The sequence below is a fragment of the Coregonus clupeaformis genome, chromosome 5, assembly GCF_020615455.1.
Source record: "Coregonus clupeaformis isolate EN_2021a chromosome 5, ASM2061545v1, whole genome shotgun sequence".
NCBI classification, from domain to species: domain Eukaryota; kingdom Metazoa; phylum Chordata; class Actinopteri; order Salmoniformes; family Salmonidae; genus Coregonus; species Coregonus clupeaformis.
This window is the reverse complement of record NC_059196.1, coordinates 21303585-21519426: the sequence shown is the minus strand read 5'-3', so window position 1 is coordinate 21519426 and position 215842 is coordinate 21303585. Positions and strand designations below refer to the sequence as shown.

The 215842-nt window shown below is 44.8% G+C and overlaps 5 protein-coding genes and 3 pseudogenes across 12 annotated transcripts; 4 read left to right on the top strand and 4 right to left on the bottom strand.

Annotated features, from left to right (window-relative positions):
• Nucleotides 1-7646: 7646 nt before the first annotated feature.
• On the bottom strand, nt 7647-105341 carry LOC121564815 (multiple epidermal growth factor-like domains protein 6). The gene is made up of 38 exons (XM_041875892.1): nt 105056-105341; nt 98178-98312; nt 97711-97820; nt 97443-97547; nt 59024-59146; nt 53497-53619; nt 51812-51937; nt 51377-51499; nt 50229-50351; nt 49731-49868; nt 49343-49465; nt 48869-48991; nt 48358-48555; nt 48082-48213; nt 45987-46115; nt 45405-45533; nt 44943-45077; nt 43753-43887; nt 42997-43122; nt 42506-42637; nt 42240-42368; nt 41906-42037; nt 41332-41460; nt 27380-27508; nt 26027-26155; nt 22667-22795; nt 22298-22426; nt 21745-21873; nt 21295-21423; nt 20556-20687; nt 14651-14779; nt 14248-14376; nt 13322-13450; nt 12542-12670; nt 12126-12254; nt 11432-11560; nt 11029-11157; nt 7647-8947 (listed from the first exon to the last, which is right to left on the bottom strand). Exons 1-38 carry the CDS (start codon nt 105136-105138, stop codon nt 8814-8816), a joined length of 4884 nt encoding a protein of 1627 aa, XP_041731826.1. The 5' UTR covers nt 105139-105341; the 3' UTR covers nt 7647-8813.
• Nucleotides 105342-107303: 1962 nt separating this feature from the next.
• Nucleotides 107304-112346, top strand: LOC121564792 (mitochondrial fission factor homolog B). Of its 4 annotated transcripts, none has more exons than XM_045215805.1 (8): nt 107304-107488; nt 108175-108389; nt 108604-108776; nt 109095-109186; nt 109959-110117; nt 110870-110926; nt 111297-111387; nt 111483-112346. In XM_045215805.1, exons 2-8 carry the CDS (start codon nt 108179-108181, stop codon nt 111612-111614), a joined length of 915 nt encoding a protein of 304 aa, XP_045071740.1. In that variant the 5' UTR covers nt 107304-107488; nt 108175-108178; the 3' UTR covers nt 111615-112346. The 4 variants fall into 4 exon arrangements, with proteins under 4 accessions (XP_045071740.1, XP_041731808.1, XP_041731821.1 ...); XM_045215809.1 differs by lacking the exon at nt 107304-107488 and adding an exon at nt 107525-107975; XM_041875874.2 differs by lacking the exon at nt 109959-110117.
• A 639-nt stretch (nt 112347-112985) lies between these two features.
• On the top strand, nt 112986-115006 carry LOC121567120 (39S ribosomal protein L44, mitochondrial-like). The gene is made up of 4 exons (XM_041877063.1): nt 112986-113192; nt 113531-113999; nt 114126-114304; nt 114526-115006. Exons 1-4 carry the CDS (start codon nt 113017-113019, stop codon nt 114737-114739), a joined length of 1038 nt encoding a protein of 345 aa, XP_041732997.1. The 5' UTR covers nt 112986-113016; the 3' UTR covers nt 114740-115006.
• A 1688-nt stretch (nt 115007-116694) lies between these two features.
• Nucleotides 116695-158118, top strand: LOC121564724 (arf-GAP domain and FG repeat-containing protein 1). 5 transcript variants are annotated; one of them, XM_041875866.2, is made up of 14 exons: nt 116695-117051; nt 127859-127952; nt 129309-129424; nt 130206-130368; nt 136423-136603; nt 140156-140266; nt 141212-141244; nt 146376-146565; nt 146908-146987; nt 153071-153172; nt 154622-154669; nt 157136-157288; nt 157395-157489; nt 157753-158118. In XM_041875866.2, exons 1-14 carry the CDS (start codon nt 116702-116704, stop codon nt 157810-157812), a joined length of 1776 nt encoding a protein of 591 aa, XP_041731800.2. In that variant the 5' UTR covers nt 116695-116701; the 3' UTR covers nt 157813-158118. The 5 variants fall into 5 exon arrangements, with proteins under 5 accessions (XP_041731800.2, XP_041731793.2, XP_041731803.2 ...); XM_041875859.2 differs by having other exon boundaries at nt 141212-141298; XM_041875869.2 differs by lacking the exon at nt 141212-141244.
• Nucleotides 158119-158136: 18 nt separating this feature from the next.
• LOC121564777 (thiamine transporter 2) lies at nt 158137-171732 on the bottom strand. Its single transcript, XM_041875871.1, has 5 exons — nt 171428-171732; nt 162654-163446; nt 161461-161653; nt 159322-159463; nt 158137-159219 (listed from the first exon to the last, which is right to left on the bottom strand). The coding sequence occupies exons 1-5, from the start codon at nt 171572-171574 to the stop codon at nt 159055-159057; spliced, it is 1440 nt and encodes a 479-aa protein (XP_041731805.1). The 5' UTR covers nt 171575-171732; the 3' UTR covers nt 158137-159054.
• Nucleotides 171733-173813: 2081 nt separating this feature from the next.
• On the bottom strand, nt 173814-182789 carry LOC121557250 (annotated as a pseudogene).
• Nucleotides 182790-183732: 943 nt separating this feature from the next.
• On the bottom strand, nt 183733-187889 carry LOC121557238 (annotated as a pseudogene).
• A 14426-nt stretch (nt 187890-202315) lies between these two features.
• On the top strand, nt 202316-212537 carry LOC121557228 (annotated as a pseudogene).
• The last annotated feature ends 3305 nt before the right edge of the window (nt 212538-215842 follow it).

The window sequence follows — 215842 nt, the reverse complement described above, 5'->3', positions numbered from 1 at the left end:
GATAACAGCATTCTACATGCACTGTGATTTATAAATGGATAAGAGCTATTGATAATAGCTAGGTAAAGGAGTAATCCGTTTGGAGTAAATACACATAGTAATTGTTTTAGATCATTTTTCCTTATGATACCTGGAGACGAATGTGAAACCAGCTGTTTCGGCCGAGGCTGCTCCTCCTCCTGGTTCGGGCAGGCTTCGGCGGTCGTCGTCCCCGGAGTACTAGCTGCCACCGATCGATGTTTGTTTGACGCCTGTGTGCGCCGTGATTTCGCCTTCGGGCTTATTGTGCTTATTTTCTACGTGATTATTGCACTAAAGTCTTTTGGACTGAGCTTCTGCGTCCTGCGCTTGATTCATGCACCACACCCACCTTCAGCACCCCTTGACAGAATCACACACCAGAATGGAATCAGCAGGATCTGCAGTTACGCCTGTGTCGCTCGAGGAGCATGTCCGCAGCCAAGATGACCAGATACGACAACTGGGGACCGCTCTACAGGACGTCATCAACACCTTGCACCGATGGGAGGCCAGCGGGGTACCCACGCCTCCACCTACCCTGCCAACCCCATCGGCCGGTCCACCAGTCCCAGGTCCGGAACCCAGGGGGATTCGGCTCTCGCTCCCGAGGGCGTATGACGGAACAGCTGCCGGGTGTCAGGGGTTCCTCCTGCAGGTGGAGCTCTACCTGGCCACTGTACACCCGGTGCCCTCGGGACACGAGAGCGTTTCCGCCCTCATCTCCTGTCTCACGGGCAAGGCGTTGGAGTGGGCTAACGCCGAGTGGAGGAAGATGGACGCCAACACCATCTCCTACGCCGAGTTCTCCCGTCGCTTCAAGGCCGTGTTCGACCATCCACCTGAGGGCAAAGCGGCGGGGAGCATCTAGTCCACTTGAGACAGGGGAGGAGGAGCGCACAGGCGTTTGCTCTAGAGTTCCGGACTCTAGCGGCGGACGCAGGGTGGAATGAACGGGCCCTCATCGACCATTTTCGATGTAGCCTACGGGAGGACGTTCAACGTGAGTTGGCCTGCAGGGATACCCATCTTACCTTCGACCAGTTGGTCGATATGTCCATCCGTCTGGACACCCTGCTGGCCACCCATGGACGTCCCGAGGGGGGTCCGTCCATTCCGAGGGGGGTCATGAAGAGACTATACAGCTGTATCTGATCGACTCTCCTGCGTACCCAGTGGTGCTGGGAATTCCCTGGTTAAGCACCCATACCCCTGCTATTTCGTGGCAACAGAGGGCTCTCGATGGGTGGTCCGCTCAGTGCGAGGGGCGATGTCTGGGTGTTTCCGTGGGGGCGACTTCGGTGGAAAGTCCAAACCAAGTGCCCGCACTGCACATTCCGCCTGAATATGGGGATTTAGCTCTCGTGTTTAGCAAGACTAGGGCGACGCAGTTGCCTCCTCATAGACAGGGGGATTGTGCGATTGATCTCCAGGCAGGAGCAGCGCTCCCACGGAGCCATGTGTATCCTTTGTCTCAAGAGGAGAGAAAAGCTATGGAGACTTACATAGCCGAATCTTTGAGACAGGGATACATTCGGCCCTCCACTTCTCCCGCCTCCTCGAGCTTCTTTTTGTGAAAAAGAAAGATGGAGGGTTGCGCCCGATGCATTGATTACCGTGGTCTCAATCAGATTACTGTGAAATACAGTTATCCACTCCCTCTGATTGCGACCATGACGGAGTCATTGCATGGAGCGCGGTTTTTCACAAAACTGGATCTCAGGAGCGCGTATAACTTGGTGCGCATTAGGGAGGGCGACGAATGGAAGACAGCGTTTAGTACCACGTCAGGTCATTTCGAGTATCTTGTCATGCCATATGGGTTGATGAATGCTCCATCAGTCTTCCCATCCTTCGTAGATGACATTTTCCGGGATATGCAGGGACAAGGGGTGGTCGTGTACATTGATGATATTCTGGTGTACTCGTCTACCCGAGCCGAGCATGTAACTCTGGTACGTCGTGTATTGAGGAGGCTGTTGGAGCACGACCTATATGTCAAGGCAGAGAAATGTCTGTTTTTCCAGGAGTCGGTCTCCTTTTTGGGTTATCGGTTGTCCACGTCAGGGGTGAGAATGGAGGTGGATCGTGTGTCCGCTGTGCGTAATTGGCAAACCCCAACCACTGTAAAAGAGGTGCAGCAGTTCTTGGGCTTTGCGAATTACTACCGGAGGTTTATCCGGGGTTTTGGACAGGTGGCAGCTCCCATCACGTCCCTTCTGAAAGGGGGTCCGGTGCGCCTGCAGTGGTCAGCTGATGCGGACAGGGCCTTTGGGAGACTGAAGGACCTGTTTACGTCGGCTCCGGTGCTGGCGCATCCGGATCCCGCATTACCCTTTCAGGTTGAGGTGGACGCGTCTGAGGCAGGTATAGGGGCCGTTCTCTCTCAACGGTCCGGCTCGCCACCTAAACTCCGCCCCTGTGCTTTTTACTCAAAAAAGCTCAGCCCGGCAGAGCGTAACTATGACGTTGGGGACAGGGAGCTGTTAGCTGTAGTTCAAGCCCTTAAGGTGTGGAGGCATTGGCTTGAGGGGGCTCAACACCCTTTCCTCATTTTGACTGACCATCGGAACCTGGAGTACATCCGGGCAGCGAGGAGACTGAACCCTCGCCAGGCTCAATGGAGTATGTTTCTCACCAGGTTCGTATTTAAAATCACGTACATCCCTGGGTCCCAGAATGGTAAGGCAGATGCACTGTCCCGGCGGTATGACACGGAGGAGAGGTCCGTTGAGCCTACTCCCATACTACCGGAGTCTTGCCTTGTGGCACCGGTGGTGTGGGAGGTCGATGCCGAAATCGAGCGAGCGTTGCGTACCGACCCCAGCCCTCCACAGTGTCCTGAGGGTTGGAAGTACGTTCCGCTCGAGATTCGGGATCGACTCATTTACTGGGCTCACACGTCACCCTCCTCTGGACATCCGGGTATTGGCCGGACAGTGCATTGCCTTAGCACTAAATACTGGTGGCCTACTTTGGCTAGGGATGTGAGGGTTTATGTCTCCTCCTGCTCGGTGTGCGCCCAGTGTAAGGCGCCCCGACATCTGCCCAGGGTAAGTTACAACCCCTGCCCGTTCCACAACGACCATGGTCCCACCTCTCGGTGGATTTTGTGACAGACCTTCCCCTCTCTCAGGGGAATACCACCATCCTGGTCGTTGTGGACCGGTTCTCAAAGGCCTGTCGTCTTCTCCCTATGTCGGATCTTCCTACTGCCCTACAGACCGCTGAGGCCCTATTTACCCACGTCTTCCGGCATTACGGGGTACCCGAGGATATAGTGTCTGATCGAGGCCCCCAGTTTACCTCCCGTGTTTGGAGAGCGTTCATGGAGCGTTTGGGGGTCTCGGTTAGCCTTACCTCAGGGTACCACCCGGAGAGTAACGGGCAGGTAGAACGTGTCAACCAGGATGTGGGTAGGTTTCTGAGGTCGTGTTGCCAGGACCGGCCTGAGGAGTGGGCACGGTACATTCCCTGGGCCGAGATGGCCCAGAACTCTCTCCGCCACTCCTCTACCAACCTAACCCCCCTTCCAATGTGTGTTAGGTTACCAGCCGGTTCTGGCACCGTGGCAGCAGAGCCAGATCGAGGCCCCCTGCGGTGGATGATTGGATGAGGCGCTCGGAAGAGACGTGGGAACGCTGCCCACGTCCACCTGCAGCGGGCCGTCCTTCGTCACAAGGCGAGCGCCGATCTTCACCGCAGTGAGGGGCCGGTGTACGCACCCGGAGATCGAGTCTGGCTCTCTACCAGAAACCTACCCCTCCGCCTGCCCTGCCGGAAGCTGGGTCGGCGGTTTGTGGGGCCCTTTAAAGTCCTGAGAAGATTGAACGAGGTGTGTTATAGGTTACATCTACCTGTTGAGTATAAGAATATTAACCCCTGCGTTCCATGTGTCTCTTCTCAGGCCGGGTGGTAGCTGGTCCACTCCAGGACAATGAGATAGGAGAGACTCCTCCGCCCCCACTGGACATCGAGGGGGCTCCGGCGTACACCGTTCGGTCCATCTTGGACTCCAGACGCCGGATGGGGGGTCTCCAGTATCTCGTGGAGTGGGAGGGGTACGGCCCGGAGGAGCGGTGCTGGGTGCCGAGGAGGGACATCCTAGACCCATCTCTCCTGTCGGAGTTCCACCGGGACCATCCCGCGCGCCCTGCTCCGCGTCCTCCTGGTCGTCCCCGAGGCCGGGGTCGGCGCACGGCTGGAGCCGCGCGTCAAGGGGGGGGGTACTGTCACAGTTTCGGCCGAGGCTGCTCCTCCTCCTGGTTCGGGCAGGCTTCGGCGGTCGTCGTCCCCGGAGTACTAGCTGCCACCGATCGATGTTTCATGTTCGTTTGGTTTTGTCTTTATGTTGTACACCTGTGTCTTGTTAGTCCTCGTTAGTGTCCTATTTAGTTCTCGTTGGTTGTGTTTGTCTTTGTGTGTGATTGCTCTTCTGTTTTCGTGTTGGAGCTACGTACTTCCCTCCAGTGTTTTGGAGAGGGTTTTCGCACATGTTAGTGCGCCGTTTGTTTGACGCCTGTGTGCGCCGTGATTTCGCCTTCGGGCTTATTGTGCTTATTTTCTACGTGATTATTGCACTAAAGTCTTTTGGACTGAGCTTCTGCGTCCTGCGCTTGATTCATGCACCACACCCACCTTCAGCACCCCTTGACACCAGCCACATGGAAGCAAAATGAAAATCATATCAACATGACATGGATTGCGGCCCCTTTTCCACAGTGAAGTAGGCTATAAATAGATGTGCCGTTGTTCAGAATTTTTGTGCCCTTAATAATTTGCGTGGATGAAAATGTGGAATCCCAAACTATAGGCTTCTGTAGAGCTGAACCTGCCGATTTGATGTATGCGCTTTAGAACACTTTAATTATAGCCTATGCCCCGTTTTATTTTACAATTTGTATCATCATTCCATTCCAATCCGTTTAGCTGTCTTTCCTCTGTCAGTTCTGTGTAGTTGTTCCTGAGGGTCGCTAGCATTAGTGGATCATATTAGGCTAATGTTGGGACATGTAACCTATTTGAATCATTATGGAACTCAGACCACAAGTAACCGGTTAAACCTGGAGCCTGGCGCATGGTTCACGACACTGGACCGTTGTCGCACAGTTCCATGATTAGTGAGAATTAGGGTAGACTATTGTTCAACCCCTATTGTACACTTTTTTTCCACCTTCCAATATTTCATGGATTGAACTTGAATATGACAACTTTCAGGATTAATCAAACTACTGTATTTTTTATTCATCAATATATTTTGTGAGTAAAGGCTCTCCAAACCTGTTTTTTTTTTTATGATTCATACATACTTTCCTAAATAATCTACAAGATCAGAGTATTTTTTAATCTACCAGTTGGTGCTGAAACGGAGACGAAGATACATACATGACATTCTTTAATTGAACCCTATTTTCTGAACCAATTCTCTCTATGTATTCTAGTCCGTATTTGAGTGATAGCTTCAGATAACTGTACTGAAAACCCTATTGTATGAAAACTCCACGAGAAAATCTGTTGGCCAGCAAGTGGGAGGGTTTTCAGCAGTTGAATTACGTTTATTCAGCGTGCAAGTGAACCACGCCTGCGTTATGCCCCCGCATAAGGTAAATCTGAATACCAACTACTGAGAAGTGCGTAGGAAAGGTGTAATTTTCTACGTTGGAATTGTGCCCTAGAATTTCACATTTTCGCGGATTTATTATCATCACAGGGCCTTCTTGATTCAACAGTGAGAACATTCAGTTGTTGGAGTAGATATTGTGGGTTGATAGTGATAATAATTCAAGTAAACTACACACATTGTCAACCTAGAACAGATGAATAAACAAAGGATGCCTTTACAGCCCTTGCTTTGTGTTAACAGTCAGAGTGTGGGAGAGTTCCTAGATACTCATCTTTTAGCAGGCTTGGCATTTCACATTTATTTTCCTACGCAACAACCAAACAAATGGTGCAGCACGACGCATTTAAATTATTTCCCCCTGGTGTTTTATCGGAGCCGCTTGCTTTGTCAGTTCCAGTTCAAACAACTTGCACGTGGGATCTTATTGAACACAGAGGGAGAGAGAGAAGTAGGCTAGTAATCTTCACTACGTAAAACAGCGAAGTGATAGAAATCGCTCTTTGCCGAGAGAGTGGAGTGTACGCTTAATTACAGCGAAAAAGTACCTAGATGCGATCTGCCTTGCAACGGGCTATTTCATCGCCAGTTTCCTGCCTACCCCTCCTCCTAACCCCCTCCTGCTCTGATCACTCTCACTCGGCCCTCAAACCCCTGCCTGCTCCCACCATGACCACAGTGCTGTGTTGTGTTCAGGCCTGGCACAGCTCAGCACAGCACAGCCCAGGTTCTGTTTAGGCCAGAGAGATCACAGTAGGTCTGTAGTGAAGGGGTAGTACAGTGGGTTGGGGGAGGAGAGGTGGGGAGGGGATGGAGGGATGGAGGCCTGTAGAGCTGGGTTGGGGGATGAGAGGTGGTGGAGGAGAGGTGGGGGTGAGAGGTAGATCAATGATGTGAAAGGAGTCCTTTAGTGATGGGAAGGAAGAGGTGGATAAGATATGGGATTAGGGTTGAGGAGGATGGATAACATTTGGGATTAGGGCTGGCGATGCAGGGTTGTACAGGGGGGACTGGGGGTTGAGAGGTGGATTAGAGATGGGGAGGGAGCTATGTGATGGAAAGGGTTGGGTATTATAGATGGGGAGGTGGATAAGGGCTGGGAATAGAGCCCTCTGTGGCCACCCAGGTCTGGGAGGATGGATGGCCTCTGTGGGGCTGTTTGACTGGAAACAGGTGTGTATCCTCTGAAGATGAAGGCCAGGCTGATAAACATTATTGGAGAACATCTGTTGCTTGTCACAACATGGGTCCAGGCCGAGCAGCCCCCAATCCATCAGCTAGGGGCTCGGTCTTGCGCTCGCGGCCCAGCTTGCACATCACTCACCCGGGGACGGTGGCGGCCGATGTGGGCTGCCTGGTCCACGCCTGGTCCAGACACCTGCCCGGCGGCGGATGCTGGAGATGCTCCACTACACTTGAGAAATGCCTCAGGGACGGACGTCCCAACCGCCCGCCTTACTCCTCTCCCCTCCACCCCCACCTCTGCTATGCTCAGGTGCCCCCCCCTCTGCTATGCTCAGGTGCCCCCCCCACACTTTCTGACAGGTGTCGTACCAGGTAACGGTCTGGCTTGTTGCACGCCGCTTGACCTCCCTGGCTGATCTGCGGAGGGCCTGTGCTCCCTGGCCTCCAAACCTTCATCACTGCTCTGTGACAGGCCATCTCGGACCCCCTCTCCTCTCCTCCATCACCTACCCCCCCCTCTCCTCTCCTCCATCTCCTACCCCCTCTCCTCTCCTCCATCTCCTACCCTCTCTCCTCTCCTCCATCTCCTACCCCCTCTCCTCTCCTCCATCTCTCCTCTCCTCCATCTCCTACCCCCTCTCCTCCATCTCCTACCCACTCCACGCCCCACTGCCGAGCTCCCAGGCAGAGGACCCAATACCATGCTACACTGCTCCCAAATAAAATAGCCTCTCTCCTAAATGTGGTGATGCGATATTAGGGACAGAAATAACTGACAGATGTACCACATTTAGTCAAAAGAGAATTATCAAAATTCAAGATGTATCAAAAAAGCACAATTTACATAAAACCTGCCATCAGGCACATAGTACAGTACATGTTATGAGTGGTATGAATGACAATATCCTGAGGTACAGTTAAAATGCTTTGTAATATTCTAAAAATCCTTCTACATGAAAATATACTGATTACTTGGCTAAAACAATAGGTCATATTGTCATTGAACTGATACACTTACAGTAACAGCAGTAATGTATGCACTCACTAACTGTAAGTCGCTCTGGATAAGAGCATCTGCTAAATGACTAAAATGTAAATGTAATGAATTGATATGTGACTTTCCTGATCTGATAGTACAGTAAGTGATCTTATCAAACATACAACCAAAAGCAATTTCAAAATATATTAACACTTTATGACAAGCAATCAGGCACACACTGTCAAAGGAAACCAGTAAAATACAACACAAAATATTCTCACTGTATATGATATGAGAGTATGACAGAGTACCGTTCAATGGACTGACAATACCAGTGGACACTTTGGGAGTGATGGCTGTTGCTCCCATGTCAGTCTGACCATTGACTCTGAGGATAGGCCATGGGTAAGCAATATGAGGCTCCAGGCTTTTGTTCCAGCCCAGCTCTAACACACCTGATTCCACTAATCACCTAATCCTGGTCTTTGTGAAAAATGTGTGATAGTGATGGTCTGCACACACTGTACCCCTCCAGCACCGTAGTTGCCCACCCATGTACTAGACTGTACAAAGCTGCATGGTGGTGAGGACAGAGACGTTGTGAATGTACAGGAAGTGTTTGACCTGTGGTTAATGACAGGTTAGAACAGTTGACTTGGGGCAGGGGTCCAGTCCTGAGACAATCAGGCAGGGAGCGTCATAGAGCTCAGGTGACATTTCCAATGTCCACCACCCAGCAGCACATCAATGTTCCAGCTCCTTGTGTAGCCTGCTCTCTCTCTCTCTAACTAAACCGGCATTCTGCACCTTTCTGCAGGCTCCCAAAAAGCCACTTCACATTTCTCAACCAAATGTGCAGAATACAGGTGTAGTCTTAAGAATATTTTACCTTGTGTGTCTGGTCCAGACCTGAATCACCTTCTGGCTGTATACCTCTGTCCAACTGTACACAGCCTTCCCATGACGTCCCAGGACCCCTGATTTATTTATTTAGGGCACCTTGTTCAGTGTTCAGTGTTTGAGACGTCTGGCGGGGGTATTTGGGATGTGGGGCCTCCAGCGGTGCTCCGAGTGGGAGAGACCAGACGGCCGCTTCAAGGAGGGAAAGAAGCCCAACGCTGGGACCTCTGCAGTCTCTAGTAGTCCTGAAAAGAAAGAAGAGACAGACAAAAAGACATTGGCACCTTCTAGAAATCAAAAGCAAATGTTCTTCGGCGTTCGGGGAGTTGCTGGGGTGTTTGCTTCTCGATCTGTACGGTCTCCCGTGAGCTGGGCTTGTTGGGGAAACCGAGACAGCTTCAAGCCAGACACCCTGCTGGGTGTGGATTAAAATAACTGTCAGAGGCTGGAGTGGCTATTGAGGGAGACAGGGAGACACACAGAGCTGAAGGCATGAGCCTGACACACTTACCGACACACTACTTCATGAAAACCTGGTTCAGCTTTACAGCTCTGGTCCTTGGTGTCTGCTGTGATGGGCGGACCGTAACACTCACTCATCAGGGCGATGTGTGTGTGAGGTGTGTGTGTGTTTGCGTTTGTGTTTGCGTGCATGTGTGTGTGTGTGCACGCATGCGTGTGTGTTTGTGTTTGCATGCATGCATGTGCGTTCGTGCATGTACAGTGGGGAAAAAAAGTATTTAGTCAGCCACCAATTGTGCAAGTTCTCCCACTTAAAAAGATGAGAGAGGCCTGTAATTTTCATCATAGGTACACGTCAACTATGACAGAGAAAATGAGGAAAAAAAATCCAGAAAATCACATTGTAGGATTTTTAATGAATTTATTTGCAAATTATGGTGGAAAATAAGTATTTGGTCACCTACAAACAAGCAAGATTTCTGGCTCTCACAGACCTGTAACTTCTTCTTTAAGAGGCTCCTCTGTCCTCCACTCGTTACCTGTATTAATGGCACCTGTTTGAACTTGTTATCAGTATAAAAGACACCTGTTCACAACCTCAAACAGTCACACTCCAAACTCCACTATGGCCAAGACCAAAGAGCTGTCAAAGGACACCAGAAACAAAATTGTAGACCTGCACCAGGCTGGGAAGACTGAATCTGCAATAGGTAAGCAGCTTGGTTTGAAGAAATCAACTGTGGGAGCAATTATTAGGAAATGGAAGACATACAAGACCACTGATAATCTCCCTCGATCTGGGGCTCCACGCAAGATCTCACCCTGTGGGGTCAAAATGATCACAAGAACGGTGAGCAAAAATCCCAGAACCACACGGGGGACCTAGTGAATGACCTGCAGAGAGCTGGGACCAAAGTAACAAAGCCTACCATCAGTAACACACTACGCTGCCAGGGACTCAAATCCTGCAGTACAATGACGTGTCCCCCTGCTTAAGCCAGTACATGTCCAGGCCCGTCTGAAGTTTGCTAGAGTGCATTTGGATGATCCAGAAGAGGATTGGGAGAATGTCAGATGAAACCAAAATATACTTTTTTGGTAAAAACTCAACTCGTCGTGTTTGGAGGACAAAGAATGCTGAGTTGCATCCAAAGAACACCATACCTACTGTGAAGCATGGGGGTGGAAACATCATGCTTTGGGGCTGTTTTTCTGCCAAGGGACCAGGACGACTGATCCGTGTAAAGGAAAGAATGAATGGGGCCATGTATCATGAGATTTTGAGTGAAAACCTCCTTCCATCAGCAAGGGCATTGAAGATGAAACGTGGCTGGGTCTTTCAGCATGACAATGATCCCAAACACACCGCCCGGGCAACGAAGGAGTGGCTTCGTAAGAAGCATTTCAAGGTCCTGGAGTGGCCTAGCCAGTCTCCAGATCTCAACCCCATAGAAAATCTTTGGCGGGAGTTGAAAGTCCGTATTGCCCAGCGACAGCCCCAAAACATCACTGCTCTAGAGGAGATCTGCATGGAGGAATGGGCCAAAATACCAGCAACAGTGTGTGAAAACCTTGTGAAGACTTACAGAAAACGTTTGACCTGTGTCATTGCCAACAAAGGGTATATAACAAAGTATTGAGAAACTTTTGTTATTGACCAAATACTTATTTTCCACCATAATTTGCAAATAAATTCATTAAAAATCCTACAATGTGATTTTCTGGATTTTTTTTCCTCATTTTCTCTGTCATAGTTGACGTGTACCTATGATGAAAATTACAGGCCTCTCTCATATTTTTAAGTGGGAGAACTTGCACAATTGGTGGCTGACTAAATACTTTTTTTCCCCACTGTATACAGTACCTTCTGTGCAGGTGGGGCCCAGCCAGGTAACAGGACACAGGCAGCGGCCATTACGAGCGTCACACTGGGCCTGATGGGAACACTGGCACTGCAGGGAGCAGCCCGGACCAAAACGATCTCCTCCACAGTCTGATGGACAGAAAGAGAGGAACGTGGCAGAAGATAGACATGAAGTAGACCGACACAACGAGGAAAAAATGGAGACAGCACACAAAAAATAAAATGGCCGATTAAATACAGTAAATGACAAGTTATTTTTCTATTAGGTAAAAGCATATAATACATACACAAACCATTACATATCAATATGTAGCAGCCGGTGAAGGCTCGTAGTTTTAAAGGCATATCTAAGAGACAGTACTGTAAGAGATAGAGTGCTGTTGCAGTGTAGAGGTGGTCGTACCTTTTTCACATCTCTGTCCAGTCTTCCCTGGGGGGCAGAGACACTGTCCCGTGGCTGGATGACAGGGGGCCCCCCCAACACAGTCACATGACTGCTGACAGCCCTCCCCAAACCGGCCAGCCTCGCACCCTGGGACAGACACACACAGTGAGACACATACACACGCACACGCACACACACACACACACACACACGTGTGTACTATGTGTCTCATTTTATTTCCCCATGACAAACAGTACACACTCATCACTCTTCTCCTCCATAGCCCCCCCCAACCCCCCCCACCACACACACACACAGGTCTGTCTCTATTACTTTATTATAGTGGGTAAACTATCTGGCTGCTGCTCTGCAGTGCTCAGTGCTCTCCTGCTGGGGCTGAAGTGGGCATGTAGGCCCTCACACTGAGCTGAGGAGCCCAGAGCAGGCAGGAGGCAGGAGGGAGGAGGCCACAGAGATGCAAAAGGAATGCATTAAACAGCCTGTCTCTGCTGTGGCAGCCAGGAAACACCTGCCTCTCATCAAATAACCACGTCTGCCTGCCTGCCTGTCTGTCTGCTCACGGAGATGTGCCAACATATGTTCGTATTCATACTGTATGTACTCTCCCTCTATCGTTTTCATAGACATGCACACACAGAGTGTGAATCAGATTGTGTGATCTCCACCTTCTCCTCTATCATCCAGTACTCACGTCTCTGACACTGGGAGCCATGGTAGCCAGGCGGACACACACACCGGCCCGTCACATGATCACATGTCTGTCCCGCCCGGCAGTCACACGGACGGGCACAGTTCTGTCCGAAGAAGCCAGAGGGACACCCTGGAGACAGGATGACAACACAGGAAAAAGCTTTGTTGTTAGTGTCTCATACAAGAGCACAACCAATCATCACAATCAGGGGCATGTTCATTTGGCACCAAATGTTAGAAAACTGATTAAAACAAGGAGGGACTACCAATAAGAAACGCTCAATTTCCTTTTTTTTGCCCACATGAACACAACCCACCTATTTCATTAGAAATATAGGGTCAGAAGTTTTTCCTGGACAGGTCACATGGTGAGGAAAAACTCCTTGCCCTAACCATAATTACAAAAATCCAACGTACGGTGTTCACAAGAGTGTCCGTAGTGTCCGACGGTGCAGCTGCAACAGCCAGTGAAGCGGTCACATGTCCCGTTGTTCTGGCAGGGACAGTCCAGTGCACAGTCCGGTCCGTACTTCCCCTGGACACACGCTGGACAAACAGACATATGGTAGAGACATACAGTAACAACAACACAACACTCACAACCAACATACCTTCTGTCTGTACTTGTACCACAGGCGGCTGGTGGCACCTTAATTGGGGAGGACGGGCTCATAGTAATGGCTGGAATGAAATAAATCGAATGGTATCAAACACATAAAACATGTGGTTTCCATGTGTTTGATACCATTCCATTTACTCCATTCCAGACATTATTATGAGCCGTCCTCCCCTTAGCAGCCTCCTGTGACCTGTAACGGATACTGCACACGTTAATAGTGGAATTACCTCATATAAACATAGACACACACTGTAAGCCAGGGATATGGGAGGTTACTGTGCTCACAGTGACTGCTGGTAGCTACTATTCATAATAACACAAGTCTTCATTATTTTGTCATGGCTGTTGGGTCATCTAACATTGTTTCCATGTTGTAACAAAGAGAGTAACAAAACTAACTTCAACAAAGCAACTTCAAGAACAGGCAGACATGTTGAAAAATCCTCCTACAGGATAAACTAATGTAGTACTGAACCACAATTAAACTCAGCTGACCCTTTGCCCTGCCAGAAGCTACTTTTAACCTGACATTATACTGACGTTATCCTGATGTTGTGTTGATGTTATGCTGAGGTTACCTGTCTCACAGTGTGGTCCCGTCCAGCCCAGCCCACACCTGCAGCTCCCGTCCCTGGGCTCACACAGCGCTCCGTTCTGACACACACACGTGTTCCTGCACTGCAGGCCATAGCGCCCCCTAGGGCAGGCTGGAAGAACAGCAAGGCTTTAGATAGTAGTCATCATCATCACAGCACTACCAAGGCCAGCATTATGTGTAGTTCTGTTCTTTAGCTACCCAGCCAGCAGTGAGCCCACCACACAGTTAAACACACACACAAACACACACGTTTATTTAAGCAACAGGTAATTAGCGAGATGGCAAAGTGGTCTCATTTGGCAGCGATATAAAATAATAATCATGTTTCTCTGGGTAATTTAGATTTGGAAAACAATAAGCGAATCACTTTGATTCCCCTGTTTATTTATTTGTTTCCTCGCCAACGCCATCGACGCGGAACATGGAAAACGAGCTACTTATAGGTCTCTGTAAACGTTCAACACAGGAACATAAGCAGTGGCACGTCCATAGATGTATGGTGTGCACTAGGAGAGCAGCGCGCTTACGAACACCATCGTCTGGAATGGATGGAAACTCCCGTTTGCACTCCAGTGGAACTGCTGATAAACTGCGAGATTAGGGTTAACTCAAGAACCCTGCTTCTGTTCTCCAGGAAAATAAGAGCCTCTGATCATTGGTACGTTTTCACTGAGGAAATTGAGAATTTGTTAACTAAATACACATTGAAAGCTAATTTGGTTGGTTGGTTGGTTGGGTGGATTCCCAGTTGCCAATCAGACTCTGTGTTCTTGATGAGTTCATAGCATGCTACAAAAATGTACTGGTGCATGACAAACAGTGACGGACTGGGACCAAAAACTGGTCTTTACATCCTCAATGGCCCATAGACATAAGGTTCACCTATGAGGTAAAAGTCATTATTACCTTGCTGGCAGGCCTGCCCGATTTTGCCTGGGGCGCAGATACACCTCCCAGTCACAGGGTGGCACTGCCCTCCCTCCCCACAGGAACACAGACGGGCACAGTCCTTCCCATAGCGCCCCGCAGGACAACCTGGCAGTACGAAGAAAGAGATGAAAGCACCATTCAAATTATTTAAAAGTGCAGCATCTTTTCTTCCTCCCTTCCTTAAAGTAATCACTGATTAGTAATGACCCAACAAGTGAAAGCGGTGTGATGGAGCCCTTCTGTAAAATCATATCTAATCCCAACATCCTTCTGGCTGAGCCCTGTATATCTTTATTCTATATAGAAGACTGATTCATAGTCAGAAGATGACATCAAATACTGTTCATTTTCACCCATCACAGGTGTGTTGCAGACTTACAAGTGCTGCAGTCAGCTCCTAGAAAGCCAGGTGTGCACTCACAGGTCCCTGTTTTAGTGTCACAGCGACCACCATTGCTGCACTTACATCTGGCCTTGCAGTTTGGCCCATATGATCCCTCTCGACACACTGGGGTAGGGAGAGAGAGACAGAGACAGAGGCCGTTTTCACATTGAGGATAGCAAAGGGACATTTTCGAGAGGTTCTCAAGAGCTATCAATTCTCGAGTCAATACTGTTGTGTAAACTTGCGAAATTATCACGTCTTGAGTGCTTGCCCGACAGTTGCACCCCTCTGAGCAGGGCACTGTAAACAGAATTTTCTCGTTGAGCTCAACACAACACAACATACTACAGTATAAATGATAATAGCAGAGCAATGTTTTTGAAACAGCTGAAATGTATAGACATTATCCTTATATTTGAGACTTGCAGTAAATTGCAGTAACAGCCTGTTACATTCTGAAATTGTAGCAGTAGCTGCTGCCTGCCGGCTGCACTGAGCCACGTAAAACTATGGAAGCCCATTCCCCCCACCATTTGTTTATTATGTGCCATCTAGAATAAACATTTGACAACAATTCCCTATGTACAGTGCCTTCAGAAAGTATTCACACCCCTTGACTTTTTCCACATTTTGTTGTGTCACAGCCTGAATTTAAAATGGATTAAGTTGAAGAAAAAAATGTCACTGGCCAACACACAATACCCCATAATGTCAAAGTGGATGGAATGAGTCAATAAGTATTCAACCCCTTTGTTATGGCAAGCCTAAATAAGTTCAGGAGTAAAAATTGCCTTAACCCTTTGAGCATGGTAAAGTTATTAATTAAACTTTCGATGGTGTATAAATATACCCAGCCACTACAAAGATATAGGTGTTCTTCCTAACTCAGTTGCTGGAGAGGAAGGAACCGGTCAGGGATTTCACCATGAGGCCAATGGTGACTTTAAAACAGTTACAGAGTTTCATGGCTGTGATAGGAGAAAACCGAGGATGGATCAACAACATTGTAGTTACTCCACAATACTAACCTAAATGACAGAGTGAAAAGAAGGAAGCCTGTACAGAATAACAATTATCCAAAATATGCATCATGTTTGCAATTAGGCACTAAATTAAAACTGCAAAAAATTTTCAGCCTGCATTCCAACAGACATTGGGAGACAAATTCACCTTTCAGCAGGACAATAACCTAAAACACAAGGCCAAATATACACTGGAGATGCTTACCAAGACGACATTGAATGTTCCTGAGTGGCCTAGTTACAGTTTTGACTTATATCGGCTTGAAAATCTATGGCAAGACTTGAAAATGGCTGGCTATTGAATTGAATTGAATTTATTTAGGGTAACAGACATATACAACAAAATGTACAATGTGGACCCAGAGGATATCACTTAAAAGTATTAATTAAAACGCTTGTTTCCAAAGTGGTCCTCTGGTAAAAAGAATAACACATATAATGATTTAAAGGCAAAACAAAATTACAAACAACCATACATACATTCATTTATATTGACATCCTAAAAAGTGGCATTATTCACTGCACTTTTCCCTAACCTTAAAAATCAACCATATTAATTTCACATTTCGACCTTAAAAAACAATCTATTCATTGCACGTCATACCTATCATTCAAATAAATACACCTGACCAGCAGTAAGGGGCAAAAGGGGCAGTAGAGTGGTTTCTCTTACTTAGACAACCTTGTCCAAATGAAAACCTTTGCCTGCTTTTTAAAGCTATTTCTACTTTTTCTTTGCTTGATCTCCAAGGGGAGGCTATTCCATAGACAAATACCTGTATAGAAAAACGTGCTCCTCGCAATACTGTTTACTCTTGGGATATTACGAGACATAACACCTGCTCTGGTATTGTAACTGTGTTGGATATAAACCATATCAATGTGGTTTTTCATATAACCTGGGGCATGATCATTTAAGATGTCAAACATATGATGAAGTTTAAGTTGGTCCACTCTGGACTCCAAAGGCAACAAGCCTCCCGGAACTCCTGTACCACTATGTGGGTCCTAGGAGGGACATTCAGCATATACCTGATAACATTATTTTGCATGACCTGCATTCTCTTTTTCAGCTTTTTTGATAGCCCGCTATACCAAGCAGAGCAGGCATAATCAAAATGACACTGAATCAAGGTTGAGACAAGCAGTTTCTTAACTTTGATGTTAAAATATCAAGTGTTACGATGTAAAAATGTCAATTTGTTCGCCATTTTAGAAAGAGTTTTAGCAGCAATCAAGTCTCCAGAAAGGGATTGATCTAGGGACACACCAAGATAAGTTACACTTGTTTTAAAGTCAATCTCCTTGCCTGCACAGTTTACCTTTATCTTGTCAGCCCTAAGCAATCTACGTTTTGTTCCAAACAAAATCGATTCAGTTTTTCCCAAATGTAGCGACAATTTGTTGTCAGTCAACCAATCTATGACAAAATGCAATTCCTTAATCAGGGTCTCCTCTATGTAAACTGTGTCCTTCCCTGATACCAGTATGGCTGAGTCATCAGGATAAAGCAGGAGTTTGCGCTTTACTGTATCTGGCATATCATTAACGTATATAAGAAATAAGAGAGGCCCTAAAATGTATCCCTGCGGTACTCCACAGGATATTTATTTGGCCTCTGACAGAGCATCACCAACATTACATATTTGTGTTCTGTTGGTCAGATAAGACCTAAACCAATTCACTGCTACATCATTTAGACCCATGCATTTCAGTTTCATCAGGAGAATATCATGGTCCACAATGTCAAAAGCTTTCTGCAAGTCTAACATGACCATACCTGTATAGTTCCCCTTCTCACTTTCCTGCTTGATGTGGTCAAAAAGGTGGATAAGGCAAGTATCAGTGGAATGAGCTGTTCTAAAGCCAGATTGGAGTTCATAAAGAAGTTTGTGCTCGAGAAGGTATCCTTCAAGTTGATTCAAAACTAATCTTTCAACAACTTTGGATAAGGTGCTGAGGATCAACACAGGCCTGTAGTTTCCTACATTTGTTTTACCGCTCTTCTTGTGGAGCGGAACCACCCTGGCTGTTTTGAGATCATTGGGAAATGTACCACTACTAATAGAAAGGTTTACAATATGCGTTAGCATTTTAGCAGTGACACAAGCACTATCCTTTATGAATCTTGCAGGAAAGGTTATCCAGCCCAGTTGCTTTGTTTGTGCTCATTAAGCATAGTAGAAAACTTTGTCCTCTGTTACCATGCACAGCTCAAACAAATCATTTGTGATACCTTTGCTATGGTAAAAGTTGTTAATGAAAGACTGGCCATAGTGTCCAAAGCAGGTCGGTAACTTCTTAACCAGAGATGAGGCTATAGTGGTAAAAAAATTGGTAAAATAATTTGCAACCTTTGCCTGGTCATAGCATAAAACATCATCAATATCCAGGCCAATACTACAGGATTTTACCTTATGGGATTCTTTGAGCCATTGTCCTTTAAAATGTTCCACAGTTTACAAGGCTGATGTAAGTTGTCATTAACAGATTCTATGTAATGTTGGAATTTGGCCTTATCCATTTTGTATCTTGCCTGGTTTCTACAGTTAATATAACCATCATAATCTTGTTGTAGATTTGTCCTTTTGAATTTGTCCAGGAAGCGATCCCTTTTCCTTATAAGGTCTAAGATCTCAGAAGTAATCCATTTTCCTGACCGCTGTTTGATTCGAATTTGTTTAATCGGAGCCAGAGAGTCAAGTGCAGACAGAAACCAAGCTTGATCAGCATCATCACAGTTTAGTACATGAGACCAAATTTCCAAGCACTTCTGCAAAACGTTCCTTTGAGTATTGTTTCATAGGCTGTATATTCATGTAGGTATTACATGGCTCAAGTAGCATTTTGGATTTCTTACGGGTTCAGTAGGTTACCATATGATCACTAAAACCAATATTTAAGACTCCTGACTGACAGACGTTCTCGTGGTCTGATACAATAATCAAATCCAAAGTTGATTTACTGTCAATACACACCCGGGTTGGCTCAACAATCAGTTGTTTCAGTCGGCGGAATACATTCCTTATCAGCAAATACATTGTGATCACAGCAATTCGATTCAAGTAAATCATATAAATTATTCTGCTTAGGAGGCCAATAGCACACACCAACAAGTATAGGATGACATTTAGGAAGAAGTATATCTACCCATGCAACCTCAAGTCCATCCATTTTCAGATCTGAACAAGGGTTAAAATGCATATAATTCCTAGTAAAAACACACAAGCAGCCACCGTTTCGGTTTCGGTCAATTCTATGAATGCTATAATCCGGTAGCTCAACCTCATTGTCCTCAATTGACCCATCGAGCCATGTCTCAGTCACAGCAACTACTGCAGGCCGAGTGTTAGAAAGCGAGGAGTTTTAATTCCTCTAATTTCGGCAGCAGGCTCCGTGAGTTCACATGGATAAAGTGAAGTCCTCTCCGATTGAAACAGTCAAACATGTTATTTTCTGTGCCCACTGCTGACACATCGACTATCTCATCTAGATTGCACTCATCATCCCGGCTTGTGTCCAGCATCCCAATGTTTGGCACTGCGTTTAAACAGCATACATTGCAAACAAGCGAAATGAGCAATGATCAACAACCAAATTGACAGAGCTTGAAGAATTTTTAAAAGAATAATGTGCAAATATTGTACAATCCAGGTGTGCAAAGCGTTTAGACTTACCCAGAAAAACTCACAGCTGTAATCACTGGCAAATGTGATTCTAACATGTATTGACTCAGGGGTTGAATACCTATGTAATCAAGATGTATTAGTGTTTTATTTTCATAATCTTTTTTTAAATGTTAGAATTTTTCTTCCACTTTGACATTACAGAGTATTTTGTGGAGATCGTTTGAATACTTTCTGAAGGCACTGTATGTTTTTATTGATTGCTACACTAAGGGATGGTAGATTTCATGCTAACATCATGCTTTCATTTGTGTTTGGAGCTCATTATCAGTTTACAAATTATAATGTTAGCAAGCTAAATGTCCCTTACCTTGAGCTAAGAGCTTGTGGGGCATCTAAGCCCTCATTGGGCATTTAAGCTCTGAACAATGCCTGACAGGCAGCTCTGTCTCCCAGGCTGTGTGCCACCCCAAGACCACAGCCAATCGCATGCAAGCAACAATGCAGATAACTTGGCTAGTCTTGCGAGTGAGCTAGCTAGCTAGTTAGCTTGGTAGTCTTGTTAGCTTTAATCGCACCTTGTAACACAACAAAATTTGGAGAAAGTCAAGGGGTGTAAATACTTTCTGAAGGCACTGTATACGTCTGGAGATTATGTCTAAGGATAACCACACAAAATGTGGTGAATGAAGATGCTTCTGAAGCTAAGAAAAATGTGTTGGCTAGTGGGAAGAGTCTGATTTTCGGGAAATGGCAGTTAAAGACAAGGACATTCACTTTTAAATACCAATTTAGACCCAATCACCATCTCTTCAAGGTAAGTTACTGCATATTGTCCAGTTTGTAACATTCTTTATGAAACGGGCTTTTAAATTATGTGTATTTCAATGTAGTTGGTATGATAAACTAACAAAAATATACATTTGTATCAACTTTTGGACATTTTAATTTGTACTTTGTGAAAATACTAATATTAATGGATCAAAATACAAAATAATCACAAATCAGAGTTTACGGTTACCACAACCATAAATGAACCCGGCCCATTTTTAGCCTGTCCTGCATGGAGAAACGGAGAGGGAGAGAGGAGAGAGAGAGAAATCGAGAAAGAGACAGACACAGACAGACAGTACACTTATTCAAAGTCAGTCTTTGCGTAGTGCACTGCGATTCCATTGTTGAAACCATAGAATCATTTAAAACAAAAATCTGTTCACAGCAGCAGACTACCCAACAGTAGTCACTACTTACTGAGTTCACAACGGTGGCCGTAGTAACCAGGTAGACAGGCACACCTTCCAGTGACAGGGTGACACTGCTCATGGTCCCCAGAACACTGGCACATCTGGCTACAGTAAAGTCCGAACACACCTGATGGACACGCTGCAGGAGACACAAGCATGTACAATAAGGACTGGAGAAGATGGGCATAGATGCACGCACGCACACACTAAAACACTCAACATTATCTGGATTACATTGCAACATGGTGTGTGTATGCTTGTACATGGATTTCCAAACCCAATCTCTATGCAGACATAATATAATGTAAGCACTCACTCACATTCAAATACCCATTCACACTCAGACAATGCAGTAGTTCACAGACACTCAGATACTCACACAAGGGAAGATAAATCTATGAAACAAACATGTTTTTTCTCTCCCTCTCTCTCTCTCTCTCTCGGCTGAAACCACAGCACTTACTGATGCAGCGTGTAGGACAGATAAGAAACGACTCCAGACTAAAGAGGCAATTACAGCGCTGTCATTATGCATGTATGCCTTCCAAAAGCCCTTATCCACCCAGGAAACAAAAACAATGTCTCCTGTTTTACTTGGCAACCCGATTGTAACGTTTATCAGATGTCTGCTGAGTGTGTGAGGGAAAGAAGGGAGTGGGGGAGAGGAGCGGGGGGGATGGTGTGTGTGTGTGTGAGCATGTGTGTGTTTAAAGAGATGGTGGTAAGTGGTAGAGATGTGCTCTTACTCTCCTCACAGCCATTCCCAGTGAGACCAGCAGGGCAGCCACATGTCCCAGTAATGTGGTGGCAGGACACCCCAGACTGACACTGGCACTGCTGGGCGCAGGAAGCACCGTAGACCCCAGGCAGGCAGGCTGGGGCACATCAGACACACATTAATCACTAACTAAGGAATATTCACTTTAAACAGTGACAATTGTTGTTGTGTGTACAACTTTCTTGTTTAAATAAAGATGAACCCTCCTTATAATGACAATTCATGATTTAACCGCAAAGTGAATGTATCTATCTTAGTCCCAGGTATGTATTCAAATAAAACATGGATGGATTTTCAAAATGAATGTCAATTTTTTTATACAGTAATTGACCTCTCATAGTATAAATTAAGTATGCATGATTTGATCATGTCTTTTTTCCAAAGTGGCCCTTTCCGGCCCCTGTCAAGTCACACTCACGTTTGTCGCATCGGGCCCCTCTCCATCCTGGGTGACATTCACACCTGCCCGTCACGTGGTGGCAGCTTGTCCCGTGGTCACACTGACACCTCTGCTCACACCCTTCTCCATGGAGACCGTCTGGGCAGGCTGCAGCACAGACACATGGGTGGTGTTCAGTAGGGCACAACGTAGCAATACGTTTTAGAAACGGTCTGAAAACGAAAATCTGTGTTCTTATTGGACAAGTACAGGTAGGACTTTCCCATTTAATTATATTTCAAAACGTTTTCTCCCTTCAGAACATGACCCAACTGCTCTCTCCTTAAAGACAGAAACGTGAAAGGAGGAGGAAAGACTCATTTGGGTATATCTCAATAGTCATTAGTGGCTTTCTTTCCTCAACTCCTTTCCTTCATCAACACTGATCTGCAAGAACAGGGTAGCAGAAAGCATATCTCTACATTGGCTTCTGACAGATTGCTTTCACCTATCCAAACAGATGAGGTAGGAACCCAGTCTAAACTATTGGGATGCACCCCTTGCATTTGGAAGCAGTGATGTCACAGGTCACCTGTCTGACAGTGCTCTCCAGTCCAGCCAGGGGGACAGCTACACCCCCCAGTCACTCTGTCACACGCCCCTCCGTTCTGACAGCTGCAGGTTTGTGTGCACCCCTCTCCATAGTGCCCCTCCCCACAGTCTAGGAGAGGCAGAGAACAGAGGCCTCAGATCACACAATAAATCCACCACACAATGAGCTGAATCCTAACCAGGAATCCATGTTCCTGACTCTGGCTTTCTAGTAAATCATGCAATGATGTCAAAGGGAGTTTTGCACAATAATTCAATCCCAGGTTAGATTTGGACCAAGGTGAGTACAGCTATGAACGCCCTCACTCCTGTGGTTGATTTGACCTACAGGGACAGAGGGGGGACTCACCCAGCTCGCAGGCTGCTCCGGTCCACCCTCTGGGGCAGGAACACTGGCCAGTCACCCTGTCACAAAAGCCTCCATGCTGGCACAGACACAGCTGGGAACAGTCCTCTCCATACCTCCCAGCAGAACAGGCTGAACACAGTAACACACACACACACACACAAGTTTAATAAGAGGATGTCATTGTTCAATACAATTCAGACAGATAGAAATTACGATTTGGATTCAGTTAGGCTGCACTGACTTTATGTTCTAAAACTTACACAGACCAAACACACATACAATAAACCATGTATTTCAGTGGCGGTCAGTGCCGTTTCAGATGAGGGAGGACAATTTTTTTTTTCATGAGCATGGCCTTACTTCTATTACAGCATTATGGATTCATATTCCATTCACTCAGTTCAATGTAATAGCGATAGGTTTAGAATACTACATGATACTAGAATTTTCCCTATACCCATCATGAGGTTGCTACAACCTAGCCTATGAATGAAAGTTTACAATGTAGGTGCACACAGGTCGAGAGACAAATTTGATGTGACAGACAGTGACACATGGACAGACAGTGACATTCAATACCGCCTTGCACACTCTTGCCTGCATCTAGCTGATATTGGGTGTAATCATTAGTCCAACAATTGCAAACAAGAGTTTCTATTGGACAAATGCAGGTATGTTTATCCCCGTTTTGTTCCGTTTGCCTCTGTTTAAGAAATGTTTTTCAACAGAATCGGCGGAATGAATACACCCCTGATCACACGTAAACACAGTTCACAGTTTCATAGCAGCCACGTTGTATTCCTTCTCACATCTACATTATGTGCTCTCCTCCTTTCACCTCTTCCCTTCGCTTGCGGACTTCAATGCAAAACACATCAGCTGTTTGTGACCAGGCGAAAAAACCTTTTCCAAGCCAAACCGCTACATACAGCCTACATCATGTGTAGCTAAAGTAACGTCATAGTCAGCATAGCTAATAGAACTAACGCGTTAGTAAACCAGCTACAATCATGCAGTAACGTTACAGTGTACAGTCAGTAAGCAGTTACACCAGCGGGCCCCTATGGCAATAAATTAGTCAAACCAAAAGCTTACCTTGACTTGGAAGAGTTCCAGTGTTGTGTTGGATAGTCATAGCCAGCTGGCTAACATAGCATCCCTCTGTTTGAGTAGGGTGTTTGAGTAGGCTAAACTAGCTAGCTGCATTTGATAGCTAATTAAGTGAAACTGAAAGTGAAAGAAAACTAAATCGTTCTCTCTCTATTTCTCTCTTGCTTCTCCTTCATTTAGGAAGAAATTCATTTGTTCAAAACTGTTCAACTATTTTCATTTTCTCTCTTTGAGTCAACTACTCACCACATTTTATGCACTGCAGTTCTAGCTAGCTGTAGCTTATGCTTTAGTATGGTTTTATCTAAAAAGGATAACTTTTTTAATGTTGTAAAACATTTATTTTTATGAAATTCACTGAGGAGGATGGTCCTCCCCTTCCTCCTCTGAGGACCCTCCACTGGTGTATTCATACACTCACAGACTGTTGTGATATTTCATCATAATTTGAATAAATCAAAATAATCACCCATCATTTGCTGTTTTAGGGATTTTTTTACGTACAGTGGGGAAAAAAAGTATTTAGTCAGCCACCAATTGTGCAAGTTCTCCCACTTAAAAAGATGAGAGAGGCCTGTAATTTTCATCATAGGTACACGTCAACTATGACAGACAAAATGAGATTTTTTTTCTCCAGAAAATCACATTGTAGGATTTTTCATGAATTTATTTGCAAATTATGGTGGAAAATAAGTATTTGGTCAATAACAAAAGTTTCTCAATACTTTGTTATATACCCTTTGTTGGCAATGACACAGGTCAAACGTTTTCTGTAAGTCTTCACCAGGTTTTCACACACTGTTGCTGGTATTTTGGCCCATTCCTCCATGCATATCTCCTCTAGAGCAGTGATGTTTTGGGGCTGTCGCTGGGCAACACGGACTTTCAACTCCCTCCAAAGATTTTCTATGGGGTTGAGATCTGGAGACTGGCTAGGCCACACCAGGACCTTGAAATGCTTCTTACGAAGCCACTCCTTCGTTGCCCGGGCGGTGTGTTTGGGATCATTGTCATGCTGAAAGACCCAGCCACGTTTCATCTTCAATGCCCTTGCTGATGGAAGGAGGTTTTCACTCAAACTCTCACGATACATGGCCCCATTCATTCTTTCCTTTACACGGATCAGTCGTCCTGGTCCCTTTGCAGAAAAACAGCCCCAAAGCATGATGTTTCCACCCCCATGCTTCACAGTAGGTATGGTGTTCTTTGGATGCAACTCAGCATTCTTTGTCCTCCAAACACGACGAGTTTAGTTTTTACCAAAAAGTTCTATTTTGGTTTCATCTGACCATATGACATTCTTCCAATCCTCTTCTGGATCATCCAAATGCACTCTAGCAAACTTCAGACAGGCCTGGACATGTACTGGCTTAAGCAGGGGGACACGTCTGGCACTGCAGGATTTGAGTCCCTGGCGGCGTAGTGTGTTACTGATGGTAGGCTTTGTTACTTTGGTCCCAGCTCTCTGCAGGTCATTCACTAGGTCCCCCCGTGTGGTTTTTGCTCACCGTTCTTGTGATCATTTTGACCCCACGGGGTGAGATCTTGCGTGGAGCCCCAGATCGAGGGAGATTATCAGTGGTCTTGTATGTCTTCCATTTCCTAATAATTGCTCCCACAGTTGATTTCTTCAAACCAAGCTGCTTACCTATTGCAGATTCAGTCTTCCCAGCCTGGTGCAGGTCTACAATTTTGTTTCTGGTGTCCTTTGACAGCTCTTTGGTCTTGGCCATAGTGGAGTTTGGAGTGTGACTGTTTGAGGTTGTGGACAGGTGTCTTTTATACTGATAACAAGTTCAAACAGGTGCCATTAATACAGGTAACGAGTGGAGGACAGAGGAGCCTCTTAAAGAAGAAGTTACAGGTCTGTGAGAGCCAGAAATCTTGCTTGTTTGTAGGTGACCAAATACTTATTTTCCACCATAATTTGCAAATTAATTCATTAAAAATCCTACAATGTGATTTTCTGGATTTCTTTTTCTCATTTTGTCTGTCATAGTTGACGTGTACCTATGATGAAAATTACAGGCCTCTCTCATCTTTTTAAGTGGGAGAACTTGCACAATTGGTGGCTGACTAAATACTTTTTTCCCCCACTGTAAAGATATTCTGGTAGAAGAGAGATTTCAGTTCCATGCAGAGCTCCTGATGTGTTAGGTTAATGTTAGGTTAAGGTTAGGTTAATGTTAGTTTAAGGTTTGTTTAATGTCAGACTGGGCCATATACTAGGTTGACCGATGAGCCACTCACCCTCTTGGCAGCTGGCTCCGGTCCATCCGGCTCCACAGCTGCAGCGGCCGCTGACGTGGTCACAGGTGGCTCCGTTCTGACACTCACAGCTCCGGCTGCAGTTCTCCCCAAAACCACCCTCAGGGCAGGCTGCCTCCCACACAGGACAGGATACACAGTCATATATTTAAATACAAGTCCGCATTTTATAGCACTCAACATGAAGTGGTCTGCTCTAATGGTAGTCTGGACACAGATATACAGATGTAGGATCTTAATTTGAGCCAGTTTGCTACAGCAGGAAAATAATCCTGCAGCAACATGAAATGTGAATTATGTGATTATAATTAATGGACATTTCTGTAAGGAATGTCAAGTCTGAAATTTCAAAGCGAAAATGTTTAAATCCTCAAACACACTGCAAGTTTTAAATGTCCTGCGCTGCAAGAATGTAATCCTTCAACAGGGTGATCAAATTTAAAACTTAGTGAATTTGAGTTAAAGTTTGGAATTTCCACTTGATTTTCCCTTACGAAAGATGTAAGGGAAAGTAAGATCCTACATCTGTATGTGGTTTATTCAATTCCTTTAGTCATTCATTGTCAAACATATGCATAAGAATGACAAGGGACACGATGGAGCGGTTGACTAAAGCACAAACATATCTGCTCTATGGAAAGATATGGCTTAAATGTACTTGTCTTGTATTTCTTGCTTGAGATATGGCCAAATCCATATGTTTGCGCGTTTGTATAGAGCACATTTATTTGACCTATCTGAACTAGTCGCTAATGATCAATGTCTGAAATGAAATGACATTTGAGTAACGAGAGAGAGATGGGAAACCACCTAACGACAGTAACATGTCATTAAGTCACACAAGTGGGTTTGGGCTGACTCTTGGCTGCGGGTCATCAGGACCACAAAACATGCTTTGGGGAGACCAGGCCCTCTCGAATAAGACTTGAGAATGACATAGTCTGAACTTTAAGAGGGCATTTCACTAGATTCATTAAAACTGCATGAAGACTTTGCGGAGCAGCGGATAGAGACTTTGCATGAGAGTACCGAGGGTAAAACTGATGGTCCTAAAAGAGCTTTGCCAAGTAACTCCTTTAAATGCATCCCTATAAACACGTGAATGTATTTATCCAGAATCTGACCCAATTAACAATGTATGCTGGAGGGGATCCTACCAGCCCCCCTGCACCCCTCCCACCCCTTATGCATCCCTAAAAAAGGAATTGGCAGGGTATCATTAAACAGATAATTGTTCTCGAACACATGGGAGATGGTATTTAGTAAGAGAGGATGCCGTGATGGACTGGTAGAGAGGCTCCCTCACACCCCGTTTTAATGATGTGTCTTCCATACCCAGAATGCAGTGTGGTCCCGACCAACCAGGGGTGCAGAGGCAGGCTCCTGTGATGTGGTTGCACCGGGCACCGTTCCTGCACTCGCACATCTGGCCACAGTCAAGACCGTAAAACCCGTCCGGGCACACTGCAAGCCAAGATAAAACATCCTCTGGTTAGGGACTGGCAGCTTCACACACATACAGAGGGAAGGAAAATGGCTAGGATGCCAACTTTATTCCCTCTCTCTCTCTTCCTGTGTCTTTCTCTGTGTGTGTGTCTCTCTCTCTCTCTCTCTCTCTCTCTCTCTCTCTCTCTCTCTCTCTCTCTCTCTCTCTCTCTCTCTCTCTGTCTGATCTCTCTCTCATCTCTGTCTTACCACCTACCAAAAAATACCATTTCAAATTGCAGTACCCTGGTCTAGCTGTTCATTTGTGGAGCGTCTGCATTCGTTAAGTGAGCTCACATCCCACATGTGAGGAGTGTCCGTGCCACATCAAAGCCGGAGACACAGGGGCCAGGCCGCCCCCCTGAGGGGGTGGGAGAGAGGGGCACACACACCAAGGACTGGTAATTAGAACACCTGCTGAGTCCACAGGCCTGTTGTTAGGGTCTAGGAACCCAGCCCAAAACAAAGCCAGGTTACTGTGAGCGCACGAACACACAAACACACACACAGACATATACTGTAGATAGTGTATAGACATATACAGTATATAGTGCATGTAGACACTTGCGCACACACACACACACTCCTGCTACCACTGCTGGTGTTCAGCAATGCCAGTGGCACGGGTCTGTTTTCCATTCACTGAGAGAGAGAGAGCAGAGGGAGGGAGCTGATAGTTGAAAAGCTGATAGTTTAAACTGTCTGTGGAGTCAGTAGACAACACATTGTCAATGGCCCAGAACAGGTCCACCAGTGCTGTTATGGAAAAACCCTATATAAATGTGGGGGGATGTAAAGGGGGCTTTCCCAATGTGCTGTAAACATTGCCTATAAGCTCAACTAAACCGTGAAACAGGCAGGAATGCCCGTGTTTACTTAGTGATTCTCGTTGATTGCTCAATTTGTCACCGAAAAGTGCAAGATCACAGAGCAACAGCCCTAATGACAACACTTACTATCAGTTTGTATGTTAAGAGCAGTTACTACAACACAGGCATAGCATCATTTATGTCTTTGTTTAGATAAAAGCTGCGCTCGCTTGACTGCGTTTCTGATTGATTAACAGATGCAGTAGGACACACCTCCTTTCAGCCCTAGTGGTGTGTGGGAAAGGCTGGCACTGGTTTCGGCACTGGCCGCTGCCCAGTCTGAACATATCTCTTGTTCCAATTGACCCTATGCCAAATAACCCCTCTCATTTACATAGAGCAGTACTACTGTACCTGGCCTTCTATTGGGAAATACATGAGGACAGAGTCCGACTTTTGGCCTCGCCGTGCATTTTTTCTTAGCCTGGTCCCTGATCTGTTTGTGCTGTCTTGCCAACTCCTATGGCCATTGCCACGCCAAACATGATCAAAGCATAGGAGTAGCCAAGACAGTACAAATAGTTCTGGGGATCAGGCTACTTTTTCCCACGCTGCCACTGTAATCTGCCTTTGTGGTGGTTCTACTATAAAGTTATACTGTCTCATTACAGCCTGAGCAGGGAAGACGCTGCCATGGATCCATCTGTGTGTCTGTGGTGATGTGTATCTGTGGTGGTGTGTGTCTGTGGTGGTGTGTGTCTGTGATGATGTGTGTCTGTGGTGCTGTGTGTCTGTGGTGATGTGTGTCTGTGGTGATTTGTGTCTGTGGTGTGGTGTGTCTGTGGTGCTGTGTGTCTGTGGTGCTGTGTGTCTGTGGTGGTGTGTGTCTGTGATGCTGTGTGTCTGTGGTGCTATGTGTCTGTGGTGCTGTGTGTCTGTGGTGGTGTGTGTCTGTGATGCTGTGTGTCTGTGGTGATGTGTGTCTGTGGTGATGTGTGTCTGTGGTGATGTATGTCTGTGGTGCTGTGTGTCTGTGATGATGTGTGTCTGTGGTGCTGTGCAGTGGTGATGTATGTCTGTGGTGCTGTGTGTCTGTGATGATGTGTGTCTGTGGTGCTGTGTGTCTGTGGTGCTGTGTGTCTGTGGTGCTGTGTGTCTGTGGTGCTGTGCAGTGGTGTAGTGCTATTTATTTTAGGTGCTGGAGCGCAAACATGTTTTTCAAAGATGTCATAATTTCTCAATCAAAGTTTGTACCGACAGATACATTATATTTGTACCAACAATTGCAATATCATTATATAATATGCATAAAATGCACCCTCCTCTAAAAGAATAAAAGCATACCAAAAATACCACATCACTGCACCTATCTGGTGTACATGACAATAAAAACGTCTTATCTTACCTATTTCAAAACAGGCCATCATCACTGTCAATCGTGAATGATAATTATTAAAGTTTTACCGGTGAAATGTCCAAACTCCAACCTTCAAACCTTTACTTAACTAGGCAAGTCTATTAAGAACAAATTCTTATTTTCAATGACGGCCTTCCAAGAGGACAAAACACACATCACGACAAGAGAGACACCACAACACTGCATAAAGAGAGACCTAAGACAACAACACAACATGGCAGCAACACATGACAACACAGCATGGTAGCAACACAACATGACAACAACACGGTAGAAACACAACATGGCAGCAGCACAAATTGGTACAGTAGCAGCACAAACATGGTACAAACATTGTTAGGTACAGCACAAAGGGCAAAAAAGTAGAGACAACAATACATCACTCGAAGCAACCACAAGTGTCAGTAAGAGTGTCTATGATTGAGTCTTTGAATGTAGAGATGGAGAAAAAACTGTCCAGTTTGAGCGTTTCTTTGCACCTCGTTGCCAATAATCTGCATGCCAATCATTTGATCTCAATCAGTTTCATGGGAATATGCATTTAGATGTTCTTGAATTACTGTTTCGTGAGCGAATTAGAGCGGATGGCGTTACAAACTATTAGCCTTTCTTGTAATTTGTTTCAATCAAAGCATATATCCTACCTAGTGTTGCACGATGTTGGGTTTTGGCTGCATTAGAACAAAAACTGTGACTATTCAGCTACAACGGCTGTAATGGAGCAGGTTGACAGCTTCAAGTTCCTTGGTGTCCACATCACCAACAAACTATCATGGTCCAAACACACCAAGACAGTCGTGAAGAGGGCATAACAAAGCCTATTCCCACTCAGGAGACTGAAAAGATTTGGCATGGGTCCTCAGATCCTCAAAAAGTTCTACAGCTGCACCATTAAGAGCATCTTGACTGGTTGCATCACCGCCTGGTATGGCAACTGCTCGGCCTCCGACCGCAAGGCACTACAGAGAGTAGTGCGTACGGCCCAGTACATCACTGGGGCCAAGCTTCCTGCCATCCAGGACCTCTAGGCCCTAAGAATTGCCAAAGACTCCAGCCACCCTAGTCATAGACTGTTTTCTCTGCTACTGCACGGCAAGCGGTACCGGAGCACCAAGTCTAGGTCCAAAAGGCTTCTTAACAGCTTCTACCCCCAAGCCATAAGACTCCTGAACAGCTAATCACATGGCTACCCCGACTATTTTGCTGCTGCTACTCTCTGTTTATTATCTATGTATAGTCACTTTACCTCTAACCACATGTACATATTACCTCAATTACCTCAACTAACCTGTGCCCCCGCACATTGACTCTGTACCGGTTAATCCCTGTATATAGCCTCGCTTTTTTTATTTTTACTTATCCATTTTTTACTTAACACTTATTTTTCTTAAAACTACATTGTTGGTTAAGGGCTTGTAAGTAAGCATTTCACTGTAAGGTCTACACCTGTTGTATTCGGCGCATGTGACAAATAACATTTGGCTTGGCACCTAAAACCCTCACAAACATTTACAGATGCACAATTGAGAGCATCCTGTCGGGCTGTATCACTGACTGGTACGCCAACTGCACTGCCCGCAACCACAGGGCTCTCCAGAGGGTGGTGCGGTCTGCCCAACGACCTGCCCTCCAGGACACCAACAGCACCCGATGTCACAGGAAGGCCAAAAAGATCATCAAGGACAACAACCACCCGAGCCACTGCCTGTTCACCCCGCTATCATCCAGAAGGTGAGGTCCGTACAGGTGCATCAAAGCTGGGACCGAGAGACTGAAAAACAGCTTCTATCTCAAGGCCATCAGACTGTTAAATAGCCATCACTAGGTGACTTCCACCCGGTTACGTAACCCTGCACCTTAGAGGCTGATGCCCCATATACATAGACTTGAAATCACTGGCCACTTTAATAATGTTTACATATTTTTGCTTTACTCATCTCATATGTATATACTGTATTCTATTCTACTGTATTTTAGTCTATGCCACTCCGACATTGCTCTTCCTAATATTTCTATATTCCTTAATTCCATTCTTTTACTTTTAGGTTGTGTGTATAGTGTGTATTGTTGTGAATTGTTAGATATACTGCACTGTTGGAGCTGGAAACACAAGCATTTCGCTATACCCGCAATAACATCTGCTAAACATGTGTATGTGACAATGTTTTTTTGATTTGATCTTGCAAGACAGGCTACACTCGGACAGGGCGAGTTCATTAAATGTGTCGTACATGAGCCCCAAGTCCATAACAAACTGTTTTGAGAACAGACGTTTTAGCAACACCTCATAGAGTTTTTGGCTGTTCTTGTTAGGGAGTGAACGTTATGTATAATAAGGGTTACATGGATAAAATAGGACCTCTCTGAAATGAAAATGGATGGCCCTCCCTTCAGCAAAATACAGTGGGGAAAAAAAGTATTTAGTCAGCCATCAATTGTGCAAGTTCTCCCACTTAAAAAGATGAGAGAGGCCTGTAATTTTCATCATAGGTACACATCAATTATGACAGACAAATTGAGGAAAAAAATCCAGAAAATCACATTGTAGGATTTTTAATGAATTTATTTGCAAATTATGGTGGAAAATAAGTATTTGGTCACCTACAAACAAGCAAGATTTTTGGCTCTCACAGACCTGTAACTTCTTCTTTAAGAGGGTCCTCTGTCCTCCACTCGTTACCTGTATTAATGGCACCTGTTTGAACTTGTTATCAGTATAAAAGACACCTGTCCACAACCTCAAACAGTCACACTCCAAACTCCACTATGGCCAAGACCAAAGAGCTCTCAAAGGACACCAGAAACAAAATTGTAGACCTGCACCAGGCTGGGAAGACTGAATCTGCAATAGGTAAGCAGCTTGGTTTGAAGAAATCAACTGTGGGAGCAATTATTAGGAAATGGAAGACATATAAGACCACTGATAATCTCCCTCGATCTGGGGCTCCACGCAAGATCTCACCCCATGGGGTCAAAATGATAACAAGAACGGTGAGCAAAAATCCCAGAACCACACGGGGGAACCTAGTGAATGACCTGCAGAGAGCTGGGACCAAAGTAACAAAGCCTACCATCAGTAACACACTACGCCGCCAGGGACTCAAATCCTGCAGTGCCAGACGTGTCCCCCTGCTTAAGCCAGTACATGTCCAGGCCCGTCTGAAGTTTGCTAGAGTGCATTTGGATGATCCAGAAGAGGATTGGGAGAATGTCATATGGTCAGATGAAACCAAAATAGAACTTTTTGGTAAAAACTCAACTCGTCGTGTTTGGAGGACAAAGAATGCTGAGTTGCATCCAAAGAACACCATACCTACTGTGAAGCATGGGGGTGGAAACATCATGCTTTGGGGCTGTTTTTCTGCAAAGGGACCAGGACGACTGATCCGTGTAAAGGAAAGAATGAATGGTGCCATGTATCGTGAGATTTTAAGTGAAAACCTCCTTCCATCTGCAAGGGCATTGAAGATGAAACATGGCTGGGTCTTTCAGCATGACAATGATCCCAAACACACCGCCCGGACAACGAAGGAGTGGCTTCGTAAGAAGCATTTCAAGGTCCTGGAGTGGCCTAGCCAGTCTCCAGATCTCAACCCCATAGAAAATCTTTGGAGGGAGTTGAAATCCGTGTTGCCCAGCGACAGCCCCAAAATATCACTGCTCTAGAGGAGATCTGCATGGAGGAATGGGCCAAAATACCAGCAACAGTGTGTGAATACCTTGTGAAGACTTACAGAAAACGTTTGACCTGTGTCATTGCCAACAAAGAGTATATAACAAAGTATTGAGAAACTTTTGTTATTGACCAAATACTTATTTTCCACCATAATTTGCAAATAAATTCATTAAAAATCCTACAATGTGATTTTCTGGATTTTCTTTTCTCATTTTGTCTGTCATAGTTGACGTGTACCTATGATGAAAATTACAGGCCTCTCTCATCTTTTTTAGTGGGAGAACTTGCACAATTGGTGGCTGACTAAATACTTTTTTTCCCCACTGTATATATTACCTAAACCCTCCCTGAACACTCAAAGAAAAAACAAGTGACCCTCCCCTATACCCAAAATAATAATTAAAACAAAGTGGATAGCAGAGAATATGCCTACCATTTACCCTCACTTCTTGGACAGACCAGAGCCTTAGATATGCAGTTTTAGAAACTGTTCTTCATCCTGTAAGCATTACATGGCAACACAGGAATTTTGATAGCTCAGAGGGCTGCGGGCCAGAAGGTTTTGGGTTCACAGACCACTGTGGACAAGAGTAGGGGTGGAAAGATCTCCTTTATAGTAAAAACATTGCATGAATCTATCGTCATATTTGCAGGTCCGAGAAAAATAGCGTTTTATAAACATTTCATGCAATTCTACATCATTTTACATATTAGCAGAATATTTTTAAATACCACACAAATTACCGAAATTACAGGCTAAGAATGGACATAGAGATATACTGTGACGAGGTGTGAATGAAGGAGTCAGGCGCAGGAGGTAAAATACCGAAGTCCAGAGTTTATTCCGTTTACATAAATCAAACGCCCCAAGCGTCAAACAAAACTATTACAAGGGAAAACATCCACCTTGGCATAAACACAGTGAATAGTAGCTCAACCGAGCTACACGCTCTCACAACAAACAATTACTCACAAAGACAAGGGGAACACAGGGAACACTTATACACATACTAATTAGGGGAATGAGCACCTGGTGTGTGTGATTGACAAGACATGACAAGTGGAGTGATGAGAATGGGATCGGCAGTAGCTAGTACTCCGGTGACGACGAACGCCGAAGCCTGCCCGAACCAGGAGGGGGGGCAGCCTCGGCGGAAGTTGTGACATATACTGTACCTATGTGTTCATCTTATCATATTTCTCGAATGCCAAATCACTGTGTTCTGTTTGCAAATAAACTGTCCCAGTTTGCAAATAATTAAATCTGAGACATCTTTAGGAATCTGAGCATGGTACTTTCATTAGTTAAGCCTACCTTTCCACCCCAGACAGAGTAGGCCTACCGACGCAGAAAAATGTAAGCTTTAACTGCTGGCTACTCTTCTTCCGTGGCTTAACCCAATGAGAGAAGGTCACAAGTGTTTCCCTAAAATCTGTCTGGGTTTAAACATATTCTATTGTACAGAAAGTGAATAGCTTAATCAATTGATAGTGACAGAATTAGATTACTTCCCAAGCAAAGTCCATTATTTGTCTCCTTGGCTACAGAAGGTTGTAGCTCAGCCTCTGAATGTCAAAGAAACTAAACAATGATATCCCCATATGCATCTGAGTCACGTCTTTCCCATGTATTTTACAGCTTGTTTCTAGCATAAAGCATTGTGGACCAAAGCCCTGTTATAGATCACTTTATATAATCAGATCTGTTTTATTTTCTTCAAAATCTTAAGCTAACAAGGTGTAGGCCTGTGATTTTTGCAATTTTCTTGAATAAAAGTAAGTCCCATGGCATACCCTCTCATACCCCCTCAATTCGAGTCTTGGTTTTAACTTAACAGTCCTTCACTGACATAGAGGTAGGCTATTTAAAGAGTGCATGGTGGGCGGAGGAATTGGCCAACAAATCTATGGATATAGCAGCCTATAGCCTAATTTCGTCTGTCAAACAGGTAGGCCTACCTCTTATTTCTTAAATAGGAAGAAATAGGCTCCAACACAAAGCCCTCTTGTTGTTAGTAAAATCTAATTAAAATGACAGTTGAAATGAATTATGCCTACTCGAATGTGCCTACTTTCAGCACCATAAGCTGTCAATTTTCGATTGGTTGTGCCGTGGCTGCTGCTTCAAGTTTCAGCACCACAATGTAAGTTACTCGAATCTGGCTTATTGTGAGGTCAATAACTCTGATAAATACATCATGGGCAAGAAACATATTGTTTTTATTAAAATCAATTATAGTAGTAGCAAGCTATCAAAGTTGACCTCCGGTCCTCCGGTTCATCTTCGCGCTCTCCTTCTAAATCTGAACAGAACATAGGCTATTGGATAATATAGTATTTTCTGGAATAATCAAAAAAACTTTGACTCTCCTCCTGAATTGCCACTGTAGGCTTACACAGCACACCATTGGTTAGGCAGCACAAAACAAATGTTGGATCAGCCAGAGCAGGCCGGGGCTCAAGTTTGGAATATCCATTGCAGTGTGTAATGCAGCCAAGTTTTATTTACACCATCCCAGCAGCGCAAAAGACTCAGGAAGGAAGTACATTTTCTTTTAAATATAACTTTGCTCGGTGCTTCTCCGAGCATGCACTTCGTAGCCTATAGACTATGGATAATTTGATTGAGACCACACTAAATAGCCTATAGGCTTGATATTGTGCACCCAGCAGAGAATCAGAGATGAGGGGCAATCTATAGCCTAATAAAAAACTAATTCTAAAACACTGAGAAATATACAAAAATCATCAATTACAAATTACATTACCCTCCTATGGACTAGATTAAAAAGATATTAAACCCTCCCCTTGACTGAAATTTATCAAGCATGACCCTCCCCCATTTTCCTCCAGGTACCCATTCTGTAAATGTCGATCCATCCCTTACGTCGGATTCGGCCCTCTCAAAGTGAGCGAGTGAGCACAGAGCATGATGGACCAGGAAAGAGCTTCCCAATACTCACCCTACTTTTGCCACTTGTTTCTGCAGTTCAGCGGCGCATTCAGCGAGTTGGATACCTCTACGCTGCTATACATATTTATTTGGTTTGCCATTCTATCGTTTTCAATGGAATTGGTGTGGTAATTAAATATAATTTATTTCAAATGTATCATAATTAATTTTCCAGAAATATTTTTACCAGCTCTGTGTAATCTCAAATTGAAAAAAGTGATGTAGCGCTGCTCCCCCGTGCTCCGGCAGCACTACAACCCTGGTGCTGTCTCAGTGGTGCTGTGTGTCTGTGGTGCTGTGTGTCTGTGGTGCTGTGTGTCTGTGGTGGTAGTGGCCATAGAGATACAGTGTACTGTTTCATTTTGTGATGGTAGCACAGTACTGGTGGTATTTGGTCAACAACTGATCAGATGGCTCTAGTCCTTGAGCTGCTGGCAGAGATACAGAGATGCCAGACTGATGTCATGTTTGATGCCAGGGTGTGAGTTGATTAGGTACATTTCACCATGACATCCACCACAGCCCATTTTGTCTGACCAGCAGACCTCTAGTAATTTGGTGACCTCTGTAATCTTCCGCCAACACAGTTATAGGATTATAGGGTTTTATAAACTGGGTTGTTCGAGCCCTGAATGCTGATTGCCTGACAGCCGTGGTATATCAGACCGTATAGCACAGGTATGACAAAACATTTATTTTTACGGCTCCAATTACGTTGGTAATTAATTTATACTCGGGGGTTTGTGGTATATGGCCAATATACCATGGCTAAGGGCTGTATCCGGGCACGACGCTTTGCGTCATGCCTAAGAACAGCCCTTAGCCATGGTACAGTGGGGAAAAAAGTATTTAGTCAGCCACCAATTGTGCAAGTTCTCCCACTTAAAAAGATGAGAGAGGCCTGTAATTTTCATCATAGGTACACGTCAACTATGACAGACAAATTGAGATTTTTTTTCTCCAGAAAATCACATTGTAGGATTTTTAATGAATTTATTTACTAATTATGGTGGAAAATAAGTATTTGGTCACCTACAAACAAGCAATATTTCTGGCTCTCACAGACCTGTAACTTCTTCTTTAAGAGGCTCCTCTGTCCTCCACTCGTTACCTGTATTAATGGCACCTGTTTGAACTTGTTATCAGTATAAAAACACCTGTCCATAACCTCAAACAGTCACACTCCAAACTCCACTATGGCCAAGACCAAAGAGCTGTCAAAGGACACCAGAAACAAAATTGTAGACCTGCACCAGGCTGGGAAGACTGAATCTGCAATAGGTAAGCAGCTTGGTTTGAAGAAATCAACTGTGGGAGCAATTATTAGGAAATGGAAGTCATACAAGACCACTGATAATCTCCCTCGATCTGGGGCTCCACGCAAGATCTCACCCCGTGGGGTCAAAATGATCACAAGAACGGTGAGCAAAAATCCCAGAACCACACGGGGGGACCTAGTGAATGACCTGCAGAGAGCTGGGACCAAAGTAACAAAGCCTACCATCAGTAGCACACTACGCCGCCAGGGACTCAAATCCTGCAGTGCCAGACATGTCCCCCTGCTTAAGCCAGTACATGTCCAGGCCCGTCTGAAGTTTGCTAGAGTGCATTTGGATGATCCAGAAGAGGATTGGGAGAATGTCATATGGTCAGATGAAACCAAAATATAACTTTTTGGTAAAAAGTCAACTCGTCGTGTTTGGAGGACAAAGAATGCTGAGTTGCATCCAAAGAACACCATACCTACTGTGAAGCATGGGTGTGGAAACATCATGCTTTGGGGCTGTTTTTCTGCAAAGGGACCAGAACGACTGATCCGTGTAAAGGAAAGAATGAATGGGGCCATGTATCGTGAGATTTTGAGTGAAAACCTCCTTCCATCAGCAAGGGCATTGAAGATGAAACGTGGCTGGGTCTTTCATGACAATGATCCCAAACACACCGCCCGGGCAACGAAGGAGTGGCTTCGTAAGAAGCATTTCAAGGTCCTGGAGTGGCCTAGCCAGTCTCCAGATCTCAACCCCATAGAAAATCTTTGGAGGGAGTTGAAAGTCTGTGTTGCCCAGCAACAGCCCCAAAACATCACTGCTCTAGAGGAGATCTGCATGGAGGAATGGGCCAAAATACCAGAAACAGTGTGTGAAAACCTTGTGAAGACTTACAGAAAACATTTGACCTGTGTCATTGCCAACAAAGAGTATATAACAAAGTATTGAGAAACTTTTGTTATTGACCAAATACTTATTTTCCACCATAATTTGCAAATAAATTCATTAAAAATCCTACAATGTGATTTTCTGGATTTTCTTTTCTCATTTTGTCTGTCATAGTTGACGTGTACCTATGATGAAAATTACAGGCCTCTCTCATCTTTTTAAGTGGGAGAACATGCACAATTTGTGGCTGACTAAATACTTTTTTTCCCCACTGTATATTGGCCATATATCACACCCCCTTGTGCCTTATTGCGTAAATCAGTTATCTTTATCAATTTACAAAATGCACTTAGTTTACATCAACCAAATATTCACATGATCTAAATGGGTTATTTTACTGTTTGTAATTTGAAGGGGGATTTTTTTATATTCTGAATTCTCCTTTACATACATATTTAAAATACATAGATAGATATTGGGATCCTGGTTTGAAGTCACCAAACGCCAATGCCCAGAGTGAAGTGTCATTTTATATTACCCTGGGCTGTGCTGCTATTTCCACTGTCGATGGAAGGTTTAAGTTGTGTGCTGTGCCTGTTGTGCCTCTGTTTATAGTGAGTACTGGGAGTCCTCAAACTCCACCAGCCACCAGTGTGCTGCTAGCTACATCACATATTAAATTAGCTCTTTAAAGGGGCAATCTGGGATATGAAAAACAACAAACTGGCCCCTCCACTTATTTTGGTAAACAGCTGACAGATGGGGCTGAAGAAATGTAACCACTCGCAAATTCATGGATGTAAGGACTGGCCATGCATAGATCAAAATTATAGTTTTAACCATGTTTTGATATGTGGTTTTACAATCAATGGAGTAAAACAAACTTATATTGACAGTTGAACTAAGCTCAAAAGTTATATTCTTCAAGAATTAATGGCTATATGTCATTCATGCAAAAGTCCAAAAATGGATGTACCAAAACCAGTCCCTGATTGCCCCTTTAAGGAAGTAATGAGGATTACTTCCAGATCCCTGCCTGTGTGTTGAAGCGCTGTGTCCTGTCAACCTAGTCAGCCTATAAACCAAGGCCTGAGACCACACAGCCAGACAGACATAGAGACATGGAAGGGGAAACTCTGGCCCTCACTGCCTAGTAGAAATCACTTCTTTACTGCTCCTAAAGGAAAAGGCCCCTGTACAATATGGGGAAACTGGGGGGGAGACTTTAGAAACAGAACAGTGGGAGACATAGAGAGAGAGAGAGAGAGAGAGAGAGAGAGAGAGAGAGAGAGAGAGAGAGAATATTTATATTTGAGTTTCCATGGTCATTTCCATTGAGGCTGATGCCTATGATGTCTATGTTGGAAACCATTGGCTTGTTATGGTTAGGAATTTTAAATCCTGCAGGTCAGAATGGTGTGTGTTAATGTATCTTATGATATAATGTGACATGACTGTGATTCACGCATGAAGCAGGCTATATTTTACAGCACTGGTAACATAAATCTTACACCACAAATTTGCATTAGACCGTTTCAGTCAAAGCCTAATCAAAATCAAATCAATTAGCTAGTCAAGCTTGAGACCAGCTACTCTGGAATATGCACATATAGTTGGTCTTGTTTTACTGTAATTGGACTGTGTGTGAGAATCTGCACAAGGACCATCAGAGATACACCAGCGCCCTCCAGAGTCTAACATAGGACTTTTCACTGGAAAAGTTGCCTTGGTAGTTTAAAACTAAACCACAGTGAGTGGCTAAACAGATTCTAGAGAAGATAGTATGATGATCTCAAAAAACCCAGTCAAACCTTAATCATTAAAGAGTACCTATAACAGCTAGAATAGCCAAAGCTAGACCGATCTATGAGGGACCAATACAATAGTCCCACAACAAAAGTTTATTACTTACTCATATTTAATTGAAGCGCTTCGGACAGCTTGACACCAGATTCATTGTCAATCTCTCCTCCGTGTAGAGATCTGTTTATATAGCTAGATGTATATTGTTACACTAGTCACATAACTGGGTGGTGGTTTGTGAAATCTGAGTGGTTTCTCTACTAGAACTTTCATTACTAGACCAATAGAAGAGACCATAAGAGAGGGGTTACGCTTTATTTTACAGCCTGGTATAAGGTCATTTAACAGACGATCTTATCCAGAGTGACTTACAGGCACAATTAGGGTTAAGTGTCTTGCTCAAGGGCACATTGACAGATTTTTCCACCTAGTCGGCTCTGGGATTTTAAGTAGCAACCTTTCGGTTACTGGCCCAATGCTCTTAACTGCTAGGCTACCTGTCACCCTATAAATGAACGGGTTTGATTCCAGAATTTTTTGTGAATTTAATTAAAAACGCATCTTGTGAAAGAGATAGCTGTTATTTTTTCATCTTACCATGACATTGGCTAGTGAAAAGACAGACATGATTTTGTTTGAAATATATTGTAAGGTAATTTTATTTTAGAGAGATAACATTTGGTTAGTGACCAACCTTTTGATTACTGGCCCAACACTCTTAACCGCTAGGCTACCTAACTATTTGGTAAAAATGGATAGTTCCTGGTACTTACCTCAAATAATTCAAGTGTACAAACCTACGCTTGTCTCAATGAATCTCAAATAAACTAAAATGTAATGAATATGCTATTGTTAGGTAATTGCCATTTTAACAATTTCAAAGTAACTACCTGCTAAATACCAGGATGTAAAATAAAAGGTTGCCCAATGGGGCCCTGTTTTAGGAATAGATGTGTAAATGTAGTACACTTTTTTTCACAAGTCTTACTTTTCTCACAGAAGCTTCCGGCCCATCCAGAGGAGCAGGTGCAGGCTCCACTCACATGGTCACACAAAGCCCCATGCTGACACTGACAGTCCAGGGCACAGCCCAAACCATAGCTGCCCTCCACACACTCTGGGGGAACAGGGGAGAGACACACGGACAACATCAGACAGAGATATTACTAGCCAAAATATATACACATTTGCTGCTGTAAGGACATGCTTTTTGTCACAGCAAAAATATTGTCACAGCAAAATAATCCTGCAGCAACAGGATTTTAATGTTTAGTCCATAATTTTGCTTGATCGATGGTTAGGCTATTAGCTGGCCAAAAGTAGGCTACAAGAAAAGTAAAATACTATTAATATAACCATGTGTTAGTGTGGGTTTTCAGTGAATTTATGTAAATCACAAAGCTCATCTGCATTTCCTGTGGTAAAGGAACATTCTCAGCAACAAAATAGTGATCAAATTAAGATCCTACATCTGTAGAACACTTGCTTGAACCAGATCTGGTCCAAAGATGTGTTACAGTGTATTACCTAAAGATGGCAGTATTTCCAAAGAAATGTCTTACTCTGTTCACAGTGGTTTCCAGTGAAGCCAGCCTCACACACACAGCGTCCAGTCACAGCATCACAACTCAGGGCTCGGTCTGCACACTGGCACCTGCTGGAGCATCCAGAGCCCCAGGACCCCACCTCACAGGCTGTGGAGACACACACACACACACACACACACACACACACACACACACACACACACACACAGTCGTTTTCTTTACCAACCTGTGTGTGTGTGTGTGTGTGTGTGTGTGTGTGTGTGTGTGTGTGTGTGTGTGTGTGTGTGTGTGTGTGTGTGTGTGTGTGTGTGTGCATCTGCCTGTGTGTATGTGTGATAGTGGTGCTTACGCTTAGTGCAGTTGTGTCCTGTTCGGCCCGGGGGACAGGTGCAGTGTCCGGTGACAGGGTCACAGCTGGCATCAGGGTGACAGACACAGGTACTCACACAGCCTGGCCCATAGGACCCTGTTGGACACACTGTTGAGCAGAGGAATAGTCAGCGTGAAATATAACACAGTATATCATAAGGTATTTCTCCCTCGCAGTCTCTCTCTTTCCTTTCGCCCTTACTTTAGCAAGACTGAAGGCTATTGTCGTTTATTTGTTTCACTCACCAGTCTGGCAGAGTTGTCCTGTGTACCCAGGGCTGCAGTTACAGACTCCTGTCTGCTTGTTGCAGGAAGCTCCGTTATCACACGCTCTACATAGGAACTGGCACTTCAACCCCCATAATCCCTCTGGGCAGTCTACGGGGGGAGGAAAAACTCAGGCCTATAGCTATTGACCAGTTATAGACCAGTTTTGGTGGTCAGGTCATTTGGTCAGGATAAACCCTAATTGAGATGTATGACCATCAAGACCACATGGTTTAACTGACTTCAGGTCAAAGGTTTAAGAGCAGATGAAGAGCAGGTCTGATTGGTGGACCGATGTCTTCAAATACTACTGTACTGTTTGAATTTAGATCCTCACCCCAGATTTGAAAAACAGTGAGGGACAATATAGAAGAAACGGCATGAGATTTAGGGGAAATATAAATACAGTATAATAATGAGTAATAATATATTTAACAGTAAATAATTGAGTTATGAAGCATTATAACTACCTTGATGACAGGCCTTTCCTGTCTTCCCAACAGGGCAGATACACTCTCCTGTCATGGGGTCACAGGGTGCTCCTCCACACACACACGTCTGGAGGCAGTTCTCCCCGAACTGACCAGCACTGCAGGCTACATGCCGATACACAGAGGATGGAATGATGGAGGGAGAGAGAGACAGAGAGAAAGGGTTACACAAACCTTTTTTAATTTCCTGTATATCTCCCTCACTGGGATCGTGTGCAGTAGCAAGGCGATCTCAAAGTGGACTGATGTTCCATGGCCCCCTCTCACAACCTCACGTCAATTCAAAGCTAAACAAAACCCTAAAGAGATGGATGATTTGTTTGCTTTAATAAAGGGACCCTCATGGAGGTCTGGACAATGCATTAGGTCTAAAATAACCCCTCCATGTTATATTGGCCGGTCTGTAGGGAGACAGAGTTATGATTTAAACAGAACTCCTGAACGTTCTTTAATATCTCTGGACCAAAGGAGAGACTAAAGCCACTGAAACTTTCCACTGGTCTTTAGAGCAAGCTGCCAGAAGAGGAACACTTTTGAAGCCTATTGAGCAAACTAATACGCAAACATGTACGCACACGCATGCAGGCATACACACTCATACACACACACCCATTAATATTTCCACATTCATGAGGGTAAGGTCAGGAGTTGTTCCTGAATGGACCAGGAAACACTCCTGTCCCTAGCTACATGCACTGTGGTTGGGAAGTCTCCTCCACAGGGGGGTTGGCTCACCCAGCTGACACAGGTTCCCATGGAGCCCTGCAGGACACCTCCGGGTGCACTCTCCACTCCTAGGGTCACAGGTCGCCCCAACTGGACAGTTGCACTGCTGCCCACAGCCACTACCATAGAACCCTGGATCACACTCTGGAGAGAAACACACACACAGACAGACACACATGTACACACACACTACCAGTCAAAAGTTTGGACACACCTACTCATTCAAGGGTTTTTCTTTATTTTTAAAATGTTTTACATTGTAGAATAATAGTGAAGACATCAAAACTATGAAATAACACATATGCAATCATGTAGTAACCAAAGAAGTGTTAAACAAATCAAAATATATTTTATATTTGAGATTCTTCAAATAGCCACATTTTGTCTTGATGACAGCTTTGCACACTCTTGCATTCTCTCAACCAGCTTCATGAGGTAGTCACCTGGAATGCATTTCAATTAACAGGTGTGCCTTCTTAAAAGCTAATTTGTTGAATTGATTTCCTTCTTAATGCGTTTCAGCCAATTAGTTGTGTGTGTGTGTGGGGGGGGGGGGGCTAAAATGACTAAAATGTAAAATGTAAGAACAGCTCAAATAAGCAAAGAGAAACAGTGGAAATTTGTCCTTTGGTCTGGAGTCCAAATTGGAGATCTTTGGTTCCAACCGCCGTGTTTTTGTGAGACGCGGTGTGGGTGAACGGATGACCGCATGTGTAGTTCCCACTGTAAAGCATGGAGGAGGAGGTGTTATGGTGTGGGGGTGCTTTGCTGGTGACACTGTCTGTGATTTATTTAGAATTCAAGGCACACTTAACCAGCATGGCTACCACAGCATTCTGCAGGTGAAGCTGGTTGAGGGAATGCCAAGAGTGTGCAAAGCTGTCATCAAGGCAAAGGGTGGCTATTTGAAAAATCTCAAATATAAAATATATTTAGATTTGTTTAACACTTTTTTGGTTAATACATGATTCCATATGTGTTATTTCATAGTTTTGATGTCTTCACTATTATACCACAATGTAAAAAACAGTAAAAATAAAGAAAAACCCTTGAATGAGTAGGTGTGTCCAAACCTTTGACTGGTACTGTACATACACACAGGAGAGGAGCTTCACTATCATCCAGACAAACCATGTCATTTTTCTTTTTCAATAACGTCAATATCCGTGTACTGTATTGTCTGAGCCAGAACAGCTTACCTTGGTGACACTGAGAGCCGTGGTAGCCAGATTTACACAGACAGGTCCCGTTCTTGGGATGGCAGCTTAAGGAATGTTCCAGAACACAGTCACACTCCTCAGAGCAGCTGACACCGTGGGTCCACCTGGGACAAGCTGGAGAAGGGAAGGTACTGTCACTATAACTCTAGGATCAGGGACCAAGCTACAGAAAGGGAATTGACATCATTTTCTTAATCTGTCACTACCGCAGTGTTCCTAAAATCTGGTCCAAGAGACACACACAGGCAGTGCATGCTTTTGTTCCAGACCAGTACTAAGACACCTGATTTAACTGAACCGGTGGTTGATGTTTAGTTAATTAGTTGAATCAACTTATAACAAAAGCTTCAAGATGAGGGCTGAAGAACACTGCTGTACTACATTAAGATGTCAGTCATGGTGGCTGCTGGGTACTGTAGTGTAGATCATATGGGTACTCACGCAGGTGGCAGAAGCGCCCGTACAGCCCCGGGGCACACAGGCAGGCTCCATAGAGACGGTGGCAGCGCCCGTTGTTGGGACAGTTACACTTCCGCCTACAGTGTTTCCCAAAGTATCCTTGTGGGCAACCTGTCAACATGTCAACAAGACACAGAAGAGTTGCACATGTGGTTAGACCAGATTTTGCTCTTCCAGTATGTATACAGTAGCCTGGTCCCCGATCTGTTTGTGCTGTCTTGCAAACTCCTATGGTCATTATCATATTGCCGAGACAGCACACACAGATCTGGCACCAGGCTATGTCTACAGGGCAGAGCCAGTTCCTAACCTTATGGGTGGTGAAATGAACAGGGTCAGCTAAATAGGATTAGCCACTTAAGGCAAGGAGACTGGTCTGCTTCTGGACTTGGATGTGGGGGAGCTGTGACATGGAGTGACATAAAACCATGCAGTGGGGAGGAGATGAGAGGAGTGGTGGGCTACTGAAGTGCCAGTAATAAGGAAAAAATGTGCTGTGTTTGGACCCCTGTGGGGGAGCAGTCGGCTGAGTGCTGGGGTGTGTGTGTGTGTATCAGTCCCTACCGTCCTCACAGAGCTGGCCCTGCACCCCCGGTGGGCAAACACACCTCCCAGTCACTGGTTCACAGGAGCCCCCGTTCTGGCAACGACACAGACTGTTACAGGACTGTCCATAGGTCCCCACAGGACAAGCTGGGAGGGAGGGAGGGAGAGAGAGAGAGAGAGAGAGAGAGAGAGAGAGAGAGAGAGAGAGAGAGAGAGAGAGAGAGAGAGAGAGAGAGAGAGAGAGAGAGAGAGAGAGAGAGAGAGAGAGAGAGAGAGAGAGAGAGAGAGAGAGAGAGAGAGAGAGAGAGAGAGAGAGAGAGATTGAGACATTCTAACTCTTTGCTTTTACATGATCTTCTCCACATGAGGGTCTTTCTCCACAGTATTAGCTTTTTGCGTTTCCCACATTAATCCGACACGGCTTGTATCGCAATTACCACACACAACCCAGCTGGACCTTTTAAATGGGTTCAGTCAAAGCCAGTCAACATTCCATGTCACACTTCTTGTACACAACTATTTTATGAATCTCTGAGGGAAAATATGTCAGTTAGCAATTAGTAATGTTTTTAGCCATGTGGCAATGTGGCAAGCTAGGCTAGTGCAAAATCAGTACATAACACATTCTGAGAATAATCCTCTCTGGTTACACTGTATCCAGGCATACACAGCACTGCCTTCCCATATCTAACAAATGTTGTCATTCAAAATGCAATAGCATGTCTATATACACAGAGTGTACGTTATGAACACCTGCTCTTTCCATGACATAGGGAAGGGGATACCTAGTCAGTTGCACAACTGAATGCATTCAACCAAAATGTGTCTTCCGCAATTAACCCAACCCCTCTGAAACAGAAAGATGCGGGCGGCTGCCTTAATTGATGTCATCGGCGCCCAGTTGTTGTTGGGGATTAACTGCCTTGCTCAAGGACAGAAATGCCGATTTTTTCCACCTTGCCGGGTCAGGAATTCGAACCAGCAACCTTTCAGCTCCTGGCCCATCGCTCTTAACCGCTAGGCTACCTGCCTTCCGCAGACTGACCAGGTGAATCCAGGTGAAAGCTATGATCCCTTTTTGATGTAACTTGTTACATTAAATCCACTTCAATCAGTGTAGATGAAGGGGAGGAGACAGGTTAAAGAAGATTTTTAAGCCTTGAGACAATTGAGACATGGATTGTGTATGTGTGCTATTCAGAGGGTGAATGGGCAATACACAATATTTAAGTGCCTTTGAATGGGGTATGGTAGTAGGTGCCAGGCGTACTGGTTTGTGTCAAGAACTGCAATGCTGCTGGGTTTTTCACACGCAACAGTTACCCATGTGTATCAAGAATGATCCACCACCCAAAGGACATCCTTGTCCAACTTGACACAACTGTGGGAACCACTGGAGTCAACATGAGCCAGCATCCCTGTGGAATGCTTTTGACACCTTGTAGAGTCCATTCCCCGACGAATTGAGGCTGTTCTGAGGGGAAAAGGGGTGGAGGGGTGCAACTCAATAGTAGGAAGGTGTTCTTAATATTTTGAACACTCAGTGTATAATAACATTAATGATGGAAACATTGTAGTTGTCTTCTTCCCAAGCTAACGATTAAAACCTAATGAGATGACAAAAATGGCCATTCTCTGCTATGTTTTCAATCTTCCCCACTGGTCAGATAAAATGGACTCATCATAACCTAACTCTTCTTGGTGTGAATTTGAACACTAGCCCAAAGGAGCATGTTTAAATGTATAAAAATGACTAATCGTAATGGATTTATCCCACAATTCCACTCATAATTATATCCCTGGTTCAGGTCCAGCCCAAAGACAGTCATTAATCATGCTTGGTTGTGAAACAATGGCTTCTGGCCTCTTTCTAACCCAGTGTTTGACAGTGGACATCCCTGGCCTTGGGGCTGTATTCTTTCTGTGGGGGACTTGGCCACTCTCCAGGCCAGATCTGGGTTCAAATACCTAACCCTGAGAACTAACCAATCAAATAACTGCCTGCTCAATAATAGACTCTGAATAACACTGAAACTCTGTCAGGTGATAGATGATTTCCAATGGTTACAGTGATAATAAGAGACGATAGGGAGAGAAGAGGAGAGTGACTTACTCTCATTGCAGATGACGCCAGTCCATCCAGGTGTACATTCACAGAAGTCTCTGTCCACACCACACAGTGCTCCGTTCTCACAGTCAGCACAGCTCACACTGCAGTCATCCCCAAAGGAGTCATCTAGACACACTGATACACACACACATAGTCCTGTAAAACCATGGCATGATTTACAATTTTTGCCACATATGGTAGGTCCAATGTCTGAGACTGAGTATATGTGTGATAACATTGAGCATCAACCAGACATGTATGTAAGCACTGATTGGCTACCTATGTGGCTGACCAGGGTGAGTTCCCCTCTCTGTGCCTCTTCCTCCTCATCATCACCATAAGGTGAGTGCAGGGCTGCAGTGTACTGCAGGAGCTGAGGGGGCCGTCGGAACAGCAGATCTGGCAACCTGTGCACTTCCAGATCCTCCTCTGCGTCATCCTCCTCTTCATCGTCATCCAGGTCACTGTCGTAAAGCGCTGCATTGGGACAGGCAGGCAGGTGGAGAGGAGACACTCAGAACATTTACATTACATCTAAATATACTATACTGTATTATATTATACTATACTATAATTTACATTACATTCATCTGAATACTTAAAGTGATTGTATGATTACTACAGTCTGCTGTTAGAAAACCTCACAAATGTCTCTCAGAGTTACTTTTACACGTTTAAAAACAATGTATACAAATTCACTGTGAAATGACAGTATACTATAGTATAGTATATAGTAGTATAGTATAGCATAGCATAGTACAGTATAATATTATGATCAAATAGTACTCACGGATGCAGGCTCTCTGGTCGTGGTCCAGACGGAAGCCCAGTCTGCAGAAACACTCGTAGGTCCCCAGGGTGTTCACACAGTATTGTTCACAGACAGAACTCTCTGCCAGGCACTCATCAATGTCTGACAAGACCACAGAACAATAGGAAGTACTTTGAAGATTGAAAAGGTACTATACAAGTGTATTCTATTTACATTATCAAAACTAGTACAATGAGTTATAATACACTGTCAATGCATAATCATCTTCTCTGAGATCAATCATCAATCTTGACCGCCACTGTCAAATGGGTGGCTAAACGTGCCCCTTCATGTATATCATCATTCAAGAGTCTCTACATCAATGTGCTGTATTTCATACTAATCATACTTAACATTCAGTCACCTCTGTCTTATAAAATAATGTAAACTCAATCCAGAGTCAATTTGGATCTAGATAATGAGTGGATGCTGGTCAACGTATTGTCCTCTTACCATTGCAGTCACAGCCATCTGCGTGGAGCCTGTAGCCGGCCTTGCAGCTACACTCATAGCCCCCTGGGTAGTTCTTACAGAACTGACTGCAGCACGCCTCCCCACTCTCACACTCATCACTGTCTGGGGAGATACAACAAAATATGATTGTTCATTTGGGCACGCAAGGGGAAACACATTGAAAAATAACATTTCAAGTCAAAGTAGTCCCTACCTGTTTCCGAAAAACAACAACATTGGTGCTTAATGAACAAGACCAATGTTTGATCTGTTGCTTCTATACTCATCGTAGAGACAGAGAATGACTATAACCAGGAGTTTTTCCTTACCTTATGACCTGACCAGGAAAAACTCTGGTCTCTGAGATGACCTAACAGAGAGTACCTACCCACACAGGTCTTCCTGTCCTCAGTCAGTTGGTATCCTTGGTTACAGGAGCAGAGGGGTCCATTGGTGGTGTGTTCACAGTGGTGGGAGCATCCTCCATTGTTCTTCTCACAGCTGTTCACTATCTCCATCTCAATACCTGCAAATAGGAGGATACAACCAGTGAAGTGAAGGCTGGCACCCAACAACAGTATTTGTTTGCAATAAACCAAAACATTAGCCATCTTTCACACATTAGCTTCACAAGAACATACTACAATTAGGGTCAGGGAGTTTTTCCTGATCATGTCACCTGACCAGGACAAACTCCTGACCTTAGTTATAAGCCTACGATGAGGGACCCAAACTTCTTCTTGGTCAGAAAAAACTATTGGCCCTAACTTTGATGCTACGCAACTGTGATTTTGCCTGCTTTAGTTGAATTTACTGATTGTAAGTCACTTTGGGTAAGAAGAGCATCTGCTAAAAGACTAAAATGTAAATGATCATGTGTACTCACGGTAGCACTGTTTGCCGTCAGCGCCCAACTCAAAGCCAAGGTTACACACACAGCTGAAGGAGCCCAGGGTGTTGACACAGCGATGGGCACACATGGCCTGGCCCGAGCTGCACTCATCTATGTCTACAAAGGATAGCATGATATACTGTAAGTCAATAGGGCACAGTCACATAGCACAGGTTGAGATTATATTACAGGGATCCATGGAGTAATACTTTTTTTGATATGAGGCTATGAATGAGGTTATAAATATAAGCTAGGAACAACATGACTACTTCCTTTGTTTCCGAGGGCTTCTGGTTAAGAAATTGTATTTTGTCTTGTGGGTCAGTGATCTGCTCTTGACCTTTCGTCATCGTAATGCTAAAGCACAGACCTGGTGGTGGGCTGCTCTTGATTATGAAGCATACCGCAAACACACACACACACACACACACACACACACACACACACACACACACACACACACACACACACACACACACACACACACACACACACACACACATACAAAGAGAGACTGTTGTGTTTAATGAAGTTGCCTGAACCCTATAGCCTTCTAGCCACCCCCATGTTATAGTAGTATCTTCTAGCCATTGAGTTAATCAGCTTAGCCCCCCACACACAGACAGCACAGCTCCAGTCATGGACCGGGTCATAAAGCCTCAGCTCTAATGGCCCGGGACAAAGGCAACTCTCTGATGAATGCCACCTTTGTTTTGTCCAGGCGCACTGCTTTTGGAGAATAACAAACGTTTACATTAACGGAGTGTCAGTTAAACCACCGTTAAAACTCAATGTTCACATGTTGCTTTCCACGAATGTGAAAAAATTTGAGAAAGTTCATGAGATGGAGAGAGGTGATGGCTATGGTTTTTCAGTGGCCAGTTCTTAATGACGGCTTTAATGAACTAGGCTTGCTTTCTTAAGAGGGTTCAGGATGGTGGAGATTTATAGACAAGTTTGTAAAAGTCTCCTTCACTCTAGGACATTTCTGGGAAGATTGTCTGCATGTAACAGCGTATTGAAATATGAGAACGACAGTTTGTGTATGTGTGTGTGTGTGTGTGTGTGTGTGTGTGTGTGTGCATGCATGTGTGCATGTCAGTGCATTTCCATACATTCAGTACATGTGTGTGTGCTCTTACCATCACAGCCCTGGTGGTCTCTGGCCAGTGTGTACCCAGGTCTGCAGCTGCACTCTGCTTGACCGTCCACAGAACGACACAGCTGGGCACAGCCTTCATTCCTGTCCACACAGGGGTCCCTCACTGACAGACAGACAGACAGACAGACAGACAGACAGACAGACAGACAGACAGACAGACAGACAGACAGACAGACAGACAGGCGGCAGACAGACCAGGCCACAGTCAGCACAGCATGTGACTTTATGACCTTCATGTAACTCAGTGTCAATTCACTGAGACAATTTTACTTAGTCATATCCTGGTCATGCGAAAACTGAAACCTGCCTCCTGTTCTTTATATGTAACTCTTTGCTATCCATTCTAACATAAAGTGACTATTGTTGTATGCTGTAGGGAAGTCAGAGCACCATATCCAATGTAGTCAGGACTCACACTCGCAGTGCTTCCCATCCATCTTCAGCTGGTAGTTCCTACGACACTCGCACTTGTAGTGGTCGTTGCCCATGTCCACACACTTGTGTTCACAGCCACCATTCTTCACCGAGCAGGAGTTCACAGCTTCATAGTTGGGACAGACAGAAAGACAGACACAAGAAATGAACAACTTCATACATGACAGACTGACAGACTAGAGAAAAACATTTCTGTGTGCAAATGAAGTGATGTGGCAACTGTCAGGAGAGAGGTATTCGACAGCAGGGTGAGGTAGTTACAGATGTAGGATCTTAATTTGATCACTCTTTTGGAAAAGCCAACTTGTAGTGTATTTTAGTTTTAAAAAGGCTTCTAAAGTTTGTCATTTCCACTTTCACATTTCAGACTTGATTTGCCCCAATGAAAAATATATCAACCCCTACAAAAATGTACATTCATTATAATCCACATAATAATTCAAATGTAGCAAACTAGCTCAAATTAAGATCCTACATCTGTACTTTCGCTAATGTTGTCTTTGATCACCATTTGGTGAGTAAACGAGTAACCCTTCCTAGAGACCTGTCACTAAAGTATGAATCCAAAGAGGGAAGAGCTATTTTGTGGGCTACAACATTGTTGGACCAGCACCGCCTTTTCACACCGCCATAATGGGAACTTGTGATTACAAAAAGCTCTAAAGACTAGAAATAGTAAAAATATGGTTGCAGGTTCCAGCTTCTCCAGTGGGTTCCCCTGGTTGGGTTCTACTGATATTTCCATCCCTGTTTATCCCTCTTATGATTTACTCCTGTGCTGAATAAGGAAGTCAGCGCTGGGCCTTCAGGGTGCCTTAAAGACAGACCTGATTACATAGACGGCCTGTAAAACCAGAGGGGGAAAAGGTTTGCTTGAACTGTGATGACTTCAGCAGACGCAATTAGTAACCCCTCTCATCCCCCTCATCCCTCCACCCCACCCACCAATCCTGAGTCTACCCACTGAGGGTTGAAGACGACAGTGAACTTTGTCTTCACTAACACTAATGCTCTCACACAAGTGATATTTTATCAGGTTTTATTGATGATAGGAATTGAAGATCACTTGTGGGAGCGGCAAACAGTGAGTGGGCATTACCTTTTTTCTACAGATGTTATTTTGTGTCCAGTTCATGTGCCAATAAGTTGGACCTACATAAACACTAATATCCAACATTGGGAATCTAAAACCTTCTCTTGTCCTCCTTATGGAGCCTCAAGTTCTTGATGTAGAGCCCCTCACTAAAGACCAACTGGTTGTCGTGTGGTAGAGTGTCTGTATCCTGTGTTCTCTCACGTTGGAACTGTGTGTTGGAGACACAAAACAGAGACACTTTGGTGGAGGTGTGAATCGCTATCCAGTCTCCTGGGGTTTCAAAGGCAGCACCAGATGTTAGCTTTGTTAGCTACGCAGGCGCAAACCACAAAGTACCATCATTCAACATGGCAAGACGCAAAGCTTACTAAAGTAAATTAGGTAGTAAGTTACAGAATTGTTTGGTGAACTGTGCTTGTGTAATGAGTAACCTTGACTGAGACCTGAATAATGGAGTATTAGCTCTCAATGCCTAAACCAATACCTAGGCTTTAGCTCAGAAGGCTAACATAATCTTGAGTTGTGCGGACGACCGGGATTGAATCTGGTCTCACATGGTCAATACTCACCAATGCAGGTCCTTCCGTCAGTGTGCATGCGGAAGCCATGGCTGCACTCACAGTGGTAGGAACCTGCCGTGTTCACACAGGTCTGCTGGCAGCCGCCATTCAGCTCCTCACACTCATTCACATCTACAGAGGAGACAGATGGACAGACAATCAAACCTGGGTTCAAAAAGTATTTGAAATTGTTCAAACTTTGAGCATTCGCTTGAGCCTGCATGGAGTGCCAGATGGGCAGAGTTCGCACTTTTGGTAGTATTCCATTGGTTCCCTTGAGCCAGGCAAGCTGAAAAAGGTATTCAAATGATTTCACATACTATTTGAACCCAGGTCTGCAGACAATATTCTCAGACACCCACAAAGCAAGAGTGCTGCAGAACAATGTGATGAGGTGGTGTTGAAGGAGTCAGGCGCAGGAGGGTAAATCACAGAATAACAGGCTTTAATCCGCAAAATACAGGTTTACGCAGAAATGCGTCAAACCCACTCCAGGGCACAAAACAGGCGCACTGGAAAATACAAGGCACACAGGAAAATACTCCCATCGATACAAAATACACGGGCTCCGCCGAGCTTCACTAACCTCCACAATAAACAATCACCCACACAGACAAGGAAGCAGAGGGAACACTTATACAATGACTAATGAGGGATTATGCAACTTTTCAGGGAAGTCAGGAACCAATATACACAATCAGTTAGGAAAGCAAAGGCTAACTTTTTCAAACAGAAACTTGCATCCTGTAGCACTAACTCCAAAAAGTTTTGGGACACTGTAAAGTCCATGGAGAATAAGAGCACCTCCTCCCAGCTGCCCACCGCACTGAGGCTAAGAAACACTGTCACTACCGATAAATCTACGATAATCGAAAATGTCAACAAGCATTTTGCTACAGCTGGCCATGCTTTCCACCTGGCTACCCCTACCCCGGCCACCAGCTCTGCACCCTCCGCTGCAACTTGCCCATGCCCCCCCCGCTTCTCCTTCACCCAAATTCAGATAGCTGATGTTCTGAAAGAGCTGCAAAATCTGGACCCCTACAAATCAGCTTGGCTAGACAATCTGGACCCTTTCTTTCTAAAATGACCCGCCGAAATTGTCGCAACCCCTATTACCAGCCTGTTCAACCTCTCTTTCGTATCATCTGAGATCCCCAGAGATTGGAAAGCTGCCGCGGTCATCCCCCTCTTCAAAGGGGGTGACACTCTAGATCCAAACTGTTACAGGCCTATATCCATCCTGCCCTGCCTTTCGAAAGTATTTGAAAGCCAAATTAACAAACAGATCACCGACCATTTCAAATCCCACCGTACCTTCTCCGCTATGCAATCTGGTTTCCGAGCTGGTCATGGGTGTACCTCAGCCACGCTCAAGGTCCTAAACGATATAATAACCGTGATCGATAGACAGTACTGTGCAGCCGTCTTCATTGACCTGGCCAAGGGTTTTGACTCTGTCAATCACTGCATTCTTATTGGCAGACTAAATAGCCTTGGTTTCTCAAATGACTGCCTCGCCTGGTTCACCAACTACTTCTCAGATAGAGTTCAATGTGTCAAATCGGAGGGACTGTTGTCTGGACCTCTGGCAGTCTCTATGGGGGTGCCACAGGGTTCAATTCTCGGGCCGACTCTATTCTCTGTGTATATCAATGATGTCACTCTTGCTGCTGGTGACTCTCAGATCCACCTCTACGCAGACGACACCATTTTGTATACATCTGGCCCTTCATTGGACACTGTGTTAACAAACCTCCAAACGAGCTTCAATGCCATACAACACTCCTTCCGTGGCCTCCAACTGCTCTTAAACGCTAGTAAAGCTAAATGCATGCTCTTCAATCGAACGCTGCTTGCACCCGCCTGCCCGACTAGAATCACTACTCTCGGCGGGTCTGACTTAGAATATGTGGACAACTACAAATACCTAGGTGTCTGGTTAGACCGTAAACTCTCCTTCCAGACTCACATTACGCATCTCCAATCCAAAGTTAAATCTAGAATCGGCTTCCTATTTCGCAACAAAGCCTCCTTCACTCATGCTGCTAAACATGCCCTCGTAAAACGGACTATCCTACCGATCCTTGACTTCGGCGATGTCATTTACAAAATAGCTTCCAACACTCTACTCAGCAAATTGGATGTAGTCTATCACAGTGCCATCCGTTTTGTCACCAAAGCCCCATATACTACCCACCATTGTGACCTGTACGCTCTCGTTGGCTGGCCCTCACTACATATTCGTCGCCAAACCCACTGGCTCCAGGTCATCTATAAATCACTTCTAGGCAAATCCCCGCCTTATCTTAGCTCATTGGTCACCATAGCAACACCCACCCGTAGTATGCGTTACAGCAGGTATATCTCACTGGTCATCCCCAAAGCCAACACCACCTTTGGTCGCCATTCCTTCCAGTTCTCTGCTGCAAATGACTGGAATGAACTGCAAAAATCTCTGAAGCTGGAGACACTTATCTCCCTCACTATTTTTAAGCATCAGTTGTCAGAGCAGCTTACCGATCACTGCACCTGTACACAGCCCATCTGTAATTAGCCCACCCAACTACCTCATCCCCATATTGTTATTTATTTTTGCTAATTTGCACCCCAGTATCTCTATTTGCACATCATCTTCTGCACATATATCACTCCAGTGTTAATACTAAATTATAATTGTAATTATTTTGCACTATGGCCTATTTATTGCCTTACCTCCATAACTTACTACATTTGCACACACTGTATATAGATTTTCTATTGTGTTATTGACTGTACGTTTTGTTTATTCCATATGTAACTCTGTGTTGTTGTTGTTTTTACCGCACTGCTTTGCTTTATCTTGGCCAGGTCGCAGTTGTAAATGAGAACTTGTTCTCAACTGGTTTACCTGGTTAAATAAAGGTGAACATTAAAAAAATAAAAAAATAATAATAATAAGGACCAGGTGTGTGTGATTGAAGACAAGACAAATTGAGTGATGATAAATGGATCGGCAGTAGCTAGTAAGCCGGTGACGCCGAACGCCGAAACCTGCCTGAACAAGGAGGGGAGGCAGCCTCGGCGGAAGTCGTGACAAACAAATCCTTTTTGATAGGAAAAGGTTGTGCCATTCAATTCCCTGTATGGGCATTGATGAACAATGAGGTGTTTTTGATGGAGTTTGAAGAAATGCTTTATAATGATGGAATAATACACAAACCTTTAGACAACATTTGTGACTTGAGCACTCTAACAGACATGAACCCACACAGGCCACATTCATTTGGAGACTAATATGTGTGTTACAGTGTCTGCGTCATGAATGACACCCAATTCCTTTCATAGTGCACTACTTTTGACGAGAGCCCTATGGGCCCTCGTCAAAAGTGGTGCACTAAATAGAGAATAGAATGCCATTTGGGATGCAGTGTTTTCATGGGTGTTCCAGAGGAGAGTGTTAAGGCCCAAGTTATAGGGATGCTTGTCATGACTCATGACCATGTCACACTTAGGGATGCAGTAAAAAGGTTTCGGCACTGAAGTTCATTTTTGTTTGATATCAATCTCTGTGAAGCATAGTTGGTCGCTGATGCAATAAGAAGGTTGGCTTGGTGATGGAAGTGATGACTTCGCAAAAGACTGTTTTAGGAACACAATGTTTCTGACCCCTTTATAGACTAACACACCATTTTGATAAAATTAAATCAACCATTAATATTGAATCACCAATTGGACACACATTTGATTCATCAGTGGACGTTCTCGTACAGCGCTTTGCTGTTAACTGTAATGACTAGGACCAGGAGTATGTTCTGACCACGTGACCTGGTTAGGAAAAACTAATGGGCCCTACTTATAGCCCTAACATTGGAGTACAGAGTTCTTCCTGGTCAGGCCATGTGATCAGGAATTCCTCTGGCCCTAGTAATGACGATTCACCACTGACACTCTTTATACACAGGTTGTCCACTATGCAGCAGACCTGAGTGTTTAAGACCATTCCAGAACCATTAACATGTGGTACATCTAGGCACATGTCCCATGTTGTTCCATGTTACAGGGAGCAGAGGCATGATGAGGAGACAACATGCCTGAGTGCTTCTCCAAGGAAAGTCAATGTTTACTAACCATCTGGAGAACACATCAGAGTCGAGCTGTTTCAACTACTTCCTGGTTTCTGCTAATCCCTAGTCCATATGGGCTTTACACTGCAGGCTACTACTGGTGATGACAGTAGCACTGATACAGAGTCAGACATATTTTCACCCCCCTAATGGTTAATCTTATGATTGGGTCTAAGGTAATCTGATTCCAGATCTGGGTTTAAGGGCAATTTCTATTCAACACAGCAGTCTCAGCTCGTGGGAATGCCCCTCTCCTCATAATGAACTAAATGCTACTTTAATTAGGTAACATCCACTAGAAGAGGCTAAGGGGGGTCAAAGAGGAGGGCTGTCTGCCGTATAAGGAGCCTTTTCATAACCGGCACATAGATTAATGTGATCAGGTTGAAGGGCTGAAAAACCACATGCCAATCCATTTAGACCAATCCGCTGCCTCGCTGAGTGAGGATAAAGAATTTTCCAGCATCCCCTGTGGTGGATGACATATTCAGGAAGAAAATCCGAAACTATCGTTCTAAACCCTGTTATTTTTTTCAAAAGACAGGCTTCTTTCTTTAGTGGACGTTTCTCAATACCTGAATAGTAATAGATGCAGCGAAGGTTTGGAGGGTAACATACTTAAGGTTCGCCGTGTGAGAGGATTTCAGCAGGAAACAAAGGACATCTTTCATTCAGACGTGAGGCTGAGACTGGGAGTTGGGTTGGGGGTTGAATGTTGTCTGAATGTTATTGTGTGACAGTCTTGACCTGAGCAGAAGAGGCTTGGTCTGCGTGAGAGGCTGACACGCACGTCTGTCTCAATGGCCTCCTGACAGCTGTTTGGGGAGGTGTCCGCCCATCCCCCACATTTCAACTCCCACCCTCCACTCTCCGAGGATTAACACCATCCTATGTGGAGGGTCGCAGACGGAAACATTTAGCCCTAGCATGCTCTGTTCCAGAATCAAAAAGGATCTGTTATTTGCCCTTGAAAGCTGTTACAGAGCACACTAGCCCTGGAACATGGCTCCTACAGACTCCCACACCATTTCTGAGATGTCTTCAGTTTATCTCTTCACTGGTGTACAGTGCTCAAACCCTCACTAGAAAGTGACAACGTCCCGTGTCAGGGGTCAAAGGCTAGGGGCACCTGTTGACACCTGCACCCCCTCAGAGCAACTGGGCCTTAGTACTGTCAGCTAATTCAGACAACTCAGCTAACTCAGCATGTTTCTGTCAGAACAAATAGGCAGGGTTTTGATTTTACGAATTGCCTGTACTGATTGTGTTCCCTGTGTGTGTGTGGTCTGCTAAGCTTTTTTGTGTCTCTGTCTCTTCCTGTGTCTCTGTCTGAAGAGCCTAGAAGAGCCTGCAAGAGGACATTTGTGGATGACCTATGCCTGATTCCACACCACACACACCCAGGAGACCCAGCTTGCCCTCTTTCTCACCCTGACAGGCCTTTCCGTCCGGGCCCAGTCGACTGCCCTCGGGGCATTTGCAGTAGAAGCTTCCAATGGTGTTGCAGCAATGTCCCTCACAGCCGCCGTTAGCAGTCAAGCACTCGTTGACATCTGGGGAAAGAAGGAAAGACAGAACCTCAGTATTCACAGCCTACAAACTGCACTGTCAGCAAAACTGAACCCAAATCCATTGTAAACTATGGAGCTTTGGAGCTTCTCCTTCTTTGGTTGAATCATTCCCCTCTGTCTTGTAAGACGTTTCTCTCTCAAGCATAAAGGAAGTCTCTCCAAACTTTCAGTGAGTCCATTTTCTTCCCCTCACTTTGTAGACGTCCCAGCTGTCCAACAAAGGGCCATCTATAATACAGACCCAGTAGTGCTTTAATGACTCTGTTTCAAGAGAGAAAACTAAACCATGTCCTAACCTCAGTCCTGTTGTTCATCTGCTGGGGCCAATGTAGCTGGAAGCTAGGTATAAGGAACAGGGGAAGCTAGCTAGCTACATAATATAGCTTACATATGCCATACGCTTTGGTTAGGAAGAGCCTGGCTAACTCGTGTTTTGAGGTTCAGAGTCACTTACTGTATGTCCAGTGTAAAACAGGTTAAACCAAATGCACTCTTTTCATCACTCCACAGACAGATGCGTGTACTTACATTGTGGTCACTACATTACATTACATTACATTACATTACATTACATGCATGTGAATGTAAACAGGCATTTCCAATTCAATTACGATGTTGACTGAGTCAGTCAGGCATGACAACTGTTTTCATGCTCTTCTCCTTCTCTCGCTTTCTATAATTATTGTTTATATTTTTTAATGGTTTACAGCTTGTTGCTGCCTGGTTGTTTACCCTTGTTCTCTTGCATTGATACTTCAGGCTCCTTGGTGCTGGTATAATGACTCCTATCAGCTTGTGCATCACCAGTGAGGAATGTCTTTAAAAGATATATAATTCAACACAATATACAGCTAATATGATCAACATGTGTGAGAGTTATTTTCTCATTCAGATATTTGAGCTTGCTCCATTTCAAACCCAAATGTGCATAGAGTAATGTTAAATGTTTGCACAATGTCATAGTTTGTTTCCTCACTTGCATATGGAGTAGCATTTAAGCTTTCTATCTTAATCACTCCAGCCGTTGTTAGATGGATTTGAGTTCCACCATGGCTCACTATGGGGACAAACAAGAGGTCGTTGTCTTCTTTGTGCTGATCAAACGCTGTGTGGTTTGAAGTCCCTGTAGATGAGGTGTATTGGGACAACAGCTTGTTGTCAGTCAGTACCGGAAAGTGTGACAGAGGTGTGAGAAGTCGCTAATGCCTGTCAAGGCAATCTCAGTCACACACACATACAAATGCACACATACACACGCACACAGACACACACACACACACACACACACACATACACACACACACACACACACACACACACATACATACACATACACACACACACACACGCTGGCCAATCCTGACAGCATCCTATGAGAAGTGTTCCTCTGGTGGGTCATATCTTATGGTGGAGGAAGACGTTTGACATTCTGTCCCTGTCTGTTTGCTAATGATTTACTGTGAACTCGTGGCTAGAGAGAGAGAGGTAAAGAGAGGAGAAAGACAGAGAGAGAGAGAGAGAGAGAGAGAGAGAGAGAGAGAGAGAGAGAGAGAGAGAGAGAGAGAGAGAGAGAGAGAGAGAGAGAGAGAGAGAGAGAGAGAGAGAATAAGGAGTGGAGCCAGCTCTGAGTTAGCAGGGTGTTACAACCATTTGGCTCTTTTTTGTTTGTGTAGATTGAGACCACATGACAAATCAGGGTCTCCCAGTAGCAACACTGTGTATGTTGGAACACAGATAACTACTGAGCACAGTCTTAACTCCCTAACCACATCGCTGCCCGTGGCTCTTCTCTTTCCTATCTGAGGAAAGCAGGAAGCACACCACATTATTACCGTAACCGTATAATAATTATGGTCATTAATGTTTGTTTAGGCCTTGCAGCTGAGACGTTGACAATAAGGAAGTCTCCTTTTAATTCCCTTTTGAACTTCTAAAGCTTATGCAAAGGGAATCTAAAGAACACACAGCAAAAAAACGACTAATACAACAGAGAGCACTGAAAGACATACAAATGCTCTAAAAACATGAATGTGCCTTTGGCAATAAAAGATAAGCAGGCTGAGAGCTTGCCAATCTGCTCCTGTTGAAGTGCTCAGTGAGTTTTCACACACACACGTGCATGCTCACACACACGTGCAGACACACACACTGACAATGTTCCAGAACCTCTCTGGCCTAGCGCGGAGGGAAAACATCCATCCAACAAGACAAACTGTACAGGAATTCCAAACAGACATTAGAATGATACAGCTCCTCCAACTCCGATAGAACAACACACACACACCCGTGCACACACACACACACACATGCACACACACAGCCACCAAAGCCCCTGTGCTGCTGTACAGAGACACTATCTATCAAACAGCAAATTGTGTTCTATGTCTCTACGAAGTGTTGTCGGTCCTGTCAGAGTTTGGTAGCTGGCCATGTCATTATCATTGCACAAATATTATAGGCTGCCATACAGAAGACACACAGCAGCACAGCCGTTAACTGTAATCAGTAGCAGGTGAGAGCAGCAGACAGACTGTAGCTAGACATAGACAGACCGAGACGGATAATGGAACTGAGTCACCGGTACAGGCAGAGGGGGAGAGAGGGACAGGAAGGAAGAGGAAACAAGACAGTGAGATAAATAGAGGGAGGGAGAGATAAAGAGAAGCAGAAGGGACATACGGATGGAGAGAAAACAGCAGTGAGAGAGATGGGGGCAGAAGGATAGAGGGACCAAAATATGTTCTTTTGACTAACCCAGCAGAGACCATATGTAACAATCCCTTATGGGTTGAGAGTGCCTTTACTGCATAGAATTAAGGACTGGTGTGCTCAACTCTGAATTATTTGGATAGAAGCAGTGTCTTTGCTGCAAGGTTAGAAGTTCATAATATAGCCTAAAACCAACTAACACTGATTAAGGCTGTTGCTGAAACACGTCTGTTCATCTTGGCTCCTAAAAATGAATGAAATCGTTCACGTCTTTTTTCAAAGAGTGTGGCTGGCAATGTGAAACTCATCAGGACTATTTTCCACTGCTGGAATTAGGTCATGTCTGAGCAGCACCTGAGAAACATTGCTTACAAACACGTAATGGATGAGATGTGCAGGAAGTGTGTTTGACTGGGTAGTACTGACTATGACAGGAATGTTGTATCCCTGTTGGTGGGCTGATCTCTATTCTGAAGTCAGTTTATCAATGCTTTCACATGCATTTTTCTACATGTAAATAAACATTGCTATTGCATAACACAAAAATATTACCCAACAGCTCTTGGACGGGTTGTAAATGTGTATGACTGCACGGCCTCAGAAACCAAGGATGGGTCGCCATATTGTCATCCCAGGCCACACCCACACTTGGTTTCTAAGGACAAGCAGGGTCACTTGGGAGAGAGAGAGAGAGAGAATAAAAGGAAAAGGTACCCTTGTTACCATTCCTACTTCAACCCTGCCCTACACCACCTCACCAGAACCTGATCGACCCCTAGACTCTACCCCTTGGAACTAGATCTGAGAGGATTGGATAGGTGTATCCAAGGGGTAAGAGGAAAGGTGGAGCTATTCCTTCAAACGATCCGATCTTTTCAGATGTACTTGAGATGTCTATGGATAGCTAGTGGTAGATTTGGAGCTCAACATTTGAGAGTGAAAGTAGTAGTAGTAGGACCTCCCACCCCAACGCTGCCCTATACACCACCTCAACACACACTGCTCAACACATACCAGTCAACACACTGCTCTACACTACCTCTACACACACTACTTCAACACACACTACCTCAACACGCACTACCTCAACACGCACTACCTCAACACGCACTACCTCAACACACACAGTGCTCAACACACACTGCTCAACCCAATGTTGGTTCACCACATTCTTCCTCAGCAAGCGTTATGTGAGGAGCCCTGCCCAGCTTCCCTGCTCTTTTCATTAACTCATTGGGAGGTCACATCAGCCTCTGACCCCATGACCCCATCCTCCAGAGATGCCCACTTTGTTCCCATTGGGACTGCAGACACTAATGAGCTCTCAATAACAGGTCCCCATTAATCATTATTCTCCAAGAGCCAGGAGAAGGAATAATCTAGTTGGCAGATGTCTTACATGCTCAATTAGCATGTGCTGCTGCTGGGAGAGAGGAGAGGACTATGAGAGAGGACATCGGTGGTAGGCAAGAACTCAGGAAGTTATCCATTGTCTCAAGCAGGAAGTGGTGACTAGTAATAGCAGAGACGGAAGAGGAAGTGAGACACCCTATTCGCTGGTTCAATAACAGTCAATGAACTAAGTAGACCAGGCCCAGCTTCTATTGATGCATATGGGAGACACACCCAGTTAAGTACACCGGAACAGACATTTTTTTTTCAATGGTAAATAACCTGAGTGAAGCAGTGCCTTAGACCGCTGCGCCACTCGGGAGGCCCGTTTATTATCTATTCTATTGCCTAGTCACTTCATCCCTACCTATTTGACATACACTATATATACAAAAGTATGTGGACACCCCTTCAAATTAGTGGATTCAGCTATTTCGGCCACACCCGTTGCTGACAGGTGTATAAAATCGAGCACACCACCATGCAATCTCAATAGACAAACATTGGCAGTAGAATGGCCTTACTGAAGAGCTCAGTGACTTTCAACGTGGCACCGTCATAGGAGGCCACCTTTCCAACAAGTCAGTTAGTCAAATTTCTGCCCTGCTAGAGCTGCCCCGGTCAACTGTAAGTGGTGTTATTGTGAAGTGGAAAAGTCTAGGAGCAACAACGGCTCAGCCGTGAAGTGGTAGGTCACACAAGCTCACAGAACGGGACCGCCAAGTGCTGCATAGCGCGTAAAAATCATCTGTCCTCGGTTGCAACACTCACTACCGAGTTCCAAACTTCCTCTGGAAGCAACGTCTGTACAATAACTGTTCGTTCTTGTGCAGACGTCCATACAGAAGCGAGGTCCATACAGAAATGGTTTGTCGAGATCGGTGTGGAAGAACTTGACTGTCCTGCATACAGCCCTGACCTCAACCCCATCAGACACCTTTGTGATGAATTGGAACGCCGACTGCGAGCCAGGGCTAATCGTCCAACATCAGTGCCCGTCCTCACCAATGCTCTTGTGCCTGAATGGAAGCAAGTCCCCACAGCAATGTTCCAACATCTAGTGGAAAGAGTTCCCAGAAGAGTGGAGGCTGATATAGCAGCAAAGGTGGGACCAACTCCATATTAATGCCCATGATTTTGGAATGAGATGTTCGACGAGCAGGTGTCCACATACTTTTGGTCATGTAGTGTATCTACCTCAATTACCTCGTACCCCTGCACATCGGTACTGGTACCCCGTGTATATAGCCAAGTTATCATTACTAATTGTGTATTTATTCCTCGTGTTATTTTTCTATGATTTCTCTCTGCATTGTTGGGAAGGGCCCATAAGTAAGCATTTCAATATTAGTCTACACCTGTTGTTTACGAAGCATGCGACAAATACAATTCGTTGCATATCAACAGTTGCAGCTGACATTTTCTTGATAGTTTGAGCATCTATAGATCAATTTGAAGAATTCAAAGAAGTGTGCAGCCAAAAATGTCTGTCTATGTAGCTATTGTAGCTTTTATTTAAGTCTACCTCAGATTTATAGTACAGTAATTATCAGTCTGATTCCTCTGGACCAGAAAGTGAGTTTTTGAAAGAGGTCAGCAAAACAAGCAGCTGTTAGTTAAATCCAATATCAACACATTGGTTAATGTAATCAGAGCTATGTGCCGCAAGGCCTCGTAAATCATGGTATCATTTTCAAATAGTGTTGGACTGAATGATACTCAGGAGGGCGAACTCTTAAAAAAACACCCATATTAAGTGCTAAGAAAAATACATTCCCATTCATAAATTGTATTATGAATGACTCCATAGAGTACACATGAAACAATTTACTTTGAGGCAGTCTATTAGTGTGGTGAAGTATTTGGATCTGAACAAGCTGATCCAAGACCACACAAGCAAACAGTTGGTAGCTGTTCAGTTAAAATCACATGATGGGAATGGCTGTATAAGATACTGTTTATGCAAGACAAATGTCAAGGTAAAAGGTGTCAATCAAAGACACAATGAGAAGAAAGTTGATAATTACAATGACAGCTGAGGATATGGTTAATACTATGAGTGAGATGTAAGGTGTGAAGTGTTAGTGTATAAGGGCTGAAGTGTTGCATTATTACATGTATGAGGCAGAGTGGCGTGAGTCAAGTTAATATCCAGTTGGGTTGTTTAACATATTAGTTAATTAATATGGCCATGATACAGGTCCTACATCTGGGTCCTTGAACTTGATCAATATAAATTAACCCTTTATGGGACATAAAGCATAGTTATCCTTGACATTTCCAGTCGGCTGATGAGATGGCGTAGTCAAAGTAGGTGGCCAGCAGGCTGCACTGCTTCATGGAGCTGGGTGTCACATCAGTGCCTGTATCCCCTGACAACGGCCATCTGTTTTCCCCTAAGGGTCGGACCAGGCCAGGTAATCACGAGTCATATGACATCAGAGTGTGGAGGGTTTTACTTATGGATGCCATGTGGCCTGGGTTGGTGCCAGAGGGCAACGTTAAGGCAACATAAGGGCAATATTCCTTTTGGCACTCAGCTCATCCCTTCTTCCCAGCCTAATTTGCTACACTTTTGTCAACACTATACAGGTGACATACTCCCTCTGAAGCCCCCTTGGACCATGCGGAGGTCATACTGTGTGTGTGTGTGTGTGTGTGTTTACATATATACTGTTAAGATAAGTAGGTGTCCATTGAGACAATACAGTACATCCAGGGTCTAGGGGACTAACAGGTCTGAATGCCATAACACATACCAAACATGCTTCAGTCCTGCTTGAAATACAACATCCCATTTATCATCCTTGACATCCACCAACCATAAAGCATCCTGTGACCAGGTGGGCCTTCAATAAACCCACTCCCTGAACCCCTCAACTCTCCTGGGTCTCTTACACCTGGGAGTCCTTCCTCTACATTAACCTTGACCTCCCCTCCCAGCTCACTGTCCACCTCCCTGACCTCCACTGCACTGGGTTGATCCACGGGTTTACAAAACCCACGGGCCGCCAGTTTCCCATCCCTGCTCTGGATCATTAATCAGCCGCTAACTGAAGAACTGAAGGACGGACTGACCCACACCGGTTAGGGCCATTTGAGGAGGTGATGGAGTTTCTAGAACAGTTCTGTATGGAGACAGATAAAGAAACACACAAGACTGTCTCCCTGATGCAAGAGCTGTTTCTAACGACAGTATGAGCCTGGCTGTAGCCACAGTGTCTTCTGACAGATAGCAAAGGTAACTCCACTTGTTGAGGAAACACACACACAAACTATCTCCTCTCTCTCACGTCAGGGACACCATCATACAATTTGGATGCGCTTGTGCTTTCACGTCGATGGAACAAGTCCATGTATAAACCTGTAATAAATGGAAAGTGTTTCTCCCCTGATAGTTCTCTGACAAATGGTGATTACAGCTTCCCATCACGTCCTGGAACAGAACAGACAGCCGGTGGAACAACACTCCGGTGCTCTGATGGTCTTACATAGACCACAGGCCCTCCGAGAACTCCCTCCTGCTAATCTCATTAAGTGTTATTGCCATTGCTGGCCCGGTCCTCCCCCCAAATCCTTCCCCCCTCCACCCAGGAACATCTCTCTTCCTTCCCCCAGAAGACTGACCTGTTTGAAGTGCAAGAGCACCAGATAAATCAGGTCCTGTGCTGCTGAATCCTAGCCTGTTAAGTCTCTCTTCACGCAGTGGACCACTGATGTGCAGCTCTATGGAAACCTGTAGGTCTCAAAACTCGGAGGACAGAACCGATTCCCATACTTTCTTTAATTTTTCAACTCCTCTGAATAGCTGGAATTTGAACCTCAGAGAGGAATGAATTGGATTTCCTGCACACTGTATGTATTGAGTTCCCACATTTCATTTGTAACAGTTTGTTGGACATATGTAGTCTGGAGACTACGGGGAAAATATTGATCAGTTGTCATAGCAATATCTGATTTCTAACACATCCTATAGATACAGCCTTTTTTCTAGAGAGAGTAGAAAAGGAAATACAAAGTGAAATAAGAAGTATTCTGATATGATTAGGCAATGGCGTCGTTATTTTCCCCGAGAACTACTAATCAAAAACAAACACAATTTTTGACAGCTTGTTTGTTCTGTTGCAATGATAAATTATGAAAGGCGCAAGCATAGTAATCTGATATTTCATAACTCAAACATCTGCTTGGTAAACAAGAATCCCAGACAGAATTCTGTCAGAGAGAGACAGTAGCTATGTTTCCATTAAGTTGTCCAGTGATTTTTTTGTCGACATTTAGAAAGTTTGCATATAGAAAATAGATGTGACAAATTCCTGCTAGGGCGCGTTCCCATTTAACTATCTTGTGTCGTTAAAAACAGCTGGACGTAATGACATCACACCTAAATATTTATACTTTTTTGCAAAAACCTACACTGTCAAATAAAAATGTAATTAAGTAAGTGTTTCCATTACCCAATTAGGCAAATTGTGCATTAATAAATTAGTGACCGCCTGTATGCCCTCCCACCTACACTACCAGTCAAAAGTTTGGACACATCTACTCGTTCAAATTGATTTATTTATTTTTACTATTTTTTACATTGTAGAATAATAGTGAAGACATCAAAACTATGAAATAACACATATGGAATCATGTAGTAACCCAAAAAGTGTTAAACAAATAAAAATATATTTTATATTTGAGAATCTTCAAATAGCCACCCTTTGCCTTGATGACAGCTTTGCACACTCTTGGCATTCTCTCAACCAGCTTCATGAGGTAGTCACCTGGAATGCATTTCAATTAACAGGTATGCCTTCTTAAAAGTTAATTTGTGTAATTTCTTTCCTTCTTAATGCGTTTGAGCCAATCAGTTGTGTTGTGACAAGGTAGGGGGGTATACAGAAGATAGCCCTATTTGGTAAAATACCAAGTCCATATTATGGCAAGAACAGCTCAAATAAGCAAAGAGAAACGACAATCCATCATTACTTTAAGACATGTCAATATGGAACATTTCAATAACTTTTAAAGTTTCTTCAAGTGCAGTCGCAAAAACCATTAAGTGCTATGATGAAACTGGCTCTCATGAGGACCGCCACAGGAATGGAAGGCCCAGAGTTACCTCTGCTGCAGAGGATTAGTTTATTAGAGTTAACTGCACCTCAGAAATTGTAGCCCAAATAAATGCTTCACAGAGTTCAAGTAACAGACACATCTCAACATCAACTGTTCAGAGGGGACTGTGTGAATCAGGCCTTCATGGTCGAATTGCTGCAAAGAAACCACTACTAAAGGACACCAATAATAAGAAGAGACCTGCTTGGGCCAAGAAACATGAGCAATGGACATTAGACAGGTGGAAATGTGTCCTTTTGTCTGGAGTCCAAATTTGAGAAGTTTGGTTCAAACCGGCGTGGGGGTGCTTTGCTGGTGACTCTGTCTGTGATTTATTTAGAATTCAAGGCATACTTAACCAGCATGGCTACCACAGCATTCTGCAGTGATACGCCATCCCATCTAGTTTGGGCTTAGTGGGACTATCATTTGTTTTTCAACAGGACAATGACCCTCCAGGCTGTGTAAGGGCTATTTTACCAAGAAAGAGAGTGATGGAGTGCTGCATCAGATGACCTAGCCTCCACAATCCCCCGACCTCAACCCAATTGAGATGGTTTGGGATGAGTCGGACGGCAGAGTGAAGGAAAAGCAGCCAACAAGTGCTCAGCATATGTGGGAACTCCTTCAAGACTGTTGGAAAAGGTGAAGCTGGTTGAGAGAATGCCAAGAGTGTGCAAAGCTGTCATCAAGGCAAAGGGTGGCTATTTGAAGAATCTCAAATATAACATATATTTTGATTTGTTTAACATTTTTTTGGTTACTACATGATTCCCTATGTGTTATTTCATAGTTGTGATGTCTTCACTATTATTCTACAATGTAAAAAATAGTAAAAATAAAGAAAAACCCTTGAATGAGTAGGTGTGTCTAAAGTTTTGACTGGTACTGTATCTGTTTCATGTCCCAGGTAGCCTGTGAAAGCCAGCATGGCTAGAACACAATAATTGACACATTTTTGCCATATTCTAATAATTCTCATGTGCCAGCATAACGCCACGGTCCGTGCCATTGTGAAACTTGCACTCCTGTAGATCTGAAATAATTGGATGGTGAAACTTGCCAGCCAACCAGAAAAGCAAGGCGAATCAATTCAGGCATTCTTGAAAGTCCCTGCAAATAAATATAATTTTTATAGTTGAAAAAAATATATTTTGCAAGCAGTAAGCATGACATCAAATATATTTGTCAATCATCATTTACTCGAAAAAAACACAGTTTCCATCATCATTTGTCACAATAAAGTTTAAACAAAAGATTAATCCATCCCTGTCAAACAGATACAAATGTTGTCGATCTTTCGAAAATGTCTCCTACAGTTGAAGTCGGAAGTTTACATACACCTTAGCCAAATACATTTAAACTCAGTTTTTCACAATTCCTGACATTTAATCCTAGTGAAAATTCCCTGTAATAGGTCAGTTAGGATCACCACTTTATTTTAAGAATGTGAAATGTCAGAATAATATTTGAGAGAATGATTTATTTCAGCTTTTATTTATTTAATCACATTCCGAGTGGGTCAGAAGTTTACATACACTCAATTAGTATTTGGTAGCATTGCCTTTAAATTGTTTAACTTGGGTCAAACGTTTCGGGTAACCTTCCACAAGCTTCCCACAATAAGTTGGGTGAATTTTGGCCCATTCCTCCTGACAGAGCTGGTGTAACTGAGTCAGGTTTGTAGGCCTCCTTGCTCGCACACGCTTTTTCAGTTCTGCCCACAAATGTTCTATAGGATTGAGGTCAGGGCTTTGTGATGGCAACTCCAATACCTTGACTTTGTTGTCCTTAAGCCATTTTGCCACAACTTCGGAAGTATGCTTGGGGTCATTGTCCATTTGGAAGACCCATTTGCGACCAAGCTTTAACTTCCTGACTGATGTCTTGAGATGTTGCTTCAATATATCCACATCATTTTCCTTCCTCATGATGCCATCTATTTTGTGAAGTGCACCAGTGCCTCCTGCAGCAAAGCACCCCTACAGCATGATGCTGCCAGACCCGTGTGTCACGTTGGGATGGTGTTCTTCGGCTTGCAAGCCTGCCCCTTTTTCCTCCCAACATAACAATGGTCATTATGACCAAACAGTTCTATTTTTGTTTCGTCAGACCAGAGGACATTTCTCCAAAAAGTACGATCTTTGTCCCAATGTGCAGTTGAAACCGTAGTCTGGCTTTTTTATGCCGGTTTTGGAGCAGTGGCTTCGTCCTTGCTAAGCAGCCTTTCAGGTTATGTCGATATAGGACTCGTTTTAATGTAGATATAGATACTTTTGTACCTGTTTCATCCAGCATCTTCACAAGGTCCTTTGCTGTTGTTCTGGAATTTATTTGCAGTACGTTCATCTCTAGGAGACAGAATGTGTCTCCTTCCTGAGCGGTATGATGGCAGCGTGGTCCCATGGTGTTTATACTTGCGTACTATTGTTTGAACAGATGAACGTGGTACCTTCAGGCATTTGGAAATTGCTCCCAAGGATGAACCAGACTTGTGGAGGTCTATAATTTTTTTTCTGAGGTCTTGGCTTATTTATTTAGATTTTCCCATGATGTCAAGCAAAGAGGCACTGAGTTTGAAGGTAGGCCTTGAAATACATCCACAGGTACACCTCCAATTGACTCAAATGATGTTAATTAGCCTATCAGAAGCTTCTAAAGCCATGACATCATTTTCTGGAATTTTCCAAGCTGTTTAAAGGCACAGGTAACTTAGTGTATGTAAACACAGGTAACTTAGTGTATGTAAAAAATGTACTTGTGTCATGCACAAGGTAGATGTCCTAACCGACTTGCCAAAACTATAGTTTGTTAACAATAAATTTGTGGAGTGGTTGAAAAACGAGTTTTAATGATTCCAACCTAAGTGTATGTAAACTTCTGACTTCAACTGTATATCTGCCATTTCCATTACACATGTCGCAAATATTTTTTTCCCCGACATTGCTTTTGTCAAATAACCTAGGTCAATGAAAACCTGCCTACTTTTAATATCATTGTAGTCAACCAACAAATAAATTCATTAACAGAAATTCTGACTTCTTTCTTGTTTAGTTTTTTCTTCTCTTTTGGTCTCAATAGATCTTCTCCTTTTCCCACCAATCCTGCCATCAGTGTCAATGTAAAGCTTTTGAAATAAAAAACTAGCCCACAAGGATATAGAAACGATAATAAAACTCAATGAACTTTCACTACCCTGGGGGCTTTTACTTTACAATGGCTTAGTGATCCTTTCCCACTGCAAATCACTTAAAGCTCAGTTTCAGCCCCATATGTTCGGAGTGACCCTCCATCCATCCACCCCCTTCCCTTCCACCCATCCACCAGTCTGTCATATAGTCTTGTTAGGAGGGCTAGCCCCCACCTCCAACTCTATGAAATGCAGGAGGATTGCAGAGCTCTTCTTACTGATTCCAATGTATTGGATCTAGATATTCTAATGTCTGTTATCAATATTAACTGTTTTTAAAACTATATGAAGCCAGAAAGCCAAATTAATTTCCAGCATGGGGAAATGCATAGAGAGCTCCAACAATCAATTGCCAGTTCAGGGGGAGACAAAAGTAGAATGTAGAAGTTTCTGTCAGTAGAAGCGGAGAATGCCATATCAGGGTGTTGTGGTGAATTCTGTTTCGACAGTCATAACAATTTTATGTTTTTCGAGAGAGACTAGCAAGGAGGTGATGTCATGAATGAAAATGCACTATTGAAAATGAGAACACTGCGGAATGTGTTGTGCTCAATAAGCTTTGAATTACTGGTGCACTTAAATCTGGTGTAGAACATATGGTCACTCAAGCAGAATCAATCCATTTGACATGAGTACTCCTCTAGCTGCGCCGTGAAACAAATAACATTTTGAGAAATAAAAACACATCAAATGGAGGATGGACGACACAGATGTGAAGCGTTGCCTTAAAAGGGCAATATGCAATATTTACTACTGTTCATGTTTTTCTCAAGGACTGTCAGTTCTGTCAGGATGGCAGCGGTTTGACTGAAAAACAGATCAAGGATTGTGGCGTTAAAGACGACTGTTTAGTTAGTAAATGTGGCCTTCTTCTCTCCATAGCCATTGTCTCCATGGTCTCTCTCTGTGCCGTAGTGTAGGACATGGAATTGTGCCCTAATATAATAAGGATTTTCACAGACTATATGTTTGAATAAGATTTACAGGATGCTGGTTGTTTGCCGGGCTCCTTACTGTGAACATATTTTGCTTCTTTCATTTTTTATGGAGTTCATAAAACTGTATTTGTTTTCTCTGAGCGCTGGACAAATGAGTTGAAGGATGAAAACTGAGTGCTGGGCTTCCCTTTGTACATAAGCATCATCACACAACTGTCACCCTCGGGAGATGAAGCACTCACTCATCAAATAAATGGAAGCATATGCAGCAGATCTATGTGAAGAGTTATGGACCGAAGGATGACAAACACCAGTAGCTCTTCCCAGGCCCAGTCATGATATGAATAATACTAGTGTTCCTACACAGTTTGAGTATTCCCTTATGTGGATGGTCATCATAATAAAACATGGGATGGTTGAAATGTGCAATCAGAACCCAGTAAATTATGAAGAGCATTGTGATGGCAGCCCATCTGTGTGCAGTGTATTTGACTCAACATGATCAATCATGTTTGAAGAATGTACAGTATTAATATGTTCAAGATTGAACAGCCAAGCATTATGTTTGTCACACCTAAATATGGAGGCAACATAACAAGTCTGAACATACAGACCTTTGTGCACTAATGTTTTGCCCACAGATCTGACAATAAAGATACATCTATGCCTACGTCCCAAAAGGCACCCTATTCCTTACGTAGTCGCACCATATATATTCTAATATGTGTAAATAATTTGTATCTCTATGGATCATGCCATAACGTTAGCATGGAACACCTACAATGGAACACCAAGAGCATAACAACTTGAGCTCCCAGTTCTCCCCTTGGGCCCCCAGCAGGTTGGCTGTCCATAAAAAAGGAAGCAAACAAACATGTGCTGTCTGTTCAAATGGCCTCTCTAGCTCCAGCTGGGCCAACTCTGAACATACAGTACTGAACTGTATCTCTTATTTGGATCAGATCAGCCTTCCACTGTGTCTTCCAGTAAGGCAGTTGACCAAGGGGGCTCTGGCTCTTCCTCTAACTCCCTAGGAGTCTCTATCCTTCTATCCTCGGCTCCAACACAGGCCTAGTACACCTGGAAAGGCCATTCCGGACCCACCGATCCACGGCCAATTCACTGGTAATGTGCTGAGGGCTCAGGAAGGGAGAAGGCCTCAAGAATCTGCTCACGGTGACGGATGGTTAATGGCTTAGTAGACAGACAGAAACCGGTAGATTTCTTCTGTTTTTGCTACATGTTGTTGATTTATATGAGGCGCATTGGAGGTATGTTTTGGAGAATGTTATCTCTTCTAATTGCATCTAAACATGGTCCTATTTAGTTTCACATAGGTTGTGAAAGGTAGAAGAAAACAAATTATAGAATGGCACTTTTATTTTACCATGATTAAATGACCTTTATTGTACCAAGTAATTAGACAGAGAACCCACTCTCTTTTGACCTCATTAAGCCCGTAGGCTGGCGTCGGGTGAGGCTGAGACTGCTCTCAATCAGGTCCTCCAGGATAAGAACCATCAATCAAATTGAACCATCAATTTGATCTGGTGTTCCACTGTTACTGAGGGAATCTCACCGCAGAGCAGATCGATGGGCATATGGTGAATTTCACAGACGATCACCCAAGATCCTCACCACTAACGTGGTAAACACAGCACCTTAATGCCCAGAAAGCAACAAGGAATCGTTTGTTTAGCGTTCAGGGAAGTTCATTGCCATATGGTAGCCATTATGGCCCTAATGATGCTAATGCTAAGCACGTAGCGCACTGGGCACTCAGGGTACGTATGCCTGTCAGTTCTACCTTGAGGTTTCTATCTACACTCGGACACATGGTTCCACAGTCCACACACATCCCACATTTACAGCAGAATCACTTGCAGCTCTTACAACTGGAAAGATATCAATAAAAAACGATGAATAAACTTCTATGATCATTGTATCAGTCTTATGATGGAATTATGAGATCTATATCTAAGCAGGGTCAGTTCAGTGGAGGGTGTTTTTAGGTCTACTAATGCCAGCACACTCAATCTATCTCTATCAGCTTGGCAGTAAGTGAAACCTTGGCCTGGCCAAGTGACCCAAACCCTCTGTCTCCGCCTTGTCCTCACAAAGCCAACTCTGCACCTGCTTTGCTTTTAAGGAAGAACTGATCTCTTGACTGTTCGCAACCTACAGAATAATCATTTTTTTGCATAACAACTAACTGTCAGGCTCCGGTGAAGACATACATGGCAGACTGCAGCACGTATCCAATGACCAAATAAAAGATAGCAGAGATGTAGCGTGTTTTCTGCTATTAACGCCAGACCTCAAACATTAGTGATAATGGAGTCTCTCTCCTGGTGCTTGATGGTCCTGTGGAGGTGCAGGAGAAGGTAACTATCTCGCGGTGGGAAGCTGGCGGCTTCACACTAGTCACAGACCTCAGACCTCCACACCTTCCACATCCTGTCGGTCAGAAAAACACTGTTCGCCAGCAACATCTGTGACATCGCGTGTGGAAAAAAAAGCGAAGGTGTTATTCTAGTTTTAACACAGCAGCTTCAGTTGAAAAGCCAAGCCACCTTCCCTGCTTTAGGGCCTCCCAGTGGACCAGCACTTACACCGCTGAGCAAGCCTTCTCTCACAAAAGCAGATATTCATTACAGCAAAAGAAAACCCAGTCCAGACTCAAACTTCTCTTAAACATTCTTTGGCACCATTGTGATCATTAAAAGTTTTTGCAGCTTCAAATATGTACGCTTATGAGGATTTTTGTTTATTTGTTCATGTTCAGTGGTTCAATAATCCGCCCTTATTGCTGGCTCCGTCTCGGATGTGTTGGGTGAAGCCTGTCAGGCAGCGCCCCCAGAAGTTATACAACTCTGCATCAGGCAATTTGTTCCTACAGAGCTGGAAATAATCTGTGTCCAGTTACAGTGAAGTGTTTCTAAATATAACTGACGGGTAATTTTGTGCATTACTTGAAAGATATAGCGGAAAGGCAAATGCCTTAAGATTTGAGGATGTTTCTGACTGACCCCAAATGGCACAAGGACAATAGGGTATAAATCGCACTAATTATGCTTCTAAATAAAAAAGGAAGGTAGACTATAAATGCACTGGATCCAGTTATAAGCCTGGTAACCAGTAATTGTGAAACCATAGAAACTAAAATATTAACTTGTCTAATGTACTAAACAGGAGAGACTACTAAGAATGTCATCCAGTGGTTACAAAACTAAGACATTATTAAGAAAACTAGGAACCAAACGTCTAGAGGGAACAGTGATGAGTATTCATGGACGCCAAGGGAAGCCAGGCTTCCCCCAAAAATGTAAAATAATAATAATAATCATTTATCTTTCGTCTCTCTGTGTTTCATAATTTTCCTTCAATTCGCAAGAGACTGAATGTATCTCACAGGAGAAAGCATCCAAGTGAGCAAAACAGTGCCCCTCTGCTTCTCTACGTGTAGGCCATCTATCTGATACTGTCTGGTCCAAACGAGTATGTCATTGTTGCCGCCCGTAGCATTGAATGCAAGGGAAGCCAGCGAGCATTTGGCCTCCCTTGACAAAACAAATATACAACATTTGCCAATGAGCTTTGAGCTAAGCTGACCAAGCTCAACTGTGAATGGTCCTGGCGGCGGAAAAAAAGTGTCAAAGGGAAACCAGCTTGGATTTGGCGTCTCTCCTATCAAATTGCTTTGAGAGCATATGTCATTAACATAAAACATTTTAATTGTTGCATCTGGTTGTGTTGTTGTCCTCCAGCGGCTAGCTAGCTAAAATTGGCCCTTTCTTAAATTAGCCATGGATAGAGATAGGGATTTGGACTTGTGATTTTACTTAATTCTACGTATAACGGCGATTCTAATCCAACCATTAATTCATACATTGTTGTGCCTCTGGCCTGAGAGGATGGAAGTTCAATATGTACAGTAGCTAGATGTAGAATGCTAATGTTATCCTGCTAACATTGCCCATAAATGGAAGTTAGGCTAGCGAGCAAGCATTTAGCCTGGTAGCCTAGGACAACAAAAAATACAAGCATGTACTGTATGACAGCGTGATAGACTGTTTCGTCAACATTAAAGAGAGGAGGATGGCATTAGCATTTCTCTACAAGTAGGGTGTGTCAACACGCACACAAACACAAACACACACGCATGCGCTCAAACAGAAATCAGAACCATGGACAGCCACATCATATTTAGCTTATGTTAATTGGACTAAATTGTTTTTGGTATCTTTTAATTGTCACTGTATTAGACTAGGCAGAGGTGATTTGATGCTGTTAAAATGTTGAAGTTGAAATGGTGCTGGAATAGTGGAGGCAGCTCCTGTTTTCTTTGCGACTTGCGGTAACTCTCTGTGGTTCTAAATCAATAGTTGTTTAGTGGTCCGAAAATGTCGGAAACATTAACTTGCTTAACCATGCTGTAGGTCATGTAACTGTCTGTTACATGCAATATACGTGGACTTCACCGGACAGAGGTTGCTATCCAGTTTTGTGATAAAACAAAGGTGTGGTTGAATTTATTCTGCCACTGTCTTCTTATTGTCTCGGCCTTAGGCCTATATATCACGGTTGCAAGGCATATGAATTAACAGCAAACAACGCAATTATCACAACACTTACAGTGTAGGTTGTAATATGGGGGTGGGGGGACTTGGCTTCCCCATTGATTTTACCCATGCACTGCTACTGAGAGGGAAGTTCATGAAGGTTACACCTGCCTTCATAATAAGCAGCTAATCAAGCTGTCTAGTTTTTCGGGGGTTGGGGGCTGTGTCTGGGGGTGGAGGGGTGAGAGGGTTGATGTCTGTGTTCAGAAGTTCTGACCATACCTCAAAGCTGATTTGAACAAGAACAAGGGTGCCGCCAGCCAACCCACAGACCAACTTGTCAATGGTAATCCAATGGTTCCTGCTAAAGCTCGCTACATAAACAAAGAACATAATGTCTCCTGAAACTTTATCAGCACAGGGCCCACGGAACATATTTCTGTTCAAGGAATCTGAAAGACATTCTTGAAAGGGCCCAGAACAAACAATGAAACCTGTACTCATTACAACCAGATTCAGGGTATTAATCTTGATCCCAAACACAGGCGGGGGAATTAGAATAACTTCAGGCACTTTAATCGGTTAACTAGGTACTCCTTCTTCCATTTAGCAGTCAGACTGATCCAGGAATGTAACGGAGGAATTTGGAGCGTAAATGTCGGTTACAGATGAGATTATATCATCCCTTTGTCGGCTGACAGCAAGTAAACTGCAAACCACAACAGTTGACTTTCTAAGCCCTTTGAGTTTAAAGGCAAATAAGTCTGGTCTTTTGTCTCATAGTCACAACATTATCAGACCAATAAATGCTCATGTTACCCAGGAGCCCAAACAAAACACTCAGTTTCCTTCAGGGACTCCTGTGGGAGTGGGACTAACCAGAGAGAAATTCCATAGCAGGTAAAAGACTCAGAGAAGGGAGACTGTCCAATCAGTCAACCAACACTCCCACACACACACCTGCTGAAGTGAAACAAACTCTCTCACAGACAGTCACAGGCTCTCTCTTTATAGAAATCAATAGAGGAATCCAGGGGAATTTTCTCATCATATCCACTCTGGTTTTCTCTGTACTCATAATGCAGGGTTTTCAATCCAAGCTTTACAGATGTGAGACTAAGCACTGGCCTGTATGGTTAAATTAGAATGGGTTTGAATGGCCCAAGACTACCGGTACAGATGACAGTGTCTTCCCAATCCCAATATGAACCCATCGCCACCGTCCCAACAGAACACTGAGACAGTCAGACATGATAGATACAGTCCACCAGGGTTCATTTCCTCAAGGTCTGATTAAGATTGGAATGTTCAGGAGCATAGTCTGACCACAACTCTCCAGAGCCATATTATACACAGACTCTATAGTCTACAGAGTATGATTCTGTCCAGAGCTATCCAAACATACACACGATCACACATCATCACAGTTCCCCAGTGCTGAGAAGTGAGGAGAGTCAGGAGACCAGTGCTACTTGACTATGGTCAGGAAGCCTCCACACACACACATGTAGACACACACACACACACACACACACACAGGCATGCTTGTAAACACACACACAAACATGCACAGACGTGGACACACACACATACACACGCACACACGCACACACACACACACCGACACACACACAACCACATATGCACACATTCCCACATGGGAGGGGGAGGGGGGTCCTTGAAAGTAAAAGTAAATGTAGCAGGATGTTTGCCTCTGGGAGAAATAAAACATACTCTGACTTCCACAGCTCAATCATTTCGCTGCATAATCACACCAACAGCAAGAGAGCAGCAAATACCCCAGGCACTGTCCATGATAGTCTTTTAAAAAAAACACCCTAAACAAAATCAGCCTTTTCTGGCTAAAACCAGATGTGACCTGTCCACAGCATTTCATCGTCCCTGCTCGTTTCCTGTTTCCTTACTTCCTGCGGACCGACGTGTCGTTTCACCAAAGCCCGGCCGTTCTAAAGCGTAACGAAGTGAGAGTAGTGTTCAGAAGCGGGCTCGGATGTCTCAGATCATGTGTTTAACACATTGCGGAGAGCGCTGAGGCCGCGGCGGGAGCATCAACCCACAACACATAGCATCAACGCTGCAAACCGCATGTCACAATCTGAAGGATTACATTAGCGTAGCATCCTCTGACATCAGTGATTCGAAGCAGGTGGATGATTGGCCCCCACAGTGGCGAAGGAGGCGGTGTCGTAGTGTACCGCCACAGCTTGGCACTCGCACCGAAGAGGGCTCCGTTCAAGAAGTCAAACATATGATGAGTGCTGAAAAGAAGGAGGGAGTGAATCGGCAGTGTGGACTGAGTGTCCCTAACGTGCTGGCAGAGCCAAGCTTCACTTACAGGCTTCTGTCAGTGTGCATTCTGGTGAAAACACATAACGCCAGATCCCTGGGCTCTGTAACCCAATCGCTTTTCTCTTTCTTTTCACACTCCATTACTGTCTGCCTCTTTCTCAGGAGCAAAGGTGATCTCAGTATCAGACATTGGTTTTAATGGACCTTCCACATGCACGGCTGTGCACATTGTTTCCTGATGTGAAGGTACTCTGTGAACATCACACTTTGCATTTTTGAGGGAATTGGCCTGAGCTAGATGCTATGCAGAATCACTTATCTATGTACACTACCTTTCAAAGGTTTGGGGTCACTTAGAAATATCCTTATTTTTCGAAAGAAAAGCAATTTTTTGGTCCATTAAAATAACATCAAATTGATCAGAAATACAGTGTAGACATTGTTAATGTTGTAAATGGCTATTGTAGCTGGAAACGGCTGATTTTTTATGGAATATCTACATAGGCGTACAGAGGCTCATTTTCAGCAACCATCAGTCCTGTGTTCCAATGGCACGTTGTGTTTGCTAATCCAAGTTTATCATTTTAAAAGGCTAATTGATCATTAGAAAACCTTTTTGCAATTATGTTAGCACAGCTGAAAGCAGGTGCGCTGGATGTGATTAGGGTGCGTTGGGTTTCCATTCCGGTGTTGCCGAGGTGGTGCGCTCAGACCAGTGGCTCAGTAGACCGGCGAATCAGAGCGGCAGAGGGGAGCAACGGGAGGAGACGTGACAACAATGTTGTTGATCCATCCTCAGTTTTCTCCTATCACAGCCATTAAACTCTGTAACTGTTTTAAAGTCACGATTGGCCTCATGGAGAAATCCCTTAGTGGTTTCCTTCCTCTCCAGCAACCGGCAAAGCGTCATTAATTACTTAAGCATGCTCAAAGGGATATTAATGTATGCAAAAAGAAAATAAAAAATGATCTACCAATAGGTGCCCTTCTTTGCGAGGCATTGGAAAACCTCCCTGGTCTTTGTGGTTGAATCTGTGGTTGAAATTCTTTGCTCGACTGAGTGACCTTACAGATAATTGTCTGGGTTACAGAGATGAGGTAGTCATTCAAAAATCATGTTAAACACTATTTTTGCACACATAGTGAGTCCATTCAACTTATTATGTGACTTGTTAAGCAAGTTTTTACTCCTGAACTTATTTAGGTTTGCCATAACAAAGGGGTTGAATACTTACTGACTCCAGATATTATTTCAGCTAAAACAAAAATATTAATATGTAAACATTTCTAAAAACTTAATTCCACTTTGACATTATTGGGTATTGTGTGTAGGCCAGTGACACACAACCATAATTTTACATTTAAGTCATTTAGCAGACGCTCTTATCCAGAGCGACTTACAGTTAGTGAATAAAACATTTTTTTTCATACTTTTTTTTTACATCCCTGCTGGCCATTCCCTCCCCTACCCTGGACGACACTAGGCCAATTGTGCGCCACCCATGAGTCTCCCGGTCGCGGCCAGCTGCGACAGAGCCTGGATTCAAACCAGGATCTCAAGTGGCACAGCTAGCACTGCGATTCAGTGCCTTAGACCACTGCGCCACTCAGAATTTGAAATTCAGGCTGTAACACAACAAAATGTGGGAAAAGTCAAGGGATGTGATTACTTTCTTAAGACACTGTAATAGACTAGGATCGTCCCCCTACAGATCGGTTCAGATACAAACATATGGGCCTGAGGAACAGACAGTCAACAGGTGCTGTAGTGTACATACCTATCTGTATCGCTAACTGTTTCTGTTCCATAACATCCACATGAATATACGGGCCATAACATACCATTGCGGGTGAGGCCCTTACATACATTAGGATTTACCTGTGGCACACTGGCGTGAGGTCAGTAATTCATACATTATATCCAGGGGGTTCCCTGGTGGTTATCTAATGGTTCTCCTGTGGTTCCAGGTGACCCAGGGCTGGGTAAAGCACAGATAAAGCCAGTCTGAGATCCAGAGTGCTCGCATACCTCCTTGCTGTGTGAGGATGTTATCCAGACGTGTTCTACACAACACAGACCAGGATTAGGGAACATGGAGGAATTGAAACATCATAAATCTACATTTAGATTGGTTAGCTCTCTCCCCTCCAGCTATCTCTACTCTTTCTCCCACTCCCCTGTTGCCTCCACCATTGAAAAATCCAAAATCCACAGCAGAATATAAAAGTCTCAACATTACCAAATAATTGTGCCATCTCTTTCATGGTCTGACAATGTGGTCTCACTAGAATATGTCAAAATAAGGTGGTTGGTAACCCTATCCATATCTACCTCTATCAAATAAAATAAAATAAAATTTTATTTGCCACATGCGCCGAATACAACAGGTGTAGAAATTACAGTGAAATGCTTACTTACAAGCCCTTAACCAACAATGCATTTTTTTAAAAGAAAAAAAGTGTTAACTAAAAAAATTTAAGCAAATAACTAAAGAGCAGCAGTAAAATAAAATAACAGTAGGGAGGCTATATACAGGGGGGTACCAGTGCAGAGACAATGTGCGGGGGCACCAGCTAGTCGAGGTAATTGAGGTAATATGTAAATGTGGGTAGAGTAGAGTTAAAGTGACTATGCATAAATAATAAACAGAGTAGCAGCAGCATAAAAGAGGGGGTGGGGGTGGGGGGGCAGTGCAAATAGTCCGGGTAGCCATGATTAGCTGTTCAGGAGTCTTATGGCTTGGGGGTAGAAGCTGTTGAGAAGCCTTTTGGACATAGACTTGGCGCTCCGGTACCTCTGCGGTAGCAGAGAGAACAGTCTATGACTAGGGTGGCTGGAGTCTTTGACAATTTTGAGGGCCTTCCTCTGACACCGCCTGGTATAGAGGTCCTGGATGGCAGGAAGCTTGTCCCCAGTGATGTACTGGGCCGTACGCACTACCCTCTGTAGTGCCTTGTGGTCGGAGGCCGAGCAGTTGCCATACCAGGCGGTGATGCAACCAGTCAGGATGCTCTTGATGGTGCAGCTGTAGAACTTTTTGAGGATCTGAGGACCCATGCCAAATCTTTTCAGTCTCCTGAGGGGGAATAGGCTTTGTCGTGCCCTCTTCACAACTGTCTTGGTGTGTTTGGACCATGATAGTTCGTTGGTGATGTGGACACCAAGGAACTTGAAGCTCTCAGCCTGTTCCACTACAGCCCCGTCGATGAGAATGGGGGCGTGCTCAGTCCTCTTTTTTTTCTTGTAGTCCACAATCATGTCCTTTGTCTTGATCACGTTGAGGGAGAGGTTGTTATCCTGGCACCACACGGCCAGGTCTCTGACCTCCTCCCTGTCACGTGCACAAGTACAGTGTAAATATGGTCCTGGAACAGACCCCTAGCTTCTTACTTTCTCGTGTTCTTCTTATTTCTTGTGTGTTTTTGTTCTACCTTATGTTATCTTTTGTGCTACATTGATATTGATTACTGCATTGTTGGGTTTGGAGCTTGCAAGAAAGGCATTTCACTGTACTTGTGCACATGACATTAAAAACTTGAAACTTGAAATATTATGGTTACATACACAGTGCCTTGCAAAAGTATTCATCCCCCTTGGCGTTTTTCCTATTTTGTTGCATTACAACCTCTAATTTAAATTGATTTTTATTTGGATTTCATGTAATGGACATACACAAAATAGTCCAAATTGGTGAAGTGAAATGAAAAAAATACTTGTTTCAAAAACCTCTAAAAAATAAATAACGGAAAAGTGGTGCGTGCATATGTATTCACCCCCTTTGCTATGAAGCGCCTAAATAAGATATGGTGCAAACAAATACCTTCAGAAGTCACATAATTAGTTAAATAAAGTCCACCTGTGTGCAATCTAAGTGTCACATGATCTGTCACATGATCTCAGTATATATACACCTGTTCTGAAAGGCCCCAGAGTCTGCAACGCCACTAAGCAAGGGGCACCACCAAGCAAGCCGCACCATGAAGACCAAGCTCTCCAAACAGGTCAGGGACAAAGTTGTGGAGAAGTACAGATCAGGGTTGGGTTATAAAACATATATGACACTTTGAACATCCCACAGAGCACCATTAAATCCATTATTCAAAAATGGAAAGAATATGGCACCACAACAAACCTGCCAAGAGAGGGCCGCTCACCAAAACTCACGGACCAGGCAAGGAGGGCATTAATCAGAGAGGCACCAAAGAGACCAAAGATAACCCTGAAAGAGCTGCAAAGCTCCACAGCGGAGATTGGAGTATCTGTCCATAGGACCACTTTAAGCCATACACTCCACAGAGCTGGGCTTTACGGAAGAGTGGCCAGAAAAAGGTCATTGCTTAAAGAAAAAAATAAGCAAACACGTTTGGTGTTCGCCAAAAGGCATGTGGGAGACTCCCCAAACATATGGAAGAAGGTACTCTTGTCAGATGAGACTAAAATTGAGCTTTTTGGCCATCAAGGAAAACGCTATGTCTGGCGCAAAGCCAACACCTCTCAACACCCCGAGAACACCATCCCCACAGTGAAGCATGGTGGTGGCAGCATCATGCTGTGGGTATATTTTCCATCGGCAGGGACTGGGAAACTGGTCAGAATTGAAGGAATGATGGATGGCGCTAAATACAGGGAAATTCTTGAGGGAAACCTGTTTCAGTCTTCCAGAGTTTTGAGACTGGGACAGAGGTTCACCATCCAGCAGGACAATGACCCTAAGCATACTGCTAAAGCAACACTTGAGTGGTTTAAGGGGAAACATTTAAATGTATTGGAATGGCCTAGTCAAAGCCCAGAACTCAATCCAATTGAGAATCTGTTGTATCACTTAAAGATTGCTGTACACCAGCGGAACCCATCCAACTTTTTTTTTTTTTTTTTTTGGGGGCATTTAGCAACTTGAATGATGCTAGATGTGCCAAGCTTATAGAGACATACCCCAAGAGACTTGCAGCTGTAATTGCTGCAAAAGGTGGCTCTACAAAGCCCCCTCCCCAGTCTTCTTGTCCTTAATAGGTTTAGCAGTCAGAAAGCCAAGGCATGGTTCTGCAGGGCTAACTCTACTGCAGCAAAGCAGAGACAGGTAGGGCAGGAGCTCTGAGCAACACAGCACAGCTTCATTACTCTGAGTGAGTTGACAGATCTCTTGGCAGGTTGAAGCCACTCTGCTGACCTGGGACACGAAATCAAGGTAAATGCTCAGAAGTAGAGTGAAGCAGATATTGTTTAAGAAGACATTTTCACATTTCCAATTCAATTGCTACGGTGTGCCCTAATTAACACAACCCTGGACTGGTTCTAAGAAGGTGTGGACAATCTTATAGCCCGTGGCATAGTTCACCTGGTGGACATGGGAATATGGTTTCAGCATTGATAATCAACGCTCCACTGCTGGAGTGGGCCATATTCTGAAACTACATAGGAATAACCTTGGAATAGCGCTTGGAACATTGGAACATGTGCGTATGAATGGGCATTGCTTTTAGAAAATATAAAAAAAGGGGAAAAAGTCTGTCAGTGAAATGCATTCAACCACATCCACCAACTCAAAAAGCAGCTCACTTCGATCACACCTTTAATCACAATCACACCTTGTATGTACAGTCGTGGTCAAAAGTTTTGAGAATGACACAAATACTAATTTTTTGCCATGAAAATGAACTTAATCCCAAAAAACATTTCAGCCCTGCTACAAAAGGACCAGCTGCCATCATGTCAGTGATTCTCTCGTTAACACAGGTGAGAGTGTTGACGAGGACAAGGCTGGAGATCACTCTGTCATGCTGATTGAGTTAGAATAACAGACTGGAAGCTTTAAAAGGAGGGTGGTGCTTGAAATCATTGTTCTTCCTCTGTTAACCATGGTTACCTGCAAGGAAACATGTGCCGTCATCATTGCACAAAAAGGGCTTCACAGGCAAGGAAATTGCTACTAGTAAGATTGCACCTAAATCAACCATTTATCGGATCATTAAGAACTTCAAGGAGAGAGGTTCAATTGTTGTGAAGAAGGCTTCAGGGCGCCCAAGAAAGTCCAGCAAGCGCCAGGACCGTCTCCTAAAGTTGATTCAGCTGCGGGATCGGGGCACCACCAGTGCAGAGCTTGCTCAGGAATGGCAGCAGGCAGGTGTGAGTGCATCTGCACGCACAGTGAGGCGAATACTTTTGGAGGATGGCCTGGTGTCAAGAAGGGCAGCAAGGAAGCCACTTCTCTCCAGGAAAAACATCAGGGACAGACTGATATTCTGCAAAAGGTACAGGGATTGGACTGCTGAGGACTGGGGTAAAGTCATTTTCTCTGATGAATCCCCTTTCCGATTGTTTGGGGCATCCGGAAAAAAGCTTGTCCGGAGAAGACAAGGTGAGCGCTACCATCAGTCCTGTGTCATGCCAACAGTAAAGCATCCTGAGACCATTCATGTGTGGGGTTGCTTCTCAGCCAAGGGAGTGGGCTCACTCACAATTTTGCCTAAGAACACAGCCATGAATAAAGAATGGTACCAACTTCTCCCAACCATCCAAGAACAGTTTGGTCACGACCAATGCCTTTTCCAGCTCTGTTGTAGCCGGCCGCGACCGGGAGACCCATGGGGCGGCGCACAATTGGCCCAGCGTCGTCCAGGGTAGGGGAGGGAATGGCCGGCAGGGATGTAGCTCAGTTGGTAGAGCATGGTGTTTGCAACGCCAGGGTTGTGGGTTCGATTCCCACGGGGGGGCCAGTATGAAAAATATAAAATAATGTATGCACTAACTGTAAGTCGCTCTGGATAAGAGCGTCTGCTAAATGACTAAAATGTCAAATGTAAATGTATGATGGAGCACTTTGCCATAAGGCAAAAGTGATAACTATGTGGCTCGGGGAACAAAACATCGACATTTTGGGTCCATGGCCAGGAAACTCCCCAGACCTTAATCCCATTGAGAACTTGTGGTCGATTCTCAAGAGGTGGGTGGACAGACAAAAACCCACAAATTCTGACAAACTCCAAGCATTGATTATGCAAGAATCGGCTGCCATCAGTCAGGATGTGGCCCAGAAGTTAATTGACAGCATGCCAGGGCAGATTGCAGAGGTCTTGAAAAAGAAGGGTCAACACTGCAAATATTGACTCTTTGCATAAACTTAATGTAATTGTCAATAAAAGCCTTTGACACTTATGGAATGCTTGTAATTATACTTCAGTATACCAGAGTAACATCTGACAAAAATATCTCATAACACTGAAGCAGCGAACTTTGTGAGGACCAGTACTACCTTTTGACCACGACTGTACTTTTGAAGTCGGAAGTTCACATACACCTTAGCCAAATACATTTAAACTCAGTTTTTCACAATTACTGACATTTAATCCTAGTAAAAATTCCCTGTCTTAGTCAGTTAGGATCACCACTTTATTTTAAGAGTGTGAAATGTCAGAATAATAGTAGAGAGAATTATTTATTTCAGCTTTTATTTCTTTCATCACATTCCAAGTGGATCAGAAGTTTACATACACTCAATTAGTATTTGGTAGCATTGCCTTTAAATTGTTTAACTTGGGTCAAACGTTTCGGGTAGCCTTCCACAAGCTTCCCACAATAAGTTGGGTGAATTTTGGCCCATTCCTGCTGACAGAGCTGGTGTAACTGAGTCAGGTTTGTAAGCCTCCTTGCTCGCACACATTTTCTATAGGATTGAGGTCAGGGCTTTGTGATGGCCACTCCAATACCTTGACTTTGTTGTCCTTAAGCCATTTTGCCACAACTTTGGAAGTATGCTTGGGGTCATTGTCCATTTGGAAGACCCATTTGCGACCAAGCTTTAACTTCCTGACTGATGTCTTGAGATGTTGCTTCAATATATCCACCGAATTTTCCTTCCTCATGATGCCATCTATTTTGTGAAGTGCACCAGTCCCTCCTGCAGCAAAGCACCCCCACAGCATGATGTTGCCACACCCGTGCTTCACGGTTGGGATGGTGTTCTTCGGCTTGCAAGCACCCACCTTTTTCCTCCAAACATAACCATAGTCATTATGGCCAAACAGTTATATTTTTGTTTCATCAGACCAGAGGACATTTCTCCAAAAAGTATGACCTTTGTCCCCATGTGCAGTTGCAACCCGTAGTCTAGTTGCAAACCGTAGTCTGGATTTTTTATGGCGGTTTTGGAGCAGTGGCTTCTTCCTTGCTGAGCGGCCTTTCAGGTTATGTCGATATAGGACTCGTTTTACTGTGGATATAGATACTTTTGTACCTGTTTCCTCCAGCATCTTCACAATCATACTACACCGGCTCTGATGCTCGTTGGATGTGGCAGGGCTTGAAAACTATTACAGACTACAAAGGGAAGCACAGCCGCGAGCTGCCCAGTGACACAAGCCTACCAGACGAGCTAAACCACTTCTACGCTCGCTTCAAGGCAAACAACACTGAAGCATGCATGAGAGCACCAGCTGTTCCGGATGACTATGTGATCACGCTCTCCATGGCCGATGTGAGTAAGACTTTTAAGCAGGTCAACATTCACAAGGCCGCAGGGCCAGACGGATTACCAGGACGTGTACTCCGAGCATGTGCTGACCAACTGGCAAGTGTCTTCACTGACATTTTCAACATGTCCCTGACTGAGTCTGTAATACCAACATGTTTCAAGCAGACCACCATAGTCCCCGTGCCCAAGGACACTAAGATCACCTGCCTAAATGACTACTGACCCGTAGCACTGACGTCTGTAGCCATGAAGTGCTTTGAAAGGTTGGTCATGGCTCACATCAACACCATTATCCCAGAAAACCTAGACCCACTCCAATTTGCATACCGCCCCAACAGATCCACAGATGATGCAATCTCTATTGCACTCCACACTGCCCTTTCCCACCTGGACAAGAGGAACACCTACGTGAGAATGCTATTCATTGACTACAGCTCAGCATTCAACACCATAGTGCCCTCAAAGCTCATCACTAAGCTAAGCATCCTGGGACTAAACACCTCCCTCTGCAACTGGATCCTGGACTTCCTGACGGGCCGCCCCCAGGTGGTAAGGGTAGGTAACAACACATCTGCCACGCTGATCCTCAACACGGGGGCCCCTCAGGGGTGCATGCTCAGTCCCCTCCTGTACTCCCTGTTCACCCATGACTGCATGGCCAGGCATGACTCCAACACCATCATTAAGTTTGCCGATGACACAACAGTGGTAGGCCTGATCACCGACAACGATGAGACAGCCTATAGGGAGGAGGTCAGAGACCTGGCCGTGTGGTGCCAGGATAACAGCCTCTCCCTCAACGTGACCAAGACAAAGGAGATGATTGTGGACTACAGGAAAGAAAAGAGGACTGAGCACGCCCCCATTCTCATCAACGGGGCTGTAGTGGAACAGGTTGAGAGCTTCAAGTTCCTTGGTGTCCACATCACCAACAAACTATCATGGTCCAAACACACCAAGACAGTCGTGAAGAGGGTGAGACAAAGCCTATTCCCCCTCAGGAGATTGAAAAGATTTGGCATGGGTCCTCAAATCCTCAAAAGGTTTGTGCATCCTGACTGGTTGCATCCTGACTGGTTGCATCACCGCCTGGTATGGCAACTGCTCGGCCTCCGACCGCAAGGCACTACAGAGGGTAGTGCGTACGGCCCAGTACATCACTGGGGCCAAGCTTCCTGCCATCCAGGACCTCTATACCAGGCGGTGTCAGAGGAAGGCCCTCAAAATTGTCAAAGACTCCAGCCACCCTAGTCATAGACTGTTCTCTCTGCTACCGCATGGCAAGCGGTACCGGAGCGCCAAGTCTATGTCCAAAAGGCTTCTCAACAGCTTCTACCCCCAAGCCATAAGACTCCTGAACAGCTAATCATGGCTACCCGGACTACTTGCACTGCCCCCCCACCCCCACCCCATCTTTTTACGCTGCTGCTACTCTGTTAATTATTTATGCATAGTCACTTTAACTCTACCCACATGTACATATTACCTCAACTACCTCAACTAGCCGGTGCCCCCGCACATTGACTCTGCACCGGTACCCCCCCTGTATATAGCCTCCCTACTGTTATTTTATTTTACTTATTTTTTTCTCAACACTTTTTTGTTGTTGGTTAAGGGCTGTAAGTAAGCATTTCACGGTAATGTCTACACCTGTTGTATTTGGCGAATGTGGCAAATATAATTTGATTTGATTTTGATTTGAAGGTCCTTGTTCTGGGATTGATTTGCACTTTTCGCACCAAAGTACGTTCATCTCTAGGAGACAGAATGCGTCTCCTTCATGAGCGGTATGACGGCTGCGTGGTCCCATGATGTTTATACTTGCGTACTATTGTTTGTACAGATGAACGTGGTACCTTCAGGCGTTTGGAAATTGCTCCCAAGGATGAACCAGACTTGTGGAGGTCTACAATTTCTTTTCTGAGGTCTTGGCTGATTTATTTTGATTTTCCCATGATGTCAAGCAAAGATACACTGAGTTTGAAGGTAGGCCTTGAAATACATCCACAGGTACACCACCAATTGACTTAAATTATGTCAATTAGCCTATCAGAAGCTTCTAAAGGCATGACATCATTTTCTGGAATTTTCCAAGCTGTTTAAAGGCACAGTCAATTTAGTGTATGTAAACTTCTGAACCACTGGAATTGTGATACAGTGAATTATAAGTGAAATAATCTGTCTGTAAACAATTGTTGGAAAAATGACTTGTGTCATGCACAAAGTAGATGTCCTAACCGACTTACCAAAACGATATAGTTGGTTAACAAGAAATGTATGGAGTGGTTGAAAAACAAGTTTTAATGACTCCAACCTAAGTGTATGTATATTCTTGAATATAAAATTACACTAAACCTGGACCAAAATCTTACAACTTCTAAACCTAATCCTTTACCTTTTTATGCATTTGACTCAACACAGAGGAACAGTGTCCCTCTCAGTGAGAGCTGGCTGAACATGGCTGTTTGGCCTGAGCTGCTGCCCTCCTTTAATCCTTCTAGAGGGGGATAAAGCTACTCTGAGAGGTGGAGGAAGTCCTTCTGGCTGGAGAGGGGGATAAAGCTACTCTGAGAGGTGGAGGAAGGAAAGATGTTAAGGGAGAGAGGGGGAATAAGAAGTAAAAGCTGCTGTGTTCACAGAAGGAACCCAATCACAGGATGCTAAAAACCTTGACGGAAAAGAGTCAAGGCTTATCTGTGTTCTCCTTCCCTGTCACCTGACTAATGTGTGTTACTCTGTTGTTCACCCTTCCCTGAAAACCCAAGCAGCTCTTTCCAAACAAACGAGTGGGACAGTCACCAGAAACAAACACTGACGCGTCCCTGTGAAATGTCACAGCCGCAGGAAGAGCAACAAAGAGAGCCCCTGGCAGGACCTTCCTCCTGTAGGGTGTGTGGGGTAGGGGTGTGTGTGTGTGTGTGTGTGTGTGTGTGTGTGTGTGTGTGTGTGTGTGTGTGTGTGTGTGTGTGTGTGTGTGTGTGTGTGTGTGTGTGTGTGTGTGTGTGTGTGTGTGTGTGTGTGTGTGTGTGTGTGTGTGTGTGTGTGTGTGAGTGTTTGTGTGTGTGTGTGTGTGTGTGTGCGTGTGTGTGTGTACGTGTATGCTTGTGACAGTGTCACAGTGTGTGTACGTGTGTGTGTGCCTGAGTGCGTGTGTGCATGCATATGCATGGGTAGGGGGTGTAACTAATTGTTCTCTGTTCTCTCTTGGCTGGAGTCTTCTTTAGCACATCAACTAACAAACATTGTCCACTCGCTGTTGGCCGGATGACAGAGTGTTGAGGGTCAGAGTGAAAGGAGAGCAGATCAAGAGATGTTCATGAGAATTTTAAAGACAGGAAAAATAATTTTGGATCATGTTACTTCTCGTATTTACAGTCCACAGTCCACTAGTATATTTTCACCGAAGGTAAATATTATTTGGGCCTGCACAATAGAACTGTACTTGTTGGAAAATAAGGTGCTGGGGGGGTTCAATAGTGATTGCTTGCTGATTAGCTTGAATAAACACGAAGGACGGACCACTGAATGTTGACAGAATACCAGTCATTGGCCCATATTCACAAAGTGTCTCAGAGTTGGAGTTCTGATCTAGGATCAGGTTCCCGCCTGTCCATATAATCTTATTCATTATGATCTAAAAGATCTGTCACGGTTTCGGCCGAGGCTGCGCCTCCTCCTTGTTCGGGCAGGCTTCGGCGGTCGTCGTCCCCGGAGTACTAGCTACCACCGTTCGATGTTTCATGTTTGTTTGGTTTTGTCTGTTTGTACACCTGTCCCTTGTTAGTGTTTGATTTTGTTTCCTATTTAGTTATCGTGTGTTGGGTCAGGTGTTATGTGTGATTATTATTGTCAGCTGTTGCCATTGATGGGTTTTCTCTCTCGTGTTGTTTGTATTCGAGAGTCCGCACTGCGTGCGCCTTTTCTTGTTTTTGTGCACTGTTTGTTGTGTGCGTAATTTGTTCATGCCTCCCGGTCGGGTTGGCTATTCACCTGTGTGGAGTTACTATTTTTGGATTACTAAAGTCTGTTGACGAACACCCTTGTTCCTGCGCTTGATTCCCTGCACCACATCCACACTCAGCGTTCTGACAGAATCACACATCACACTATGGAATCAGCAGGAGCAACCGCGCCAACGGACATTATGGAGGACCGTCTTCGTGGGCAGGAGGACATGATCAACCAGATCGGTCACGCCCTGGATCGGGTGATGAACACTCTCCACCGATGGGAGAGCAGCGGGGTACCCACGACCCCACCTACCGGACCATCCCCATCGGTCAGTCCTCCTGTCTCCCTTCCGGAACCCAGCGGGATTCGGCTCTCGCTCCCGAGGGCGTACGACGGCTCCGCTGCCGGGTGTCAAGGGTTCCTGCTGCAAGTGGAGCTCTACCTCGCCACCGTACACCCGGCGCCCTCGGGACACGAGAGCGTCTCCGCCCTCATCTCCTGTCTCACCGGCAAGGCGTTGGAGTGGGCCAACGCCGAATGGAGGAGAATAGACGCCGCTACTATTACCTATGCGGAGTTCTCCCGCCGCTTCCGTGCCGTGTTTGACCATCCACCAGAAGGGAAGGCGGCGGGGAGCGTCTGTTCTACCTCCGACAGGGGATGAGGAGCGCACAGGATTTTGCTTTGGAGTTCCGGACTCTAGCGGCAGATGCAGGGTGGAATGAGCGGGCCCTCATAGACCACTTCCGCTGCAGCCTCCGGGGAGGACGTCCAGAGAGAGTTGGCGTGCAGGGATACCACGTTGTCGTTTGACCAACTGGTCGACATGGCCATTCGGCTGGACACCCTGCTCGCCACCCGTGGACGTCCCCGGGTGGGGGTTGCCCATTCCACCTTCCGGCACCTCCGAGCCGAGCCCTATGGAGCTCGGAGGTGCTGGCGCTAGAGAACGGAGGAGTAGGAACCCGAGGGGGCCGTTCCCTGCACCAACTGTGGCCGTGGAGGGCACACCGCGGCTAGGTGTTGGGGAAGGTCCCCCGGTGGAGGTGAAGGCAGGCCACGCATTGGGGAGTCCTCCCAGGTGAGTAGGCGCCCTACTTACCCAGAGCTTTCTGTCGTTCACATAACCTTGCCTGTTTGTTTCCCACAGGTTGCACCTCGTTCCCAGCATAAGGCGCTCGTAGATTCAGGCGCAGCTGGGAATTTTGTAGATCGCCAGTTCTGTGTAGAGTTAGGGATTCCTCTCCTTCCCGTTGATAAGCCTTTCCCTGTACATGCCCTAGATAGCCGTCCGTTAGGATCTGGGTTGATTAGGGAGGTCACAGCGCCCCTTAGGATGAAGACGCAGGGGGGTCATGAGGAGACGATTCAGCTCTATCTGATTGACTCTCCTGCGTATCCGGTGGTGCTGGGATTTCCCTGGTTAGTTACCCATGATCCTACTATTTCGTGGCGAGAGAAAGCTCTTAAAGGGTGGTCTGTTCAGTGTGAGGGGCTATGTCTGGGTGTTTCCATAGGGGCGACCTCAGTGGAGAGTCCAAATCAAATGCCCGCACTGCATATTCCCCCCGAGTATGAGGATTTGACACTGGTGTTTAGTAAGACAAGGGCGGCGCAGCTGCCGCCTCATAGACAGGGGGATTGTGCGATAGATCTCCAGTTAGGAGCAGCACTCCCGCGGAGCCATGTGTATCCCTTGTCTCAAGAGGAGAGGAAAGCGATGGAAACTTACATCGCCGAGTCTCTGAGACAGGGATACATACGGGCCTCCACTTCACCCGCTTCCTCAAGCTTCTTTTTGTGAAGAAAAAGATGGAGGTTTGCGCCCGTGTATTGATTACCGCGGTCTCAATCAGATTACAGTGAAGTACAGTTATCCACTTCCTCTGATTGCGACTATGACGGAGTCATTACACGGTGCTCAGTTCTTCACAAAATTGGATCTCAGGAGCGCATATAACTTGGTGCGCATTAGAGAGGGCGATGAATGGAAGACAGCATTTAGCACGACCTCCGGTCATTACGAGTATCTCGTCATGCCATATGGGTTAATGAATGCTCCCTCAGTCTTCCAATCCTTTGTAGATGAGATTTTCCGGGACATGCAGGGGCAGGGAGTAGTCGTGTACATAGACGATATTCTGGTGTACAGTTCTACCCGAGCTGAGCATGTAGCCCTGGTGCGCCGAGTGTTGAGGAGACTGTTGGAGCATGACCTATATGTCAAGGCAGAGAAATGCCTGTTCTTTCAGAAGTCGGTCTCCTTTTTGGGTTATCAGTTGTCTGCGTCAGGGGTGAAGATGGAGGTTGACCGGGTGTCAGCTGTGCGTAATTGGCAAACCCCAACCACTGTGAAAGAGGTGCAACAGTTCTTGGGTTTTGCGAATTATTACCGGAGGTTTATCCGGGGTTTTGGACAGGTGGCAGCTCCCATAACGTCTCTGTTGAAGGGGGGTCCGGGTGCGCTTGCGGTGGTCAGCTGAGGCGGACAGGGCTTTTGGGAGACTGAAGGACCTGTTTACCTCGGCGCCGGTGTTGGCGCATCCGGATCCCGCTTTACCATTCCAGGTAGAGGTAGACGCGTCCGAGGCCGGTATTGGGGCCGTCCTCTCACAACGGTCTGGCACACCACCTAAGCTCCGCCCCTGTGCCTTTTATTCTAAGAAGCTCAGTCCGGCGGAGCGGAATTATGACGTAGGGGACAGGGAGCTGTTAGCCGTGGTACAGGCCCTAAAGGTGTGGAGGCATTGGCTTGAGGGGGCTCAACACCCTTTCCTCATTTTGACGGACCACCGTAACCTGGAGTACATCCGGGCAGCTAGGAGACTGAATCCTCGCCAGGCCCGCTGGACTATGTTTCTAGCCCGGTTTGTGTTTAAAATCACTTACATCCCTGGGTCCCAGAACGGGAAGGCAGATGCCCTGTCTCGGCGGTATGACACGGAGGAGAGGTCCGTTGAGCCCACTCCCATACTACCAAAGTCTTGTCTGGTGGCACCGGTGGTATGGGAGGTCGATGCAGAGATCGAGCGGGCGTTACGCACCGACCCAAGTCCTCCACAGTGTCCAGTGGGTCGGACGTACGTTCCGCTCGAGGTACGCGATCGCCTCATTTATTGGGCTCATACGTCCCCCTCCTCTGGACATCCAGGTATCGGCCGGACAGTTCACTGCCTTAGCACTAAGTACTGGTGGCCAACGTTAGCCAGGGATGTGAGGGTTTATGTCTCCTCCTGTTCGGTGTGTGCACAGTGTAAGGCGCCCAGACATTTGCCCAGGGGTAAGCTACAACCCCTGCCCGTTCCACAACGACCCTGGTCCCACCTCTCGGTGGACTTTGTTACAGACCTTCCCCCTCACAGGGGAATACTACCATCCTGGTCGTTGTGGATCGGTTCTCGAAGGCCTGTCGTCTCCTTCCCATGCCGGGTCTCCCTACTGCCCTACAGACCGCTGAGGCTCTGTTTACCCATGTCTTCCGGCATTACGGGGTACCCGAGGATATAGTGTCTGATCGAGGCCCCCAGTTCACTTCCAGAGTGTGGAGAGCCTTTATGGAGCGGTTGGGGGTTAGGTGAGCCTTACCTCGGGTTACCACCCGGAGAGTAATGGGCAGGTTGAACGTGTCAACCAGGATGTGAGTAGGTTTCTGAGGTCTTATTGCCAGGGCCGGCCGGAGGAGTGGGCGAGATACGTTCCGTGGGCCGAGATGGCGCAGAACTCTCTCCGCCACTCCTCCACCCAACTAACCCCTTTCCAGTGTGTGTTAGGGTACCAGCCGGTTCTGGCACCTTGGCACGAGAGCCAGATCGAGGCCCCTGCAGTGGATGAGTGGGTGCGGCGCTCGGAGGAGACATGGAACGCTGCCCACGTCCATCTGCAGCGGGCCATCCGTCGGCATAAGACGAGCGCCGATCTCCACCACAGTGAGGGGCCTGTATACGCACCTGGAGATCGAGTCTGGCTCTCGACCAGAAACCTGCCCCTCCGCCTGCCCTGCCGGAAGCTGGGTCGGCGGTTTGTGGGGCCATTCAAAGTCCTGAGGAGGTTGAACTAGGTGTGTTACAGGTTAGAATTGCCTATTGATTACAGGAATATTAACCCCTCGTTCCATGTGTCTCTCCTCAGGCCGGTGGTAGCTGGTCCACTCCAGGATTATGAGATAGAGGAGATTCCTCCGCCCCCGTTGGACATCGAGGGGGCTCCGGCGTACACTGTGAGGTCCATCCTTGATTCGAGACGCCGGATGGGGGGGTCTCCAATATCTCGTGGAGTGGGAGGGGTACGGCCCGGAGGAGCGGTGCTGGGTGCCGAGGAGGGACATATTAGACCTGTCCCTGCTGACCGAGTTCCATCGGGGGTCATCCCTACGCGCCCTGCTCCGCGTCGTCCTGGTCGTCCCCGAGGCCGGGATCGGCGCACGGCTGGAGCCGCAGCGTCAAGGGGGGTACTGTCACGGTTTCGGCCGAGGCTGCGCCTCCTCCTTGTTCGGGCAGGCTTCGGCGGTCGTCGTCCCCGGAGTACTAGCTACCACCGTTCGATGTTTCATGTTTGTTTGGTTTTGTCTGTTTGTACACCTGTCCCTTGTTAGTGTTTGATTTTGTTTCCTATTTAGTTATCGTGTGTTGGGTCAGGTGTTATGTGTGATTATTATTGTCAGCTGTTGCCATTGATGGGTTTTCTCTCTCGTGTTGTTTGTATTCGAGAGTCCGCACTGCGTGCGCCTTTTCTTGTTTTTGCGCACTGTTTGTTGTGTGCGTAATTTGTTCATGCCTCCCGGTCGGGTTGGCTATTCACCTGTGTGGAGTTACTATTTTTGGATTACTAAAGTCTGTTGACGAACACCCTTGTTCCTGCGCTTGATTCCCTGCACCACATCCACACTCAGCGTTCTGACAAGATCCTAGATCAGCACTCCTACTCTATGGCATGACTTTATGTGAATACGGGCCATGGTGTCCGTGCAGGCAGTGTCTGTTCCATCTGTGAGAACCTCAAACTGCACATGCCCTCATTAGGATCCAGCTTGCAGACTGGAGGACAGAGGACCGAACCAGGGTTGAGTTAGCCCCACAGTGCCCGGGGCACCAGCCTTCAAAGGACCCCTTTTCTCCCGGAGTGCACTTCTGCCACCTCTAATTACCCAGCAACCCCCATCGAGTGGCCACTGCCGATCGCAGCCACAGGAAAGGCTAATTTATGTTGTTCAAAGTGAAAGCACAAGGTCTGCACTGTGTCCATTAGGACTTTAAACAGTTTGCTCTCCTTTAAGGATATAGGTCAGTCTCTAGGGCTGGACTCACTTATCTACACACAGCCTCACAGTTCGGCTGTAAAATAGGATACAACGCAAAGGAGTGGCTAGTGGGTACAGGGTGGAAACTGAAGGTTAAAAAGCGTTGACCTTTACAATGTTGACGAGTTTAGACGAAAAGGCATCTGTGTTTTTCTCTGGCCTCTCATTCACTCTTTCTCACTCTCTCTCTCATTCTCATTCTCTTTCTCTCCCTCTCTCTCTCTTTCTCTCTCTCTCTCTCTCTCTCTCACTCTCTCTTTATCCTTCTCTCACTCCGCTTCCCTCACAAACCCCCCCAAAACCATGGCAAAGTGTCCACAACATGTTCTCTTTCTCTGACTCCATGATGACTCACTCACCATACTGGCAGCGTGTTCCTTGGAAGCCTACAGGACACTCACAGATCTGGTCACCTCTCTCAGCACACCTACCCCCATTGAAGCAGGTAGTAGCTGCACACATCCCTGTAAAACACAACGCACATCAGTCACTCCAGTAGCACCTGCAAATGCTCATACACATCATCGCACGACAACACATGATCAATTCATTTCATATGTACGATAGCGCTAAATTTGATAAATGTGTTAATACGAAATAATATTCAGTGTTTGTCTTTGAACTCACGGTGCAAACATTCCCTCTCCTTGCCCCTCTGTGTCCACCCAGGGCAGCACCTGTACACCTTGTGCACATCCATACTGTACACCTGCCTGTAGGCTGTGTAGTAGCCTGTTCTGCAGAAAGGAAATGACATACAGGTGTAGGATTTTAATTTGATCACCCTGTTACAGGAGAACTTTCCTGCAATGCAGGACATTTTAAACTTGTAGTGTATTTGAGGTTTCAAAAGGCTTCTGAAGTTTGTAATTTCCACTTCGAAATTTCAGACTTGATTTTCCTTCAAACCCTACAAAAAAGTCAATTAATTATAAACCACATAACAATTCATATTTCCTCTTGCTGCTGGATAATTTTTGTGCTGTAGCAAACTGGCTCAAATTAAGATCTGTATGAGCCCAGTTATGATAGGAGAGACTGAGTACAACTATCCAACAACAACAACAGGGTATTGGAGAAGACGTGCCACTCACCTCCTTTCGTAGCCAACACACCAGCGGTGGCCGGTGCAGCCTTGCTTCCAGACCTTGACCATCCGAGTGAAGGCCTGGACACAAGGCTGGCGTGCACCCAGCATGGACAACTCCTGGTCCGCACACACATTAGGCCTGCCGAGACACAGAGAGGATGGTTCAGTCTGTAATACTTTACATTAAGTAGCTTGTATACCTGTGTAGTAACACTATAATTACTCTGGGTACTAGGGCTACATTGTTATATGCCATGTTGTTATCATCAATTTAATCATTGATTTACAACGGCATAAAAATGGAGATGAGCGGTTTAGATATCCTTCAAGTTATTAGTGATGGATACACAGGACAGGAGAGGGTCTGGGTTCAGGCCCATGAGAGAGAGTTTTTACTCTCCCCCTCTGACACCAGAGTTGCTGACCCTTATCATGAACCACCCAGCAGCACCAGACCCTACAGCGTCTTGACAGGTGCCCAGCGTGTTCACCCCAGATGAGGTGTGTGTGTGTCACTCAGGGAGCACGCCGACACAGGGGAAACACTGACACAATCCAAGAGGAATTCCAATAGACACATTACCTACATTTACTATCTTATGTCTATTCACAGCACCAGATAGTGTCACAAGCCGGGCTAGAACTCCGGTCTCAGATGTGTAGAGCTGGGGGTACTACCCCTTAGCCACAGAGGAGATGTTGTAGGACCCAAATGAAACACCCAAGGCAATACTCCAGGCAAGTAGATTTAATGTTCCAAAACAGGAGGCAAAACAAAACAACTCCACGAGGGGAGAAAAACAAACTAAAGATAACTTCGAACAACTTACTAGGACTGACACGGTGGGACAAAGCAGGAGACACATAGTCAGGACGCAATAACCAAGTGAGAAACAAGGGGAAAACACACAGCTAAAATACTAAAGGGAAAACAAGGCACAGGTGACCTGGATCAAACTAATGAGGACACATGAGGAAGAACAAAGGCAGAGGGGAACACAGCTGACCTCTAGAGGCCAGGATACAAACAGGAGAAGCAGGAAGCTGACAGGACCCCCTCCTCTAGGAACGACTCCTGACGTTCCTTCCAGAACACCCTGGCCTCAGGGTGCGAAAATCTCGGACCAACCCTGGATCCAGGATGTCCCTGGCTGGAACCCAGGAGCGCTCCTCTGGCCCGTAGCCCTCCCAGTCCACCAGATACTGCAGAGAGTTCTGGACCCTCCGGGAGTCCAGTATCCGGCGGACTGTGTAGGCTGGCTGGCCGTCAATAATCCTGGGAGGTGGCGGGGGTCTGCGTGGGGGGGCAAAGGGAGAAGACAAGACAGGTTTAATAAGTGAAACATGGAAAGTGGGGTTAATACGAAGGGAGCGAGGGAGAACCAAACGATAAGACACAGGGTTAACCTTTCTAGCAATGCGGAAAGGGCCGATGTATCTCTGGGAAAGCTTCTTGGATTCGACCCGGAGGGGCAGGTTCTTAGTGGCCAACCAAACTCTCTGACCAGCTCGGAAACTAGGGACCGTCCGGCGGTGGCGATTAGCCTGACTTTGGTATCTCTGGGAGGTCCGAAGGAGGGCACGCCTGGCCTTCTTCCAGGTCCGCCTACAGCGTTGGACAAAGCGCTGGGCCGAGGGAACACCAACCTGCGCCTCCTCCTCTGGAAATAATGGAGGGTTGTAACCGAACTGGCATTCGAATGGGGACAATCCGGTGGCTGAGGACTGGAGGGTGTTGTGGGCATATTCAGCCCAAATGATATAGGTGGCCCAAGACGTGGGATTACTGGCCGCCATACACCGCAGGGTGGTCTCCAGATCCTGATTAATCCGTTCCGTTTGGCCATTAGACTCTGGATGGAACCCCGACGATAGGCTGGCTGTGGCCCCAACAAGCCTGCAGAAGGCCCCCCAGAACCGGGACGAGAATTGGGGACCTCGGTCAGAGACCACGTCCAGGGGAATACCAAATATCCGGAAGACATGGTTCATGAGGAGCTCAGCAGTCTCCTTAGCCGAGGGCAGCTTGGGCAGGGGAATAAACCGGGCAGCCTTAGAGAACCGGTCTACCACCACTAGGATGACGGTGTTGCCCTGGGATAGAGGAAGTCCCGTAACAAAGTCCAGAGAAAGGTGTGACCATGGCCTTCGAGGAACAGGTAAGGGATGGAGCAGTCCCTGGGGTCGCTGGCGTGTCGACTTTCCCTGGTTGCACACAGGGCAGGCCTCAACATAGACCTGCACGTCCTTCTTGATGGACGGCCACCAAAACCGCCGTCGGAGGAACTCCAGTGTGCGAGCACTGCCTGGATGGCATGTCAAGGGCGACTCATGACCCCACTGCAAGACGCGGGCCCGAACAGAGAGAGGAACGTACAGGCGACCGGCAGGACCACCGCCTGGATCGGGCTCCTGGACAAGAGCTTCTCGTACCCCTCTTTCTAGTTCCCACTGAAGAGGTGCTACGATCCTAGACCTCGGAATAATCGATGCCAAGGGCTTCTCTTGTACCTCGGGAGAATAGACTCGAGACAGAGCATCCGGCTTGACGTTCTTGGTGCCAGGTCGGTAAGTCAGGAGGAACTGGAATCGATTAAAGAAAAGAGACCATCGTGCTTGCCGAGGGTTCATCCGCTTAGCCTGTTGGAGATATTCCAGGTTCTTGTGGTCTGTGAGAACCTGGAAAGGGTGCTGAGCCCCCTCAAGCCAATGGCGCCACTCCTCCAAGGCCAGTTTTACCGCAAGCAACTCTAGATCCCCCACGTGGTAGTTGCGCTCGGCCTCAGACAGGCGGCGAGACATGAAGGCACAAGGGTGTAATCTCCCATCCGCACCCCTCTGTGACAGGACGGCTCCTACCCCCACTTCTGAGGCGTCCACCTCCACCACGAAAGGTCTTTCTGGGTCAGGGGTCACCAGAATCGGAGCAGAAGTGAAGCGGCGCTTGAGATCCTCGAAGGCCCCTGCTGCTTCCGGACCCCAGTGAATCTTGGTCCCTCCTCCCTTGGTAAGCGTCGTCAAGGGGGCTACCACCGAGCTGAAATTCTTGATGAACTTCCGATAGAAGTTAGAAAAGCCAATGAACCATTGAACCTCCTTGACCGTGGCAGGTGTGGGCCAATCGTGGACCGCCTTGACCTTCTTGGGATCCATCTCTAGGTGCCCGGGAGTGACAATAAACCCGAGAAACTGAGTCTGAGAAACATGAAATTCACACTTCTCAGGCTTAACGTAGAGGTGATTGTCAAGGAGCCTCTGGAGAACCCGGCTAACATGCCCCTCATGCTCCTTCAGTGACCTCGAGAAGATGAGGATATCGTCCAGGTACACGAAGACGAACAGATTAAGCATATCCCGGAGAACATCATTAATCAGGGCTTGGAATACTGCGGGGGCATTGGTGAGCCCGAACGGCATCACCCGATATTCATAGTGCCCCGTGGGCGTGTTGAACGCCGTCTTCCATTCGTCTCCTGGCCGGATCCGCATTCGAGATGGTAAGCATTGCGGAGATCCAGCTTAGTAAAAATGGAAGCCCCTTGAAGCAGCTCAAAAGCAGTGGCCATGAGAGGAAGGGGGTATCGATTCGAACCGTGATCTTGTTGAGTCCCCGGTAATCAATACAAGGCCTAAGACCCCCGTCTTTCTTTTCAACAAAAAAGGCCCGCCCCAGCCGGGAAGTAGAGGCATAGATGAGGCCGGCTGCCAAGGACTCCTTAATGTAGGTGTCCATAGCTGCGTGCTCGGGGAGGACAAGGAAAAGATCCGACCTCTAGGAGGGCAGCACCCAGGGAGTAGATCAATGGCACAGTCATACGTGCGATGAGGCGGTAAGGCAGTAGCCCGGGCCTTGCTGAACACTGCCTTGAACCGATGGTAAACACTGGGGACTCGGGAGACGTCAACAGACTCTTGAAACTGGGTACTAGGGGCTGAGGGACTCTGAAGCATGCAGGTGAGTTGGCAAGTGGGACCCCAGCTTAGAATGGTGCCAGTAGGCCAGTCGATCTGGGGATTATGTCTGCATAGCCAAGGGTGACCCAGGATAATAGGATACTCGGGAGAGTCAATGAGATAGAAGGTCTCCTCCTGCTGGTGTTGAGAGATGGTAAGTCGCAGGGACTGAGTCGCCTCAGTAACCTTTCCTGGTTCCAGAGGTCTGCCATCTAAGGCTGTAACTGCCTGGGGTTGAGGAAGTAGTTGGGTAGGGATCTTAAGTTCCTTAGCCAAGGTTACATCCATAAAATCACCTGCGGCACCGGAATCGATCATAGCCTGGACCCGATGCTGGTGGCCCTCCCAGGACAGAGTGGCTGGAATAGCTAGGACCGCGTTAGTAGGAGGAGCTCTAATTTTCCCCATCACAACCCTCCTGTAGCTGGGCGGGGACAGGCGTTTCCGAAAGCTCGGGGCAAGTGGAGCGGAAGTGGCCGGCAACCCCGCAGTAGAGGCACCGACGGCTCCCTCATGCGACGTTCCCTTTCGTTGGGAGAAAGCCTGGAACGGCCTAACTGCATGCTCTCCGGGGAATCCTGGGGCAGTTCAGGAGCCGGGGCAGCTCTGAATGACGGAGTCCAAACAGGAGAAACAGAGCTGCTCAGAGGAACTTGGGACTGAGACACCTGACGGCGAGCCGTTCTCCGCTCTCTTAGACGATTGTCCAGGCGGATGGCCAAGGCTATGAGGGACTCGAGATCTCCAGCTGGTTCTCGGGTGGCTAACTCATCTTGAAGGGGCTCAGATAACCCTCCCTGAAAGCAGACCCTCAGCGCTTCATCATTCCATCCGCTCCTTGCTGCTATGGTCCGGAAATCAATGGCAAAATCTGCCGTGCTTGGGGGCCCTGACGGAGAGACAGTAGGCGCTTGGAAGCCTCCCGCCCACTGACAGGATGATCGAACACCCGCTTGAACTCTTCTACAAATGCAGCGTGGGAGTCACAACAGGCCTCCTGGGACTGCCACACCGCAGAAGCCCAGGCGAGCGCCCTTTCTGAAAGAAGGGTAATGATGTAGGCAATCTTGGAACGGTCTGTGGGAAAACTTGAGGGTTGGAGCTCGAAGGTGAGGGAGCATTGGGTGAGGAAACCCTGGCAAGAGCTTGGATCCCCAGAAAAGGGCTTGGGAGGTGGTAGTCGGGGCTCCGCCAACCGAGAAGGCCTGTCGTCACTGGGGGTGACCTGGGGGAAGGGAGAGGACCAGGGAGGCGTTCAAAGAGCTGGCGAAGGGCACTCATCATTTCGGCCAAGAGTTGAGAATGACTAGCCATCAGCTCCTCTTGTCGGCTGAGAACGGCTTCATGGCGCTGGAAAGAAGCCTCATGTCGAGTGATCACCGCCAACAGGTCCTGGGAACTGAGTGTTTCTGGGTCCATGATTGACTTGGTTATTCTGTCACAAGCCGGGCTAGAACTCCGGTCTCAGATGTGTAGAGCTGGGGTACTACCCCTTAGCCACAGAGGAGATGTTGTAGGACCCAAATGAAACACCCAAGGCAATACTCCAGGCAAGTAGATTTAATGTTCCAAAACAGGAGGCAAAACAAAACAACTCCACGAGGGGAAAAAACAAACTAAAGATAACTTGAACAACTTACTAGGACTGACACGGTGGGACAAAGCAGGAGACACATAGTCAGGACGCAATAACCAAGTGAGAAACAAGGGGAAAACACACAGCTAAAATACTAAAGGGAAAACAAGGCACAGGTGACCTGGATCAAACTAATGAGGACACATGAGGAAGAACAAAGGCAGAGGGGAACACAGCTGACCTCTAGAGGCCAGGATACAAACAGGAGAAGCAGGAAGCTGACAGATAGACCTCGGAATTTAGCAATTGGATTGAATTCAGCAATGACAATTGGCCATTGTTAGGAGTATCTCATTGTTTAGCTCAAGGCACAGTATACGGCTTGTGCATTGCCTGCCGTGGGCTCCACAATGTAAAGTAAAACCCATCCTGGGTTTTGGTCTGTTGTCCTTTAGAATTCCCTAGACTCATGTTCTAAAATACTCTGCTAGACTTGGACAGTGTTCCAGACACCCAATAAACAACCAATTAAAATTTCCAGGCAATACCAGTTTATTATCTCATAAGAGAAAACATGTCAGAATGTGTGTGTGCTTTTGTGTGTGAGTGCATGACTTTGTGCATGTCTGTCTGTCCGCCAATGAAAATGCTAAGGGATTCAGCTGCTGAATATCTGAATATCTACATACCATCATAAATATATCAAGATGTTGTCAGAACAGGGATTTATAACACACATTTGTCCAAAGGTGTATTTCTGCATCTGCACACACCATCTGGGTTCAATAGACAGCAGGCTAGGTTAATTAGCTAAGGGAAGTTTTAGGCTCCTACAGTCATGAAAATGCCCTCCTGAATGGGTGTCCTGCACACTCTCATTCTTTTTGGGAAGTCTCTTGAGAAATGCACATTCCTTTACATCCTCAGTATAATAATGATCATGCTTGTCGGGTAAAGTTGTATGGTTTATTTTACGTGGGGTCCACAAAGGGCGACGCCTAGAGGACAAATGCATCCAGATTACTGTTGTGCAGTCATAAAAAGGCAGAGCACATGATACAAATATAACGTTAGTACCCAACAGTAGAAAACAGTGACAACAAAGGCTAATAACCATGAATAGAGGCTGTGGTTGATCCCTTTAACCAAAAGTAGGCCGGCCTATTGAAACATGCTGCAATAACACATTTCAATTGAAGAGCCGCAAAGACCAAATGGAGTCTTTATTCATTTGGTTATTTACAGACTCAAATGTTCATCTGTCTCATGTGTCTCAGAGACACCTGGAGGCTATAGTGTGCTCATGTATTAGATATTCAACATAAAATATTCGTGCAACTAAATTCACTCACATGTCAGGTTGTAACTCCAGTGATGATGCGATGCGCGTGGTGTCCAGTGCTATCATAAACCAAATGAAAATGTCCAAGAACATTATTCATTCATACAGAGAAGACCACAAAGTAAAGAGTGATGTGATGAAGGTAAATATATCCTATAGTCCCGTCAAATAATGATGTGCATCCTGTCTCCGACTGAGGACGCATCGAAACAGGACTACAATGCTTCGTCTCTAGCCACAAGATTGTCCAGTATCTAGAGAGCTTGAGAGAAAGTCTTCTTGTCCATCAGTTTGCATCCCCCCTTCAGCGTACGGGCTCTATTCACAAGAGTGCCGGAGTACCACCCACGACCACTAGAGGGTCCCTATCATCACAGCTCTCCGCTACTAAGAGCTTTTCAACGGTGTATTTTGAACTATGAAAAGTGCAGACTTTTGAACTTTACCTTCATACACTAAATATATTTTGATTGGTTTGATTATTGATCCATTCACGACCTTTATTTACGAGATCAAAAACATATACCACTCCTGACTTTTTGACACCTTCCCACTTTATTGTTTTTTCACTGGAACCTGTAGGCTATGTTTTAGTTCATTGACGTTTCAATTAAAAAGCGTTGAGTTGGAAACAGCGACCTCCACTGTTGTCCTTGGATCGTGCATTTATAAATTGCAATTATAATTTGCAGTTCTCTCAGATGTTCATTCAGATGTTTTTTTAAATGTAGGCTCACAGTGCTGAGTGCAAAGTGGGACATGGATGACTGTGTGTGTGTGTTTCTCTCTCCAACCTGCTCTTCCTCTTCTCAAACTTCTCCCTCTCTCGCCACTTCTTTCTCTCTTTTTTCTCTTCCATCTTCTCCTTCAATTACTTCAACTCCACTGTCACTTTCTACATCTCCTCCATTGCCTTCTCTTTGACATCTACTTTTATTTTGTCAATCTCATTCTCTTTCTTTTTTAATATTCTCTCCTGTTCTTGTAATATTCTACCTTCTCTTATTCACATCCACTTTCAACCTTTCCACTATCTTATTCTTCCTCTCCAACTTCCCTTTCTCCTTTTCCAACTCCAACTTTCCAACTTTCTCCAATATTTCCAGCTTCTTGCTCTTCTTCTCCAGTTTCTCTTTCTACCTATCCAGCCCCTTGTCTTTCATCTCTACCTCCTCCCGCTTCTTCTCCACCCTCTGCTTCTCCTTCGCCGCCTATCTCTGCCTTGCCACCTTCTCCTTCCTCTCTACCCCTCCTTCCTCTTCTTCATTTCCTCCTTTGCGCTCTCCACTCCTTCCCTTCTCCAACACGTTCTCTTTTATTTCCACCTTCTCGCCCTCCTTATGGATCTTCTCCAGCAGTTTGTAGAGCGCTTTCACAGTGTCTTCTACAATCTCTGCGTCCACACTCTCTTTAACTCTCTCTATCTTCCGCTCAATCTCTGCATATGTTTTTGCTCCAACCCTCAAATAATTGTGATACAACTACTGAATAAGTAGGCTAAATCATTTGTATCAGTTAATAATACATCAGGTAACATTTCTGGAAAATCTATTCATATTCATTCAAACGGTAAAACCGTTTGCTTAAATATGTTTTGACCCATGGCTAATAAGTTACCACCATGTGAGTGCAGAAATCCAGTGGTGTAAAGTACTTTAAAGTACTATTTAAGTAGATTTTATGGTATGTACTTTACTATTTATATTTTTGACAACTTTTACTTTTACATCACTACATTCCCCCTAAAATATATGTAATTTTTACTCCATACATTTTCCCTGACACCCAAAACATTTTGAATGCTTAGCAGGACATGAAAATAGTCAAATTCACGCACAAGAGAACATCCATGGTCATCCCTACTGCCTTTGATCTGGCAGACTCACTAAACACAAATGCTTCGTTTGTAAATTATGTCTGAGTGTTGGAGTGTGCCCCAAGCTATATGTACATTTTAAAACGCAAGAAAATGGTGCCATCTGGTTTGCACAATATAAGGAATTTGAAATGATTTATACTTTTACTTTTGATACTTAAGTATATTTGAGCAATTACATTTACTTAAATTAAAACGAAATACTTTTAGACTTTACTCAAGTAGTATTTTACTGGATCACTTTGACTTTTACTTGAGTCATTTTCTATTAAGGTATCTTTATTTTTACTCAAATATGACAACTGGGTCCTTTTTCCACCCCTGTAGAAATCATTATCACAGATATAATAACAGGTGTTTTATTGTATGGAGAACAACCATTTTCATGTGACGTAAAACAACTTCCTATTTGGGTCCCCATCAAGTGGACCGTTGTTGTCCCTTTCAGCCTCTTGGAATCAACATCTAAGGATGCTACATCCTCTGTAATGCACCCTTGAATCTTCAGCTGGACCATATCCATTTTTGCACGTATATTTCATTTCTGGGAGAAGAACAAACCAAAGGGTAAGGCCAGCTAGCTAGCTAGATAGCTACTAGTACCAGCTAGCTTGCTGGTCAACTAGAAATGGCGTTTCAAAAAGCTAGCTATCGTGCTAAGTGACGTGCTAGCTAACTGTCTGTCATACAGACATTTCAAAGGATTTGGTCAGGCCGCAGTCCGTAGTTGGCTTGCTACTCGCTGAATACTGCTTGGAATTGCATTTATGGGCTTTATTTCGGTAAACATTACGGACAGTAAACGCACCAACATAACTAGCTAGCTAACTTGGATTGCTAGCCAGCCAGCTCGAGACATAGCCAGCTATTTTTGTTGATATTCCAACCATCCAAGGTCTATTTTGGTTTCATTGGTGAAAATACTACTGTAGGTATTAGTAAGTGGTCCTCATCTGGAGAGTGGAGATGCTCCTTTTATTTTTTATCACATGATAACGTCACGAACATTCGTTCTATTTTAATTCAAGGAAGAAGACCATCAAGATTTCCTGGGGTATAGTTAAAAAGAAGCCTATATGTGGCTACATGGATAACCATTTATTTTAGGACCTCTTCTCTTAATAGATCAAGTAAAACTTGCTTGCCATTGTATTATTGTTGTGAAAGGGAATCCCAAACTATATTGTGTAACCAGTTAGTTGGGTCAGCTGATATTTTATCTTTGAATGATGCTTTTTTTGTATATTTTCCAGCCAAATGAACGGAGCAGCATTCCCCTCTCCCACTGCAGAGATGGCGGAGATGAACCGCATCCACTACGAGCTGGAGTACACGGAGGGCATCAGCCAGCGCATGAGGATTCCAGAGATGCTCAAAATGGGCCCCTACGGTCATGACAACCCTGAGGCAGGCTCACATGACCTGCACAACGTCATGATGCAGGTCCCAGAGAGGATCGTAATGTCCGGTAGCTACGTTGGTCCTCCATAGGGTCTCTGTAGTGTTGATACTCCTGGGCCATGTTCATTAGGCTCGAAACGGGATAAATTGTTTTTAAATGGATGAGGTTCTCCCTAACCCTAGTTTCATTTTCCATTGCAAACTGTTTTAGGTTTCAAGTCTTACTAAACATAACCCAGAATTGGCCCTTTTGTGACACCCTGCCTGACTGCTTTTCTCAGGAGACAGTGAGGACTCCCTGTTCCCCAGACCCAGAGACCTGGACCTGATCCAGTCCACCCCGCTAGAGAGCCTGTCCCTGAAGACCCCTCCTCGGGTCCTCACCCTCAATGAGCAGCCACTGGACTTCATGGAAATGGAGCGCAGTGCAACCTCAACCCAGCCCAGTGAGGAGGTAAGGTATTGGGGTCTAGAGATGGACAGAGATAGTACTGATGGAATGATGTGATGGACCAGGCATGTGTGAACAAGCGGTATCAAACCCTGGTCACCCAAGCAACTCAATACTGTGCTAGCCCTCTGAGCTAAATCCTAGACATTAGTTCTGTGAGCTTACACAAATGTTCAGATCTCTGGCAAAGCCATTTGTCTTGTGAACATAGTTCATAGAACCACCTCCTCTACACTGACAATGGGGAGTTTATTTGAAAGTGACAGTCAGTATTTTACAGGAAGAGGATATCAGTATTTACCTATTCTCCCCTCCTCATAGGTGCGTTCGCAAGGGCGGTTGCGGCGGGAACGTTCAGCCAGCGAGAACACCACTGTCCGTCACAATAGTCAGATTGCAAGAAACGATTCAACGTAAGTAGCCTATCAACTGTGGTCCACACCCCTGTAGTGCCATGCACAATCCACCACCACCACACCCCTCTCCTCTTCCGTAAGCCTGTCCTTCTTTCCTCCTTCCATCTGACCAGTGGTTTTCCCCGTCTGCCGGCCTGTTTGTCCATCTCTCACTCTCTGTTCATTTGTTCTGATAATGACTTGGCTGTAGTTGGGTGTCTATCTCACTGGTGTTGTTGCCCACTCTGTAGCCTGTTTGGTTGGTAGTTGTATCTGGGTCTGCACCCTGTCCTGTTGCAATGCTGTGTGAGAGCAGTGCCGCTCCCTCCTGTCCTGAGCATGGTACTAAAACTTACTCTTAATTCTCTTCACTATTAACATATTATTATACTGTACCAGGGAGAGGCACCTTACAGTAAACATGGCATAGAACCATTTCATTTGTTCAAAGCTTATTTCACTATATAAAGTCCTTGGGGATCCTCTTTTGTTCAGAGCATCTTTGTGGGGGATGATTCATTGGGATCTTAATTAGGACCTTTCCATGCTTTTGTTTCCGCATCACCCTTGCTGTTGGAGGGTTAGGTATAGTTCAGTGGTGCACTAGTATGATTTGTTTGACATCACCACATCAGTACTATCTCTGTCACTCTTTGGTGACTGTTATCTCTGCGCAGTGAGTAAAGTGCGGATGGTCTTTCTCCCCTCCCTCTCCTTCACTCTCTCTCCCCCTCTCCCCCCTCTCTCTGCTCTGTTTTCTCTGGCTTGACCACTCATGTTGGTGGGGCAGTGTGACCACGTCCCCCCCAGCCCCTCTCCGTGCCTGCCCCCCTCTCGCCGAGGACGAACAGAACCTGTACAGCGCTAGCGGCGTTCTCTCTTTCATCCAGTCCACCACGCGCCGGGCCTACCAGCAGGTCTTGGAGGTTCTGGACGAGAACCACCGCAGGTGACCCCATGACCCCTCCTCTTAAGGTCATCTCTAGGCTGACCTCTCCCACTCTGCTCACCGTGCAGAGATTAACCCCTCAATTCAATACAATACAATTGTATTAATCCTCTCTGAGGCAATGAAGTCCCTGCTGTTGTCTCTTTCGCATGGACAGGGTCATCAAATCAGTTTTTGGCGGTTGGACAATTGAAAAAATGTATCATCGTATAATTTGGACATTTGCTCAATGAACAAAATTATTTGTCTTGACCATATTTTGATAATTTATTTTGGGGCAATGGGTAGGGAACAGCTGGTAATTTGTAACACTCATTAACACTATTAATATGGCATAATGTATATTTATTTATCATTGCAAATCAAGATTGACTTTGCCTGATGTGCTGTTATCGAGCTGTGGCCTCGCTCAGTGCTTGGCTGAATTGGTTAAGAGGAGAGTAGTGTGTAGAGCAGTAGTGCTCTTCTTGCTCTATCCTTGTGCTGTAAGGACATTATCAAGCATTGTCAACAGCCAACCTATATAGTGATATGTATTGTCTACTCTCTGAGGAGAAGTGTATTGGAGATGAAAATATTGGTACTCTTAAAGAGGTCTGTTTTACACTGTATGATCAAAGTCATGAGACATTGGAACTATGAATTTCAAGAGTGAGTGTGAGAGACTTTGGGATTGTACGTGTGAGACACTGTACTTTGGTGTGCTGCTCTATCTCTCTATTGCTTCCTCTCTCCGTTTCTGCCCTCTTCAGTAAGCCATCGCTGCGAGGGGGGTCTGCCTCGACCTCTAACCCCGTGCATGAATCCAGGTAACTCCACCTGGCACATAGACTTCACCTCTCTCTCTCTCTCTCTCCCTTCTTTTTCCTCCTCTCCCTTTCCTTTCATCATATAGGCTATAGTTCTTGTCAGAAGAGGATGAGTGTCGCTGTCAATGTTAGTTGAAAAGATAGTTGGGCAATGAGTAATGCCTGTCTATTGAGCTATTGTCAATGTATTGTCAATGTATTTATAATAGACAATAGTTGATTGACAATCTGTCTTTTACATCAAATCATTGATCATTAAGCTGAGAACTTCATTGTCATATTATGATCAACGATCAGAAATATCATCATGCCTGATCCATGATAGAAATGGCTAACCAGGATGTGTTTGGTCTATTTCTCTTCACCCAAGGCTTGCCCTGGCCACTCTAGACACTACTCTGGATGTCTCCATGGCTCCTGATGACATGGCTGTCGTAGATGCAGCAACACTTCGACGTCAGGTCTGCTCCTAATACATTTAGACTGTACTGTACTTCTATGGAAGGTATATCATTAAGCCCACATGTTGATGTGATTTTCATTGGTGTGCCTGTAGATCATCAAGCTGAACCGGAGACTCCAGCTCATAGAAGAGGAGAACAAGGAGCGGGCCAAGCGTGAGATGATCATGTACTCCGTCACCGTAGCCTTCTGGCTTATAAACAGCTGGGTTTGGTTTCGCCGCTAGAACCCTTTCCTCGGAACCACTGCCAGAGAGTGGAGAACAAAGCATCTCCCTTCCCCTTCTATGTGTCAAATGTTAGCAAAATGTACTCTCTGCACTTAGTCCCAGCACTGGATGGCCTTGCTATTGGGCAATGGGATGTTTGTTTTCATTTATTTTATTTATGTACTTGTACATTTTTTTTTTTACAATGCTATATTATTGTATTTTTTTGCTTAAGAAGCAAAGCTTGACATATGCTGTAAATATTTATTCATGTTACTCAAAGTTGTAATCATTGCTTCTGAGGTATTTCCAACAGATGAGAGGTCTAAAGAAAAGGAAAAAATAAGCCACGGTGGAGACGCATCAAAATGGGCTACATATGTTAACTATTTATTTGGGAGTGATGTGAAAAGATTAAAACATGTTGTGAAGTATTGTAAGATAATACATAATGTGAAATGTATTGGTTTAATTGATGTATAATACTGCAAGGAAATATACAGTCACACCATTGCTATTACACCATTTGATTCATTATGTATGGGCCATATCCACCAAGCCTTAGGCATGAGATGCTTTTTGTCCTCTCATATTTTATCTTCAGTTCCTACCTTTTTTTTTTTTTACCAAGAACTTGCTGGCTGGAGCACATTTCCAAATTGGTTGTAGTTTTCAGTCACAATATACCAGCATATTATGCTGAGATTCATACAGTTTTATTTGAATAAATTACAAAATAGCTAATTCTGATGTTTGAGTTTAGTTATATTTGTTGTTACCGGTATTAATTAGCAGTGTTGGGGAAGCTACTATGAAAATATAGTTTATGGCGCTACCAATTCACACTGGAAGAAGTTAAGCTACACTAAAGCCACAAAATATAGCTTACTTAACTAAAGTTACTTAGAAAAAGTAGTTCATGAACAATTATCACATCTAAATCTGAAATGTCATAGACTACAAGTTGCAAGAACAGATCACTCTTGGGTCAGATGTTAACAGAATGTGTAATTTAGCCTATTGAACACAAAGCTACTGCTAAATGTAAATAAATTACTATAATAATAAATAATAATAAGCCATTTAGCAGACGCTTTTATCCAAAGCGACTTACAGTCGTGCGTGCATACATTTTTGTGTATGGGTGGTCCCGGGGATCGAACCCACTACCTTGGCGTTACAAGCGCCGTGCTCTACCAGCTGAGCTACAGAGGACCACAGTTTACTAGTTTAACTAAATGTAGGTCACTACTCCCTAACACTTAATTAGTATTAAGTATATTGTTATAACAATGTAAATTTTAACCACGTCTATGGTTGGACGTTGGAACCATCTTATTTTTTTAAACTGGAATGAACTTGGCGCTTTAGGGTTGCTGTCCGGAAGGTGTTTATAGTTACACACCGTCGGGAAACTGTCATGGCGTCCGGATACATTGTAAATCGTGGTGTGCTAATATTTGGAATTCACTATCAACATGTTTGTAGAAATGTACTCCTTACACAGACACGAGAGAAGAAGCGATGGATGAAAGCATATACTCTATTGATGGAAAGAAAGTTGAAGATTGAAGGGCCTCCACCACCTAAGCCACGGTAATGCTAGCTAAGGTAGCTTGGTATCCTAGGGGGATCAAGTCAAGGCCATTGGTGCTCATGGTTAACGTTAGCTAGATAAGAAAGTTGGCATAAATAGGATGCAGAATTCAAAATGTTTGTAAAATTCAGTGCACCTGTTATCTCATGCAATACACTATCTTATGAAGAGGATCAATTTGACAATCGATTGGACATGGGCTACATAATCTGGGGCAATTGACAAATACTGAAATTAGCTGGCTAGCCAATATAGAAGAGACTACTGTATCTTAGCTACATACTGATTACATGCACCGTGATCTTAGTTATTAATTTCCCTATGTTCTGTCTCCTAGTTCTCAAAAACCTAACTGGGACTACCATGCAGAGGTCCAGGCATTCAGCAGCCGCCTTAAAGAAAGCTTCTCCCCGGAGCTCCTGAAGACAGCCTTCGTGAATCCCTGTTACATTCAGTCAGAGCAAGAGAGGAGGCAGGCACTCAGCGTGGACTCTGAAACGGCCGCTCTGGTCCTGGGGGATAACATTCAGCTGCACACACAGGGTTTGGAGTTCACCAAGAGCTTCCTGTCTGACTGGTGCAAGGCCAGCTTCCCTAGCCTGCCCAGCAAGGGAGTGGTCGCCATTGTCGGGCACTTGACCAGTCATCCAGTAGTGTGCCATGTGGCGCGGAACCTCGCCATTGAGGACCTAACTATGAGCGCTCAATTCCCTGTCCCTGACGAAGTATTGCACAGTACGTTCCTCGCTGTGATCGGAGCACTCCAGGAGAGCAGTGGAGCTGAGAGAGCAGGACTTTTCCTTCGGGTAAGAGGAAGATCCTCAACCTTCAACACACCGAACTAAACAGTCATGATTAAACATTTCAAATTAACATTAGTTTGCTTGTGTATCTAAAGATGACACCTCCCATGCCCTCTTCTCTCCCTCCAGGATTTTCTGGTCACCCAGTTGGTAGGTAAAGACCTGTTTGAGATGTGGTCGGTGGTGAACCCCATGGGGCTGCTGGTGGAGGAGCTGTCCAAGAGGAACGTGGCCCTCCCGGAGCCTCGCCTCACCAGGTCGGCCGGCGCCGGCACCGTGCTCCCACTCTACTTTGTAGGGCTGTACAGGTACGCCTCACTGGCCTTTCCCATCAGTACGCCTCCTGATAAAGCCTAGGAAATTTTCCTGACCAGGAATACACTGTGACCAAGGACCTAAAGTATTATTTTTTGGTCAGGAAAAACTATTGCCGTTACTTATGGAGTGTGTGAGAGGTATGGGGTAGTGTTCTGCCGGTAGTTCGTTGTTTGTTTTTTATGGTACTGAGTGTGTGTGTTTGTGTCCTCAGTGATAAGAAGCTCCTTGCCGAGGCTCCAGGGGAGACCGTTCTGGCTGCAGAGGAGGAGGCAGCACGCGTGGCCCTGAGGAAACTCTATGGCTACACTGAGAACCGGAGACCCTGTGACTTCTCTGCAGCAGAGCAGCTCGGGCTTATGCCCTCCAATCCATCAGCAACACATAAAGGACATGTCACTCCAAGCACTATGTCTTCCATCAGTTGATGACCGCTCATGACACGCCAGAGGGTCAAAGTCAAGCGGTTCCCTTAGCCTATCAGGACCAACCTCTCACAGACTCATACCCCCAGACCTAGGAATACCCTCCAAACTATGTGGTCTGCTCAGGCTTGTAAATTAGAGGACTGTCCTTTGGCAAAATACTGTTTTTTTTCGTGTAATATATTATTGATCTAAAAGCTAAATGTTTCATGTCCATAATAAATATGTATCCTTGAGCAAATCTCTTGAAATAAAGTTTATCATACCATCTTTGGTTTCTCCTTGTCTGCTTATTATTGGGTGTTATTCATCAGTGTTATTCATTGATGTATGACTGTCCCACAACAGATGACATTAGTCTGCTCTAAAAAAAACAAAAAACATGGTTTAGCAATGTGCAAAATGTATGGATTGATTTCACACGCAGAATCCAAGACACTAAATTGGCAGGTCATTTTTGGGCTAGTCAGGATCACCTGCTGTGATTGGTTGCCAGGACAATGTCTCTGACATCCATAATATCCTCCGCAAATGCCACAGCAACTAATCGGCAGAACTTGGAGTGAGAACTCGGCTTGAGTGTCTGGCCTGGTTTATTAAAGCTGTATTTTACTTTGAAAAGTCTGACACCAGTATAGACACCCGTTTTGGCACTTTGCAAATGCACTTTTATTGTGCATTTAATTTGCACAATATGGGGACCAACTGGACAATTGCTGTTAGACCTCAACTGGGTAATCTGTTTTACATCAATTTTTACAGAGAGTATTTGGATTCTGTAATTAATCTTTGTTACAAATGGAGTATTTTATCTGTAGTGATTGCAGGCAGAGCTTAGCATAGCTGAACAGTGATGTTACATGTGGGTGTGTAATATACACTTGTTTCACTCTCCATCTGGTCCACTTCATGCCAACTGTGCTATCCTCCCTCCCTGGTCCCTCGAAGCATTGGCAGCAGAACCTGTGGGCCTAGCTTCCTTCTTTCTCATCCGTTCTTTAATGAAGCTGTCATTTTGCCTTTAGGGGGAGAATGAAGGGCTCAATCTGCAGGCAGGAAGTGTAGGCCTACATCCCACTATATTCATCACTAGGATCACAGAGCAGGGTAGAAGGGGTTGCATCCTCCTTCTCATTCATGTATATCTGTATTTTGTCTTAAAATTGACATCTGCACTTATTTATCTGCACTGATACATTTCTATTGAAAGACTGATGTTTCTTGGCCTGGATTCAAAAAGCATCTCAAAGTAGGAGTGCTGATCTAGGATAAGTTTTGCCTTGTGAATCATAATGACAAGAGGGGCAACCTGATCCTAGATCAGCACTCCTATTCTGAGACGCTTTATGAATACATGCCCTGTACTCTTGATCTATTTTAAGCCAGTGTCCTCCAAGGTAAGCTGTCAAAGCAGATCTTCTCTCAGATATAGGCTACTCAGTGGGACCTAGTCACCCTTGCTTGGAGTTCCAAGAAACAGCACTTGTTTTTATACAGTAGGAGCCATGAATGTGAAGCACAGTCACTCACATGGGGCATGCAAGCGCAGCAGCCTTTTCTTTTACTTTCAATGCAGTAGCCCATCACACTATATGTACCTCAACGTTATGTGCTGTTTTTATCTGAATGATAAGAAAAGCAGTGAATATAGCACATTCACAAATAGTGTTCCACCACTAATAAATAAGCAATTTATGATCATTGAAATCTATATATCATTGGCTAAGGTAGGTGACATACAAATCTTCTACAAATCTCTGACATTTTGAATTCTATTCTCTTCTAACTATTCTATTCCTCTAATTCTTGTTCCAATGTAATGATACCCTAATAATAGATTTACATCTAAAGATGTATGAGATGAGAGGGGTGTTTCCTCTTTGTATGATGAAAAGGAATGTGCCTGGAATTAGGCCACATGATGCAATGATAAGTGTCAAGCTGCTGGGTGGCGCTGGTGTGCCAATGGAAACTCTCCTCTCGTCTGGCTACAACGCCTCGACTCCCTGTTCAGCCGACAGTCACAGTAGCTGCTCTACACCGTTCCTTTCAGACAGTCGGTATCAGTGGAGCAACAAAAGCTTTTCACATTACTTGCAATTCCCCATCCTTCCCTGGTTTTGTTTTCTTACCCTATTTGTCCCAGTCATGGCGGCGAGTGCGAAAAGAAAGCAGGAGGAGAAACACCTGAAGATGCTGAGAGAAATGACGAGTTTGCCTCCCAACAGAAAGTGCTTTGACTGCGATCAGCGCGGCCCAACCTATGCCAACATGACGGTGGGGTCTTTCGTCTGCACCTCCTGCTCTGGCATTCTGTAGGTACAAATGTGATTGAACGAGTGACCTTTTCATTCCGCGTTGACAGGCCGCACTCATGATGCTAACTAGCTAGTTACTAGATAGCTAACCGTTAGCTAGGTAGCTAGCTATTCACCCCCCCCCCCCGTCTCTTTCCATTTCGATCTGAAATTGTCTTGTGGGTTGGGTGTCTGCTGTGCTAGCTATATGTAATTTAGCTAGATTGAGCCAGAGTAACGCGATATATCTATTACAATAATAGGATAGTTCGCTAACTAACCAGATACAGCTAGCATCTCTATGGCTAGTAAGCTCGCTGGTGGCTAACTAGCTAGCCACATAACGGCTATTTACCGGTAGCTAGCTAACGTTAGCTGGCTCCAATCAGTTAACCAGTTTACAGTAGTTAGCGAACTAACTGGATGTGAAAGTGTTTAGGCGAGAAGTCAGACTGTGATATGTGTGTTTTGCAATAGATAAGTATAGTTAAGAAACGTGTCACCTGCTTTCGTTTTCACACTGCAACCTGGACTGAGGGGTAGACGTAACATAGTAAACGAAAATCCGGGACACTCAAAAGAGTATGATATGTTACTTTTGGTATGCAGGTCTCTACGTTGACCTTTTTTTACAAGGAGTTAAAAAAATTTGGTACATATAATTTAAAATATTTGAGGGAATAAAGCAAGAATCCTTAATTTATTAGATTTGAACACGCAACCTTTGGGTTGCTAGATGTTCACTGGTATGATGCCAAAGTGCATCATGCCGGCTGTATTTCTGTATTTTGTAAGTTATATATCTTGAAAACTTGATTGCTGACATGCAAAACATTTTGCGACTATATCAACAATGGACTAATGAAACAAACACCAAAGGATAGCTTTTGGGTGGTGTTTTTCTTAAGTAACCTTCTGTCTTATGTAACCATAACAAACATAACACATACTAATATGACTGTTCCGGATTTTGGTATACTATGTTACGTGTAGTCTATGAGACCAGCCTGCACACTAGCTAGCCAACTTTTTAGTCGACCACCCAGCTTCTTATAGTTGACCACCCAGCTAGCTATCGAGCCAGGCAAAGTTGACTACATTAAAACAAGTGTCATCATCTAGGTAGGCATTTGACTATTTAACATTCCCATTGAAACCTATTTTCTGTCTCACTATTTAGTTAACAGTATTTATGTGATGCAAGGTTGATGCTGTACCTCTGGCTTGTACTGTTGTGTAACCAAGCATCTGTATAGCTTGGGATTTGAGGATTAGTGGGACTGAAGCTGTGTTTTTCTCCTCCCTACTACCACCAAAATAATGCAATGTCCCATTATATGTCAAATATTGTTGAGTAAATGTATTTTTAAAAAGTAACACCACACAGGCAAAGAAAAAAACAACAAGAGAATTTGATGATTTTATGTGCCACTCAGCTATTTAATGTCAACGTGACCTTGTTTGTTCAGGATCTGACAATGTCTGGTGGTTGCATGCATGGTAAAGAATCACCTGTTACATACCTCAAACAGAGGACATCACTGGTGTACTTATTGTTCACCATTTCCTGGTTTGCAGCTAGGTTGAAGAACATTAGGTGTCTTCAACAGCAGCAAGCTTGTTTGTTTTTTCACCATTGAAAGAATTCCTGCTGACATGTAAATGAGATGAAAATGAAAATTACCCCTCCTTGGTTTGCTAGCCTATAATATTCTGCAGTAGATCTATATGATGTCATGATGCTAATATTTTCATAATCACTTGCAGAGCATCTTTCCTCTCAGGCCTCTCAGGTCTTTGGGGGATTTCAGTTTTTACTCTTGCTTACACAGTTAGGCTTAAAACCACCCATGTTGTGCTAGTCAGTACATTTGCAGATTCTTCTCTAGCATCATAGTTTGTGTATGAGGTTTGCTGTAGCCTTCTGCTGAACTCAATCGCACCCAGTTTGCATAGGCTATACTGCAGAGCTAGGCTATCAACCTTTATCTCTCTCTGTCTGGAGGTTCTTGACACAAGTTCCTGAGCACCAGCCTCGCCCTTAGGACACAAGCGCACCACTGTTTGCCGTGCCCTTTGTGGAGACACTTGTCTAACCTTGTTCAGAAAGAAACGCAACCACATTGGCCGTTAATTCAATAAGGTGTTCATTGTAATGTCCTGATTACTTAATCAATGCTGCCTAGTGAGACGCCAGTCGCCGGGCTTCGCTTTCCTTCCTCAATGCCTCACTGAGGTCAACCTGTCATGGTCCATTAGCGGATAATGGTTAGCTTAATAATGGCAGAAAAGGGGAAGTGTGTGTCCCTCCCTGACTCTCTATTAAGTCCTTAATAGCTCCATTAAGAGGTAGGGGAACTGAGACTGACTTATATAATAAATGTACACATATATGTTATTCAATCATTTAATCTAAATTGCTTGCGCACGTCAACAACCATTTGCGTAGCCAGGCGCAAAAAATATAACTTGATTCTATTTTTGACGCTTGACACACTGCAAGTCCAGCCTCTCCCATCTCCTGATAGGCCCTTTTCACGATGACGTCATCTAACTTCCGCCTTTCCGCGTAGCAGGTTAACTTCACTTCCGTTCGCCCGTAACCTGAGACTTCTCAACGAAAATACAACTGTTGACCACTAACTAGCAAGCTAGCTACTTGAAGAAATTCCAAAAGGTACGTTTAAGTTAAATTAGTAAAGTTAATAGTAATAATGTTTACGTATATGCAATGGTTTGTAACTTGCTAACGTTATTGTTAATTCATAATTGTTCACTGCCTTAGTTACTTAAAAGTGGGCTAACGTTAGCTAACAACAGTTAGTTAGTTAGTTAGTTAACCTCAGCAAGACCAAATGGTGGTGCTTCTGTTGGGCAGAAGACTTTAGCATCCGGGCTGGCTGCAAGGTGAGGTGAATCAGGGTGGATGATGACCCCGCATTGTTTCAGAGAGACATCACAAAAATCAGAATATTGCCTCAGTATCTCAGGTTCCAGATCCAACCCTCTTCTCATAGCAGCTGTCTGAGGAGTTCCTCTCAGAATGCGGGTTGCCAAAGCCTTGGCAGACAACTCCCCACGAACATGGCATATTTCACGGAATCTGCTGGCTGTCAGTCGGGGTTTGCGTACCTGGCTCCACAGCTGGCATTCTGACTGCATTCTTGTTTCTGCTTCAATAGCAGCAGACATCTCCTCTGACACAATCAGGCTGTCCAAATTACATTGTTGTATGTAGTTGGGCTCAAAATCAATGGGAAATTTAAAGTTGTAACCTTCAATAGGCAACTGAGGAAACTCACTGGCACCAGGGTGTTTAATAATATCTCTACTTAATTCTAGAGGGCACTGGTAAGAAAGCACAGACCCAAATGGCACAGGGCCAAATTTAGAGTCCACCAAATTAAGGCCCTCAAGCCCGTGCAGCAATTTGCAAATCCCTGGTTGTGGACGGATGTCTTTCAGTTTCTCAGCACTGGCCATGACGTGAGGATCCGGAATAGGCCCTGGCATGAAAGTGAGATATGTCAAGTTTAGATTTCATTAAATGCCACCTTATCTTTTTCACTAAAAAAGACAACCACACTCATCCAGTCTCGTACATGCTTCTAATACAAATAAAAAAATATCCACTGAAAGTCTATATAAAAAGTAACAAATAATAATCACTTTTATGTTTGTATTATTTTAGAAATGCACTAAAGTCTTTGTGCTCTAGTACAGGCGGGGCTCATTCAGACTCACCATCATAGGCTCGGTACAGTGTGCACTTCACACCAGCTCTGACACTTGTTTTTTTCTTAGCCGCTGGTTTACACACCGCCATATCATTGGTGGCCTCTGGTACAATTCCCTGTGATATAATAATGATGAACAATACATTGTCAAAAGTCAATACAAACTGCAAAGTTCTGCATCAGTGTAACAAATAATGTCTGACCTGTGTCCTAGGCCGGTGCCAGGTCTGCAGTGCGCTGGTGCATGACAGAGGCAATGGCACTGTCTTAAAGCCCATGGTAACATAGTGAGCACTTTGAAAAAGAAGTGCTACTATGTGATTACATAGTGCTTTCCCAGCAGAGCAGGAACATGACATGTGATTGAGTACCACAGGAACCTCTGCAGAGTCTAGTGTAACCTGTTCATAGAGACATAACAATTAGTGCTGTACTTACAAAACATTTTTTCTGCGTTTCATTATAAACTACTGTACACAATTTTCAAAACCCAATTTCTTTTTTTTAATTAAGAAAAATTGGCTGTTCTGAAACCTTTGACAAGTAGTGCCAACACTTATCGAAAATTTGAACATTTTGAGTTATCACAGAATCTTTCCCAGTCTTTATTGCCGTCAACAACCCACATCGGTTTGTAAGAATTTCGTTGTGTATTAAGTTTAATGATACAAAATCAGAGCTCAGACTGAGAAACAAACTGATCCACAGTGGAACTTTGTGGAATCATTCTTATTAAATCTGCAACCGCAGCAAAACACAACAAAAATAAAACTTATCTATCTTAACCTATCTTATCATAATGTTAGAGAACTGTTTATCTGAGAAACCTGAAGCCGATGAGCCTCCTCATTTTTCTTCATGGACCTGTAACATCGCCCTCTCACTGTCACCTCACCGTTAACTACACTTGAGACTGTTTCAATACAGTGATTGGGAGAAAGGGCGCAGCATTAGCCATTAATACATTACTGACTCTTATCTTACGGTCGATACAAACAGCAGTAATATTAAAAAGAGGCTGCAAAACAGAAACTCGTCAGCTCATAACCTTCGCTAGCATAGGGCTAATTTAAGCTAAATAAAGATAAACACGTACCTTCATAATCAAACAGGTAACCTTCAACGAAGAACTTGTAGCCTTTATCAAGCTTCGATCTTGAAGTAAGGGACCACTTGTCAGCAAGTCGTTCTACGTCGTTAAGTCGTATTGGTGGCAGATGTGAAAGGGACTGGGTGAACTCCATAATGATGTGCTACTAGCTAAGCGTTCCTAAGCGACACCGGATGTAAACATAACCTGCATCGCGGCAGAACGGAAGTTGTCTGACGTCACGTGAAAAGGGCCTATTAGGTTTTAGGAGCATATACCCACGTGGGTGAACGAAAGCTGAACTGAGGTCCACACTCCAGTCCAGTTGGTGGTAGTAATGCACCTTAAAGTTGGTTGCCAACCGCCATATAAAGTCCATAGAAGAAGACTACTACTACTACTACTGAAGGAGGAGAGATTACTAGAAACTAACAATCAATCAGTGAATTAATTGTCAAAGTAGAGAACACACAATTTTATGTGACTCAAAATGGGTAAAAATTCTACAAAGATCCAGAAAAAAGGACCTTGTGCATTTCAGGTAAAATAACAACCCAATGTTTATATCCCAGGACAAATTAGCTAGCAACAGCAAGCTAGCTAGCTAAATGTCCATGACTGTTTCATGTGTTTCGACCTGTCCGCAAATTAATATAGTTGGTTCAGAGTTCGTTTTGATATTTCAACCTACGCGTCAGGATCACGTCTGGTGTGGATGGACAAAATCAACATGCGTGCTATGGCGCACGCGTGCCCGGTGTAGTCAGCATGTTAGCTGCTTCCCAATCTGGTTTTAAGATGCACCTGTCTCCGTGTTGGGTTTGCCACGTCAGAATTGTTCTCCTTCACCCCAATGTTGGACAGTAGCCCCTTTCTCTTATTACACACACTGGATCGGTTTTAGGTATGTACTTGCATCATTAGGTCTAGCCTAAGTGGTACTATCTGGGTGGACTGTGTTTATAATGTCTTTGTTCTGGCAGCTAAGGTGTGTGTGTGCACTGGCGCGCACTTCAACTGAGAACACTGTGTAAGAATCATTGTCTCTCTAATGGTTCTGCAGGGATTCCACTGTGAATTTCCCAGTGGTGCTGTGTGATGGGGGATAATTGAGTTATTTTCTAAGCACAGACACACAGGCTCTTCTGAAGAGTTTCACACTGTCTCTCAGACAAGCTGTGTAATGTGAAAAAGAACCCAAGATGGTAGCCAAAACTGTAAAGTGTATGCTACCTAGTCTTACCTACCAAACATAGCCCTATAGGCTAGCCATATCAGGTAGGTTATTAATGTCTTGTCTAGCTAGTGGTCTATACCTTGTTCCAATGTAATAACACAATAGCTAGGTTGTCCTTCTTTAGTACTAGCAGGATTGGATTTGGTTTCACAGCAAAACAATGAACTCACTCATCTGACCTATCCTCCTTTCTGCTGATCAGGATATCCATTTTACTTATGCGGTTGATCTGAGTCTTGTGCAAATCTTTCTTGGCAGGACTGAGCGATTCTAGTGTGGGGAAGTGGTGGCATGGCCCATTGGCCATGTTTCGCAACAGCAGCATGCAGGGTGGATAAACAGGAAGTGGAGAAGTGCAGGAAGTTGCATATTGACTTCTTCTCTCACTTTGGTTCCCAGAAAGGGTAGAGGAGGTTAGCGGCGACTGAGAGACATCAAATTACTGTACGCGGGACAATTTCCCAGACCCAGATTAGTATTTTTCCTGGAAAACACTTTCAGTGGGGACTCTGCATGAGCATGCTTTTTAGTCCAGGAGTAGGCTTAATCGGGGTCTGGGAAACTAGCCCATTGTGTTCTTTGAAACCCTTTTGTGTTGTATGGTTGGAGCTTCCTGACATAGGCTAATGATAGTGTTACAAGCTACTGGTGTAGGCCTATAATTTAAGGATATGTGTGTTTGTATTTTTGATAGGATAGCGCTTAGTGCTGCTGGCATGTCTATCCTTCCCACACCCTGATGGATGGACCTCAGAAGAGGATGAAGAGAAGCTGAAGGAATGTGAGGGAAATGTGACCAGTTCCACACCCATCCTCCTCCTGTGCTCTGTCTCTTGTTAACCACAGGCACTTACTTTGTTGACCAGCCTTCCCTTCTACAGGAACCTACCTTAAAGACCCTCTGAGTCAAAGGTCAACTTCAACCTGTAACACAACACTATTTCAACGCACATTCATAGGACTCTGCTGCTTGATTGTGGCTGTCTTTCCTTCTGTTGATCCTAATGCCTTTTGATTTAACTTGAGATTAATAGTTGGTTTTTGGTCTCTTCTCGTCATCGATTTGAGTAGTTAACTAGGCCAGTTAGTTAGGCTAACTGATTTGAGTAGTTATTAACTAGGCCAAAGAGTTAGCTAACTGCTTGCCTACTTGTCAGGGGGGTCAGAGCCCGGGCACTTCTCGGCCCCTCTCCTCCCCGCCTGTGGCTTGTTTAATGGGTGGGGTTGAAATCTACTGTGTTAACACATTCCATATGAAGGTGGAGAGGCTTTTCCCACTAGGAATACAATGTTTGTTGTAGAGGTTTCCTTACAGTAGGAAGTTACTATTGGCCATAGTTCAGGAACCATAGTTATTTTCTGACCACATCAGGATCTGGGTTCAGCACTAACAGTCCCTTTCTCTCATCCTGGAGGAGTCAGTATGCTAACGATAGGCACTCCCCTGCTGGGTGTTTCAGCTCTCTCTACACATACTGTGTGTGTTTGTCAGAGACAGAGAGAGACACAAAATAGTGTGAAAGTTGACTAACAATACCACTGTGTATGCAAATCAACTGTGTTTCACTATAACCCCACACACACTCGCAGAGCGATTTAAAAAGTGTCAGAATTGTTCCAATTGTGATGTGATGCCATCCTATTTCAGAGCTGGAGGGGTTTGGAACTCTCTCCCAGTATCTGACCTACTTTCCTCCTCATGAGGCTGTGAACGGATCATTCACATGCCCCAGGCTCTACACACACACACACACACACACACACACACACACACACACACACACACACACACACACACACACACACACACACACACACACACACACAGCGAGAGAGTCACACACACACAAACACTCACTTCACCCTCATGGTTGGCTAACTGGCCAGTCTGAGTAGAGAGAGAAGGTTGAGAAGTCAAATGTTCCCCACACTAGTAGCCACAACTACACTGTCGGGTGTGCTGTACTTTGTGCCAGCATGAACACGGTCGGAATGATCTGACGGGCTGAATCAAATCCATTTATTGGTCTGGGTCATTAGTGCACTGCACACCGGAAAACAAGCATTTCTCAAGTTCAGCTACTCCCTCCCCGTTTGGTCCGGTAACTTTCGCTTGGTGTCTGGTGAATAAGACCTGATCTGTGTGTGACATAGATTGACTGTAATCTCAGTGTGAGACTTTGATGTGTCAGTCACTCTATTTGTGACAGAAAGTGTATACACCCTGAAGCCGAATAGTAGATCTGAATACACCTTACCATTGATGCAGCTGCAATGCTAAATTATTACTTGGCTCTAGTCGAATGCTAGTCTAATACTAATTGTAGACAACTACCCCTGTTTCCTACTCTGTCATTGTTGTCTGCCAATAGGTCAGTAATTGAACCCAATACACAGACCGGGGTCCCAAATGACACCCGATTTCCAATCTAGTGTCACACATTTTGACCAGGGCTCTCTGAATGCGGCTCCAGTCAGTCAGTTGATTGAGTGGTGGTGTATAGAACTGAAGATGGAAGGAAATGGATGGGCGGTTCATAGAAATACAATGAGGTGATCTACCATTTGGGTGGGAGTCGTCCTTAATTTCAACAGAGGGCTAAAGGCAAGAGCAATTAATAATTGAAGAACAGCCCTGGTCTTACACAGCACAGCATCGCTCTCTCCCTCCCAGTTCTCTACAGCTTTTATATCTTTCTTAGGTCTCCAGGGAGAATGTTTAGGCGAAGTGTGTGTGAGGACCACCATTCGCAGATCTTTTTTTTAAACATTAAATATCTTGGCATTCACATGTTGTGAATGTAAACAGGCCTATTACTATTATTATTATTATTCTAAACAATGTGCATTGTGAAAAGTAATGTAAAATTGTGTATTATACCATTTAATTCTGCCAACTGTTATTATTCTTAGAAGAAAAATAAAATATAAAAACAAAACATTACAAAAAATTGCAGACCAGCTACAGTACCCCGGACCACAGGATGAAAACCACTGGTCTAGAGCAAATGTTAACAAGACCAATCTCATTAAGAAGTGCTGAGGCTCAGGTGACCTGAGTAACACAGGGTACAGTTTCACCTGTTCCTCAGCAGACTTCTTTTCTCCTCTCTTGAAATGGCACGCACACAAGCACACAGGTGCAGAGCCGTGCACAGGAAATGGAGGCAGGAAAGCAGCCTCCCTGATGGCTCACTAACACATCACAAGGGAACTCGAACACATACTCTAAAAGCCCACACACTTTCATCAAACACACACACACACATATACACCTAGGCTAATGTTAACTCCCTTCAAGTGTAGCGGAGCTAGGTCACTCAACGAGCATTGCATTATAAGTAACCTCGCATGAGACTGAAAGACTAGTGTTGACTCTTAGATCTAGGCCTACCATTTAGGATTAAGCTCAGTGAGCTAACACAGTCTTATGTCTTGTGTGTCGTGACGGCAACCCGGGGTTCAGTAACTGTGTTGTTAGGCTATACAAGGGTAGAATTTATCTCACTCTCTCTCTCGCTCCCTCGTGCTCCTTCACTCTCTCTCTCGCGCTCCCCCCGTGTTGTTAGGCTACACAAGGGAAGAATTGCTCTCTCTCCGTCTCTCGCTCCCCCTCCTCTCTAGTGATGTGTCTCTGTTCTGTCCTTGTCCCAGATTCTACAGTAATAAGCCCAGCAGAACTCAGCACGTTCCTAATGAATGTTTCCAGTCTGAGGAGGAGTCAGTACAGGGATCTGGATCTTATCATCCCATCTAATGGGAGGGCTCTTCATGTGTGATGCTTTACAATTGAATTAACCCCCTTCCCTCTTTCTCTCCCCTCCTCTTTCCCTCTCTCCGCTGTTCTATCTCCCCTCCTATTCCTCTTCTCTCCCATCTTCCTCTTCTTTAATCTCTCCTCCCCTCTCCCATCTTCCTCTTCTTTAATCTCTCCTCTCCGCCTTCCTCCTCTTTCATCTCTCCTCTCCTCCCCTCTCCCATCTTCCTCCTCTTTCATCTCTCCTCCCCTCTCCCATTTTCCTATTCTTTCATCTCTCCTCTCCTCCTCTCTCCCATCTTCCTCTTCTTTCATCTCTCCTCTCCTCTCCTCCCCTCTCCCATCTTCCTCTTCTTTCATCTCTCCTCTCCTCCCCTCTCCCATCTTCCTCTTCTTTCATCTCTCCTCTCCTCCCCTCTCCCATCTTCCTCTTCTTTCATCTCTCCTCTCCTCCCCTCTCCCTCTTCTTTCATCTCTCCTCCTCCCCTCTCCCATCTTCCTCTTCTTTCATCTCTCCTCCCCTCTCCCATCTTCCTCTTCTTTCATCTCTCCTCCCCTCTCCCATCTTCCTCTTCTTTCATCTCTCCTCCCCTCTCCCATCTTCCTCTTCTTTCATCTCTCCTCTCCTCCCCTCTCCCATCTTCCTCTTCTTTCATCTCTCCCCCCCTCTCATATCTTCCTCTTCTTTCATCTCTCCTCTCCTCCCCTCTCCCTCTTCTTTCATCTCTCCTCCTCCCCTCTCCCATCTTCCTCTTCTTTCATCTCTCCTCCCCTCTCCCATCTTCCTCTTCTTTCATCTCTCCTCCCCTCTCCCATCTTCCTCTTCTTTCATCTCTCCTCCCCTCTCCCATCTTCCTCTTCTTTCATCTCTCCTCTCCTCCCCTCTCCCATCTTCCTCTTCTTTCATCTCTCCCCCCCTCTCATATCTTCCTCTTCTTTCATCTCTCCTCCCCTCTCCCATCTTCCCCTCCTCTTTCCCCCATTCCCTTCTCTCCTGTCCTCAGGCGAGGGCTGAACCCACCCCACAGAGTGAAGTCCATCTCCATGACAACCTTCACGCAACAGGAAATCGAGTTCCTCCAGAAACACGGCAATGAGGTAGGTCGGACTGTTGTCAACATGGCTGATGTCTGCCTGGGTTGTATTCACTAGGAACCAAAGGGAAGCGAACAGGCCGAAATGAAACACTGGTTTTTGTTTTCTGTTATCACTGTCCAGCTCTTCCAGTTCTTAGCGCCCTGATGGAGACTAGAATGCAGAAACACATAGGTTTATAATGATAAAGAAGTTGTTTTTCTAGCCTGGTCCCAGATCTGTTTATGCTCTCTTGCTGACTTCTATGCTGATTGTGATGGCCAGACACACAAACAGATCTGGGACCAGGCTAGTAGCCTATTCAACTTCCATTGTCCTCCAAGCTAGGCCACCTTTCGTATGTCCACCTTTTAATCTAATCACATCAGTCTAAGGAGCGCTGGCTGGCTGACTCCTTGCCCTCAAAGCCCTGAGATTTATTCTAACCCCAGAACATGGAATTCCATCCTTTGTGTTCCAGAATCCTATATGGCCGGCCTCACCCTATCCCTCTTTTGGTTTTGGGTGACATTCAACTGATATTTCCCTTAGTCCTGTAAAGTGGGATTTGTGTGTTTGCTGAGAACAGCGTGGTGGCATGCCGACCGGGTAGCGACGGCACAACAGACACAGAGCAGCTCTTTCAGGAGATGGTGCTCTGATGCTCTCTCATGCGTTCCACACGTCTGGTTATTTATTTAGTTGGCCCTGACCCCCCCACACACACACACACACACACACTTTAATCTGCCAAGGATTCCAAATTGGAGTAATGCGCTTCTGTTAGATGATATGGGTGGTAGTGGTACAAAATTGAACCTGTGCTTGTCCTTGATGCTGTTCTGCAGGCTATGTGTGTCAGGTGCTTTATGTGAGAAGAATATTCTAAGCCTATTGGAAACATCGACACAAGCCTTGGAGGACATGCATTATCTTCAGCCTTGACTTTACTGTCTGCTGCTGTCTGTCCTCTTTTTATATATAGTGTGTGTCTGTCTGTGTCTCTTTCTCTCTCTCTCTGTCCATCTGTCTATGTCTCTATGTTTCAGTATGTATTTTGTTGTTTGTCTGCTTCTAATTGTAAAATCCTAGGTGTCCATGTGTACTGTAACATCTCTTAGCACTTGGCAAGTTGGCTGTAGAGCTCTCCATTTCCGGGCTCCCAAGAGACACCCTGGAATGTTCCTGAATGTGCTACATTCTGCTGCTGCTCTCTTGGCCTGGAGGGGTTGAAGGCTTTTCTCTCTCTCTTTCATGTTTGTCTTTTTCCTCTGTAAAGGGGATGAACCACATCTTCTGATTTGCCTGTGACTTTTATTCTCCTTGAATTTTTCACCAAACCTGTTTTTCTGCTGTCTCTGTCTCGTCTGTCTTCTCTAGTCATGCAAACAGATATGGCTGGGGCTTTACGACGACAGAACCGCCTCCATACCGGACTTTAGAGAACCCCAGAAAGTCAAGGAGTTCCTTCAGGAGAAATACGAGAAGAAGAGATGGTGAGAGGCTGCTGTAGAGTAGAGTCCATAGGGCTCTGGCCAAAAGGAGTGCACTAAAAAGGGAGTAGGGTGCCGTTTGGGACCCTTCGCTCCACTGCATGAGAAAGCCCTAGAGACGGGCAGCTCACTGAAGTTGGCCTTCGAGCAGCAAGGCACTTTGCATCAGTAACAACCCAGGTGTATTTAGTGGATGATATCTAGGTTACTGTTAATTGGAATCCAAAAGGAAAGTAGAATATTTACACACATCTAAAAACTGTCATACCAGTCGGCATAGCGGGACAAGAAAGCAAGAAAGAGGGTGACGGCAAAAGAAAGCCAGCACAACGGTATGTGTTGCTATGGTGATTTCAGTAAACACACAGTGCAAATCAACATCCGGTAGAAAACAACGCTATGACAGATGGCAAATGTTGAAATATTTGAGTCCCGGCTACCATGGCGGCTGACGGCATTCACCGTTGTGCCCTTATTGAAAACATGACATCCGGTTTGCCGTCTACCTCGTACCATCTAAACGCTGCATAAAGGTTCTCACAGGAGCAGACATTTACAGACTTTACTTTCAAAGCCCAACATCTTTAGAATTAATGTTCAGGACCTGTATGCACAAAGAGTAGGAGTGCTGATCTAGGATCAGGTCCCCCCCTGTCCATGTAATCTTATTCATTATGATCCTAGATCAGCACTCTTACTCTGAGATGCTGGGTTATAGGAGTCAATTTGAATTAAAGTCTGTGTTGCTGTGTAATCAATTGAACACCATTGTTGTTGTGATTAGGTTTGTTCCCCCGGAGCAGGCCAAAGTGGTGGCTTCGGTCCACGCCTCCATCTCAGGCTCGTCAGCCAGCAGCACCAGCAGCACCCCCGAGGTCCGACCCCTCAAAACACTGCTGGGGGAGTCAGCCCCCACCCTGCACCTCAACAAGCACACACCCAGTCAGGTAAGAGACACACACACACACACACACACACACTGGTTACTCAGCTGGCTGATAACAGGCCATACAATGTTTTCCCTGACCAAATCATATCATATATTGTTGATCATATATACATATTTAGCATATGTTATTGCGGGTGTAGCTACATGCTTATGTTCCAAGCTCCAACAGTGCAGTAGTATCTAACAATACAACAAATGTAAAAGTAAAATCATGGAACTAAGAAATATATAAATATTAGGACGAGCAATGTCAGAGTCTAGAGTATGTGTGTGTGTAAATATATATATATATACACACACACACAGTACCAGTCAAAAGTTTGGACACACCTACTCATTCCAGGGTTTTTCTTTATTTTTTACTATTTTCTACATTGTAGAATAATAGTGAAGACATACAAACTATGAAATAACACATGGAATCATGTAGTAACCCAAAAAGTGTTAAATAAATCAAAATATATTATATATTTGAGATTCTTCAAATAGCCACCCTTTGCCTTGATGATAGCTTTGCACACGCTTGGCATTCTCTCAACCAGATTCATGAGGTAGTCACCTGGAATGCATTTCAATTAAAAGGTGTGACTTGTTTATTTGTGGAATTTCTTTCCTTCATAATGCGTTGGAGCCAATCAGCTGTGTTGTGACAAGGTAGGGGGGGTATACAGAAGATAGCCCTATTTGGTAAAATACCAAGTCCATATTATGGCAAGAACAGCTCAAATAAGCAAAGAGAAACGACAGTCCATCATTACTTTAAGGTCAGTCAATACAGAACATTTCAAGACCTTTGAAAGTTTCTTCAATTGCTATGATGAAACTGGTTCTCATGAGGTCCGCGACAGGAATGGAAGACCCGGAGTTATCTCTGCTGCATAGAGTTAACAGCCTCACAAATTGCAGCCCAAATAAATGCTTCAAAGAGTTTAAATAAGACACATCTCAACATCAACTGTTCAGAGGGGACTGTGTGAAGCAGGCCGTCCTGGTCGAATTCCTGCAAAGAAACCACTACTAAAGGACACCAATAAGAAGAAGAGTCCTGCTTGGGCCAAGAAACACGATCAATGGACATTAGACCGGTGGAAATGTGTCGTTTGGTCTGGAGTCTAAATTTGAGATTTTTGGTTCCAACCGCCGTGTCTTTGTGAGACGCGGTGTGGGTGAACAGATTATCTCTGCATGTGTATTTCCCACCGTAAAGCATGGAGGAGGAGGTGTTATGGTGTGGGGGTGCTTTGCTGGTGACACTGTTCGTGATTTATTTAGAATTCAAGGCACACTTAACCAGCATGGCTACCACAGCATTCTACAGCGATACGCCATCCCATCTGGTTTGGGCTTAGTGGGACTGTCATTTGTTTTTCAACAGGACAATGACCCAACACACCTCCAGGCTGTGTAAGGCCTATTTTACCAAGAAGGAGAGTGATGGAGTGCTGCATCAGATGACCTGGCCTCCACAATCCCCCGACCTCAACCCAATTGAGATGGTTTGGGATGAGTCGGACCGCAGAGTGAAGGAAAAGCAGCCAACAAGTGCTCAGCATATGTGGGAACTACTTCAAGACTGTTGGAAAAGCATTCCAGGTGAAGCTGGTTGAGAGAATGCCAAGAGTGTGCAAAGCTGTTGTCAAGGCAAAGGGTGGCTATTTGAAGATTCTCAAATATAAAATATACTTTGATTTGTTTTACACATCTTTTGTTTACTACATGATTCCATATGTGCAGTGGCGGCTCCTGAAAAAATTCTCAGGAGGGGCAATTTTTCTGATGATTTAGGTGACCTACACACATTTAAAAAAAGATATGTCCAGCAACAACATGAAGACAGGGGCAGCATATAAGTCGATACCAGAAGCATTTATTGACTGATCTCAAAAGTGTTGGCTTACCAGGGTTGGTGGAGCCCTCAGTTTCATCTTTGCCTCGCAAAGCTAACTCAAACACTCCGCAAAACTTCACACACTGGATTAGCCGGCTGAGGATGTGGCGGTTCTTGCTAATGTCGTAGTAAATATATTTGTTATAGTGAATATGGAATATGATATGTTGAGTAAAATGTTGTGCTAAGATCTATTTAGGTCAGGAGCTGGTTATAAGTTATGTTCCTATCCAATAACAATGGACAAAAGGGTCCTATCTTGTCAGCCTTGTCAGCAGGTGGCCAAGGACAACACCCACGCCATAGGCCTCTCAGTTCTTCCAACTCACGAGTTCTTGCTCTGAGGACACACACACACACACACACACACACACACACACACACAAAAATCCCCTCTCTTAGGCTGAACATTTGAAGACAGAGAACCCGACTCAGAGCCAATGCAACAGTGACAGTAGCCTGGAGGGGACCTCGCCCAACTCATCAGGACCAATCAGAAGATCAGAACTACTAGATTGAACCTACTTCATTTATTGCATAAAATGTCTGCACACAATGTTTCGGGGCTCTCTTTAGATAATAATAATAATAATAATATGCCATTTAGCAGACGCTTTTATCCAAAGCGACTTACAGTCATGCGTGCATACATTTTTGTGTATGGGTGGTCCCGGGGATCGAACCCACTACCTTGGCGTTACAAGCACCATGCTCTACCAGCTGAGCTACAGAAAGTGGATACTCATGGATGCGCATTGCAATTGTAAAATGTCAACACAATTGGAGACACCACGTCATTTTTGGAGACATGTTATTGACAGTAAACTATTGTAGATGCGACTGCTAACTAAATAAAACATTTTAGCTGGCTAGCTAATCATCTTAGCTAAATGTGGGGCAAACAATTCAGTTATTTACCGTTAATTTGAGGGATTGGGGTGAAAGAAATCGAGTTACATAGTGATACTTTACGATATACTGTATTGACAATATCGCAATATTTTAGCGCTAGTTGGCTGTACCTGCACCAAAACACCATTATTGTTCCTTCATAGCTTGTTCTCAATCTTTTCACATTGGGAGCCAATTTGTTTTCAGCACTTTTATTTCCATGACTGATCAAAACTCGTTCTCATGGCTTTCTGATCCCTCTGCAACAGACATATGGTGCGCAATAAAATCACAGTATCGAATCGCAATACGTATAGAATCATGAGACTCGCAATGCTGATGCATGTATCTTATCGTGAGGTTCCTGGCAATTCCCAGCCCAAGTTCATTTGCCACAACAAATCTCTTCGCTAGCAAACGCAATGTGTCTCCAGCAATGTTTACTTTTTTGACGTTCTATGGCATCTCCACTTTCCAAGCATATATGACCACATGTAATATTTTGGTAAGTGATGCAAATAGTGAACTATGTAGGGCCAGGATGTAAAATATATGTAGCTGCAGCAATTTCTCTTATCTGATATGGTAAGTAATGGGGCTTGATTTATAGCTCCCTAAGAGTTTGACGAACGGGTCCGTGAACGCGATTGCAGATATCTTTACCTCTGAATAAACTGCCTTATATTATACAATTATCCACCTTGTCCAAAAGTCTCTACTTTTTTCTCCGTTCTCCAGTAAACTTGTTTTATCAACAATAGTAAGGTTCAATGACACAGAAAGCAGTTCAATGTCGGGTACAGTCGCTCTCTTACCAGGATCGCGGTCCGCTCTGACCAGGGTGAAGGTGGCCGGCTCCACCTCTCTGCCAGCAGCGTTTTCATTATTTAGTCCGTTCGTAGCGGGTATGTACACGATCAACAAGATCAGTCCAAAACCGAAGATCAGTCCAAAGCAGAATGTTTGCAGAATGTTTGTAAACTAAGTCTACAAATTAAAAACATAAAATAACGCCACACTGCAGGTCGCAACATAGACGCTGATAGCCGCCATTGTCTTAGTTACGTTCAACGTTACGTCACGTATGACGAAAGCGCGTAAGTGCATGCACACAGACACCCATAGAGAATGTATTGAAAGCTTTGAAATGTGAAAAAAATAGATTTTACATGACAGGCTATGAGAGACTTCTGGGCGATTTTCAACCTGACTGAAATCGCCCAAAAAACGGGCGGGGCCATTTGAAGCACGACTTTAGCCTGATTTGACATTTAGTGGCTGGCAGATCAGACGTGAACACTGATAACTGCTGTTGCCGTGATATAATTTTTTATAAATTTATAAAAAAAAAGATATATATATATTTTTATTTTTTTATTTTTTATAATTGATTAGAAAAAAAATCCCTTCCTTTTCCCGTTTGGCAGTGCGTCGCCCATATCGCCCTATTGAACAAGCCGTCCCTGCATATGTGTTATTTCATAGTTTTGATGTCTTCACTATTATTCTACAATGTAAAAAATAGTACAAATAAAGAAAAACCCTTGAATGAGTAGGTGTGTCCAAACTTTTGATTGGTAGCGTATACAGTTGAAGTCGGAGGTTATACACTTAAGTTGGAGTCATTAAAACTCGTTTTTCAACCACTCCACAAATGTCTTGTTATCAAACTGTGGATGTAGTTCAAGGCCTACCTTCAAACTCAGTGCCTCTTTGCTTGACATCATGGGAAAATCAAAAGAAATCAGCTAAGACCTCAGAAAAATAATTGTAGACCTCCACAAGTCTGGTTCATCCTTGGGAGCAATTTTCAAATGCCTGAAGGTACCACCTTCATCTGTACAAACAATAGTACGCAAGTATAAACACCATGGGACCACCAGCCGCCATACCGCTCATGAAGGAGACGCGTTTTGTCTCCTAGAGATGAACGTATTTTGGTGCGAAAAGTGCAAATCAATCCCAGAACAACAGCAAAGGACCTTGTGAAGATGCTGGAGGAAACAGGTACAAAAGTATCTATATCCACAGTAAAACAAGTCCTATATCGACATAACCTGAAAGGCCACTCAGCAAAGAAGAAGCCACTGCCCCGAAACCACCATAAAAAAGCCAGACTACGGTTTGCAACTGCACATGGGGACAAAGATCGTACTTTTTTGAGAAATATCCTCTGGTCTGATGAAACAAAAATAGAACTGTTTGGCCATAATGACCATCGTTATGTTTGGAGGAAAAAGGGGGTAGCTTGCAAGCCGAAGAACACCATCCCAACCGTGAAGCACGGTGGTGGCAGCATCATGCTGTGGGGGTGCTTTGCTGCAGGAGGGACTGGTGACTTCACAAAATAGATGGCATCATGAGGATGGAAAATTATGTGGATATATTGAAGCAACATCTCAAGACATCAGTCAGGAAGTTAAAGCTTGGTCGCAAATGGGTCTTCCAAATGGACAATGACCCCAAGCATACTTCCAAAGTTATGGCTTAAGGACAACAAAGTCAAGGTATTGGAGTGGCCATCACAAAGCCCTGACCTCAATCCTATAGAAAATGTGTGGGCAGAACTGAAAAGGCGTGTGCTAGCAAGGAGGCCTACAATCCTGACTCAGTTACACCAGCTCTGTCAGGAGGAATGGGCCAAAATTCACCCAACTTGTTGTGGGAAGCTTGTGGAAGGCTACCCAAAACGTTTGACCCAAGTTAAATAATGTAAAGGCAATGCTACCAAATACTAATTGAGTGTATGTAAACTTCTGACCCACTGGGAATGTGATGAAATAAATAAAAGCTGAAATAAATCATTCGCTCTACCATTATTCTGACATTTCACAATCTTTAAAAAAAAGTGTTGATCCTAACTGACCTAATACAGGGAATCTTTACTAGGATTAAATGTCAGGAATTGTGAAAAACTGAGTTTAAATGTATTTGGCTAAGGTGTATGTAAACTTCCGACTTCTACTGTATGTGATGGGATGTATAGACATTATGATTGGATGTATAGACTGTTTTTGGTCAGGTCAGGTGTTCAGGAAACCCTTCTCGCTCTAGTAGTCAAAACATATCTCTGTGAGTTGCTTTCAACAAGATAACCAGTGTGAAGTGCGGATATCTCTGTGAGGTAACTGGGTCATGTTTAGCACGAAATGGAGTGAAACAGGGAGGTTCCATCCGAACTTCTGTCCAATTAGAAATGCCTGTTTTTGTTTTCTGTTGCAAAGCGTTTTGATACGGCATGCCCTAATGAACACAGCCCTGTTGTCTCTGCAGTCTCCGGTGGGGAGTCGTGTGGCCCAGGCCCTTCAGCTGAGCCAGCAGCAGTTCCACGACAAGAAGTTTGACCTCCTCAGCGACCTGGGCGGAGACATTTTCGCCGCTCCATCCCACTCGCAGACGGCAGCAGGCTTGGCGGCCAACTTTGCCAACTTTGCACATTTCAACAGTCACCCAGGTAAGCAGGAGGAGTGTCACATGCTGCACCGGACCCTGGAGCGGTCACTACACCTTGAGTCATTAAAATGCTGGGCACAGTGGTTACATCTACTGCATAGTGCATGGAGTTAAATGGTCACTTATGGTCATACTTATGGAATTAGAAAAAGTAAATTTCCTGAAAAATATTTGGGTGCTTTCTTCAGCTGTCCAAAAGTGTGTTTTATGGTAGTGGGAGAAGCTTTAGAGACTTTATGGTTTCCTTAATTTCAAGAGTATTCCCCATCACTGGTCACCCCCCCAATCACACTGGTCTATGTAAGGCATCGCCAGACACTATAGAATTCTCACATGGCTATGGGCGGTCAGTCTCCATGGTTACTAATGAGGCCAGCGTGAAGCTGTTAGCGTGTGTTTGCTCAGAGGATAATGTTTTCACATTATAGTGTGGGCAGAAAGGCAGCACCAAGTAAGCACACATGAGGCTTAAAGACACACACACACTCAAAAAAGGCACATCACAATTATACTCAAAATTAGATTTTTTGAAAATATAAAATGGACAATAATAACAATAATAACAATAACCTACACACTTATTAAAAGTACTATACCTAGCAATCCTTTCCTATCCTATCTTTCTACTACTTTGACAAAATAAATCAGAGATTCACAGGAAGCCCATCTCTACAGCCAACTCCCATCACCCCCGGATGGCTTCCAGTTTCACCATCTCTTTATCAGAAAATACTTGTAAAACTCCATCCTCGTAGAACTCCATCCTGACTTTTCTATAGAACTCCACCTTGCGTATTATCTCCATGCGCTTGTGGAACAGATGTTGTTTCTCCTGCTCAGGCAGGTGCTGGTTGTGGTAGCAGAAGCTGGCCATGTTTAGGGACTTCCAGTAACACTCACAATGCCAGATCTCTGAGAAAATGGGGAGGACCTGACGTAAAGTTACAATAAAACCATGTATCTACATGGAATTTGAGAAATACACAATAATAAGCCAAATCAAAACAGAAATGAACCAAATTATGATAAGAATACAGTATTTGATGCTTACCATTGTTGATGGAATTTGAAGTTCTTGCAGGAAGATACTGATGTCTCTGTGCCATCCATGGAACGGACTGGTGAAATCGCTGGGTGTTAAAGTTAATTTATAAAACAATTTATAATCTTACATAGCAGAAGCAAGTCGCACGTTTAGTCTTGAGGTTGTTGCCACCAAAACTGAGTTCCAAGTCAACATTGGTGCCTGTCAACCAAACGTTCTAACATTCTAAATTCTACTGAAGTTGCTCTTCAAAATTGTGATATCATTATATTCTAATGTAATTGTAGTATTCTTATGAATAGAATCACCATGGCAAAGAAATAAAATGGGTTTCAAATCAACACTTGTTACTCTTACCAACCAAATATTCTAAATTCAAAGATTCTACCATAGAGATCATACTAAATATTAATCAAATCAAATCAAATCTTATTTGCCACATGTGCCGAATACAACAGGTGTAAACATTACAGTGAAATGTTTACTTACTAGCCCATAACCAACAATGCATTTTTGTAAAAAAAAAAAATTGAAGTGTTTAGTAAAAAAGAAATAAAAGCAAATAACTAAAGAGCAGCAGTAAAATAAAATAACAGTAGGGAGGCTATATACAGGGGGGTACCGGTGCAGAGTCAATGTGCGGGGGCACCGGCTAGTCGAGCTAATTGAGGTAATATGTACATGTGGGTAGAGTTAAAGTGACTATGCATAAATAATAAACAGAGTAGCAGCAGCGTAAAAGAGGGGGGTGGGGGTGGGGGGGCAGTGCAAATAGTCCGTAGCAATGATTAGCTGTTCAGGAGTCTTATGGCTTGGGTGTAGAAGCTGTTGAGAAGCCTTTTGGACCTAGACTTGGCGCTCTGGTACCGCTTGCCGTGCGGTAGTAGAGAGAACAGTCTATGACTAGGGTGGCTGGAGTTTTCAGGGCCTTCCTCTGACACCGCCTGGTATAGAGGTCCTGGATGGTAGGAAGCTTGGCCCCAGTGATGTACTGGGCCGTACGCACTACCCTCTGTGTAGTGCCTTGCGGTCGGAGGCCGAGCAGTTGCCATACCAGCCGGTGATGCAACCAGTCAGCATGCTCTCGATGGTGCAGCTGTAGAACTTTTTGAGGATCTGAGGACCCATGTCAAATCTTTTCAGTCTCCTGAGGGGGAATAGGCTTTGTTGTGCCCTCTTCACGACTGTCTTGGTGTGTTTGAACCATGATAGTTCTTTGGTGATGTGCACACCAAGGAACTTGAAGCTCTCAACCTGTTCCACTACAGCCCCGTCGATGAGAATGGGGGCGTGCTCAGTCCTCTTTTTTTTTTCCTGTAGTCCACAATCATCTCCTTTGTCTTGGTCACGTTGAGGGAGAGGTTGTTATCCTGGCACCACACGGCCAGGTCTCGGACCTCCTCCCTAAAAGCTGTCTCATCGTTGTTGGTGATAAGGCCTACCACTGTTGTGTCGTCAGCAAACTTAATGATGGTGTTGGAGTCGTGCCTGGCCATGCAGTCCTGGGTGAACAGGGAGTACAGGAGGGGACTGAGCACGCACCCCTGAGGGGCCCCCGTGTTGAGGATCAGCGTGGCAGATGTGTTGTTACCTACCCTTACCAACTGGGGGCGGCCCGTCAGGAAATTCAGGATCCAGTTGCAGAGGGAGGTGTTTAGTCCCAGGATCCTTAGCTTAGTGATGAGCTTTGAGGGCACTATGGTGTTGAACGCTGAGCTGTAGTCAATGAACAGCATTCTCACGTAGGTGTTCCTCTTGTCCAAGTAGGAAAGGGCAGTGTGGAGTGCAATAGAGATTGCATCATCTGTGGATCTGTTGGGGCGGTAAGCAAATTGGAGTGGGTCTAGGGTTTCTGGGATAATGGTGTTGATGTGAGCCATGACCAGCCTTTCAAAGCACTTCATGGCTACAGACGTGAGTGCTACGGGTCGGTAGTCATTTAGGCAGGTTATCTTAGTGTCCTTGGGCACAGGGACTATGGTGGTCTGCATAATTCTATGAATTCTACCAACTTTGCTTTGGTTGATTTTGTATTTTTATTATTCAGAATTGCCATGATGATGAGAAAGCGTGAAATGAATGGATGTACTGTGCTTCATTTAAAATCTGTTTTACATTGAACCCAGACAGTGGCACACACACTAGAAGGGAACATGAGCTTAGGTTCAGGGCAGTGCCCTATGGGAGAAGGTGGACCTGTAATCATCACATCCATTTTTGGTTTGTCATTGTCATCTGGTGCCAGTCTGTCATTAGTTCCATCTAGTTTAGTTCCATATCCCTCAATGTGTCATTTCTGTGGTTTCATCCCAAATGGCACCATATAACCTATGTAGTGCACTACTTTTGACCAAGGTGCTCTGGTCAAAATTAGTGCGCTATAGGAATAGGGTGCCATTTGGGTTGCAGTCTGTGTCATATGTGACCGTTAATCATCTCATTCATTGTTTCCTGTTTTGTTTGTCCTTTTTGATTTTATGTGTGTTTGACCCTCGGACAAACCTCCAGCTGCTCAGAACGCAAACGCAGACTTTGCTAACTTTGATGCATTTGGGAGCGCGGGTCCATCGGGTGCTTTCCCCTCGGCACCCCAAGCCCCCTTCCAGACCTCACATACAGGTAGAGCATGTTCCATTCACCTGCCTCGATCTCACACACACACTCACATGTTCACATACTCTCTCTCTCTCTGTCTCTCTCTCTCTCTCTTTCTCTCTCCGTTACATGCTCACACTCACATCAGTTCACTCACTCCTACTTGTCATGCTTTTTGTGTCCATTTTGTCTGTGTTGTTGTTTATGTTAGGAGACAGATCTCCATATGATTTGTCTACTGTCTTTCTCTGTCCCTTGTGTTTGTCTGTCTATGTCACTCACTGTCTCTCCTCCCCATTCTCACAGTCCTGGTCCATGGCTCCACGCCACTCCATTCATTTCATCACTCTCATTGGCTCTGTATTTGCTAGCTGGCTCGCTGGCTGCTCAAGGCACACACTCATTCACTGGCTAGTTTCCCCATCCATTGTCAAGGGAATTCATTTTGAATGTACCACACCGCCCTCTGCTGGAGACTAATGCCTGCAGTCTACAGATCACCTCTTGACTTCTACATGGTGGTGGATGGGAAAGCACTGGTCTCTGGGTGCATCTCAACACTCAACAGTGGCGTCCTCTCCTTGTCTCCTTTCCTTCATCCGCACTGATCTGAAAGAATCAAACAAATGTACAGTTAGACCTCTATCTGTCATGTCTGCTTTCACCTATCCTATATGTTTTCAGATCTGCACAGATGAGGAAACAAGGAGAGGAAACCACTTTAGACTTGAGATGCATCCCCTCTCTCTCAAGACTCCTGCTCTCACTCACACTGATCACTACACTGCCTGGCCTGGCCTCCGCTTTCACACTGGCTCCATTCGCTCTGTTATGATTTCATTTTGCTTTTGGGTGATGTTCACACACTTTTTTTCCCCCTTTTGGTTGATATTTCTTTCTGTTTTTTCCCCCACCCTGTCTCTGGTACTCATTTCCCCCCCCCCGCTCCCCTCCTGTTTTGGCTGCAAGCGTTCACGTCCCTCTCATCCAGCCGCAGTGTGGGTGAGTTTGCCACCGCTGGCACTGTTCTACCTCACCCGGGTGCAGGTGCTCACAGTAAGTTCTCTCCATCTCACTGGGCTTAGCCTCTAGCTAACACCTAACTGCCCTTTCTCCCCTCTGTCTGTCTGGTAGGCTCTAAGGGTTTTCCCATATCAATGTCTGTGGTTGTTCCTATTGATGTGTGTGTGCCTGTCTGTCTGTGGATGCGTGTGTTGTATGCTCTTTGGTGTTTGCTGACCTGTTCATATCCAGAAGTACAGGGCCATTGGTGCAAAATAACATGATGTCATGCAGTCTAAACTGCAGCCAGCTATTGAAAGAAAAGATGGCCAACTATTACCTCAGCCTCTGGAATTCTTATCCTGCAGAAGATCATCTTCAGAATGATTTGAAAGATATTTCTCCACCTATGTATTGTACTAAGATCTTGTAACAGTGTAGGTAATTCAGTAATTCACTGTAGATGTATTAATTTGTCAGACAGGAGCGTAGACAGGATTTCGTATTCCATAGGAACAGTCAGGTTCTACCCTCAAACCACTCCCAGTGAAGTGATGCTTCTTCTCTTCCTTTACCTCAACTCTCACTCTGTTTCCTCAGACAGTGACCAACCTCAGTCTCTGTGCCTAACTAACCCTCAGGGTAAGATCATTGTTAAGAAAGGCAACAATCATCCTACAAACACACTTGAAGCCACTGTGTGGCTCTTGTGACAGTCAGACTAAGGACCATGACTGCTGTTGGGCTCATTTCAAGTCTGACACAGTTGACTCCATTCGATCTGGGGCCTCCTGTAGCTCAGTTGGTAGAACATGGCGCTTGCAACGCCAGTGTTGTGGGTTCGATTCCCACGGGGGCCAGTATGAAAAAATGTATGCACTCACTAAAACTGTAAGTCGCTCTGGATAAGAGCGTCTGCTAAATGACTAAAACCTAAAATCTTATACTACTCAACATTATAATGCAGATCCTTTCCACTGATTTCAGGTCAGATGAAGCACAGTGCTGTTGTAAATGAAAGATGACACTGCTGTACATCCAGTAGCACACAGTGTTCAATCCAGCCCCCCAGATTTCCGCTGCATGGTCAGGAACACACACCCAGGCCCCTATTATGTGACTCCTCTCTGTCATCTCTTTCTCTCTCGCAGGTAGCACGTCCTCGGGGGGCCTAGCTAACTCTAGCAATTTAGTTAATTTTGAACACTTCCCCAAATCCTGTAGCGCCGACTTTGGATTCTTCAGTTCCTCTTCCCAGTCCCAGAGCCAGAGGAACTCCTCCACCGCAGGACTGCCCAATGGGCTGGTAGACAGAGACAGCGGCACTACTAGCGTCCCCACCGATAGATACGCAGCTCTTTCTGACCTGGATACCATCTTTAGCTCTGCCAAAACGGAGCAAGGTAAACCTCTCCCTGCTGCGAGCCAGCCTCCACTCACAGACTTCAAGATGCATCAAGTAGAGTGAGTTTGCTATCGGGTTGGGGATGATGAGCTCATGCATGGTGTAGAATAGATAAAGTCCGGGTCCCATCCTTTCTAAACCAGCAGTTACAGTGGGTCTTCATTTAAAAGCCACAGCACAGCTTGCGGGATGCTGCAGAATGGTATGGCATTTTGGAGTGCATGATGTCATAGTATTTTACTGTCCGCCATTGTTGCTATTAGTGCTAGTTCAACCACCAGAGGGCGTCTTTTTGAAGCTAGTTGGTGCTTGCTTATTTTTCCAAATAATCCTACAGAGGTCCATGCAGGCCAGACGTTTTGATTGCTATACCCTATCCAAAAGAGCATATTCCAAGGTTTTTAATTAAGCTAGTTTTGCCAAACAACACAAAATGTTTTCAAAATCGAACGTTTTCCTAGAATAACCACAGCTCCATGCCTACTGATGATAATCAGCAAATACCATTTGTGGAAAATATCCTCAGCTACTATAGCACAGATAAATACATTTTAAAACATGCTATTCTGTTCTTTTGAAATACATTGTCTTAGTACCATGTTTTTTATGACCTCCCTAAACAAGATATTAATAGACTTGATTGTGTATATTACATTGATTTATTAGACGGGTGGCTATTGGTAGGCTACTCATCAAGTCCCGGCTATTGGCGCTTTGAGGATTAAATTATCAGAAAGTTTTAGTCTTTTAGGGTATTTATCTCAATATATGCCTACTGCTAGAGTGTAAAATACACATATTTAGGAAAAGTCAGGGACAGGTGGGTTCAAGGATTTAATTGAAGTGAAGTTATTGAAATGGCATGGAGCTGTAGGCCTCTGGGTCCCGTTTACTGTAGCTGTCTTAACGTAACTTACTTATTGGCATAAAGGCCTACTTCATTGTATCAATCATTCATTCATTTGTGCATGTCATCACACAGCATACAAGTCATCCATGTCTTTAAATACAATCAAGCATTTTAGTTATAAAACGAAATAACAAAGGGAGACTTGAATAATTAAACGTTGAATGAACCGCAACATGTCGGCTTAAGCGATTGAATTCACGAATGCATTTGACAGTTTTTAATCTTGGCAGTACTAAAGACTTTAAAACCATTTTTTGTTAGAACAGACTATATGGGAATGATTATAATTTGTTTGTAAAAGATAAATTATTGTATTTGTTGTGCTGTTTATACTGTTATAAATGTAGCTTAATGAAATGGATTAATATTATGGTGTTTCTATTCCAAGAAAAAATGAAAAATGCATTTTACAGTAGCCTATGTAGGCCTCAGGGTTTCCGTTAGGAAAATGTGGCGCTGTACAACGTGACTGGTCGGGAGTAGGCTACTTAGCGACTGCGAGTGAAGAGCAAAATAATCCTAACATTTCCACAGCCAAATTGTAGGCTAACCAATATCCAAAGTGAGGTTCAGTGAAAATAAAAATCTGATTGATTTTTATCAAGACCAGTCCCCATGCTTGTCTCAAAGCAGCGCGAAACGGTGCTGAAATAGTTGGCCACACGTAATTGATCTCAGGTGCATCCTGTTTCCATTGATCATCCTTGAGATGTTTCTACAACTTGATTGGAGTCCACCTGTTGTAAATTCAATTGATTGGACATTATTTGGAAAGGCACACAACTGTCTATATAAGGTCCCACAGTTGACAGTGCATGTCAGAGCAAAAACCAAGCCATGAGGTCGAAGGAATTGTCCGTAGAACTCAAAGAGGATTGTGTCGAGGCACAGATCTGAGGAAGGGTACCAAAACATTTCAGCAGCATTGAAGGTCATCAAGAACACAGTGGCCTCCATCATTCTTAAATGGAAGAAGTTTGGAACCCCCAAGACTCTTCCTAGAACTGAGCAAATGGGGGAGAAGGGCCTTGTTCAGGGAGGTGACCAAGAACCCAATGGTCACTCTGACAGAGCTCCAGAGTTCCTCTGTGGAGATGGGAGAACCTTCCAGAAGGACAACCATCTCTGCAGCACTCCACCAATCAGGCCTTTATGGTAGGGTGGCCAGACAGAAGCCACTTATCAGTAAAAGGCACACGACAGACCGCTTGGTTTGCCAAAAGGCACTTAAAGGACTCTCAGGCCATAAGAAACAAGATTCTCTGGTCTGATGAAACCAAGATTGAACTCACGTCTGGAGGAAACCAGGCACCGCTCATCACCTGGCCAATACCATCCCTACGGTGAAGCATGGTGGTGGCAGTGTCCTGCTGTGGGGGTGTATTTCAGCGGCAGGGACTGGGAGACTAGTCAGGATCGAGGAAAAGATGAACGGAGCAAAGGACAGAGAGATCTTTGATGAAAACCTGCTCCAGAGCGCTCAGACTGGGGAGAAGGTTCACCTTCCAACAGGACGACGACCCTAAGCACACAGCCAAGACAACGCAGGGGGGGCTTCGGGTCAAGTCTCTGAATGTCCTTGAGTGGCCCAGCCAGAGCCTGGACTTGAACCCGATCGAACATCTCTGGAGAGACCTGAAAATAGCTGTGCAGCGACGCTCCCCATCCAACCTGACAGAGCTTGAGAGGATCTGCAGAGAAGAATGGGAGAAACTCCCCAAATACACGTGTGCCAAGCTTGTAGCGTCATACCCAACTCGAGGTTGTAATTGCTGCCGATGGTGCTTCAACAAAGTACTGAGTAAAGGGTCTGAATACTTATGTAAATGTCATATTTCCATTTTTATTTGTAATAAATTAGCAAACATTTCTAAAACCCTGTTTTTGCTTTGTCATTATGGGGTATTGTGTGTAGATTGATGAGGAGGGAAAAAACAATTTAATCCATTTTAGAATAAGGCTGTAACATAACAAAATGTGGAAAAAGTCAAGGGGTCTGAATACTTTGAGAATGCACTGTATGGTAGCTCCCTAAATGTCAACCGGAGAAACCAGTAGCCATTTGACATTATTTCGAGATATGCAAGAGAGACCTTAGCAAGCTTATGACATAACGATGTAAATCTGTGGCCGTATGTATCAACCTTCTCGGAGTAGGAGTGTTGATCTAGGAGTCGGAGTGTTGATCTAGGAAAAGGGCCCCCCCCTGTCCATTAATCCCATTCATTGTGATCTAAAAGGCAAAACTGATTCTAAATCGTCACTCCTACTCTGAGACACTTGATACATACGGTCCCAGATGCTCATAAAAACCCACTGTTAGAATCTGGCTTTCTGGGATTCCAACACTTTTGCGCCCCATCTGGTCAGTCATGCCATCCGATTGTCTGGTCCTAATGTCAGCTCACCTGTCATCTGAATTGCTATGGTTACCTCTGAGTGAAAAACCTTTCTTAGCACTGGGGTATCTTACTTGTATTAGAGTTTTGATATCGATTCTCTCCTGACCTGCACCTTGAGGACTATGGTCTAGTGGAATCCAGCATTCCACTTCTGACTTCTAGATCACACACGTTCGTTCATACAATGAAGAGCTACAAGAACTAGATCACAGTTTGTTTTGATGATGGTGACGTTGCTTGAGTGTGGAGCTGTCTGGATTGTGGCCCTCGAGGAGCAGGATTAGGTCTCCTTTGTGTGGGCATGATGTGTTGTTGCTCTCCCTGCCGTGGGTGGGAGACAGATGGAGTTACTAGCTTCTACAGTACTCTCCTGGCCTCCCTGTGTTGTAAACCAGCCTGTGTGTGTGTTTTCAGGAGGTAGCGTCCCTAGCGGGGTTCCGGGCTCTCTCCCCCCGGTGGCGTCGGCAGGACTGCGTCACCCCCAGAGTCAGCTGACGGGTACGTCGGCGGCAGACCGCTACGCCGCGCTGGCCGAGCTGGACAACGTGTTCGGCTCGTCGGCCCCCGCCACCAGTGTCTACAACACCATCAGCACTTCTCAAGGGTACGAGAACACACCATCAGATTAATTCAACCTCTTTCCATTACCCTATAATCTATGCCTTGAGTTCTTTCTGTCTGTCTTTCTGTCTCATATTCACATCTTTGTAAATATATAAAGCAACTTTCTTGTTACCATCAAGTAGGGCTATCTTTCAAAATTATAGTCAGCCCTCTCACCTCTGTCTCTGGCTGCATCCCAAATCGCACCCTATTCTCTAAAAGTGCGCTACTTTTAGCACTACTGCTAGGGACCATGTAGGAAATAGGGTGTCATTTGGGACGTGGCCTCTGTCATGGTTAGTCATTGTGGTCACTCTAACGCCAGTGTTGTGTTGTGTACCAGGGGGATGTTTGGCCCTGTGACAGGAGTCTCGTCAGCCCAGGCACAACAATGTGTGTCCAGCATGCCCCAGGGTTTTGGAGGTGAGTGACAACACTACATGTGTGTGTTTCCATTCCCTACTCTTTCCCACTTAGTGTGCGTTACACTACTTCACTCTCCACCTCGGGTTTACAAATATTGGATAGGTGTAAGCATGGACAATATGGAGTTTTCTTCATATTTCACTCACTGTCTTGCGTCCATTACTTTTCAATTCATGAGGGGAAGTCAACTGTTGTGGAAATTCACCACTAAGGACTCAAAGTCAAAGTAAATGAAGCAATCTTTATTGCTTACACTTGTAAAACTATTGCAGTATAAAGGTTTAACTTAAGACCTTTGCTTCATACAGTTACACACTTTCATTTATGTAAGTTCTCCATCAATGTTATCACACACACAAGGACAAATAGTCCCAACATAGCCCATTTTGCAAGGTTGACAGACTATGATCCAAACATAGTTGACAGCCAAACTGTCACCTCCCAATCGTTATCTTCATTGCCAGAGTAGCTTCTAGCGGTTTCTGATAATGACATTTCAGCTGGAGCTTTGACTTTCTCTTCCTCCTTCGGGTTCCTAAGAGAGTGACAGCAAAAGACTTGAAAAGAAAAAGAAAACACAAAATATGACAAGTATTAGTAATGCGTTAAGCTATGCATAATCATCATGTATGGCAAAAACCGAAGTTTGATAATATGACGATTCCCACTTTTCCTTAGCCTGACTCTATACCTTTGGGATACTGTTCTGCTGGGGTCCACAAAAATGAAGGCTCTAAAAACACCTACTCATGCTTTTACCCAGTCTTCCCCCGTCAGGCTGCAGGTTTTACGAGAGGTGTTCCCACGCCATATCACCCTCACTTCTCCTCTGTTTTTGTGCTATGTGCAGTCAACTAGTATAATTATTGTTTTCCCAAACATATCAAATCAAATTTTATTTGTCACATACAAGTGTTTAGCAAATGTTATTGCGGGTGTAGTGAGATGCTTGTGCTTCTAGCTCCGACAGTGCATTAATATCTTAACAATTTCACAACATATACCCAATACACACAAATCTAAGTAAGGAATGGAATTAAGAATATATACAGTGAGGGAAAAAACTTTTTGATCCCCTGCTAATTTTGTACGTTTGCCCACTGACGAAGACATGATCAGTCTATATAATTTTAATGGTAGGTTTATTTGAACAGTGAGAGACAGAATAACAACAAAAAATCCAGAAAAACGCATGTCAAAAATGTTATGAATTGATTTGCATTTTAATGAGGGAAATAAGTATTTGACCCCTCTGCAAAACATGACTTAGTACTTTGTGGCAAAACCCTTGTTGGCAATCACAGAGGTCAGACGTTTCTTGTAGTTGGCCACCAGGTTTGCACACATCTCAGGAGGGATTTTGTCCCACTCCTCTTTGCAGATCTTCTCCAAGTCATTAAGGTTTCGAGGCTGACGTTTGGCAACTCGAACCTTCAGCTCCCTCCACAGATTTCCTATGGGATTAAGGTCTGGAGACTGGCTAGACCACTCCAGGACCTTAATGTGCTTCTTCTTGAGACACTCCTTTGTTGCCTTGGCCGTGTGTTTTGGGTCATTGTCATGCTGGAATACCCATCCACGACCCATTTTCAATGCCCTGGCTGAGGGAAGGAGGTTCTCACCCAAGATTTGACAGTACATGGCCCCGTCCATTGTCCCTTTGATGTGGTGAAGTTGTCCTGTCCCCTTAGCAGAAAAACACCCCCAAAGCATAATGTTTCCACCTCCATGTTTGATGATGTTCTTGGGGTCATAGGCAGCATTCCTCCTCCTCCAAACACGGCGAGTTGAGTTGATGCCAAAGAGCTCTATTTTGGTCTCATCTGACCACAACACTTTCACCCAGTTCTCCTCTGAATCATTCAGATGTTCATTGGCAAACTTCAGACGGGCCTGTATATGTGCTTTCTTGAGCAGGGGGACCTTGCGGGCGCTGCAGGATTTCAGTCCTTCACGGCATAGTGTGTTACCAATTGTTTTCTTGGTGACTATGGTCCCAGCTGCCTTGAGATCATTGACAAGATCCTCCCGTGTAGTTCTGGGCTGATTCCTCACCGTTCTCATGATCATTGCAACTCCACGAGGTGAGATCTTGCATGGAGCCCCAAGCCGAGGGAGATTGACAGATATTTTCTGTTTCTTCCATTTGCGAATAATCGCACCAACTGTTGTCACCTTCTCACCAAGCTGCTTGGCGATGGTCTTGTAGCCCATTCCAGCCTTGTGTAGGTCTACAATCTTGTCCCTGACATCCTTGGAGAGCTCTTTGGTCTTGGCCATGGTGGAGAGTTTGGAATCTGATTGATTGATTGCTTCTGTGGACAGGTGTCTTTTATACAGGTAACAAACTGAGATTAGGAGCACTGCCTTTAAGAGTGTGCTCCTAATCTCAGCTCGTTACCTGTATAAAAGACACCTGGGAGCCAGAAACCTTTCTGATTGAGAGGGGGTCAAATACTTATTTCCCTCATTTAAAATGCAAATCAATTTATAAAATTTTTGACATGCGTTTTTCTGGATTGTTTTGTTGTTATTCTGTCTCTCACTGTTCAAATAAACCTACCATTAAAATTATAGACTGATCATTTCATTGTCAGTGGGCAAACGTACAAAATCAGCAGGGGATCAAATACTTATTTCCCTCACTGTACATATATGGACGAGCAATGACAGAGCGGCATGGGCTAAGATACAGTAGAATAGTATAGAATACAGTATATACATATGAGAAGAGTAATGCAAGATATATAAACATTAAAGTGACTAGTGTTCCATTTCTTAAAGTGGCCAGTGATTTCTAGTCTATGTCTATAGGCAGCAGCCTCTAATTTGCTAGTGATGACTATTTAACAGTCTGATTGCCTTGAGATAAAAGCTGTTTTTCAGTCTCTCAGTCCCAGCTTTGATGCACCAGTACTGACCTCGCCTTCTGGATGATAGCGGGGTGAACAGGCAGTGGCTCGGGTGGTTGATGTCCTTGATTATCTTTTTGGCCTTCCTGTGACATCGGGTGCTGTAGTTGTCCTGGAGGGCGGGTAGTTTGCCCCCGGTAATGCATTGGGCAGACTGCACCACCCTCTGGAGAGCCCTGTGGTTGCAGGCGGTGCTGTTGCCATACCAAGCAGTGATACAGCCCGACAGGATGCTCTCAATTGTGCATCTGTAAAAGTTTGTGAGAGTTTTAGGTGCCAAGGAAGGCTCTGTTGCACCTTCACCACACTGTCTGTGTGGGTGGACCATTTCAGTTTTTCACTTTGGCCACGGAGGAGAGCCCACAGTCCTTGGTAGTGGGCCGCGTCTGTGGTACTGTGATATCCTCAAAGCAGGTGAAGAAGGTGTTTAGCTTGTCCGGAAGCAAGACGTCGGGGTCGGTGACGTGGCTGGGTTTCCTGTTGTAGTCAGTGATTGTCACATACGTCTCGTGTCTGAGCCGTTGAATTGCGACTCCACTTTGTCTCTATACTCAGGAGCCCTCCCCCCTCCTGAGTCTAGGATGTACAATGAATCTCCGTGGCTAGGCAGGTGGTGTTATCGTCCCAGCCCAAGTCCAGAACCTTTTGTACTCCTCCACACATCTCCCAGTCTCCTTATCAGTCAGGAGAAGCCTTGAGATTAGGAAGTGCACATTCTTGCAGCCTGCCACAGTCCACTATATAATTATCCTTCTCATACACAAAGAGCTATTTCTGAGAATAAGCAATATATTCATACTCAAGTGAATATAATGAGGCAAAACATATTGAGAGAATTTAATGATATAAAACAGTGAAGCTACACTACCGTTCCAAAGTTTGGGGTCACTTAGAAATGTCCTATTTTTCGAAAGGAGCACCGGGGCCTCCCACTCATCTTTCTATTCTGGTTAGAGACAGTTTTCAGCTGTGCTAACATAATTGCAAAAGGGTTTTCTAATGATCAATTAGCCTTTTAAAATGATAAACTTGGATTAGCAAACATAACGTGCCATTGGAACACAGGACTGATGGTTGCGGATAATGGGCCTCTGTACGCCTCTGTACGCCTATGTAGAATGTAGATATTCTCTGTAGCTCAACTGGTAGAGCACGGCGCTTGTAACGCCAGGGTAGTGGGTTCGATCCCCGGGACCACCCATACACAAAAAATTTATGCACGCATGACTGTAAGTCGCTTTGGATAAAAGCGTCTGCTAAATGGCATATTATTTATATTATTTAAAAATCTTAGTTTCCAGCTACAATAGCCATTTACAACATTAACAATGTCTACACTGTTATTTTAATGGACAATTTTTTTTATTTTCTTTCGAAAACAAGGACATTTCTAAGTGACCCCAAACTTTTGAACGGTAGTGTAAATGTTCAGACATCACACAGAACTTGCTTAGGTATTCACTCAGAATCCCTATATAACGTTATCAATCCAAGTCCATGCAGAACTTTGTTCAGTTCACACAGAACTTTCTTAGGTATTCACATCCACACCACCAGCAACAATCAGCACAGCGTAGTCAGCCTGAGAGGTACCAGTGATCATGTTCTTGATGAAATCTCAGTGTCCGGGGGCATCAATGAGCCCTTGCTCATCTCAGCTGCTTCCTTCTCAAAGTTTTCAATGGTTCTCCTGTCAATGCCTCCGCACCTGTAGATCAGATGGCTGGTGGTGGTGGACAGAACCCATATATAACGATATCAATCGAAGTTCACACAGAACTTGCTTAGGCATCCACACAGAATCCCTATATAACGTTCAGTTCACAGAACTTTCTTAGGTATTCATTCACACATGCACCACATACTCGAGACACCATTTCCCGCTTCTGGTTGTTTACATATTCAAACGAAGTTCACACAGAACATTTGTGCAGTTCACACAGAACTTCCTTAGGTATTTCCACAGAATGTCTATATAATGTTATAAACGAGGTTCACCAAACCTTTGCCTAGTTCTCTCTTAGAACTTGGATCCCTTCTTAAACAATGTATTACTTCATTTAAAATGACTTACTGAAATCAGTTGAGTTGACCTTCTAGGTTTCGTGGATGTTGTTTTTCCTTCCTGACACGTCCCACAGTGAAGGTCTGGTCCGGGTGGGTCCTCGTCCTCTTTTAGTGAGACGGGAATTTCCCTTTCCGCCTTCCAAGAATGCGCCACCGGTGTTCCCACTGAGACCTTCACTGATGGATCACGTCGAGAAGATCAAATATCTTGTTTCGTGACCCCAGAATTGTAGTGGAAATTCACCACTAAGGACTCAAAGTAAATGAAGTAATCCTTATTATCACGGCCGAAGATAATAAGCGCAGTGGTCTAAGGCACTGCATCGCAGTGCTAGCTGTGCCACTAGAGATCCTGGTTCGAATCCAGGCTCTGTCGTAGCCGGCCGCGATCGGGAGACCCATGGGGCGGTGCACAATTGGCCCAGCGTCGTCCAGGGTAGGGGAGGGAATGGCAGGCAGGGAGGTAGCTCAGTTGGTAGAGCATGGCGTTTGCAACGCCAAGGTTGTGGGTTCGATTCCCACGGGGGGCCAGTATGAAAAATAAAAGAATGTATGCACTCACTAACTGCAAGTCGCTCTGGATAAGAGCGTCTGCTAAAATGACTAAAATGTAAATGTAAAATGTTCACAAACTCAATACAAGCTTGATGAAAACGCTGAAGGGGAGGTTCCCTTTCAGTCCTTTTATACTGCTACACAAACAAGTTATAAGCATGGTTGGTTCCTGTATGTGACTGATTTATACAACACAAGGCTTCTTACCTTGAAACTGAGACATTTTATCACTTCTCTAGTCCCAATATAATGTTCTGGGCGTACAACCAAATTGATTATGAGTGATAGTGTGGTTTACTCCTTTGTGCAGTCAACCCGTCACTCGCATGAACCCAACCAAGACAGGTTATTACAAAAGCAGCATTGTGCTAAACATACGATCACGTACACACAATAACATTTCCATCATAGAATGATTGCACACTTCGGGGAGAAGGGGGTAGATTAGAATGGGACCGCAACCCATTTCTCCAGAGCTGAAGTAGATACTTAGCTACTCAGAGATTAACTAATATGAGTTTGATGTCTCCTCTTCCCTTCTGCCAGGTCCATCAACAAACCCCTTTGCTGCTGCAGCGGTTGCCCCGGCAATAGCCACCACCAACCCCTTCCAGAGCAACGGGAGAGCAGCGGCCATGGCAGCAGCAGGTGGGGACACGCCACGGATGTTTTGCATACCCAATGTATTTGAAACTAAAGCCATAGGCTGTGTCCGAAATCATTCTTGCCTACTACTTACTAAAATTCTATACTATTTACTAACCATACTACATACTGTTTAGAACATACTGTTTAGTAAAAATGTATGCAGTAAGCAACAGATATCAACATACTAGGCACACGCATACTGAGAAGGCGTCATGTAATGCGCAATTGGGTTGTTCCCTGCCATTCGTACATCACGTCTGATCATCTGATTATCAGCTGTTATCAAATACACGTGGGAGTCTGAAAAGACAATTATCTTCCTCAATAGCATGCAGCGAATTCGTACTAGATGAAAGCTGAAATGAATATGACATCCTGGCATTTAAAGCTTTCAACATTTTCGAAATATCACATACTCTAAACCTTTCTATTTTGCGCATACCCAATCAACATACTATTTAGAACGCAAGTACGGGTATTCGGACACGGCCACTGAGTTAGATAGAGGGCGCACTTAACCCAAAACCTCTCATGGGCAGCCCCGTTGCAAAGCTAGTAGATGAGCTCTGAAGTACATCTCTAAGTAGTCTCCCGAGTGGCGCAGTGGTCTAAGGCACTGCATCGCAGTGCTAGCTGTGCCACGAGATCCTGGTTCGTATCCAGGCTCTGTCGTAGCCGGCCACGACCGGGAGACCCATGGGGCGGCGCACAATTGGCCCAGCGTCGTCCAGGGTAGGGGAGGGAATGGCCGGCAGGGATGTAGAGCATGGCGTTTGCAATGCCAGGGTTGTGGGTTCAATTCCCACGGGGGGCCAGTATGAAAAAATTAAAATTAAAGATAATGTAAGTCGCTCTGGATAAGAGCGTCTGCTAAATGACTAAAATGTAAATGTATGACTAAAGCTGATCTAACTGTCGTGGTTAGCGGCCATTTTGAGGTAGTGCAGAAGAAAAACATGTTTCGCAGATGGTAACCATATTCCAAAGTCATGCTAAAATATCACAAATTAACTGAGGCAGGTGATCATGTAAAAGCTTCTATATGTAGCAAAAGTCCATATTCTTAGATGATTACTTTTACAGAGGGTGACTGTGACCACCTGAAACCCTGTGAGAGGACTCATGGTCACAGTGGTCATGGTCATTAGAGGTCATAATGAGGTTATGAACCAGATGCCTTCACTTCATCGCTCAGCTAATTGTATTCATCTCTAAGTAAGTCTATTGCCGGTGGCTCGGCTGCTACTAGACTGGCAGCATTATTTACTAACAATTGTCTGTTGCTAAATGAGGAGATAGTCCAAGTAGTAACAGTCTTACATAGAGTAAATTGGAGAGACACTGATTGGTGACTGAGTGTTTCTGTAATGAGCATGAAGGTGTGTGCGTACTTATGTGTACGTCCAAATGATGATGGCTCTGTCTGATTGCTCCCGTGATGCTGGACAGGCCTGTTGGGGGCTCTGCATGGGCAGGGTTACCCTCCAGCCCACTTTGGTAGGTCCCCTCCTCCTCCTCTTCCAGCTCACTCCTTTTCTCCTTCCTTCCCCCTCCTCCTCTCTGCCTCCCTGTGTCTTGGCTGTGGCAGCGCTTCTTAGAGCTCCCCTGAGCATCCTGTGACTGTCTCGCCAACTGTGCATGTGTTGTGTGCCCTGACCCCTGACCCCAGTGCTGCTTCTACTGTATCTGTGAGTGTGGGAGTCCTGATGCCTCAACTGCCATAACCAATCCCCCCCCTGCCCTCACTGACGCTCCCAGACTGTAGTGATGTGGCATCGCCGATTACCCCATCTTGCCCCCTGCCGGCCAAGAGAAATAGCCTAACTAACAGTCGTAGCTTTTCAGACTATAGCTGTTGGCAGTGTGTATGTCATCCAGCTGAGCTCTGAGTTTATAAACTGGTGTAGAAAGGACATCAAACTGCCAGATAACCATTTAAGAGTGTCCTTTAACTGCACAACCATCTTGACTGTAAGCTTCTTATAGTTTTTCACCCTCCTGGATTCTGTACACTGCCTTTGCTGAGAGTGCCTATACCCTGAGTGCTGTAGGACTGTAGCTGTGTGCTAGATGCTGTGTAGTTTAATGCAGGTTATGTTCCGGATAGAGCTAGTCTCTGAGACTCGTTCTAGTCACAAAGTAGTTTTTCTGCTGTTGCTGTGTTTGTTTCTCTGTGTTTAAGTGTACACTGCTCAGTAAAGGTGTTTTAGTTCAGGTTGTGTGCCAATGTTAACCTGGCGTCAGGTGTGATTATAGGTAGACAGGGTAGGTAGGTGGGTGTGTACACTACCAGTCAAAAGTTTGGACACACCTACTCATTCAAGGGTTTTTCTTTATTTGTACTATTTTTTACATTGATAATAGTGAAGACATCAAAACTATGAAATAACACATGGAATCATGTAGTAACCAAAAATGTGTTAAACAAATCAAAATATATTTTATATTTGAGATTCTTCAGATAGCCACCCTTTGCCTTGATGACATCTTTGCACGCTCTTGGCATTCTCTCAACCAGCTTAATGAGGTAGTCTTTCAATTAACAGGTGTGCCTTCTTAAAAGTTAATTTGTGGAATTTCTTTCCTTCTTAATGCGTTTGAGCCAATCAGTTGTGTTGTGACAAGGTAGGGGTGGTATACAGAAGATAGCTCTATTTGGTAAAAGACCAAGTCCATATTATGACAAGATCAGCTCAAATAAGCAAAGAGAAACAACAGTCCATCATTACTTTAAGACATGAAGGTCAGTCAATATGGAAAATGTCAAGAACTTTGAAAGTTTCTTCAAGTGCAGTCGCAAAAACCATCAAGCGCTATGATGAAACTGGCTCTCATGAGGAACGCGACAGGAATGGAAGAACCAGAGTTACCTCTGCTGCAGAGGATAAGTTCATTCGAGTTACCAGCCTCAGAAATTGTAGCCCAAATAAATGCTTCACAGAGTTCAAGTAACAGACACATCTCAACATCAACTGTTCAGAGGAGACTGCCTTCATGGTCGAATTGCTGCAAAGAAACCCCTACTAAAGGACACCAATAAGAAGAAGTGACTTGCTTGGGCCAAGAAACACGAGCAATGGACATTAGACCGGTGGAAATGTGTCCTTTAGTCTGGAGTCCAAATTGGGGATTTTTGGTTCCAACCGCCGTGGCTTTGTGAGACGCGGTGTGGGTGAATGGATGATCTCCGCATGTGTATTTCCCACCGTAAAGCATGGAGGAGGAGGTGTTATGGTGTGGGGGTGTTTTGCTGGTGACACTGTCTGTGATTTATTTAGAATTCAAGGAACACTTAACCAGCATGGCTACCACAGCATTCTGCAGCGATACACCATCCCATCTGGTTTGGGCTTAGTGGGACTATCATTTGTTTTTCAAAAGGACAATGACCCAACACACCTCCAGGCTATTTTACGAAGAAGGAGAGTGATTGAGTGCTGTATCAGATGACCTGGCCTACACAATCCCCCGACCTCAACCAAATTGAGATGGTTTGGGATGAGTCGGACCGCAGAGTGAAGGAAAAGCAGCCAACAAGTGCTCAGCATATGTGGGAACTCCTTCAAGACTGTTGGAAAAGCATTCCAGGTGAAGCTGGTTGAGAGAATCCCAAGAGTGTGCAAAGCTGTCATCAAGGCAAAAGGTGGCTATTTGAATAATCTCAAATATAACATATATTTGATTTGTTCAACACTTTTTTGGTTACAACATGATTTCATATGTGTTATTTCATATTATTGATGTCTTCACTATTATTCTACAATGTAGAAAATAGTAAAAATAAAGAAAAACCCTTGAATGAGTAGGTGTGTCCAAACCTTTGACTGGTACTGTATGTGTGTCCTTCAGATGTTTTGTAGTCTGCGTTAACACTTAGCAGTAATCGTGTAGCGTACGCTCTGTGTAACTGATGTGATATTTTGTAGATTGTGAGTGTCCTCTCCTCTCCCGCCTGTCTTGCAGCCACGTTTGGCACAGGCTCCATGAGCATGCCAGCCGGATTCGGGAACGCTGCTGCCTACAACCTCCCCACCAGCTTCAGTGGGACCTTCCAACAGCCCTTCCCTGGCCAGGCCCCCTTCCCCCAGCCTCCGGCCTATCCCCAGCAACCCAACGGTGTGTGTGGGTGTTTGCATGGGTGTATGTGTGCGTTGCATGAATTTGTGTAGTGTACCCATTTAATTTAAACCTTCAGTATTCAACTCTTTCTCTGGTCCACCAGGAGGGGGGTATTCTGCCTATGGACAGGCCAAGGCTGTGGTGACCCCCTTTGGACAGGCGATGGCTGCACCTGGGGTCTCTAGTAACCCCTTCTTGGTGAGTGGGACCATCAGGTGGTTTCCACAGTCTCCATTTGATAAGACTTGTGTTAATTTCACTGGTGGTGATTTAATGGCTCCCCTTCCTCCCTCTCTCTCTCTCTCTCTCTTTCTCTCTCTCTCTCTCTCTCTCTCTCTCTCTCTGTCTCGCTGTCTCTCTCTCTCTGTCTCGCTGTCTCTCTCTCTCTGTCTCGCTGTCTCTCTCTCGCTGTCTCTCTCTCTGTCTCTCTCTGTCTCTCTCTGTATCTGTCGTCTTTCCAGGCGGGCGCCCCTTCAGGACACTACCCCTCAGGAAGCTCTTCAACTAATCCTTTCTTATAGCACTGCTCCACCTAAACTCCACCACTAGGGTGATGTCAACTGGCGTGCTCCGCTTGCACCTCTTGCACTGTTTTGTTTCACAAGACGCTTTAAAAAGACAAACAATGTTTCTAAAACTGGTATTTTGTATTAAGTGACGTAACTGACACCGTCCATGGCAACAAAAAACAAAACAAGGTAAAGGTGTGTAGAGGGACGGGAGGGTGTTGGGGGCGTCAGGAAGCCTAGCTGTTAAGAGCGTTGGGCCAGTAATCGAAAGGTCGCTGGTTCGAATCCCCGAGCCGAATAGGTGAAAAATCTGTCAATGTGTCCTTGAGCAAGGCACTTAACCCTAATTGCTCCTCCTGTAAGTTACTCTGGATAAGAGGGTTTGCTAAATGATTAAAATGTAAATGTGTTAAAGGGGCAGGGTCTCCTCTCATCTTCCATCTAACCTGTGAACTGGCCCATCCTCAGCTGAGCCCAATGTATATTCAAACTGGCTGACACTAAGTTATTGCAAAATATTCCAAATCATTACGCTGCAATTCTGTAAATATTTTTTCTTAGCGGAAATTAGCTCTGTGCATATCAGTATTTGTACCTTTAACACAAGTTTAAGGCAGAACTGTTACTTGGAAAAGCTGAGAGGACTACTGTGAGTTACTGTATTTGTAAAGAAGAACCAAAAGTGGTTTGTACAGCGTGGTATCGGTAGGACTATTTTTACAGAGAAGAAGAGGAGAACATGCGTTTCATAATTTGTTACAGAAGAGGGGGAGGAGTCTCTCTCCTCTTCGGTGATTGGCCTCGAGGGCAGAGGCTCCACCTGGAAGGGGATGGGCTCACACCTGTCCTGCTGTCCAGGCGGTTTACAACAATATAGACTGAAGACCACTGATGTTGGGTGTTAAAGAGATTTAAGTTAATGTGTGTGTATATATATATTAAAATGAATTTTAACTAAAAATAATTACCAAACCATCTCTTTGTATTGCTGCACTGTACATCTCCATTTTCATATATTTAAATATTTTTTTATATATATAAAAATATTTCTATCACTATGAAGATGTTGCAGTCTGAATAATGTGGAGCTGTTACTCTTGCTCAGGAGTATAGACTGTAAAAAATATCAAACAGACCTGAATGTCATCGGTGTCTTTAATTCAGTAGGGCACAATGTACCCAAAAATTGTGCAACGGAAAACAAAAATGTGCCTACCGAACACGACCCAGGGCCCAGTGGTCAGTTTCTTCTGCTCAGAGTCTTTGTTCAGGGCCAGTGTCACTGTCTTTCAGACTTGTAGGCTGCTCCTCTGCAGTGGTGGACTCTCGGTGGCCTTGCCGCATTCTCATAATCATGTACACACCCCTCAGAAAGAAAATGACAGCGATGGCTGAGAAGTAGCTTCCATAAATGGTGAACTGCAAGAAAGAGTGGAGCGGTATGAAGCTTTTTCCTAACTCTTCAGTCGTAGGGCTAGCAAGCAGGTCTTATTATTGTCCACACTTGAACTGTTAACTCACCTGTGGAATGATGCCCAAGCCAAGCCCCCTGCCATCCACCACAACGGATGTGATGATAGTCTGAAGGACCAAAGCCCCAAAATTGTTTGCTCCAAAGATCAGTGCATATCTCTCCATTGAGACGTCAGTAGCAATTTGGAACCTGGAAGGAAAGGGGGCACATGTTTTTCCCTCTACCAAATATTAAAGGGTAATTTTGTTACATATCTTATCTAAAAAGGGGTCCACGTCCCAGGCCATGAGTTCTTTTAGATCCAGCTATATCCCACAATCTAAAATTAATAGAATAAATAGATAAACACCATGGGGCCGATTCAGACCCAAGTTATGTGCATGCAAATGGAACTTAATTCCCTTTTTATGCACTTTTCTCTCTACTCCACATGTTTCAGCCAGCTATTCGTTCAGTGGGGAGATCACAGAAATGTAGGTTTGGCAGAGGTGTGTCTACAGATATTCTGTATTCTGGCCTTGGCTTAATTCCCTCATAATTCCACCACCTTTACACGTGATGAAACTATGAATAATGTCGAGCAACCTGTCCTAAGTGGAGCAACATCTAGGCCTACTTATTTTTTTCCAATAGAAATAGCACCATTCTCCATGCACTGTAATTTACAAATTGATAAGCGCTAGGTAAATTAGTAAGTTGTTTGGATAAGGGGATTGTAAATATATTTTACCCTATGATTGCTTGAGACAAATGTAAAACCAGTCATATGGCAGAAAACTGAAGCATATCAACATATCAATTTTCCCACAGTGAGGTTTATGAAATGCTGGCCTTATAACCTGCAGGGATGAATTTTGGAGACCCAAGCTATAGGCTTCTGTAGCCATGCGCAAATTACAGTATAGCGCCAAACCTACCGAGTTGATTTATGATTTCTAGAATGTTTTAATTATATGCCTGGACTTTTCACTGTATTTTTTAAACAATTTGTATCGTGTTAAATATTAGCCACTATTGGTAGCCATCGTCAATTATACCAATACATTTATAACTCACTTTAGTGTTAGTTTCTTTACATTTTGCATCATTCCATTACATCATTAGTTTACCTTTCATCTGTCACATTCATGTGATTGTTCCTGAGGATCGCTAGCAATAGTGGATCATATTAGGCTAACGTATTACAAGTAATAATTTGGGACATGTAGCCTATTTGAATCATTATGGAACGCAGACCAATACTTAACAGTTTAAAACTGGAGCCTGGCGCACGGTTCACGATGACTGGACCGTTGTCATCACAGTTCCATGATTAGTGAGGATTATTAAGGTAGATTTGTAGGAATATGGTTCTACCTCTATTGTACACTTTTCTCACCTTCCAATATTTAATGGATTAAACAATTGAATATGGAAACTTTCAGGATGAATCAAACCAATGTATTTTTCATTCACCAATATATTTAGTGCGTAGAGGCACTCTAACCTGTTTTTAAAAAATGATTCATAAATACTTATCTAACCCTAAATAATATACATCAGAGTATTTTTAAATCTACCAATTGGTGCTGAAAAGGAGACGAATATGAGTATATTTACAAGGCTTTCTTTCATTGATCCCTAATATTCTGAACGTTCTCTCCATATATTCTAGTGACTCTGTGGAGTGAATTACACCAAATTTAAAGGGATGGCTTTAGATAAATGTACTGAAAACCCTAATGAATGAAATGTTGGCCAGCAAGTGGGAGGGTTTTCAGCGGTTGAATTAAATATATTCAGCGTGTGTCAGGGAACCACGCCTGCTAGGCCCGTTCTGTACCTGAATAAGGTCCGAAAAGTAACTATTGAGAAGTGCGTAGGAAAGGCGTTCATTTCCTAAGTTTGAATCAGGCCCCATGTCATTTCCAGATTTGCAGTGCTTATCTTTTCCATTAATTTGGGTATGAGGCGTGTATCTAGATCTATCTACTCAACCAATGGTGTGGGATGTGGACTCATTGACATTAGACAACTTTGGAGGTATGAAAACATCTGATAAACTTTGATTTAGGAGTGTAATGTCCCTATAACAGGTGTCCCTTTAATATATTACTGACAAAAGGGAATTTCTAAATGTGAAATAAGGCGTATTGTTCTTCAGACGGCAGTAATTCTCAGTTTATCATGACTATATTTGCACTCACATGGCTATGGTGATAAGCAGCATGTAGAGGCACTTGAAGACAATGTAGCCAGCATAGCAGGCCCAGATGCTGGCTGTGAAAGTCATGGTGAAAAGGGCTGCAGCTCCCAGGCCAGAGAATGAACCCAGAGCCAACTCTCCCCACTGGGCCCAATCCACCTCGGTGAAACCAATACCATAGGCCGTCGCTGCCGCTGCAAGGAACACACAGTGGTCTGAGCAGTAACATTTTACATGAAGTTGCTATATACCTTTGTAAGGTGTTAGACTGTTGATGATGATTGATTATTAATGCTTGACAAGCATCTACAAAAAACAGATGGTCATGTGTCCTGTTTCGGATGGCTACACTCCTATTGGTTTAGGCTAGAGCGAGTGAGCCGGAATGTACTCCCTGCCGGTCCCAACACTTCCCACATCATGACCCCTTACATACTGTCTGTCCCACAAGACCGCTGTCCGAGAGAACGAAACCTCAGCAGCCCACCAACCCGGTCCCTCAGCCTATGCCCTCTCAGCAGCAACGCACTGTGCAAGAGAGAGCCCAAGGACATACCTAAGAGATGGAAACGGATAAATGGGGATGGCGTCGACCACGACGAGCATTGGTGACTGTAACTGTGCTGCTGGCAACAATTTAATTATGTTTTTTGCCGATGTTTACTGACACCGGCCATATTCAACATGTGTTGCGCGTTTGTAAATTCATTAGTTATTCTACACTCTGGCACACTCAGACGAGAGCGCTCTGAAATCGGAATAGATAGCCAGAGTGAATTTACGAACGCACCCGAAGGGTTTTTCATTGAGTAGACTGCATCACAGTGACATGTAGATGACTACCAATATGAGTTATTTCTTGTGTAAACTGCTATCCTACTTAAAATATAATCCTGGGAGGGGCAAAAATGGGCCACGTTACTAGCTACCGCCGTTATACAGCTGTCCAGTCGGCAGGCACCTCGATACAACACCGGTGCACAGGTCGCTATGATAGTTACCGCTGGCAACACCTCAATAAAATACTGGTGCACTGGTCGCTATGTTAACTAACATGTATCCCTGGGCGGTCCATCCCTGGACAGTTCTGGCCTGGCACAGGACGCGGGTCGCAGTCAGACCCAACTCGAACTGCGCGCACAGCGTTTCATGATAGCGCCAGGAAATGAGTCTATAGTGTTGTTGGCAACTCACCAAATAGGTTGGACACAGCTTCCACCCCTCCATTGTAGACTGTGAAGTTCTGGGATGGCTCTACGTGCTGCCACAGCACCTGTACATAGTTGGTTGTCTGGTTATAGCCACAGGTGGCCAGTGCCCACCATACTGACCAGTACAGCAGCTCCCTTGTAGAGTAACACTGGAGGAAGTCTCTCCACAGTTGGATAAGAACCTGGCTGCAGCTCCTAGCTCTCACTGGCCCCTCAGGGAACATTTCCCCATCACCTGCACACATGTCCCCTCTTCCTAGGGCCTCTGGTAGTTCTTGGGCATCCATTTCTTCTACATTTCCAGTTTTATGCCTCTCCTGACTCCGATGGAAGAACATGCTTCTCTGTGGCATGGGCAGGAAGAGGGAAGTCACCAGGGCGATGGAGATCAACACCAGGTTAAGTACCAGGATGTTGTTGTAGGACATGAGGTTAAAACTGACCAGCAACTGTCCCAGCACAGATCCCATCGTGTAGCCTAGCAGCTGTACACTACGGCAGTAGGATGTAGCTTTGCGGAAGTGTTTCAGGTCCACTATGCTGTAGATGTATGAGAAGTAGGCCACCTCGCTGGCTGTCACCACAGCGTAGACAAACTGCATTGCCTGCATGGCTGCCACTCCCTGCAGCCAGAGCAGCATTCCTGTCGTAACAAAGAGGTTGATGCACTGGAACACCACTACGGGCTTGTAGCGCAGCCAATCGGTGAGCAGGAAGACGGGCACCATCACAGCCAGGTAGGAGTATGTCCACACAGGAAAAATCTCATTGGTCACCTGAGGTAAATGGTAATAATGTCAAAGACTGGTGGTGCGTTCGTATGTAATCGGAAAGTCAGAGGAGACCCACTAGAATGATCCTCCACATCGGAGTTCCAAGTGGGAAACTCAAACCAGAATGAATGAGGATGCCTGACCTTTCACCTTCAGATCAAAAGATGGCCGACACAGCCATTTACAACCTTAATAATGTGCATAATGTAGTTAGTTTGACCAATACATTCTATGGTTTGACATATTGTCCACGTTAGCAAGCTAACTAACTTATTAGCAACATTAGCTATTTTAGCCATCTAGTTTCTCATTGGTTGAAGAGTTTTTCAGATTTCAAGCACTCAAATGCATACATGATGTCATCCGGAGTTCACCAACTGGGAACTACGAGTTCCCGAAAAGCATTCAAAGCACCATCAGTGGACCCTACCATGCCTTATTATTTCTTCACCTAATTCAATACATTGCACTTTTTTATCAAGCAGGTAATAAAGGGATCATAACCCCTGGTACATTGACTTAAAATGATTAGGGTAACACTTGACACCAGCGTCATAACACATAATATGTTTTAACAGCTGACATAACCTGTCATCATATGGTCATGACACACAGTATATTTAGACCTTTTGTGGTATATATTGCATTATTTTATGTCTAGTTATGACACCTACATAAGAGTGTCAAAACCTACCACACAAGGCAAAACATTCCATTTTTTGTCGTAGCCTACTTGTCATCAGTATGTTTATGTTATATAACATTTTCTGAAATTGACCATATTAAATTATCATTGTAATTGCGCACAAATTGATGTCAGACATGCAACTTCCACAATGCTCGGCTGCTGATGACTGGGACGAATGCAGTTACAGATTTCAGGAGCAGGACAAGACACCCTCTTTGTGACTGATGACTGATATAAGGGCATGTACGTGATAGGCCTATCTTGCTTATATGATTATGATGTCATAATGCTTCTTGACAGTGTATTTTCTGCAAGTTATTTAAAATCTGATTTAAAAAAGCATGACTGTAAACAGAATTCATTACAACAACACATGACTTAAGAAACAAACTTTCAAACGAAAGGAAACTTATTGGCTAGGAGAAAACACATTTTTGAATAAATGTGGGTTTTGACACTCTTATGTAGGTGTCATAACCAACTGTAAAATAATGCAAAATAATATGTCACAACAGGACAAGTTGTGTCAGCTCTTATGACATTATGACCGTGTCATAACGTGTTATGACAATGGGTGTCAAGTAAAGTGTTACCATGATTAGAAATACAGTAGATTGGTATGGTATTGGTTGAGATTAGAAATATAAATAAATTGCTTTTGCTTATTATGAAATTATTTTTTGAGTTAGATTAATCATATTTTTATACAAACAACATATCTAAGCTACCATTACACACTGTAAACAAGTTTCTAGGACCTACAGTGAGGGAAAAAAGTATTTGATCCCCTGCTGATTTTGTACGTTTGCCCACTGACAAAGAAATGATCAGTCTATAATTTTAATGGTAGGTTAATTTTAACAGTGAGAGACAGAATAACAACAAAAAAATCCAGAACAATGCATGTCAAAAATGTTATAAACCGATTTGCATTTTAGTGAGGGAAATAAGTATATGACCCCCTCTCAATCAGAAAGATTTCTGGCTCCCAGGTGTCTTTTATACAGGTAACGAGCTGAGATTAGGAGCACACTCTTAAAGGGAGTGCTCCTAATCTTAGTTTGTTACCTGTATAAAAGACACCTCTCCACAGAAGCAATCAATCAATCAGATTCCAAACTCTCCACCATGGCCAAGACCAAAGAGCTCTCCAAGGATGTCAGGGACAAGATTGTAGACCTACACAAGGCTAGAATGGGCTACAAGACCATCGCCAAGCAGCTTGGTGAGAAGGTGACAACAGTTGGTGCGATTATTCGCAAATGGAAGAAACACAAAAGAACTGTCAATCTCCCTCGGCCTGGGGCTCCATGCAAGATCTCACCTCGTGGAGTTGCAATGATCATGAGAACGGTGAGGAATCAGCCCAGAACTACACGGGAGGATCTTGTCAATGATCTCAAGGCAGCTGGGACCATAGTCACCAAGAAAACAATTGGTAACACACTACGCCGTGAAGGACTGAAATCCTGCAGTGCCCGCAAGGTCCCCCTGCTCAAGAAAGCACATATACAGGCCCGTCTGAAGTTTGCCAATGAACATCTGAATGATTCAGAGGAGAACTGGGTGAAAGTTTTGTGGTCAGATGAGACCAAAATAGAGCTCTTTGGCATCAACTCAACTCGCCGTGTTTGGAGGAGGAGGAATGCTGCCTATGACCCCAAGAACACCATCCCCACCGTCAAACATGGAGGTGGAAACATAATGCTTTGGGGGTGTTTTTCTGCTAAGGGGACAGGACAACTTCACCGCATCAAAGGGACGATGGACGGGGCCATGTACCGTCAAATCTTAGGTGAGAACCTCCTTCCCTCAGCCAGGGCATTGAAAATGGGTCGTAAATGGGTATTCCAGCATGATAATGACCCAAAACACACAGCCAAGGCAACAAAGGAGTGGCTCAAGAAGAAGCACATTAAGGTCCTGGAGTGGTCTAGCCAGTCTCCAGACCTTAATCCCATAGAAAATCGGTGGAGAGAGCTGAAGGTTCGAGTTGCCAAACATCAGGCTCGAAACCTTAATGACTTGGAGAAGATCTGCAAAGAGGAGTGGGACAAAATCCCTCCTGAGATGTGTGCAAACCTGGTGGCCAACTACAAAAAACGTCTGACCTCTGTGATTACCAACAATGGTTTTGCCACCAAGTACTAAGTCATGTTTTGCAGAGGGGTCAAATACTTATTTCCCTCATTAAAATGCAAATCAATTTATAACATTTTTGACATGCGTTTTTTCTGGATTTTGTTGTTATTCTGTCTCTCACTGTTCAAATAAACCTACCATTACAATTATAGACTGATCATGTCTTTGTCAGTGGGCAAACGTACAAAATCAGCAGGGGATCAAATGCTTTTTTCCCTCACTGTACCAGTCGTTTACGATTCAACCAAAAGTGGCAGAAGTGAAATGTTACAATTGGCCCAGTAGTTGGGGTTATATGTAACAGGCTGCGGCATTAATGTAACACTGTCTTCAATAGTAAAAAATAAGGGTACTTGGAAAAAAAATATGATTTGAAACTGATATTTGGATGAAAATACACTAAATTGACAACAAATATTTCAATTTTACCTTAATTGACCAATATTAATATACAGTGCTGTGAAAAAGTATTTGCCCCCTTTCAGATTTTCTCTACTTTTGCATATTTCTGATACTGAATATTAGATAAAGGGAACCTGAGTGAACAAATAACACAACAATTGCATACTTATTGTATTTCTTATTTTATTTTGGGTCCCCGTTTTGACTTGGTGGGAGGTCTGTTGACGTGCCCTTGGGCGGGGCGCTTGACCCTGGTTGCTCCTGTGGGTCGATCTGGACGGGAGATGGTTAGATGACTGAATGTAATGTAAATGTTGAGCGGCTTCACTTTAGGTAGATTTATATGTTTTAATATACAGTACAAGTCAAAAGTTTGGACACACCTACTCATTCCAGGGTTTTTACTTATTTTTACTATTTTCTACATTGTAGCTGATGACAGCTTTGCACACTCTTGGCATTCTCTCAACCAACTTCACCTGGAATCCTTTTCCAACAGTCTTGAATGAATTCCCACATATACTGAGCACTTGTTGGCTGCTTTTCCTTCACTCTGCGGTCCAACCCATCCCAAACCATCTCAGTTGGGTTGAGGTCAGTTGATTGTGGAGGCCAGGCCATCTGATGCAGCACTCCATCACTCTCCTTCTTTATCAAATAGCCCTTACACAGCCTGGAGGTGCTTTAGGTCATTGTCCTGTTGAAAAACAAATGATAGTCCCACAAAGCGCAAACCAGATGGGATGGCGTATCGCTGTAGAATGCTGTGGTAGCCATGCTGGTTAAGTGTGCCTTGAATTCTAAATAAATCACCAACAGTGTCACCAGCAAAGCACCCCCACACCAGCACACCTCCTCCTCCATGCTTCATGATGGGAACCACACATGCAGAGATCATCTGTTCACCTACTCTGCGTCTCACAAAGACACGGTGGTTGGAACCAAAAATCTCAAATTTGGACTCATCAGACCAAAGGGCAGATTTCCAACGGTCTAATGTCCATTGCTCGTGTTTCTTGGCCCAAGCAAGTCTCTTCTTATTATTGGTGTCCTTTAGTAGTGGTTTCTTTGCAGCAATTCGACCATGAAGGCCTGATTCACGCATTCTCCTCTGAACAGTTGATGTTGAGATGTGTCTGTTACTTGAACTCTGTGAAGCATTTATTTGGGCTGCAATCTGAGGTGCAGTTAACTCTAATGAACTTATCCTCTGCAGCAGAGGTAACTGGGTCTTCCATTCCTATGGTGGTCCTCATGAGAGCCGGTTTCATCATAGCGCTTGATGGTTTTTGCGACTGCACTTGAAGAAACTTTCAAAGTTCTTGAAATGTTCCGTATTGACTGACCTTCATGTCTTAAAGTAATGATGAACTGTCGTTTCTCTTTGCTTATTTGAGCTGTTCTTGCCATAATATGAACTTGGTATTTTACCAAATAGGGCTATCTTCTGTATACCACCTTGTCACAACACAACTGATTGGCTCAAACGCATTAAGAAGGAAAGAAATTCCACAAATTAACTTTTAACAAGGCACACCTGTTAATTGAAATGCATTCCAGGTGACTACCTCGTGAAGGTGGTTGAGAGAATGCCAAGAGTGTGCAAAGCTGTCATCAAGGCAAAGGGTGGCTACTTTGAAGAATCTCAAATCTCAAATACAGTGGGGAAAAAAATTATTTAGTCAGCCACCAATTGTGCAAGTTCTCCCACTTAAAAAGATGAGAGAGGCCTATAATTTTCATTATAGGTACACGTCAACTATGACAGACAAAATGAGAATTTTTTTTCCAGAAAATCACATTGTAGGATTTTTAATGAATTTATTTGCAAATTATGGTGGAAAATAAGTATTTGGTCACCTACAAACAAGCAAGATTTCTGGCTCTCACAGACCTGTAACTTCTTCTTTAAGAGTCTCCTCTGTCCTCCACTCGTTACCTCTATTAATGGCACCTGTTTGAACTTGTTATCAGTATAAAAGACACCTGTCCACAACCTCAAACAGTCACACTCCAAACTCCACTATGGCCAAGACCAAAGAGCTGTCAAAGGACACCAGAAACAAAATTGTAGACCTGCACAAGGCTGGGAAGACTGAATCTGCAATAGGTAAGCAGCTTGGTTTGAAGAAATCAACTGTGGGAGCAATTAATTAGGAAATGGAAGACATACAAGACCACTGATAATCTCCCTCGATCTGGGGCTCCACGCAAGATCTCACCCCGTGGGGTCAAAATGATCACAAGAACGGCGAGCAAAAATCCCAGAACCACACGGGGGGACCTAGTGAATGACCTGCAGAGAGCTGGGACCAAAGTAACAAAGCCTACCATCAGCAACACACTACGCCACCAGGGACTCAAATCCTGCAGTGCAAGACGTGTCCCCCTGCTTAAGCCAGTACATGTCCAGGCCCGTCTGAAGTTTGCTAGAGTGCATTTGGATGATCCAGAAGAGGATTGGGAGAATGTGATATGGTCAGATGAAACCAAAATAGAACTTTTTGGTAAAAACTCAACTCGTCGTGTTTGGAGGACAAAGAATGCTGAGTTGCATCCAAAGAACACCATACCTACTGTGAAGCATGGGGGTAGAAACATCATGCTTTGGGGCTGTTTTTCTGCAAAGGGACCAGGACGACTGATCCGTGTAAAGGAAAGAATGAATGGGGCCATGTATCGTGAGATTTTGAGTGAAAACCTCCTTACATCAGCAAGGGCATTGAAGATGAAACGTGGCTGGGTCTTTTAGCATGACAATGATCCAAAACACACCGCCCGGGCAACGAAGGAGTGGCTTCGTAAGAAGCATTTCAAGGTCCTGGAGTGGCCTAGCCAGTCTCCAGATCTCAACCCCATAAAAAATATTTGGAGGGAATTGAAAGTCCGTGTTGCCCAGCGACAGCCCCAAAACATCACTGCTCTAGAGGAGATCTGCATGGAGGAATGGGCCAAAATACCAGCAACAGTGTGTGAAAACCTTGTGAAGACTTACAGAAAACGTTTGACCTGTGTCATTGCCAACAAAGGGAATATAACAAAGTATTGAGAAACTTTTGTTATTGACCAAATACTTATTTTCCACCATAATTTGCAAATAAATTCATTAAAAATCCTACAATGTGATTTTCTGGATTTTTTTTTCTCATTTTGTCTGTCATAGTTGACGTGTACATATGATGAAAATTACAGGCCTCTCTCATCTTTTTAAGTGGGAGAACTTGCACAATTGGTGGCTGACTAAATACTTTTTTTCCCCACTGTATATTTTGATTTGTTTAATACTTTTTTGGTTACTGCATGATTCCATATGTTCCGTTATTTCATAGTTTTGATGTCTTCACTATTATTCTACAATAATAAAGAAAAACCCTTGAATGAGTAGGTGTGTCCAAACTTTTGACTGGTACTGTATATACATGTATATATTTTTTAAATATATACTGTATATTAAAAAATAAAAAACCATCACACTTCCACCACCATGCTTGACCGTTGGTATGAGGTTCTTACTGTGGAATGCAGTGTTTGGTTTTCGCCAGGCATAATTGGACCCATGTCGTCCAAAAAGTTATACTTTTGACTCATCTGTCCATTCTGCTCTGAATCAGATAATTCTACAGGAGAATGTCAGGCCATCTGTCTGTGAGCTGAAGCTTAAGCTCAGCTGGGTCATGCAGCAAGACAATGATCCAAAACACGCAATCAATTCTACAAGAAAATTGTTAAAAAGCAACACATTTGAAGTTTTGGAATGGCCTAGTCAAAGTGCAGACCTAATCCCAATTGAGATGTTATGGCAGGACTTGAAACGAGCAGTTCATGCTTGAAAACCCACAAATGTCGCTGAGTTAAAGCAGTTCTGCATGCAAGAGTGGGCCAAAATTCCTCCACAGCGATGTGAGACTGATCAACAACTACAGGAAACATTTGGTTGCAGTCATTGCAGCTAAAGGTGGCACAACCAGTTATTGAGTGTAAGGGGGCAATTACTTTTTCACACAGGGGAATTGGGTGTTGCATAACTTTGTTAGTTAAATAAATAAAATAAGTATCAATTTTGTTGTTATTTGTAAATTCAGGTTCCCTTTTTCTAATATTAGGTTTTGGTTGACGATCTGATAACATTCAGTATCAAAAATATGCAAAAATAGAGAAAAACAGAAAGGGGGCAAATACTTTTTCACAGCACTGTAGGCTAATTATATTAGCATTCAAAAGTATGAATTTGACTTTTCTTTACATTTTTCTAAGGTATTGTCTTAGTTGTACTGCTAAACTCAATGTAAAGAAGTTACATTTTATATCACTATGTGAATGGGTCTAAATACCATATAAGGTTTTAAGTACTGCGTTACAACTAACCCCCCACATAGGAGCCTATACTTATCTAAATCTTGTGAGAAAATACAACGATAATTGTCATCAACTATACAAATGAAAAATTTAGAATGTTCCAAAGGTCAATAATTTAAAAAAAGAGAGGCGGCAAGGATATTTACTTTAGGGTCTCAAAACCCATTTTTTTTGTCAATAAAACAAAAGATAATTGATGGATTTAAACAAACTTCTTAGGCATGTAGAGACACTAACCAAGCATTAGCACATTGAATAACATTCCATTATCATACTGTTACAACTGACCCTGTGTTACTTTGTTCCCTGGTCTCTGGTCTCCTCATAGATATAGCGCTGTTCAAAAGTGCGGGAATGACAACATTTTATTGACATTTTACTACTGTAGTAGCTCACCTGTTCCACTGTCAGGTTTTTGTCTGGACCTGTCAGGTAAGGTATGAGGAAAGGTTCCAAAGGTTTCACAGTACTGAAGAACCCATAGATGCACAGCAGAGTGGTGGGATAGCCCCATCCTGCCTTCCACCGCTTCACAGCCTCCATCCTCACAGATCCACAGAGATAGTCACCAGTGTCACGACACAATGTTTTGCTGCTTTACCTGCCCAGATTAGTCCGATTTAGCTGTGTTACCTGTCCAGGCTAATCGACTCCCTACTATAATACTATAGTAGTAGCGAACTAGCCTGAGGTTGTTTGTGTAATCGCTAAGCTCTGTCTGTCAATCAACAACTTGCTCAAAGGGAAATACTTAGGGTCCACTGACACACATTCCTTCTAGAACTGAGACATGAGCGCAATGAATAAAACTAATAAATCATACCTGTATATCAGCTGTACACCTTATCTTTTTCAGTTTAATTATAGAGTAGTTGGAGTAGACTAAATCATGCTTATGCAACATGTACCCACTGGACTGTCAAAGTTGCGTCAATTCAAATCTGGTATTAGGAACAAAAGAGGTCAACACGACTTCTAAGATATACTAGTTATTTTAATTAATGCAAAAACCTTCAATGATAAATATGATGTTTCGTATATACGGGCTCTCTGAAATACCTCGCAGGGCACCCCAGAGAACTAAAACATTGTTCTAGGATCTTGCTCAAATACTCTGACAGAGAGAGTTTCACACCTCTCTGCTGGCCAATTAGAGTAAAGACTTGAGCGTGGTTTAGACTTACTCAGCCAATCCGTTGATGCACAGGCTAGTCCCCCGCCTCTTAGCGCATCCCTGTTTTCAGGCATACGTTCATCATAACAACCTGTCATAGTGAGAAGAGCCAGCTCCCTTAGACACCATTCCTACGTCCAAGGAAGGTTCACAGATCACAAAGAACCAGTATAGTCTAGCATTTGGAGACACAATCCTTATCTCATTTTACCCCCTAAAACAGCTCTTCACATCAATCACAGCTTGCCAGGTGTCACAACCTACATTAGCACAGTCCAGAATGCATTCTTTCTAAGTTAGTCATCCCATCAATTTAGGAGAATAATAAATCCCCAATAGGACAAAACTGCTTGAATCAACGTTGTTTCCACGTCATTTCAACCACAAAAATCTATGTAATCAAATAAAATTGTATTGGTCGCATACACATATTTAGCATATGTTATTGAAGATGTAGCGAAATGCTTGTGTTCCTAGCTCCAACAGTGCAGTAATATTTAACAATACACAACAATACACGCAAATCTAAAAAGTAAACAAATGGAATTAAGAAATATATAAATATTAGGACGAGCAATGTCAGAGTCCGGAGTATAAATATATATGTACAGTACCAGTCAAGGGTTTTTCTTTATTTTTACTATTTTCTACATTGTAGAATAATAATGAAGACATCAAAACTATGAAATAACACATCTGGAATCATGTAGTAACCAAAAAAGTGTTAAACAAATCAAAATATATTTGAGATTTGAGATTCTTCAGATAGCCACCCTTTGCCTTGATGACAGCTTTGCACACTCTTGGCATTCTCTCAACCAGCTTCATGAGGTAGTCACCTGGAATGAATTTCAAGTAACAGGTGTGCCTTCTTAAAAGTTAATTTGTGGAATTTCTTTCCTTCTTAATGCATTTGAGCCAATCAGTTGTGTTGTGACAAGGTAGGGGGGGTATACAGAAGATAGCCCTATTTGGTCAAAGACCAAGTCCATAGTTTGGCAAGAACAGCTCAAATAAGCAAAGAGAAACGACAGTCCATCATTACTTTAAGACATGAAGGTCAGTCAATATGGACAATTTCAAGAACTTTGAAAGTTTATTCAAGTGCAGTCGCAAAAACCATCAAGCGCTATGATGAAACTGGCTCTCATGAGGACCGCCACAGGAATGGAAGACCCAGAGTTACCTCTGCTGCAGAGGATAAGTTCAATAGAGTTACCAGCCTCAGAAATTGCAGCCCAAATAAATGCTTCACAGAGTTCAAGTAACAGACACATCTCAACATCAACTGTTCAGAGGAGACTGTGTGAATCAGGCCTTCATGATCAAATTGCTATTTAACAGTCTGATGGCCTTCAGATACAAGCTGTTCTTCAGTCTCTTGGTCCCAGCTTTGATGCACCTCTAATGACCTTCTCCACTGCTGATGTTGAATCAATGTGGAAAACTGATTGGATTTGCAAAAAGTTATCAAGGTAAGGGCATTTTGTTGTTTGTTTACCCAACTTTTAACCTAAACTTGGTGACTTTGTGACATTTGTTGTTGATTTAACGTTGAATTCACATTTAGTTGACAAATCAAAACTAGAGGTTGAACTGACGTCTATGCCCAGTCGTTATCAACTTTTATTTTGAATATAAATACAAGCATACAGAGCACCATGACGTTAGATTTTAAAGTAAAAGTTTGGTGAGACACCTTGCCCCCCTCAGTTTTGGACAGATTATTGTCTGTGGTCAGAACCAGTCAGATAAAAACACTTCTACTTTGGGTTCTTCTTTTTGGTCCACTGCATGTTCAAGTTTGCAGTGGTGTACACAGGGTTGGGCTTGGAAGCTCCTCTGCAGTGGTGGAGTCTCTGTGGCTTTGCTGCACTCTCATAATCGTGTACACATCCCACAGGGAAAAAATGACAGCGATGGCTGAGAAGTAGCTTCCATAAATGATGATCTGCAAGAAAGAGTGGAAAAGCATTAAGCTTATTTTTCAGTTACACAGTTCAGATAAAAAATTAAAAAACATTTTGAATGAGACAGATATTTAACGTTGTTTTTTTGGACAAACATCCAGGACAGTTCATAACATCCAAGGCAAAAGTCCAAGGTATCTATTCATAACTTTGGATAATGACACTGGGGGTTGTGGTGGAAGAGTCGGGATCTAATGGTTTGTAGGGACTTGCCTCCTTTGACACTTGAAACTTTAACTCACCTGTAGAATGATGCCCAAGCCGAGCCCCCTGCCATCCTCCACAATGGATGTGATGATAGTCTAAAGGACCAAAGACCCAAAGTTGTTTGCTCCAAGGATCAGTGCTTATCTCTCCATGGAGGTCAGTAGCAATTTGGAACCTTGGAGGAAATGGTCACGTTTGTTCTTGCTAAATAATCATTCAAGTTTGGCACCTACATTTTTCTAATGGCAGTAATTCACAAACTCTCATGGCAAATGTGATAAGGCCCCCAGGCCAGAGAAGCAGCACAGGAACAACTCTCCCCACTAGGCCCAGTCCACCTGGAGGAAACCAATGCCATAGGCCATCGCTGCACCTGTAAATCACACACATGATGTGATAAACTTACCATTAAGTAATTACATATTAGAAGTATGACTGATTGACTGTTGATGATGATTGATTATTAATGCCAGACAAACATCTACAAATACCCAATGGTTATGTGTACTCCAATAGTTGGTGCTTCACTACTCACCAAACAGAATGTGACTTTCTGGGATGGCTGTATGTGCTTCCACAACACCTGTACATAGTTGATTGCCTGGTTGTAGCCGCAGGTAGCCGGTACCCACCACACTGACCAGTACAGCAGTGCCCTGGTGGAGTAGCACTGGAGAAAGTCTCTCCACAGCAGCAGGAAGACTTGGCTGCAGCCCCTAGACCTCTCTGGCCCCTCAGTGGACACATCACCTGCACACCTGCACACCTGCACACCTGTCCCCTCTTTCTGGGGTCTGTGGTGGTTCACTTTGACTCCGATGGAAGAACATGCTTCTCTGTGGCATGGGCAGGAAGAGGGAAGTCACCAGGGCAATGGAGATCAACACCAGGGTAAGTACCAGGATGTTGTTGTAAGACATGAGGTTGAAACAGACCAGCAGCTGTCCCAGCACAGAGCCCACCGTGTAGCTTAGCAGCTGTACACTACGGCAGTAGGATTTAGCCTTGCAGGAGTGTTTCAGGTCCACTATGCTGTAGATGTATGAGAAGTAGGGCACCTCACAGGCCGACTTTACGCCGAAGAAGAACTGCATTGCCTTAAAGGCTGCCCCCTCCTGCACCAATAGCATCATCGCCCAGGTTATGAAGAAGTTGATGCACTGAAACACCACGACGAGCTTGTAGCGCAACCAATCTGTGAGCAGGAAGACTGTCACCATCACAGCCAGGAAGGAGTATGTCCACACAGGGTAGATTTCATTGGTCACCTGGGCTAGAGTGCAACACTGCTGTCTGTTTGGGAGGTTGCAACATTACAGAACATTCAGATAGAAAATGTATTGATTGTAGCGACCTTAACCCAACACCTAGCGAGCAACACAGCGACCTCATCAAGAGATTCAGATATCTTGCCGTAAAGGCTAAGGTGTTGGGTTGACAGCCACAAAGACACAAGTTCAAACCCTGGTCCGGACTACTTTCTGACCTCGCTTGCGGCCATCGAAAAAAGTGGGGGTAAGTGTGAGGAACTTACAGCAGGAAGGGGGTAGTGTAGCGTGCTGGTAGGTAGTAAAGTAGTCATAAACATTACTGATAAAGTTGTAAAGTTACGGATTAAAAATGAAGGATATCGGGACACTCCTCTAAAGAGAGTATAAGAGTATGAAGACAATGCATTGAAATGTTTGTCCTGTAGCCTACTGTACCTGTTCCACTGTCAGGTTTTTGTCTGGACCAGTCAGGTAAGGGTAGATGAAGGGTACGAGAGGTTTCAAAGTATTGAAGAACCCATAAATGCACAGCAGAGTGGTGGGATAGCCCCATCCTGCCCTCCACCACTTCCCAGCCTCCATCCTTACAGATCCACAAACAGCGATAGCCAGTACTATCACCCACACAAGTTTTTATACTTTATACAAAAAGTAGGTTTATTGCTTTACCTGCTCAGGTTAGTCTGCTCTCTCACACACTACTCTTAATCCAGCCTGTGTCTAGTCCCCATATGGAAGTCACCTCGGTTTGTTTGTGTAATCACTGAGCTCAGTCTGTCAGTCAATCAACAACAATATTTAACATGGCCATGCCTATCAATTGAACACACCTTATCTTTTGGATGACTTACAGAGAAGTTGGACAAAACAATGCTTACGCAACATTTGTTGTATTTTGATTATAAATACAAGTCTATTGTCTGTGGTCAGAACAGAACCCGTCTGAGGAGGGCATCTCCACTTTGGGTTCTTCTTTCTGTTCCTGGTCCATTGCCTGTTTAGACCTGCAGTGGTGTGCACAGGCTGTGTACATCCCTCGGATCAGGAAAAGCACAGATATTTCTGCATAGTAGCTGCCATAGATGATGAACTGGAGAAAGGGAAATGAAGCTTTGGTTTGATTAGAGGGGTCAAGAACAGAAATAATGCAGTAATAATTATCCACCAGGTGTCACTCTCTCTTCACTTTTGGTAACTTGTGCAGTGATCAGTTAAAGGAATGGGCAATGGCCTTTCTAGCTCTGGATTGTGACAATGCCTAGCCCCAGTGCAGTTTCATCAACAATGATGGCTGTGAAAATGGTCTGCAGCAAGAGGGCAACAAAAGTGTTGACTCCGAACGTTAGAGCATAGCATACCATGGAAATGTTGGATGCAATCTGGAATCTGTAACGCCAAAACAGATAACCCTTTGTACTGTACAGTATGAAAATGTATGCAGTCACTAACTGTAAGTCGCTCTGGATAAGAGCGTCTGCTAAATGACTAAAATGTAAATGTACTGAATATTTTCATTGTGCAGTTCTGATGAATGTCTGTGGGATGCATGGAAGGTATATTAAATAAATATAGCAGAGCTCATTGAAGTATGGCTTAGAGAGTATTCACTTACGTAGTGATGGTGATCAGCAGCATGTAGGAGGCCTGGAATATGACGTAGCCAGCATAGCTTTCCCAAATGTTGCTGGTGAGCCCAATCAGAAACACGGCCCCTGCCCCCACCGCAGAGAACACCCCCAGTGACAGCTCCCCCCAGACATCCCAGGTCACCTTTACATGACCCACACAGAAGGCTGCAGCTGCACCTATAGGACAGGGATGGGACAACAACAGTGGATGATTTCCTTTTTAGATCCTGAGTAAATACTTGTAAACTGTTTAAATACTTGTAAACTGCATCCTTCCTTCCTCCCTTCCTTTAAGCAATCACTGATCCAACACTGTTGGCTGGGTTAAAGCATAGGATTCAATACATGGCTTTCATCAATCAATCAATCAATCAAATGCATTTATAAAGCCCTTTTTACATCAGCAATTGTCACAAAGTGCTTATACAGAAACCCAGCCTAAAACCCTGAAGAGCAAGCAATGCAGATGTAGAAGCACGGTGGTTAGGAAAAACTCCCTAGAAAGGCAGGAACCTAGGAAGAAACCTAGAGAGGAACCAGGCTCTGAGGGGTGGCCACTCGTCTTCTGGCTGTGCCGGGTGGAGATTATAAGAGTACATGGCCATTAAGGCCAGATCGTTCTTAAAGATGTTGAAGATCCAGTCATATCAGATCAGTGATTACCCCAAGCAAGGACGGATGCAAAATTTGAAGAATTCGAACAGGACCCTCATCGTATTTCTACCATCATTTATCAGGACAATATAATGTCTCTATCCCTGAACACATAGGATAGAGGACAGGGCTTTGATTTAATTAAAGGTATACTTCGTGATTTTGGCAATGAGGCCCTTTATCTACTTCCCAAGTCAGATTGACTTGTTACGATAAGTCAAAATCTCTCAAACCCGAGCTATCAGTGTCAGAGTGGTGTGTGTAGATGAGTGGAAGGAATCAAGCGCAGGAACCAGGATGACTACAACCGTCTTTTATAGTACTGTTCAACACGTGAACAAAAATAGTCGCCTACCCAACCGGGTGGCGCAAACAATTACGCACAAAACACAGTGCGAAAATACACAGGAAAAGCGCACGCAGTGCGAACTCTCGGGACACGCCAACAACGAGAGAAATAAACCATCAGAGGCAGTCTGACAACAAACAATCACGCATAACACCTGACCCACACACACAAAACTAAATAGGGGAAACAATTAAGACACAAATAAGGGACAGGTGTTATGAACAGACAAAACCAAATGAACATGAAACATAGAACGGTGGCAGCTAGTACTCCGGAGACGACGACCGCCGAAGCCTGCCCGAACAAGGAAGAGGAGCAGCCTCGGCCGAAACCGTGACAGTACCCCCCCCCTTGACGCGCGGCTCCAGCCGTGCGCCGACCCGGAGCTCGGGGACGACCCGGACGACGCGGAGCAGGGCGCGCAGGATGACCCCGATGGAAATCGGTCAGTAGGGACTGGTCCAATACGTCCCTCCTTGGCACCCAGCACCGCTCCTCCGGACCGTACCCCTCCCACTCCACGAGATATTGAAGACCCCCCATCCGGCGTCTAGAATCCAGGATGGACCTCACGGTGTACGCCGGAGCCCCCTCGATGTCCAACGGGGCGGAGGAGTCTCCTCAATCTCAAAGTCCTGGAGTGGACCAGCTACCACCGGCCTGAGGAGAGACACATGGAACGAGGGGTTAATATTTTTGTAATCAACAGGTAGTTCTAACCTATAACTCACCTCGTTCAATCTCCTCAGGACTTTAAATGGCCCCACAAACCGCCGACCCAGCTTCCGGCAGGGCAGGCGGAGGGGCAGGTTTCTGGTTGAGAGCCAGACTCGATCTCCAGGTGCGTATACTGGCCCCTCACTGCGGTGTAGGTCGGCGCTCGTCTTTGTCGACGTATGGCACGCTGCAGATGGACGTGTGCAGCGTCCCACGTCTCCTCCGAGCGCCGCACCCACTCATCCACAGCGGGGGCCTCGATCTGGCTCTCATGCCATGGTGCCAGAACCGGCTGGTACCCTAATACACACTGAAAAGGGGTTAGTTGGGTGGAGGAGTGGCGAAGAGAGTTCTGTGCCATTTCGGCCCAGGGCACATATCTCGCCCACTCCTCCGGCCGGCCCTGACAGTATGACCTCAGAAACCTACCCACATCCTGGTTGACACGTTCAACCTGCCCATTACTCTCCGGGTGGTAACCCGAGGTAAGGCTTACCGAAACCCCCCAACCGTTCCATAAATGCTCTCCACACTCTAGAGGTGAACTGGGGGCCTCGGTCAGACACTATATCCTCGGGTACCCCGTAATGCCGGAAGACATGGGTGAACAGAGCCTCTGCGGTCTGTAGGGCAGTGGGTAGACCCGGCATGGGAAGGAGACGACAGGCCTTAGAGAACCGATCCACAACGACCAGGATGGTAGTATTCCCCTGTGAGGGGGGAAGGTCGGTAACAAAATCCACCGAGAGGTGGGACCAGGGTCGTTGTGGAATAGGCAGGGGTTGTAACTTACCCCTGGGCAAATGTCTGGGCGCCTTACACTGGGCACACACCGAACAGGAGGAGACATAAATCCTCACATCCCTAGCTAACGTTGGCCACCAGTACTTCGTGCTAAGGCAGTGCACTGTCCGGCCGATACCCGGATGGCCAGAGGAGGGGGACGTATGAGCCCAACAAATGAGGCGATCGCGTACCTCGAGCGGAACGTACGTCCGACCCACAGGACACTGTGGAGGACTCGGGTCGGTGCGTAACGCCCGCTCGATCTCACCATCCACCTCCCACACCACCGGAGCAACCAGACAAGACTCCGGTAGTATGGGCGTGGACTCAACTGACCTCTCCTCTGCGTCATACCGCCGAGACAGAGCATCTGCCTTCCCGTTCTGGGACCCAGGGATGTATGTGATTTTAAACACAAACCGGGCTAGAAACATAGTCCAGCGAGCCTGGCGAGGATTCAGTCTCCTAGCTGCCCGGATGTACTCCAGGTTACGATGGTCAGTTAGAATGAGGAAAGGGGTGTTGAGCCCCCTCGAGCCAATGCCGCCACACCTTTAGGGCCTGGACCACGGCTAACAGCTCCCTGTCTCCTACGTCATAATTCCGCTCCGCCGGACTGAGCTTCTTACTGTAAAACGCACAGGGACGGAGTTTAGGTGGAGTGCCAGAACGCTAGGAAAGAACGGCCCCTATCCCGGCCTCTGACGCGTCCACTCTACTTGGAACGGTAAAGAGGGATCCGGATGCGCCAACACCGGCGCCGAGGTAAACAGGTCCTTCAGTCTCCCAAATGCCCTGTCCGCCTCAGCTGACCACCGCAAGCGCACCGGACCCCCTTTAACAGAGACGTTATGGGAGCTGCCACCTGTCCAAAACCCCCGGATAAACCTCCGGTAATAATTCGCAAAACCCAAGAACCGTTGCACCTCCTTCACAGTGGTTGGGGTCTGCCAATTACGCACAGCTGACACCCGGTCTACCTCCATCTTCACCCCTGACGCAGACAACTGGTAACCCAGAAAGGAGACCGACTTCTGGAAAAACAGACATTTCTCTGCCTTGACATATAGGTCATGCTCCAACAGCCGCCTCAATACTCGGCGCACCAGGGCTACATGCTCAGCACGGGTAGGACTATACACCAGAATGTCGTCGATGTACACCACTACTCCCTGTCCCTGCATGTCCCGGAAAATCTCATCGACGAAGGATTGGAAGACTGAGGGAGCATTCATCAACCCATATGGCATGACTAGATACTCGTAGTGTCCGGAAGTCGTGCTAAACGCTGTCTTCCATTCATCGCCCTCTCGAATGCGCACCAAGTTATATGCAATCCTAAGATCCAATTTTGTAAAGAACCGCGCACCGTGCAGTGACTCCGTCATAGTCGCAATCAGAGGAAGTGGATAGCTGTACTTCACTGTGATCTGATTGAGACCGCGGTAATCAATACACGGGCGCAGACCTCCATCCTTTTTCTTTACAAAAAAGAAACTTGAGGAAGCGGGTGAAACGGAGGCCCGTATGTATCCCTGTCTAAGAGACTCAGAGATGTACGTCTCCATAGCCTTTCTCTCCTCTTGAGACAAGGGATACACATGGCTCCGCGGGAGAGCTGCTCCTGACTGGAGATCTATCGCACAATCCCCCGCCTATGAGGCGGCAGCTGCGCCGCCCGAGTCTTACTGAACGCCAGTGCCAAATCCTCATACTGGGGGAATCTGCAGTGCTGGCATTAGATTCGGACTCTCCACCGAGGTCGCCCCTATGGAAACACCCAGACACCGCCCTCACATTGAGCAGACCACCCTTTAAGAGCTTTCTCTCGCCACCTAATAATAGGGTCATGAGTCATCAACCAGGGAAGACCCAGCACTACCGGATACGCAGGAGAGTCAATCAGATAGAGCTGAATTCTCTCCTCATGACCCTCCTGCGCCATCATCTGAAGGGGTGCTGTGACCTCCCTAATCAACCCAGACCCTAACGGACGGCTATCTAGGGCATGGACGGGGAAAGGCTTATCCACTGGAAGGAGGGGAATCCCTAACTCTATACAGAACTGGCGATCTACAAAATTCCCAGCTGCGCCTGAATCTACCAGCGCCTTATGCTGGGAACGAGGTGCAACCTGTGGGAAACAAACAGGCAAGGTTAGGTGCACGACAGAAAGCTCTGGGTAAGCAGGGCGCCTACTCACCTGGGTGGACCCCCAATGCGTGACCTGCCTTCTCCCTCACTGGAGGACCCGCCCCAACACCTAGCCGCGGTGTGCCCTCCACGACCACAGTTGGTGCAAGGGCCGGGTCCCCTCGGGCTCCTCCTCCTCCGTTCCTAGCGCCAGCACCTCCGAGCTCCATAGGGCTCGGCTCGGAGGTGCTGGAGAGTGGAATGGGCAACCCCCTCCCGAACGTCCACGGGTGGCGAGCAGGGTATCCAGCCGGATGGCCATGTCGACAAGCTGGTCGAAAGTCAACGAAGTGTCCCTGCACGCCAACTCCGCTGGACGTCCTCCCGGAGGCTGCAGCGGAAATGGTCGATATGGGCCCGCTCATTCCACCCTGCATCAGCCGCTAGGGTCCGAAACTCCAAGGCAAAGTCCTGGGCGCTCCTCATCCCCTGTCGGAGGTAGAATAGACGCTCCCCCGCCGCCTTCCCTTCTGGTGGATGGTCGAACACAGCACGGAAGCGGCGGGAGAACTCCGCATAGTTCGTGGTAGCGGCGTCCATTCTCCTCCACTCGGCGTTGGCCCACTCCAACGCCTTGCCGGTGAGACAGGAGATGAGGGCTGAGACGCCTCGTGTCCCGAGGGCGCCGGGTGTACGGTGGCGAGGTAGAGCTCCACCTGCAGCAGGAACCCTGACACCCGGCAGTGGAGCCGTCGTACGCCCTCGGGAGCGAGAGCCGAATCCCACTAGGTTCCGGAGATGAGACAGGAGGGCTGACCGATGGGGCTGGTTCGGTTCGTGGAGGTGTGGGAACCCCGCTGGTCTCCCATCGGTGCAGAGTATTCATCACCCCCTCCAGGGCATGACAGACCTGGTTGATGCGGTCCTCCTGGCCACGAAGACGTTCAGCCATCTCGGCTGTCGGCTCGGTCGCTCCTGCTGATTCCATGGATATGATGCGTGATTCTGTCAGAGTGGTGTGTGAGATGAGTGGAAGGAATCAAGCGCAGGAACCAGGATGACTACAACCGCTCTTTATAGTACTGTTCAACACGTGAACAAAAATAGTCGCCTACCCAACCGGGTGGCGCAAACAATTACGCACAAAACACAGTGCGAAAATACACAGGAAAAGCGCACGCAGTGCGAACTCTCGGGACACGCCAACAACGAGAGAAATAAACCATCAGAGGCAGTCTGACAACAAACAATCACGCATAACACCTGACCCACACACACGAAACTAAATAGGGAAACAATTAAGACACAAATAAGGGACAGGTGTTATGAACAGACAAAACCAAATGAACATGAAACATAGAACGGTGGCAGCTAGTACTCCGGAGACGACGACCGCCGAAGCCTGCCCGAACAAGGAAGAGGAGCAGCCTCGGCCGAAACCGTGACAATCAGCAATAATCAGAGAAATCGTTACCCAAGCTATCACCTTAATTGAAGCAATTACTCTTCTCTCTCTGCGTGCAGAGCCCAACTTGAACCAAAGGAAAGATGACCACGGAACTACTTTGCCTTAAACCCATCGAAACACATTACCCATTTAATCATGGACCACATATACATCAGATTGTGAGACCAACATTCAGCTGTGTCCTGGTAATTTTGGAATTTTAGTAGTATATTTTTATTTAGTAATACAAAAATATTAGCATCGTAACATTTTATCTGAATATAGAATTCACCAACCGGCAAACCCCAAAGCACAGCTACTCTACTGAACACACACACACACAGTTCTGAGACTTTCTTACCTACTACTGCGCAGATGGCCTCGACCCCTCCATTATAGACAGAGGAGGTGCTGGATGGCTCTATGTGGTCCTACATCAGCTGAATGTAGTTGAACACCTGGCCGTAGCCGGCCGTGGCTAGAGCCCCCAACAGAGACCAGTAGACCAGCTTCCTAGAGGAGTAGGACTCTCTGAAGCTGCTACAGAGCAGCCTGCCAGCATAGACCACATTATGCAGGCTGCACCAGCCAGTCCTAGCCCCGTCACCCTGGGTCCTACCCGACCCAGCACCATCCTCCACGTCCTCCTCTTCATCCTGTGCCTCCTCCACTGCACTCGCCTCCTCCCACACCTGGCCCTTGGCGCTCAGGTCCAGGGCAGCCTTCTCCCCCCTGAAGAACATCCACCGTTGGGGCATGGGTAGCCAGACGGAGAACGCAACACTGAGGATCCCCATGGAGATGGCATTGAGGTAGAAGTAGTCCAGCCCTGCCAAGGAGACCAGCAACTGGCCTAGGGTGGCACCTAGGGTGGAGCCTGTCAGCATGGCACTGCGGAGGTAGCCGGTGGCCCGCTGGTACCTCTCCGGAGGGATCACGCTGTAGATATAGGAGAAGTAGGCCACCTCCGTGGAGGTCACCACGGCATAGTTGAACTGCAGGAAGGTCATGGCAGTCAGGCCGGGATCGAAGCAGAGCAGGACATAGTTGGTGACCAGGAAGAGGCCACGATCACTGGCTTGTACCTCTTGTCTGTCAGCAGGAAGACTGGGAAGAGGACTGCCAGGTAGGAGTACGCCCAGATGGGGAACAGGTAGTTGGTAACCCTAGGAGGCACAGGGAGAGGAGTGATTCATTTATCAGTAGATCTATTCAATATGCACAGGGATACTGAATAGTCCTACCGATCGTCTATATGAAGCAAAAATAGAACATAGCCCACTGTATACAGTAGCACATACAGTGGGGAAAAAAAGTATTTAGTCAGCCACCAATTGTGCAAGTTCTCCCACTTAAAAAGATGAGAGAGGCCTGTAATTTTCATCATAGGTACACGTCAACTATGACAGACAAATTGAGAAAAGGAATTCCAGAAAATCACATTGTAGGATTTTTAATGAATTTATTTGCAAATTATGGTGGAAAATAAGTATTTGGTCACCTACAAACAAGCAAGATTTCTGGCTCTCACAGACCTGTAACTTCTTCTTTAAGAGGCTCCTCTGTCCTCCACTCGTTACCTGTATTAATGGCACCTGTTTGAACTTGTTATCAGTATAAAATACACCTGTCCACAACCTCAAACAGTCACACTCCAAACTCCACTATGGCCAAGACCAAAGAGCTGTCAAAGGACACTAGAAACAAAATTGTAGACCTGCACCAGGCTGGGAAGACTGAATCTGCAATAGGTAAGCAGCTTGGTTTGAAGAAATCAACTGTGGGAGCAATTATTAGGAAATGGAAGACATACAAGACCACTGATAATCTCCCTCGATCTGGGGCTCCACGCAAGATCTCACCCCGTGGGGTCAAAATGATCACAAGAACGGTGAGCAAAAATCCCAGAACCACACGGAGGGACCTAGTGAATGACCTGCAGAGAGCTGGGACCAAAGTAACAAAGCCTACCATCAGTAACACACTACGCCGCCAGGGACTCAAATCCTGCAGTGCCAGACGTGTCCCCCTGCTTAAGCCAGTACATGTCCAGGCCCGTCTGAAGTTTGCTAGAGTGCATTTGGATGATCCAGAAGAGGATTGGGAGAATGTCATATGGTCAGATGAAACCAAAATATAACTTTTTGGTAAAAACTCAACTCGTCGTGTTTGGAGGACAAAGAATGCTGAGTTGCATCCAAAGAACACCATACCTACTGTGAAGCATGGGGGTGGAAACATCATGCTTTGGGGCTGTTTTTCTGCAAAGGGACCAGGACGACTGATCCGTGTAAAGGAAAGAATTAATGGGGCCATGTATCGTGAGATTTTGAGGGAAAACCTCCTTCCATCAGCAAGGGCATTGAAGATGAAACGTGGCTGGGTCTTTCAGCATGACAATGATCCCAAACACACCGCCCGGCAACGAAGGAGTGGCTTCGTAAGAAGCATTTCAAGGTCCTGGAGTGGCCTAGCCAGTCTCCAGATCTCAACCCCATAGAAAATCTTTGGAGGGAGTTGAAAGTCTGTGTTGCCCAGCGACAGCCCCAAAACATCACTGCTCTAGAGGAGATCTGCATGGAGGAATGGGCCAAAATACCAGCAACAGTGTGTGAAAACCTTGTGAAGACTTACAGAAAACGTTTGACCTGTGTCATTGCCAACAAAGGGTATATAACAAAGTATTGAGAAACTTTTGTTATTGACCAAATACTTATTTTCCACCATAATTTGCAAATAAATTCATAAAAAATCCTACAATGTTATTTTCTGGAAAAAAAAATCTCATTTTGTCTGTCATAGTTGATGTGTACCTATGATGAAAATTACAGGCCTCTCTCATCTTTTTAAGTGGGAGAACTTGCACAATTGGTGGCTGACTAAATACTTTTTTTCCCCACTGTACACTATATATACAAAAGCATGTGGACACCCCTTCAAATTAGTGGATTTGGCTATTTCAGCCACACCCGTTGCTGACGTGTATAAAATCAAGCACACCGCCATGCAATCTCCATAGACAAACATTGGCCGTAGAATGGCCTCAGTGACTTTTAACGTGGCACTATCATAGGATGCCACCTTTCCAACAAGTCAGTTCGTCAAATGTCTTCCCTGCTAGAGCTGCCCCGGTCAACTGTAAGTGCTGTTACTGTGAAATGTCTAGGAGCGGCAGCAGCTCAGTCGCGAGGTGGTAGGCCACACAAGCTCACAGAATGGGACCGCCGAGTGCTGAAGCGTGTAGCATGTAAAAATCGTCTGTCCTCGGTTGCAACACTTACTACCGAGTTCCGAACTGCCTCTGGAAGCAAAGGCAACACAATAACTGTTAGTCGGGAGCTTCATGAAATGGGTTTCCATGGCCGAGCAGCCGCACACAAGCCTAAGATCACTGTGCACAATGCCAAGCATCGGCTGGAGTTGTGTAAAGCTCGGCACCATTGGACTCTGGAGCAGTGGAAATGCGTTCTCTGGAGTGATGAATCACGCTTCACCATCTAGCAGTCCGATGGACTAATTTGGGTTTGGAGGATACCAGGAGAACGCTACCTGCCCGAATGCATAGTGGCAACTGTAAAGTTTGGTGGAGTAGGAATAATGGTCTGGGGCTGTTTTTCATGGTTTGGGCTAGGCTCCTTAGTTCCAGTGAAGGGAAATCTTAACTCTACAGCATACAATGACATTCTAGACGATTCTGTGCTTCTAACTTTGTGGCAACAGTTTGGGGAAGGCCCTTTCCTGTTTCAGCATGACAATGCCACAGTGCACAAAGCGAGGTCCATACAAAAATGGTTTGTCGAGATCGGTGTGGAAGAACCTGACTGGCCTGCACAGAGCCTTGACCTCAACCCCATCGAACACCTTTGGGATGAATTGGAACCCCAACTGCGAGCCAGGCCTAATCGCACAACATCAGTGCCCAACCTCACTAATGCTCTTGTGGCTGAATGGAAGCAAATCCCTGCAGCAATGTTCCAACATCTAGAGGAAAGCCTTCCCAGAAGAGTGGTGGCTGATATAGCAGCAAAGGGGGGACAAACTCCATATTAATACCCATGATTTTGGAATGAGATGTTGGACGAGCAGGTGTCCACATACTTTTGGTCATGTAGTGTATTTCATTCTATCGTTATAGTGTGCGTCATTCTCTGTAGCTCAATTGGTAGAGCATGGCGCTTGTAACGCCAGGGTAGTGGGTTCAATCCCCGGGACCAACCATACGTTTAAAAAAATGTATGCACACATGACTGTAAGTCGCTTTGGATAAAAGCGTCTGCTAAATGGCATATTATTATTTACTTTCTTATCACAACCTTCTTAACAAATCCAATTAAAACTGATAATGTGTAGCATACAGCTCTCTGCTGCTGGTTACTTTACCTCTTCCTCCGAGATGTTCTTGTATGGTCCAATAAGGTATGGTGTTAGGAAGGGCTCAGCTGGTCTGCAGTTGGCGACGAACCCATAGAGCGACAGAACGGCTGTGGGAAACAGTGAACTTCAGCTTGGCCCAGCAACCCATCCTGGTAGCCTACCCCTTCTGCCCCCCTCACATGCACAACTTCTGGGTCTGCGTCCTGTGTACCACTGGTATCTGTTGGCAGTAGGCAGCAGTAGATCACTGGGCCAAGTCCTTTCGGGGAAATGTATGAATTTAGTCTATGTCTATGAACTACATGTGCATAACTGAGAATGCAAGTTTATCTGAGGGAGACTTTGAGCTCTTGGGAAATAGTCCCACTGATGGTAAAATGAAAGCTTATGTCAGCCTCAATTATCATGACACAGAGTTTTACAAATTTTTCTAGTCTCTATTTTTGACTTTATGTACATGTTTTGTGCACAGTTATGGAACAAGTTCAGTCTTTTTTTAACAGGTTAATTGTGGGTGAGCTGTGTGTTTCAGTCCATCTGCGCATGCATGCTGGCCGAGCTCCAACTAGTCTGTTGCTTAACAACGCTTTGTTGACAAGGGATTTCTGCTGGAGGAGCGAAATGAAACTCAAACAATTCCTTCTCAGATATTATCCACCAGGTGATGAACATGTTGTTGATGATGCTAAGATACTTGATAATTAAGATACTAATGAATGTTTGAACAAGTAGCTAGCTAATTATTTGTACCGTTTTGTGCAACTACACAGCAACTTTAACAGTAGTGCTGTTCTGACCTAGAGCTAGCGGACTAGGCTAGCCCAGAGCCATAACCTTAGGTCTCTGTGCTAGCCAGACCAGTTAACTGTAACAGCAATTTAATGCATGACGCACAAGTTGAAGTTACAAGTAGGCTCAAGTAACTTGTATCTTACACTTGGTCGGGTTTTGAATATTGAATTGATGCCTTTTGTTCACAGGTATCATCCTGGAATATGAGAAAGGAGGAGCTCTGAAGAGTAAATCCATTGATGTGTTGGATTTGTCTCCAGAGTGGGTAGACAATAGTACAATTCATATTTATGAATGAGATGCTGTGTTTAGTGATCATGATATGTACAGGGCTGCCAACTTTTGAAGAAAGTTTCGAGTGAGATTTGCTATGTGAATTTCATTGCCCTCTGGCACAACCCCTGGACTGGGGGTCCTCCCTCATGAAAATTGTACTGTTTTAAAGATAATTTCCTGCAATTCTACGTATTTTGACATGGCTTAGGCCTATGACCAGGGTAAAAAAATAAAAACACAGGTCAGGTGTATTCAGGATGCTTTGAACATTAATTGAACACTCAAACTTTGACCACTTTGTTACTTAGAGATTTTGGGGGGATGACATTTAAAGTATGCTAACATTTTTGTAAACATATTTTTTAGGTGGTTTGACACTTCATTCAGACAGTAATGTAATTAGATAGGGAGACAGGCTAATGATATAAACAGTGGGAAGGTTGGAAACAGGGATTGATCCCTGTTCTCAGGTAGAAAGTTGCATGCAACACTTGCCGGGGAGTGTTACCACTAGGGCTGTTGCGGTGACCGTATTACTGCCACACCGGCGGTCACGAGTCATGACGGCAGTCAAATTCCACCAGACCATTTAGTCATGTTAATATGCTTCTCCAAGCTCTGATGCTGCTGATGGTCATTAGTAGCCTACCAAACTTGGTAACTGCCTGGTACTCAGCACTCTATTGTCCATCTAGTCACTCTGACATCAATGCAAATGTTATCGAAAATCGAATCACACTGCATGAGAGCCAATGAGCTCATGTTGCGCAACATTTATATAGGCTATGCAATTGAGTGAGAAAACAGAGTGATGGTGTCATGAGCCCTCTCACTCCACCGGGTTACCACCTTAATTTGTTTCCACTCTGCTCACCACTCTCTCTCTACTCAGCCTAACTAGCTCCACCTGTCCCTGCTCTGCTCGGCTCTAATTACTCTGCCAGCTGCGCTGCATTACCCACTAACCTCTCCCAGTATTTATAGCCCTGTCTTTCAGCTCTCCTTTGTCAGATCGTCTGCAAAGCTCACACCCGGAACCTGTGTGCTCGCGCTTCTGGCTCACCCCCTGTTTTGTGACCCCGGACCTGCCTGATTCCTGGATACTCTTCTGCCCCAGGAAAACCAGACCTGCTTTCTGCCATTACGACTCCTGACTACTCTTTGACCCCGGTAACTCTGACCAGCCTTCTGCCTTGCTACAACGTATTTGGATTTCCCTTGAACTGTACTTCTGCCTGTTTTCATCCGTCCCCGTTGTGTCTGTGTTTCCTCCCCCCAGGACTTCTGGACCACCAACCACCGGCGTCATCGGACGCATCGCTGCCACTGGGGGAGGCACAGACCCAGCACATCGGACGGGATAACCCCCTGGAGCCTTCACTCACTCCCTACATCCCTTTCCCCTTAAGTTTAAATAAACTTTCTGGTGTGACGCAATTGTGGTCCTCTTGTCGCCTGTCTGAACCGTGACAGTACGATCTGACCATCATGGACTCAGCGCACACTTCCCCCGACATGGAAACCGAAGAACCTGAGCAACCCACCGCCATGCTACGCCTGGAACACACTGAGAGAGAGCTAGGCCGCATGAGCGCGACATCACCTCTCTGCTTCAGGTCGGCCACCAACAGCATCAGCAGTTCCAGCAGCACCAGCAGCAGTCCCAGCAGCAGCAACAACAACTCGCCATGATCATCCAACTCCTCACCAACCTTACCCCAGCCAGTCTGCCCACCAGCCCTGCCTCCGAGTTACCTGCCCCGGTCATTGCAGCCGCTGCCCCGGAACCCAAGATTGGAAACCCCGAGCGGTTCAACGGCGATTCTACCCAGGTCCGGCCATTCCTGACTAGTTGCCGACTTCAGTTCTCCTTGCAGCCAAGGACCTTCGCCACGGAGGGGGCTAAGGTCGGGTATGCCATCACTCACCTGACGGGCCGAGCTCGACTCTGGGGAACAGCAGAGTTCGAACGTCAAACCCCCGCATGTGCAACCTTCGACCTGTTTGCTGAGGAGATGCTGAAGGTGTTTGACCTGGATTCACCCACCGCAGAGGCGTCTCGTGAACTGTTCAGTATTCGACAAGGCAGACGTACAGTCGCAGACCATTCCATCGACTTCCGAACCCTGGCTAGACGAAGTTCTTGGAACACACCATCGTTGGTGGACGCGTTCTTCCATAGTTTGGCTGACTATATCAAGGACGAGTTGGTCTCCCATGAACTGCCTTCCACTCTTGATGAAGCCATCGCACTGACTGTCAGGATCGACAGAAGGATACAGACCCGTCGTCGTGAGAGGGGGGCGCCAAGGTCCACCTACTACCGGCATTCGGAGAGATCCGACTGGGCTCCTGTCATCTACTGCCACTCACCCAGGTCAGCTTGATCAGTCTGAGCCTATGGAGATTGGGCGAGCCTCCTCACTCCTGCAGAGCGCCAGCGCCGCTTCACCTCAAACCTCTGCCTCTATTGTGGAGGTGATGGACATCGTGTGGTAACCTGCCCTTTAAAGGGCCGAAGCTCACCGGGCGTAGGGGGAGTCCGGTTGAGTTCAATGACCATCCAGTCCTCCGACCGCAAACCCCTGCTGCAAGTTCACCTCCGCCTCTCTGACTCAACTCACACCCTGGCTGCTCTGGTGGATTCTGGCGCCGAAGCCAACATAATGGACATCAAGCTGGCACGCCAACTGGGACTGGAGAACCTCCGTTTGACACCTCCTATTCCTGCCCGGGCACTGGACGGACACTTACTCGGATCGGTCACTCATGTCACGGCCCCCGGTCTCGATGGGTCTGTCCGGAAACCATCAAGAAACTATCCAGTTTCACCTGCTCCCCTCTCCAGGCCAACCCCTCATCCTGGGTTACCCATGGCTCCGCCCGGCACAACCCTCAGCTCGACTGGGTGACCGGGGTGATCAGGGAGTGGGGAGAGGACTGCCACCGAACCTGCCTGCTTGCTGCCGCACTACCCCCTCGGCCAGTACCTACTAACTCCGCTCCTGACCTCTCCAATGTCCCAGAATGCTACCATGGTCTCAGAGAGGTGTTTAACAAAGCTAGAGCCACACTCCTCAGATCCGTTGCCAGCTACACTACCGGGGCCAACCGTCGGAGAATTCCTGCTCCCACCTACCATGTTGGTCAAAGGGTGTGGTTGTCATCGAAGAACCTGCCACTCAGGGTGGAGTCGCAGAAGCTGGCACCTCGGTTCATTGGCCCATTCCCTATCATAAGAGTGATTAGCCCAACTGCTGTCCGGCTCCAACTGCCTGATTCCCTGAGGGTGCACCCCACGTTCCATGTGTCTAAGATTAAGCCCATCCATGAGAGTCCGCTGGTCCCTGCTGCGCCTGGTCCTCCTCCTCCACGGCTCGTCGATGGTGGTCTGGTTTACACCGTCCGCCGCCTGCTTCGGGGTCCAGACGGAGGGGTAGGGGTCTCCAGTACCTCATTGACTGGGAGGGCTATGGACCTGAGGAAAGGACCTGGGTGCCAGCTAGTCGGATTGTGGATAGGACTCTCATCACCGCTTTCCACCAACGGCATCCTGATCAACCTGCAATCCGTAGGGGCCGCCCCAGAGGGATCCCTAACCGTCCTGCCCGCTCGGCTTCCTGTCCTGTGCCTGATCCTGTCTCGGGACCTGTCCCATCTCCCCGACTACGGCCCTCCGGCTTCCTCCGAGGATGAGGACGTTCGCTCGGACCGTTCGGAGGAGTTCTAGCCCTCCTCCGGCTCCCCTCCTCCCGCCCGGCGTGGTGTTGCTCTTGGGACTTCTGGGGCCGTCCCTTGGGGGGTTCTGTCATGAGCCCTCTCACTCCACCGGGTTACCACCTTAATTTGTTTCCACTCTGCTCACCACTCTCTCTCTACTCAGCCTAACTAGCTCCACCTGTCCCTGCTCTGCTCGGCTCTAATTACTCTGCCAGCTGCGCTGCATTACCCACTAACCTCTCCCAGTATTTATAGCCCTGTCTTTCAGCTCTCCTTTGTCAGATCGTCTGCAAAGCTCACACCCGGAACCTGTGTGCTCGCGCTTCTGGCTCACCCCTGTTTTGTGACCCCGGACCTGCCTGATTCCTGGATACTCTTCTGCCCCAGGAAAACCAGACCTGCTTTCTGCCATTACGACTCCTGACTACTCTTCGACCCCCGGTAACTCTGACCAGCCTTCTGCCTTGCTACAACGTATTTGGATTTCCCTTGAACTGTACTTCTGCCTGTTTTCATCCGTCCCGTTGTGTCTGTGTTTCCTCCCCCCCCCAGGACTTCTGGACCACCAACCACCGGCGTCATCGGACGTATCGCTGCCACTGGGGGAGGCACAGACCCAGCACATCGGACGGGATAACCCCTGGAGCCTTCACTCACTCCCTACATCCCTTTCCCCTTAAGTTTAAATAAACTTTCTGGTGTGACGCAATTGTGGTCCTCTTGTCGTCTGTCTGAACCGTGACAGATGGCCTCTATTAAAAAGAGGAGGATCCCATCAGCTTTCTATAGGCTAGGTCTACTATATTTATTTCTCTACTTTCCTAATATTAAGCACATTGCCTCTCTTTACAACAGGAGTATAGCCTACCTGGCTGCCATGAAAATGAACCTGGGAAAAGTGTCCTCCATTCACAGGAGGTTGGTGGCACGTTAATTGGGGAGGATGGGCTCATGGTAATGGCTGGAGAGGTGTGAGTGGAATGGTATCAAATACATCAAACACATGGTTTGATGCCATTCCATTTGCTCCATTCCAGCCATTATTATGGAGCCATCCTCCCCTCAGCAGCCTCCACTGCCTCCATTCGCTATTTACACTACCAGTCAAATGTTTGGACACACCTACTCAGTCAAGGGTTTTTCTTTATTTTTTAACTATTTTTTACATTGTAGAATAATAGTGAAGACATCAAAACTATGAAATAACGCATATGGAATCATGTAGTAACCAAAAAAGTGTTCAGCAAATCAAAATATATTTTATATTTGAGATTCTTCAAATAGCCACCCTTTGCCTTGATGACAGCTTTGCACACAGGGGTAGGTTTTTTTCCCCTACCCCTATTTCGAGAGAGGTGCATGATAATGGTCCATTCTAAATCAAAACAAATTTCACACTTATATTATTTATTATATGTAAAGACAAGATTAAGTCAAGAATAGTCTGATGGGTGACAATATTAGCCTATCACTTGTGAATTATATATTATCACTTGTGAATGATGCCCAGCTTGTTTGCAGTAAGGCAAGAAATACCTTTGTTTTGCAACTTTTTAAAATCATAGTTGCACACCTCATGTAGCCAAGCCCATAGGCCTATATGTTTTGATAAGGTTTGTATCACAACTAAAGTGGCCAAATAACTTCTTAAAATGAAGCACATTAATCTGCTTTACAACGGGTGTAGAGCCTAACTGGCATACATAAGCAGCGCATGTGTTTCAAGTTTGGGGAAGATAATTCTCACCATAAAAATGCACCTTTATAATAAAAGCATTATATGCATAATTGCATTTGCGGTCACTTGCAGCGAATTGATTGCATTTTGGAACATTTGCGCTTATAGCCTACTGTCGTGTGCGCATTGCTCCGCTTATAATGTGATGAAATAGCTAAATAGTTTGTCAACATTTGAAGCTAAATGTTCTGATCTGTTGCGTCAGCCTCATTGCTTGAAAAATGTTTTTTTATTCTAATGGTTGTATTAATTTGGGATCTATCGCATCCCACAACTGTCCCATACTATGTTTGGAATATTTATTTCTCACACAGAGTAGAATAGGTCAACTTTTGTTTTATGGGGATAGTAGATTGACATAGGCTAGTGCTTTTGCTGTTCGTTGGGCCTACTCATCTTATTGGCTGACGAAAAGTAAATGTGGACAGTTCTTCCAATATCTTCAATATGCGCCTCGGAATTGGATAAGGACGGGCGCAGTTGTCTTCACTTGTAGCCTGTGAGAAAGACCCGATCACATGACGGGCATTGGCTAATGAGAATTTAGCTATCTGAAAGAGCCATGTGAGTGAGAGGTGCTTTGGAGCAAGCAACCGGGAGAAGGGAATTATCATTATTATATTCAGCCCAAGGGCACAACGGCCACTGGCCGCAAGAGGCATACATTTTTTTAGGGGGCATTACGGCCACACAATTCAAGGCATTATCAAGTGCTTGTCAAATTGTGAATGAGAGACTGATGAAGTGTGTACAGCCTGAGCAAAAAACAATGCAGGGCTCATGCCTTTCATGCAACTTTTTTCAACTCATCATTAGAGATGCATCATGCAGCCATAGAATGTATTACAAATGAAAACATATAGCCCAACTTTGTATCACAACTAAAGTTGCATAAATAACTCTAAATGAAGCATAATAGGAGGATCTGTATCTTTGTTAACCACTCCACACAGAATAGCTGCATGTACGCATTCGCTCAAATCATTTGGAGAAAATATCCTTTCTATTTTATTCAGCTACAGTTGAAGTCGGAAATCTACATATACTTAGGTTGGAGTCATTCAAACTCGTTTTTCAACCACTCCACAAATTTCTTGTTAACAAACTGTAGTTTTTGGCAAGTCGGTTAGGACATCTACTTTGTGCATGACACAAGTAATTTTTCCAACAATTGTTTACAGACAGATGATTTCACTTATAATTCACTGTATCACAATTCCAGTGGGTCAGAAGTTTACATACACTAAGTTGACTGTGCCTTTAAACAGCTTGGAAAATTCCAGAAAATGATGTCATGGCTTTAGAAGCTTCTGATAGGCTAATTGACATCATTCGATTCAATTGGAGGTGTACCTGTGGATGTATTTCAAGGCCTACCTTCAAACTCAGTGCCTCTTTGCTTGACATCATGGAAATATCAAATTAGGATTAAATGTCAGGAATTGTGAAAAACTGAGTTTAAATGTATTTGGCTAAGGTGTATGTAAACTTCCGACTTCAACTGTATGTTCAGTTGTATTCTTCATATTAAAATAATGCCACGGAATTCTAAGCAAATCTTGTCTGCTAAATGAACTAGTGTAGTCCACAGCCATATGGCATAGCCAGATCAAAATCAAATCAAATCGAATTGGTCACATACACATATTTAGCAGATGTTGCGGGTGTAGCGAAATGCTTGTGTTCCTAGCTCCAACAGCGCAGTAGTATCTAACAATTCACAACAATACACACAAATCTTAAAGTAAAATAATGGAATTAAGAAATATATAAATATTAGGACGAGCAATGTCGGAGTGGCATTGACTAAAATACAGTAGAATAGAATACAGTATATACAGTGGGGAGAACAAGTATTTGATACACTGCCGATTTTGCAGGTTTTCCTACTTACAAAGCATGTAGAGGTCTGTAATTTTTATCATAGGTACACTTCAACTGTGAGAGACGGAATCTAAAACAAAAATCCAGAAAATCACATTGTATGATTTTTAAGTAATTCATTTGCATTTTATTGCATGACATAAGTATTTGATACATCAGAAAAGCAGAACTTAATATTTGGTACAGAAACCTTTGTTTGCAATTACAGAGATCATACGTTTCCTGTAGGTCTTGACCAGGTTTGCACACACTGCAGCAGGGATTTTGGCCCACTCCTCCATACAGACCTTTTCCAGATCCTTCAGGTTTCGGGGCTGTCGCTGGGCAATACGGACTTTCAGCTCCCTCAAAAGATTTTCTATTAGGTTCAGGTCTGGAGACTGGCTAGGCCACTCCAGGACCTTGAGATGCTTCTTACGGAGCCACTCCTTAGTTGCCCTGGCTGTGTGTTTCGGGTCGTTGTCATGCTGGAAGACCCAGCCACGACCCATCTTCAATGCTCTTACTGAGGGAAGGAGGTTGTTGGCCAAGATCTCACGATACATGGCCCCATCCATCCTCTTCTCAATACGGTGCAGTCGTCCTGTCCCCTTTGCAGAAAAGCATCCCCAAAGAAGGATGTTTCCACCTCCATGCTTCACGGTTGGGATGGTGTTCTTGGGGTTGTACTCATCCTTCTTCTTCCTCCAAACACGGCAAGTGGAGTTTAGACCAAAAAGCTATATTTTTATCTCATCAGACCACATGACCTTCTCCCATTCCTCCTCTGGATCATCCAGATGGTCATTGGCAAACTTCAGACGGGCCTGGACATGCGCTGGCTTGAGCAGGGGGACCTTGCGTGCGCTGCAGGATTTTAATCCATGACGGCGTAGTGTGTTACTAATGGTTTTCTTTGAGACTGTGGTCCCAGCTCTCTTCAGGTCATTGACCAGGTCCTGCCCTGTAGTTCTGGGCTGATCCCTCACCTTCCTCATGATCATTGATGCCCCACGAGGTGAGATCTTGCATGGAGCCCCAGACCGAGGGTGATTGACCGTCATCTTGAACTTCTTCCATTTTCTAATAATTGCGCCAACAGTTGTTGCCTTCTCACCAAGCTGCTTGCCTATTGTCTTGTAGCCCATCCCAGCCTTGTGCAGGTCTACAATTTTATCCCTGATGTCCTTACACAGCTCTCTGGTCTTGGCCATTGTGGAGAGGTTGGAGTCTGTTTGATTGAGTGTGTGGACAGGTGCCTTTTATACAGGTAACGAGTTAAAACAGGTGCAGTTAATACAGGTAATGAGTGGAGAACAGGAGGGCTTCTTAAAGAAAAACTAACAGGTCTGTGAGAGCTGGAATTGTTACTAGTTGGTAGGTGATCAAATACTAATGTCATGCAATAAAATGCAAATTAATTACTTAAAAATCATACAATGTGATTTTCTGGATTTTTTTTCTCACAGTTGAAGTGTACCTATGATAAAAATTACAGACATCTACATGCTTTGTAAGTAGGAAAACCTGCAAAATCGGCAGTGTATCAAATACTTGTTCTCCCCACTGTACATATGAAATGAGTAAAGCAGTATGTAAACATTATTAAAGTGACCAGTGATTCCATGTCTATGTAAATAGGGCAGCAGCCTCTAAGGTGCAGGGTTGAGTAACCGTGTGGTAGCCGGCTAGTGATGGCTATTTAACAGTCTGATGGCCTTGAGATTGTTTTTCAGTCTTTCGGTCCCAGCTTTGATGCACCTGTACTGACCTCGCCTTCTGGATGGTAGCGGGGTGAACAGGCCATGGCTCGGGTGGTTAATGTCCTTGATGATCTTTTTGGCCTTCCTGTGACATCGGGTGCTGTAGGTGTCCTGGAGGGCAGGCAGTGTACCTCCGGTGATGCGTTGGTTGGGCAGACCGCACCACCCTCTGGAAAGCCCTGTGGTTGCGGGCGGTGCAGTTGCCACACCAAGCGGTGATACAGCCCGACAGGATGCTCTCAATTGTGCATCTGTAAAAGTTTGTGAGGGTCTTAGGGGCCAAGCCGAATTTCTTCAGCCTCCTGAGGTTGAAGAGGCGTTGTTGCGCCTTCTTCACCACACTGTCTGTGTGGGTGGACCATTTCAGATTGTCAGTGATGTGTACGCCGAGGAACTTGAAGCTTTCCACCTTCTCATCTGCGGTCCCGTCGATGTGGATAGAGGCGTGCTCCCTCTGCTGTTTCCTGAAGTCCATGATCAGCTCCTTCATTTTGTTGACATTGAGGGAGAGGTTATTTTCCTGGCACCACTCCTCCAGGGCCCTCACCTCCTCCCTGTAGGCTGTCTCGTCATTGTTGGTAATCAGGCCTACTACTGTTGAATTGGAGGCGTGCGTGGCCACGCAGTCATGGGCGAACAGGGAGTACAGGAGGGGGCTGAGCACGCATCCTTGTGGGGCCCCTGTGTTGAGGATCAGCGAAGTGGACGTGTTGTTTCCTACCTTCACCACATGGGGGCGACCCGTCAGGAAGTCCAGGACACAATTGCACAGGGCGGGGTTCAGACCCAGGACCCCAAGCTTAATGATGAGCTTGGAGGGTACTATGTTGTTGAAGACTGAGCTATAGTCAATGAATAGCATTCTATTGGGGCGGTATGCAAATTTAAGTGGTTATTATAATTGATTCCTGGAGCATTTCATATCCAATGCTTATTTGTATGACTTGTTCAAAACTGTCCATGAATGGCTGCAAAAATACATAGCCTCATATCATTAATTTTCAAAGACACAAGTAGGCATATCAGATATCAAATATGTGATTACACTGGCAAAGTTGGGAAGAAGTGGAATAATAAAATATGTTTGGGGAATAACAGTAGTCTTCTTGCTGACAAGCACACTAATTACCCTATATTTTAGCCCATTGTTAAGAATGAGAATTGTTCCACTGAACAGACTAAATAAAGTAAATAAATAAGAAAATCTCCTGAAGACAACGTTACATAAATCTGCCCCTACACCCTAACCAAATTATTGTCCAATGTATTTTTCCACTCTAGAATCAAACGTGCACTTTTGGGTTCACAATCTGTTTGACAGAATTATTTTTATAGTTACAAAAGGTCACCCTACCAAATGTCCCTGCTAAAACATACTGTAGGTCTGTCTGTCTGCTGCCTTTTTGTTGTCACAGCCTAAAAGCCAATCACCAAAGGAGGGGACTAATGCAAGTGTGGATTATATCGACTTTAGTACATGCTGTCAAAGGGCAATAGATTAATGGACGGGAGTAACATCAACCAAATTTGGCTGACAACATTTTACACGAAACAGTGCTACCGTGCTGCTCTTTTTACGGTTTTATAAACTCAGCGAAAAACGTTCTCTTTCTCCATTCGTCTCCACTCTAATCTTGAGGGGCGTTTCTGTAAAACATGCATCCAATCCCCTTGATCCCTCACATAGCTAGACCAATAATATGCTTCAATGTGACGCGGTTCACGGTGCTGTGGCAAGACAGGGTAATGATAGAGCAGGGGTGTCAAACTCATTTTAGCTCAGGGGCCACATGGAGGAAAATCTATTCCCAAGTGGGCCGGACCGGAAAAATCATGGTATATATAACTTAAAAACAACAACTTCAGATTGTTTTCTTTGTTTTAATACGATCAACATACAACATAAAGCTGGAGCCTGAGGACAGTGTGTCCAAAATAGTACAAGCACAACATCACTATTAATCATAAAACACGTCAAGTTTATTTGAAAATTCTAAAGAAAAAGAACACACAAACACACAATGCCTCAGTGATTAACAGAACTGTTTCACAGATCACAGAACTATATCAGGGTGTCATTTCTCAGGCAGAAATGTAGATAAAAAATAATGAAATCCTGTTCCCCAAACAAGTGCAAGAACCACAGAGTCAAGAATAGGTTAAATATACAAATAAAATAAAATCAATTAAAAACAATAGCACATCAACATAAAAACATATAAACATAAAGCTGGAGCCTGAGGACAGTGTCCAAAAGCACAACATCACTATTAATCATAAAACACCTCAAGTTATTTGAAAGTTCTGAGGACAAAGAACACACAAACACACAATGCCTCAGTGATTCACAGAAGTATATCACAGATCACAGAACTATATCAGGGTGTCATTTCTCAGGCAGAAATGTAGATAAAAATAATGAAATCCTGTTCCCCAAACAAGTGCAAGAACCACAGAGTCAAGAATAGGTTAAATATACAAATAAAATAAAATCAATTAAAAACAATAGCACATCAACATAAAAACATATAAACATAAATCTGAAAGCGTTGCTCAAACTCCCGTAACAGTCCAGTTATTTTATCTTTGAACCGCTTCATGTCTGCCACATGTTGGGTCGCGCACACATTTTTCAGACAGGGGAAGTGAGCTGCATCACCACCGGCAAGTTGCGTCTCCCACAATGACAGCTTCAACTTGAAAGAACGTATGCTGTCATAATACTGCGTGACAACTTTGTTGCGCCCTTGCAGCTGTTTGTTCAAGTTATTCAGGTGCTCTGTAACATCCACCATAAATGCAAGGTCCGGCATCCATTCTGCGGAATGAAATTCTAACACTGGTTTGCCCTTTTCTTCCATGAACTGTTCAATTTCTTCTCGTAAATCAAAGAAACGCCACAGCACAGCACCTCGGCTTAACCATCTTACCTCAGTGTGGTATGGCAGGCCATAGATGTGGTGTTTCTCTCTGAGAAGGCTGTCAAACTGACGGTGATTCAGGCTTCTGGATCGGATGAAATTAACAGTTTGGATGACCACCTTCATGACGTTATCCATCTTTAATGACTTGCAACACAAAGCCTCCTGGTGCAAAATACAGTGAAAAGTCAAAGAATCACGTCCTCCATTTGCAGATTGCACTTTCTCTCTGAACTTTGTCACAGCGCCTGCTTTTTTCCCGATCATTGAGGGCGCACCATCTGTAGCCAGGCTGACAGCGCGGGACCAGTCCACTCCGACCCTGTCCAGCGCGCCGACGAGTGCGGTAAAAATATCAGCTGCTGTCGTTGTATCTGTCATCGGCACCAACTCCACGAACTCCTCGGTGACGGTCAATGTGTCATCAACTCCGCGGATGAAAAAATGGCCAGTTGTGCAACATCTGTAATGTCCGTGCTTTCATCAATTGCAACCGAAAACGCAATAAATGACTTTACTTTTTGCTTCAACTGGCTGTCCAAATCCACTGAAAGATCGGAAATCCTGTCTGCAACTGTGTTTCTTGTCAGGCTCATATTTGCAAAAGCCTGCCGCTTTTCAGGGCACACAATCTCCGCTGCCTTCATCATGCATGTTTTTACAAATTCACCCTCACTAAATGGTTTTGAAGCCACTGCGATTTCATTAGCAATGAGGTAGCTAGCTTTCACTGCAGCGTCACTGATGTCTCGGCTGTGAGTAAACACAGACTGCTGTTTCTTCAGACCCGCCAACAGTTCATTCACCTTCTCTCATCTCCGCTGTCCTTGAAAGTTGTCATATTTGTCGGCATGAAGACTCACATAGTGGCGACGAAGGTTATATTCTTTCAGCACTGCAACATGCTCTGAACACACCAAACATACAGCTTTCCCATTCAATTCCGTGATTAAATAGGATGACCATTTTTCTTGGAACACTCTGCACTCTGCGTCCACTTTTCTCTTTTTTGACAGAGACATATTGGGGCAATGAGGGTGCCAAAGCACATAATGTTAAAAGTAGAAGCCGTAATAAATATCGCGGGCAAAACAAAGTAGCTCATTGGCTGCACGTGCTTGACCTACTTGCTCTGCCCCGGTATAAACAGTTTGCTTGCTTAACACAATTGCTATTGGAACAGCAGTTTATTTTATTGAAAAATTGCAGCGCATTTTTATACCTACAAAAAAAAAAAAATATATATATATATATATTTTTTTTTAAATCATCTCGCGGGCCGGATTAAACCCGTTGGCGGGCCTGATCCGGCCCGCGGGCCGTACGTTTGACACCCCTGTGAAAGAGGTTCTGCTCATGATGTTAAATTGCAGGCGCAGATGCTCCGATTTCAAAACGATTTGGAGCACAGTTGAAAAGTTAACGCGATGACTATACAATGGACTAATTTGAAAAATAAAAGCAGTAGTTTTCAATGCGTGAGATATAAGAAGAGGGTCAAATGCGTGTGTCTCACGGCCAATGCGTGTGAGTTGGCAGCTCTGTACATATGCAATTGATTATACTAGTGCTAGTGTAGTATGATGATGATGATGAAGATACAGGTAGAAAAACACACCCACTAGTTCTTCACAACTTCGTCACTGATCCTGCAATACAGTATGATGTCTATTCCCCTTTTTTCAATGACCATGATGCATCACTCTGACATGTCTCTATCCATACAGGACAGACATCAAGGAGTTAATATCAGAGATCAGGAAATCGGAGCCACTGATCACAGCATCATGCATCGACCGAGTCAAACTCTTGATCCTCAGACTGCAGGAGAAACTGGGTCAGCAGGACAACGCAGGTTCTACCTCTTCAAGGTCAAATAAAGCTTCCATCTTTCTGAGCTACCTATTTATTTTCATTAGGCTCTCTTTTTAATGATAATGTCATTGTCTGCCTCCCGATTGTCCACCCTTGTGTGCAATACACTGGGAAAAGGGTGAATAATTGGGATGCAGCAATAGACAGCAATTAACAGGCATGACCACACTGCCAGTGCCTTGTGTAAACAGTACAGCCATCCTGTAATTCCTCATTTGAACCCTAGATGGCAGCAGGGGGTGGGAATTATATAATTCAGCACATCAAAGCCAGATGTATTATGTATGGCTATTACACGGTCAAACGTATAGATGTAAATTTAATTAATGCTGTCAAGTAAACCGCCTCAGAGTAAAAAAATAAAATCCTCCTCCCTTCTCCCTTGCAGGCGCTGAAGGCACACATATTGCCACTGACGAATGTTGTCTTCAATAAATCAGGGTCGAGGTAAGTTTATCTGCACTGCATGGAAATGTGCAGAGAACCCCAGGCACTTGTCTTTCCGGGGTGCAGTAGAGGTAAACCGATCTCTCTTTTTACACTCTCTGTCTCCTTTTCTCTCTCTTTCTGTCTCTTTCTCTGTTTCTCCCTCTCTCCCCCTCTCTCTATATCTCCCTCTCTCTCTGTCTCTCTCTTTCCACCTCCACCTCTCCCTCTCTCTCTGCAGTTTTATAACTGGGAGCTATGACAGGACATGTAAGATATGGGACACGGCATCAGTCGAGGAGCTGCACACACTGGAGGGCCACAGGAACGTGGTGTACGCCATTGCCTTCAACAACCCCTATGGGGAACCACCTTCCTGTCACTCTTTCCCAGGTTTAAAAACACCAGGACCTGTATTCATAAAGCGTCTCAGAGTAGAAGTGGTGATCTGGATCTGGGACCCCCCTGTCCATATAATCTGATTCATTATTATCTAAAAGGCTAAACTGATCCTAGATCAGTACTCCGACTCTGAGACTTAAGTCCCAGAGAGCCTTATGCTTATCCTATGTTCCTCCGTTGTCTTACACTTAAGGCCAAGGGAAAGAGTTGGTGGTTAAAAGAAAGCATTTTTCCTATCTAAAATCTTACCTTTATTTCTCCTCTTTAATCCAGGGACAAGATTGCCACTGGGTCTTTTGATAAGACCTGCAGGCTGTGGAGTGCAGAGATGGGCAAATGTTTCCACACCTTCCAAGGACACACTGCGGAAATAGTACGAGGGACTTTCTAATCTAGAGATGGAACTTTCTGAGAGATTGGACTTGTCTTTCAGTATAAATAGGATTGCAGTGAGTTTTGAATCAGATTTTCTATGTGAATGGCAGCTAACACTGTGCCGACCAGGTGTGTTTGGCGTTTAACCCTCAAAGTACCTTGGTGGCCACGGGGAGCATGGACACTACTGCCAAGCTATGGGACGTCCAGACTGGAGAGGAGGTGGCTACACTAACAGTAAATTAGCTCTCTCTCTCTTTCTCATCTCACTCTCTTTCTCTCCCTTCTCTCCTTTCCTCTCATCTCCACACTCTCACAACCATCCAAGTCCACATCCATTCATTAATTACTTAATTCAGTCATTTATATGCATTCATCCATTCATTTTTTTATATGATTATTCATGATGTGCTGGTCCAGCAGTCACCCTGCTTACTGTGTGTTCTATCCTCCCGTCATATGTGTGTATGCAGATGTGACTGTAATACATTCATAAGGTAATCTATCTACATGCTCAACTACAGGACAGGCAGCAGTTTCCTCCTGCATGTGGGCACACTGTGTGGCTGTGTGTTCCAGAGAGGGAATTCTGTGTGCTCCTCTCTACCCCTCCTCTCTACCCCTACTCTACCCCTTCTTCTTCAATTATTCCTACATTAGTCATGCTGGTGAATATAGTGACTCGAGCACAAAAATACAAATGTGTTCCTTAAACTGAATTGGATGAAATTATGCAATTTAGCTTTTTCAAAGGAGAAAGAATAGCTCATTTATTTGACTGTACTTTTGTGAACTCTGCAAGTGTAACGAATCGAATTCTCTCCTCTCGTTCATGTTCGTTTTTCGTTCACTCTCTCTTTCTCTCTCCCTCTCTCTTCCCCACCCTTTCCCTCCCTCCTTCTCTCCCTCCCCCCTTTCTCTCCTCCCTCTCTCTCTCCTTCCTCTCTCAGGCCACTCAGCAGAGGTAATCTCCTTGTCGTTTAACACAGTGGGTGACCAGCTAGTCACTGGCTCCTTTGACCACACTGTTTCTCTGTGGGATGTTCCATCTGGGAGGTGAGAGCCCAAGTGTTTGTGTGTGTGTGTGTGTGTGTGTTTGCGTGTCCATCCATGTGTGTGTGTGTGTGTGTGTGTGTGTGTGTGTGTTTGTGTTCGAGTCTAACCATAATTAACGCCCTCCTCTCATTCTACCAGGCGTGTCCACACACTGATAGGTCACAGAGGGGAGATCAGCAGTGTTCAGTTTAACTGGGACTGCTCCCTTATCATCACCGGCTCATGGACAAAAGCTGTAGGGTGAGCTCTCACATCCTCTCTTACATCCCATTTCACATCATGTTACATCTCCTATCATCTCTCTCACATCATCTCTCTCTCTCTTTCTCTCCCTCTGGTAGAGACCTATCTCTTTTAAGCTCTGCATCATTTAAAAAGGAAAATGTAATGCTTTAATTATTCCAAGATGAGTCACGCTCGCTGGGTAGTTGTGTGAATTATTCACGTGGCTGCATTCCTGAAGAGAAGATTGTGAAGAGGGGAAAACACAACCATTGTGTTGTTAGAGCACTAACCAAGCTGGTTGTTTTTGTAAATGGCTTTTAAAAATAGATTAATTAACATTTTACGTTTTGCCATTGTCTGTGTTTGTACGTGTGCGTGTGACTGTGTGTCTGTGTGTGTTTGTGAGTGTGCATGTGCACGTGTGTGCTTATGTATGTGCACGTGTGTTTGTGTCCTAGTGTGTGTACCGGAATGTGTGTGTCTATGCTTCCCCAGGTGTGGGAGGCAGCGAGTGAGAAGTGTATGGCCACGCTAGCAGGCCATGAAGAAGAGGTGCTGGATGTGTGTTTCGACTACACCGGTCAACTCATAGCCACCGCCTTGAGCTCACGGTACGACCACAGGGATACAGTATACAATATATCATACTAATGATGTTCTATTTAATTATGTGGGTACCTCTCTCTGCTGTTTCCATGACTGTCAATACAATGTTCCTGGATTGAACAATGTCCCAGGCGCTGAACAACTATATCCGTACTGTACCCAGGCCAGCCACCCCCATTTCACACTATCATGCCAACCCAAATCGTACTGTGGTGGCTCAAATATTAATTTTGCACATTGTCCTTTCCAGAACAGTTCCTGCAACTTTGGTATATGACTAACCAGGCCAGCTCTATTTAATTCATTTTATTTTAAGGTTCAACTTCATCTTCGCTCAAACAATAACACCAGATGATTTGAGAAATCAATATTTCCCCCTGCCTCTTAGGCACAGCGAGAGTGTACAGTGCTGCCAGCTACCAGTGCATCTCCAGACTGGAGGGCCACGAGGGAGAGATCTCCAAGGTGAGTCACTGAGACAGGTAATGGTTCAAACAGGACCCAAAATGGCCCCTCTCTCTCTGTCTCTTTGTCTGCCTCGGAGCATCCATCAGGGTACAGGACTAGACAGGAGGGATGAGGACGGCAGTCCGTTTGCCGGGGGGATGTTTCTACCTCTTGTTACTGATTCTTGTGTCAGTTTCTAGGTCAACCAAGTCTTGACGATGACATAGAGAGACGTGACCCTGAAGGTGTCCCCACCTCAGGCCAGAGCGTTCCAGAAACATCCGGGCTTGTCTTCCTGGTCTACCTATAGGCTGATTCCTGGTCTACCTATGCACTGATTCAAAGCACTCCCTGAGTTTTTCTGCCTAGTTACTGTGATTCCCCCTTCCCCCTGTAGTCTAATTTGATTGCCACTTTTCATTTGCTCTTGTTTCAGTTCCCTGTAATGTCACACCTTGGTTGTTTTATTAACCAAACACCATGACACAGTCTGTCCCTGCTCACTGTGTAACTGTATTAACCACCACTGTATATAGCTACATGTGACCTGGGCCTGTGTTGTAGGTGACCCAGCTGTGACCTAAATGTTTGTGTGATCTTATCAGGCTCTGCCATTTGACAGTTCTGCCAGTGTATGTGTGTGTGTGTGTGTGTGCATCTTTGTTAGTGTGGGTATACGTGCCTGCATATTGTGTGTGTATGTGTGCGTGTTTGTTGCTCGGAGCCACAGCCACTAGGGGTCCCGATTCAGACTTAGGAAATGTACACCTTTCCAACAGACACCTTTCCTATGCACTTCTCAATAGTTGATATTCAGACTTATCTTATGCAGATGCATAATGGGCTTTGCATGCGTGGTTAACATTTATTAAACTGCTGAAAACCCTTCCACTTGTTGGCCAACCATTTTCCTCATGGAGTTTTAATTCAATAGGTTTTTCAGTACATTTATCTAAATCCATCCCTTTGTACCTTTAACTACAATTGTATTGACATGCTCACTAGAATATATGAAGAGAATGGTTCAGAATATTAGGGATCAATGAAAGAAAAAAGAAAAAAAGCTTTTCAGCAACAGTTGGTAGATTTAAAAATACTCTGATCTTGTATATTTTTAAGGGTTAGGAAAGTATTTATGAATAATAATAAAAAAAAGCTTTGGAGAGCCTTTATGCACTAAATATATTGGCGAATCAAAAATACAGTTGTTTGATTCATCCTGAAAAATAATCTGTAAATCTATAAATCTACCCTAATAATCCTCACTTATCATGGAACTGTGATGACAACAGTCCAGTCATTGTGAAGGTTTAAACTGCTACATATGGTCTGCGTTCCATAATGATTCAAATAGTCTACATGTCCCAAATTATTGCACAATTTGTAATCCGTTTGCCCAATATACTGTAATCTACTATTGTTAGCGATCCTCAGGAACAACCATACGAACGTGACAGACGAAAGAAAGATCAACTAACAACGTAATGGAATAATGCAAAATGTAAGGAAACTAACACTAAAGTCAGTGTATGTGGGTATAGCTGACGGTGGCTACCAATAGTGTCTAATATTTAACAAAACAAATGGTTAAAAAAATACAGAGAGAAGTCCGGGCATATAATTAAAATATACTAGAAATCATAAAGTCTCCAAATTTCATACCAAGTTATATGGCCAGCATTTCATAAACTTCACTGTGGAAAAGTTAATATAAATTTTTGTCATTTAGCAGACACGCTTATCCAAAGCGATTTACAGGAATAATTAGTGATAGTGCCTTGCTCAAAGACACATCGACAGATTTGTCACCTAGAGGAATTGAACCAGCAACCGTTCGGTTACTGGCCCAACGCTCTTAACCGCTAGGCTACCTGCTGATATATTGATATGCTTTAGTTTGCTGCCGTATGACTGGTTTTACATTTGGCTCCAACGATCATAAGTTAAAATATATCTTAAAAAACGATAGGTTGCTCGACCTGATTCATCATTTCATCGCGTGTAAAGGTGGTGGAATTATGAGGGAGTCGAGGTCAGAATACGGCGTGTCTGTAGACACCTCCGCCACATTCGTTTTTTAAAATCTCCAGCCCTAACGAATAGGGGGTGAATAACATGTTATTCTCATGCTTAAATTCAAGGTCAGAATACGCTTAGAGAGAAAAGTGCATAAAAAGGGAATTATGTTCCATTTAAGCGCACTTTACTCGGGTTGCAATTCCCCCCTGGTTGCCTCATTGGCCTGCCTGTCTAGTGTCTGTTTACTGAAAGCCATCAGGGCCCATTTAAGCGCACTTTACTCGGGTTGCAATTCCCCCCTGGTTGCCTCATTGGCCTGCCTGTCTAGTGTCTGTTTACTGAAAGCCATCAGGGCCCAGCCTCAGTAATAGGCAGTAAAGAGGATGATTTCACAGGATTATGACACTAATCTCCCTCAAACAGGACACCTCTATCTCCCCTCCCTCCGCCTCTTAAATCTCGTTTTTCTTCACTCTCTCCCACTATTTCTGACTCTGTCGGTCCCTGTTTTTACTTTCATTCTAATTTCCACTTTCGTCCCTCCATCTCCCTCTCCCCCACTCTTCGTTGTTGCTTTCTTCCTCTCATTATGAGGGACCAGATTGAAACGGCAGAAGCTGATTTTTTCTTAAAGGTCCAATGCAACCGTTTTTATCCCAATATCAAATCATTTCTGGGTAACAATTAAGTACCTTACTGTGATTGTTTTCAATTAAAATGGTAAGAAATTCTTAGCAAAGAGCAATTTCTCAAGTAAGAGTTTTGCTAGGACTGACTGGGAGTGGTCTGATTGGGGAGAAGAAAACTGAAAACTAGCTGTTATTTACAGAGGTTCGGAACTCTCTTTCTTATTGGTCTATTAACTAATTGACTGTCTGGTGATGTCACCAGGCAGGCCAAAACTCCATCCCACCAAAACAGGCTGAAATCTCAGCTGGTCTTTTCAAACAGCTCTTACACTATTAGGGCATTATCATAATTTTCACAATTTCACAGTATTCTTCCAACCTTATAGTGTGGAAATATATACGTTTTTTTTTACTGCACTGGGCCATTAAAATAATGTCTTTAGAATTAATTTAATAGAACCAAATACTGCTAAAAACATACATTAATTGTTTTGTTGATAAAATATGCAGGAAAGAATGTAAAAGAGTAATTGATATGGAATGTAATCATCTCAACAGATACCATTCAGTTACTCCATCTTCTTCTGCCTCATCCTTCTCTTTCTCTTCTCTTTTTCCTCTCTCTTTTCACTACTCTCTTCTCTCTTCTCTCGTATCCTCTTTTCTCAAAATTCTACACCTCTGTGCTCTCCTTCTCTCTCTCCTCTATGTGTAACCGGTGTGAAATGGCTAGCTAGTTAGCGGTGCGCGCTAGTAGCGTTTCAATCGGTGATGTCACTCGCTCTGAGACCTTGAAGTAGTTGTTTCCCTTGCTCTGCAAGGGCCGCAGCTTTTGTGGAGCGACGGGTAACGGTGCTTCGAGGGTGACTGTTGTCGATGTGTGCAGAGGGTTCCTGGTTCAAGCCCAGGTAGGGGCGAGGAGAGGGACGGAAGCAACACTGTTACATGTGCTCCCTCTTATCTTTGCTCCCCCCTTCTCTCTCTCCTCAGTGTCCTCTCTCTCTCTCCTCTTTTAGCTCATTCCTTTTTTCTCGCTCTCCTCTGTGCTGTCAGTGTCACCCTCTCCCAGAGTTCTATTTCCATTTCCTGTCTGAGGGCTGCTCATCCTTAAACACTCATCACCCTGCAGCGTGATACTTTTTATAAAAACACTTTACTTTTATGACAATGCAGAGCCAGCATAATTTAACCCTCCTAGCCCCATGTTTATTTCTTAACCTCACTGTGTGTGCTTGTCGATCTCTCTGAAGTCTATCTGTTCCATTAGAACCATTCCACCATAGGAAATGCCTGGCCATTTAACAGAGCTCCATTTACAGTTAATAGCCATTTAAGAATATAGTGCTGACGTGCTGAAAGTTCCCCATGCTCTATTCTCATTTGGTGGTTCCTATCTCCTCTTGCACACTCCCTCATCAGTGCACACTCCATCCAGCCATTCACTCCATCACTCATTTTCACTCTCATAACACACACACACCCTTATGTCAATTTCAACCTCCCCTTCTTCTCCCTTGCAGATTTGTTTTAACCCTCAGGGCAGTAGAGTTCTGACGGCCAGCATTGACAAGATGGCTCGCCTGTGGGATGTCCAGTCTGTCATCTGTCTGCAGGTCCTGGAGGGACACATGGACGAGATCTTCTCCTCCGCCAACTACGAGGGTGACGCCATCATCACAGGTAATATGTACCCTCTGTCAGGGCTGGGGTCAATTCCATTTCAATTCAGCATTGAGAAAAATTGGAATTGGAATTTCAGTTTAGTTTCTGAATTGCCTGAAATGGAATTGAGCCCAACCCTGCCCTCTACATAATCATACCTAGTTAAAATGCAAAGACGCCACTGCAACCTCTTCACAGCCAAACAAGCATTATTTTTTCTCCACCCACAAACACTTTATCAAGGTTAAAATGAACAGGCCACAGCTGGGTGAGGTGAGCTTCTGCCTCCTTTTCAACCACCTGTTCCTGTCTTCTCTCTGCTGCAGGCAGCAAGGACAACACCTGTCGCATCTGGCGCTGACCCGTCCTATGGTCAGTTGTCAGTAGGGTGTGTGAGGAGGGGTAGGCCATCTGGACAGGTGACTCCAGTCTGACTCCTGATGTCCATCCCCCAACAAGAAGATGACTCCAACAGGGCCCTGTTTGAAGACGCCCTTTCTGGAAGTTATCACTAGGAGGTCACGTATGTAGACCGGATAGCTTTGGTGAAAGAATTTGGTCCCATTTTACTATCTAGCACTGTCTAGACCAGGGGTAGGCAAACCTTTTGGCTCAAGGGCCACATTGAGTTTTTGAAACCAAGTGAAGGGCCACATACTATATGCGTGACAAAACATGTGAAGCCTTTATTCATTTTCACATTGAAACGCAACTACTAGTGTACTGTCGGTGTACATATGCTTGCAGAACAAGTCTACCCCTGTTTTTTGTGAACACATTTTTCACAAAATCTTCACATAATTTATATAATTTACAACATCACAGACACAGTCGAACACACACACAGATCCTGCATCTCTACCCTTGTAAAGGACAATCAAACTTACAGTCACAATATGCAAACGTAAAAATAGATATATAATATGACAGGAGACATGCAAAATGTAACAGCAGATGTGTAAAAAAAAAAAAAAAAAAAAACTGTTCTAAAATGTAATTGAAACATATGGTAAGAGCATCCGTTTCATTTGGAGTGGTCTGTTTTTGAAAGCATATTAAGGAACAATTCTCATCTCCATTGTGAGCCATATTTACAGTTATCCAATCACCTCAGTCCAAATCTGACTGATTAGTTATTACCTGTATCCAAGTGCATTGCTGGATAATTCTCACTGCATGACCATCACCATGAAAAAGCATAATCCTTGCCTACCCCAGTCATGGTTATTAAAGTCTTAATGTGAACAATGGATCTGGTCACCTCTCTAAGCAAGGGCATCAAAGTCTGGTGTCATCTTTGATGTAGAGATTCTCAGAACAGCTGGCAAGTGGTCATTTGTTAAATTTGACCTGTGACGGGATTTGTTGTCATTCATGACTGAGAACGTTTGTTCACACACATATGTGGACCCGAATAAAACAAGCATCCTTTGGGCGTGTTTTTAATGTTTGGAAACTTTGTTTCATTTAGTGAGCCATAGAATTGGTCTATTGTTGCTGTTTTGTACTTCTCCTTCAAAGCACTGTCACATTGGATGTTGTTGAGCTCCAATTGTGTGTCTGGAGGTGCTTTCTCACTGTCAAAAGACATGGGGCACGATACAAGCTCCAGCTCAGTCTCTATCTTGGTGAAGTCTGAGAAGTGACTGGAAAACTCAGCATGCAGGTCGATCAAAGTGCTACTGTATGTCTCAGTGCGGCACTGCGATGTGGGCGCGTTCAGTGCGGCCAGTCGGAAAATGAGTGAGAGACCGGCTGCTCATTTGTCTGGAGAACAACATAAGTTTGGCCTTGAAGGCTTTCACATTGGAATACAGTTCATGCACAAAAACACAATTTCCCTGCAGTTTCACATTTAGATCGTTCAGATGCCCCAATGTCCACACTGAAAGCAAAGTCGCCCAGCCAGTCTGTGTCTTTGAACTCAGAGAAGTCGTCAGCTTTACCAACCGTATCAAGGAACATACCCTACAGTGCCTTGCAAAAGTATTCATCCCCCTTGCCGTTTTTCCTATTTTGTTGCATTACAACCTGTAATTTAAATGGATTTTATTTGGATTTCAATTAATGGACATACACAAAATAGTCCAAATTGGTGAAGTGAAATGAAAAAAATAACTTGCTTCAAAAAATTCTAAAAAATTAATAACGGAAAAGTGGTGTGTGCATATGTATTCACCCCCTTTGCTATGAAGCCCCTAAATAAGATCTGGTGCAACCAATTAACTTCAGAAGTCACATAATTAGTTAAATAAAGTCCACCTGTGTGCAATCTAAGTGTCACATGATCTGTCACATGATCTCAGTATATATACACCTGTTCTGAAAGGCCCCAGAGTCTGCAATACCACTAAGCAAGGGGCACCACCAAGCAAGCGGCACCATGAACACCAAGGAGCTCTCCAAACAGATCAGGGACAAGGTTGTGGAGAAGTACAGATCAGGGTTGGGTTATAAAAAAAGATCCAAAACTTTGAACATCCCACGGAGCACCATTAAATCCATTATTAAAAAATGGAAAGAATATGGCACCACAACAAACCTGCCAAGAGAGAGCCGCCCACCAAAACACACGGACCAGGCAAGGAGGGCATTAATCAAAGAGGCAACAAAGAGACCAAAGATAACCCTGAAGGAGCTGCAAAGCTCCACAGCGGAGATTGGAGTATCTGTCCATAGGACCACTTTAAGCCGTACACTCCACAGAGCTGGGCTTTACGGAAGAGTGGCCAGAAAAAAAGCCATTGCTTAAAGAAAAAAATAAGCAAACACGCCAAAATCCATACATATGGAAGAAGGTACTCTGGTCAGATGAGACTAATATTGAGCTTTTTGGCCATCAAGGAAAACGCTATGTCTGGCGCAAAGCCAACACCTCTCATCACCCCGAGAACACCATGTTTTTCATCGGCAGGGACTGGGAAACTGGTCAGAATTGAAGGAATGATGGATGGTGCTAAATACAGGGAAATTCAGTCTTCCAGAGATTTGAGACTGGGACGGAGGTTCACCTTCCAGCAGGACAATGACCCTAAGCATACTGCTAAAGCAACACTTGAGTGGTTTAAGGGTAAACATTTAAATGTCTTGGAATGACCTAGTCAAAGCCCAGACCTCAATCCAATTGAGAATCTGTGGTATGACTTAAAGACTGCTGTACACAAGCGGAACCCATCCAACTTGAAGGAGCTGGAGCAGTTTTGCCTTGAAGAATGGTCAAGAATCCCAGTGGCTAGATGTGCCAAGCTTATAGAGAAAATACCCCAAGAGACTTGCAGCTGTAATTGCTGCAAATGGTGGCTCAAGTTTTCTGTATTTTTGTCCTATTTCTTGTTTGTTTCACAAGAAAAAATATTTTTTATCTTCAAAGTGGTAGGCATGTTGTGTAAATGAAATGATACAAACCCCCCAAAAATCAATTTTAATTCCAGGTTGTAAGGCAACAAAATAGGAAAAATGCCAAGGGGGGTGAATACTTTCGCAAGCTACTGTATCTCCCCTCTCAGTTCCCACACACAACAAAATACTTTTCCCAGGCTTAGCCAGCGCACATTTGAATGGTACAACAAGTCCTGTTGCTCTGCCTCTGTGTCATTGAGCAGCTGAATGAACTGACGATGGTTAAGCCCCCTAGCCCGTATAATGTTGACACGTTTTACAACCACTTTGACAACATTTTCCAGCTTTAACATACTTTTACACAGGACTTCCTGATGAATAATACAGTGAAAAAATATCAATTCCATCGCAAGAAGTTCCTCTGTTATTTCAAAGTTCTCATTTAATCCTCTGACAAAAATGTAAAGTTGAGCGGTGTCTCTGATGTCAGTACTCTCATCCAGTGCTATAGAAAAAAGATCGAAGCCATCTGCTTTTTTCTTCAACTCTGAGATTAGCTCCTCACCTATACAGTGGGGAGAACAAGGATTTGATACACTGCCGATTTTGCAGGTTTTCCTACTTACAAAGCATGTAGAGGTCTGTAATTTTTTATCATAGGTACACTTCAACTGTGAGAGACGGAATCTAAAACAAAAACTCCAGAAAATCACATTGTATGATTTTTAAGTAATTAATTTGCATTTTCTTGCATGACATAAGTATTTGATCACCTACCAACCAGTAAGAATTCCGGCTCTCACAGACCTGTTAGTTTTTCTTTAAGAAGCCCTCCTGTTCTCCACTCATTACCTGTATTAACTGCACCTGTTTGAACACGTTACCTGTATAAAAGACACCTGTCCACACACTCAATCAAACAGACTCCAACCTCTCCACAATGGCCAAGACCAGAGAGCTGTGTAAGGACATCAGGGATAAATTTGTAGACCTGCACAAGGCTGGGATGGGCTACAGGACAATAGGCAAGCAGCTTGGTGAGAAGGCAACAACTGTTGGCGCAATTATTGGAAAATGGAAGAAGTTCAAGATGACGGTCAATCACCCTCGGTCTGGGGCTCCATGCAAAATCTCACCTCGTGGGGCATCAATGATCATGAGGAAGGTGAGGGATCAGCCCAGAACTACACGGCAGGACCTGGTCAATGACCTGAAGAGAGCTGGGACCACAGTCTCAAAGAAAACCATTAGTAACACACTACGCCATCATGGATTAAAATCCTGCAGCGCACGCAAGGTCCCCCTTCTCAAGCCAGCGCATGTCCAGGCCCGTCTGAAGTTTGCCAATGACCATCTAGATGATCCAGAGGAGGAATGGGAGAAGGTCATGTGGTCTGATGAGACAAAAATAGAGCTTTTTGGTCTAAACTCCACTCGCCGCGTTTGGAGGAAGAAGAAGGATGAGTACAACCCCAAGAACACCATCCCAACCGTGAAGAATGGAGGTGGAAACATCATTATTTGGGAATGCTTTTCTGCAAAGGGGACAGGACGACTGCACCGTATTGAGGGGAGGATGGATTGGGCCATGTATCGCGAGATCTTGGCCAACAACCTCCTTCCCTCAGTAAAAGCATTGAAGATGGGTCGTGGCTGGGTCTTCCAGCATGACAACGACCTGAAACACACAGCCAGGGCAACTAAGGAGTGGCTCCGTAAGAAGCATTTCAAGGTCCCGGAGTGGCCTAGCCAGTCTCCAGACCTGAACCCAATAGAAAATCTTTGGAGGGAGCTGAAAGTCCGTATTGCCCAGCGACAGCCCTGAAACCTGAAGGATCTGGAGAAGGTCTGTATGGAGGAGTGGGCCAAAATCCCTGCAGCAGTGTGTGCAAACCTGGTCAAGACCTACAGGAAACGTATGATCTCTGTAATTGCAAACAAATGTTTCTGTACCAAATATTAAGTTC

Bases quoted from the DNA above. Each gene is read 5' to 3' on its own strand.
- LOC121564815 (XM_041875892.1), bottom strand. From the start codon at position 105,138: ATGTTCTTGGACATTTTCATTTGGTTTATGATAGCACTGGACACCACG. The intron at 26,156-27,379 runs GTATGGAAGACA...TGTGGGAGGCAG, and splicing joins GGGACCACACTGCATTCTGG to CCTGCCCTGAGGGTGGTTTT. The intron at 20,688-21,294 runs GTAAGAGCACAT...TGTCTCCTGCAG, and splicing joins TGGGAATGGCTGTGAGGAGA to CGTGTCCATCAGGTGTGTTC.
- LOC121567120 (XM_041877063.1), top strand. From the start codon at position 113,017: ATGGCGTCCGGATACATTGTAAATCGTGGTGTGCTAATATTTGGAATT. The intron at 113,193-113,530 runs GTAATGCTAGCT...TCTGTCTCCTAG, and splicing joins CCTCCACCACCTAAGCCACG to TTCTCAAAAACCTAACTGGG. The intron at 114,000-114,125 runs GTAAGAGGAAGA...CTCTCCCTCCAG, and splicing joins GAGCAGGACTTTTCCTTCGG to GATTTTCTGGTCACCCAGTT.
- LOC121564792 (XM_045215805.1), top strand. From the start codon at position 108,179: ATGAACGGAGCAGCATTCCCCTCTCCCACTGCAGAGATGGCGGAGATG. The intron at 108,777-109,094 runs GTAAGGTATTGG...CCCTCCTCATAG, and splicing joins CAACCCAGCCCAGTGAGGAG to GTGCGTTCGCAAGGGCGGTT. The intron at 110,118-110,869 runs GTGACCCCATGA...TGCCCTCTTCAG, and splicing joins CTGGACGAGAACCACCGCAG to TAAGCCATCGCTGCGAGGGG.
- LOC121564777 (XM_041875871.1), bottom strand. From the start codon at position 171,574: ATGGAGGCTGTGAAGCGGTGGAAGGCAGGATGGGGCTATCCCACCACT. The intron at 161,654-162,653 runs GTGAGTTGCCAA...TGTTCCTTGCAG, and splicing joins AGCTGTGTCCAACCTATTTG to CGGCAGCGACGGCCTATGGT. The intron at 159,220-159,321 runs GTGAGTTAACAG...TCTTTCTTGCAG, and splicing joins GCTTGGGCATCATTCCACAG to TTCACCATTTATGGAAGCTA.
- LOC121564724 (XM_041875859.2), top strand. From the start codon at position 116,702: ATGGAAACTCTCCTCTCGTCTGGCTACAACGCCTCGACTCCCTGTTCA. The intron at 154,670-157,135 runs GTAGGTCCCCTC...CCTGTCTTGCAG, and splicing joins TTACCCTCCAGCCCACTTTG to CCACGTTTGGCACAGGCTCC. The intron at 157,289-157,394 runs GTGTGTGTGGGT...CTGGTCCACCAG, and splicing joins CTATCCCCAGCAACCCAACG to GAGGGGGGTATTCTGCCTAT.